General features: G+C 45.9%; 2 protein-coding genes and 1 long non-coding RNA gene across 4 annotated transcripts; 2 read left to right on the top strand and 1 right to left on the bottom strand.

Annotated features, from left to right (window-relative positions):
* Window positions 1-102,452: 102,452 nt before the first annotated feature.
* SARDH (sarcosine dehydrogenase) lies at window positions 102,453-281,698 on the top strand. 2 transcript variants are annotated; one of them, XM_068134325.2, is made up of 21 exons: window positions 102,453-102,530; window positions 135,254-135,600; window positions 144,655-144,833; window positions 152,332-152,511; window positions 155,984-156,107; window positions 159,830-159,930; window positions 160,069-160,173; window positions 166,643-166,772; window positions 175,657-175,743; window positions 177,422-177,512; window positions 180,078-180,219; window positions 190,873-190,956; window positions 198,196-198,309; window positions 203,018-203,156; window positions 203,432-203,545; window positions 204,189-204,336; window positions 205,913-206,006; window positions 211,569-211,731; window positions 247,659-247,827; window positions 253,384-253,519; window positions 278,287-281,698. In XM_068134325.2, the coding sequence occupies exons 2-21, from the start codon at window positions 135,264-135,266 to the stop codon at window positions 278,413-278,415; spliced, it is 2,766 nt and encodes a 921-aa protein (XP_067990426.2). In that variant the 5' UTR covers window positions 102,453-102,530; window positions 135,254-135,263; the 3' UTR covers window positions 278,416-281,698. The 2 variants fall into 2 exon arrangements, with proteins under 2 accessions (XP_067990426.2, XP_067990427.2); XM_068134326.2 differs by lacking the exon at window positions 102,453-102,530 and adding an exon at window positions 119,976-120,004.
* On the bottom strand, window positions 149,990-152,758 carry LOC144888667 (uncharacterized). The gene is made up of 3 exons (XR_013621203.1): window positions 152,272-152,758; window positions 151,723-152,154; window positions 149,990-151,446 (listed from the first exon to the last, which is right to left on the bottom strand). It is a non-coding gene; the product is annotated as an uncharacterized LOC144888667 (long non-coding RNA).
* LOC144888666 (uncharacterized) lies at window positions 237,391-239,078 on the top strand. Its single transcript, XM_078767366.1, has 2 exons — window positions 237,391-237,952; window positions 238,037-239,078. The coding sequence occupies exons 1-2, from the start codon at window positions 237,518-237,520 to the stop codon at window positions 238,988-238,990; spliced, it is 1,389 nt and encodes a 462-aa protein (XP_078623492.1). The 5' UTR covers window positions 237,391-237,517; the 3' UTR covers window positions 238,991-239,078.
* Window positions 281,699-288,358: the final 6,660 nt, after the last annotated feature.

Below are 288,358 nucleotides of genomic sequence, written 5' to 3'. Positions count from 1 at the left end.
TTGCTGTACTGTTGGTCATCTCTTGTGAGTTTCAGTGCAACCTTTGCTGTCCTCAAGCTTGAGTAATCGAGTTCTAATAAATATATCCGTTGCTCCTTTTTCTCTGAGTCTTTTGAGTCCCAAGTTCTAAGTCTCAATCCGACAACTATATATATATATATATATATATATATATACTGAAACGCAAAAGAAACTTACCACCTTTGAAACCTTTAAATATCAACAATAATACTGCGTGTAGTAAATGTGTGAACTTATTTGTGGACAATAGTGTCCTCACTGTCAGACAAAACGGTCACGGATGGTCACTTGAACCTTCAATGGTCACTTCATAGCACAGCTGTTGAACAGCCGTTTTGACTGTCAGTGATTAGCCAAGGGGTACGGGATGATTTTAATGAGCTGCACGTGGTGTCTTGATATTGGCTTTAAAAAGGCCAGTGAAAAATGGGCATTTCAATCAACATGCCACGATTGTCAAGGGATCAACGGCAGCGTGCCCTGGGCATGCTGCAAGGCGGACTGAGCGGACTGTGGCCACATCATCCAGTCATCAAAGGCGTGGCCGGTAAGCCCTCACCAGCCAACCAGGGCTGAAGGAACATCACCGACGGGCATGGCTTTTTGGCTCGCGGAGTGATCGCTGGTCCAGTTATATAAGCGCGAGCGCAAAGCCCTTTCACGGACTTGGAGGGGAGATCGCTTGTTGGAAAGAACTTCCTGGGATACGGCAGCGCAGATTGGCTTTCATCCGCAGCTCAATGGAATACTGTTCCCCCCCTCTGGGCTGGTGTTTCTGCCTCACACCGAGCTCGGCTTCATGCTGTTGAATCCAAAGCTTTCAGAATCATTGGAATCTCCTGCGATGAAGTTAACTCCGAGGGCCTTTCACTCACTCACCGCAGGCAGGTTGATGGTCTTTCTGTCTTCTCCCAACTCCTTTCCGGCCTTGCTCACCCAGCTCTCTCTGTGCTCTGTCCCCCCAATATTTCTTCAGGTCGCACAAGATCTGCCTGCAACCCTCTTATGGTTAAACTGCCAAAATCTAGGCTCTCTGCTCACCTTCACTCTTTCATTCCCCTTTTCTCCCGCCTTTGGAACAAACTCCCCCACTCCCTTAAATCCCACTCCTCCCTCCAGGTCTTTAAAACAGCTGTTCACCACCATCTCTTATCTTCCCCCATCCAAAACCTTGATCTTTTCTTCCCCTGCTAATTCACCCCAGATACACTTCTTCTTTTTTTGAAATTCCAAATTCTTTCCTGGAAGTCCTTGCAGTGTTCATATGTTTTATACCTCTCCCACCTCCCCCCAAGCCCTTCCCCTCCCACATTTCTCCCGATGTCCCTACTCTCAAATGTTGTGTTTGTGTCCTTCCCCATCTCTCCCCATCTTGTCTACCACTCCCCTTATTTTTTGTGTTTTATGTGTCGGTTTGACTTTTTGTGTGATTAATGTTAGCTCTTTCACGAGCCGCGATCTTGTATACAAAAAATATATATATATTGCCGGGCACCCAAGGGGCTCAGCAGTGACGCACGCTGAAAGGGTGTACTCAGTTTTCACTCTGGTTGTTTTCTTGCTTTCTTGTTTGTTTTCATGTTTTCTTGTTTGTTTGTTTGTTTGTCCGGGCGATATCTCAGCCATTCTTTGAGCTAGGAAGCTGAAATTTCGGCACAACAGTGAGCAAGTCCTTTGTCAAAAACAGTATTTTTTGTTTTTCGATTAATCAATTAATTGAGGAGTTATTTAATTATTAGCGATTAATGAAGTACTTATTTAATTAATCAAATTTCCTTTCTCTTCTGACCATTAACTCAGGCACCTTTTGAGTTAGGAAGCTGATATTTGGACATGCCAATGACCCGGTGATTTGGCTGCAAAGGCTATTTTTGATTTATTAATTCATCAATTAATCAATTAATTAATTAATTATTTGATTAATTACAAAAAAAAATAAAAATTCAGTTACAGATTCTGATGAAATGGTGGTGGTTTTTGTGTTCTGTGACCGACTGGATTATTAATTTAATTTTTTAATGATTATTATTTATTTATTTTCCTTATTAATCATTTATTTATTTTTTCTCATTTGGCCAATATCTCAGGCACCGTTTGAGCTGGGAAGCTAATATTTGGACATGACAGTGACCAAGTGATGTGGCCATCAAGGATATTTTTGATTTATTGATTAATCATTTAATCGATTAATTATTTATTCATTAATCAATCAATTATTTAATTTTTTATTAATGACTTATTTAATTAAATTTCCAAAAGATACATCTTCGGATGAAGCACTAGTGGTTTAGTTATGCTATTAGCCAATTGATTAAGAAAATATTTTGTGATAATCTTTTATTGATTTTAATTATACAATTAATCAATCAATTATTGTACACCTCTCGCTCCCAATGCAGTCTTGATGAGCTGCACTGCGGTATTGCCGGGCGCCGGAGACGCCCCGGAAATGCTGCGCTGTAGGATATTAATTATTTGGCATGGGGGCGGTGTACTTTGAATGTATCTGTACTTGTTTGTTTTTTGATTAATCAATTAATTGAGGAGTTATTTAATTATCAGCAATTAATTAAGTACTTATTTAATTAATTAAATTTACTTTCTCTTCTGGCCATTATCTCTGGCACCTTTTGAGTTAGGAAGCTGATATTTGGACATGCCAATGACCAGGTGATTTGGCTGCACAGGCTATTTTTGATTTATGAATTAATCAACTAATCGATTAATTATTTACTTATTCGATTAATGACTAAAATTCTTTTTTTGTTTTAAGTTATAGATTCTGATGAAATGGTGGTGGTTTATGTGTTCTATGACCGAATTGATTAATAATTTATTTATTTTTGATTATTATTTATTTATTTTCATTATTAATCATTTATTTATTTTCTCTCATTTGGCCAATATCTCAGGCACCTTTTGAACTAGGAAGCTAATATTTGGACATGACAGTGACCAAGTGATGTGACTATCAAAGATATTTTTGATTTATTGATTAATCATTTAATCGATTAATTATTTATTGATTAATCAATTAATTATTTAATTTTTTATTAATGACTTATTTAATTAAATTTCTAAAAGATACATCTTCGAATGAAGCACTGGTGCTTTAGTTATACTATTAGCCAATTGATTAAGAAAATATTTTGTGATAATCTTTTCTTGATTTTAATTATACAATTAATCAATCAATTTATTGTACACCTCTCCCTCCCAATGCAGTCTCTATGAGCTGCACTGCGGTACTGCCAGGTGCCCCGGCAATGCCGCGCTGTAGCATATTTAATTATTTGGCATGGGGGCGGTGTACTTTGAATGTATGTGTACTTGTTCTGGAGTTAATCAAAATATAGATCAATTACTGCACCGTAGTCGCAAGAAGGAAGCCGGACATTAACAACACACACACACACACACACACACACACACACACACACACACACACACACACACACACACACACACACACACACACACACACACACACTATTCAGACCCCTTCACTTTTTTCACATTTTGTTATGTTGCAGCCTTGTGCTGAAATCGTTTAAATTCTTTTTTTTCCCTCATCAATCTATACTCAATACCCCATGATGACAAAGAGAAAACAGGATTTTAGAAAGTTTTGCAAATTTATTAAAAATAAAAAAACTGAAATATCTCATTTACATAAGTATTCAGACCCTTTGCTATGACAATTGAAATTTAGCTCATGTGCCTCCCATTTCTCTTGATAATCTTTGAGATGTTTCCACACCTTGATTGGAGTCCACCTGTGGTAAATTCAATTGATTACACATGATTTGGAAAGGCACACACCTTTCTATATAAGGTCTCACAGCTGACAATGCATATCAGAGCAAAAACCAAGCCATGAGGTCGAAGGAACTGCCTGCAGAGCTCACAGACAGGATTGTGTCGAGGCACAGATCTGGGGAAGCCTACAAAAAAAATTCTGCTGCATTGAAGGTTTCCAAGAGCACAGTGGCCTCCATAATTCTTAAATGGAAGAAGTTTGGTACAACCAGGACCCTTCCGAGAGCTGGCCGCCCGGCCAAACTGAGCAATCGGAGGAGAAGGGCCTTGGCAAGAGAGGTGACCAAGAACCCGATTGTCACTCTGGCTGAGCTCCAGAGATCCTCTGTGGAGATGGGAGAAACTTCCAGAAGGACAACCATCACTGCAACACTCCACCGATCTGGGCTTTATGGCAGAGTGGCCAGACGGAGGCCTCTCCTCAGTGAAAGACACATGAAGGCCGACTAGCAGTTAGCAAAAAAGCAGCTAAAGGACTCTCAGACTGTGAGAAACAAGATTCTGTGGGCTTTCATGTGTCTTTCCCTGAGGAGAGGCTTCCGTCTGGCCACTCTGCCATAAAGCCCAGATCGGTGGAGTGTTGCAGTGATGGTTGTCCTTCTGGAAGTTTCTCCCATCTCCACACAGGATCTCTGGAGCTCAGCCAGAGTGACCATCGGGTTCTTGGTAACCTCTATTAACAAGGCCCTTCTCCCCCGATTGCTCAGTTTGGCCGGGCGGCCAGCTCTAGGAAGAGTCCTGGTTGTTCCTAGCTTCTTCCATTTAAGAATTATGGAGGCCACTGTGCTCTTGGAAACCTTCAATGCAGCAGAATTTTTTTTTGTAGGCTTCCCCAAATCTGTGCCTCGACACAATCTTGTCTCTGAGCTCTGCAAGCAGTTCCTTCGACCTCATGGCTTGGTTTTGGCTCTGATATGCATAGTCAGCTGTGGGACCTGATATAGACAGGTGTGTGCCTTTCCAAATCATGTCCAATCAATTGAATTTACCACAGGTGGACTCCTATCAAGGTGTAGAAACATCTCAAAGTTGATCAAGAGAAATGGGAGGCACCTGAGCTAAATTTCAAGTGTCATAGCAAAGGGTCTGAATACTTGTGTAAACGTGATATTTCAGTTTTTTTCTTTTTAATAAATTTGCATAACTTTCTAAAATCCTGTTTTCTCTTTCACATTATGGGGTATTGAGTGTAGATTGATGAGGAAAAAAAATAATTTAAACGATTTCAGCATGAGGCTGCAAAATAACAAAATGTGAAAAAAGTGAAGGGGTCTGAATACTTTCTGAATGCACTGTGTGTACACACACACACACACACACACACACACACACACACACACACACACACACACACACACACACACACACACACACGATCCTTTCAGCCCAAAACCTCCAAACAGCGGATCCATAACTCAACATCAATGGACCCACAACCCAAAAGTTGTAAATATAACTGATTTGTCAGTTTATACAAAATCTTTGATAAACTGTCAATTAAAAATAAAAACAAACCTACCAATTTATTGTAAACATTTGATAGGCGTTTTCATCTCCACTACGAACGTAACACTGCCGTCTTCTTCTTCACTAACGTCACTTTCGTCTGATTCACTCGCACAATGTTCGAAACTATTTGGATCTACAATACCTGAGAAACTTCAGTCGCCAATGATGAAGGAATCGGTATCGCAATCCACGCTCGACATGCACATGTTTCTCGATGTAAATCCGCCATTTGCATCGAGGTGAGTTCACAATGTGACGTCACTGGCAAAATGGGAAATCGACACTCGAGGGCTTTTTTCGGCACTTTCTGATTGGCAAAAAAATTTACCCTTCAAATTAGACCAGGATGAATGATTCTCAATGGTTTTTCAGGAAATGAAATTGTGTTTGGGTTCCCCTTTAAACAAGCGGTGAGACTTGCTTTTAATCGTATCACCCCACAGATGCTCCAGAAAGTGTCCCACAGAACATGGCACAAAATTATTCCCTAACGACAATGATGGAGCACAAACTGGACACTTGAGGCTTATCGTATGCTGTAAAATATGTAATAAAGTAAAAGGGTAGTGCAAATGGCAAGTGATATAACTTGTAAAACCCTTCAGTGTTGTCAGATGATATGATAAAAGGCAATGTTACAATTTTTACAATGAGTGACAAGACATTGTGGCCACGTTGTACCAGCAATTTTGATGCAAAAGGCCTTACCTCATGCAAGCAACCATCTTGGTAACTTGGCTTGTGTGCACGAAATTGAAGATTTAGCTTTAAAATTACTTGGATATATAGCACGTGACATTATCTCAACCTGATTCAATCACGACTGTGATAGGCTGAATTATGTTGCAATGGCAACCATCTTGGTAACTTGGCTTGTGTACGTGATATTTCAAAAACCGTTCAAGATTTAGCTTTCATATCACACAGATATATTCCTCATGCCACTCAAAAGGTATCTGCTCCTTGTTTGTTTTACTTTAGTGGGATGGGGTTGGGGAAAGCATATTTCGAAAATTTGGATATTTTAGAATTTTATCTTTTCAATCTTCAATTATTAATTATTAACGATTAAAAAAAATTCCTTCCAATTTTCAATTATTTTTTATTTTTTCTATTTTCAATCATTTAACTTTTCCATTTTTTTAAAATTAATTTTGTTAAGTTATGAGCCAAATTTAAAATGCTACCAATTGGATAATATTACGAGTTGGCTATACAGGGAACCATCAGCGATCTTCGATCACAGCCTTCTAATTTTTAACTTTGTAAGTGAATTGCACTATGCATGCGTCACCCCTCGTTCTTTCCAGCAGCAATGATTGTTTAGACTATCCAAGTAAATATTTGACTTGTGAACATAAGGTCCATATTTGTGGACATCACGCGCCCTCTGCCGCATGTTTATATGATGACAGAGAAAACCGAGCAGGCATGGGTAAAGATGAAGTAATGGATTGGAGGATGCCAGAGATGGAGCAAGGACAAAGCTCACCTTTGTGGCCAGGTGGTGATTTTTGATTTGCTGTTTGTGCTTCAAAGGATGGGCTCTTTGACCCGTTGGAGTGAGTTGAGTGGCAGTGACAATGACAGAGCCATGAGGAACTGTACCATGGAGCCTACTGGTGTGGAGAAATGACAACAAACAGCTATGGGGCAGCGAGTCCGAGGCAAGGAAACAAGTCGTCTAGCTTCATCTGGGCAAGACCTCCACGGAGCTGGAGCTGTACCCGGGCAAGAAAGACTCCAGCCAGATTTAGGGTCACAAGTGGCATATTCCACCGTGGCTCGACTTGGGAGGACAAAACGATAAGGCATTCTGTATGCCATGCCCCTGGACCGGGCCCAACACTGTTTATTAGATCAACTGAAGGAAGAATCACTCCCCTTCGGCCCTTCCCCTGCATCAGTCGCTACAGTCAGCCAGCTAGGTCCAAGTTGAACAAAGATTTACTATCTAAACGGAGTTCCCAATGTTAAATTATACGTGTGTTCGTCTGTGTCTGTTTTCATGTTATTGATTCCCGGCACAGAGATCTAGAGAAATGGCAAATAATTTGATGATTGGATTGATTATTTATCAAAATAAGGTATTTATGACTTGATTGTCATTAAATATTTCCGAGAAGCACAAAGGATCCAGAGAGGAATCTTTATCCACTGGGTACCAATGCACATTGTAAGAAGGGGAATGTGGGAAGGGTGAAGAGGAGGTTGATTCTTAGCTACATAAGGCAAAATTTTCTTTCGAATTGTTTTACTCCGAACCTTTAATTTTTGTGGTATTGAGGTAAAACTTTTGTATGTGTAATATTTTTTGAATATACACAAAGAATTAAGTTAAGCACCCCTACACAAAGAATTAAGTTAAGCACCCCCTAATCCTGTCCTGAACCTGAACCCCCTCGAGCACGTTTGGGACATGTTGGGACGACAAATTGCGAAGATGGTCCCTCCAATAGCCAATCTGGATGAATTGGAACGTGCATTACATCGGGAATGGAACAACCTGCCACAGCAACGCATACGACGGCTTACAGGGTCTATGAGACGTAGGGTTGAGTCAGTGATCCGATCACGTGGGTCCTACACACGTTATTGACGCAAAGATCGCTAGAGGTCTTCTCAGAACAATGACTGTACGTTAGAAAACATAAACGTCATCCACACTGTCCGTGATGGACCTATAGCTCCATACTTAAATTGAGGTGAAAATATGCCTAAAATTCCCAAAAAATTTCACCTTAAATTATTCAGAATAAAATATTGAAAACGGCATGATTGTTATGTTTTTATGTGACCATAATATCACTTCTCCAGAAAATATAGCAATATCATGGGTATATTACACTGTTTTGACGACAACAAACTTGTAATGTGCGAGGTTGTAAAAAAACGGGGGGGGGGGTGCTTAACTTAATTCTTTGTGTATACATCAAGTTTTAGGGATTGCACAGTGACTCATGGTTGCTAGCCACTCGTTGACCAATAAGCGTTGATTTCCTGCAATCGGGAAACCTCTTGCGATGTTCTGTTGTCACAACTTGAAGCAGATACTGGGTTTGCTGTTCATCGCTTGTCATGAGACGATTGTACTCTTCAATGAGAGCAACTGCATACACCGGAGTACAGCTGCACTGTATTCAATTAACTTAAAAACAACTTCAAAATGTGCAGTGCTTTGCAAGGTCACAGGTCAACTGTGATGGTCAAAATCACAAGTATAGCAGTGGAGAATAAATAATCAACTCCAAACATTTATATTATTATATTAAAACTACTAGTGAGGTACCCGTGCTACATACGGGTTGGAGGCCAGAAGCAAACAGACAATGCAGAAACGGCGAATGCTAAAGCATGAAACCAATAAATTCCACATTTGTTTCCTGTAGCACCTTCAGTCGCACGTCAGACATGGACAGCAAGTTCGTGAAGGACGTCCATGAAAAACGTACCCGTACGCAAACAAACGGGTTCGATCACGTATAGAAACATCGATTGTGGGATTGTGGCGAATCTGCATATGGCGATCCGTGAATTTCACGTTTAGAAAGTAGAAACCATCACGGCATTTCGTCATTCACTTGAACTCGATATCTCTTTTTTCATTCCAAACAGCATAACTCCAATCACAAATTAAATAGTATTAATATAAGAAATAAACTTTTAACAACATTGTTAATGTTTCCTTCATTGTGAAAACTACCAAGTCAACAGTTAAAAGGATTTTGAGCTGATAGGTGTTACGGCCTCGGCAAGATCGATGGAGACAGCGATCTGTTAGCTTATACACCACCCAAATAGCTATGTGTAATTCTCTCATGCAGAGATTAAACCCACATCGTTTGAACTTTGGCCAGGGTCATTATTTACTTTTAATTATGTTTATATACGAATGAAAAAGAAGATAATTGGTTTTGGGTCGTCCTTTCCAAATATCTCATGGGATTGTGAGTTGGAGAGACGACCGTGATGGCGGGGAGGAGGTTGGCATGCTCTCAAGCAGGGATTCAACCCATGTCCTTATAAAAGGTCTTTGTCCGAGGTCATTATTTTTAACTGTGCGTTTTCATTCGCCAGGTTGCGATCGGTGCAGCCGTTTGTGCGGTACCCGGGAAAATAACGTTATGTGGGAGTCCAAACCCGAAAATGCTGGAGACCAAAGCTGGAATTGGAAAAACAATATAGCCCATTTTACTCCAGGGGGTCCCAGGATTACCCACCCAACATTTCGTTGCTGTCTGTTCAGCCATTTTTGCGGTACCTTCGAATGGACGGACGGACGGACAGATGGACGGACAGACGTACATTTGGCGAATTACAGTAAGAACTCCAAACTATTAACTATTATAATAACATTATAATTATATTAATAACTATTATAATAATAATTATTAATAATAATTTATAATAATAAATTATAATAATAATAAATAATTTATAATTATTATTAATAATAATTAATTAATTATAATTTATAATAATAATAATAAAATAATTATTTAATAATTATATTATAATAACTTATAATATTAACTATTATATAATATATTATTATTTATAATATTATGGGAGCCAAATATGTGAAATTACAAACTCCGTGGGCAACCCCTAAATTTAGTCCAAATTTAAGTGTTAGGAGCATGACTTTTCTAACTTTAATTTTGAAGAACCATCCTAGTGTAGAGGGAAGTAAACAAAGTTTGGGAGGGGGGAGGGGGGTAGGAGTAAAGGGAGGAGGGGATCGAGGGTGATTAGGGGTGGTCCTAATCAATTTTCACCAATGTATGAAACAATTTCGCAAATTAGTGAAATAATATTTAACACAAGCAGAAATATGATCTTAAACATGTCTTAATTGGAAATTGACATAATGGAGAATTGTTGGCGACGTATACGGTCGTATATAAATTACCCAAACGGTCATTGGATTTCCGAATGCATCAAAACCATGTACCATGCCCGATGCAGAGCGTTGATGATGCCGAGGCGGTTGCTAAGCTACAATCCTGGACAGATCACCCTTGAGTCAGGAAGTCAGGGCAGGAATTTGTAATTACCCTCGCAGGAGGAGAGAGTATTGCATTTGGGTCCATTTGTCTGTTCGTCCGCACAGAATAAATATGATTTTCTCGGCAACCGTTCGTCCGATTGACAGGAATTTTCCAACATAGGTGCAACTCCACGTGTATAATTTTTTAATGATAATTATGACGTCATAGGTCACGTGGTATGGGCGCCATTTTGGAAAAACCGAAAAATTTTGCACCTCTATATCTCCGAAAGCGCTGCATAGAAAAAATTGAGACATGGCTCATTGTAAAGAACTCTCCATGGGGAATAAAATATGTTGATGTGATGTCAGAGGTGCCTCCATTATGACGTTATAATTCGACAAGTACAAAACTTAATCCGATCAAAACTTAATTTCAAGATGAAATTTATTGAGCGTCATCTCGGGATACATTAGTGGCGAATTTTTTATGACGTCATAGGTCATGTGGTTCGGCCGCCATATTTGTTTTTTAACACAAAAGCCATAAAAAAAACACTGAAAACATCCTGGCGAGGGTCTGCAATCTGATTGCTCTTTCTTGTTCGTTAATGGTGCTCTGTTTCGCGAAGGACACCGTTGGATCTGTAACATCCACCAATTAATAACGGAAGACAGGACGCCCAGTCTAACGTCCGCCCGAATCACCTGCATGTGAAACACCTGGATGACAATTTATATAACGAGGTCGGGATTCGAACCCAGCCTAGGCAGCATGCAGGGAGTGTACAGACCTCTAGGCCATCCTTACATTGTAATGAATATTTTTGGTCTCCGGTTTAACCCCTACACAACACTTCCACCCTCGTCCTCTCGTCTCCTCCTGCAGATCCGTCCCTGATTGCACCGACCGGTCCTTTATTAAAGATTGCTGTGCACTGTGCACATTAATTTAACGAACGCACCCTCGGAGCGCACACACAGCACATCGATCGATCTGCGTGGATCTCCATGATTGCTCGGCTCCTCTCGCGTCTCATCTAGCTCAGCGTCTCCTCTCGTCTCACGAGTCGAACCTATTTTTAAACGAACATCCATTTTCATCAAATAGAAACCATTCGGTCCTGTGTCATTCGCACCAGGGATTTCATTGCGTTTCTGCTCACAATAATTTCATCTCCGCAAAGCTACAACTCCATGTTTGCATTCCAAAGACCTTTGTGTAATGCTCAAAGTCAATGTACCTCTTCAAAACACTTGGGGAGCAAAGGACCATTGAAGTGTCATCTAAAAACGCTTCCCTGGTCTTCCACAGTTAAATCTATATGACATCAACGCTATTTGAAGTTATATTATTTAACAGATGATAAAGTTTCATCCTCCTGAGTGCTTCTCTAGTGTGGTGTATAAGTTTATTGAGTCAATTATTTTTTTATTGTTTTACTCTGTGCTGTTTGGTTAAGACAATTCATTTTCACTTATGCATCACAGTTCTAACTAGAACGCCACTCAGTAGAGCGCATACTCCCGCCGTGGGTCAAGTTGGAATAGTACGATTTCACAAAAGTTTGAGGGAGTAGTTCAGTGATGACACAAGAAAAGACAACACAAGACAGACACTGCACAGATATATATTTAGAATATATAGAATATATAGAAGATAATGATAAAAAAGGCAATTTCACTTACATTTTCGGATTCAGCGTTCAATTCTACATAAATGAGTGTATTTTGAGGCGTGTGTGACTTCAAATAAAATTGTAAGCCAGGAAACGTTCGTTTCATTCCTTAGGGATACAACATGTAAAACTGGCCCAAACGTCAAAACAAAACTCGCTCATTATAAGTCGTACAAGCTAACGCGACCACTCATTCTTCTGGGAAGAATCCCGTGCACATGCTGGTTACACTTATAAGTCACTTTAGTCTTTACAAGTTCATCAAATACTGACACCGCGATTGACATTCGCTGAGGTAAATGTTGATATCTCTTCTGAGGTAAAAAAAACCAAACAAACAAAAAAAACAGTTTTAAAGCATTATACGTAACAAACGATACATTTTATGAAACGGGGAAACCTAATACACACTTTTGTGGTTTTAAAACGACAGAATATGTCTTCATTAGAAGAAAAAAATAATGAACATTGAAGACGACGCTGCTAAACAATACACCGCTCTAACGCATAACCACGACTTTACACTACATTTACAACAAATATGAAAACTATTTTCATATCACAATGTTAAATATAGAACATAAAGAAGATAATGTAAAAAAAAATGAGCCCTATCTTCCAATGGTAAAAAATTCCCCAAAAAACTTCCTGGATCCAGAATAATATCCTGAGCTTCACCAAAAACTAATCAATTCTTCCTTATCCCAAGGGCAATCATCCCAACAACTTTCATCCAAATCCGTTCAGAACTTTCCCAGATATCTTGTTCACAAACACACGAACACGATCGAATGCATTACTGATTACTCCCTTGCGGGAGTAACGAGAACATCAGTCGGTAGAGGACATACATACCTCCTCCAGGATGAACACTTTATGTTTGGTATCCCACTGATAGGCCGGATCTGGATTCGGACCTGAACCAAAATCTAATCGGCTTGTTCTTGTCACCAAACCAACTCGTCCACCAAGTTTAGTCATAACTCGTCCATAACTTTTTCAAATATCATGTTGTGTAACGCTTTGCGCCCTATCTCTCAATGGTGAAGAATGGCTTAAAAAATTAAATAATTATCGTATCCGAATCCATATTCAGATCTTCACCAAAATCGAATCAATTCTTCCTTCTCACACACACAACCTCTCCACCAAGTTTCGTCCAAATCCGTCCATAACGTTTTGAGCTATCCTGCTATGTATCGTTTTTGGCCCAATCTCCCAATGGTGAAGAATCACTTGAAAACTAAATAATTCCTGTATCCGAATCCATATTCAGATCTTCACCAAAATTGAATCAAATCGTCCGTGTCACACACACAACCTGTCCACCAGGTATCGTCCAAATCCGTCCATAACGTTTTGAGATATCCTGCTATGTATAGTTTTTGGCCCCATCTCCCAATGGTGAAGAATCACTTTAAAGTTCTAGTAGCCGGATCCGAATCCGGATCTTCACCAAAATCTAATCATTTCGTCCTTATCGCATAATCTACCACTCTGCCAAATTTTGTCCGAATCCGTCCACGACTTTTTGAGATATCCTGTTCACAAACAGAGAGACAAACAGACAGGGGTGAAAACATAATAGTCCGGCAGTGAAACGACCATTTCTCACCTAACCCCTTCTTGCTGGATAAAGTTTTTTTTAAATGTTGATTATTACTCAAGCGTTTATATAATAAGATCCAGGTGGGTGTAGACCTCTTACCCTTGGAGAAATTGAAGAAAATGACAAAATCCAAGATGGCCGCCATAAAATTCGTAAAATCTTCTTTTCTCCATATTATGGTTACTAATTGACATAGAAACGTCATTAAAACATATTTTTATATGTTTTCAGACACGAGGAGTCCGATAGGAGTTCAATATCACGAAAAAGAAAAGAAAAAAACAAGATGGTGGCCACATATGCGACATGCGAAGGTCTGAGATTGTGATTGTTCACGATCTCTCATCTGGTTCAAATCACGGATGATTCTTTGGCAGGTGTGCAAGCTGTAAGCCCAGGTTTTGGGGGTTTCTGGTTTCAGGGTGATGCCAATTCTGCCACTTGGCCCATGTCCATATCTCATGAAAGTAGTTTCTATGGCCATGTCTGTCCAAACGCCATTGAATATACCAGCCTTGTGATGCATTGTGTGTTTGCCATCAACAAAATGCTCTTGGATATCAACTGGTAAGTTTTGTATTGAGTGCAAATAGTAGAGGGCATATCTGGCATAGTGAATATGTCACGCAGCAAAAAACAGAGGGATCATTTCCTTCACGCCTTCGAGATGCAGAGCCCAATCTGCTTCACGTTCCGCTCGAATGTATCTCAGCATTGTGAATATGGGCATGATGAGACAGTCCACCCATAACTTTCCAGTTCTGCTCTGTGAACTTATGTCCTCCAGTGTTTGGAGAAGGTCAGCCATGCTCTCCAGCTGGAACTTGGCAAACAGTGGACGGAGAAGTTCTTCAACAAGCATTCTGAGGGCTCTGATGTTTTGGGGATATTTCTTGCCGCCCAACATTTTCAATACGCCACTGAATGTAGTGCTTATTTCTACTATACCACTTTCAGCCATTAGTGTACCCACATAACCACAGTAGCTCATGAGCAGGTGCATGCCACCAAGTCTCAGATAGACGTTGCCCAGTTGTGCCTCATTCTCCCACTGGACATGAAGTGCTATTCGGTATAGTTGCTGGTCAGCTGTGAATATCACATATTCTTGTTCTACTTCTTCAGACACCTTCTGGGCTTTCTTCATTGCAAGCATCATCGTAGATGGGTCAGCGGGACCTTTTCTGTACTTTTTCATAATACTGACCTCACAATCGGAGTCCTCATGTCTGTAATCCTATAAAAAGATGTTTTGATGACGTTTCTATGTCAATTAGTAACCATAATATGGAGAAAAGAAGATTTTACGAATTTTATGGTGGCCATCTTGGATTTTGTCATTTTTCTCAATTTCTCCAAGGGTGTGAGGTTTACACCCACCTGGATTTCATTATATGTATCTTAATGATAAACAAGCATTCTGAGTATTGCGCTGCAATACATGTCCCCTACCGGCAGTCTGTCGTCCGGAAAACTGTTGGAGAAATTCCCAAAGTCCAAAGTGCCATAACTTTGTCAAAAATGATCGAAACGTCGTGAAGTTCGAACTTGATCTGTAACTTATCATGAGGAAACCATGTACCAAGTTTGAAATCATTAGCATTAAGAGTTTAGAAAAAATCCCGGAAAACTGTTCTTTGCGTGACGGACGGACAGACGGAGGGACGGAGTGCAAACCCATAGTCCCCTCCGGTGTACACCGGTAGGGGACTAATAATCAGCAAAGAAAAAAAACTTTATCAGGCGAAAAGGGGTTACACCCTCCCACTGCTGGACTATAACCCCCATCCTCCTTCAGTGGTGGAGGTACTGACAAAAATTGGACAAACTAGTGTAAGTGAGTGGACTGGATATATTTATGTCTTTAGACCAGAAGGTTGTGTGACCAAGGAGTAGACCCTGCAAAGCTGGTGAGGTGGGTGGGGGAGACAGAGAGACAGAGAGACAGAGAGACAGAGAGAGAGAGAGAGAGAGAGAGTTATTAAATTCAGAGATAAGATTACAGAACACAGAGGAGCCACCAACGGAAACCTTTCTACAATGACAGAACATGAGACTTTGTACGTGAGCTATGGGTGTGGTACCTGAGCTGTGGATGGGAGAGCTAGAACCCGAGGTGGGGGACACCATCAGCAGGCTGTAAGGATAGAATCGAGGGTGCTTGGACAAAAACAGGGTGGGGGTTCTGCTGGATTCTCAGCACACAGTGGTGATGGGTATTCCCTCAATCTAAGAGATGTATTGTATGCTGCATTCATTGTATACTGTATTGTTGTTGCTGTTGAGAAAGGGCTTCGCAAGACTGAGAATGACAAAGTCAAAGGTTGAAACTACAGTGTAAGGACAGAACCTGCATATCAACAAGAAAACTTATAACAGGTATAAAAATAGGGGCAATACCCCTGGGCACTCACCTGCTAGAATAAAGCATTATACTGCACTGGCTAAACGTATTGGCTCACGAGTTATCAAACAGAGACCACTATATTCGTCATGGGTGTGTGTGTGTGTGTGTGTGTCTGTCTGTCTGTCTGTCTGTCTGTCTATCCGCAGCATAACTACCCGATGATATCATCCGATCTTGATTAAACTTGGGTGGGAGGTTGATATCATGATCTAGTTGTATCCTGCCGAGAGTGGGCGTATTGCGCCCATTGTGGGCGGAGCCACGCCCGAAAAATATGTCTTTTTAGGGGGTAATCGAGTTCAAGCTATATCTTCTCCGACGAAGTTGGTAGAATCTGACAGGGGTTTCGGTATTTGGTTAGGCCAATGTCATGTGTCTAGCCCCACGGAGCTCGATTTTTCATTTTCGCCCCAAGATCAAGGCCACAAGGTCACAAAATTTAGAAAAGTCGATTTTTGATGGTTTTATTACATTGTTCGCTTCCTGATAGGGCAAAATGTCGTACATGATCTTATATTATCACATACATCATGAAATACAAGTTTTCCAACAAATTTCAGTATCTTCGACCTTTGACCTTTGAAGGTCACAAAGGTCAAATTTTCAAAGTTGTCGGAATCGAACCGAATTTTCGGTATTGTGTAGCTAACTAACCTCATAACGCACGCAGCGCATTGGGGCCCTTTGTAAATAGGCATGTACACCGCATGTCGGGGGCCGACACCTGCCACGTGGGCCCCCGACCCCCCAGTCCGGGCCTGTTTTGGTTATAGTCTGTCCTTTGTCATTGAATACCGCTCGCTCGTGAACCATCGTCATCTCCTGATTTGTTTTAAACAGTATCACAGTATTTTAAACCAATTTCAAATACCTATTTTGGGGATAACATTCACTCCACCCAATCCCTCCCCTCCCACCCCATAGATCCCTTTAAACCTAGATTTTTTTAAATGTCATGAACAAACATTGGTACATCATGGGTGATGAAGGTTGTGATAAAGTTTTATTGGAATTACGCGTGTAGTTTCTGAAAAGAGAGCAAATAGCTATTTTAGGGGGTCAAACCCCCTGTATACCCCTTCAAGAAAGGTGCAAAACAGATCCTTGCAACTACAGACAAATCAGCCTGCTCACAATAATCAGCAAGGTCATGGAATCGATTATCGCTTCTGATAACAAATCCTTCCTCTTCTCCAATGGCTTGATCTCTGATCATCAATATGGTTTCAGACCAGGTCATTCTACTCTGGCCATGCTGCTTCTGCTGTCTCAACAATGGATGGAGGTCCTCAATGCCAAACAGGAAATCAGAGCCGTCTCCCTCGACATATCACGTGCCTTCGATACGGTCTGGCACTCCACCCTGCTCACCAAACTCTCCTCCTATGGTATCCATGGAAATCTCCACACATGACTTGCAGACTTCCTCTCTGGTCGTAGTCAACGTGTGGCCCTGAATGGAATTCTCTCTTCTCCCCTTCTTGTTCAGGCTGGAGTTCCCCCAAGGCAGTGTTCAGGGCCCTGTGCTTTTTCAATGATCTCTACGACTCTCTGGAAAATCATCTCTATCTCTTTGCTGATGACTCCACTCTCTGCCGCTCCATTCCTCAATCCTCAGATCGGCAGTCTGCAGTCTCCTCACTCTCTGCAATCGTGGACAAAATCACAGACTGGTCAAACAAGTGGAACATGTCTTTCAATCCTGACAAATCTCATACTCTCACCATGTCTCTCAGAAAAGACCGACTGGACAACCCTCCAATCTACTTTGTCAGCAATCCTCTCCAATAAGTTCTGTCACTCAAGCTTTTGGGTCTCACTATCTGTCATGATCTTTCCTGGGAAAACCACATTTCCAAGCTGGCCTCCAAAGCCAGTCGCCGATTGGGCATCCTCCGTCGTGGAAAGTCCTTCCTTGGCACACCTGAGCTCCTCACCACATACAAGGCTTTCATCCGCAGCTCAATGGAATACTGCTCTCCCCTCTGGGCTGGTGCTCCTGCCTCACACCTAGCTCGGCTTCACGCTGTTGAAACCAAAGCATTCAGAATCAATGGAATCTCCCGCCATGAAGCTGATAAAGCGTGATGAAGATAAAGCAAATACCTATTTTTTTGTGGGTGTGGGGGAGAGGCCGTAGATCCCCATTGGGTCTGAACAAACTTGACTTACAACATATAGGATATCATTTTAACCAAGTTTGGTTACACTCCCATCAGTAGTTTCGAAGAAGAAGTTGCAAGTGTTTATGGACTCACCTGACGGGCTGACAGACTGGTGGATTGAAACTACTGACGGACTGACGGATTGAAACTAGTGATGGGCTGATGGATTGAAACTAGTGACGGCTGATGGATTGAAACTAGTGACGGGCTGATGGGTTGAAACTAGTGACAGGCTGATGGATTGAAACTAGTGACAGGCTGATGGATTGAAACTACTGACGGACTGGCAGATTGAAACTAGTGATGGGCTGATGGATTGAAACTAATGACGGGCTGATGGATTGAAAGTGACAGGCTGATGGATTGAAACTAGTGACAGGCTGATGGATTGAAACTAGTGACAGACTGACGGATTGAAACTGCTGATGGGCTGACGGACTGATGGATTGAAACTAGTGACGGGCTGATGGATTGAAACTAGTGACGGGCTGATGGATTGAAACTAGTGACGGGCTGATGGATTGAAACTAGTGACGGGCTGATGGATTGAAACTAGTGACGGGCTGATGGATTGAAACTAGTGACGGGCTGATGGATTGAAACTAGTGACGGGCTGATGGATTGAAACTAGTGACGGGCTGATGGATTGAAACTAGTGACGGGCTGATGGATTAAAACTAATGACGGGCTGATGGATTGAAACTAGTGACGGGCTGATGGATTGAAACTAGTGACGGGCTGATGGATTGAAACTAGTGACGGGCTGATGGATTGAAACTACTAACGGACTGACGGATTAAAACTGCTGACGGGCTGACGGACTGATGGATTGAAACTAGTGACAGACTGATGGATTGAAACTGATGGACTGACGGATTGAAACTGCTGACGGGCTGACGGACTGATGGATTGAAACTGTTGATGGGCAGACGGACAGACGGACGGATGGGCTGAAACTACTGATGGACTACAACAACAACAACAACAACATGCATTTTAAAGGCCATTTTTCCTGCTAGAGCGGGGGTTAGCCTCTGACTACTGATGACTGACGGATTGAAACTGCTGACCAACTGACGGATGGACGATGAGCCATCCCATAAGCTCCCCAGTACTACATTCCGGCTAAAAAAAATCTCTACAGAAGGAGGGTGGGGAAAATTTACATTCTTGAAGCTGGAGATATATTTCTTGCGTTAAGCATTTATGAGTCAAATCTACGTATAAATTATACAAGCATTGAAATGGCGTTGGTTCTGTTTGTCTTCCACATGTTATGAGCTTCCACATGTCTTTGCAACATGTTGATTGGAAAATCTGTCTGCCTTACAGACTGTGTCGTTTCATGCTTTATGGTTGACTTTTAAATGTCCCACACCCCAAATGCCATGGCAACCTAAAACGCAGTGGTACCCACATCCCATGCCACAGCAATATAAATTAATACACATTCAAAGGCCCATTCAAGACATAATCAACATATCTTTTTGAGACATTTATCTATTTTCAAATGTGCTGATTGGATGTTGTCAGTCAGTGCTGGTGGCATGAGGTGAACTTGCCCATGGTGATTGCGCGGGTTATAATGACGTCATCACTTGCGTCACACAATGCTGGTGATAATAATAATAATAATAATACATTTATTTTATATAGCGATTTTCAAGAAGCCCAAAGGCGCTTTGACAGAGTACAGAAAACAAGTGAAAAAAGACAAAAATCAATAGGTAAATAATCAAAGCAAAAGGAAGGAGAAAGAGAAGAGATATGCTGTGGGTTAAATGTTGAATGCAGTAATGAACAGGTGGGTCTTGAGTGATGTTTTGAATGTGGTGAGTGAGGAGGAGTCTCTGATGGTGTGAGGTAGTGAGTTCCAGAGGGTGGGAGCAGCGATGGAGAAGGCCCTGTCCCCCCAGGATCTGAATTTGGTCCGGATGGGGGGGGGGGGGTCAGGAGGTTGGTACCAGCAGAGCGGAGGTTGCGGGTGGGAGTGTGTCTGGAGAGGAGGTCAGTCAGGTAGGATGGGGCCAGGTTATGGAGGGCTTTGTAGGTCGTCTGACCTTAATTTGGCTGAATGGCCTTTTCATAATTCTCCCTGCATTTCCTGCAGGAAGAGTTGGCCTTTAAAGGCTTCAGAGAAATCAATTCCAGCGTCTGCAACAATAATATTGCCGAATAAAAATTTGCACCAAAAAGCCCCAAAGCATGCCTTGAGATCGAGATTATTCATTAAAAAAAAAAAAAAAAATGAAACATTACAATTCCTTTTCAGTGAAAAATGTAACATGAGATGAGTTTGAATTCTGCAAATATAGCAGGAGCTGAAAAATGAACTTGTCTTTTGGCAGATCTGGAGTTAATACATTAAAAGCGGCATTTGTAGAATCTCATAACGATGAGGCGAGCAGAATCCAGAATTATTGCTACATGTGCAATTTATAGCTGTCCTACTTTCCGTGATAACCTCGTGTGGATGTATGAGTTTAACTTTGGAAAAAAGAACACATATTGCCCATTTGTGGTTAGACGGCTTCCCGTGATGCTTTAGGTTATTACATACAGTAGCTTACTATTAAATTTGTAATACTACTGCAAGTAGTTGTATTTGTCAAGGTATATTTGCAATAGCTGGTGTTGTACGTGGTATAGGCAACGTTAGGTCGACGTTGGAAAATAGACGTCGCAATGGCAACCAATAGGCAACGTCAAGCCGACGTTGGAAAATATACGTCGTGATTGCAACCAAGAGGCAACGTTAGGTCGACGTTGGAAAATAGATGTCGCAATGGCAACCAATAGGCAACGTCAAGCCGACGTTGGAAAATATACGTCGTGATTGCAACCAAGAGGCAACGATAGGTCGACGTTGGAAAATAGATGTCACAATGGCAACCAATAGGCAACGTCAAGCCGACGTTGGAAAATATACGTCGTGATTGCAACCAAGAGGCAACGTTAGGCCGACGTTGGAAAATAGACGTCGCAATGGCAACGTCAAGCCGACGTTGGAAAATATACGTCGTGATTGCAACCAAGAGGCAACGTTAGGTCGACGTTGGAAAATAGATGTCGCAATGGCAACCAATAGGCAACGTCAAGCCGACGTTGGAAAATAGATGTCGCGATTGCAACCAATGGACAGCGTTAGACCGACGTTGGAAAATAGACGTCGCAATTGCAACCAATGCACAACATCAGGCCGACGTTGAAAAATAGATGTCGCGATTCCAACCAATAGGCAAAGTTAGAAAATAGACGTCGCAATTGCAACCAATAGGCAACGTTAGGCCGACGTTGGAAAATAGACGTCGCAATTGCAACCAATGCACAACATCAGGCCGACGTTGGAAAATAGATGTCGCAATTGCAACCAATAGGCAACGTGAGGCCGACGTTGGAAAATAGACGTCCTAATTGCAACCAATAGGCAAGGTTAGGCCGACGTTGGAAAATAGACGTCCTAATTGCAACCAATAGGCAAGGTTAGACCGACGTTGGAAAATAGACGTCGCAATTGCAACCAATGGACAGCGTTAGGCCGACGTTGGAAAATAATCATAATTGCAACCAATAGGCAATGTTGGCCGACGTTGGAAAATAGACGTCACAATTGCAACCAATAGGCAACGTCAGGCTGACATTGGAAAATAGATGTCGCAATTGCAACCAATAGGCAACGTTAGGCCGACGTTGGAAAATAGACGTGGCAATTGTAACCAATAGGCAACGTTATACCGACGTTGGAAAATAGACGTCACAATTCCAACCAATAGGCAACGTTGGAAAATAGACGTCGCAATTGCAACAAATAGGCAACGTTAGGCCGATGTTGGAAAATAGACGTGGCAATTGTAACCAATAGGCAACGTTATACCGACGTTGGAAAATAGACGTCACAATTCCAACCAATAGGCAACGTTGGAAAATAGACGTCGCAATTGCAACAAATAGGCAACGTTAGGCCGATGTTGGAAAATAGACATCATAATTGCAACCAATAGGCAACGTTGGCCGACGTTGGAAAATAGACGTCACAATTCCAACCAATAGGCAACGTTGGAAAACAGACGTCGCAATTGCAACCAATGGACAACGTTAGGCCGATGTTGGAAAATAGACGTCGCATTTGCAACCAATGGACAACGTTAGGCCAACGTTGGAAAATAGACGTTGCGATTGCAACCAATGGACAACTTTAGGCCGACTTTGGAAAATAGACGTCGCAACTGCAACCAATAGGCAACGTTATACCGACGTTGGAAAATAGACGTCGCGATTGCAACCAATAGGCAACGTTCGGCCGACGTTGGAAAATAGAAGTCGCATTTGCAACCAATGGACAACGTTCGGCCGACGTTGGAAAATAGACATCGTAATTGCAACCAATGGACAGCGTTAGGCTGACGTTGGAAAATAGACGTCGCAATTGCAACCAAATGGACAGCGTTAGGCCGACGTTGGAAAATTTACTTCGTGATTGCACCCAATAGGCAACGTTAGGCCGACGTTGAAAAATATACGTCGTGATTGCAACCAATAGGCAACGTTAGGCCGACGTTGGAAAATAGACGTCGCAATTGCAACCAATGGACAACGTCACGCCGACGTTGGAAAATAGACGTCGCTACTGCAACCAATAGGCAACGTTATACCAACGTTGGAAAATAGACGTCGCGATTCCAACCAATAGGCAACGTTGGAAAATAGACGTCGCAATAGAAACCAATAGGCAACGTTAGGCCGACGTTGGAAAATAGACGTCTCGATTGCAACCAATGGACAACTTTAGGCCGACTTTGGAAAATAGACGTCGCAACTGCAACCAATAGGCAACGTTAGGCCGAGTCCTCTGTTAGGCCGAGTTAGGCCTCTGTCTCTTTGTTGATGACTCCACGCTCTGTCGTAACATCCCTGGTCCTTCAGATAAGCAATCAGCAGCCTCTTTTCCTCTCTTCAGACCTTGATATAATCACAAGCTGGTCAACCATTTGGAATATGTCCTTCAATCCTGACAAATCTCACAAACTCACTCTGTCTCTCAGAAAGGACCGTCTGGAAACCCCTCCCATCTATTTTCTTAACAATCAATCCTCTTGAAGTTCTGTCCGCAAACGTTTGGGCCTCACGATCAGCCATGATCTTTCTTGGGCAAACCACACCTCCAAGTTGACCTCGGAAGCCAAGGAAACCAAGGCCTTAATATTATTGGAATTTCCTGTGATGAAGCTGTGTCTATGGGCTTATCACTTGGCCATCGCAAACAGGTCGGTGGTCTCCCTGTTCTCCACCACCTTCTTTCTGCTCTCGCACCCTCTGCTCTTTCTGTGCTTTGTCCCCACCAGGATTCTGCAGGATTCACACGACCCACCATCAAGCCACTTCTGGTGAAACTACCGAAATCCAGGATTCTCAGGATCACCTCCACTCATTTGTTCCTGTTTTTCTCACCTGTGCAATCGACTTCCACATCCTCTTCAATTTCATTCCTCCCTCCACGTCTTCAAGACAGCTGTTCACCACCATCTCAGATCACCCCCATCCAAAAGCCATATCTTTTCTACCACCGGTAACACTCCTCAAGTCGACCTTTTTCCAAGATTCAGGTTCTACTTTTTTGGAAGTTTGCTTGTGTCCTCGCACTCTTTCTTTGCCACATCCATTATTTCTCCAAGTCGCCTTCTTTCTTCTCCCTTAATCCTGCTTTTGTTGTGTTTTCCGCTCTCTCTCAACTGTTTCTTTTATTGTGTTACATCCTGATCCATTCTATTTTCAAGCTCCTCCACGAGTCTTGATTTTGTGTTAAAAAGTCTCAATGTGAGTCTTTTACCATTCGTATGAAACCACCATATGTTTTCAAAGGTTACCATTTTCACCTCCATACAAGTTATAATGTCCTTATTTTTCTTTTCCACCTCCTATCCAGTTTGAGACCACACTCAAACTAGATGCACAACTGATAAACAAACTCTAAATAAATTATCAAATTGGAGAGATCAATTGTGCTGAAATCCTGGAAGCGTGAATAAACACGTTCACCCCAACTACGACGCACATCACTCGATGATTGTCTCAGCATCACCACATAGCTCTTTGATGTGATGTATCCAGTCAAAACATGGAATTATTATAATGGAAGCTAAATAATTGCTTGTAGAATGAAAACTGAAACGAGGTTGAAAGTCTGCGAGTCTTGATCATGATGATCATCCATTCAGTCGATGTGACTGTGTTTGTGAAGGTCGTTCGTGAAATGTGACGTCACAAAGGTAGAGAAACAGGATTTTTATCTGTGCTGAGATGGTAAGTTAACACTGCACAGCTGTCAGACCCATAGAGAGCTCAATGGAGGGTGCACCCAAGGAGCCAATGGCCTGTTAAATGGGGTTTCACATCCACCTTTGCTTTCTTGAAATTGTGAGGATGCCATCTATGTGGCCAAGTAGATCTGAGTAATGACTTGTGGCTTTATTTGGAACCTGCTTCCACACTCTCTCTTCTCCAGCACCTGCAATTTGCCATCGATTGAAGCGAGTTGGTTCCTTCTGGAGTCGAAATTACAGCGTTTCGGATCTATTGTGACTCGGCCAAGGTTGCGTTCTCATTGGTAGTCTGCATCTTATCCAGTACGTACCAACTCCCAAGGATTTTGATCTGCAGTAAAGTGTTGGCCTTATAATGAAGATATTTTGTGTGAGCCAGGGGTCAGGTGTGGTGACCCAGTTTGCCTCACAAGAGATCATGTGATTAATGCTGTCACACGTCCTTAGATAGTGAGTTACCCTGGACCACATGCATGTGCAGTGTTCCACAAAACTGGCATTACATACTACTATAGCAGATATGTTAACGATGTTATTTCCATGCTTTCTTCCTCCCTCACATGACATATCTAGCCGCTATAAGTTGCACAACAACTCGAGGTCTTCTTCCCATCGTTTAATGAATGTTTTGGTTTGAAGGGAACACAAGACAAGAAAAAGGGGCAGCAACATGCTGTAAATACAATCGGAACAATAATCAGGTAAATAATGATTGATAACAATTAACATCGTTGGTAAGCAATACATTTTGATAGAGAGCTTCGTAAGCAAACCTCTATGGCAATTGCATGTATATGTAAATCCATTCAAAATTTCACTGTCATTCCACATTCCCTTGGGAACAAAATTTCATGTTGTCCTTTCAAATGTCCCTTCCATGATCCGCCATCTTGCTCACGTGATCTTGCTTTGCTGGCCGATCTCTCAAGCGTTAAACGAAGGCCACACGAAGAACGTGATGTATCTCCGTTTTATTTTTCTACTTCCGGCTTTCTTCAAATTGAGGCTTAATTTCCGTTACGCAATGACAGGAAACAATCCTGAATACACTTTAACTACCTTTAGAGTCGACACCACCACGTAGCTCACATCTCTCAAATAAACAATATAAAAAAGCGATCCTTATTAGAGCCAACCGCGCTAACGATACACCTTTCATCACCGACATTTGCATTTACTTAGTAAGAAACATGATAAGGTAATTACTTCTGAGGTAATTTCAATGTTTGTTCTTTTCCCCACTTCGTATTGGGCCATGCTGCCCAGACATACAAAGAACTGACCATTGTCGACGAAGCTCTCACTCTACGCAATGCGTATTTTCATATTACACTAACATGTGCATGAACAATAATAGCCATGTAATACTTTAACCAATAACATCAAGCATACCGAACTGTAATACAGCATCAACTGGGTTGTTACCATGGATCTCCCCGAGACATTACCATATGTACCAGCATTAATAGCTCCGAACTACTGTAGCCAATAATCCAACCCTCGTCATCGTGGCTAAAACATGCATCTCGGTGCTGCATCCATACATTACTATCGGTTGCTTTGCCAATTCCTACGCAACCTGATTAAGGTAATTACACAACCATTACGAGCCTGCACAGATCACCAACTCAATAACCGAAAATGGTGCCTTCTTTGCGGATGAGGAACACAAAGGAGCGGTTTTTAAAGAGTGAACATACGGTTCACGTCATTCGTTCCGGTATAATCTTACTATAATTCACCAAATGTCCGTCCGTCTGTCTGTCTGTCTGTTCGAAGGTACCGTAAAAACTGCTGAACCGATCTCAACGATATTTTGGGTGGATAATCCTGGGATCTCCAGGGGTAAAATAGGCTATTTAGTTTTCCCAATTTCAGCTTTAGTCTCCAGCATTCTCAGGTTTGGACTCCCGCATAACATTCGCGTTCGCATAACATTCAATGTTCTCATTGTGACGATGTTGTTTTCCCGGGTGCAGCGCGATCGGTGCAGCCGTCTGTGCGGCACCCGGGAAAACAACATGTCTCCATCGATCGCTAACAGATCGCTGTCTCCATCGATCTTGCCAACGCCGTAACAGCTATCGGCTCAAAATCCTTTTAACTGTTGATTTGGTACAGTTACACGTATCGGGAATTTGGTACATGTATCGGGAGTACATACGACATAGCGATTGTGAACACGATTATCGATCACGATTCACGATCACGATCATCACGATCATAGTGTATCGATCACGATTTGAAACACCATGGAATTGAAGGAGCTGTGCTCCAACGCGAGTCGAAAGGATTGACGCGACCAAAGACGGAAATTCGTCCGAGTTGCTTTATTGCACGTATCAAACTCGGGTACTCTGAAAAGCCCGTTTTTCGGGCAGCAATATATATACACATTTATGCCGGAGCGTTTGCCCGGGAAAAGCGAGACCGGGCATGCCCGGGTGTCAAGGGCGAGTCCTGGAAAGGCGAGTCTGGACCTGCCCGGGCATCCGGGGCGAGCCTTGGAAAGGCGAGGCTGGGCGTGCCCGGGCGTTCTGGGCGAGCCCTGGAAAGGCGAGAGCGGGCATGCCCGGACGTTCTGGGCGAGCCCTGGAAAGACAAGACTGGGCATGCCCGGGAAAGACGAGACCGGGCGTGCCCGGGAGGTTCGGGCGAGCCCGGGAACAGCGAGTCCGGGCATGCCCGGGAGAGGCACGTCTGGGCCCGTCTGGATGAGCCTGGCATGGCGATTGCGCCCTGGCCGCGTCCTGGTAGGTGCAAGGCGATTGTGTACACCCAGCGGTAACCGCTACACACGCCCCTCCAGAATCAACCTGCACCGGCAGGGTCAATTTAAGGGGGGTCCGGATGACCCGGCCGAAGCGACCCCTGGAGGGTCGTGGGGGGGGGGGTCCGATGTGGTGGTGGGTGGTCGAGCGGGGGGAACTGTGGACGGGGGGCAGCCTCGCCGCGGAGGAAGGGCCAACTGTGGTGGTCGGTCGACGTCCACGTGCGCCGGTTTGAGGCGGTCCACAGAAATCCTGTCCGACCGGCCGCCGAAGTCGACGACGAATGACTTGTCGCCCCGTCGCAGGACCCGGAAGGGCCCGTCATACGGCGGCCGGAGTGGCCCCCGGTGTGCGTCATGACGCACAAAGACGTACTCCGCTGTGCGAAGCGCCGGGGGGACGTAGGACTGGGGGCCACCGTGGTGGGCCGTTGACACGGGGGCAAATCATCGGGCGGCCTCCTGGAGGTCCGTGCGCTGGTGAGCGGCGGACCAGGGACTGGTAGCGTCGGGCACGAACTCGCCCGGGACACGGAACGGCTGGCCGTAGACGAGCTCGGCGGCGGACGCCCGGAGGTCCCCCTTGGGGGCCGTGCGGAGGCCCAAAAGGACCCACGGCAGCCGGTCGGCCCAACCGTCGTCCTGAAGGCCGGCCATGAATGCGGCCTTCATGGAGCGGTGAAACCGCTCGCGCAACCTGTTGGCTTGGGGGTGGTAGGCCGTGGTGCGGTGCAGAGTGACTCCCAACGAGCGGGCGACCGCGCCCCAAAGTTCGGACGTGAACTGTGGGCCGCGGTCGGACGAGATGTCCGCCGGTGCGCCGAAGCGCGCGACCCAGGTGGCGATGAACGCCTGCGCCATGTCGGCAGTGGTGGTGGAGGTGAGGGGCACGGCCTCCGGACACCTGGTGGTCCTGTCCACCATGGTGAGCAGGTGGGTGAACCCCCGCGATGGGGGCAGGGGACCCACCAGGTCCACATGGACGTGGTCGAAACGCTGTTCAGGCACGGTGAAAGGTGCCAGCGGGGCCTGGGTGTGGCGGCGGACCTTGGCCCGCTGGCAGGCCGTGCAGGCGTTGGCCCAGTTGCGGACGTCCCGTCGAAGGCCGTGCCAGACGAAACGCGCCGACACCAGCTTCTGAGAGGCTTTCCGGCCCGGGTGAGAAAGGCCGTGGATGGAGGCGAAGATGCGGCGCTGCCAGGTAACGGGCACGATGGGGCGAGGCTGGCCCTGGGAGACGTCGCAGAGCAGGACAGTGTCCGCGAAGGGGATGTCGGCCAGGCAGAGGCCCGTGTCCGCCGCCCGGAGGGGTTGCACCGTGGTGTCGGTGGTCTGGTCGGCCGCCATGAGCGCGAAGTCCACGCCGAGGTGGACCGCGTTCGCGCTGGCCCAAGAAAGACAGTCGGCCACGGCGTTGTCTTTGCCGGCGACGTGCCGGATGTCCGTGGTAAATTCCGACACGGCGGAGAGGTGGCGCTGCTGGCGAGCCGACCACGGCTCCGTGACTTTGGCCATTGCGTAAACCAATGGCTTGTGGTCGACGAAAGCAGTGAACGGGCGGCCCTCCAGGAGGTGGCGGAAATGGCGAACGGCCAGGAACAGACCGAGGAGCTCGCGGTCGAACGTGCTGTATTTTAACTCGTTCGGCCGGAGTTGCCGGCTGAAAAAAGCGAGTGGCTGCCAAACCCCGTCCACCCATTTTTCATGGACGGCGCCCACCGCGTAGTTGGAGGCGTCCGTAGTGAGGGCGATGGGCGCGTTGAGTGGTGAGCCAGCAGCGTTGCGTCAGCGAGGGCCCGCTTTGCGCTCGTGAATGCCGCGTCCATGGCCGTGGACCAGACGATGTCATGCTTGGCCGGCTTGCCCCGGAGGGCCTCGTAAAGGAGCCGCATGAGCTGAGCAGCGCGGGGCACGAATCGGTGATAAAAATTCACCATGCCGAGGAACTCTTGTAGGGCCTTGATGGAGCGGGGACGCAGGAACGTGGTGATGGCCTCGACCTTGGTCGGCAGCGGCACGGCCCCGGTCGTGGCGATGCGGTGGCCCAAAAAGTCAACGGTCGTCGTGCCGAAGTGGCATTTGGCCGGGTTGACAATTAAGCCATGCTCGCTGAGGCGATCGAACAGTGTTTGGAGGTGGAGGAGGTGCTCGGCGCGGGACGTGCTGGCGACGAGGATGTCGTCCAGATAGACGAAAAGAAATGGCAGGTTGCGCAGCACGCCGTCCATCAAGCGTGGAACGCCTGGGCCGCGTTCTTGAGGCCAAACGGCATCCTCAAAAATTCGAACAGGCCGAACGGCGTGATGACGGCCGTCTTCGGGACGTCGGCCGGCCGGACAGGTACCTGGTGGTATCCCCGTATCAGGTCAATTTTTGAAAATATGACCCATCCCGCCAAACGGGCGGAAAAGTCCTGGATGTGCGGGATCGGGTACCTGTCGGGGGTGGTAGCGTCGTTGAGGAGGCGGTAGTCGCCACACGGGCGCCATCCGCCCCCCGGCTTTGGCACGATGTGCAGTGGTGAGGCCCACGCGCTATCGGAGCGCCGCACGATGCCGAGGCGCTCCAACGCGTCGAACTCGGCCTTTGCCACGGCGAGCTTGGCCGGGTCGAGGCGGCGGGCCCTGGCGTAGACCGGCGGGCCCGTAGTGGGTATGTGGTGCTCGATCCCATGTCGCACTGCGACGGCCGAAAACGTCGGCCGCGTGAGGGCCGGGAATTCCACGAGCAGGCGAGCGAACTCGTTCGCCGTCGGGAGGGCGCATGCCAGTTCGGTCGGTGCGGAGCTGCTCATCGTACACGCCAGGGAGCTGAAGGTCTCGGCGTTGACAAGGCAACGTCGTTTGACGTCGACCAGCAGCACGTGCACGCAGAGGAAGTCGGCGCCCAGCAAAGCCATGGGGACGCTGGCGGTCACAAAGGTCCACTGAAAGCGCTGGCTGCCGAAGCAGAGGGTGACGTTGCGCGGGCCGAAAGTGCGTATGGCCGATCCATTAGCAGCGACCAATGAGGGGCCGCAAACGGCGTTCCGCCTGTCCTGCTCGGAGGCGGGTATGACGCTCAGTTGGGCGCCGGTGTCACAAAGGAAACGCCGCCCGGACGCTTTGTCCTTAATAAATAGCAAGTTGCCCGAGTGGCCGGCGCTCATGGCTGGTAATGAACGCCGGCCCGGCCGTTTCCCGACTTGCCGAAAGTGCACGGGGGTCGGCATGTCCGAGCCTTGTGTCCGAACCTGGTGTGGTAATAACACCACGCCTGGTCAGGTGGAGGCCCCGGCCGTCGTGTTGGAAGCGGACGGCGCGGCGTGGCGGCCGCTAGTTGCACCGGCAAGTCGGCCTCCAATCGCGCAGGGCGCTCGGGCGTCGCCTCGGACGGCGGCGGGCTCCAGGTAGCCACTCCGACGTGCTGGCCTGCCGAGGAGATCTTGTCGGCTTCCCTGGCGAGGGCGCGGGGATCCGTGATCGACGTGCCCGCCAGGGCGAGGCGTACCTGGTTAGGCAGCTGGCGGAGGAACAGCTCTCGGAACAGAAAATCCGGAGAGTGCTCGCCGAGCAACGAGAGCATGTAGTCCATTCGCTCGGACGGGCGCGTGTCGCCGAGCTCGGGCAGGTCGAGCAGGCGTCGTGCGCGTTCCGCCGGTGAGAGGGCGAAAGCGTCGAGGAGGAGCGCCATAATCACGTCATACTTGTCAGCAGCTGGCGGGCGTTCGAGGAGGCTCAGGGCGCGGGCCGCGGTGGCGGAGCTGAGCGCTGCCACGACATGGTGGAAGCGGTTGTCGTCGGCGGTGATGCCTCGCAGGGCGAACTGGGAGTCCGCCTGGGCGAACCAAACAGCCGCGTGAGCCTCCCAGAAGGTAGGCAGTTTAAGAGCCACGTTCTGGGCGAGCCCTGGAAAGGCGAGAGCGGGCATGCCCGGGCGTTCTGGGCGAGCCCTGGAAAGACGAGACTGGGCATGCCCGGGAAAGACGAGACCGGGCGTGCCCGGGAGGTTCGGGCGAGCCCGGGAACAGCGAGTCCGGGCATGCCCGGGAGAGGCGCGTCTGGCTCTGGGCCCTTCTGGACGAGCCCGGCATGGCGATTGCGCCCTGGCCGCGTCCTGGTAGGTGCAAGGCGATTGTGTACACCCAGCGGTAACCGCCACAGAATAATATTTACCGATATGAACAGTGATGTGGCTTTTAATTTTATTGAAATTCTAAAGATAGTTTAGATTTTGATGATTTGCGTGTGATATGATTCAACGGATGTTGATATTGTTACGGACACGACTTAGATGTTATGATGGGCCGAGCAGAATGGCCGCCGTGTTCGCACAAGTTACCCGATTATACTCGAACGTTGGCCGAGTCGCGCTACGCTAGATCAATGAAGGAAAGGACACAACGGCTAGGATTAAAATGACACGACACCAGGGGTACGGTTCTCAAGACCTCCGGAGGAGGTTATAATATTGCGGAAGGTTAGATTACAGGGATGAGAGAGACAGCATAGGAAGATAGGCACTTAGACACACTTATCTTATTCCCGACAGACCACAGATAAACGGGACAAAACTGACTCACACGGGGATTGATGGCAAGGAGGGGCAGGTATTCGATGGCTCAAGGTGCACCTTGGCTCAGGGGCAAAATCGACCCGGTCCGGTCCAAAGATGCGGGGAGGTCGCTCAGCGCTCGGAGGTCGCGACTTGTCTTTCCAAGCTGGGGGCGCATCTGACCTCACGTCCGGTAAGTGGCTGCGCATATCCGGCGGGGAGTGACACGCCCTCGGCTCGTTAGCTCCGCCCCAGATGGAATCGGCCCGCCGCTTCTCACTGGCTGCGGGGGGTTACCGGGCTCCGCCCCAGATGGAATCGGCCCGCCGCTTCTCACTGGCTGCGGGGGGTTACCGGGCTCCGCCCCTGACGAGGAGCTGACAGCCAGCCCCTTCGTGGTAACCCCGTGGAGCGCATGGGCAATGGCGGCTAACCAAGCCGGAGTGAGGACGCACACTCCCCGCGCCGCGCCGCGCCGCCCCCCTCTGTTGTTGTAGTTGTTGTTGTAGTTGTTGTTGTTGTTGTTGTTGTTGTTGTTTCATGGGGAAGATGGGAGGAGGTATGGGGAGGTCTTTAACTCACTACTGGTGCCATACAATCACATTCTGGTGCAACGAAGAGTCAGAATTAATGGAAACGAGTCCTTAACTGACATAGACTAAGAATAACTAGCAAGATGTCCGAAAGTTGTCTACGTGGGATGCGGTGGACCTGGGCACGACATTTAATGGGGGAAGAAGGGGAAGGTCGGTTCTACAGAGTGTTGTTTACAGACAATGGGACTAGGGAATGGGGGATTGGGGATAGTTGGGGAGTATTGGGGAAATAGGGGAATATTTACAAGCGGATATGGAGGCCAAATCCCATATCCGCAACATTGCACCCTTCTCTACCCTCGGGGCGTCACGACCCGATAAATTTTTACCTATTTTAGTGTGGCACTCAGATGTAGTTCCCTCTACTATTAACTCTACCCTGAGTGCGACAGTTTTACAGATATTCACAAATGAGTAAATATGTCCCCCTGCGACGTTGCACCCTTCTCCTCACAGAAACACACCCACAGGATAACCGAATCGCGGAAAGAATTCTCAAACTAAACATACAGCCGGTAGGGAGCATTATTTACAAGACTACGCTGATATTTACACTATGATCCAGGACCTGTTTTTGGAGGAACACATGCAGATGTTATGCATAGAGAGAGCACGCATGCCAGCATCGATACACCAACCCACGAGTGCTCTGTGGCCTTACGGCCTTTAATAATGTGCAGAGCACCCCTTCCACCGAGTGCGGGACGTATCCAGCCGCTGGCACCAAACAACCCGCATTCATGGCTTGGTTGTACGAAGCCGGGCTTTGGACAGGAATTGGCGCACCGAGAGGCATTAGTGAGTAGACTGGGTGATGAGGTTAGTGTTTTGGACCCAAAATTAGAGAAAAACAAAATTTGATGATTGGCAAGGGATTGGCAGTAATGATTGGCAGATGATGGGTAGTGAGTGGCAAATTTTTGATTTATTGAAATTTGATGTGCAAAATTGGTAGTGAGCGATGGGCCCGGTGGGTAAGGGTGGCATCCCTGCCACCCTTCCCATGGTGGGGCAAAGGAGCAATAGTTTATGGGGTGTATGGCAGTGAAAATGGAATACTGTTCTCCCCTATGGGCCGGTGCTCCTGCCTCACACCTAGCTCGGCTTCACGCTGTTGAAACCAAAGCTTTCAGAATTATTGGAATCTCCCGCGATGAAGCTATCTCTGAGGGCCTTTCACTCACTCACCGCAGGCAGGTAGGTGGTCTTTCTGTCTTCTACCGACTCCTCTCCGGCCTTGCACCCCCAGCTCTCTCTGTGCTCTGTCCCCCAAATATTCCTACAGGTCGCACAAGATCTGCCAGCAACCCTCTGATGGTTAAACTGCCGAAATCTCGGCTCTCTGCTCACCTTCACTCTTTCATTCCTCTTTTCTCCCGCCTCTGGAACAAACTCCCTCACTCCCTTCAATCCCACTCCTCCCTCCAGGTCTTTAAAACAGCTGTTCACCACCATCTCTTATCTTCCCCCATCCAAAACCTTGATCTTTTCTACCCCCGCTAATTCACCCCAGATCCACCTTGTTTGAAATTCCAACTTCTTTCCTGGAAGTCCTGGCAGTGTCCATATGTTTTATACCTCTCCCACCGCCCCCTTCCCATGCCCCCCCCCCCCCAAAGCCCTCGCCCTCTCTCAGATCTCTCGATGTCTCCATGTCTCTCGGTCCCTGCTCTCAAATGTTGTGTTTGTGTCCTTCCCCCTCTCTCCCCATCTTGTCTACCGCTCCCGATGTTATATGTTTTATGTGTCGGTTTGTCTTTCTGTGTGATTAATGTTCGCTCTTTCACGAGCCTCGATCTTGTATACAAAAAAAAAAAAAAAAAAAAAAAAAAAAAAAAAAAAACTAGCCCGGGTGGGTTAGGTTATATTGATAGGGATCTAGCGAAGATGACATTAGGTAACGTTAAGTTTAGTTAGTGACTGACACCTGTAGTGGGGACGCAGGTAGATTAGTGTGGATGATAATGACGAGGGAGCGCAATAGTTTAAAGGGACGACTGGGAAGCGCAAGTTTCAGAAGGGAGTAGTTAGCTGAGATGATGCCGTGTGTGTGAGGATTGAACAGGTGTGATTGCACAGGTGTGCAACTGGACAGGTGTGTGGAGCAGTGTATGAGTAGTGAGTGTGTGGATCAGCGCGAATGCGCTTGGGGAGAGAAGGGTGCAGGTGGCACCAGGTGTGAGAGCACAGGTGTGCAAGTACAGGTGTGTGGAGAGAGTTGGAATAAGTGGTACGGAGTGGTGTGCATGGTGCGAAGGTGTGGATGGGGGAAGAGTGGACCCCTTTCACGGATACCCGGGGCGGGTAGTGTAAGTGTTAGGGAGAGGGGATAGGTAAATTGTGGTTGGATATTGGCATCTGTGGTGCGGGTGACAGAATGGTATTGTGGATGGGTGCATTAGTGTTGTGGAAATGGCTGGGCGTGTAGCCTGTTAGTGTGTGTAGTTGGTTGGGCACTCCACCACTGTGAGGATGTCGGCCAGGTGAGGCCGCAGGTGGGCTCTGGGAGCCGTTAGTGTCAGTGGGGCCCGAGGATCCGGAGGACGGACCCGGGTAGCCCAGTGCCAGAGAGGGCACCGAGTGGGGAGAGCGCCAGAGGGCCTTCCCCAGGTAGTTAGGTTAGGGTAAGGAGCAGGTAAGCTCGGAGGCAACTGCAGTGGTGGAGGTGTGCAGGTGGGTAGACCCGCTGGGAGAGGTTCACGCCACAGCCCAGAAATTGTGCGAGGGCACCGGGAGATGAATCGGGGGAGTGAGACCCCAAATTGAAAAGCACCACAAGTTGGTCAATGGGAATTGGTTTTTAGAACCCATAGTGTAAGTTGGCCAATGGATTGGCAGGGAAAGACCCCGGGTAATGTAAAGTTGTTAAAGTCATTTAGGAAATAGTTAGGATTGATGAACCTGTCGCACCATACGCAGCCACTTACCTGTGGTGATGATGATGACTCCACACCTGTGTTTTCTTTGTTTTGTGTTGCAGGAAGTAAGGATTGCTGTTAGATTTGTGAGACGCATCACGACGTGGATGATACATTGGGGTGATTCCATCTCTCCCTCCTTAGGAGGGACTGATGATGAATTGGTAATGGCAAATTTTGATGTTCAGTTGGAGATGGCAAATTTTGATGAGAGTTGAAAATGGCAAATTTGATTGGTTAGGAGGGAGAGAAGACGAATTTGGTTTATGGGAGGAACGGGGAAGACAGTAGGGACGTTTGTTGATTTGTAAAGTAGATGTTTATGGGTAGTGTTGTGTTGTGTGGATGCAGTAAGGGGTAAGGGAGGGGCCATGTAGGTTACCTGGTGGGGGGGGGGGGCGTACAGTAGGAACGTACCTGTCTCACCTGGTTCCCATGTGCCCCCAGTGTGCATCATCTTGTATTGCGTGCACTTTTGCGCCCTTACCACCTTACTCACTTGTCTTCTTCTTTTGTCTCCCACCTCCGAGGATCTGGCTTTGGGGCAGAGAGAGAGAGGAGAGAGAGGTGCTGGCTCCGCAGTTGTGGGCCTGCACTTTCGCTGCTTGCTGCCTGGATCGATACACCATATGGACCGCAATTTTGGTGGCCACCCACAATGGACCGCTGTTCTTTTGCGGCCAAGCACCACCCATTGATGGACCTCTGGGTCAACGTGGCACCTATGCCAAACAGGTGAACCACTAATAGTTGGCCCCCTTGACGGCCACAATAAAGAAATGGACGCGGTTGGCGCCTTTCTTTAGTTCTAGGGAAGCAAGAAGGCCAAGTGCACCACACGAAGAGCAAGAGACACCTGCAGGGTTAGGGGTTGTTGTTTTTATTTTAATGAACAATGGTGACTGCACCGATTGGTGCTTGGGGTGGTGCTTTTGGTGCTTGGAAGGGGTGCTCTGCACATTATTAAAGGCCGTAAGGCCACAGAGCACTCGTGGGTTGGTGTATCGATGCTGGCATGCGTGCTCTCTCTATGCATAACATCTGCATGTGTTCCTCCAAAAACAGGTCCTGGATCGTAGTGTAAATATCAGCGTAGTCTTGTAAATAATGCTCCCTACCGGCTGTATGTTTAGTTTGAGAATTCTTTCCGCGATTCGGTTATCCTGTGGGTGTGTTTCTGTGAGGAGAAGGGTGCAACGTCGCAGGGGGACATATTTACTCATTTGTGAATATCTGTAAAACTGTCGCACTCAGGGTAGAGTTAATAGTAGAGGGAACTACATCTGAGTGCCACACTAAAATAGGTAAAAATTTATCGGGTCGGGACGCCCCGAGGGTAGAGAAGGGTGCAATGTTGCGGATATGGGATTTGGCCTCCATATCCGCTTGTAAATATTCCCCTATTTCCCCAATACTCCCCAACTATCCCCAATCCCCCATTCCCTAGTCCCATTGTCTGTAAACAACACTCTGTAGAACCGACCTTCCCCTTCTTCCCCCATTAAATGTCGTGCCCAGGTCCACCGCATCCCACGTAGACAACTTTCGGACATCTTGCTAGTTATTCTTAGTCTATGTCAGTTAAGGACTCGTTTCCATTAATTCTGACTCTTCGTTGCACCAGAATGTGATTGTATGGCACCAGTAGTGAGTTCAGGACCTCCCCATACCTCCTCCCATCTTCCCCATGAAACAACAACAACAACAACAACAACAACTACAACCAAAGCGGGGGCGGCACGGCCGCGGTGCGGGGAGTGGGCGTCCTCACTCCGGCTCGGTTAGCCGCCATGGCCCATGTGCTCCAGGTTACGGGGTTACCACGAAGGGGCTGGCTGTCAGCTCCTCGTCAGGGGCGGAGCCCGGTAACCCCCCGCAGCCAGTGAGAAGCGGCGGGCCGATTCCATCTGGGGCGGAGCTAACGAGCCGAGGGCGTGTCACTCCCCGCCGGATATGCGCAGCCACTTACCGGACGTGAGGTCAGATGCGCCCCCAGCTTGGAAAGACAAGTCGCGACCTCCGAGCGCTGAGCGACCTCCCCGCATCTTTGGACCGGACCGGGTCGATTTTGCCCCTGAGCCAAGGTGCACCTTGAGCCATCGAATACCTGCCCCTCCTTGCCATCAATCCCCGTGTGAGTCAGTTTTGTCCCGTTTATCTGTGGTCTGTCGGGAATAAGATAAGTGTGTCTAAGTGCCTATCTTCCTATGCTGTCTCTCTCATCCCTGTAATCTAACCTTCCGCAATATTATAACCTCCTCCGGAGGTCTTGAGAACCGTACCCCTGGTGTCGTGTCATTTTAATCCTAGCCGTTGTGTCCTTTCCTTCATTGATCTAGCGTAGCGCGACTCGGCCAACGTTCGAGTATAATCGGGTAACTTGTGCGAACACGGCGGCCATTCCGCTCGGCCCATCATAACATCTAAGTCGTGTCCGTAACAATATGAATCGTTTAAAATTAAAAAAACTTTCAATTTCTGATATTTTACCTTTTCATTTGGGCCTCCCAATTGAAGCCCCGCCCATAGGGCGGGTACCGTTGCTAGTCAATCAAATCGGAACGGTAATAAGCCTAATAACACACCTGTAGCCCATGGATCTCTGAGATAATTTCATAACTGAATCAATAGATACAAGTGACGCACTTACCGCTCACACGAGTCCTCGGTTCATTCGAGTCCAAACTCTGAATAACAACCGAACCCAAAGACACCAGTCTTGCTGGGTGAAGAAGCGAATCCACACTCCCCGTTAATCCGTTCTCTTCACGGCAGTCAGGGCGGGCGGAAGCGTGCTTTCGATTTCCGGTGGCCAACAACTAAACTTAATTTTACATTTTATCACCCTCCTGGCACAAATCACCATAAATCACACAACGATCTATCGCTAGATATTAAACTACAGTGGCAAGGAAAATTTAATAAATTAATATACCAGCCAATGAGCACAATTCCGTATGGCCACACCTTACGCCTACATATAGTATAGATAACTCAGAGGCACTGGTGGTAATGGAGGCAGGCACAATTATATTCTCGGTATTTTCCGAACAATACAGCGCTACAGAGCCCTTGGTTGTAGGCCTCAACAACGCACCAATAGCGCCAACGTGGAGCTTCGCGGAATGGCGTCTCTTCCGCCCGTGCCTAAGAAACCGTCACCTCCAGGGAAATGACATCTACAGGACGATCAAACCCACCACGCCACTTGGGGGTAGTATTAAACAAAATACTGAGCTTACACGACTAATATGTTCTTCTTCTTCTTTCATATGCAGCACACAGCTGCGAGTCATTGGCTGGCGGTACCGCTCCTGTACTCAACGACGGTCCTGGACAGATCAACTCTTCCGAAGTTTCGATGGAGCAATTCGGACCTCAGGTCTCGAAACTTGAGAGGTACACCATTAAAACCACTTGTATGACCATGCATTGTGGCCCTTCGGGGTCAGGATGCATGTGTTTTGAATGACCATGTGCTTCAGCCTTTGGGTTGAGGTGCATGTGTATGCTAATGGGACAGCCTTGATAGACGGTGTGCCTTGGCCGTGGGGTCAAGGTACACGTCCAAGGCTGTTTAAATGTTTGAGTTTTTACCTTTTTTATTATAAAAAAAGGAAGGCCAAAGCGCTGGCCTCAAAAAGCGTACACCATACTGGATTCCATCATCACGTCAATGCTCCTTCAAGGTGATGCGCCAAATACAAAATATCAAACATATTTGGGCTCTAAATTACTAAATATGAACGGTTAGGACTCGCACCCTCCCCAACATCCCAATCTCAACATCAACTTAACCATAACTCCCAATAAGTACCTCCTTTATCAACCACTCGTTCCCGAAGGGATGAGAAGGATGTGAATGTGTCAGGATGCAAATCCATTTGTGTGAGTACATTGTTCATTCACTGATCTACGGTATTCTGTTTACCCTGGTAAGGCTTTGTTCAGTGCCCAGTCTTGCCTATATTTTAATTAACTTGCTTTACATCAATGGAAACGAGAGTTGGATACACTCATTGGACTCGCTGTGTCTGTAGGTTAGGACAGGAATTTGGAATTTGGCCACGGAAAGGGCATACTGTCATGTATGAAGCTGCAAATATTCACCGTTGTATCCCTACACCATGACCGCGGGTTTATTTGGGTTTTTCCGGAAGTTACGGCCCAGCTCGGATGGCGCTGCGATGAATTGGGGCCTGTATCGGGAGAGTCAATAAACGTGTGCTACAATCGATCGTAGTCTGTCGAGATACCTTACACATAATAATAATAATAATAATAATACATTTATTTTATATAGCGCTTTTCAAGAAGCCCAAAGACGCTTTGACAGAGTACAAAAAACAAGTGCAAAAAGACAAAAATCAATAGGTAAATAATCAAAGCAAAAGGAAGGAGCAGGAGAAGAGATAGTCAGGGGTTAAATGCTGTGGGTTAAATGTTGAATGCAGTGTTGAACAGGTGGGTCTTGAGTGATGTTTTGAATGTGGTGAGTGAGGAGGAGTCTCTGATGGTGTGAGGTAGTGAGTTCCAGAGGGTGGGAGCAGCGATGGAGAAGGCCCTGCCCCCCAGGATCTGAATTTGGTCCGCATGGGGGGGGGGGGTCAGGAGGTTTGTACCAGCAGAGCGGAGGTTGCGGGTGGGAGTGTGTCTGGAGAGGAGGTCAGTCAGGTAGGATGGGGCCAGGTTATGGAGGGCTTTGTAGGTCAAGAGGCTTTTGTACTGGATTCTCTGGGGGATGGGGAGCAAGTGAAGCTTGTAAAGGACGGGGGTGATGTGGTCACGGGTCCGGGAATGGGTGAGTAGACGGGCAGCGGAGTTCTGAATGTATTGGGGTTTATTGATTATTATTGAGGGTGAACCATAGAGGAGGCTGTTACAGTAGTCCAGACGGGAGGTGATGAAGGCGTGGATGAGGGTTTCTGCAGCCATGGAGGAGAGGGATGGACGGAGACGGGCGATGTTTTTCAAGTGAAAGAAGGCTGTCTTTGTGATCTGTTTAGTGTATTTGTCAAAGGAGAGGGTTTGGTCAAAGATGATGCCAAGATTCCGGATGTGAGGAGAGGTGGGTACTGGGAAACCGTCGATGTTGAGGGCAAAGTTATGGGTGGATTTGGTGAGCGTTTTTGGGCCAATGATGATTATTTCAGATTTATCATAGTTAAGTTTGAGGAAGTTGATTTGAAGCCAGGATTTTATTTCAGTGATGCAGTTTGTCAGGATAGAGTGGGTGGCGGTGGAGATGAAAAGCTGGATGTCATCGGCGAAGCAGTGGAATTGGAGACCATGACGGCGGATTAAGTGACCAAGGGGGGACAGGTACAGGATGAAGAGGAGGAGGCCAAGAACTGAACCTTGGGGGACACCTTGGGGGAGGGGAGCAGTGGGGGATTTGCAGTTATTTATGGAGATGAACTGGCGTCTGTCGGAGAGGTATGATTTGATCCAAGAGAGGGCAGTGCCGGTAATGTTAAAGGTGGTTTCAAGTCGGGTGAGGAGGATGGTGTGATTGATGGTGTCAAAGGTGGCGCTGAGGTCGAGGAGGATGAGAATGTTGAGGTTGCTGGCGTCAGAGGAGAGGAGAAGGTCGTTGGTGATTTTGAGGAGAGCAGTTTTAGTACTGTGGTTGGAGCGGAATCCGGATTGGAATGTTTCATACAGGTTATTGGCAGAGAGGTGATGTTTGAGTTGAGTGGCTACAGCGCGTTCCAAAACTTTTGACAGAAAGGGTAGGTTGGAGATGGGTCTGAAGTTGTTTAGGGTGTCAGGGTTGAGTCCAGGTTTTTTCAGAATGGGGGTAACAGCAGCAATTTTGAGGGATGGTGGGACGATGCCTGTAGACAGGGAGGAGTTTATTGTTGCAGTGATAAGTGGAGAGAGAGCAGGAAGGGAGGCCTTGACAAAGCTGGAGGGAATGGGGTCAAGAGTGCAGGTGGCAGTTTTCATTCCTATGAGGAGTTCAGAGAGGTCAGTAGGGGAGACTGGGGAGAACTGAGACAGGGGTTGGCAGGATAAGGGGGGGCAGGTGGTTTGAGGGGGAGCAGGTGCGGTGGTGGTTAAGCTGCTGTAGATGCTGTCAATTTTGCTTTGGAAGAATGAAAGGAAGGAGATGCAGTTGTCTACTGTGAATGACTGGGTGGTGGTGTCCAGGGGGCTGAGGAGTTTGTTTATTGTAGAGAAGAGTGCTTTTGGGTTTCCAGAGCCAGAGTGGATAATTTGAGAGTAGTAGGCAGAGCGGGCGCGGGAGAGGGCATCTTTGTAGTGTTGTAGGTGGTCCTTGTAGGCTTGGGAGTGAATTATGGCCTATTATTGCAAATGCACTGCCACATACAATGCAATTATGGCCACTGCCACCTGCACTGCCACATACAATGGCCTATTATTGCAAAATAGACCATGGGATCTTTAAGGTGCACCGACGAATGGGAATATCTAGGACTCCAGCTTAACATCCTGTCTGGAAGGTTGAACCCATTGATGTTCCAACGTAGGGCTTTGTGTAGTCGGATTTTAAACAATTTATGATCTGGTCAAAAACAGCTCACAGGAAGTTATGCTCACTTCAAGCTATCCGCTCATCCCAAAACTTGGCTCGGTTAAATGGATCAAGACTGAGAAAACAACCATCTTCACTCATAAGTATAGCCTACCATTCATCCAAATTAATCGGCCAATTGATTGTGAGGCTGAGTTATGTTCGTCATTTTGTGACGTTTTCCCCTCATTCTCTCCTGTTCATGTTTGTAGTTGTGGATCCAGTCTTGTGACGAGCGATCATTATCGTCATTATGTATGCTTATCAGAGGTGTGGTACCTCATTTTGAGGTACTGGAGCTCTGCAAAAATGTCGGCTGTGACATCACCAGATCTTCCGTCACATCAAGTTTCAACATGACACTATACCATTTGAGTCCCCAAAATGAGTGATAAATGAAATACACACATTTTACCATGGAAAACAAATGGTCCCTCGGATGAAGATGAAACTGGGCATCCTGTGTGACAGTATTATTTTAGCCCCCATTGGACTTAGTCCAAAACGGGGCCTTATGGATTGGGTCTCATCCGTCCGTGTATGCATGTGTGTGTCCGCAACAATATCTCGGAGATGTAGGGACTGGTTTTGTTCATACTTGGCACAAAGACAAAACATGACGGTATACATATGCATGTCATTTTGTTGTGTGATGCGATCAAAGATGGCTGACTGGTGGCCATTTTAGTTGTAAATAAATAGCACTGCAAAGCGGGCGTAACCCCTCAGCCCATGCATGGTGGAAACCAATTTCAAGATGGCTGCCGTGGCGGCCATATTGAAAATCGCAGCGCGCCCATTTTCGAAAGGATCCTTCCTCTACTCAACCCCAACACACACTGCAAAAATGGATTTAATCGGACAAGCCTTTCTGCTCGAAATTGACGGAAACCAATTTCAAGTTGGCTACCATGGCGGCCATATTGAAAATCGCAGCGCGCCCATTTTCGAAAGGATCCTTCCTCTACTCAACCCCAACACACACTGCAAAAATGGATTTAATCGGACAAGCTGTTCTGCTCGAAATTGACAGAAACCAAAATTTAACGGACGCCCGGATGGCTGCCATGGCGGCCATATTGAAAATCGCAGCGCGCCCATTTTCGAAAGTAACCTTCCTCTACTCAACCACAACACATATTGCAAAAATGGATTTAATCAGACTAGCTGTTCTCCTTGTAATTGACGGAAACCAAAAGTTGACGGACGCCCGGACGACGTTCGTGACGACAATACCCCTGAGGGGTGAAAACCAGATGTTGAACACGTCATCAACTATTTCTTAGACATGCATTTACCAATGTTGTTCGAACTTTGTACACAGATAAGGAATGATAGCTTACATATGCACATCATTTCTTTTTGAGATCAGATTCAAGATGGCCGACTGGCGGCCATTTTGTTACTTAAACATGTCCCGATCCATTTCTTGAACATGTGTAGTCCGATTTTGTTCAAACTTGGCACAAGCACAGTACATGATGGCATACACGTGTGCCGCACTTTATTTTGTGATATTATAAAAAATGGCCTACGAATAGACTGTCGGCCATTTTTGTTGTAAAAAAAAAACCCCCGTTTATTCAACACATCCTCAACCATTTCTCAGACATGCATTTACCGATCTTGTTCAAACTTGGCAAACAGAAAATGAATGATGGATTACATATGCACATCATTTTATTTCGATATCAGATCCAATATGCCGACTGGCAGCCATTTTGTTACTTGAAAGTATCCCCAACCACTTTTCGACATGCTGGACCGATTTTGTTCAAACTTGGCACAAAGACAACACATGAATGATAGTGTACATATGCAGAAGATTTTGTTTTGTAATCTGATAAAAAATGGCCGACTGACGGCCTTTAAATCTGTACAGCAAAATTACTAAAACCACGGGGGCCATGACATTTTTTTGTCTTTTTCCTCTTGTTTTATTGTGTTTCACATTAGATGGTGTCTTTCTTGGAGTGGACGAAAGAACATAAAGCTTCATTATTAACCATGATGTTAACATATATAACATCATGCTTGTCTTCCAACACAAGTCCATGTTGTTGATGTATTACAGGTCTTCCTTTACTCATACAACTTTGCAGTCATTATTCACAAGAACAGCCACATCACAGATCCACCCACACTTAAACTAGTTGGAAGCATCCAAAGTTTTCCATACCTTCTCGTCTTCCAGGGTGTAAATACTTTTTGTAAACGCAAGATAATTCACTATATCTGAATATAAAATGGTGAGAAAGTTCGTCTCGCTTGTGGACCTCGCTGCACTTGGCAATTCATACGGGTCTGTGTTGCCTATAACCTGCATTGTTATAATATATCATTCCCGAGAAAAAGTGTACAACGTATTGACATACCCAAGCTTTGGAACAAGATTTGACCTTGATTATTTGGCCATAAAAGCACACAGAGCACAACAACTAAAGTTGCAACCGATCTGAACGTGTCTGTTATTTTTAAGCACTGAAGCCACTTCAATGTTTGGCTACGTTCGTCTGGCCAAAAATGAAGAAGAACCTTCATAACCCACCTTGTTTAATTCTAAAGGGCTCTAAAGGGTCATTCTAAAGGGTAATTAACTCCAAAGGGTTCCAAATGGTAATTCTAAAGGGTAACTCTAAATGGTAATTCTAAAGGGTATTTAACTCCAAAGGGTTCTAAATGGTATTTCTAAAGGATAATTCTAAAAGGTAATTCTAAATGGTAATTCTAAAGGGCTATTCACTCTAAAGGGTTCTAAATGACAATTAGAAGGGTAATTATAAGGGTAATTATAAAGGGTAATACTTAAAGGATAATTCCAAAGGGTAATTATAAAGGGTAATTATAAATGGTAATTCCAAAGGGTAATTAACTCTAAATAATTTTAAATGGTAATTATAAAGGATAATTAACTCTAAAGGGTTATAAATGGTAATTCTAAAGGGTATTTAACTCTAAAGGGTTCCAAATGGTAATTGTAAAAGATAATTCTAAATGATAATTCTAAAGGGTAATTCTAAAGGGTAATTCACTCTAAAGGGTTCTAAATGGTAATTCTAAAGGGTAATTATAAAGGGTATTTAACTCTAAAGGGTTCCAAATGGTAATTGTAAAGAGTAATGAAGTCTAAAGGGTTCCAAAAGGTAATTCTAAAAGATAATTCTAAATGATAATTCTAAAGGGTAATTCACTCTGAAGGGTTCCAAATGGTAATTCTAAAGGGTAATTATAAATGGTAATTCTAAAGGGTAATTCACTCTAAAGGGTTGTAAATGGTAATTCTAAAGGGTAATTAACTATAAAGGGTTCTAAATGGTAATTCTAAAGGGTATTTAACTCTAAAGGGTTCTAAATGGTATTTCTAAAGGGTAATTCTAAAAGGTAATTCTAAATTGTCATGCTAAAGGGTTCTAAATGGTAATTCTAAAGGGTTTTTCGAAACGTTAATTCGAAATGGTAATTCTAAAGGGTATTTAACTCTAAAGGGTTCTTAATGGTATTTCTAAAGGATAATTCTAAAAGGTAATTCTAAATGGTAATTCTAAAGGGTTATTAACTTTAAATGCTAAAGGGTTCTAAATGGTAATTATAAAGGGTAATTCTGAAGGGTAATTCTAAAGGATAATTCCAAAGGGTAATTATAAAGGGTAATTCTAAATAGTAATTCCAAAGGGTAATTAACTCTAAATAATTTTAAATGGTAATTTGAAAGGGTATTTAACTCTAAAGGGTTATAAATGGTAATTCTAAAGGGTATTTAAATCTAAAGGGTTCCAAATGGTAATTGCAAAGAGTAATGGACTCCAAAAGGTTCTAAATGGTAATTCTAAAGTGTAATTTAAAAAGGTAATTCTAAAGCGTAATTAACTGTAAATGATTCTAAATGGTAATTCTAAATGGTAATTCTAAAGGGTAATTCTAAAGGGTAATTCTAAATGGTAATTCTAAAGGGTAATTCTAAATGGTAATTCTAAATGGTAATTCTAAAGGGTAATTCTAAATGGTAATTCTAAAGGGTAATTCTAAAGGGTAATTCTAAATGGTAATTCTAAAGGGTAATTCTAAATGGTAATTCTAAAGGGTAATTCTAAAGGGTAATTCTAAAGGGTAATTCTAAATGGTAATTCTAAATGGTAATTCTAAAGGGTAATTCTAAAGGGTAATTCTAAATGGTAATTCTAAAGGGTAATTCTAAATGGTAATTCTAAATGGTAATTCTAAATGGTAATTTTAAATGGTAATTCTAAATGGTAATTCTAAATGGTAATTCTAAAGGGTAATTCTAAATGGTAATTCTAAATGGTAATTCTAAATGGTAATTCTGAAGGGTAATTACCTCTAAAGGGTTCTAAATGGTAATTATAAAGGGTAATTCTAAACGTTGATTCTAAAGGGTAATTCTAAATGGTAATTCTAAATGGTAATTCTAAATGGTAATTCTAAATGGTAATTCTAAATGGTAATTCTGAAGGGTAATTACCTCTAAAGGGTTCTAAATGGTAATTATAAAGGGTAATTCTAAACGTTGATTCTAAAGGGTTCTAAATGGTAATTCTAAAGGGTAATTCTAAATGGTAATTCTAAATGGTAATTCTAAATGGTAATTCTGAAGGGTAATTACCTCTAAAGGGTTCTAAATGGTAATTATAAAGGGTAATTCTAAACGTTGATTCTAAAGGGTTCTAAAGGGAAATTATAAAGGGTAATTATAAAGGGTAATTCTTAGAGGTAATTCTACAGGGTTCTAAAGGGTAATTATATAGGGTAATTCTAAATGGTAATTCTAAAGGGTAATTCTAAATGGTAATTCTAAATGGTAATTCTGAAGGGTAATTACCTCTAAAGGGTTCTAAATGGTAATTATAAAGGGTAATTCTAAACGTTGATTCTAAAGGGTTCTAAAGGGAAATTATAAAGGGTAATTATAAAGGGTAATTCTTAGAGGTAATTCTACAGGGTTCTAAAGGGTAATTCTAAATGGTAATTCTAAATGGTAATTCTAAATGGTAATTCTGAAGGGTAATTACCTCTAAAGGGTTCTAAATGGTAATTATAAAGGGTAATTCTAAACGTTGATTCTAAAGGGTTCTAAAGGGAAATTATAAAGGGTAATTATAAAGGGTAATTCTTAGAGGTAATTCTACAGGGTTCTAAAGGGTAATTCTAAATGGTAATTCTAAATGGTAATTCTAAAGGGTAATTCTAAATGGTAATTCTAAATGGTAATTCTAAATGGTAATTCTAAATGGTAATTCTAAATGGTAATTCTGAAGGGTAATTACCTCTAAAGGGTTCTAAATGGTAATTATAAAGGGTAATTCTAAACGTTGATTCTAAAGGGTTCTAAAGGGAAATTATAAAGGGTAATTATAAAGGGTAATTCTTAGAGGTAATTCTACAGGGTTCTAAAGGGTAATTATATAGGGTAATTCTAAATGGTAATTCTAAATGGTAATTCTAAATGGTAATTCTAAATGGTAATTCTGAAGGGTAATTACCTCTAAAGGGTTCTAAATGGTAATTATAAAGGGTAATTCTAAACGTTGATTCTAAAGGGTTCTAAAGGGAAATTATAAAGGGTAATTATAAAGGGTAATTCTTAGAGGTAATTCTACAGGGTTCTAAAGGGTAATTATATAGGGTAATTCTAAACGTTGATTTTAAAGGGTTCTAAAGGGAAATTCTAAAGGTTAATTCTAAAGGGTAATTCTAAAGTGTAATTCTAAAGCGTTCTAAAGGATAATTATAAAGTGTAATTATAAAGGGTAATTATAAAGGGTAATTATAAAGGGTAATTATAAAGGGTAATTATAAAGGATAATTATAAAGGATAATTATAAAGGATAATTATAAAGGGTAATTATAAAGGACAATTCTACAGGGATCTAAAGCGTAATTATAAAGGGTAATTCGAAACGTTGATTCCAAGGGATTCTAATGGATAATTCTAAAGGGAAATTCTAAAGGGTTTTGTTTGTTTCTAGGCTTTGCCTGTTTTTATATTAGAAATGGCAAATTGAACCACTTCCTTCGGAGACGGGTGAGATTTTTAAACTGTTGCGAAGCTAAGTTATATTTTTTACTGTTTTTCTCAAATTATCTGGTTCTCAAGGAGGAGCTTGTACGTACAATCACCATTCATAACGAAGACAGTATGGTAGACATATTGGTGTAATTTTACACGAATACAACGACATTGTGAGACAATGAGCAACCACATAGCTTTTGGTAATTGTAGAATTCGTTTCAGGGTTCCCTGAATCAGGATTCAGAGGCTCAGATGGGAGCTAAAAAAGCAGGTTTCCTGTCGCTTACTTCGGGAGCACAGGGCAGGCCGAGCCATTTCACACCATCGTACACAGCAGAATGCAGAAGGACCTGTGGAGTAAAAAAAACAAGACTGATAGTGTAACAACAGTGTAGCCGGGCTTGGATCTGCTGAGTGGAGGATCTGCTGAGTGTAGGTCCCCCTGTCATGTGACCAGATCCTCAGCTCTGATTTGTGGAAGTTTGTGAGGGACATGGACGGACAGACAAACGCTGTTCCAGACAGCATTGCCCGACGGGCTGGGCTACATTGTAAAAGTTATTCATCACCCAGCAATCACACATTGTTTTCATAATTGTCAGCCTCATCATCCACGCAAACAATGACTGGTGCACAAGCTTGCTAATTCAGCAAAAGTAAGAATGATTTATTTGCCAAACTTTATATCGACTAGAATCATGTCCAATCCCATTACAGATTCAAATCCGAGTAAAACTGCTGTCCAGGTGCCGCATACAGGAGCACGCCGTTCTTGTGACGGGAACCCCAAGGCCGACTGACGTCAGAGTGCATTCCGTTTGTGGACGTTCAATACCAATCATGGCATCTCTCGATAAAAAGGTAGGGCATTGTTTGCCAGTTACCTGGATATATAGCACCTGTAATACATTAATCGTGTGTGTATAAATCCATGGCCTGATGAGTCACTTGTCCTCTAAAGCAGTTACCTTGTATTTATTTTGTCAAAATGGAGTGATTTTATTTTTTTGTATACAAGACCGAGGCTCGTGTAAGAGCTAACATTAATCACAAAAAACCTAAACGGACACATAAACATATAATAAAGGGAGCGGGAGACAAGATCGGGAGAGAGAGGGACGCACACAAGTACAACTGTAGAGAGCAGGGACATTAGGAGAACTGTGTGAGGGAGAGGGCTGGGAGTTGGGGGGGGGGGCAGTGGAAGGGGCAGGGGGTGGGTGGGAGAGGTCAGAGCCGTAGATAGAGAGAGTTCGGTCAACCCGGTTTCAACTGGTCTGCCCTATGATTGGTTAAGCGCTGTCATGTGATTCACAGGCGCCATGTTGGTACCCAACATCCGTAACTAGCAGAACGCGCATCGCATTGCATGCATTAGCTTAGTGGAAGTTGGGATGGATGAGGGGAAGGAGGGATGGATGAGTGGAAGTTGGGATGGATGAGTGGAAGTTGGGATGGATGAGGGGAAGGAGGGATGGATGAGTGGAAGTTGGGATGGATGAGTGGAAGTTGGGATGGATGAGTGGAAGTGGGGATGGTTGAGTGGAAGGAGGGATGGATGAGTGGAAGGAAGAATGGAGAATGAGTGGAAGGAAGGATGGATGACGAGTGGAAGTTGGGATGGATGAGTGGAAGGAAGGATGGATGATGAGTGGAAGTTGGGATGGTTGAGTGGAAGTAAGGATGGATGAGTGGAAGTAAGGATGGATGAGTGGAAGTAAGGATGGATGAGTGGAAGTTGGGATGGATGAGTGGAAGAAAGGAAGGATGGATGACTGGAAGGAGGGATGGAGGAGTGGAAGGAGGGATGGATGAGTAGAAGGAAGGATGGATGATTGCCGTTTGAAGGAAGGATGGATGATGAGTGGAAGGAGGGATGGAGGAGTGGAAGGAGGGATGGAGGAGTGGAAGGAAGGATGGATGAATGGAAGGAGGGATGGATGAGTGGAACGATGGATGAGTGGAAGGAAGGAGGGGTGGATGATGAGTGGAAAGAAGGATGGATGAGTGGAAGGAAGGATGGATGAGTGATGGATCTTCCACTCATCCATCCTTACTTTCACACATCCATCCAAAGTTCCACTCATCCATCCCAACTTCCACTCATCCATCCTTCCTTCCACTCATCCATCCTTCCTTCCACTCATCATCCATCCCTCCTTCCTTCCACTCATCCATCCCTCCTTCCACTCATCCATCCCTCCTTCCACTCATCCATCCTTCCTTCCACTCATCCATCCTTCCTTCCACTCATCCATCCTTCCTTCCACTCATCCATCCTTCCTTCCACTCATCCATCCCTCCTTCCACTCATCCATCCTTCCTTCCACTCATCCATCCCTCCTTCCACTCATCCATCCCTCCTTCCACTCATTTATCCCTCCTTCCACTCATCCATCCCAACTTCCACTCATCCATCCTTCCACTCATCCATACTTCCTTCCACTCATCCATCCCTCCTTCCACTCATCCATCCTTCCTTCCACTCATCCATCCCTCCTTCCACTCATCCATCCCTCCTTCCACTCATCCATCCTTCCTTCCACTCATCCATCCTTCCTTCCACTCATCCATCCTTCCTTCCACTCATCCATCCTTCCTTCCACTCATCCATCCATCCTTCCACTCATCCATCCTTCCTTCCACTCATCCATCCCTCCTTCCACTCATCCATCCCTCCTTCCTCTCATCCATCCCAACTTCCACTCATCCATCCCTCCTTCCACTCATCCATCCCAACTTCCACTCATTCGCAATTGACTAAACAATGTATGAAACTTAGGAACATAAAAAGAAACCCGTCCCTAATAGCAGTAAGTTGGAAGGAGGGATGGGCGAACTATCTCCGGGACCCTGAACAGTTGCATGCACGCTTGAACGCACGCGCGTGTGCACTTGACCTTGGGTAACAACATGGCGCCTCTTGTTTAGTTGGCCAAACTCTCTCTATCTACAGCTCTGGGAGAGGTATAAAACAAATGGACACTGCTCGGACTTCCAGGAAAGAAATTGGTATTTCAAAAAGGTGGATCTGGGGTGAAATGAACAGAGGTAGAAAAGATCAAGGTTTTGGATTGGGGAAGATAAGAGATGGTGGTGAACAGCTGTTTTAAAGACCTGGAAGGAAGAGTGGGATTGAAGAGAGTGATGGAGTTTGTCGTTTCATCGACATCCTTAGTTTTATCGATTCATTCATTGATTGAGTCACTTACATTTTGACCATCGGGCAGAATGTTTGCATTAAGCATTAAACTATTCCCCAACAGTCATTTAAATCATAAATCATCAAGTTTTCTCGGGTAAACTTTCACGAAGTGTTCCATATTGAATTATTCTGTCCAATTTGTATCGATGGGATTGATCATGGCTAGATTAAAGGTGACATGCTGGACTCGACCTTCGTTTCTCAGGTTTATAGCCAAAGTTCCTTCAGGATGGGTCGGCGAACTATCTCCGGGACCCTGAACACATTACATAATATTACAAACATCACATTACAAACATTCATGTACAAATTACTCAATGGAGTATCCTGTGCCAGGTAACAATGCGAGGACTTCGGCCCATGGGAGATCGGGACAGCACTCGTCACTTGTTATCTCCGCTGATCGCAGCGCACAGAAGGAGACGGGGTTTTGTAATCACTTCTGTCTGTCTATGTGTGTGTGTGACATTTTTTTAACCATTTGAGTTTTTTCATCAAATTTTCACCGAAACATTATTATGATAACACGGAGAACACAAATTAATAATTTTGTCAAAAGGTGAAAAGGTCAGCATCACATAATTTCATCCAATTGACCTGAAATTAAAATTTACCATTTGTGTTATGAATTTGTGTCATTTTGTGTTATGAATGGATGAACAGGAAATTTGCCATCTCAATGCGACCAGAGAGATCACTGCTTGGATGTCATCTCCGAGACACAATAAGGCAGTAGATTCATTGAGTACCAACCCCTCTGTAGGTAAGAGCGACCAGCTTTGAGCACAGGGTGAAGCTGGTTTTTCAGTCAGGGCTTTGGAGTTGCAGAAATGTCCCGATTCGGATGCAGCACTCACAGTTCCCTCTTTACTGGTTGAGCTGAATTTTAAAATGTATTCTGCTGCAGGACATTCAGCAAACACAACCATTCCTTCTCACAATTCACATTGTGCCTCCCTCACTCAGTTCGCATCTTTCTCTCTCCTGAAACTTTGAGGCAAGCTGTCCGTATATATGATCCCAGTATAAGGTCAGGATGGGCTGCCGGCTGGCACTGACGGGTCCAAGCTGTTTTCACTCCAGTGTTCAGGGCTCCTCGATGCAGTTCTTATCTCGTTTTATTGTGGATTCCCAAAGGCTCTGATCAATGCATTCTCATATGTTGTTGTTCTTGTCGAGGCAAATTCAACATTGGCAAGGTTTATCATGACATTTATCCAAGCCAGCTTGGGCATAATAACTGTCATATCAAAGTACATCCAAATTCCTTTACAGAAAACTAGTGCAAAGCACTCCCCCCCCCCCCCCTCCCCCCCCCCCACTGTACAAGTTATTGGGTCGAAGGCTTTCCTGGACAAATATATGATGTTTTTACTGGTTTATAATACTTTTACCACCTGAACTGCTAAATGGGATACGATTCAATAACAATATATGTCAATACTGTATATGTATATCTAATTATTATATGTACGAGCATTGGCACTCCCGCCCCTCCGTGTGGGAGAATCCATATCAACTCACCTTTAGTGGGCTTTAGTTGAGATTTCCACAAAGTTATATCTTTTCTGTGGCACACCACCTGAAAATTACTTTTGAGGCATACTGTAATCATGTTTGACCATGCTTGTCAACACTGTAGAGGTTTTGTGCTATTAAATGAAAAAAAATGTTAAATTGACACATCGTGATCATTCTTTGGGGGTTAGATCATCGTGATCATTAAAAAAAAAAAACGTATATATATACATATTGTTGCGGATATGAGATTGGCATCCATCCATATCCGCTTGTAAATATTCCCCTATTTCCTCCATACTTCCCAACTATCCCCAATCCCCCATTCCCTAGTCCCATTTTCTGTAAACAACACTCTGTAGACCCGACCTCCCCCTATTTCCCCCATTAAATGTCGCATCCAGGTCCACCGCATCTCACGTAGACAACTATAGGACATCTTGCTAGTTATTCTTAGTCTATGTCAGTTAAGGACTCGTTTCCATTAATTGTGACTCTTCGTTGCACCAGAATGTGATTGTATGGCACCGTTAGGAAGTTTAGGACCTCCCAATACCTCCCCGCAGCTCTTCCTCACGGTTCAGCAACAACAACAGCAACAGCAACAACAACAACAACAGCGGCGGCGGCGCGGGGAGTGTGCGTCCTCACTCCGGCTTGGTTGGTGGGGGGTGTTGGGAGGGCACCATGCCTTTCCAACGAACCGCCATCGAGCATGTGCTCGACGGGGTTACCAAGTAGGGGCTCGCTGTCAGCTCCTCGTCAAGGGCGGAGCCCGGTAACCCCTGCACCCAATAGAAGCGGCGGACCGATCCCATCTGGGGCGGAGCCAACGAGCCGAGGGCGTGTCACTCCCCGCTGAGCATGCGCAGGAAGAGGGAGGTGACGTCAGATGCGCCCTCAGCTGGGAGAGAGAAGGACGCCACCTCCGAGCGCTGTGACACCTCCCCGCATCTCTGGACTGGACCATGCTGTATCCTGTCCCTGAGCCAAGGTGCACCTTGTGCTATCGACTGCCTGTCCTTCCCTGCCATCAATCCCTGTGTAAGTCAGTCTTGTTCCGTTTGTCTGTGGTCTGTCTGGGATAGATAAGATTGTGTCTAAGTGCCTATCTCTTCTGTGTCTTTACCTCATTGCCTTGTAATCTACCCCTTTTCTCCCCCACTAATTATATCCTCCTCCGGAGGTCTTGAGAACTGTACCCCTTGCGTCGTTTCATTTATCCCAGTCGTTGTGTCCTTTCCTTCATTGATTTAGCGTAGCGCGATTTGGCCAACGTTCGAGTGGAATCGGGTGAGTTGGGGGTAATCGGGTAAACTGTGCGAACACGGCGGCCATTCCGCTCGGCCCATCATAACATCTTAAGCCGTGTCCGTAACAATTGGTGTCGAGGAGTGAGATCGGACCCGAAGCGCGCTTAACGCGCTCAAAATTACAAGTAACCGAAATTTGTTTTGTTTTAAAATAAAAACCCGAATTTTGAAAGTCGCGCTATGGCGGATCAAGACGGCTGGGTTCCGGTAGAGGAGAGTGAGGCAGGGTCGATCCAGGACCAAATTGAGGGACAAGAGGAGAGCGAAGCAGTGAGGGCGGCAGGTTCGCAAAATGGCGTCCTCGCGCACGAGGTTGCGGGCGCGCAAAATGGCGCCTCGCACATGGCTACGGCGGCCGCACCCGCTGCACAAGTGGGAGGGATGGCCCAAATGCAGGCCCTCATGGAGCAATTTATGGTACAAATGCAGGCGTCCCTCAACCTGCAGAAGGACGATATGAGGGCTAATCGTGAGCAAATGAGGGCTGATAGTGAGCGATTGGAGGGCCAAATGGGGGTAATGAGGGACGAAGCGAGGGGTACCGGTGAGGGATTAGACAAGAAATTAGAGGGGTTAGACAATGGGATACAAGGGGTGAAACATGGGTTAATGGGGGTAGAAAACAGAATGGCCGCTCAAGAGAATCAAATGGAAGGGATGAAAAAGGGGTTAGAGGGGTTAGAAAACAGTATGGAAGGCAAATTGAGGGACATAAGGGACCAGGCGGAAAGGGAAGTTTAAAAAATGGGGCAGCAGATAGAGGGGGTCAGAATGGGGGTAGAAACTAAATTGGATGCTCACGGAGGAAATGGAGCAGATGAGGGTGGCATCTGGGCAGGAGATGCAGGTGATGGGAGAAGAGATCAGAAGAGGTGTGAGTGAGGAGGTCAGAGGAGTGCGCGAGGAGGTGAGGCACTGTAAGGAGCGCATGGAGAAGGAGGTGAGAAAGGGGACTGTAAAATTGCAAGGTGGTATAGAGGAGTTGACGCTGGAAGTGGAACAGCTGACGGAGGGACAAAAAGAACTAACGGAGCAGGTTCAAAGGAACACTGCGGTCGGTATTAGGAGGGTTAAAAGCGACACAAAACGACATAAAAAATGACTTGATAGCGACACAGAGGCAATGTCAGATGGTACGTGAGGGACTGACAACGAGGTTGGACGAGGTGATAGAGGTAATGGAGACGAAGGACCGGCAGGTGAGGACGCACATAGAAACGGTCAAGGTGGCCTTAGAGGACGAGCTTGAGGAGACGCACCGGGAAATAAAAGAGGTGAAGCAGAAATTAGAAGAAGTGGAAGAAGGGGTGAGCGAAATTAAGAAGCGACGGAGAGGGGATAAGAAAGAGATAAAAGAGGAGGTAAAAGAATTCGTCCAAAGTCTGTGTTCGGATCGTGATGATGTGCTCATTAACCGGATGAGGGATTCGCAGGTGATGGAGGAGAAGCGAAGAGAAAGAGGACCCGGTGTAAGTGGTGACCAATATGGTCGTGCGTATGATGCGCCAGGTGATTTAATAAGCTTGGGGGTCGAGATGGACCCGGGTGTTCGTGAGAGGCCGTTGGTGAAGTGTGCGACAGGTCTGGTGTGCGAAAAAGGAGGTGTGCGAGAAAGTCCGACTCTGGGGTGTGTGAGGAAAAAGTGCGTGCCAAGGAGTGAGGGTGCTGTCGAGAGTGAGTCGGTCGTAGCGCGTGTGCGAGGGAGCACATGGAAGCGCGTAGTGAGGAGTGTTATGGAGGGTGTAAAGGGAGAATGCACGCCTGTGGTGAGTGTTACAGAGGAAGTAACGGGAGAGGGTGTGCGAGAAAGATGTGTGACGGACAGGTGCATGGGGAAAGAGTGCGCTGTCGAGAGTAAGGGTGAGTGCGCTGTCAAGAGTGGAGGTGAGAGTAGTAAGAGTGACACGGAGCATGAGTTGGTTGTGACAGGTGAGAAAGGAAGCACACCTGGAATGGTAGAGCGTGTGTGGGAATGCACGCTGGAATTGGTAGTGAGGCACGTGGTTGGGTGTGCGCGTGAGAGCACACCTGTGATCGTCACAGAGGAGGTGACCGAGGAGGGGGCGCGAAGAGGTGTGTTGGTGAGGTGTGCGACCAATGAATGTGTGCCAAAGTGTTCGGTGGTCAGGTGTGTGACCAAGGCTGTGAGTGGAATGAGTACCTGGGTGTGTTAGAGAAGGTACGACGAGGAGCATGGGAACGGCTGGATGTATGAGCAAGAAAGGGGTAGCGTATGCGTGTAAGCAAGCAGGTGAGGCATCGACGGTAACCGGGTTAGCGGTTAGAGCGACTTTTAGCCGAATCGGGCCCTCGGTGCGTGCCGGGCTTCGCGTGCCGCGAGAACCAGCGGGGATCCGAGCCACGGCGGGTTCGAAAGGACCGCCCTACGCGATCCACGCTGGGCCTCGCTTTGAACGGCCGCGTCCGTGCTCCACGAGGCGGAGCGGGCAGCCCGATAGGAAGGGTCGTCATGGCGACCACTTTTTGTTGAGACGTGCCGGCAGGTCGAGATCGGGACATTGGATGGCTCCACGCCGAGGTGGTGCGTGGGATCTCGGCCCGGGTAAGCCCCCGTCCCTGCCCCGAACGCGGGACGTATCCAGCCGCTGGCCCAAAACAACCCGCATTCATTGCTCGGCTGTACGAAGCCGAGCTTTAGAAGGGAATTGGCGCACCGAGAGGTTCTAATAAGTAGACGGATGATGAGAATAGTGATAGTGGTTTTGATCCAAAATTTAGAAAAGTGAATAGAATTGGCAGTAAATAGAAAATTTTTGATTTGTTGAAATTTGATGTGCAAAATTGGTAGTGGGAGATGCCCGATGTGGTGGGATGGCAACTCTGTCATCCCTCACAAGTGGGGGCAAAGGAGCACTAGTTATGGGGTGTATGGCAGTGAAAACTAGCCCGGGTGGGTTAGGATATTGTGTGTAGGGATCTAGCGAAGATGACATTAGGTAACGTTAAGATTAGTTAGTGACAAGGATACCAGTAGTGGGGATGCAGGTAGATTAGAGTGGATGATAATGACGAGGGAGCGCAATAGTTTAAAGGGACGACTGGGAAGCGCAAGTTTTAGAGGGGAGTAGTTAGATGAGATGATGCTGTGTGAGAACTGGACAGGTGTGTGGAGCAGTGTATGAGTAGTGAGTGTGGTGGATCAGCGCGAATGCGCTTGGGGGAGAGAAGGGTGCAGGCGGCACCAAGTATGAGAGCACAGGTGTGCAAGTACAGGTGTGTGGAATATATGGAGCAGAGAATGAGTGGTGTGGAGAGAGTTGGAGTAAGTGGGACGGAGTGGTGTGCATGGTGCGAAGGTGTGGATGGGGGAAGAGTGGACCCCTTTCACGAGTACCCGGGGCGGGTAGTGTAAGTGTTAGGTAGAGGGTATAGGTAAATTGTGGTTGGATATTGGCATTTGTGGTGCGGTTGCAGAATGGTATTGTGGATGGGTGCATTAGTGTTGTGGAAATTGGCTGGTCGTGTGGCCTGTTAGTATGAGTGTGAATGGTTGGGCACTCCGCCACTGTTAGATGTCGGCCAGGTGAGGCCGCAGGTGGGCTCTGGGAGCCGTTAGTGTCAGTGGGTGCCTGAGGATCCCGGGTGTGGATCGGGCAGGCCGTGCCAGAGAGGGCACTGAGAGGGTGAGAGTGCGAGAGGTCCTTCCCCAGTTAGTTAGGTTAGGGTCAGGAGCAGGTGAGCTCGGTAGGCAACAACAGTGGTGGAGGTGTGCAGTTGGGCGGACCAGCTGGGAGCGTCACACGACCCAGCCACCGAAATTGTGCGGGGGCACCGAGTGATGAATCGGGGGAGTGAGACCCCAACTTGAGAAGCACCACAGTTTGGGCAATGGGAATTGGTTTTTAGAACCCATAGTGTAAGTTGGCCAATGGATTGGCAGGGAAAGACCCCGGGTAATGTAAAGTTGTTAAAGTCATTTAGGAAATAGTTAGGATTGATGAACCTGTCGCACCATACGCAGCCACTTACCTGAGGTGATGATGATGACTGCACACCTGTGTTCCTTTGTTTTGTGTTGCAGGAAATGAGAATTGCTGTTTGGATTTGTGAGACGCATCACGACGTGGATAAGACATTGGGGTGATTCCATCTCTCCCTCCTTAGGAGGGACTGATGATGAATTGGTGATGGCAAATTTTGATGTTGAGTTGGAGATGGCAAATTTTGATGAGAGTTGGAAATGGCAAATTTGATTGGTTAGGAGGGAGAGAAGACGAATTTGGTTTATGGGAGGAACGGGGAAGACAGTAGGGACTTTTGTTGATGTGTAAAGTAGATGTTTATGGGTAGTGTTGTGTTTTGTGGATACAGTAAGGGGTAAGGGAGGGGCAATGTAGGTAACCTGGTGGGGGGGGGGGGGGCGTACGGTAGGAACGTACCTGTCTCACCTGGTTCCCATGTGCCCCCAGTGTGCATTACCTTACATTGCGTGCACTTTTGCGCCCTTACCACCTTACTCACTTGTCTTCTTTTGTCTCCCACCTCTGAGGATCTGGCTTTGGGGCAGAGAGAGAGGAGAGAGAGGTGCTGGCTCCGCAGTTGTGGGCCTGTACTTTCGCTGCTTGCTGCCTGGATCGATACACCATATGGACCGCAATTTTTGTGGCCGCCCACCATGGACTGCAGTTCTTTTGCGGGCAAGCACCACCCGTTGATGGACCTCTGGGTCAACGTGGCACCTATGCCATACAGGTGAACCACTTTTAGTTGGCCCCCCTGACGGCCACAATTAAGAAATGGACGCGGTTGGCGCCTTTCTTTATTTTTAAAGAAGCCAGAAGGCCAAGTGCACTCCATGAAGGCAAGACCAGCGGCAGAACATCGGCCGGCTGCGACACCACCGGTGACTATGAACACTTTATTGGTGCACCGGATGGTGCTGACTGTGTGTATGGGGTTGGTGCTTTTGGTGCTTGGATGGGGTGCTTTGCACAGTATTAAAGGCCGTAGGGCCACAGGGCACTCGTGGGTTGGTGTATCGATGCTGGCATGCGTGCTCTCTCTCTATGCATAACATCTGCATGTGTTCCTCAAAGAACAGGTCCTGGATCGTCGTGTAAATATCAGTCAGTCTTGTGTAAATAATGCTCCCTACCGGCTGTATGTTTAGATTGAGGATTCTTTCCGCGATTCGGTTATCCTGTGGGTGTGTTTCTGTTAGCAGAAGGGTGCAACGTCGCAGGGGGACATATTTACTCATTTGTGAACATCTGTAAAACTGTCGCACTCAGGGTTGAGTTAATAGTAGAGGGAACTACATCTGAGTGCCACACTAACGTAGGTAAAAATTTATCGGGTCGGGACGCCCCGAGGTAGAGAAGGGTGCAATGTTGCGGATATGAGATTGGCATCCATCCATATCCGCTTGTAAATATTCCCCTATTTCCTCCATACTTCCCAACTATCCCCAATCCCCCATTCCCTAGTCCCATTTTCTGTAAACAACACTCTGTAGACCCGACCTCCCCCTATTTCCCCCATTAAATGTCGCATCCAGGTCCACCGCATCTCACGTAGACAACTATAGGACATCTTGCTAGTTATTCTTAGTCTATGTCAGTTAAGGACTCGTTTCCATTAATTGTGACTCTTCGTTGCACCAGAATGTGATTGTATGGCACCGTTAGGAAGTTTAGGACCTCCCAATACCTCCCCGCAGCTCTTCCTCACGGTTCAGCAACAACAACAGCAACAACAACAACAACAGCGGCGGCGGCGCGGGGAGTGTGCGTCCTCACTCCGGCTTGGTTGGTGGGGGGTGTTGGGAGGGCACCATGCCTTTCCAACGAGCCGCCATCGAGCATGTGCTCGACGGGGTTACCAAGTAGGGGCTCGCTGTCAGCTCCTCGTCAAGGGCGGAGCCCGGTAACCCCTGCACCCAATAGAAGCGGCGGACCGATCCCATCTGGGGCGGAGCCAACGAGCCGAGGGCGTGTCACTCCCCGCTGAGCATGCGCAGGAAGAGGGAGGTGACGTCAGATGCGCCCTCAGCTGGGAGAGAGAAGGAGGCCACCTCCGAGTGCTGTGACACCTCCCCGCATCTCTGGACTGGACCGTGCTGTATCCTGTCCCTGAGCCAAGGTGCACCTTGTGCTATCGACTGCCTGTCCTTCCCTGCCATCAATCCCTGTGTAAGTCAGTCTTGTTCCGTTTGTCTGTGGTCTGTCTGGGATAGATAAGATTGTGTCTAAGTGCCTATCTCTTCTGTGTCTTTACCTCATTGCCTTGTAATCTACCCCTTTTCTCCCCCACTAATTATATCCTCCTCCGGAGGTCTTGAGAACTGTACCCCTTGCGTCGTTTCATTTATCCCAGTCGTTGTCCTTTCCTTCATTGATTTAGCGTAGCACGATTTGGCCAACGTTCGAGTGGAATCGGGTGAGTTGGGGGTAATCGGGTAAACTGTGCGAACACGGCGGCCATTCCGCTCGGCCCATCATAACATCTTAAGCCGTGTCCGTAACAATATATAGAGACACACACACACACACACACACACACACACACACACACACACACACACACACACACACACACACACACACACACACACACACACACACACACACACACACACACACACACACACACACACACACACACACACACACACACACACGTTCAAAACACCTGGTCAAGTGTGCCGCACTGACCAGGTCCTCAGTCGAGGTCCTCAGCATCATCCCGTTTCGGCCCTTCAACCTCGATACGGTCAGCTGAGGTGGGCCAGTAGTGGCACATACACATCCACATGCAGCAACTGCACCTGGATGCGTAAACATACCCTCACCCCTAGCCAGTGCGAACAACAACAACACCTCTTTTATGGCCGAGGCCTTTTTTATAATAAAAAAAGTTAAAAAAAACACGCTCAAAAGTCACTCAATAAACCCATCACCATCACCACCACACAAGAACCCAGGAAAATCAAAAGCCAGGAAAATCAAAAGCCAAGAAATCAAAAGCCAAGAAACAAGAAATCAAACAATAAATAGGAAATCAAAGAGAGAAAGCAAACCAAAGATCAAGAAACGAAAGAAAACAAGGTTCAAAGACCAAGATGAAAATCAAATCAAACTCAATAAACCATGAATCATAAAAACCAAAGTCCATCATCCCTATCCCAAACCCCCAAAAACCCCTCTCCCACCCCAGGCAGCAGACACCTAACTCTAACTAACCAAAGGGGAGGGAGAAAGGAAAGAAGACCCTATCCCCCCCCCAACCCCCCAAAAACAACCAAAGAAGGGACACCTTAAAACAATAAGGATGAAGGGGCCTTTTTTCCTTTGCATACCGAAATCAACATGCAGCCGCAGACACGTTGAGGGCTCGACCCACCGCTGGAAATAATAATGAAAGAAAATAAAAATCAAACCAAGGCAAAATCAAGATCAAACAAAAGGAAACCCAACTGCCCCCACCCTCCCCAGGCCGCGCCCGGGAGGGCCCACCCGGAAGATGCACCACAAGGAAGGCCCCGGCTCCCTGAGCTGCCCACGAGGCGTGAGTGTCCCAATGAGAATCACCGCCCGACAGGGCCCGCAAGCACACCTGCCGCAGCACCCCCAACCTTTCCAAGCCCGGGCGGCAAGCTCGGTCAGGGACTACGGCTGCACATGACTGTCGCCCGCACATTTGGAAGTAACCTCCCGCGGGACCCCCCCCCCCCCCCTTCACCACGGAAAAGCCCGGCCGTATTCTCCGCTCCAGGGAGGGCTTTACGACACACCTGACGCATCGTTGCGGCCAACAGCCCGCCCCGTCGCCCGCAGGCTGTCGCCAAGCCTGTACCTTTGGAGGCAGGATTGGGCCATGCCCCATATCTGCCCAGGATCCAACCATACCCTGGTATGGAAACCTCTGGTTCTCGCTCGCCACAAGACGGTCTTGATTATACAGACCGTTTTCCAGGCCTGCCTCCACTTGCGGCCAGGCACTGGTTGTGGTAGGAGCCCGCTAAATGCAAAGACGTCCTGTCTGACCATCACCAGCCAAGGCACATAGCATTGGAGGAGGCCAGCCGCAAGCGACCAGACCCCCTCGGCGACAGGGTAGTCCCAAAGGACATGCCTGACGGTTTCGTCCCCTGTGTATCGGGGTCGGGGACACTGGACCGACACGTTCAGGTCCCTCTGGAACTGAAACACCCGGACCGGAAGACACTCATGGGCGGCTTGTCACGCGACGTCCTTCTGGTCGTTGGCGAGACGGCGAGCCGAAACGTTCTCCCAAACCTTTCTCACCGTACGTTCTGCGAGAGGCCTTCCGCGAAGGATACGCACCTCCCGCAGCACCTCCCTTGGGCGCAAGTGATCCAGGACCTGCGACAACTGCCAACCGATGGGCCGACAGGTCAACAGGCCCAGCTCCCGGGCGAACCCCTCAAACATCTGGAAATGCCCCGGACACGACCCAGAAAAAGGCCGAGACAGCGGGAGGGACAGCCCTTCCAACCGCGCGACGGACGGCCCCAGAAAAAAAGAACAAAAAAATCCCGCGCCAGCAGGCGACCCGGGTCCTTGGACACAAATAACTCCATGAGAGTACATGCAAACGCAGACATACATACAAACACCGGGCAGGGGACACCCTTCCCACCCAAGGATGGGCTCATCTTTACAACCCTCCTACTCCTGTGCTCTGCTCGGGTACCCCAGAAGAAAGTGAAGATTAATCTCTCCAGAGCCCATCCCACCGCAGGAGGAGGTGGGGAGATTCTCGCCAAATACAACAACTTACCAATCAAAACATTCTTGATCACTAAATTTCGCCCCTCCATGGTTAGGCGACGAGACCGCCAAGAAGCGACCTCCAATTCCAATCCCCCAATGACCGTTCGCCAGTTCTCAGTGGCCACGCCGCCTGGGTCAAAGCAGACCCCGAGGATCTTTAATCGATCTCTCCGCTCCGTGTACGGGCAAGGGGGGCCGGAGCCCGTCCTGTGCCGACCAAAGTGCATGACCTCACTCTTCTGAGGATGGATTTTAGAAGAGGAGGCCAACCCAAAACGCTCGCAGAGACCCACCAGTCTGCACATGGCGACTGCATCGGTGACAAACACCGACACGTCGTCCATGTACAGACTCACCTTTAGGCGCTCCCCATGGGTTCCGGGAATCCACAACCCAGGGAAGGATGGGTCCGCTCGCAGTGCACAAGCAAACGGTTCAATACAAAGGACAAAAAGGACTGGTGACATTGGGCAGCCCTGCCTGACCCCAGAAGCGACCGGGAAGGCTCCCGAGAGGTGTCCGTTGACCAAAATGCGGGCTTCAACGTCCCAAAAATCAGGTCCACCCAATGCATCAAATTTGGCCCAAAGCCAAAACGGTCCAAAACGGCCATCATGTATTCATGTGACACTCTGTCGAAAGCCTTCTCCTGGTCCAAACTGACTATGCTCAGTGGGAGGCCTCTCTCCTCCGCTAGCTGGATCGCTTCTCGAACCAGGCCCAGGCTGTCGAACACTCTGCGTCCCGGAACAGCACAAGTCTGGTCCGGGTGCACGAGGTCCACCATGACACCGTGCACCCTCTTAGACAGCACCTTTGTTAGTATCTTGTAGTCGACATTCAACAAAGTGATCGGGCGCCAGTTGGACAGATCCTCCCGATCACCCTTCTTGTGCATGAGGTTTACGACGCCCCGGCGCATCGAATCTGGAAGCCTCGCAGAGGTGGCTAGCTCCCTCACTACCTGCAGATAATCCTCGCCAAGGACGTGCCAGAGGCGGCGATAAAACTCCACAGGCAGGCCGTCGTCACCCGGGGTTTTATTCGTGGCCAAATCCCTAACAGCGGAGGTGAACTCCTCCAGGCTCACCAGCTCCTCCAATCGCTCCCGCTGTTCGGGGCTCAAATGATTCCTCAGATGGCCGAGAACGTCGGCCATCTGGATTTGGTCAACCGGTCGTTTTTCAAAAAGCCTGGAGTAATAGTCCTCCACTGCTTCAGTGATTTGGTCCGGATCCGAAACACAGCCTCCCCCCACATTAACCTGGGCCAAGTCGCCCCTCTGCCTGGCACATCGTTGGAAGAAAAATCTGGTACACCTTTCGTTCCCCTCCAATGGCTGCACCTTGCTCCGGAAGATGACGGCCCTCGCCCTGGCTTCGAGGAGGCCAAAAAGCTTCCCCTTCACCCGGCGGATTTTCCCCGACACGTCCCTCCCTTCGCAAAGTTTCTTATGCAGGCGCTGGAGGTATGCCTGCATGCGCTTCAAACGCTCTAGTTTCCCCGCAGCCCTCATTCGCCCGGCCGTACGGAAAAACCCTATGGTCCTACGTTTCACCTCCTCCCACCAGGCTGCCGAGGTAGGGAAGAGGCACCTAACCGTTTCCCACTCCCTATACTTCCGAACGTAGGCACGCACTAAACTGTCATCCTGCAAAAGGCGACAGTTAAGCTTCCAGAGTCCAGAGTCCAGAGCGCCGGGGACGCACCCCATTTAATTCAATACCCAGAGACAAACGACAGTGATCTGAAAATGCCACCGCGTGAAGTACCAGGTCCGGGTCGCCAAAATTTGGTGTCAAAAGGATGTAATCAATCCTAGCCCGACTGGTACCAGCCGCATCGGTCCGGGTGACCTCATTCCTTTCCGCACCCGTGTCCCTCAAGCTAAAATCCTGAACAAGCCCTTTAAGGGCCCGCGCCGATGGCCCCAGGGGCAACCTGTCCAATCTTATATTAAAATCTCCCCCGCCGATCACGGGGCCAGAGGTGGAGAGGAGGGACCCCAACTCGCGCAGGAGCTCCACTCTTTCTTCCCCCGTCGTTGGAGCGTACACATTGACCAGGGTCAGTGGGGTCGAGGACACCACCACCCTGAGCACGGCCAATCGCCCCGGGATAATTTCTTCTAAACTAAGGACCTCGACATTCGGGCTCTTAATAAGGAACCCTAATCCTGCCGCCCTGTTAGTGTAGCTGCCGGACCAATACGACTCTTCGTACCGCCAATTTGCACGGAGGTATCCATACTCACCGTGCGGAATATGGCATTCCTGCAACAGGCAGACATCCCATTCAAAATTGCGCAGTTCTTCAAAAATAGCGATCCTCCGGACCGTTGTACAGACTCCCCGTACATTTAAACTCGTTAGTTTAAAGCTCATAGGTGTTAGTGTATTAATCACCAACACCAGTGCAAACCACGAAAGGGGAGTCGAGTCATAGGACTTATGAAGCTCCTCCCTCCTTGCCAAGACACGACGAGCTACCATTCTTCCTCCCCCTGCGGTTCTTCCCGCAGCCGGGAGCCACGAGGGTGCCCGGGAGCCAGTCCCCGTCGATGCAGACATTCTCCCCGGGTAGCAGGGAGAGGTCCTCCTCCTCGGGGGTCAGATAAATTACCCCCCCTCGCCCGCCACCCGGGGAAGAAAGCCACCAGTCCTCCGCGAGCAAACCCTCCTTGAGGCCCATGGCCACAGCTGCCCCCGGAGGAGGGGTGAGGTCAACGGGTGGGGAACGACTCACGGGGGAACGGGAACGTGAGCGTTCAGGGGAAGATGGCATTTGGGCCCTCCCCTGGAGACCTGCTGCGGCCAACCCCGACTGCACCCCACCCCTACCACGAGCAGGCGATCCCCCAGGCCTGATGGGTCGCTTGATGCACGGGGGGCTCTGCGCCCCACAGGGGTTTTTTTCTTTGACGTTCTTGTGTTCTTTCCCTGTGGGGCTTTGCCCAGAGGAGCTTTCCCTTTGTCCTGGCCCCTCCTCCGACGCTTTTTCTCCATCCATTGTCCGGGATCGCTTTGTTCATAGCCGGAGGAGGAGCCCTCACTTCCAGCCTCCGGCAGCGGGGTTTCTGGCACCGAGGATGTTTCTTCTGACCCCGCCACCGGAGCCACCATTCCTCGTGCTTCCTCCCCTCCCACCGCAGTGGGCCCGACACCCGGCGAAGCCACATCCAGGTCCTGATCTACCCCTCCCTCCTCCATTTCTCCTTTCCCTCCAACTCCCTCCCTTTACTTTCTACGGGGCGGGGGGCTGACACACACACCAACACATTAGTCTCCCCCTCCCCGCCCCCGGATGCAATACCCTCCCCTGCCCCTTGGACAACCCCCTCCCCAGCCCCTTGGACAACCCCCTCCCCAGCCCCTTGGACAACCCCCTCCCCAGCCCCTTGGACAACCCCCTCCCCAGCCCCATGGGCAACCCCCTCCCCCACCCCTTGGGCAACCCCTTCCCCTATCCCTTGGGCAACCCCCTCCCCAGCCCCTTGGGCAACCCCCTCCCCCACCCCTTGGGCAACCCCCTCCCCCACCCCTTGGGCAACCCCCTCCCCCACCCCTTGGGCAACCCCCTCCCCCACCCCTTGGGCAACCCCCTCCCCCACCCCTTGGGCAACCCCCTCCCCCACCCCTTGAGCAACCCCCTCCCTAGTCCCTGGAGGCACACCGTCCCCTTTTCCTGTCCCTGGGGGCACACTGTCCCCTGTCCCTTGGGCAACACCCCCACTCCCGCCCACAGCAGCACGCATCTTGCTCGCGTAACTCTGCGGGCAGGAGCGGAAAGTGTGCCCCGGCGCACCACAGAGGTTGCACCGCACCGCTTGGGTGCAGCGCTCCCTCAAATGTCCCAACTCGCCACACTGGGTGCAGATACTCGCTGTACACCCAGTAATCAAGTGGCCAAGTTGACCGCATCGGCGGCATAATTTCGGCTGTCCCGCGTAAAAGACTTGGCCTCGGTCCATCCCAACCATAATTCCATTAGGGATATGGGTGGCCGTGCCGTCCTGCCTCGTCCGCAGCTTTACCCGGAACTGCCGAGAACCGGTCCAAATACCGAGGCCGTTCCGGACGAGCCATACTGGGCCTCGGATGTCCGCGTATCGACTGAGCCAAACCTTGACATCATAGTCACTCACGCCTTCGTTGTACAGGTGGACGGTCACGACTCTCTCCTGTGTTTCTGAGAGAGCCTCGACCGCCCAGTCTGCCAGTTTCCCAGCAGACCGAGCGGTAGCCCACCGGCGCCAGAACTCGGCAAGTCCCTGCCCTGTTTGAAAGGACACGTCGAAGCCACGGGCGAGGGAGATCAGGCAGAAAAAGTCAACAGCCTTGAACCCCAGCACACCCAACAATACATCTTTACCGAATTTATCTCCAGCCGGCACACTGCAAGCCACATCAACCAACCGAAACCGGACACAATTATGGCGCCTGCTCGCCATGCCGGGGTTCTAGGAGGGGCGGAGGACAACACTCGGGGTGGGGGGGGGGAGGGAGGGAGGGACGGGAGACGAAGGGGGGCACAAGACTCCCCCCTGTCTGGTGGGCAACGCCCCCCAAACAGGAGGAAGATGGGGGAAAGCAGGGAGGGAAAAGACGAACGAAAATGCAGGACAAACAAGCAATAATCAAAGCAATAAGTAAATAATAAGAAATGCAAACACAGCAAAACACAGGAAACGAAAACACCGGCAGAAGAGAACAGAACTGGTTCACTCTCGCCGCCGCTTCCGGATCCACAGCACCAAACAAACATGGTGGAACACTCAAACACCCACCTTTATACCCTTCACCACTCACCAACAAAACACACCAGATCATTCATACACACACATACACACACATACACACCCATACACACACGTACACACACACCCAAACAACACCAACCAACCAACCACCTACCCTTACATCATACACCACTCAACATACAAAAACACACTCATGCAAAAATTAATTCATGCAAAAACACACACCCTCACCCACTCACTCATATACACAAAATAAGAAATAATAATGGTATCAAAAACAAAACAAAACACACAACCAACCTACACCGTTCGACGTGCCTCCATAAACTTCCTCCATATCCAAAATGAGCCTTTCAAGGCAACCTGGGCCACCTTGTCACACATCCTCATTCTTTCTGTCCCACACCCTCCCAGCCTAGCAAGAAATGCAGAAAAGGAATTGCCAATATACCCTCTACACCCCACCTCAAATGGCTGACACGAAACTCGCCAACCCTTCTCCCGGCACTCTGCCTCCAGCTCACTGTACTTTCCTCTCTTTCTCTCGTGCATCTCCTCCATGTGCTCTTCCCAAGGTACCGACATTTCCCCGAAGATGACCTGTCTTGTTGCACCTGACCAAATGACAATTTCAGTCCGCAACCTTGTCACACAGATCTCCTCCGGGAATACCAATTGTGGCATTAGGTCTGCCACCACATGCCAATCACAAGCATCTGACAGCCCTCTTGCTTTCCACCTCCTCCTCTTTCCACCTCTTACCACTTGGCTCTCTTTGACAAACCACACCTCTCCCCCATCAGTCTCCTTCTCCACTCTTCTTTCTCTCGACCTCAACACCTCTTGTTGCACGATCTGCACCACCACCGCCAGCACCTGATCATGTCGCCACCTGTATTGTCCTGCTGCCAATGCTACTGAACATGCACTCAGTGCATGCTGCACCGTTCCCACACCTCCACACAAATAGCATCTCTCCTCCTGCAACAACCCCCACAATCTCAAGTTTACTGGTGACGGAAGCACATCATACGTTGCCCGTAACAGGAAATTCAACAATATTGGCTCCATCCTCCAAATCTCTTGCCACTTCAATATCCTCACCCGCACACCTTCCCACTTAGTCCAAGCACCTTGCTGTGCCTGACCGACTGCTTTCACATATCTCCCCTCCTCTTCCTTTCTCCTCACCCCCCTCTCAACCATCTTCCTCCTCTCTTTCACACATGCCTTTCCCCATCGCTCATGCTCCATCCACCCCAATCCATGCTTCCCATGCTGTACCATCCCTATGACCTCCTCCTGTTGCAACCGCTCCTCCATCTCATCCACCTCTGCTCTTGCATGCCACTTCCGACTTCCCTTCTTCTCTGGGAGAGCATTCTTTACCACTGCATCACTTGAATCCCGCAACATCATGAACTCCCGCACCCTCACCACCATAAACTCCTCGGTTAATGATGTCAAAGGAAACTGGAGTTTTCCACCCTGACCATAAAAGGCAATGTTCGTCAAACAGCGTGGCACTCCCAACCACCTCCTCACAAACCCACTCACCACAACCTCCATCCTCTCTACATGCCCAAATGCAATATCATACATCATCATTGGCCACAATACTCGTGGCATCAACCCAAACTTCAAACACCATACCTTCAACTTACCTGGCAAACCACATCCATCAATCCTCTTCAAACCTCTCAAAAGCTTGTTTCTGACCTCCACTCTTCCCACGTCATTCAACTCCACTGTATACCATCTTCCCAAACTCTTCACTGGGGCCTCCACCAATGATGGAACCACCTCCCCTCCCAGCTCAAACCTGTGCATGTTATCCACCACTCATCGTCTCACTACCACACTCCTCGACTTTCTTGCTTTAAATCCCATTCTTGCAAACCGCATCAACCTTTCCAGTCGTCCCAGCACCTCTACTGCTGCATCAGCAGACTGTTGGACAACTTTCAGGTCATGCATGAAAGCAAACATTGCTGGCAACCTCTGACCAGGGGCTAGCTCCACTTCTTTCCCATGTCCACTCACCGCACATCCATAACCAGCACAAATAAAATAGGGGAGATGGTACATCCCATCGGGATCCCCACTTCCAACTTCTGCCACTCTGTTACATAGGACTGTGTTGCAAACCGCAGCCAAAACTGATCATAATATGCCATCAAAAAATCCCTAAATCTCTGTGGCATCCAAAAGAAATCCATGGCATACCTGATCAAGGCATGCGGCACTGACCAAGTGACCCATATGCATTCTCCAAATCCAGCCATACCACGGCCACATCCTTCCTTTGCCTCTTTGCCTCCTGTAACATTTGCCAGACCATTGCCGAGTAGTCAATGCATCCTGGTGATCCTGGTATTCCTGCCTTCTGCACAGAACCATCCACAAAACCATTCCCTCTGATGAAGCCTGAGAGCCGTGCCGCAAAGACCCTCATCAATATCTTCCCATCTACATCGAGCAATGATATTGGTCTAAACTGCTCCAGTGTCACAGCCTCCTCCTGCTTTGGAATATAAACTCCTTCCGCCCTAGTCCATTGACTGGGCACCACTCCTTGCCTCCATACCACCTTCAGAGCCTTCCACAGATACTGCCTGATGCCTTCACAACTCCTAAACACCTTGTATGGCACTCCACTTAGTCCTGGAGCCGATGCCGCCCGTGCCTTCCTCAAAACTGCCTCAATCTCAGACATCTTTGGCTCTGACAAATCAAATGGAACACCTGGCTCTGTCGGTCTCATCAATCCTTCAATGTCCTCCACCACTTCGTTCCTCCTTGTGTCTGCATACATGACACGCAGGTGACCTTCCAACTCTTCCTTTGGTACCTTCAGTACACCACCTCGAGATGGCTCCAACAGATCCTTCATAAACTGAAAAGGCTTCTCAAAGAACCTCTTTCTCTTCCTCTGCCTCTCCTTTCTTCGCCTCTTCATCCTTTGCACTCTCTTCAACTTCACCAACCTCATCTTCACCTGCTTCGTCAACACCTCAAGCCCATTCCTCTCCACTTCCACTGCCCTCTTCCATCTTCCATTCAAACTCCTCAACTCCATTCTCAACTCATGGATCTCCCTCTGCCTCCTGCTCAAACATGCCTCCTTCTCACCCCTCTCTGCACACTCTTTCACTCCAAACGTGACACCTGCATACTCAAACACAATCTCATTCATCTTTCTCAATCTATCTTCCACCCTTCCTTTCAACCGCTGAAGCGTCCCACACATCACTCCATCCATTCTCTCCCATACTTCCCTTTCTCCCATACCTGGCCATTTCACTCTCCTCCTCACATCCTTTCCCTGCTGAAGTACAACCCCAGGACATACAACACTGTGGCTTGCTACCTGGCTGTTTCTCCCGGCCGTCTTACATGTCCTCTTTTCAAAGGCACTGCGTTGCTGTACCTCCTCCTCACCCACCTTACGCACACAACCCATCCGGCTCTGATGGATATGCAATCCTCTCACCGACTCAAACTCACGTCCACACACACACTTCTCTCGAACCTGCCCTGCCTCCACAGGCACACCATCACCCCGTAGACATACATCTCCCACACGATCACTCCCACACCCTTTCCTGGCCTGATGGATCCTCAACCCTCTGATGGATCCGAACTCACGTCCACACTGACACCTTACCAGACTTGCATCCACAATCCGTTCTCGTTTGTCAACATCAGTATGGGGGTCTTTATCCGTTTTATCTGTCCGTTTGGGCCCATCTTCCGCCCCACCCATCGGAGAGCCCTTGGGGTGTTCTCTATTTTTCACCAACACTGTAAATTATGGGTGCCACACAATCCAAACCATGCAGCTTGGCAAAATGGCTTACAAGGCCACCTGCCCCCGATGCTGTCTCTCCAACGTCACCAGCCTATTTCTGGTCGCCACCCAGTCTTTCATATATATATATACTGTATATAGATATATATATATAGATAGATATATATATATATATATATATATATATATATATATATATATATATATATATATATATATATATGTATGTATGTATGTATGTGTATGTATATGTATATGTATATATATGTATATGTATATATATGTATATATATATATATATATATATATATATATATATATATCAGTCACTATGCGACCTTCATATCATAAATGGAGAACCGCCAGCAAGGTGTCCCATACAGCTGCTGCTGCACCTTGCTGGGAGCTATATTTTTCTCCCGGGAGCTATATTCCCGGGAGCTGGGAGCTATTTTTTGCTATATATATATATATATATATATATATATATATTGTTACGGACCGCGGATTAGATGTTATTTTGACCGAGCGGTGGTGTAACCGCAGCCGAACAGTTATTCCCCGACTAAAACCCGATTCAACCCAAACGTTGGCCGTATCGCGCCACAGCTACTCAATCGGGAAAACTCTAAAGCGACCGAATGCAAAGAGGAAGAAGACGTACAGAAGAGTAACGGGATTTATTATTTACACACACAAGCAAAAAGGAGCAGTCACGATACAGGGACATGAGACGCAGGTGACACAGTGAATTCCTTATACAAGCTTAATTACCTACCCAGGACAGAACAAACAAAGACACTGACTCACGTGGGGAATTGCAGAGTGGATTGCTGGAAGGAGGTGTGTGGCTGGAGGGGGAGGACGGCACGGAGCTGGCTGGAGCTTGATCCCGCATGGGACGTCGGGCTGGACCTCGTCGGCCGCTGATGCCACCGAGCCTGTCGTGTGCGCGGAGTCACGGGTCGGAGCTGCTTGTCTCAGTAAAAGCGCATCTGCTCTGGCGACCCAGCTCTTTCTTTGGACTCAGTAAAAGCGCAACTCTCTGACGACCCAGCTCTTTCTTTGGACTCAGTAAAAGCGCAACTTTCTGACGACCCAGCTCTTTCTTTGGACTCAGTAAAAGCGCAACTCTCTGACGACCCAGCTCTTGTCTCCTCCCTCCTTGTCTCAACTCTTTCGGGAACGCCCCGCCGGCGGGTTATATAGGCCCCGCCCCTCAACCTTTGCGAACCTCCCCCAAACGCTCTTCCTCCGCCCTCTCAAGCCAAACCCCTTGTTCATGGTTGGTCGAGTGGGGCTGGTTCACTCCTCCCCTCTCTGACGAGGTGGAGACCCGCTTTTCTTCCCCAACCCTGCCTCGTGGCCAATGGTGGTTGAAGAAAAACCACCCAAAATGCAGTTGGCCATCGAAATGAAATGAAAGGGGACCTATTCTTATTTCACTTGGTACAATGGAGTATTTAAGTTAATGGGAGACACAGCCTTACCCTAAGACACATAATAAGATATAAACTATCGAACAGGGGCATTCTATGATTGGCTGACGTGTATGCTTATGGACTAATTACCGAGATGCCCTTTTTACTTTTATACAACTCTGGAGGCAAGAGGGGCCATATCCAACCAATGGTACACAGCAGTTTACCACAATCCAATACACACAATCAAAAAAATCCCATCCTCATATCCGCAACACTGCACCCTCCTCCTCTTAGGCACGTCCCGGGCCTATAACTTTAATTTCGTGTGACACGTAGGTGTAGTTCCCTCTACTTTTAACCTGACCCTGAGTGCGACAGTTTTAAAACATAAATAAATGTGTCCCGCTGCTCCATTGCACCCTGCCTAACAGACTCACGCCCACAGTTAACCGAATTGCGGAATGGTTTTCAAACTACACACTGACGGTGGGGAGAATTATTTACAATTGACGCTACTTTTATTTACAAAACTAACCCAGGACCTGTGATTGTTCTTTCTGGGGGGGAGACAGTCTGCTCTGCATCGACGCACCATGAAAGCACCCATAACGCACCAATACACCCCCAAGCACCAATCGGTGCAGTCACCATTGTTCAATGAATAAAAGTAAACCAACAACCCCTAACCCTGCAGGTGGTCTCTTGCTCTTCGGCTCCCTCTGCTGGCTATTATTATTTCTTCCAGTTGTTGTCACCTTCTTTGCTGACGGCCTATTTGTATTAAAACTTGCACCCAACGTGTCCTTTTTATTTATTTATGGCCCACCAGGCTGACTACGTGTGGTTCACCTGTGGGGCATCGGTGCCCTATGGCCAAGGTCCGCCAGAAAGATTTCGGGCCCTCATGGCCGGTTCCAGCAGAGGGGCTATGCCCCAACCCATGGGGTCCATAAGTGGTGCTCGGCCACAGACATGTGGTCCATCATGTGGTGCATCGATGCAGACAGCTGGTTCTGGGAGTTCCGGGCGCACAATGGCCGACTCACGCACGCTCCCCTCGGCGCCCAATGGCGCACAGGTCATGTGGGAGAAAAAAGGGGAAAGACAAATGAGCGAGGGGTAAGGTCACAAGGGTACACATCAATAAGGCAATGCAAGGCGAAATGCGTACGGAGGTCGAAGTGAGAAAGCTCGTTCCTACCGTACGTCACCCCCCTGTCACCTACACTACCCTTGCCCTTACCCCATATGTACAAAATCTACACATTACAAATTCGTCACTACTGTCATGTCTTTCCCATATTTCCCCTATACCAAATTCGTCTCCACAATCCCTTTACTTCAAAATTTGCCATCACCCAATTCATTATCAATCCTCATAAGGAGGAAGAGATGGAACCTCAAGCACAATGTCACACCCACGTCATGATGCGTCTCACAATCCAAAACATTTGCACATAAAAAATAATCAAACATGGCATGGTGTGGAGGTACCTGTCACCTCAGGTGAGTGGATGTAGATGGTGCGAGGAGACTCCAATCCTAACTATCCTCTTAATGACTTTAACACACGTTACACTACCCAGGGTCTTTCCCTGCCAATCCATTGGCCAACTTACACTATGGGTTCTAAAAACCAATTCCCATTGACCAAACTGTGGTGCTTCTCAATTTGGGGTCTCACTCCCCCGATTCATCTCCCGGTGCCCTTGCACAATTTCTGGGCTGTGACGTGTAGCTCTCCCAGCAGGTCTACCCACCTGCACACCTCCACCACTGTAGTTGCCACCCGAGCTTACTTAGCTCCTCGCCCTAACCTATCTAACTGGGGAAGGCCCCTCCTGGCTCTGTCACCCCACTCGGTGCCCTCTGGCACTGGGCTACCCGGGTCCGTCCTCCGGATCCTCGGGCCCCATCCACAACAACTACTACCGGCTCCCAGAGCCCACCTGCGGTCTCACCTGGCCGACATCCTCACAGTGGTGGAGTGCCCAAACCAACTACACACACTAACAGGCTACACGCCCAGCCATTTCCACAACACTAATGCACCCATCCAATCACCATTCTTCCACCCGCACCACAGATGCCAATATCCAACCACAATTTACCTATACCCTCTACCTAACACTTACACTACCCGCCCCGGGTATTCGTGATGGGGGTCCACTCTTCCCCCATTCACACCTCCGCACCATCCACTCCACTCCACAGTTTCCACCATACTCACTCCACGACCATCCATTCCAATACTCCTTTTATTCCACACTCCATGTCTTCCACACAACCATTTATTCCATACACCTGTTCCTCATTCACCTGTAGTTGCACACCTGTGCAATCTCACCTGTTCAATTCTCAAACACACAGCATCATCTCAACTACCTTTTGCCCTGCTAACTTAGTGCTCCCCGGCTTCCCTTTAAACTAAGCACATACCACGTCATTATCATCCACACTAATCTACCTGCGTCCCCACTACAGGTATCCTTGTCACTACCTAACCTTAACGTCACCTAAGGTCATCTCTCTAGATCCCTACACACGATATATCCTAACCCTCCCGGGCTAGTTTTCACTGCCATCAACCCCATAAATCTAGTGCTCCTTTGCCCCCCCTGGTGTGATGGATGGTGGATTGGCCATCCCATCACATGGGGCATCTCTGACTATCAATTTTGCACACCAAATTCCAACCAATCAAAAATTTTGCCAATTACTGCCAATACTATTCACTTTTCTAGATTTCGGATCAAAACCACTATCACTATTATCATCATCAGTCTTCTCACTAGTGCCTCTCGGTGCGCCAATTCACTTCCACAGCCCGGCTTCATAAAGCCGAGCAATGAATGCGGGTTGTTTGGTGCCGGCGGCTGGATACGTCCGACACTCTGTGCAGGGAAGGACGCTTACCCGGGCCGAGATCCCACGCACCCCCTCGGCACGGAGCCATCCAATTGCCCGATCTCGACCTGCCGGAGCACCTCAACAAAAAGGGGTCGCCATGACGACCCTTCCTATCGGGCTGCCCGTTCCGCCTAGCGGAGCACGGACGCGGCCATTCCAAACGCGGCCCAGCGTGGATCACGTACGGCGGTCCTTTTGAACCCGCCGTGGTTCGGATCCCCGCTGGTCCTCGCGGCACGCGAAGCTGCCCGACGTGCACCGAGGGCCCGATTCGGCTAACTGTCGTTCTAACCGGTACCCCGGTTACCGTCGATGCCTCACCTGCATGCTTACACGCATACGCTACCCCTTTCACCCTCACTGAGCTCGGTGTTCCAACGCCGCCCGTACAACCCGCATACTTCGTCATTGCATTCGTTCTTTCGCTCACAGACTTGGTCACACACCTGACCACCGAACACCTTGGCACACACTCGTCGCTCGCACACCTCACCAACACACCTCTTCACGCCCCCTTCTCGGTCACCTCCTCTGTGACAATCACAGGTGTGCTCTCAATCGCACACCAAACCACGTGCCTCACTACCAACTCAAGTGTGCATTCCCACACACGCTCTACCATTCCAGGTGTGCATCCTTCCATTCCAGGTGTACATCTTCGCTCACCTGTCACAACCAACTCACGCTCCGTGTCACTCTCACTACTCTCACCTCCACTCTTGACAGCGCACTCACCCTTACTCTCGACAGCGCACTCTTTCCTCATGCACCCGTCCGTTACACACCTTTCTCGCGCACACTCTTGCGCACACTCTCCCGTTACACCCTCTGTAACACTCACCACAGGCATGCATTCTCCCTCACTCTTGACAGCGCACTCTTTCCCCATGCACCCGTCCGTTACACACCTTTCCCGTGCATCCTCTTGCGCACACTCTTTCGTTACTTCCTCCGTAACACTCACCACAGGCGTGCATGCTTCCGTTACATCCTCTGTAACACTTCTCACTACGCGCTTCCATGTGCTCCCTCGCACACGCGCAACGACCGACTCACTCTCGACAGCACACACTCCTCGGCACGCACTTTTTCCTCACACACCCCATGGTCGGACATTCTCGCACACCTCTTTTTTCGCACACCGTACCTGTCGCACACTTCACCAACGGCCTCTCACGAACACCCGGGTCCACATCAACCCCCAAGCCGACTGAAGCTCCCCTCACATCATGTACATTTCCACGTATATCGCCACTCACCTTGGCACCTCGTCTCCGCACCTCCTTCGCCACCTGCAAACTCTTTATTTGGTTAGTGAGCACACCATTATGAGTTGAGCACCGACCTTGCACATATTCCATCACCTCCTCCTTTATCTCCCTCTTAGTTTCTGTCCGTCCCTTCTTAATTTCACTCACCTCTTCTTCCACTTCCTCTAATTTTTGCTTCATTTCTTTTATTTCCCGGTGCGTCACCTCAAGTTCGTCCTCTAAGGCTATCTTGACCGTCTCTATGTGCGTCCTCACCTGCCGGTCCTTCGTCTCCATTATCTCTGTCACCTCTTCCAACCTCGTTGTCAGTCCCTCACATACCATCTGACATTGCCTCTGTGTCGCTATTAAGTCATTTTTAATTTCTTTTTGTGTCGCCTTCAACCCTCCTAGTACCGCAGTGTTCCTTTGAACCTGCTCCACTAACTCCGTTTGTCCCTCTGTCAGCTGTTCCACCTCCTCCGTCAGATCTTCTATTCCCCCTTGTAACCTAGCCGTTCCATTTCTCACCTCTTTCTCTATACGCTTTTCGCCTCGCTTTACCTCCTCGCGTACCCCAGAGACCTCCTCACTTACACCTCGTCGTATCTCCTCTTTCATCTCCTCCCTCTCTTTTGTAGATGCCGTCCTCATCTGTCCCAATTCATCCCTCTGAGCATCCAATTTACTTTCTAACCCGATTTTCACCTCCTCTATCTGGTTCCCCATCTGTTCGATTTCCCGGGCGGATTGCTCCCCTATTTCCCGCAATTTGTCTTCCATCCTATTTTCTAACCCCATTAACCCATTTTTCACCCCCTCTATCTGATTCTCCTGGGCAGCCATTCTATTTTCCACCCCCGTTAACCCATTCTTTACCTCTTTTATCCCATTGTCTAACCCCTCAAATTTGTCGTCTAACTTCCCAAATTTCTAGTCTAATCCCTTAAAATTATTGTCTAACCCCTCACCGGTACCCCTCGCTTCGTCCCTCATTACCCCCAATTGCTCACTCTGAGCCCTCATTTGCTCACTCTGAGCATCCATCCGGTTCCCCATTTCTCTCCCCTGTAGTTTGAGGGACGCCTGCATTTGCGCCATAAATTGCTCCATGAGGGCCTGCATTTGGGCCATCCCTCCCACTTGTGCAGCGGGTGCGGCCGCCGTAGCCATGTGCGAGGTGCCATTTTGCGTGCCTGAAGCCTCGTGCGCGAGGACGCCATTTTGCGCGCCTGATACCCCCTCAACCACATCCTCCATATACATTTCCCCGAGGTCCTGGGTCGATTCCACCCCGTCTATCTCTCCCACCGGCATCCCGTCGCCTTGACCAGCCATGGCGCGATTTCAAAATTCGGGTTTTGCTTTAAAACACAAATTTTCAGCAGCTCGTAATTTTGAGCACGTTAAGCGCGCTTCGGGCCTCGTATCTCACTCCCCGACACCAATTTGTTACTCCAATAGTACAATTGGTGTTCCACAATTTGGGCTAAATAAATTTAGTCCCAGGTTCGAATCCCAACTCCTGACTACCAATTTGTTACGGACCGCGGATTAGATGTTATTTTGACCGAGCGGTGGTGTAACCGCGGCCGAACAGTTATTCCCCGACTAAAACCCGATTCAACCCAAACGTTGGCCGTATCGCGCCACAGCTACTCAATCGGGAAAACTCTAAAGTGACCGAATGCAAAGAGGAAGAAGACGTACAGAAGAGTAACGGGATTTATTATTTACACACACAAGCAAAAAGGAGCAGTCACGATTATTCACAGGGACATGAGACGCAGGTGACACAGTGAATTCCTTATACAAGCTTAATTACCTACCCAGGACAGAACAAACAAAGACACTGACTCACGTGGGGAATTGCAGAGTGGATTGCTGGAAGGAGGTGTGTGGCTGGAGGGGGAGGACGGCACGGAGCTGGCTGGAGCTTGATCCCGCACGGGACGTCGGGCTGGACCTCGACGGCCGCTGATGCCACCGAGCCTGTCGTGTACGCGGAGTCACGGGTCGGAGCTGCTTGTCTCAGTAAAAGCGCATCTGCTCTGGCGACCCAGCTCTTTCTTTGGACTCAGTAAAAGCGCAACTCTCTAACGACCCAGCTCTTTCTTTGGACTCTGTAAAAGCGCAACTCTCTGACGACCCAGCTCTTTCTTTGGACTCAGTAAAAGCGCAACTCTCTGACGACCCAGCTCTTTCTTTGGACTCAGTAAAAGCGCAACTCTCTGACGACCCAGCTCTTTCTTTGGACTCAGTAAAAGCGCAACTCTCTGACGACCCAGCTCTTTCTTTGGACTCAGTAAAAGCGCAACTCTCTGACGACCCAGCTCTTGTCTCCTCCCTCCTTGTCTCAACTCTTTCGGGAACGCCCCGCCGGCGGGTTATATAGGCCCCGCCCCTCAACCTTTTCGAACCTCCCCCAAACGCTCTTCCTCCGCCCTCTCAAGCCAAACCCCTTGTTCATGGTTGGTCGAGTGGGGCTGGCTCACTCCTCCCCTCTCTGACGAGGTGGGGACCCGCTTTTCTTCCCCAACCCTGCCTCGTGGCCAATGGTGGTTGAAGAAAAACCGCCCAAAATGCAGTTGGCCATCGAAATGAAATGAAAGGGGACCTATTCTTATTTCACTTGGTACAATGGAGTATTTAAGTTAATGGGAGACACAGCCTTACCCTAAGACACATAATAAGATATAAGCTATCGAACAGGGGCATTCTATGATTGGCTGACGTGTATGCTTATGGACTAATTACCGAGACGCCCTTTTTACCTTTATACAACTCTGGAGGCAAGAGGGGCCATATCCAACCAATGGTTATTAATATTGGTTATTCTGCGCCTCCTGCCTCCGGAGCTGTGTAAAGGTCAAAGGGCGTCCCATAATTAGTCCATAGAGCACCCACACCACAGCTAATCATAGAATACCCCTGTTCGATAGCTTATATCTTATTATGTGTTTTAAGGTAAGGCTGTGTCTCCCATTAATTGAAATACTCCATTGCACCAGTGAAAGAGATAGATTCCCTTCATTCCCATTCCCAAAGCCTCCATTCCCCCTTTCGTCGATTGGAAACTACCTCCGCTCCAACAATTGCCACCATTGGCGAGGAGGCAGGGTTGGGGAAGAAAGGCGGGTCCCCACCTCGTCATAGAGGGGAGGAGTGAGTCAGCCCCACTCAACCAACCACGAACAAGGGGTTGGACTTGGAAAGGGTGTGGAAAGAAGCATCGAGGAGGTTCGCGAAGGTTGAGGGGTGGGGCCTATATAACCCACGGCAGGGCGTTCCCAAGGCAGACAAGAGAGATGAGCTTTGACGGAGAAACTGCGAGAGAAGTCCAGGGTTGAACTGCAGCTCGAGCCACCGAAACTGCACTCACTACAGCTCGAGCCACCGAAACTGCACTTGCTGCAGCTCGAGCCACTGAAACTGCATTTGCTGCAGCTGGAGCCACCGAAACTGCAGCCACAGCAGCGTGAGGCCTGGACGGCAGTTTGGAGCAGGGCCGCGAAGGAGCGGCGGCTGCCCACGAGTCGATTAGCTGCAGAACTAGTTGGACCTCCCTATCCCGCCAGCCATCCACCAGCCACCCACCTGCCATCCCTATCATCATTCCCCGTGTAAGTGTGCTCATAGTCTGTCTTTTGTCTTGTCCCTGGGTAGTAACAATAAGTCTGCATAAGCTAGTATTTTCACTGTGTCACCTGCGTCTCATGTGCTTGTAAATAAACGTGACTGCTGTCTTTTTGCTTATGTGTGTAAATAGTAAATAAATTTAGTAGTATTTCCAAACCTTTCTTTGCCTTCGTTTTCCTCTTTGCATTCGGTCGCTTTAGAGTTTTCCCGATTGAATAGCGGTGGCGCGATCCGGCCAAAGTTTGGGGCAAATCGGGTATTAGTCGGGGAATAACTGTTCGGTCGCGGTAATACACCACCGCTCGGTCAAAATAACATCTTTAACCGCGTCCGTAACAATATATATATATATATATATATATATATATATATATATATATATATATATATATATATATATAGTTACAGATCGCGGTTTAAGATGTTATTTACCGAGCGGTGGTATTGCCGCGACCGTTACAGGATCCCTGACTCACCCGATTCACCCAGAACTTTGGCCGTATCGCACCACAGCTGCCCAATCTGGGAAAAGACTGAAACGACGAAATGCAAGAGGAAAAGGAATAAAACGAATAGACGGACAGAAGAGTAATTTGATTTATTATTTACACAAGCAAAAAGGAGCAATCAAGGTTTATTTACAACACATAAGACGCAGGTGACACAGTGCAAATTTTAGCTTACCTACAGACTTAATTATACACAAAGAATTAAGTTAAGCACCCCCCCCCCGTTTTTTTACAACCTCGCACATTACAAGTTTGTTGTCGTCAAAACAGTGTAATATACCCATGATATTGCTATATTTTCTGGAGAAGTGATATTATGGTCACATAAAAACATAACAATCATGCCGTTTTCAATATTTTATTCTGAATAATTTAAGGTGAAATATTTTGGGAATTTTAGGCATATTTTCACCTCAATTTAAGTATGGAGCTATAGGTCCATCACGGACAGTGTGGATGACGTTTATGTTTTCTAACGTACAGTCATTGTTCTGAGAAGACCTCTAGCGATCTTTGCGTCAATAACGTGTGTAGGACCCACGTGATCGGATCACTGACTCAACCCTACGTCTCATAGACCCTGTAAGCCGTCGTATGCGTTGCTGTGGCAGGTTGTTCCATTCCCGATGTAATGCACGTTCCAATTCATCCAGATTGGCTATTGGAGGGACCATCTTCGCAATTTGTCGTCCCAACATGTCCCAAACGTGCTCGAGGGGGTTCAGGTTCAGGACAGGATTAGGGGGTGCTTAACTTAATTCTTTGTGTAGGGGTGCTTAACTTAATTCTTTGTGTATAAATACCCAGGGACAGAACAAACAAAACAAACTCACGTATACAAGAAGGGTGGAAAGGCAGGAGGTGGATGGCTGGAGGGAGAGGAAAGGTCCAAGGGGGTCCTGCAGCTCAACCGGCGCGTTTAGCAGCCGCCGTTCCTTTTCGGCCCTGCTCCAAACCGCCGTTCAGGCCCCCTTTGGCTGTTGGGTGTTCTTGCTGCTGCGGCCTCCGTCCGCTGCGTTCCCAGGACTTGTCTGACTCGTTGGTCCAAACCCTCAACTCTTTCTTGGTCCCTCACTCTTTACCACCGACTCCTCACCGCAACCAACGCAACCACTTGACCACCACCTCTACTGACTGACTCTTCACCACTCTCCACTTGACGACCGACTCTCAACCAACTCAGACCAACTCACTACTCACTTCCGTTCGCGCCTTTTATAGCGCCTCCAGCGATTACGCCGCCGGCGTTTTGGACACGCCCATCGGGGTGCTCACCTCGGCCCTGGTTGGTCGCGCGACCCTCAGGCTCCCCCCTCGATGACGACGGGCGGGTACGCCCCTCCTCCCCTCTGACGAGGTGGAGACACGCCTTTCTTCTCCGACTCAAGCACATGGTCAATGGTGGTTTTGGAGGGGAGGTTATTGAGAATCGAGGGCTCAGCAATGACGAGAGGGGATGTAATTGGCAATCGAGGGTTGGCAATCACGAGAGGGGATGTAAAAGGGAATGGAGATTTTGGGGATGGGAAGGAAAGGGAGATTTTGGGGATGGGAAGGAAAGGGGATCTATTCTCTTTCACTGGTGCAATGGAGTACTTCAATTAATGGGAGACACAGCCTTACCCTAAAACACAGAATAAGAGATAACTATCAACAGGGGTATTCTATTATTTGGCTGATGTTTATGCTTGTGGACTAATTATGGGATGCCCTTTCACCTTTACACAGCTCCGGAGGTAGGGGGGCGCAGAATAACCAATAATAATAATAGTACAGCACACAATCAAAAAATATACAGTCCTCATCTCCGCAACACTGCACCCTCCTCCTCTTAGGTACGTCCCGGGCCTACAACTTTTACTTTTAGTGTGACACGTAGGTGTAGTTCCCTCTACTTTTAACCTGACCCTGAGTGTGACATAAATAAATGTGTCCCGCTGCTCCATTGCACCCTGCCTAACAGACTTACGCCCACAGTTAACCGAATTGCGGAATGGTCTTCAAACTATACACTGATGGTGGGAAGCATTATTTACAATGACGCTATTTTTATTTACAAAACTAACCCAGGACCTGTAGTTGTTCTTTCTGGGGGGGAGACAGTCTGCTCTGCATCGACGCACCATTAAAGCACCCAAAAACGCACCAATACAAGCACCCTCAAGCACCAATCTGTGCAGTCACCATTGTTCATCAATAAAAATAAACCAACAACCCCTAACCCTGCAGGTGATCTCTTGCTCTTCGGCTCCCTCTGCTGGTTATTATTATTTTCCTGGTGTTGTCATCTTCCCTTGCTGGCGGCCTATTTGCAATAAAAGAATGCACCTAACGTGTCCGTTTTTATTTTATTTATGGCCCACAGGGGCCGACTTCGTGTGGTTCACCTGTGGGGCATCGGTGCCCTGTGGCCAAGGTCCGCCAGCAAGATTTCGGGCCCTCATGGCCGGTTCCAGCAGAGGGGCCATGCCCCAACCCATGGGGTCCATAGGTGGTGCTCGGCCACAGACATGTGGTCCATAATGTGGTGCATCGATGCAGACAGCTGGTTCTGGGAATTTCGGGCGCACAATGGCCGACCCACGCACGCTCCCCTCGGCACCCAGTGGTGCACAGGTCATGTGGGAGACAAAAGGGGAAAGACAATTGAGCGAGGGGTAAGGTCACAAGGGTACACATCAATAAGGCAATGCAAGGCGAAATGCGTACGGAGGGCGAAGTGAGAAAGCTCTTCCCTACCGTACGTCACCCCCCTGTCACCTACCCTACCCTTGCCCTTACCCCATATGTACAAAAATCTACACATTTACAAATTCGTCACTACTGTCACGTCTTCCCCATATTTCCCCTATACCAAATTCGTCTCCACAATCCCTCTACTTCAAAATTTGCCATCACCAAATTCATCATCAATCCTCATAAGGAGGCAGAGATGGAACAGCAAAGCACAATGTCACACCCACGTCATTATGCATCTCACATTCCAAAACATTTGCATCAAAAATAATTAAACATGGCATGGTGCGGAGTACCTGTCACCTCAGGTGAGTGGATGCAGATGGTGCGAGGAGACTTCATCCTAACTACTTTCTAAATGACATTAACACACTTTACACTACCCGGGGTCTCTCCCTGCCAATCCATTGGCCAATTTACACTATGGGTTCTAATAACCAATTCCCATTGACCAAACTGTGGTGCTTCTCAATTTGGGGTCTCACTCCCCCGATTCATCTCCCGGTGCCTCGCACAATTTCTGGGCTGCGACGTGTAGCTCTCCCAGCAGGTCTACCCACCTGCACACCTCCACCACTGTAGTTGCCACCCGAGCTTACCTAGCTCCTCACCCTAACCTAACTAACTTGGGCAGGCCCTCTCCTGGCTCTGTCACCCCCTGGTGCCCTCTGGCACTGGGCTACCCGGGTCCGTCCTCCGGATCCTCGGGCCCCATCCACAACTACCGGCTCCCAGAGCCCACCTGCGGCCTCACCTGGCCGACATCCTCACAGTGGTGGAGTGCCCAAACCAACTCCACACACTAACAGGCTACACGCCCAGCCATTTCCACAACACTAATGCACCCATCCAAATACCATTCTTTCACCTCGCACCACAGATGCCAATATCCAACCACAATTTACCTGTACCCTCTACCTAACACTTACACTACCCGCCCCGGGTATCCGTGATGGGGGTCCACTCTTCCCCCATTCACACCTTCGCACCATCCACTCCACTCCACAATTTCCACCATACTCACTCCACGACCATCCATTCCAATACTCCATTTATTCCACACTACCATTCTCCATACCTGCTGTTGCACACCTGTGCCCTCACACCTGGTGCCACCTGCACCCTCCTTTCTTCCTGGACCATTTGGTCATCACAATACACAATCACTATCACTCACTCATACACTGCTCCATCCACCTGTTCAGTTGCACACCTGTGCAATCACACCTGTTCAATCACACCTGTTCAATCCTCACACACACGGCATCATCTCAGCTAACTACTCCCCTCTGAAACTTGCGCTTCCCAGTCGTCCCTTTAAACTATTGCGCTCCCACGTCATTATCAACCACACTAAACTACCTGCGTCCCCACTACAGGTATCAGTCACTATCTAAACCTTAACGTTACCTAATGTCATCTTCGCTAGATCCCTATCAATATAACCAAGCCCTCCCTGGCTCAGTTGTCATAGCCACCCCATAAACTATTGCGCATTTGCCCCACCGTCTGTGAGGGATGGTGGATTTGCCATCCCTCCACATCGGGGAGGTCCTATCAATTTCGCTCGTCCAAATCCCAACCAATTCAAAAATTTTCAATTTACTGCCAATGCTACTCACTTTTCTAAATTTCGTATCAAATCACTATCACTATCACCATTACCCGTCTACTTATTAGGTCCTCTCGGTGCGCCAATTCACATCTACAGCCCGGCTTCGTACAGCCGAGCAATGAACGCGGGTTCTTTTGTGCCAGCGGCTGGATACGTCCCGCATTCGGGGCAGGGACGGGGGCTTACCCGGGCCGAGATCCCACGCACCACCTCGGCGCGTAGCCATTCAATTGCCCGATCTCGACCTGCCGGCACGTCTCAATAGAAAGTGGTCGCCATGACGACCCTTCCTATCGGCCTGCCCGCTCCGCCCAGTGGAGCCCGGACGCGGCCGTTCCAAGCGAGGCACAGCGTGGATCGCGTACGGCGGTTCTTTCGAAACCGCCGTGGTTCGGATCCCCGCTGGTCCTCGCGGCACGCGAAGCTGCCCGACACGCACCGAGGGCCCGATCCGGCTATAAGTCGTTCTAACCTTTAACCCGGTTACCGTCGATGCTTCACCTGCATGCTTACAAGCATACGCTACCCCTTTCTTGCTCATACATGCAGCCGTTTCCATGCTCCTCGTCGTACCTTTTCTTACACACCTCGGTACACTCATTCCGCCCACCGACTTGGTCACACACCTGACCACCGAACACCTTGGCACACATTCGTCGCTCGCACACCTCACCAACACACCTCTTCGCGCCCCCTCCTCGGTCACCTCCTCTGTGACAATCACAGGTGTGCTCTCACTCGCACACCCAACCACATGCCTCACTACCAATTCCAGCGTGCATTCCCACTCACGCTCTACCATTCCAGGTGTGCATCCTTCCATTCCAGGTGTACATCCTCGCTCACCTGTCACAACCAACTCGCGCTCCTTGTCACTCTCACTACTCTCACCACCACTCTTGACAACGCACTCACCCTTACTCCCGACAGCGCACTCTTTCCTCATGCACCTGTCCGTTACACACCTTTCTCGCGCACACTCTTGCGTACCTTCTCCCGTTACACCCTCTGTAACACTCACCACAGGCGTGCATTCTCCCTTACTCTTGACAGCATGCGCTTCCCCCATGCACCCGTCCGTTACACACCTTTCTCGCGCATCCTCTTGCGCACACTTTTTCGTTACTTCCTCCGTAACACTCACCACACCGCGCTTCCCTGTGCTCCCTCGCACACGCGCTTCGACCAACTCGCTCCTGACGGTACACTCACTCCTCGGCGTGCACTTTTTCCTCACACACCCCATGGTCGGACATTCTCGCACACCTCTTTTTTCGCACACCAGACCTGTCGCACACTTCACCAACGGCCTCTCACGAACACCCGGATCCAAACCAATCCCCAAGCCGACTGAAGCTTTCCTCACATCATATACATTGCCACTCACCTCCGTACCTCGCCGTCGCACCTCCTTTGCCACCTGCAAACTCTTTATTTGGTTAGTGAGCATCACATCATGAGTTGAGCACCGACCTTGCACATATTCCATTACCTCCTCCTGGATTTCTCTCTTAGTTTCTGTCCGTCTCTTCTTAATTTCACTCACCTCTTCTTCCACTTCCTCTAATTTTTGTTTAACCTCTTTTATTTCTCGGTGCGTCTCTTCAAGTTCGTCCTCTAAGGCTACTGTGACCGTCTCTATGTGCATCCTCACCTGCCGGTCCTTTGTCTCCATTATCTCTGTCACCTCGTCCACCCTCATTGTCAGTTCCTCCCGTACCATCTGACATTGCCTCTGCGTCGCTATTAATTCGTTTTTAATTTCTTTTTGTGTCGCCTTTAACCCTCCTAGTACCGCAGTGTTCTTTTGAACCAGCTCCACTAGTTCTTTTTGTCCCTCCGTCAGCTGTTCCACCTCCTCCGTCAGATCTTCTATTCCCCCTTGTAACTTTGCCGTATTATTTCTCACTTCTTTCTCCCTACGCTTCTCACCTCGCTTTACCTCCTCGCGTAGCCCCGAAACCTCCTCACCCACACCTCGTCGTATCTCCTCTTTCATCTCCCCCATCTCTTTTGTAGATGCCACCCTCATCTGTCCCAATTCATCCCTCTGAGCATCCAGTTTACTTTCTAACCCGATTTGCACCTCCTCTATCTGGTTTCCCATTCGTTTGATTTCCCTGGCAGATTGTTCCCCTATTTCCCGCAATTTGTCCTCCATCCTATTTTCTAGCCCCATTAACCCATTTTTCATCCCCTCTGTCTGATTCTCCTGGGCAGCCATTCTATTTTCCATCCCCGTTAACCCATGTCTCACCTCTTTTATCCCATTGTCTAACCCCTCAAATTTCTTGTCTAATCCCTCACCGGTACCCCTCGCTTCGTCCCTCATTACCCCCAATTGCTCACTCTGAGCCCTCGCTTCGTCCCTCATTACCCCCATTTGGCCCCCCATCTCTCCCATTTAGCCCCCCATTTCTCCCATACTGCTTTTCAAACCTCTAATTTGGTCTCCCAATTGCTCGCTATTCTTTTCCATAAGGGCCTTCATTTGCATCATAAAAAGGTTCAAATCCACCAGCGGCGCTGCTGCGGTCGCGGGCGCGGCAAAATTTGGTGCCGCTACACCCACGTGCGCGAGGACGCCATTTTGTGCGCCTGATACCCCCTCAACCGCCTCCTCATTGCTCCCCTCCATTTGATCCTGGGTTACTCCTAACCCCTCCTCTAGCTCTCCCACCGGCATCCCGTCGCCTTGACCAGCCATGGCGCGATTTCAAAATTCGGGTTTTTCTTTAAAAAAAAAACAAATTTCGGCAGCTCGTAATTTTGACCAAAACTTTTTTTTCTCTATTCGTTTTAAAAATTTGGTTCGGGCCTCGAATCCCACTCCCAAACACCAATTGTTACTGATAACACAATTGGTGTTCCAAAATTTGGGCCTAACAATTTTAGTCCCAGGTCCGAATCCAACTCCTGACAACCAATTGTTACAGATCGCGGTTTAAGATGTTATTTACCGAGCGGTGGTATTGCCGCGACCGTTACAGGATCCCTGACTCACCCGATTCACCCAGAACTTTGGCCGTATCGCACCACAGCTGCCCAATCTGGGAAAAGACTGAAACGACGAAATGCAAGAGGAAAAGGAATAAAACGAATAGACGGACAGAAGAGTAATTTGATTTATTATTTACACAAGCAAAAAGGAGCAATCAAGGTTTATTTACAACACATAAGACGCAGGTGACACAGTGCAAATTTTAGCTTACCTACAGACTTAATTAAATACCCAGGGACAGAACAAACAAAACAAACTCACATATACAAGAAGGGTGGAAAGGCAGGAGGTGGATGGCTGGAGGGAGAGGAAAGGTCCAAGGGGGTCCTGCAGCTCAACCGGCGCGTTTAGCAGCCGCCGTTCCTTTTCGGCCCTGCTCCAAACCGCCGTTCAGGCCCCCTTTGGCTGTTGGGTGTTCTTGCTGCTGCGGCCTCCATCCGCTGCGTTCCCAGGACTTGTCTGACTCGTTGGTCCAAACCCTCAACTCTTTCTTGGTCCCTCACTCTTTACCACCGACTCCTCACCGCAACCAACGCAACCACTTGACCACCACCTCTACTGACTGACTCTTCACCACTCTCCACTTGACGACCGACTCTCAACCAACTCAGACCAACTCACTACTCACTTCCGTTCGCGCCTTTTATAGCGCCTCCAGCGATTACGCCGCCGGCGTTTTGGACACGCCCATCGGGGTGCTCACCTCGGCCCTGGTTGGTCGCGCGACCCTCGGGCTCCCCCCTCGATGACGACGGGCGGGTACGCCCCTCCTCCCCTCTGACGAGGTGGAGACACGCCTTTCTTCTCCGACTCAAGCACATGGTCAATGGTGGTTTTGGAGGGGAGGTTATTGAGAATCGAGGGCTCAGCAATGACGAGAGGGGATGTAATTGGCAATCGAGGGTTGGCAATCACGAGAGGGGATGTAAAAGGGAATGGAGATTTTGGGGATGGGAAGGAAAGGGAGATTTTGGGGATGGGAAGGAAAGGGGATCTATTCTCTTTCACTGGTGCAATGGAGTACTTCAATTAATGGGAGACACAGCCTTACCCTAAAACACAGAATAAGAGATAACTATCAACAGGGGTATTCTATTATTTGGCTGATGTGTATGCTTGTGGACTAATTATGGGATGCCCTTTCACCTTTACACAGCTCCGGAGGTAGGGGGGCGCAGAATAACCAATAATAATAATAGTACAGCACACAATCAAAAAATATACAGTCCTCATCTCCGCAACAATATATATATATATATATATATATATATATATTGTTACGGATCCGGGGGACGGCACTCCCCTTACCGAGGGGGGTTTAATCCCCTCGTCTTTTAAGCTGGCCGTCCGACCGGTCCTGGTACTTGTAACGCTCTTTTACGGGGTGGGATTGATCAGGGTTATTGGTCCAGGGTTTATCCCGAATACCTTTATCATTCCCTCCGCAGAACAGGGAGACAAGTACCGCTCGAACCACGGACAAGATGGTATTTGCCGAGCGGTTTAACGGTCCGCAGTTCGAGCCATTATCAGCAGACTAAACCCGATTGCAAGCGGTTCGGCCGAAATCGCGCCACAGGTATTCAATAGGGAGAAAAGACGAAAGCGATCGGATGGAGAATGAAACCAAAAGAATAAGGAGGAACAGGTATTTATTAACTAACTATACAAACCAAAGGGGAAGAGAAGAAACGAAAGCAATCTACAGGGCGAAGAAGAAGAAGATACACAGGGCAATTCTTAAACACTACTTATACCCAGGGACAAGACAAACAGAACAAACTCACGTACACTAATGGGGTTTTCAGGCAGGAATGGCGGGAAGGATGAGAAGGGCAGACAGTCCACAGTGCTGGTGGCAGGGAGGTGCGGGAATCGCGGCACGCCGTTGGTGGCCCATGTGAGCGTCCACGCTCCGGTGCAGTGGCGAAAACCCGGTCGTCAGTGCTGGTTGGTAACGCGTCTCTCTCCAGTGTTCCTTTCTCATGAACCTCCTCCCGCGTCTCTCCTTCTCACCATCTCTCCTGGGGGCCTCGCGCCAATGGTGTTATAACCACGCCCTTGGAACCCTCTCGAACCCTCTAGATGTTTCTTGCCCTGCCCTATCAATCCATGCCCACCGAGCCCTGGTTGGTCGTTAAGGGCTCTCTGGCTCCACCTTTGATGACGAGGCGGCTCCTCCCTCTTCTTCTCCGATCCTGGCCTCATGGGCAATGGAGTTTGGGGTGAAGAAAACAGCCCAACTGTTACTGGCAGCGAACGCTGAGTTACCGCTACTGCACTTGAAGAGCGGGAGACGCCGAAAGGTTCCCGCCGAAAACAGCCCAACTGTTACTGGCACCTTGCAGAGAGGAGATGATTGGGGATAAATCGAAAGGGGAACTATCTTATTTGATTGATGCAACGTAGAGTCAACTATTGAAACACAGCCTTACCTGAAACACATACTAATGAAATAACTAAAGAGAGGTCCTAAAGTGTCCTTCGTGTTGCTCGTGGACTAACTAAGGTGCAATCTTTAATTAACAGCCAATTAAGGGGAAATGTACACAGGGGTTATTTATAAGGTAATTTACTACTAAATTTACATGTGAAGGTTCTAAAAACCATAACTATATATATATATATATATATATATATATATATATATATATATATATATATATATATATATATGTGTATATATATATATATATATATATATATATATATATATACTAGGGCATGCCCGTACTATATCTATATCTAAAATTATATCCCCCCCTCTATTTACATGAAATGGTTTGGTCCATGAAATGTTTTGGTCCATTCGCAACGCCAAAGCGAACGGCGAACGCTTTACATGAAATGGTTTGGTCCATGAAATGTTTTGGTCCATTCGCAACGCCAAAGCGAACGGCGAACGGCTTGCGAGTACAGTGACAATCCCCCCGGGGTTTTTATTAGTTTTAAAACGGAGCTTGGCAACCGCTGGCGTTCTTTAGCCGGCAGCTTCGCCCGCCCGAACGCCGTTACAGTACCTTCGACCGCGGGTTGCTCGGACTTCACTTGGCGGTCAGGCACTTCCGCCATCTGCTCGTGCGAGTACAGTGACAATCCCCCCCCCCCCCCCTCTATTTACATGAAATGGTTTTTATTAGTTTTAAAACATAGTTTGACGCCAACATAGCGCCAACATAGTTTGCAAACGTGAAATAAATGAATACGCTCTCAAATGTGCCATCCGAGGCAGAGTGTGTCCGCCACGTTCGGCACACGTGATAGCTCGCTGCTCTCTGATTGGTTGAATCGTTTTTTGGACATAGCTCGGTAACTACTTCTGCGATTAATTTAAAACCTTGAAAAGGCACATCCTCGGGTCCCCAGCAATATACCTGGCAAGTTTAAAGTATATCGGACCCGTGGTTGTCGAGAAACAGCGGTCACAGACAAACAAACAAACGTACAAACGTACAAACGTACAAACGTACAAACGTACAAACAAACACACAGAGATTACTGGAATTATAGATAGATATATATATATATATATATATATATATATACAGACTTGGCATTTAATATGGAATATTTTTTTGTGGGGGTGAACTTACTTTTCAAGATGACTTAGAACCAAAAGTTCATTGGAATTATGTTGAAATTATTCTAGATTTTGTTAATGTGACCTTTAAAAGAAACAAAAACCACATTTGACATTTCGAAACAAATACATTGACACTTGAAAGTGATGTAAACTGATATCGCACTCAATTCATGGACAGTACTGTGTTAAACTTCTGTACGTTTTCCAGAAGTAGCTCTTTATTTTGCACATTAGCCAATTTTTTTTTTACCAAAACTAAAGTTAAATTACGACTGGGATTACGGACAGTAAATATACAGTTCAGTACTTCGTGTAACCCCCACGAGCATTCAGGAGAGCACGTACACGTTGAGGCATGCTGTTCACGAGATTTGCCAAGGTTTGGACAGGAATCGCTTGCCATGCAGTGACAATAGCCTGCTGCAATTCACGCACAGAGGTCGGCTGCTGGTCCAAGTGGTCGATTTGACGCGTTAATTCTGCCCACAAGTTCTCTATCGGATTCATATCCGGGGACATGGCAGGCCACTCCATATGCTCTTCACCACGGTCAGCAAGAAAGTGTTGGATCATGCGAGCACGATGAGGCCGTGCATTGTCATCTTGGAAGACAAAGTTTCCTCGAAAGGCTGCACGAGCAAATGGAAGCAATGTTTCTTCCAGAATGGCCCTGTACTTGAACTGGTTCAGGTTTCCATTCAGAACAACCAGGTCAGTTTTGCCCCCTGCATGAAAAGCAGCCCAAACGGTCACCCCACCACCTCCAGCTTGGACCCTTGGCACTATACAATCTTTGTTGTAGGCTTCATGCACTTGTCTGCGCACTCGGACGCGGCCATCTTGACGATAGACCAGAAATCTAGACTCGTCACTGAAGATCACATGATTCCAGTGTCCTGGCTGCTATTGACGGTGCTCTCTGGCCCACTGCAATCGGCGCTGGCGGTGTTGTCTGGTCAGGCGTGGCTTTCTCAGTGGACGCCTGGCACGATAGCGTGCTTGAACCAGTCGTTGGTTGACTAGCCTTCTGGATTCAGGCACATTTGTCAGTTGCTGCCACTCAGCCCTAAGCCGATTAGCTGACTTGGTATGGCCATTGCGTACTAACCGGTGCAGCTGGCGATCATCCCTCCTTGTGGTTCTGCGGGGACGTCCTGGCCTCGGTATTGGAGTAGGGACACCCCTCTGAGCATTTCGTTTCAGGATCTTTGACACCTGACCTTGAGTGATGCCATACTGCCGAGCAATAGCACGCTGTTTCATGCCGTAATTTCGTAAAGCCACCACTCCATGACAAACAGCATTGTCGAGTTGACGGACCATCTCCAGAGGAAGCGGCAATAACTTTTGGAGACGTGCAGCAGTTGTTTTCCACTAATACAGAACGCAACAACCCTTGTATACCTGACTGTGAAGCCAATCATCAAATGCACCTGTCCGTACATTTTGCCATGCCACCTGTGATATAATCCTGTTGTTGACTTCTTGCTGCAACAGACAATCAGTGACATGATTCTTTTAACAAATAAATCACCAAAGTGTAAAAGAAACTCACCAGATTGATATACTGAGTGAAGAAAGTAAACCCAAGTCAAGAAAAAAAATATATTCCATATTAAATGCCAAGTCTGTATATATATATATAAATAATTAGCTACACAAGCCTTTTTCCCACATGTTGTATACAATACAAGCTCTAGTTCATGCCAAAACCTGTAGCTGTTGAAGCGTTATCAACGGAGGTCCGTGATTCGAGCCTCGCATTGAGTCAGAATTTTTAAACACTTAGCCCCTCGCAGGAATTTGATTCCTGTTTATTTAAAAAACAAGTACAAAAAGTTTTAATTAAAACAAAAGCCTCGTCGATGTTACACAATGCCTAGATGCAGCTGTGCCTATAACGTCGATGTTATAGGCACAGGACATTCCTATTGATTCGATTACTTGATGTTATTTTTGTGCAAAGTGAAAATATATCTCGGCAATTTCCCGTGTGTGGCGACGAATTTTTAATATATCTCGGCATTTTCCCGTCTGTTATTTCAGGCGGTGTATGACTGACCATGCCGCGATTAAAAATATATATATATCGGCAATTTCCCGTGTGTGGCGACACGTGAACGAAGCTATGCTCCTCTCTCCACATTATTGTGACAACGTATAAATTAAATATTTAATCGTGACGATTGTCATCAAATGGACGAATTTTTAATATATCTCGGCATTTTCCTGTCTGTTATTTCGGGCGGTGTATGACTGACCATGCCGCGATTTAAACAAAATATATATATCTCGGCATTTTCCCGTCTCTTATTTTGGGCGGTGTATGACTGACCATGCCGCGATTTAAAAAATATATATCTCAATGGACTTGAAGTTACAGGCCTTTGAGAATTCATTTCGTTCTATAAAGGGCAACTTTCATCGGATTTACTTCCCGTTTTTTTTCAACCGAGTCTAAAACTATGTTAGCGACTGTGAAAAATGAAATGATATATCGAATTTGATTTAAAATAAAACTGTGTGAGAGAGGAAGACACCACGGGCCTACAAAACAGGCCTCAAAGCTATGCGAGTTAATAAAATGGTGGATATTTGTTTATATGAAGGCTCTCCCAGAATGGGTGGAGCTATGGTTCCCAGAATGGGTGGAGCTTTGAGGTTTTGTCTTCTCTGCAAGAACAAGAAGAACAAGAAGAACAACAACAACAACAGCAGAGGGCACTCGATGAGCAGCGTCTGCGACGCGGCAAAAAAAATAAATATATATATATATATGTGTATATACAGTCACGTGAAAAAGTAAGTACACCCCATGTAAAGTTTTGACTTTTTCAACATATTTCAACATAGAGCTATTTGATCTTCATTTCAACAATATTGATAGATAAAGGTGATATAACATAACAAATATCATGAAACATTTATGTTTCCTCTTTTATTAGTGGAGTAATAAATCATATTTGTTCTTCCTTACCTTTTGGTTTCCTCTATTCGATCGCTTTCGTCTTTTCTCCATTGAATACCGGTGGCACAATTTCAGAACCGCTCAGGATCGGGTTAGTCTTTCGTTAATGGCTCGGGCTTCGGATTGCTAAACCGCTCGGCAATTTCCATCATGTCCGCGGTCCGAGCAGGAGTTATCTCCCTGCTTCACGGCCAGGGGTAGCACTCAGGTATTTGGGACTTTATTTACCAATCACCCTGGCTACTCCCGACCGGAATGAGCATTATAACTTATAGGGTTGGGGGAACGGCCAGCTTAAAAGACAAGGGAATTAACCGCCCCCCCCCCCCCCTTGGTAAGGGGAGCGCCGACCCCTGAATCTGCAACAAAGCCTGGTGTTGGCTTAGCGGTTAGGGTGCCGGCTTGGGATCGAATCCCGGTCGATCGCTGAAGTAACACCAGGGGGGTTGACTCAGCCTGTCATCCTTCCGAGGTCGGCAAATTGAGTACCAGCTTGCTGGGATGAATGATCAGGGTGTGTACCCCAGTTTAGAATAGGTACACCGTATCCCTGCGCATTGTAAGAGGCGACTAAAGGTTGGTGTCAGGAAGGGCATCCGGCCATAAAAACATTGCCTCAAACAGGGAACCATGATTGTCATGGGGCCCGCAAGGCTAACCCCCGCTCTAGTGGGGAAAATGGCCTTAAAACGGTCATTCATTCATTCATTTACATTTTGTAGTCCATTGTATAATTTAAATAAACATAAATGCAAATTTCGCATGTGGAAAAAGTAAGTACACCCCATGAAATGTTTTTTTTAAATCTTTTTAACATTTGTGGACATATCAATATTTGATCTTCATTTAAACAGTATCTACAGATAAAGATGATCTAATTGAACAAAAAACATTGACAGATTGACTTTGCAATAATTTATTCAACAAAACATTGTCGCACAGCATGCACAATTGCATGCACAGCTTGTTTTAAATCCCCCCACAACATCTCGATGGGATTTAGATCCAGGCTTTGTCTTGGCCATTCCATAACCCTCCATTTCTTTCTTTTCAGCCATTCCTTGGTGGATTTACTGGTATGTTTAGGGTCATTGTCATGTTGCAAGGTCCACCTTCGATTGAGCTTCAACTTTCCGACAGATGGCCTCGCATTATCCTGAAGCACCCTCTGGTACAATGAAGAATTCATAGTGGATTCCATGATGGTGAGCTGCCCAGGCCCTGTTGCAGCAAAGCTGCCCCAAACCATAATATTTCCACCACCATGCTTTTTTTTTTTTTTTTTTTTTTGTATACAAGATCGAGGCTCGTGAAAGAGCGAACATTAATCACACAGAAAGACAAACCGACACATAAAACATATAACATCGGGAGCGGTAGAAAAGATGGGGAGAGAGGGGAAAGGACACAAACACAACATTTGAGAGCAGGGACCGACAGACATGGAGACATGGAGAGATCTGTGGGAGGGAGAGGGCTTTGGGGTAGGGGGCATGGGAAGGGGGGGGGGCGGGGGGGGTGGGAGACATATAAAACATATGGACACTGCCAGGACTTCCATGAAAGAAGTTGGAATTTCAAACAAGGTGGATCTGGGGTGAATTAGCGGGGGTAGAAAAGATCAAGGTTTTGGATGGGGGAAGATAAGAGATGGTGGTGAACAGCTGTTTTAAAGACCTGGAGGGAGGAGTGGGATTGAAGGGAGTGTGGGAGTTTGTTCCAGAGGCGGGAGAAAAGAGGAATGAAAGAGTGAAGGTGAGCAGAGAGCCAAGATTTCGGCAGTTTAACCATCAGAGGGTTGCTGGCAGATCTTGTGCGACCTGTCGGAATATTTCGGGGACAGAGCACAGAGAGAGCTGGGGGAGCAAGGCCGGAGAGGAGTCGGTAGAAGACAGAAAGACCACCTACCTGCCTGCGGTGAGTGAGTGAAAGGCCCTCAGAGATAGCTTCATCGCGGAAGATTCCAATAATTCTGAAAGCTTTGGTTTCTACAGCGTGAAGCCGAGCTAGGTGTGAGGCAGGAGCACCGGCCCATAGGGGAGAACAGTATTCCATTGAGCTGTGGATGAAAGCCTTGTATGTGGTGAGGAGCTCAGGTGTGCCGAGGAGGGACTTCGCACGATGGAGGATTCCCAGTCGGCGACTGGCTTTGGAGGCCAGCTTGGAAATGTGGTTTTCCCAAGAAAGATCATGGCAGATAGTGAGACCCAAAAGCTTGAGCGACAGAACTTCTTGGAGAGGATTGTTGAGAAAGTAGATGGGAGGGTTGTCCAGCCGATCTTTTCGGAGAGACATAGTAAGAGCGTGAGATTTGTCCAGATTGAAAGACATGTTCCACTTGTTTGACCAGTCTGTGATTTTGTCCAAGTATTCAGAGAGTGAGGAGGCTGCAGACTGCCGATCTGAGGGAAGAGGAATGGAGCGGCAGAGAGTGGAGTCATCAGCAAAGAGATAGAGAGGATTTTCCAGAGAGTCGGAGAGATCATTGATAAAGACCAAAAAAAGCACAGGGCCCAGAACACTGCCTTGGGGAACTCCAGCCTGAACAGGAAGGGGAGATGAGAGAAATCCATTCAGGGCCACACGTTGAATACGACCAGAGAAGAAGTCCGCAAGCCATGCATGGAGATTTCCATGGATACCATAGGAGGAGAGTTTGGTGAGCAGAGCTGGGTGCCAGACCGTATCGAAGGCACGTGATATGTCAAGGGAGACAGCTCTGATTTCCTGTTTGGCATTGAGGACCTCCATCCATTGTTGAGAAAGCAGAAGCAGCATGTCCAGAGTAGAGTGACCTGGTCTGAAACCAAATTGATGATCAGAGATCAAGCCATTGGAGAAGAGGAAAGATTTCATATCCGAAGCAATGATGGATTCCATGACTTTGCTGATAATTGGGAGCAGGCTGATTGGTCTGTAGTTGCAAGGATCTGTTTTTGCACCTTTTTGTGTAAAGCGGTAATGTTTGCTGATTTCCAGGATGCTGGCAGATGACCTTGAGCAAAAGAGAGGGTGAAAAGAACAGAGAGAGGGTGAGATAGAGCGGCAGAGCAGGATTTTAGGACCCGTGGGCTGATGCCATCTGGTCCAGTTGCAGAATCAGAGTCGAGGTTCGACAAAAACTCCTCCATCTTGTCAGGAGAGAAGGACACAGAGTCCAGGAGCAGTTGGGTTCGACTGGGAAAGGTGTGAACAGAGAGAGATGGGTTTGGGACTAAAGATTTTGAGGCAAACACAGAGTTGAGGCATTCGGCTTTGTCACGTGCGATGTCAACTGTCTGGCCATTTGAGGTAAGGGAGGGGATGGAGGGGGAACAAACACCAGAAACAGATTTGACCAGACGCCACCAGGATTTGGAGGAAGGAGACAGGTTTGAGAGTTCATTCTTGAGTGTGGAGAGATAGTGCTTCCTGGCACTCCTGAGGGTAGACACGCACTTGTTCCGAGCTTGGTGGAAGGAACTGAGATTGCCTTCAGTTGGATTAGCCTTCCAAGAGGCAAAGGCAAGTTGTTTCAGGGCAACTGCCTCACCACAAGTTTCAGTGTACCATGGATGGGAGGAAGGGTAAGACAACTGAAGATGAGATGGGATAAATCTGTGCATGAGAGAGAGCAGTTTGCTTTGGAAGAATTCCCAGGAAGAATTGATGTCAGAGGCAGTGGAGATGGGAGACCAATCCAGACGATTGATGGCTGCTTGAAGACCGTCCCAGTCGGCCTGAGTGAAATGCCAGACTTGTCGACGCTGAGGAGGCTCTCTGAGAATGGCCAGAGAGATGTCCACTTTGACAAGCACATGATCAGAAGAACCGATTGGAGCAGAAGAAGAGCAGCAGACATTAGCAGGGAAGTTTGTCATAACCAAGTCTAGAAGAGAAGATACTCCATTGGCTGAGATCCGGGTCGGGAAATTGACAGATTGTGTCAATCCCAGTGAGTCACAGAAGTCCTTTGCTGAGGTGCCATGACTGGTGAGAGAGGAACCCACACCCAACCAGCTGGCATGATGACAGTTGAAGTCACCACATATGAGGAAGAGAGAGTTGGGATGAGTGGATAGAAGTTGGTCCATGTTGTCAGACAGTGAAATGTAAATGGAGTCATCACTGTTTGGAGGACGGTACAGAACACATATGAACAAAAGGTGGGAGCGGAGAGGATGCCATAGCCAGAGGTACGCCTGGGGGTGAGGAGGAGAGAGGGCAGTGCAAGGAGAGTGAGGAAGAGAGTTTTTGAAAAAGATAGCCACCCCACCACCAGGACGAGGCTCAGGTCTATCATACCGGAGGAGGGAGTAACCAGGAAGAGATATTAAGGAATCAGAGACATCTTGAAGGAGGAAAGTCTCTGTTAAGCAGATCAAGTGTGGATTGTCAGAAGCAACCTGTATGGAGAGATCAGTCAGGTTTGCGCGAAGGCCCCGGATGTTTGAAGTCCATACCGTTAATGAAGAGAGAGGGGGAGCATCGGGTACAGGACAGAGGAGGGGAGGAGTAGGGTAAGATGAAGGATGAGAGGGGGAGGTAGGAAGAGCATTTGATAGTGTGTCAGAGATTACAGAAGAGTTCCAAGAAAGGGAAGGATGAGGAGGATGAAAGGTTTGAGGGGGGGCAGAGGAAAGTAGAAGGTTGGTGGGGGGGTGGAGGTATGAGATAGAAGGGAGACGAAGTGGGGAGGAGGCAGCTTTGAGGAGGAGGGGGGAGGAGGGAGAATTGGAGAGGAATGGTATGGGGGGAGATTTGAATGGGAGGGGTTGGGGGGGAGTTTTGAAGGGGAGGAGTGAGGGGGGAGTTTAGGAGGGGAGGGGCAAGGGGGGAGTTTAGGAGTGGAGGGGCAAGGGGGGAGTTTAGGGGTAGAGGGGCAAGGGGGGATTTGGAGGGGAGGGGCAAGGGGGGAGTTTAGGAGGGGAAGGGCAAGGAGGGAGTTCAGGAGTGGAGGGGCAAGGGGGGAGTTTAGGAGTGGAGGGGCAAGGGGGGAGTTTAGGAGTGTCGGTGCAAGGGGGGGGGGGGATTTGGAGGGGAGGGGCAAGAGGTGAGTTTCGAAAGTGGATTATTCATGAAAGATGAACATTGATAACAAATTGGGTTTGTTGTGATTTTCAAGTTAGCAATCCGATTCAGAACGATGGAGGAGGGGTGGAATGAATATGAATTTAGACCATGTAGTGAGGGAGACGTATAAGAGATTGAATTTCTTTTTTTTGACGTGGAATGAGATGGAGAGGAATTTGAAAAAAGCCTTTTAAATAGGAAGAAAAACAGCGTGTTGTAATATACCACTGAATAAAACACTGAAGGGGAATGGTTAAACATATTTAAATAATATTAAAACAGAACCGTAGACAATCTTATATGCACAAAGTACCAACGGGGGGAGAGCTGAGAGGGACCACCACGAGTCACGTGAACAGGGCAAAAGGTGGATGGCAAGGAGATAATGGGGGCGGGGCGAACAGCACACCTGGACAGAAAGTACAGGATGAGACAAAGCACACGTGGAGAAAGGAAAATAAATGTTTTTGGTTATTTTTTTTTGGGGGGGGGGGGGGTATTTAAAAGAAACGTATTTAAAACGTTAGACAAAGAGTATTATGTTCGGGGTAGAAGGGAAAAAACTAAGAGCCAAGCAAAACACGATGTAGGGGCCTTAAGTAAACAAACACCGATGGGGGTACAAGGCCACACATGCGGAGCAGAACACGATTAATTAATTACGAGTTACAGGAAATTCAAACCAAAACTAACTATAAACAAACAATAATGCATGGACTATAAAATAACGAGTTGAAATTTGACAAACACACGAATGAAAAAATAACCGCTTTGGATTCCCGGAGAGAACCAGGCACAAGGTCGGAAGCTTCAACAACTAGGCCGCGTGGCACGAAATACTCGACTATTTTTTACAGGTATGAAAGATTAACACCGATAATCTCCCGAGGGACACGCAAAAGGTACACACACGTAAGATAAATACAGTTTCGACAAAAATACAAATGTGACAATTACTTAACTTCGAGCATGCGTGAGGATCGTGGAACAGCTTCGAAAAACCGTGACCGCCCTGACAAGATCTCGCGAGATTGGTATCAGGTTCTTGTGGTCAAATGCTGTCTTTGGTTTTCGCCAAACATGTCTTCTGGTACAGTGGCCAAATAGCTCTACCTTTGACTCATCTGTCCAGAGCACATTGTTCCAGAAGTGCTGGTCTTGGCCTAGGTGTTTATTGGCAAACTTTAGTCTTGCCCTGATGTTCTTTCTGGACAGCAAAGGTTTCCTCCTGGCACACCTCCCATGTAGATCAAACTTGTGCAGCCTCTTTCTAATGGTAGACTCGTGCACTTTGACATCAACAGTGGCAAGAGCAACCTGTAGGTCCTGTGATGACATTCTGGGGTTCTTCGAGACTTCTTTCACCATCTTGTGGTCTGCTCTCGGGCTGAACTTGCTGGGGCGGCCTGGCCTGAACAAGTTGGCAGTTGTTTGGAATCTTCTCCACCTGTAGATGATCTTCCGGACAGTCGAATGATTGATTTCACATTGTTTGGAGATCTTTTTAAATCCCTTCCCAGACTCGTAGGCATCTATAACCGTCTTTCTGAAGGCCTCATAGAGCGCTTTTAATCTAGGCATGGTGATGCCGCACACTTCAACAACAAAGAGCAAACCAAATGTCTGAGGTTTAAATAAGACAGGTTCCTCCAAGATCCTCTCTAACGATGTTCTTATCATTTGCACCTGAGCTGGTGCACCTGATTCTAATTTTAGGTATTTGAAGTAGTGATAAATGTAGGGGTGTACTTACTTTTTCCACATGCGAAATTTGCATTTATGTTTATTTAAATTATACAATGGACTACAAAATGTAAATGTTTCATGATATTTGTTATATTATATCACCTTTATCTATCAATATTGCTGAAATGAATTTCAAATAGCTGTATGTTGAAATATGTTGAAAAAGTCAAAACTTTACATGGGGTGTACTTACTTTTTCACGTGACTGTATATATATATAAATAATTAGCTGCACAAGCCTTTTTCCCACGTGTTGTATACAAGCTCTAGTTCATGCCAAAACCTGTCGCTGTTGACGCGTTATCAACAGAGGTCCGTGGTTTGAGCCCCGCATTGTCAGAATTTTTTCACACTTCGCCCCTCGCAGGAATTTGATTCCTGTTTATAAAAAAAAAAAAATAAAAAAAAAAAAAAATATATATATATATATATATATATATTGTATATATATAAATAAATATATTATAAATAAAATATAATATATATTAAATATAATAATATATATTATAAATATAAACAAATATAAATAAATATATATATAAATTTATGTGTATATATATATAAATAATTAGCTGCACAAGCCTTTTTCCCACGTGTTGTATACAAGCTCTGGTTCATGCCAACCAATGGCCTCAATGGACATCTGCCAAAACCTGATAGGATAAGTCGGTGAGGATTTCAACCCCTCCTCTTACGTTCCCCGCCCCCCTTTCCCACCCAAACCATAAAAGAGATTCACCACATTTGAGGAGCTTAATGCATGCTTGGCTGTCCTGAGGAACGTTTTTGGGTTATACACGACGGGGAGAAAATTTGTCTTTGTCCACTTTTGTGTAAGTTTATTTTTAAACTTGGGTTTGTCTTTCAACATTACATGTGTTTCATAACTTACTTGTTTTGAGCTTATCTTGTAATGTGCCTGAATGCTATTAAATTGGGACATTATACACTACTCACCATAAGTTAGGGATATTGGCAGGTTCTTCGGTGTGGTTGATTTTGTGTATTAATTATGTTGAAAAAAGTTGTTGGTCCAAATTCTATGGTTATTAATGAGTGTGAAAAAACACAGAATTCTTAATTTCAATACCCTAACCCTACCCCTATAAAAAACATAAACTCACTCCTATAATATCCCTAACTTATTGTGAGTAGTGTAATTTAAAAGTCCAGGGAAAGTCTTAAAGTTCCCTTATTAAATAATCTCCGTGCCAATTTGGCACGTTGTGCACGGTCATCTTTTGAACTGGCTTGTCCGTGGAGCAATTCACGATGCCGTCCACTCGGCCTGCTCCAATAGAATCGGGCGTGGCTGTCACGACCACACCCTTTTCCAGGAATGCTCCAATAGAAACGCGCGTAGCTGTAAAGGCCACACCTCTTCCCTCAATCGAAATATTCGAATGAAAGAATGCGCGCCATGGATCCACGAGTGCATGCGAGTTAAAATTCATGGTAATTCGTGACTTGTAAAACCATCTCACGTTTGTCACAAAGCTTTGATAAAATGCCTTCTGTCTGACTTTGGATATTTTTGTTATAACCCACATAATTGAGGTTACTCACTTGTGCGTTTAATTTTGCTCTCTCAATCAATGTATCACTATCAGTTAATATATTTTACTCGCTATCGAGCGTCATTTTAGTCCCAACTTATTTCGCCTTTGAAACGAGATTCCAACTGCTGTCGTTCTCTAAATTAAGGGCTCTTCCGTCTAAACTAACCTCTTGAACCCCATTCATATTCTGAGCTGGAAGGGATCCAATGTACCAAACTGACAATCTTACAATAAGATCGAAATAAACTGTATTTCTTTTGGCAGTCAGCATGTATATCTCTTACCGTCATCTTGTTATTGTTTCTTCTGAACCCAAAATCAAATGGATTTTGCCCTCAATCAACTTCTTGTCATGTTTGACTCCGTGTGGATGATCTCGTGCTGTCCTATTTCTAGTGAATAATTTATTTTTCACTCCACATTCATATTCAATCAAGACTCATAAATACACCGTTGTTTTGTACAGGGTGTTTCATGAACAATGCAACCCAAAGTTGTTTTTGTAATTTTCTCTTGTAATTTTCCATTGAAACACCATGAAACTTGTACATAAGAAGCGTTGTAATTTGTAGAATGAAGTAACACACCAAAACGAAACTCGTGATTTCAGAACGTAGTTCACAAAACATGTGGAATGTGGAATTTATTGGTTCATCCTTTCCCATTTGCCGTTTTTTTTTGCCCAAGCCATTCACGAACCTACTGTCCATGTGTGACGTTCGACTGAAGGTGGCACAGGAATGTGCAATTTATTGGCTCATCGTTTCCCATTCGCCGCTTTTTTGCCCAAGTCATTCACGAACCGGCTGTCCATGTCTGACGTTCGACTGAAGGTGGCACAGGAATGTGGAATTTATTGTTTCCATAGTTTAGCATTCACCATTTCTGCATATTTGTTTGCTTTTGGCTTCCCACCCATGTATAGCATGAGTACTTCGCTCGTATGTTATATACAGGATACACATGACTGGCTGAAACAAATACAGTGGCCTGCAACATTGTTCACCCCCTAACAATAATCCCGCATTTAGATGGATTACGAAATATGTAGAAACAATTTTTCCAAATAAACATTTTTTATTCCTAACTGAAGAGATCAAACTAAACACATAGTTGAAGGAGGTTACATGTCAGGAATACCTGGAAAAACATGCACCAATCAAAATTCTCTGGTCGCAAAAGTATTCAACCCATTAGCAAGGCATAAAGCGAGGCACAAAGCGAGAAAGCTTTCAGCGAGACGTAGAGTACTTGGTGGAGCCACCATTTGCAAAAATGACTGACATGAGTCTTTTTGTTAGATCTCTACCAGCTTCTCACAGTGAGATGGTGAAATCTTTGCCCATTCATCAAGTGAAAATTGCTCTGGATCTGCTAAGTTTGATGGGGATAGTCAATGGACTGTAATATTCAAGTTTCCCCATAAATGTTCAAATGGGTTCAAGTCAGGATTTTGACAGGGCCACTCAAGAAAATATTTTTCTTATTATTCAGCCATTCCAATTTGGCTTTAGCTTTGTGCTTTGGATCATTACCCTGCTGAAATATGAATCTCCTACTTAGTTTCAGATTCATGGCTGACTCAAGCAGGTTTTCATCAACGATTCTCCTGTACTTTGCACTACTCCTTTGCACTACACATTCTCCTTTGCGCATTGTTCCTTTTATCCTGACAAGCTTGCCAGTCCCTGCTGATGAAAAGCAACCCCATAACATGATGCTACCACCACCATGCTTAATAGTAGGGACTAGCCGAAACCCGTGGAACATCCACGGAAGGGAGGATGTGGTGTATGGATAGAGTGTACCATTATGGATGGCATAGGGAATTTGCTTGTCCGAGTAAGAGTTAGGAAGAAAGATGAGAATGAAGAGTGCGTATATGAACAACGATCGCCGACACCGGCACAAATGCATGCTCTGGATTGTCCACTCAGTGGACGGCTTGCTTTCGCCTTCGCCTGTCCAATCAGCGGACGGCTTGCTTCGCCTTCGCCCAGCAGATGCCAATACGATGGCGTCGTATGATGGCATCGTATCGGCAGTTAATTGGATGCTTTTGGGCCCCAACGTCAGCTAATTCAGATTTTTCGAGTATGTCTGTACGTGACAAACAAAGAGCGCGGTTCGTAGATCGTAAATCCATTAGTGCCGTGGGCATCAGGTCACTGGGTGCGGCGTAAAAGGGATAACAAAGTCGAGTCCTTACGCTATTATTATATAGATGGTGTTGATTTGGTGATGTGCAGTATTCGGCTTGCAGCAGACGTAAAGCTTTGAATTTTTAACAAAAAGTTTTGTTACAAAACCTTTCTCCACTTGCCTGCAGTATCATTTGATGCTTTTTCGCAAACTACATATGAGCTTTTAGATGTGTATTTTTCAGTAAAGGCTTCTTCTTGTCACATGTCCAAAGGGCCAGCTTTGTGAAGGGAATGGGATATAGTTGATTGATGAACACTGACCCCCATCTCTTTTTATGGACATGGAGATTTGCAGATCTTTCAAAGTCATTGTTGGATTTACAGTTACATCCCGAACCAGTTTCCTGCTTACCTGGCTGCTGAGTTTGGATGGACGACCTGATCTGGGTAGAGTCTGCATGGTATAATACGTCTTCCACTTCTTAATGATCGGTTTCACTGTACTGAAAGGGATAACGAGTGACTTTGAAACCTTCTTATAACCTACGGAATGGTGCTTCTCCACAACTTTGTCTGACTTATTTGGGAATCTCCTTGGTCTTCAAGTTTGCCTTGTTGGTTGACCACTGATTTAGTTAAATCGAGTTAATGTTAAACCACTGATTACGTACACACGAAACCTATTACACTTATTTATAACCTTTCAAACAAATAATTTCCTGAAAATCTTGAGCACTTACACAGACACATACACAATTTGTCACTCACCTTTGGGGTCTGCCTAGCAGGCACGGAAAACATCAGCCATTATAAAGCTTGCAGTGTTGGTGTGAGAAATTTCTGCGGATATCACGAAGACTCAATAGTTCAGTGGGCTGTCCCCGCAAATGTGATGAAGTCCTTGGGTTTGAGTTCCGGATTGATTCAGAATTTTTTCACACTAGCCCCATGCAGGAATTTATTCCTGTTCGTTACAAAAACGTGGAGGGATGAGTGGGATTTTAGAGAGTGTGGGAGTTTGTTCCAGAGTTGGGGAAAAAGATGAATTAAAGAGTGAAGGTAAACAGTGAGTCTTGATTTTGGCAGTATTACCAGAAGGGGGTTGCTGGCAGATCTTGTGTGTCCTGCAGGAATATTTGGGGGACAGAGCACAGACAGAACAGGGGGAGCAAGTCCGGAGAGGAGTCGGTCATTGGTTTTATTCTTACAAAGGTCTACTCATAAGAAAGACTTAAAAAAACAATAGAGTATCCACACAGCGTTAACATGATATCCCACGCAACGTTAAAGTATATAGAGTCGGGCCTTGCCATTCGTGGTGGTTACCTTCTTGAAAGTCCTTGTTAACTGTAAATCCACAAACTTAGTGGGTAATAGGGAAAATAGGATAAAGGACTTCAGCTTTAAAATTTGTCCAAACTGTAGTTTTAGAACTTCCTTAATTTCCTCGCTTGGTGAGGAGCAAAACGTGATGCCATATCAAAGGCGCTGCCGGTACAAACAGTGCTTTTGGTCACGCCATTTCTCCCGAGCACACCAGCTGTGTTCGTCAAAAGCACAACTCCAGTGTTTTTTCATGTGGGTGTTTACGTTTGTGCATGGATTATATTGTAAACATTAATTTGGTATAAAATAAAACTTTAAGGTGTATTTGTTTGGAAGATAAATTGTTATGTATTTTAAAGAAAGACTTAAAACGTGGTCTTGGGTTCACGTGGACTGGGGGCCTTGAGTGTGCAAATTTGGGCCTTGGCCACACGCGAACTGAGGCCTTGAGCACACGCCGACTCAGGGCCTTGGGAGTGTGCGGACTGGGTGCCTTGAGCATGAGCAGACTGGCAGCCTTGGGCATTTGTGAACTGGGGGCATTGGGCGTGTGTGGACTGGGTGCCTTGGGCATGTGTGAACTGGGGGCCTTGGGCGTGTGCTGTCTGCGGGCCTTGGACACAAGTGGACTGGGGACCGTGAGTGCACATGGACTGGTGCCTTGGGCACACGCAGTCTGGGGCGTTGGGTTATGTGGTCTGGCGGTCTTGGGTGTGTGAACTGGGGGCCTTGGCCACATGCAGATTGGGGCCTTGGGCGCACGCCAACTGGTGGCCTTGGGCATGTGCAGACTGAGGGCCTTGAGACGTACGTGGACTGGGGGCCTTGAGAATGCATGGACTGGGGGCCTTGGGGTGTAGACAGGGAGACTTAGGCATGTACAGACTGGGGGCCTTGGGTGTGTGCGGACTGGAGGCTGTGGGTGTGTGGGCTTTTTGGAATCTCCCGTGATGACGCTATCTCCGAGGGCCTTTCACTTACTCACCTCAGGCAGGTTGGTGGTCTTTCCGTCTTCTACCGACTCCTCTCCGGCCTTGCTCCCCCAGCTCTCTCTGGGCTGTCCCCCAAATATTCCTGCAGGTCACACAAGATCTGCCTGCAACCCTCTTATGGTTAAACTGCCAAAATCAAGACTCTCTGCTCACCTTCACTCCTTCATTCCTCTTTTCTCCCACCTCTGGAACAAACTCCCTCACTCTCTTCAATCCCACTCCTCCCTCCAGGTCTTTAAAACGGCTGTTCACCACCATCTCTTATCTTCCCCCATCCAAAACCTTGATCTTTTCTACCCCCGCTAATTTCACCGCAAATCCACTTTTTTGAGGTGACTTTTGTCTTCTTTCCTGGAAGTCCTTGGTGTCCTTGCGTTTTATACCTATCCTGCCTCCCCCCAGGCCCTCTGCCTCCCACACATCTCCCGATGTACCTGCTCTCAAATGTTGTGTTTGTGTGCTTCCTCCCCTTCTCTCCCCATCTTGTCGACCACTCCCCTTTTTATATACTTTGTTTGCTTGTTTGTTTGATTTGTTTGTTTGATAAATGTTAGCTCTTTCACGAGCCTCGACTCTGTATACAAAAAAAAGAAAAAAAAAGACAGAAAGGCCATCAACCTGCCTGCGGTGAGAGAGGGAAAGACCCATTGACTCAGCCTCAGCATGGGAGATACCAATGATCATAAAAAGGCTTGGTTTCTACAGAGCTAGGTGTAAGGCAGGAGCATCATCGCAGAGGGTTGAGCAGTACTCCATCAAGCAGAGGATGAAGGCTTTTCATATGGTCAAGAGCTGAGGTGTGCCAAGGAAGGACTTTGTACAACGGAGGATGCCCAGTCGGTGACTGGCTTTGGGAGCCAACTTGGAAATGAGGCTTTCTGAGGAAAGGTCATGGCAGATAGTGAGGCCCTAAAGCTTCAGTGACTGAAATACTGCATTACTAAACTGCAAGTTTTTGGAAGTTCATGGAAGCTGATTCGTGTTCTACACTGTTCAAAATATGAAATTTTAATTTCTTGATCAGAGGCTGACAGACACAGACAGAGCGGACCAATTGCTTTCTCCCGCTTTGCATTGCACACCCGAACCCCTTCCTGAATGTTCCATGGGTCTCAATTGGCGGCCGGGGGTCATGTGACGTGACAGCCCCTCATTGGCCACCCTCGGTCACTCCCCCTGCCTTCCCTTCAGCTCCCATTGGTTGCTCGCTCCTCCTCCTCCCAGGAATGTCTCGTTCCTCCTTCGGGGAAGGTTCTATTCCTCCTTTAGGCCTGCAGGGCCTAGTCTAGTCCCATGACGAGGCAATTTAGGCTTCAACGAGGCCTACAATCATCCTGTCTGACTCAACGCATTATTTGTTTTCTTTCTAAACACTGGAAAGGGCCTATGTGTTACATTTAATAAGAAATAACTAACTATAGGAGGCTACATGTTGTGGTGTAACTAACTATAGAGGGGTTGCCTTTATTCGCAAAACCGCAACAATATATATATATACACATAAAGTATACATACAATCGGATGTATATATACTGATGGGGTGAAGGAGGGGTTGATGAATTGAGGTTTGGTCAATTGAGGGATGGGGGAAAGAGATCGTTGGAACGGACTGATGGTGGATTGAAAGAAAGATAGCAGCAAATGGGTAGACACCACACCTTGTACACACAGACTAACCTCACAATGCATCCCCCCACCCAACCCCTAGACAATGGGCAAAGGTCAACCTTCACACAAACTATAGAAAAATCTGTATGGGGAATCCTACGTGTACATGAATGCGCGCACCCGGCATACATTTTCCAAAACTGTAACAATATGTTTAACACATTGAGAAAATTTAACTAATAGTGTTTATGTCCTTTCTATCTTCCCATGACACTGTTTATACCCATCCTTTGTTGCTTTTCTCCTTCATGAACTTCAACTCTGCAGACAATAACAAGTAATATCTTTATTTTGAGATCACTTCCGGGTTCGGTTGCGAGAGGACGCTGGCGTTGCATATTCGCCGCTTCTCCGACTGGATGGATGTACAGGGTCTGTGTTACGTGGTCCTCCCGGTAACTACCTGGTCTTGGTGACCCCCGGACCGTGGGAGGGACCCCGCCAGAAAGATATATGGTTTATACGCTTTCGTAACGCAATCAATATGAATTCCGGTCAAGAAGAAACCCCACACCAAGGATCCGGAATAATCAATAATATATTCACTGAGCAATCAACATCCATCAACAATGCACAATCAATATTACAACCATGTGAACTCATCTACACAAACTCTAAGATGGCCATCTTAATCTTATACATTCCTCACGTGAGCCCCACTCCTGACTCCCTCCGTGGTCAATGTCTCTCCTCTCCGCACACGGGCGGTTGAACGAGCCCCGGGCGGACGTGCTCTAAACGTGCCGTCTCGGACTGGGGCCGCGGCTGCAGCGCAACTCCTTGCCAAGCCACGGGGCAAACCCAGCGCGGCGTCCAACGTGCGCGAGGCCCCAAGTGCGACTCTTACGCGTCCTTGTAGATGGGCAAAAACCCAGCGCGGCTTCCGACGCGAGCGAGGCCCAACGTGCGGACCCGTACGCGTCTTTGTAGACGGGGCAAAACCCAGCGCGGCTTCCGACGCGAGCGAGGCCCCACGTGCGGACCCGTACGCGTCTTTGTAGACGGGGCAAACTGTCCCGGACGCTTGGTTTCGTGCACGAACTCACAGTGACTGGACGTGTCCAAAGGTATTTACCGCCCAGGTAACTCCTCTCGCCAGACGTTTCGCAACGGCGCGTTTTCCGCGCAGCGTAAGGTCGATTCCACCTTCTCGTCGTCGCGGGGCGAGGAAGAAGAAGCCTTCCTTTCCCTCGTGTCTTTTCTCCTCCCTTTCCCGTCACTTCCGCTTCCGGCCACTTCCGTTTCCTGCCACTCTTTCAGAAGGGCTTCTGACCCTCCAACCACAACAACTACACAACAACTTAATATACTACACACGGAAGCAAACACCTGCATGGTAATTCACATACATTCACATAAATATGTAACACTCCCCCCCTTCAAGAAAGAAAGTTTGAACCCAGCGAAAACTTTCTTTGCCGGCCAATTTGGAGAAATAAACCAGATAACTCAACCCCCCCACATTATCAATTCCCCCCGGGCACAGTTATCACTTAAAAATAAAGCCAGTTAAGCCACTCGATAGCACTTTTCCGGGAGGCCAAGCCGAGTATTCACTACATGGATGCCTTTAGGAACGCGGAGTTCACGGTTAGTCCGTGCAGGAAAGTTCTCTACATGGGCGCCTTGAGGAACGTGGAGTTCACGGTTAGTCCGTGCAGGAAAGTTCTCTACATGGGCGCCTTGAGGAACGTGGAGTTCACGGTTAGTCCGTGCAGGAAAGTTCACTACATGGACGCCTTTAGGAACGGCGTTCACGGTTAATTCGTGTAGGAATCTTGGCTCGGCGGCTCCGCCGCCTTCAGTGCTTCAACTTCTCAGAACGTCCCTAATAATTAGGGTGGGACCACTGGTCCCTGTAGTCCCCTGAATACCGGTCTTCTTCTCGGCCACTACTTTGCCAATTCTTCCTTCGGGAGCGGCCGTAACTCAGGGAGCCTCCATAATAATATTGACTGCGGCCACCACCAAAACTACCGCCCAGTTGTCCTCTCCTGTAGACCTCTCGACGCCTACGAAATGCCTTCCCTACTGTTATGGTCCGACCCTCCAAATCCTTGCCATTCCAATTCTTCTCTGCCTCTCTGGCGTCTTTTGTGCTGGCAAACGTGACAAAGCCGAACCCTCTTGACTGTTGCGTTTCCCAGTCTCTTACCAACCGCACTTCCACCAGCGGCCCATATCTGTTGAAGACAGAGGTCAGAACTTCTTCCTCTGTTTTGAAGTTCAGTCCCCCTACAAATAACTTGGCACTTTTGTCACCATCCCGAGCTGGTGTGGTGTTATTTTCCCTGCTGGGCTCTTTCTCAACCCTCAGGTTACCATAAACTTGACCCCCGGCCAAATCATTCCCGAGAACCACAGATACACCCTCTACAGGAAACGTGGCTTGTAAACCGACGGTGACCGGTCCTGACACCAACTCGGACTCCAACTGGATGACCTGAAGGGGAGCACTAACACCGCCCCCGATCCCCTGTAAACGAACACTATCCCCCGTTGCCGTCTCCTCGGACCATGGCAAAATGCCTTCAAGCATTAAAGATTGATGGGCCCCTGTGTCTCTCAATATCCTAACCGGTCTCCGGTTAGTCGAGGCTCCATCCAGTGACACAAACCCCTCGGAAACAAATGGTTGGTAACCCTCTTGATGGCGATTTCTTACGCTAGCCATCGCATTCGGAGTTGTAATAGTCGGACTCCGCTCTGGGTTGTCCCTTTTCCTGAGGTAACAACTGGACATCAAGTGTCCAGGTTTTTTGCAAAACGCGCAAGTAGGCCCGGAGGAAAAACTCGGGGTCTGCCTCGGGCCCCCCGAACTATAAGTTTGTCTTGGGCCCGCATCCCTCTGATTTCGAACCGGTGGGGTATCATAGTTGTCCCCATAATCATCTCGAGGCCGCCGCCATGTATGGTCGTTCTCCGCACCTGCTGTTCCCCACCTCCCCTGCGGAGATCTAGGCGAGGAGTTAGGTTCGTGGACCCCTATTCGGTGGGTTAAGGCATAATCATCTGCCATGGTGGCTGCGTCCCACAACTTTGGTACCTTCTTTTCCTGCAGGTACACTTTGATGTCCTCGTGGACACACTGCTGGAATTCCTCCACCAGGATCAAGTCCCGCAATGTCTCGAAGTCTTTCCCGACTCCTTTTGACTCACACCACCGATCAAACATGTTTTCTTTCACTCTGGCAAACTCCACATGGGTCTCACTCTCCCTCTTCCTGGCATTCCTGAATTTTTGCCTGTAAGCTTCCGGAACCAACTCATAGGCCTTGAGGATGTGCTTCTTCAGTACCTCATAATCTGCACATTGGTCCATTGGTAGCGCCGAATAAATTTCCTGAGCTTTCCCCACCAGCACACTTTGTACGAGTATGGTCCAGGCCTCCTCCGGCCAGTTTAATTGTCGAGCCACTTTCTCAAAGTGTGGGAAGAATTTCGCGACTTCCTTTTCACTGAACGGTGGAACCAGCCTCACATGTCTGCCCACATCCCAGGTTTTTTGGTGAGGTGTCGACCCCGTCAGCAAGGGTGGTGCCTCTCCCCGTTCTCTCATTAACTCCAGCTCCTTGACTTTGATTTCTTGCTGAAGCTGCATGTCACGTTCCTTTAATTCCCTTTCCGCTTTTCTCTCCTCTGCTTCGAGGTCCCTTGCAGCTCTCCTTTCCTCTGCTTGTTCCTTTTCTCTTCTTTCCTGGAGTTCTCTTTCCACTCTCCTTTCCTCTGCTTGTTTCTCTTCTCTCCTCTCCTCTGCTTTCCTTTCTTCTTCTGCTCTTTCCTTTTCTGCTTTCCTTTCTTCTTCTGCTAACCTTTCCTGGAGTTCTCGTTCCACTCTCCTTTCCTCTGCTTGTTTCTCTTCTCTCCTCTCCTCTGCTTTCCTTTCTTCTTCTGCTCTTTCCTTTTCTGCTTTCCTTTCTTCTTCTGCTCTTTCCTTTTCTGCTTTCCTTTCTTCTTCTGCTCTTTCCTTTTCTGCTTTCCTTTCTTCTTCTTTTAACCTTTCCTGGAGTTCTCGTTCCACTCTCCTTTCCTCTGCTTGCTTCTCTTCTCTTCTCTCTTCTGCTTTCCTTTCTTCTTCTTTGATCCGTTCCTGGCTCCGTAATTGCAACTCCAGTTTCCGGAGCTCCACGTCTTCTGGTTCTTCGGGTAGCCACTCCCAGGCTAACTCGTCCCATGTTCCTAATCCCACCATAGATTGTATCACCGTGGCCTGCAACTCTGCCTTCCTCAAATTAGTTCGGACCTCCAAGTTAAAATGTTTGGCCAATTTCAAGAGATCCGACTTTAGCAACGCTCGGAACTGTGCCTCACTCGGGGTTACCCCAAAGTTCTGTGCCACAAACGCCATGGTGCCTATCGTTAACACCTGTTAACCTTCACCCCAAGACTTTCCCCAATTTCTCAAAAAAAAATATTACCAATTAATAATTAATTAATAAATTTTAATTACCAAAAATATTATTATTTTATTATTTTATACACTTTTAGATCCCGGACGTAGACCCAATTGCGAAACCGCAAATCGTAATTTGGACGAGCCCCCAATTCTGTTACGTGGTCCTCCCGGTAACTACCTGGTCTTGGTGACCCCCGGACCGTGGGAGGGACCCCGCCAGAAAGATATATGGTTTATACGCTTTCGTAACGCAATCAATATGAATTCCGGTCAAGAAGAAACCCCACACCAAGGATCCGGAATAATCAATAATATATTCACTGAGCAATCAACATCCATCAACAATGCACAATCAATATTACAACCATGTGAACTCATCTACACAAACTCTAAGATGGCCATCTTAATCTTATACATTCCTCACGTGAGCCCCACTCCTGACTCCCTCCGTGGTCAATGTCTCTCCTCTCCGCACACGGGCGGTTGAACGAGCCCCGGGCGGACGTGCTCTAAACGTGCCGTCTCGGACTGGGGCCGCGGCTGCAGCGCAACTCCTTGCCAAGCCACGGGGCAAACCCAGCGCGGCGTCCAACGTGCGCGAGGCCCCAAGTGCGACTCTTACGCGTCCTTGTAGATGGGCAAAAACCCAGCGCGGCTTCCGACGCGAGCGAGGCCCAACGTGCGGACCCGTACGCGTCTTTGTAGACGGGGCAAAACCCAGCGCGGCTTCCGACGCGAGCGAGGCCCCACGTGCGGACCCGTACGCGTCTTTGTAGACGGGGCAAACTGTCCCGGACGCTTGGTTTCGTGCACGAACTCACAGTGACTGGACGTGTCCAAAGGTATTTACCGCCCAGGTAACTCCTCTCGCCAGACGTTTCGCAACGGCGCGTTTTCCGCGCAGCGTAAGGTCGATTCCACCTTCTCGTCGTCGCGGGGCGAGGAAGAAGAAGCCTTCCTTTCCCTCGTGTCTTTTCTCCTCCCTTTCCCGTCACTTCCGCTTCCGGCCACTTCCGTTTCCTGCCACTCTTTCAGAAGGGCTTCTGACCCTCCAACCACAACAACTACACAACAACTTAATATACTACACACGGAAGCAAACACCTGCATGGTAATTCACATACATTCACATAAATATGTAACAGTCTGCTTCTACTTTTCTGACCTGACATCTCACACCTGTCCTGCCTTTTCACACCCGCACGTGCCGCGTGTTCTCCGGCTGGATAACGGAATCTGCTTTTGATGGTACGGAATACGGAATCGAAAGGCCCGCTCCCGTTGTTTGTGGCCGTGGCCTTGTTTGCCGGTGGCCTTGTGGTCTTGGTGGCCTTGTGGCCTTGTTTGCCGCTGTGGTCTTGATTAGCGGCTGCAGTCGTTTGCCGCTGCGTTTGCCGCTGCGTTTGCCGCTGCGTTTGCCGCTTTGCCTCCTCGACCTTGGCCTCGTACTCGTCCCTTCGCTCCTGCCTGGCATGGCTCTGAAGTACTCCGCCGCAAGGCTTCTTCTGCTCAATACCCGCTCCACCCCATCATGCATCTCTGCCATCAAATCAAATGGACTCCTCCGACGACCCAGGTACATTCACCGTGGCTCCGGTCACAAGTTTGTTTATTTGCAATCAGGTCACTCCATCCCCGTCCTCTGGTCGGCTCAGCGCACTCTCACTCTTCGTCCCAGCGCACCTGGTCACAGCAACCCACACGATCGCACCTCTTGCCTACGAACCCTGGCTAAATCACCTGAATTCATCCCTGCTGTTCAAAACAACATCAAGCTCACCCTGTTCAACACCCGGTCCCTCAACAATAAATGCCTCATCCTGAACGAATACATCCTGGATAACAAACTGGACTTTCTCTGTCTCACCGAAACCTGGCAACAACCTCTGGACTACTACACACTCAACCTCACCACACCCAATGGATATTCCTACGTCAATAAACCACGCTCGGAGGGCCGAGGTGGTGGAATTGCCGTTATCCACCGTCAAGACATCAAGACCAACCTCATCTCCATCTCATCTGCTCCATCATTTGAACACCTGGCTTTAAAACTCTCTGGTCACACGCAGTCAGTCATGGCTGTCGTCTACCGCCCTCCCAAACCACACCCATCATTCCTGTCTGACTTCTCCTACTTTCTGACCCAGCTATGTTCCCTCTCCCCCTCAATCCTCCTCCTTGGTGATTTCAATATCCACATGGACTCCACTGACTCCACAATAACCACTGACTTCACTGATTTACTCACCTGCTTTAACCTCACTCAACATGTCGACTTTCCTACCCATATCCGTGGTCACATTTTGGACCTTGTCTGCTCCACTGGATTAAATTTGCACCATCTCTATGGCTCCGACCTCACCCTCTCTGACCACTTAGCCATCACTCTGACCATCAACATCCCCGCCCCAACACCAAGGCATTATCGCACAATCAACTTCCGTAAGCTAAACGCTCTTTCACCTACCTCATTCTCATCCACCCTCTCTGAAAAAATGTCCACTTCTCCCTTCATTGACCTCCACACCCCTTCCGACCTCACTGACTACTACAACCACACTCTCTCCTCCTGCCTTGACCAGCTTGCGCCTGTAAAAACCAAAACAGTTTCTTTCACCCATTCTGCTCCCTGGTTTACCCCTGAACTCCACCTGATGAAAACTCGTGCTCGCCAACTTGAAAGACTCCGCAATAAAACGGGTCTCACAGTTCACTCCCAAGCCTACAAGGACCACATACAACACGACAAAGATGCCCTCTCCCGCGCCCGCTCTGCCTACTACTCTCAAATTATCCACTCTGGCTCCGGAAACCCAAAAGCACTCTTCTCGACAATAAACAAACTCCTCCGCCCCCTGAACACCACCACCCAGTCATTCACAGTAGACAACTGCATCTCCTTCCTCTCTTTCTTCCAACGCAAAATTGACAACATCTACAACAGCTTGACCACCGCCGCACCCGCTCCCCCTCCAACCACCTGCCCCCCCTTGTCCTGCCATCCCCTGTCTCGGTTCTCCCCAATCTCTCCTACTGACCTCTCTGAACTCCTCATAGGAATGAAAACTGCCACCTGCACTCTTGACCCCATCCCCTCCAGCTTTGTCAAAGCCTCCCTCCCTGCTCTCTCTCCACTTATCATTGCAACAATAAACTCCTCCCTGTCTACAGGCATCGTCCCACCTTCCCTCAAAATTGCTGCTGTTACCCCCATTCTAAAAAAACCTGGTCTAAACCCTGACACCCTAAACAACTTCAGACCCATCTCCAACCTACCCTTTCTGTCAAAAGTTTTGGAACGCGCTGTAGCCACTCAACTCAAACATCATCTCTCTGCCAATAACTTGTATGAAACATTCCAATCCGGATTCCGCTCCAACCACAGTACTGAAACTGCTCTCCTCAAAATCACCAACGACCTTCTCCTCTCCTCTGACGCTGGCAACCTCAACATTCTCGTCCTCCTCGACCTCAGCGCTGCCTTTGACACCATCGATCACACTATCCTCCTCACCCGACTTGAATCCACCTTTAACGTCACCGGCACTGCCCTCTCTTGGATTAAATCATACCTCTCTGACAGATGCCAGTTCATCTCCATCAATAACTGCAAATCCCCCACTGCTCCCCTCCCCCAAGGTGTCCCCCAAGGTTCAGTTCTTGGCCCCCTCCTCTTCATCCTTTACCTGTCCCCGCTCGGTCACTTAATCCGCCGTCATGGTCTCCAATTCCACTGCTTCGCCGATGACATCCAGCTTTTCATCTCCACCAAGTCCGTCTCCACCGACACCCACTCTATCCTGACAAACTGCATCACTGAAATAAAATCCTGGCTTCAAATCAACTTCCTCAAGCTTAACTGTGATAAATCTGAAATAATCATCATTGGCCCAAAAACGCTCACAAAATCCACCCATAACTTTGCCCTCAACATCGACGGTATCCCAGTATCCACCTCCCCTCACATCCGGAATCTTGGCGTCATCTTTGACCAAACCCTTTCCTTCGACAAATACACTAAACAGATCACAAAGTCAGCCTTCTTTCACCTGAAAAACATTGCCCGTCTCCGCTCATCCCTCTCCTCCACGGCTGCAGAAACCCTCATCCACGCCTTCATCACCTCCCGTCTGGACTACTGCAATAGCCTCCTCTATGGTTCACCCTCAAAAATCACCAATAAACTCCAATACATTCAGAACTCCGCTGCCCGTCTACTCACTCATTCCCGGACCCGTGACCACATCACCCCCGTCCTTTACAAGCTTCACTGGCTCCCCATCCCCCAGAGAATCCAGTACAAAATCCTCCTCTTGACATACAAAGCCCTCCATAACCTGGCCCCATCCTACCTGGCTGACCTCCTCTCCAGACACACTCCCACCCGCAACCTCCGCTCTGCTGGTACCAACCTCCTGACCCCCTCCATCCGGACCAAATTCAGATCCTGGGGGGACAGGGCCTTCTCCATCGCTGCTCCCACCCTCTGGAACTCACTACCTCACACCATCAGAGACTCCTCCTCACTCACCACATTCAAAACATCACTAAAGACCCACCTGTTCAACGCTGCATTCAACATTCAACCCACAGCATTTAACCCCTGACTATCTCTTCTCCTCCTCCCTCCTTTTGCTTTAAATATTTCCCTATTGATTCTTGTCTTGTCTTTTTGATTCTTGTCTTATATATATGCCGTATATCGCTGCTGTTTGTTTTCTTGATTCTTGTCTTTTTGCAATTGTTGTTTTCATGTATTGTTATGCATTATGTTTTCCACTCTGTCAAAGCGCCTTTGGGCTTCTGGAAAAGCGCTATACAAAATAAATGAATTATTATTATTATTATTATCACCATATGTTTGGTAGATTGTTGTGTGAAGGTGGTCAATGTAGTTTTAATATTGTAGCCAACAAGTTATTGTTACCTCCGCCACCTAAGGTCGGTGGAGGTTTTGTTTTCACCCCTGTCTGTCTGTCCATGAACAGTACTGTATGTCTCAAAAATTTGTGGACGTATTCTGACGAAACTTGGTAGACAACGTTGGTTGGGTGACGAGGAGGAATGGAGTTGATTTTGGCGAAGATCCGAATACGGATCTGGATAGAATATTTCAAGTGATCAAGTGATTCTTCACCATTGAGAGATGGGGTAAAAACGATATATAACATGGAAGGATATTTCAAAAGGTTGTGGACGGATTCTGATGAAACTTGGTGGACAAGTTGGGTAGGTGATAAGAACAACTTTGCTTATTAGGTTTTGTGATTAGGTTTTGATTAGGTTTTAGGTTTTGGTGATTGGGTTTTGGTTTAGGTCTGGATCCAGATCCGGCCTATCAGTGGGATACAAAACATAAGCCGTTCAGTCTAGCAGAGGTATTCTCTCTACCGAGTGCTGTTCTAGTTTGTATAATGTTCAAACTATCAATTTAAATGTCTCGTCCCCTCTCACCACTCACATTCCCCCTTCCCACCCCCAACATTATCTGAAGGTCTAACAATAACTTTAAACTTATACTTATCAGACACAGGATTAGGACATTCCAAGACAAGAACAAATAACTACAATATATGGGATCTGAACTTTGAAACCGAGCATCATGAGCTTTGTGCTCAGATGGGAACACTACGCATGTCGACCTGATTAACAGGGTCATTGCACGATTTGCAAGGTACACAAAATTGGATACGTCAACAACCCATGACTGTTTCACAAACATCTAATTCTGTACTCCTAGCAAGTCTTACAATTGCAAACTATAGACAAGGAGTTTTACATAAAGTGATATATTCTACAGTATGCAATGAAATGTTTCTGAACCTTAAATAACTCAAGTAGTTTCCTTCACCTGAGTGATGCCTTCAGTCGAACAGATTGCTTATTCCTTCCTTTTACCACCATGAAAGAAAACATTGCTTCACACCTGTCATGCATGGTTTTTTTTATTGCACCATACAAGGATGGGGAGATATAAAAAGTGACAAAAACAATCAGCAAGGCCTCTTGAAACCAGCATCAAGTATCCTGAAGTGGAATGTCTCATACCGAATGGGAACCGTTGCTTTTCTGCCATTCTATGAAAGTGATCCAGCCTGGATCTTTTGGCAAGCTCCCTGTTTGTGTCGCATTTGCTGCGAGCTCTGGGACAGGGGATTGGGGAGGGGACGGGGACGGATCACTTTCATAGAATGGCAGAAAGGCACTGGTTCCTCTTCGGTATGGCATTCTCAATGGTGCTGTTTTTACTTTCTGAATGCTAACCTTATAGTTAGAATGCAGAGTGCATTGATGACACCAGTAATTTCACAATTTCAGGAGACGGAGACTATGACGCAACGGTGTGCTCTCCTGTACACACAAAATGATTGATTGATGAGAGATATTGCTCAACAATGTTAGCGATAACACCATGTTTATCTGTAGAGAGGTAGTTGTAGAAGCATTTACTTTTCAGAAAAGACACTTTATATTGTGCAAGACTTTCAATATGACGCATGAATGCTGATGAGGCTTTTGCGCATGTGCTGCGTGTGTTTTTGTGGCTGTGTGTTTACGGTTTACAGTAACTCAGTTCTGTTCGCCGGTCACCTTTAACCTGCCATCGCAAGCTGTATAATTCAAATCGTTATTTTAAACATGATTTTCAGCATTTAGACCAAAGAATGTCAATTTCAAAATGGTTAACCATAATGATTGTGTTCCTGGATACAAATCTGACTCACTGAAATATGGGGAAATTTTAAGAGTACCCTTTCCAAGTGATGGGCAAAGCTAGCAAAAGTATCCCCCTCCTCTCCTTCCCCCTTCTCTCCCCCACTTCCCCACTCTCTCCCCTACTCCTCTCCCACCCCTCACATCCCTCTCCCTCCTCTCTCTTGCTTATATTTGATATCTGATGTACCATACTCATTATAGAGCATCTGTGCCACCAAAGCAGCTTCCAGAACGAGGGTTATACTGGGTGGTTTGCCATTGCCTTCCCAGCAGTAGTTCGGGCAGGAATTTGTATTTTATTCAGGATGCCGTAAATAGCTCGCCCACTAACCACTATTTGTGATCTTTAACGTCCACCAACTGATGTCAGGAGATGGGACGACAGTTTAACATTCATCGGAGGGACGGCGCACATTGATGATTTACCAGTCTGTGAAACACCAGGATGATAGTTTATAGCTGGGTCGAGGTTCTAACCCATGCTAGACAGCTTAGAGGAGAGTGTATGTACCTCAGATGTCATTCTATCTGCTGAGGTCGTCCATTAATACACTGTTAATAAACAAATTGCATTTCCATGTTGTACAGGTATGTATTACTATACGTTAAAAATGTATAATAAAAGTAGAATCCAAATACAAAAGGATAGTGATACAAATACTCTGCTCTGTGTGGAATGAACGTCTGTGCTTAGTTTCTTCATCACGTGCAATGTCTATTATTCAGGGCAAAAAGTGTGTAGGCGTTGCAAAAAGTGTTTACAGAAAGGCCAGCCATACAATCTAATGAATGTTTTTGTGTTTCAGTTTACATGAATATGGGTGCCATAGCTCAGCTAACGTCAGAAAAGACAGGCAATTGTAACTTTGAGAAAAGAAGGCCTTGAAACAGTTGCAAAGCTGGAGCTGTTTACCTGGGCTATAATTTCCGGTGCTCTAAGATGTCTGTTGCGCAGACTGGTGACTCGGATTACTTGTCCTGCGATTCTGTTGTGATTCTTGGTCGACCAGAACGTTTTCTATCCTCATTTTTACCAGTTTCGTTTTGTCGTTTAATGGCACAAGCAACTGCATTTACTGACACTTTTATAATTTTTTTGCAATTTGTCTCAAGGATTGGCCTTCTTTTCTCAAAGTTACAATTGCCTGTCTTTTTTCTTGCATTAGCTGAGCTTTGGCACCTACGTTCATGCAATCTCAAACACAAAAACACTCATTATGGCTGGCCTTTTGTAAACATTTTTTGCCGCGTGGCAATAATTTACATTGCACGTGATGAAGAAAGTAAGCACAAACATTCATTCCACACGGAGCAGAGTATTTGTAAACAGGTTTTGCTCCTGAGATGAATCGTTAATAACATTAACTTCATGTTTCAGTTTTTTATTTAGTATTGCACTTTTCGACCTATTTCCAAAAAATGCTTTAAACCGAAGTTTTGCACGAGAAAGATGCATTGAAGCACAATATATTATATGTAGATAAGCAGATATATCTTTGGTAAGAGTTTTGTTTTCATATTATGTTCATTTTCCACATTAAACAGTAGAATATCAAAAAAATGTTGGGTGTACCTAGATTTTGACTGGTAGTGTATGTTGTATATGTGTTGGCCTATGCAATACCTGGTGTATGTATATGTAATACCTGGTGTTGGCCTAATGGCAAGGGTAGCGGGCTTGGGATCCTAAGGTCCTGAGTTCGAATCCCGTTGTAAATAACGCCAGGTGGGGTTGACTCAACCTGTCATCCTTCCGAAGTCACAAAATGAGTGCCAGATAACTGGTTTGAGGAGTGGCGACCCCCCCATCTATACCACACACCTACCAGTGTGTACCAGCCGTAGAAAGGCAATGCCATCATTGCCCGAGGAGACTCAACATCATCATCATGTATATATCTTATTATAATAGAGCAAACGTATATGGTTATGTCGTTATGTTTATATGCTTCTTCGTCTTCTTCTTCTTCAATTAAAATTAACACCCTCTTAATTAATCCTCTTAATTTCGTTTAGACTGATGAGACCCCTCAGACCTTTGACGACCCTTTAAATCCCCCAAGACCCTTAAGATCACCAAGACCCCCTGAAGACCCAAAATACCCTTGAAGGCCCTGAGGCTCCTGAAGACCCAAAATATCCACAAGGACCCCAAAACACGCCGAAGACCCCAAAGACCCCGAAGACCCAAACCACCCTGAAGACCCAAAATACCCAAAAGACCCTGAAGACCCAAAACACCCCAAAGACCCAAATTAACTGGTCAAAATGCCTATCCCTCCCAAACGATGTGTGGTGAGGCACACGGAGTACGCTGAGTCATGCTAGTATATTTAACTGATCTTCACAAAACTTCACCAGATGGTAGAGTTGGTCAGAAGGAAGAAACCTATTGATTTTGAGGTCAAAGGTCATCTTGAGGTCAAATTTCAAAAATTGTCATTTTTCATCCAATTGACTTGAAAATATAACAGTATTTGCATATTAAGTTAATGAATTGGGAAACCAAGGTCAAAAGGCCAAAGGTCAACTCAAGGTCAAACTATTAAAATAATCAATTTTCATCTGAAATATTGTCAATTTTCATCTGATTGACTTGAAAGTTAAACAACAATTACATAGTGCCTCATTGAATTGGGAAACAAACTATTTAAAGGTGAAAAGGTCAACTCAATGTCAAACTTCTAAAATCATCAATTTTCATCTGAACAATCATCAATTTTTATTCGATTAACCTGAAAATTAAAGAGCAACTGGAATTGGAAAACATCACCGAATTGTAAAACCAATTATTTTGGGGTCAAAAGGTCAACTTAAGATCAGACTTTTAATATGAATTTTCATCTGAAAAATCATCAATTTTTATCCGATTGACCCGAGCTTTGATTAAGATTGTCAATTTTAATCTTAATTAAATGGCCAATTTGATGTATCCATGGCAACTTTTTATTTTGGAAAGGGGTAGATTTTGCAAGTATTGTGCTCTGCATGACGTCTTTTTGTTTATTTATTTGCAAGTGATTGACCAATTGAAATACATTTTGTATGTTAAGCTGCACAACATTCTCACGCTGCTCCTTTGTAGGCCAGCATCCCCCTGTAGACCACAACACATTTGCATTCACTTTGGGACTGGATGACATACTTTAGCACACGTTTCCAGTTGAATGCTCTCAAAGGCTGCCAGTGTGGCATTCCGCAATTCCTCTACCGTGGCTGACTTCATAATGTAGACCTCGAGTGGTAAAGGTGCAATTTTATTGGCTTCATAGTGCGGTATGATATGTCATGAAAACAGCTCCGGAAGGATTTTTGTGCTAAAATGGATTTTTTTGCTTTATCTGATTGATTTGGGGTCAAATTATAGAAAAATGATGTGGTACAAATTTTCTGACCCCTGTACCCATTCTGGGGGGTCACTTTCCAAATTTGGGGCACACAAACAGACCCCACCCTTATCTCCGCTAATAATGAACCGATTTTCACAATGGCAGTGTCATTTTAGGGGTTTAGATGATACTGAGTCCATTTAGCACACTGTCAAGGTTATTATAAGTGATTTTCTGCCCCGCTCCCCTTAATGAGGGGGGTGGGGGGGGGGGGAGGTTCCATATTTCATGGATTTCAGTCCACGATCATGTCTTAGTGGCCATCACAATTACAATTGAAACCTATGACTTACAGAACAGATTATTCATGGTCATCCACTTTGTCATGTAGGCCTACATCATTCTTGATCGCATTTCCACAGTCGGCGCCATAGCATTTACAGAGAGGAGTGCAAGGAAGTCCATTCTTGCAGCAACTGCACCGCCCTTTGCATCCCGATTTACATCCACATTTAGTCGGCTCTATCACAGCTCGAGGGGCGGGTAGGATGAGACACCTCATGGGAACATAATGTCCTGAACCTTCCTTTTCACTCCAGCCATTTTGTTCAATAGGAAGCAGAGTCTGACAGTTGGTAGAGTACGACTTGTCACGCATGGCAATGTAATTTGCACCGAAACAGCTCCCACCTCAGCGCCGGAAGGGTTTTGGGACCTGTCGAGCAGTACACACTGCAGACAAACTGCTCCAAACCTTTAACCTGTGGTGACAGTTCACCATTGACTAGCTCCATCGGGATAGGACCTTCACCAAGCTCTCGGAAGCAGTTGATGGCATCGTCATTTTCGTCAAGCTTCATATAGACAACAACCCAGGTCTTCTTGGTGATACCCACAAACTTCCCACCCCAATCAGCACCAGATAAATTGTGGAGCGTCCAATGAGTCCTTGACATTTCCGATGTCCAATCACTTGCACTCGTTCCACCACATCAATTTCTCGGTACTTCGCGCCCTTGCCAGTTAAAAACTTGAGACGAGCTTGAGGTCCAAGGTGACCACAAGAGACCAGGTCGAGGAGAAGCATAAGAACATCGGTGTCGGGTGACCAAACATGTATGTCCCTCCAAGGGCTATCAGCTAAAGAAGCCAGGACTTGATTAGGAATCAGTGTGTCCGCCTCTTCGTGTGCATGTTCTTCTTCGAAATCATGGCCCTTGATCTTAATGCCATACACAACGACCAGCTTGAAGGTACTGTTCCTGGAGTAGTGTTTCAGCAAACCCTCGGCCAACATAGATGTCAAGCTACTCTTGGTCCTTGAGGCAGACAGAAGCTCCTTCAATGACATGGTGAGCTTCATTTCTGGATGAATCTCGTATTCTGTGGACATCACTGCTCTCTTCTGGCGTGTCTTGTTCTTTAGAGACTGGTCAATATAACGGTCAAACACAACTCTAGCCTCATCATAGCCAACCATCATCCCTTCGATTCGTTTGATGAATGTCTCCAACAGGTCCGAAATCTTCTGCATTGTTGGCGTTTTCTGCATACACTGAAGCACAGCCATGACGTCCACAATGAGAACTCGGGTGACTCGGGATGGACGATCCGCCATTGCTGCATCAGGCAGAGGGGCAGATTGAAGTTCCGTCGTTGCTCCTTCGACTGCATGCATCAGACTGGCCTTGTCCGTCGGAATATTGAGAGATCCATCAACAGCGATAGGGAGCGTGGCACCACTGACATTTCGTAATCGCCGATCGTCCCCTCTAGTTTTGGTACCAGCTCAGGTCGGCTTCCTTGGTCAGCTGAAGGAGGGGAGGGGAGGGGTCAAGGGGTCACAAATATAATTCCAATGACTATGACTCTGTGCTAATTGAAATCGGTATCATCTAAAACCCATAAAATGACGCAAATTATATGAAAATTGGTTTATTATTAGCGGAGATAGGCACAGGATCAATTTGGGGGTTCTCGGAATGGAAAGGAACCACCCAGAGGGGGTCAAGGGGTCATAAAATAACTTCCAATGACTTTGGATGTGTGCTAAATGGACTCAGTATCATCTAAAACCCCTAAAATGACACTGAGATTGTGAAAATCGGTGCATTATTAGCGGAGATAAGGGTGGGGTCTGTTTGTGTGCCCCAAATTTGGAAAGTGACCCCCCAGAGGGGGTACAGGGGTCGAAAAATCATGCTCCACACACCCTCTCTCAATGCAGAGGTCGTACACTTGCTGGACTGTCCAATACTTTGTATGAATGCCTCAGCTACATGTTTCTTCGTCCCAGGTGTATTCGCAGTACATGGTCACCTGGAGCATCCGCCGCACTGCTCATGTCTTCAAACTTGTCAGCAATTCGATAGATTGATGGAGGCGGGGGGGGGGGGGGGGTCATAACAGTGGGCCATGCAAATTTCATGGCCCACTGTTATTGGACACGAGCTGCAGTTTCATAATTGCACAATTACTTAACGACATTGTCTCTTTGAAATGTCACGCTGAACCTGCGTCGCAGATCAGCCATTTTGAAAGTGTACGACATCCACTTCAATAACGAAAATACGACGCAAATCTGCATACCATCCTGTGGGGAATTTTCTATTATAATATTGCATGCAGACAAGTTAATTTATTTGAATTATCGATTACAATTGACTTTTTGTGGAATGCACCATAGTGCTTATATGGCCACGTTAACCTTGTGACCATTACTATAAGCTGATTTATTTGACTAGAAGCCATAACAGCTGTTCTTGCAAGCTCAAATCTCAATTCGACTGCACTGTTGTAATGTTCATTTCAATTAATGCCCTGTAGTAACTCGAGTTCATTTTTGTTCATCTTGGTTTGTTTTTTTTTAAATACCCAAGCCTGGTGTTGGCTTCGTGGTTAGGGTGCCGGCTTGGGATCCTAGGATCCTGGGTTTGAATCCCAGTCGATCGCTGAATTAATGCCAAGGGGGTTGACTCAGCCTGTCATCCCCTCTAAGGTCGACAAATTGAGTACCAGTTCACTGGTAATTCCCTGTGTGTCGCAAGAGGTGACCAACAGGGTTGGGGGCAGGAAGGGCATCCGGCCGTAAAACATTGCCTCAAAAAAGGGGACCACAGTGCCTGAAAAAGGCCAACCCCCGCCCCTGCGGGGAAAATTGGCCCTCTGAAGGTGGTTGTTTTTTTGTTGTTGGTTTTTATACCCACTCCCCCTCCCAGCCCCCCTTGACTCGGTGGCATAATGGTTAGAGCATCCATTTTGATTCTGGAGAGTCAGCTCTTTGCGGAGTCATACCAAAGACTTAAAAAATAGTCTGTGCTGCTTCCTTGATTGAAGCTCAGCATTTTATGAAGATATAGCACAGATAAACAACCATAATCACCATAATTTAATCACCTGAGTTCATCCCCACCGTACAAACAAACATGAAGCTCACTCTGTTCAATACCCGGTCCCTCAACAACAAAAGCCTCATCCTGAACGACTACATTCTGGATAATAAACTGGACTTTCTCTGTCTCACTGAAACCTGGCAACAACCTCTGGACTACTTCTCACTCAACCTCACTACACCCAATGGATATTCATACATCAATAAACCACGCTCGGAGGGCCGAGGTGGTGGAATTTCCGTAATACACCGACAGGACATCAAGACCAGCCTCATCTCCATCTCATCTGCTCCATCATTTGAACACCTGGCTTTTAAACTCTCTGGTCACACGCAGTCAGTCATGGCTGTCGTCTACCGCCCTCCCAAGCCACACCCATCATTCCTGTCTGACTTCTACTTTCTGACCCAGCTCTGTTCCCTCTCCCCCTCAATCCTCCTCCTCGGTGATTTCAATATCCACATGGACTCCACTGACTCCACAATAACCACTGACTTCACTGATTTACTCACCTGCTTTAACCTCACTCAACATGTCAACTTTCCTACCCATAACCGTGGGCACATTCTGAACCTTGTCTGCTCTACTGGATTAATTTTGCACCATCTCTCTGGCTCCGACCTCACCCTCTCTGACCACTTAGCCATCACTATGACCATCAACATCCCCACCCCAGCACCAAGGCATTATCGCACTATCAACTTCCGTAAGCTAAACGCTCTTTCACCTACCCCATTCTCATCCACCCTCTCTGAAAAAATGTCCACTTCTCCCTTCGTTGACCTCCACACCCCTTCTGACCGCACTGACTACTACAACCACACTCTCTCCTCCTGCCTTGACCAGCTTGCGCCTATAAAAACCAAAACAGTTTCTTTCACCCATTCTGCTCTCTGGTTTACCCCTGAACTCCGCCTGATGAAAACTCGTGCTCGCCAACTTGAAAGACTCCGCAATAAAACAGGTCTCACAATTCACTCCCAAGCCTACAAGGACCACCTACAACACTACAAAGATGCCCTCTCCCGTGCCCGCTCCGCCTACTACTCTCAAATTATCCACTCTGGCTCTGGAAACCCAAAAGCACTCTTCTCTACAATAAACAAACTCCTCAGCCCCCTGAACACCACCACCCAGTCATTCACAGAAGAAAATTGCATCTCCTTCCTTTCATTCTTCCAAAGCAAAATTGACAACATCTACAACAGCTTAACCACCACCGCACCCGCTCCCCCTCAAACCACCTGCCCCCCCTTATCCTGCCAACCCCTGTCTCAGTTCTCCCCAGTCTCCCCTACTGACCTCTCTGAACTCCTCATAGGAATGAAAACTGCCACCTGCACTCTTGACCCCATCCCCTCCAGCTTTGTCAAGGCCTCCCTTCCTGCTCTCTCTCCACTTATCACTGCAACAATAAACTCCTCCCTGTCTACAGGCATCGTCCCACCATCCCTCAAAATTGCTGCTGTTACCCCCATTCTGAAAAAACCTGGACTAAACCCTGACACCCTAAACAACTTCAGACCCATCTCCAACCTACCCTTTCTGTCAAAAGTTTTGGAACGCACTGTAGCCACTCAACTCAAACATCACCTCTCTGCCAATAACCTGTATGAAACATTCCAATCCGGATTCCGCTCCAACCACAGTACTGAAACTGCTCTCCTCAAAATCACCAACGACCTTCTCCTCTCCTCTGACGCCGGCAACCTCAACATTCTCATCCTCCTCGACCTCAGCGCCGCCTTTGACACCATCAATCACACCATCCTCCTCACCCGACTTGAAACCACCTTTAACATTACCGGCACTGCCCTCTCTTGGATCAAATCATACCTCTCTGACAGACGCCAGTTCATCTCTATCAATAACTGCAAATCCCCCACTGCTCCCCTCCCCCAAGGTGTCCCCCAAGGTTCAGTTCTTGGCCCCCTCCTCTTCATCCTGTACCTGTCCCCCCTTGGTCACTTAATCCGCCGTCATGGTCTCCAATTCCACTGCTTCGCCGATGACATCCAGCTTTTCATCTCCACCAACTCCATCTCCACCGCCACCCACTCTATCCTGACAAACTGCATCACTGAAATAAAATCCTGGCTTCAAATCAACTTCCTCAAACTTAACTATGATAAATCTGAAATAATCATCATTGGCCCAAAAACGCTCACCAAATCCACCCGTAACTTTGCCCTCAACATCGACGGTTTCCCAGTATCCACCTCCCCTCACATCCGGAATCTTGGCATCATCTTTGACCAAACCCTCTCCTTCGACAAATACACGAAACAGATCACAAAGACAGCCTTCTTTCACCTGAAAAACATCGCCCGTCTCCGTCCATCCCTCTCCTCCACGGCTGCAGAAACCCTCATCCACGCCTTCATCACCTCCCGTCTGGACTACTGCAACAGCCTCCTCTATGGTTCACCCTCAATAATCACCAATAAACTCCAATACATTCAGAACTCCGCTGCGCGTCTACTCACCCATTCCCGGACCCGTGACCACATCACCCCCATCCTTTATAAGCTTCACTGGCTCCCCATCCCCCAGAGAATCCAGTACAAAATCCTCCTCTTGACCTACAAAGCCCGCCATAACCTGGCCCCATCCTACCTGACTGACCTCCTCTCCAGACACACTCCCACCCGCAACCTCCGCTCTGCTGGTACCAACCTCCTGACCCCCCCCCCCCCCCATCCCGACCAAATTCAGATCCTGGGGGGACAGGGCCTTCTCCATCGCTGCTCCCACCCTCTGGAACTCACTACCTCACACCATCAGAGACTCCTCCTCACTCACCACATTCAAAACATCACTCAAGGCCCACCTGTTCAACACTGCATTCAACATTTAACCCACAGCATTTAACCCCTGACTATCTCTTCTCCTTCTCCTTCCTTTTGCTTTGATTATTTACCTATTGATTTTTGTCTTTTTGCACTTGTTTTTTGTACTCTGTCAAAGCGCCTTTGGGCTTCTTGAAAAGCGCTATATAAAATAAATGTATTATTATTATTATTATTATTATTATTATAAGTTTGGATCCATTTCACAGGCTTAATGAGCCTAATGGCCTCCTGCATCATTAAGGTTCCTTGTGAGGGAACTCGTATGAAGAATGATTCTGGGTAAGAGCTTCGGTCAACAAAGGTCGAGCTCTACACCTAGGCAGGTGAATGTACCAGGATACCAAGGGTAAGCAAGAGGTTGGACATCAGGCCCAGTGGATCAGAGGGATGAAAAATGATGTGAATTTGGAGAATTAAGCAAAGGGCTTGAAAAAGGTTGTTGATTTTCTCCATCAGGGTTTTCAAAGCTGGCGTGGAAGTAGGATAAGTGTTCACAAGCTGGTACATGATTTGTAATCCATTTAGTAAGTGGGCCTAATCCTAAAATTTGAGTTACTGCTTCCATTTGGGGGGAATGTTCCATATGCTATTTTTACAGCATAGACCGAAGGGCAATGCCGTCGGGAATAGCGTTTGTCTGTCCGTCCGGTGTATGTATGTAGGCATGTCCCTTCCGCTGGCATTTTGCGGATTTATTCCCTTTAAAATTAGTGTTCTCTGTCGGTTGAAAACAGTTGGTCCGATTGACACAAAATTCTCACCATAAGAGCGCCTCCTGCACACTTTTTAAATCATAATCATGACGTCATATGTCACGTGGTATGGGCACCATCTTGGAAAAACTGAAAAAATTTGCACCTCTATATCTCCGAAACTGCTCCATGGAAAAAAAATAAAAAGTGGGTCATTGTAAAATACTCCTCATGGGGAATAACATATGTTAATAATGATGCCATGGTGCCTCCATTATGACGTCATAAAGGGACAAGTAGAATGCTTGATCCGATCAATATGAAATTTATTTGAGCGTGATCTAGGGATACGTTGGTCGAGAAAAACAATGGATGACGTCATCGGTCACGTGGTTCGGCAGCTATATTTTTACGGTGTAGCACGTAGGGCAATGCCATCTGGAACAACGTTCGTCTGTCCGTCCGGTGTATGTATGTATGTCCCTCACAAACGTCCACCAATCAGAGCTGATGATCTAGTCACATGACAGGGGGACAGCAGATCCTCCACTCAGCAGATGCAAGCCTGGCTATGCCGTTGTCAGAAAATCGGTCTTGTTGTTTCGCTCACCTGGAACGAAGTTCAGGGGAGCTTATGCGATGGCGTGTCGTCAGTCCGTCCGTTAGTCCGTCTGTCTGTAAATACTTGAAACTTCTTCCCCGAAACCGCTGATGGGATTGTGACCAAACTTGGCACAAACTATATATGTTGTGTTGTGACTAAAGTTTGTTCACGGCATTAAAAAAAAATCGGGGTCTAAGGGGTCTCCCGGGGGTCAAATTGGATCCAGGTTTGACCCCCCACAATAGGAATTTGCTGTTTCCTCTGAAACTACACACACGATTTCGATGAAACTTCACCACAACCTTCATCACCCGTGATGTACCAAAGTTTGTTCACAGCATTAATAAATCAGGGTCAAAGGTGGTTTATGGGGGAGGGGTGTTTGCCTCCCAAAATAGGTATTTGCTTTTTTCTTAGAACCTACACACATAATTTTGATGAAACTACACCACAACCTTCATCATCCGTGATGTATCGATGTTTGTTCAGGGCATTGGAAAAATTGGGGTCTGAGGAGGTACACGGGGAGGGAGGGGGAGGGGGTGGGGGGTGGGAGGGGTTGCCCCCAAAATAGGTATTTATTTGTTTATTTTTTTAAAATCTTATGATTATGTTGCTATGATTCTATATGCTGCCCTGTCTTCTAGCAATCATTGAAGTTGGTTTAAAATACCCTTAGTCAGTGCAGTATACTGTTTATTCTACCAGGTGGGCACCAGGGGTATTGCCCCTATGTTTTCATAATGCCATGATGTGCCCTTCAATAAATCGTTGTTTAAAAAAATTAATAAAGCTGCACATTTCAAATGTCCATTATGTGAAAATATAAACTTGGGATGTAATATTTCTTGAAAAATAGCATATATATTATTCCCCCTTGAAGTGGTACTTGGACTAATTGTCAAAGTAACAATTTAGGTTTTGCATTTATTTGCATTTGGTCATAATCTTGCATTCATGGAGTAGAACAACAGACCATAGTCAGGGCTGTGGACATAGTCTTTGGACAGGGTTTTTTAATTTTTGCATATTTGCGAAAGTAGGTTTCCATTTAATCTTCTTTGTTCGTATGAAGCACCAGGATGCGGGGTGGCATCATTAGCTGGGGGTGTATCTTTGCTGCTGATGCAATGCCCTCTGCTTGTTAGGGCAGGAATTTGGAATTTATTCATGGTGCTGGCGATAGCTCGCCTACTCTTCACGAAGGACACCATGGAATCTTTAACATATACCAACGGGAGTATGTTTAACGTCCATGTGAGGGACAGCACAGACATTGATGAATCACCCTCCCTGTGAAACACCAAGATGACTTGGATCAGGATTTAATCCCAGGCTAGACAGCTTATAGGCAAGTGTGCATATCTCTAGGCCTTCCTGTAAGCCCACATCATTTCCTCCGCCACCAAAGGTGGATGGAGGTTATATTTTCACCCCTGTCTGTTTGTCTGTCTGTTTGTTACTTGCAAAATCGAAGATTTTTCAAGTACTGTATATTGGTCGGTTGTGTTTGTGGTTCTGTCTGTCTGTTTGTCTGTTTGTCTGTTTGTTTGTCACCGGCCTACAGGTCACAATTTTCAACCGATCTTCACTAAACTTCACCAAATGGTAGAGTTGGTCAAAAGCAAGAAGCTTATTGTTTTGGGGTCAATAGGTCAAAAGGTCAACATAGGCCAAAGGTCACCAACTTTGCTAAATTTCTAAAATCCTCAATTTTCATCCGATTGACTTGAAATTTGAAGAGGACTTGCATAACTGGTCACTGAATTCAACCACCGAGTATTTTTGAGGTCAACATAGGCCAAAAGGTCAACATAGGCCAAATTTCTAAAATCCTCAATTTTCATCTAATTGACTTGAAATTTGAAGAGAACTTGCATATCTCATCACTGAATTCATCCGCCAAGTATTTTTGAGGTCAACTTAGGCCAAAATATCCAAAATCCACAATTTTCATCCGATTGACTTGGAATTTGAAGAGGACTTGCATATCTGGTCACTGAATTCAACCACCAAGTATTATTGAGGTCAACATAGGCCAAAAGGTCAACATAAGCCAATTTTCTAAAATCCTCAATTTTCATCCAATTGACTTGAAATTTCAAGAGGACTTGCATATCTGGTCAATTAATTCAACCACCAAGTATCTTTGAGGTCAACATAGGCCAAAAGGTCAACATAGGCCAAATTTCTAAAATCCTCAATTTTCATCCAATTGACTTGAAATTTGAAGAGGACTTGCATATCTGGTCACTAAATAGGGAAACTAACTATTTTTGAGGTCAAAAGGTCAAAGGTCAACTCAAGGTCAACCTTCCAAAATCATAATTTTTCATCTGAAACATCGTCACTTTTCTTCCTATTGATCCGAGCTTTGATCAAGATTGTCAATTTTAATCTTGATGAAATGGACAATTTGCTGTATCAATGGAATTTTTTTTTCTTGGGGAGGGGTTGGGGGGCGTATTTTGCAAGTAACGTGCTCCGCATGACGTCTTCTTGTTTGTTTGTCCGTTTGTGAACAAAATATCTCAAAAAGTTGTGGACGGATTTGGACGAAATTTGGCAGAGATGTAGTGTATGTGACAAGGACGAAATGATTTGATTTTGGTGAAGAAGGAGATTCGGATCTGGCTATTCGAAAAATTTTAAGTGATTCTTCACCATTGGAAGATAGGGCCAAAAATGATACATAGCAGGATATCTGAAAAAGTTATTGATTGAATTGGACGAAACTTGGTGGACAGGTTGGGTGTCTGACAAGGACGATTCGATGCGATTTTGGTGAAGATCTGAATATGGATTCGGACATGAGAATTATTTAATTTTTAAAGTGATTCTTCACCATTGGGAGATAGGGACGAAAACGATACATAGCAGGATATCTCACAAAGTTACGGATGGATTTGGACGAAACTTGTTGGACAGGTTGTGTGTGTGACAAGGAAGAATGGATTCAACTTTGGTGAAGATCCGGATCCGGATCCAGCCAGTATAATTTTAAAGTGATTCTTCACCAATGAGTGATATGGCGAACCAGGCGGAGGTATTCTCTCTAGTTTATGTCATGGTATTGCCTCATGTACACCATAACGTTAGCTAGTTACCATAACTATGTTATCTCTCATACTAACTTAGGCTAATTATGAAAAAAACCTAACTCTGTAAATAAGTATGATTGTCCACGCCTGACATTTGAACCTCTGTGATTTACATTTCGTGAGTTATCTCAAGATGCGGTGTCAAAACAAGATGGGCGTGTTTAGACGCAAGCCACATGATTCCGTGAGCGTGTTTTCGCAAGGAGAATAAGGATCAATGTAGGTGGCTCTTATGAATATGTAGTCTTGTTTTTACTAACGAAATGAAGTTGGGAAGTTATGAAGGACGTTATTTATTTTAACCATTTAATTTATTAATAGCTTCCGTTTCCTCAAAGTTTGTATTGGACATTTACTGTATCCTCAAGGTACTGATCTGGTAGATTGTACCTGTTGCTGCATTTGAGGCTGGAGAGTAACTGTGAAATTGATCTATCTGGGTTCTTCCAGACATCTTTATTCTTTGTTCCTTTCACACTTCTTTCTACCTTTTCCACGTTTATTTTTCCTCTTTTCCTATTATCTCACTGTCTAAGAAGGAATGAATTCTTGCAGAAAATTTTCTGTAAGCCCCACTTGGCTGCGCTTGGATGGGTTTGAGGGTAGTCGAGGTGCGGCTGAAACCCGAATCCTATCCAGGTTCCTCCTGATGACTCCATCTTTGCTCTCTACTTATCTGGGTTCCTTTTGATGACTCCAATACAATATTTGGTCTTCCGTTTGATAATTTACATTTAATTTATTTCTTACATTTATTTTATGATGTCTTCTTCTTTTCCAGGGTGGAATCGATGGCTCTAGTGCGTTACCTTTGGCATTGCACCTCTTCCTTTCACCCCCACTGTCCGCGTCAATTGCACTCATCCCTAAACAATGGCGTCATCCGCACAATTTGGCAACGAGCCTCGTTTGGTGCATCATCCACATATGGAAATGTCACCGAGCAATCTCCAAAAGGACAAGACCACGTTTCGACCTTAAACTTCCCTTTGACGGCTGACGTTGTTGTTGTCGGAGGAGGGAGCATTGGGTGCCACACACTCTACTTCCTCACCAAGATGGGTGTGAGCTCAGCTGTGCTTCTTGAGAAAAATCTCCTCACCTCTGGGACTACCTGGCACACTGCGGGTCAGAACACATAAGCTTGTTCCGCACACTTCACAGTATAATATTCTTATTGATAATTGGAGATAACAAAAGAATCGTTGTTGTTGCAGAGATGGAGACATGAAATCCATATTGGTGTTTTATTTATTTATTTATTTTCATATTTATTTTCCAATAGAATACTATCATTATGAAGTGTCATAAGCAATATCATGAATGTTCATTGAAATTACATTCATTATACCTCTTCAAAAGATGAGGTAACATCTAAACATTTGCATCACAAAGGTTATTTCCATATTGCATATTGTCACGTGATTGCCCATCGGTTAAGACTGGGAATCGCGGATGGCCATAACGAGCTTTAACTCCGAGGCGACGATCAATGGCGGATTTGGCTATGCAAGCACGGGAGGAAGAAGGGGAAGAAGAAGATGCGGGAATTTACCTGACGCGATCCGAGCAGTCTTCAACCCTGCAAATTAATCTCACACTAACACGGGATTTGGAATGAAAGGTAACATAATAAAAGGATTTATTCAATAAATATTGGGACAGGGAAATGCGACGATAAAAACTAAATCCTAAATCGGGATCCCGCACACCCCACTTCACATACAAGCACAGGGGAATGAATTAGGCAAATAAACTGTTGTGTGCGCGTTTGTGTTGGCTTATCTTTTTGTGTCAGGAATCGTCCGGTCTCAGCACGTCATCCGAACACAGCTCCGGTTGGTGCGAACTGCTCAGTCGTTGGCGCGAACCAGGCCCCGACGCGCCCTTGCTCGCTCGGCCCCGATGAAGGCCTCCCGCGTGAGGCGAACAGTGCGCAGCCCGCTCCCCAACCGTGACCTTCCTCACGAACGTGGCACGGAAACCGCGGCGCTTCGTTCTTGGGGCTCTGCCATTTTACGAACACCCCACACGCAGTCTCTCCTCGGTTTGCAACCACAGGTCACGTCCCGCACACCGTCGCTTGCCAACGTCTGACACGAAGCGGGGAGAGTCGATGGCAGAGGAATACGCGAGGGCCAAGCGAGAGAGAGTATCCAACAACGACACAGGAAGGAGAGGGACGTCGATGCTGACAGAGGCAAAATGCAACCGCTCGCTATGGATCCAGCATGAGAGGGGTCAAAATGTCAGCTCACGGTTCCTGGTGTTGCTTTTCCTCTGACGTCATCGATCCTCTCTTCCAATCCGTCCTTCACAAGGTGGGCGTGGCCTCAGCCTGCCTGAGCAATGAGTGTTGCTTTGTGGTGATGTAACTGGTGGTATCCCATCGGCAGTGCTCTGAACTGGCTTCCGGTGGGTTTTATGGTTATTGTGGCGGAGGGGGGATTAATTAATGTGTGTGCTAATTGGATTCCTAATCTGGATGGATTCCTAATCTACATGTATATGTGTGTTGCCATAAGAGACACAGGGATGACCACAGAGGGAACGACACACAGGGGAATTAACATATTCCCTACAACTACTTAACATGCCCCGCCCCCTCGTGGCGGGGACACATACCCAACTTATCCGACATCCGGTCTAGACAGGTCCTCTACTTATTTACATCGAGGTGGTTCTAGCTACCCACGACAGACGAAGCATGATAAAATACACAGATCTACCTAGATCTAGATATGCTTACCCAACCAACATAACAATATGCTAAAATCAGACAATTCTGACCTTTGCCCCTTTTTCTGTATGATCACATATTCTCCTACCCACACCTCCCACGAGTTCTGTGGTCCATGATTCAAATCCACAAACCTTTCATAACAACATCTGATCAGATAAGCAGATGTTGATGTTGAAAGCCTGGGCTCTTATCTGGCCCGCCATTGATGATTATTCCTACCAACGTCAAAGGACTACCTCCCTCTTGCAAAGCAGAAAATTTTAGCCGGTATCCTTATCGAACACCAGTGGGATGTTCTCATTTTGCATTTCGCCCAAATCCATCCTCTGTCATTATGAACGCTTCCAAATATAATATGAATGTCTCTAGTTATAGAAAGGCCACCTGGCAAATACAGTATTGGCGTATTTTGAAGAATATAGTATCACCTTTTATCTCTTAACAGCTGATCAAGAAACATCCCATGGAATATAAGTCTACACTTAAATCCTCACTGTCCAAGTAATTATTGGCGGTTTCATCAGTCAAGGTGTATAGTGGGGATATCCCGAGAGACTAACTTGTAGAAAGAATCCTAAGCAGAAGTAGGCCACTTGCTATTTATCTACGACCCCAAGCTACCTAGCTTTTTAAGCAGCAGCCAAGGAAACGTGTGTACAATACCTACCGATAGTTTTCACAAGCACTAACATCATGAGCTTTCCAAGGTTGTAAGTTAAGGTCATATTTTTAGTGCCAATGGTATACACCTTGCAAAGCAATGTTGAAGCTATTCAAAAGACTCCTCATCCTCAGAGTTTGTTAAAGTTACAAATCCTTTTTTTATGGATGCTCAGTTTAAATGTAAAAGTTAATTTTTTTTTACCAAACTTATCAAATTGACACAATTTGTATGCACTTGTAAACCAATCAGCAAAATGGGTTTGTGATTACAAGTGTGAAACTGCATTGCAGTATACAAACAAGAAAGAGCAATCAGAGATGGCAGACCCTCGCCAGGACGTGTTTTCAGTGGTTTTTAAGGCTTTTGTGTTAAAACAAATATGGCGGCCGAACCACGTGACCAATGACGTCATCGGTTTTTTTTCTCCACCAATTTATTCCTAGATAATGCTCAATAAATGTCATTTTGATCGGATGAGGTTTTGTACTTGTCAAATTATTACGTCATAATGGAGACACCTATGACGTCATCATCAACATGTTATTCCACATGGAGAGTTATTTACAATTAGCCATGTCTCAATTTGTTTCTATGCAGCTCTTTCGATGATATAGAGGTGCAAATGTTTTCGGTTTTTCCAAGATGGCGCCCACACCACTTGACCTATGACGTCATATTTATAATTTTTAAATTCTACAGGTGGAGTTGCACCTATGGTGAAAATTTCCTGTCAATCGGACCAACGGTTGCAGAGAAAATCATATTTATTCTGTGCGGACAAACAAATCGGACAAACAGACAAACGGACTCAAATGCAATAACATCTCATCTGGCGAGGGTAATAATGTTCTTTTAGTTGTTCGTGCATTTGTATTTGCCAGGAACGCAGTCGTTCTTCGTGTAAGTTCTGTGTTAACTTTCAAACTTGAATATGGTTTGGAAAGATGTATCGCCTATCTAATGAGCATGCTTGAATATGGATAACCAGACTTGGTGGTGTAATGGTCAGAGGGCCCACTCCGACTCTGGGAGGTCGGCGGATCACGCCCCGGCTGGGTCCGACCAAAGACTTTAAAAATAGTACGTGCTGTTTCCTTGCTTGATCCTCAGCATTTTAATGGATTGAGGACAGACAATCCCCATTTATTGGCATCCATTGGGAGGTGGAAATTCCTCCTGAGGAAACGTTACGAGTGGCAGCTCCATTACGAGTCTTAGGCCTTGTACATATATTTTTAAAAGGACAATGATCAATGCATCTAGAAACCTTGATTCTACCAAAATAAACGTGCAGATGGAGAACGAGGGGTTAGTAATCAAGATCAGGTTCGCTTTCTCTTGTCCCAAACCAACTCATCCACCAAGTTTCATCCGAATCTGTCCATACATTTTTGCAATATCATGTTATATATCGTTTTTAGCCCTACCTCTCAATGGTGAAGAATCACTTTTAAAATTTCTCTGATCCAGATCCAGATCTTCACCAAAATATAATGAATTCGTCCTTGTCAGACCCAACCTGTCCAACAAATATTGTGCGAATCCGTCCACACCCTTTTGAGATATCCTGCTCATAGACAAACAAACAGACAGACAGACAGATAGTGGTGAAAACGTAACCTCCTTTTAATCTTACTATAATTCACCAAATGTCCGTCCGTCCTTCTGTCTGTCTGTCTGTTCGAAGGTACCGTAAAAACTGCTGAACCGATTGCAAAGATATTTTGGGTGGATAATTTGGGGACAGGGCCTTCTCCATCGCTGCTCCCACCCTCTGGAACTCACTACCTCACACCATCAGAGACTCCTCCTCACTCACCACATTCAAAACATCACTAAAGACCCACCTGTTCAACACTGCATTCAACATTCAACCCACAGCATTTAACCCCTGACTATCTCTTCTCCTTCTCCCTCCTTTTGCTTTAAATATTTCCCTATTGATTCTTGTCTTTTTGCAATTGTTGTTTTCATGTATTGTTATGCATTATGTTTTCCACTCTGTCAAAGCGCCTTTGGGCTTCTTGAAAAGCGCTATACAAAATAAATGAATTATTATTATTATTATTATTATTATTATAATCCTGGGATCTCCAGGAGTAAAATAGGCTATTTAGTTTTCCCAATTTCAGCTTTAGTCTCCAGCATTCTCAGGGTTGGACTCCCGCATAACATTCACGTTCGCATGACGTTCATTGTTCTCATTCTGACGATGTTGTTTTCCCGGGTGCCGCACAAACGGCTGCACTGATCGCTGCACGGACTCGATCGGGCTCGGTGACCTCGGACAAAGACCTTTTATAAGTACACGGGTTGAATCCCTGCTTGGGAGAATTCTAACCCATTTCAACTGAAGGAAACACGTATCGGGAGTACATACGACATAGCGATTGTGAACACGATTATCGATCACGATTCACGATCACGATCATCACGATCATAGTGTATCGATCACTGTGGGACATTTGGTGAATTCTAGTAAGATACTGTTTAGATTTTGATGATTTGCGTGTGATATGATTTAACGGATGTTTATATGAATCGTTTAAAATAAAAAAGCCTTTAATATCTGATATTTTACCTTTTCATTTGGGCCTCCCAATTGAAACCCCGCCCGCAGGGCGACGGGTACCATTGTGGGCGTTGAATCCCTGCTTGAGAGAATTCCATCCCCCTCGCCGCCATCACGTCATGGCCATCCATCCAACTTACAATTCCACCAGATATGCAGAAAGGACGACCCAAAACGAATATAAACATCATTAAACATCATTCGTATATAAACATCATTAAAAGTAAATAATGACCTCGGGAAAAGTTCAAAGACATTTAATCTCTACATGAGAGAATTCCACATAGCTATTTGGGTGGTGTTTAAGCTAACAGATCGCTGTCTCCATCGATCTTGCCAAGGCCGTAACACCTATCGGCTCAAAATCCTTTTAACTGTTCATTTGGTAGTTTTTACAATGAAGGAAACATCAACAATGTTGTTAAAAGTTTATTTTGTGATTAATTGGAATTATGTTGTTTGGAATTAAAAAATAGATATCGAGTTCAAGTGAATGACGACATGCCGTGATGGTTTCTACTTTCTGAACGTGAATTTCGCGGATCGCCATATGCAGATTCGCCATGGTCCCACGATCGATGTTTCTATACGTGAAACAAACGGGCGAACGGGTACATTTTTCATGGAAGTCCTTCACTAACTTGCTGTCCATGTCTGACGTGCGACTGAAGGTGCTACAGGAATGTGGAATTCATCGGTTTCATGCTTTAGCATTCCTGTATCTGCATTGCCTGTTTGCTTCTGGCCTCCCACCTGTACGTAGCATCCACACACACGGCACGTGCACGGCACACACACGTAACATCCATACACGTGATTGTGTGGATGTGTGGAATGTGGGACATTTGGTGAATTATAGTAAGATACTGTTTAGATTTTGATGATTTGCGTGTGATATGATTTAACAGATGTTTATATGAATCGTTTAAAATAAAAAAAAGCCTTTAATTTCTGATATTTTACCCTTTCATTTTGGCCTCACAATTGAAGCCCCGCCCGTAGGGCGGTGGGTACCATTGCTAGTGGTTGAAATGCGAGAAGATAATTATCCTTTATGATTGAACAACACAAAAGCAATCTGCCCTTTTATGAGTGAACAAGCCGGAGGTAACGTGCCCTTTTATGATTGAACAAGCCGGAGGTAACCCGCCCTTTTATGATTGAACAAGCCGGAGGTAACCCGCCCTTTTATGATTGAACAAGCCGGAGGTAACCCACCCTTTTATGATTGAACAAGCCAGAGGTAACCAGCCCTTTTATGATTGAACAAGCCGGAGGTAACCCACCCTTTTATGAATGAACAGGCCGGAGGTAACCCGCCCTTTTATGATTGAACAAGCCAGAGATAACCCGCCCTTTTATGATTGACCTCTGCCTCACCTCACCTCTGATTGACTCTCTGCTCACCTGCACTCCTTCATTCCTCTTTTCTCCTGCCTCTGGAACAAACTCCCTCACTCTCTTCAATCCCACTCCACTCTCCAGGTCTCTAAAACAGCTGTTCACCACCATCTCTTATCTTCCCCCATCCAAAACCTTGATCTTTTCTACCCCCGCTAATTTCACCCCAATACCACTTTTTTGAAATACCAACTTTTGTCCTGGAAGTCCTTGTTGTCCTTGTGTTTTATACTTCTCCCACCCCCCCCCCCCTTCCCACGCCTCCTCCCCCCAAGCCCTCTCCCTCCCACACATCTCCCTGCTCTCAAATGTTGTGTTTGTGTGCTTCCCCTTCTCTCCCCATCTTGTCTTCCGCTCCCTCTTTTTATATATTTTGTTTGTCTGGTTGATTTGTTTGTGAAGTAAATGTTAGCTCTTTCACGAGCCTCGATTCAGTATATTAAAAAAAATAAATTAAAAAAAACGCCGGAGGCAACCCACCCTTTTATGATTGAACAAGCCGGAGGTTTGTAATTTCATGAACTTTTATTTTATGATTTTATGACTTTTATGATTGAACAAGTCTGCCCTTTTATGAATGAATAAGACTCGTGAAGTACCCGTGCAACACGTGTGGGAGCCCAGGAGCAAACAGACAATGCAGAAACGGCAAATGCTAAAGCATGAAACCAATAAATTCCAAATTGCTGTAGCACCTTCAGTCGCACGTCAGACATGGACAGCAAGTTCGTGAAGGACTTCCATGAAAAACGTACCCGTTGTTGGTTCCATACCCAGTCAATGGCGAATCTGCATATGGCGATCTGCGAATTTCACGTTTAGAAAGTAGAAACCATCACGGCATTTCGTCATTCACTTGAACTCGATATCTCTTTTTTCATTCCAAACAGCATAACTCCAATCACAAATTAAATAGCATTAATATAAAAAAACAAACTTTTAACAACATTCGTGACATGAACAAATATTTAAATCCTGATGTGAAGTTCCGTACGGTTGGGTGAATACAATTACGAATTCAAAATCGTAATTGTGTTCACTCAATTCCAATCATCAATTGATACTTCAACACAATACTGTTTTAAATGATGGTTGTATTGGGATACTATCAAACCCGCTCATTGCCGTAATCTGTCCACTTCCGCGTTCGCGGCAGGTTCATAATTCTCATCAAAATCTAAACAGTATCTATCTATAATTCCAGTAATCTCTGTACGTTTGTACGTTTGTACGTTTGTTTGTCTGTGACCGCTGTTTCTCGACAACCACGGGTCCGATATACTTTTAACTTGCCAGGTATATTGCTGGGGACCCGAGGATGTGCCTTTTCAAGGTTTCATATTAATCGGACAATTACTTACCGAGCTATGTCCAAAAAACGATTCAACCAATCAGAGAGCAGCGAACGATCGCGTGTGCCGAACGTGGAGGACACACTCTGCCTCGGATGGCACATTTGAGAGCGTATTCATTTATTTCACGTTTGCAAACTATGTTGGCGTTAAACTATGTTTTAAAACTAATAAAACCGAATTTGCGATTCATTCGCTTTCCTGCGCGTTTGTGCACGCGATGGCGATTTCTTTACCAAACTCCGGAAGCCGTTCGCTTTGGACCAAACCATTGCATGTAAATAGAGGGGGGGGATTGTCGCCGTACTCGCAAGCCGTTCGCTTTGGACCAAACCATTTCATGTAAATAGAGGGGGGGGGATATAATTTTAGATATAGATATAGTACGGGCAATGCCCTAGTTTGTAGAATTTCAATAAAAGCCACGTCACTTCATATTGGTGAATATTATTCCATGGTGTTTGGAAAAACTGGAAAATTGGAAAAATTGAAAAATTGGAAAAACAATATAGCCTATTTTACTCCAGGGGGTCCTAGGATTACCCACCCAAAATATCGTTGTGATCGGTTCAGCCGTTTTTGCGGTACCTGGGAAAGGACAGACGGACATTTGGTGAATTATAGTAAGATGGAGGTAAACCGCCCTTTTATGAATGAATAAGCTGGAGGTAACGCGTCCTTTTATGATTGAACAAGCCGGAGGTTTGTGATTTTATGAACTTTTATTTTATGATTTTATGACTTTTATGATTGAACAAGCCTACACTTTTATGAATGAATAAGATGGAGGTAAACGGCCCTTTTATGAATGAATAAGCTGGAGGTAACCCGCCCTTTTATGATTGAACAATTCGGAGGAAATTTGCCCTTTTATAAATGAACAAGGCGGAGGTAACCCACCCATTTATGATTGAACAAGCCGGAGGTAACCCACCATTTTATGAATGAACAAGGCGGAGGTAACCCAGCATTTTATGATTGAACAAGCCGGAGGTAACTTCTCCGTTTATGATTGAACAATCTGGAGGTAACCCGCCCTTTTATGATTGAACAAGCTGGAGGTAACTTGCCCTTTTATAAATGAACAAGGCGGAGGTGACCCATTCTTTTTTGAATGAACAAGGCGGAGGTAACCCACCCTTTTATGAATGAACAAGCCGGAAATAACCCACCTTTTTATGATTGAACAAGCCGGAAGTAACCCACCTTTTTATGATTGAACAATCTGGAGGTAACCCGCCTTTTTATGATTGAACAATTCGGAAGTAACCCACCTTTCTATGATTGAACAAGCCGGAAGTAACCCACCTTTTTATGATTGAACAAGCTGGAAGTAACCCGCCTTTCCATGATTGAACAATCTGGAGGTAACCTGCCTTTTTATGATTCAACAATTCGGAGGTAACCCACCTTGTTTTGACAATTTGTGACTTTTGCACTGTTTGTTTAGGGATGCTTTGGCAGCTGCGACCAAACGATGTTGACGTGGAGCTCCTGGCGGTGACAAGAAAACTGATGAGCTGTGACCTCGAATCTGAGACGGGTTTGCATACGGGCTGGATCCAAAATGGCGGCATTTTCATTGCCTCCACAAAACAACGTTTGGACGAATACAAGCGCTTGCAGACGGTATACATGGCTGGATCAAAATTGTAAAATTCACATTGCCATCATCATTATTGTTGTCGTTATTGTTGCAATCCATTTTTCTCCTCCTTCAGCATTCTTGTTTGATCATCTTCTTTCAAGGTATTTACTGATTTTTTTATTTTCATAGTTTGCTTAGCCATTATTATTATTACTATTATTTTGTTATCTGACTACAAAACTTTTCTCCAATGCCTGCAGTATCATTAAGAGGCTTTCCCACAAACTTCATACCAGATCTTCGATGTGTCTTTTTCAGTGATGGCTTCTATCTTGCCACCTGTCCATAGAGGAGGACAGCTTTATGAAGGGAATGGGATATTGTTGATTGATGAACACTGACCCCCATCTTGGACATAAAGCCTGGCAGTCTTTGGTGGATTTACAGTTACATCCTGAACCAGTTGCCTGCTTGCTCGTGACCCATCCTGAACCAGTTGGCGACCTGACCTGGGTAGAGTCTGGGTGGTATGATACTTCCTCCGCTTCTAAATAATGGATTTCACCGTACTCAAAGGAATAACAAGTGACTTTGAAATCTTCTAAGAACCTTCTCCTGAATAGTGATTCTCCACCACTTTATGTCTGACTTATGTGGAAATCTCATTGGTCTTCATGTTTGCCTTGTTGGTTGACCAAATGAGTTGCACCTTAAAATTCCTTAGATAAGTGGGGGAGCTTAATTTTTAAGGAATACCACCGATTACATACAGGTGAAACCTATCACACCTATTTTGTAACCTTTCAAACAAATAATTTGCTTCCAAAGTGGTTTAGGGTGAATTAGGCAAATGGTTTTAGTACTTATGCAACTGAGTATCATTTGATTTTCTCTATTAATCGAGCTTTCTTCACATTTTATCTGCATTTTTAGCTTTATCACTTTTGTGTAGTTTGTGAAGACTCTATATATTATGTTTAATTTGAAAGCATCATTAAATAAGCTCAGGTGGCATCAAAATGTGAAAAATTTGGAGGGTGGTGAAAACTTTTGCAGACCACTGGATTTCAAAAAATTGTGGACTGGTTTTAGCAAAACAAGGTGGATAAGTTGGATAGGGGACAAGACCAAGGCAATTCGATTTTGGAGGTCCGAATCCAGATCCAGCCTATGGTACGTAGGTAAAGATCCAGGATCGAGGAGTACATCCATGCACTTTACCGAGTGGCTGTTTAGTTGTTATTGTTATCTATCTGTTTGTCTATATATATAAAACACAGTTTGGGTGTGTGTAATGTTACCGATAGACTCCTAAATGGAGAGGCTCACGTACTTGATATTTGGCCCCCTCCCTCCCCCTCCTCTCCCCTCCCCCCTCTCCCTCCCCCTCCCCTCCCCTCCCCCCTCTTCTCCCCTCCCCCCCCTCTCCTCCCCTCCCCCGCCCCGTTCCCCTCCTCTCCCCTTCCCCCTCCCCCTCCCCTCCCCCGCCCGGCAATGCCGAGTACTTCTGCTAGTTCTATATAGTATTGCACATTGCAGGGAATACAAATGAGCAAACCAATGTGTATTGCAGGACAGAGAACAACAAATCCCACATGTAATTGTGTTTCCGATGGCACTCAATTTCAAGGATAGATTGCCAAGGTGAAACTGGTTTATAATGGCAAAGAGAACTATTGTCTGTAGTGGGAGATAAAGAGAAGTGATCAGAATGTGAATACAAACAGTCCTCCTTTACTTTTTATGGCATAGCTCATAGGGCATTGTTGGTTGGATCAGCGTTTATATGTATGTATGTATGTATGTATGTATGCATGTATGCATGCATGTATTCATGTGTATGTGTATGTGATCGCACATACATACATACATACATACATACATACATACATACGTATGTACGTATGAATGTGTGTATGTGTGTGTATGTATGTATGTATGTATGCATGTATGCATGTGTATGTGTATGTGTTCACACATACATACATGCATACATACACACGTACATACATGCATACATACACACGTACAATCGTACATACATACATACATACATATGTGTGTGTGCATGTGTGTATATATGTATGTATGCATGTATGTATGTATGTATGTATGTATGTGTGTATGTGCAGTCACGTGAAAAAGTAAGTACACCCCATGTAAAGTTTTGACGTTTTCAACATATTTCAACATACAGCTATTTGATCTTCATTTCAGCAATATTGATAGATAAAGGTGATATAATATAACACATATCATGAAACATTTACATTTTGTAGTCCATTGTATAATTTAAATAAACATAAATGCAAATTTTGCATGTGGAAAAAGTAAGTACACCTCCACATTTATCACTACTTCAAATACCTAAAACTAGAATCAGGTGCACCAGCTCAAGTGCAAATGATTAGAACATCGTTAGAGAGGATCTTGGAGGAACATGTCTTATTTAAAGCTCAGACATTTAGTTTGGTTTGCTCTTTCTTGTTGAAGTGTGCGGCGTCACCATGCCTAGATCAAAAGAGCTCTCTGAGGCCTCCAGAAAGAAGGTTATAGATGCCTACGAGTCTGGGAAGGGATTTAAAAAGATCTCCAAACAATTTGAAATCAATCATTCGACTGTCCGGAACATCATCTACAAGTGGAGAATATTCCAAACAACTGCCAACTTGTTCAGGCCAGGCCGCCCCAGGGAAGTTCAGCCCGAGAGCAGACCGCAAGATGCTGAAAGAAGTCTCTAAGAACCCCAGAATGTCATCACGGGACCTACAGGTAGCTCTTGCCACTGTTGATGTCAAAGTGCACGAGTCTACCATTAGAAAGAGGCTGCACAAATTTGATCTACATGGGAGGTGTGCCAGGAGGAAACCATTGCTGTCCAGAAAGAACATCAGAGCAAGACTCGAGTTTGCCAATGAACACAGAGGCAAAGACCAGCACATCTGGAACAATGTGCTCTGGACAGATGAGTCAAAGGTAGAGCTATTTGGCCACAGTACCAGGAGACATGTTTGGCGAAAACCAAAGACAGCATTTGACCACAAAAACCTGATACCAACTGTAAAGCATGGTGGTGGAAATATTATGGTTTGGGGCAGCTTTGCTGCATCAGGGCCTGGGCAGCTCACCATCATAGAATCCACAATGAATTCTTCATTGTACCAGAGGGTGCTTGAGGATAATGTGAGGCCATCTGTCGGAAAGTTGAAGCTCAACCGAAGGTGGACCTTGCAACATGACAATGACCCTAAACATACCAGTAAATCCACCAAGGAATGGCTGAAAAGAAAGAAATGGAGGGTTCCGGAATGGCCAAGTCAAAGCCCGGATCTAAATCCCATCGAGATGTTGTGGGGGGATTTGAAACGAGCTGTGCATGCAAGAAACCCCTCAAACATCGCACAGCTGAAAGAATTCTGCATGGAGGAGTGGGCAAAAATTTCTCCCAGTCGATGTCAGAGACTGGTAGACAGTTATAAGAAACGCCTACTTGAGGTTGTTTCTGCCAAAGGGATCAATACCACCTGTTAAAGCCAAGGGTGTACTTACTTTTTCCACATGCAAAATTTGCATTTCTGTTTATTTAAATTATACAATGGACTACAAAATGTAAATGTTTCATGATATGTGTTATATTATATCACCTTTATCTATCAACATTGTTGAAATGAAGATCAAATAGCTGTATGTTGAAATATGTTGAAAAAGTCAAAACTTTACATGGGGTGTACTTACTTTTTCACGTGACTGTATGTATTTTCGTGTGTCTACCTTGTAGGGAATACCTCAGGGTGACAGATGACCAAAACGACCCTTAACTCCGAGGTGTATACCCAACTATGGCGGTACCTTTTTCACGCGTGGGGGGGGGGGGGGGGGGGTTGGAGGGTAGCAAGGGCTTACCTGCACGGCCGCGCTCGAATGGGGTTATCCGATCCCCACAGACAGAAAATAAATGCAATGCAATAAAAAGGTATAACTAAATTCCTAAATGAGGGACCCTCCACTCACACTCGATTACACAACGCAGGGAGAAATAAAGAATGTAAAAATAAATGTGTAGTGTGGTGCGTTGGCTGGTACTCACTCAGCTCTGGTCTCCCTCACACGACCCTCAAACCCTGATGGTTGTCGACTGGGTCCCAGGTCCTGCGCGGAAAAATGCCTGAGGGCGCGAAGTCACGCCTCCACCAGCCGGTCCACGCGAGGTAGCCAAATTCCATCCTCCTCCGATGGCCCAGGGAGATAGAGAACAATTGCGCGACCACTTTCACCAAAGCAGCACGAGAGAGAGAGAGATGCGTCCACTTCCACCAGCCAGGAACAGAGAGAGACAGGGAAGTGCGACCGCTCGTGATCAAGCCCAGAGCCCGGACCAAGAGAGAATGCGACTGCTTGCGATGAAACCCAGGACCAAGAGAGTGAAAATGCGTCTGCTTGCGACGAAGCCCATGACCAAGAGAGAGAGAGAGAGAGAGAGAGAGAGAGAGAGAGAGAGAGAGAATGCGAATGCGACCGCCTGTGACCAGCCCGGGACAAAAAGAGAACAAGATGGCGGTCGCTCGCGTTTTTTTCTCCTGGTGCTCGAATGTTCTCTCTGATGTCACACTCTCACCAATCGTGCAGCACCATCGCATTGCCCCAACCAATCGTCCTTCTGGGCGTTGCCTCAAGGCCACACTTGGCACCCATCGAGATGATTCGGCTGAGTGCGGTCGTCGTGTCCGGATCCGGTCGGCGATCATGTTATTGTAATGTGTCGATGGCATGGCTTTTTGATGAATATAAAGACGGAGGGAAGACCACAGGAGGGCAAGCACACACACTGGGGAATTTATCCTTATGGAGCCTATCAAAATAACACTACTTCGCCCCTCGTACGAAGACACACAAATAATTACACGACATCCGGGCCTGACTTAAATATAGGAAGGTTTCTTCTTCTTTGCGACAGTCGGAGCACACTATCCTATACAATCCTACCTTGGCTAAGGTATTTCATTACCTACCCCCATACATATAAGTATGTATGTATGTCCCTTGCACCGGTATTTTGCGGGTTTATTCCCTCAAAATAGTTTTCTCTGCAACTGTTAGTCCGATTGACATGAATTTTCACCATAGGAGCACCTCCTGTCGAATTTTTTTTCATGATGTTTTTTTTCTTTTTTTTCCAAAATTCTTTAATTTTTTTTAAAATTATGATGTCATAGTTCACGTGGTACGGGCGCCATCTTGAAAAAAGCGAAAATTTTTGCACCTTTATATCTCCGAAACCGCTCCAGGACGAAATTTAAATGTGGCTCATTGTAAAGTACTTCCCCATGGGGAATAACATATGTTAATAATAATGTCATGGGTGCCTTCATTTTGACATAAAAAATCGACAGGTAGAATTTCTCCGGCTATGCCGTTGTTAAACTATCGGTCTTGTTTGGTTAATAATAACTTTTAATGATTCATAAATGTTAGGAATATCGACCAATCCTCACTTAAGCATCAATATATAACATTTAAATGAATCAAAATAATAATAAAAAAAAACATTTATAATCAGCACATTGCTTTCACAGTGCTAAATTCTTCCCCACTTGTTGTTGTTTTTGTTGTTGTTGTTGTTGTTGTTGTTTTAACAATGTGCAATACAGAACGTCTTTTGCCAAAGCAGTTTCTTGGCTCGGGTTACAATCCTGAACAAGTCACCATACCGACGCAAAGCACAATACTCCGCTGATTTCGGCAGGAATTTGTACTCGTAATTTGTTTAGCGTGCCGGCGATAGCTCACCTACTCTTGGCGAAGAGCACCGTGGGATCTTTAACATCCACAAACGTATGCAGGTGGACGGGAACACCTGGTTTAACGTCCATCCGAGGAACAGCACACACATTGATGAATCACCGGGTTGACAGTTTACTTTATAACTGGGCTGAGATTCATACCCTGGATATACAGCTCAGAAATGGGAGTCCATTCCTCTTAAGTCTTGGTCTAGGCTATTCTGCTGACCTTATTCCTCCTTTCACAATGAAGAAACTTGCATTTTAGCCAAAGTTGATAACAACAAACATTTCTCTGAGCTGATTGTTTGATATGTCTATTTAGATGTTATATGCAGGCAAATCAATCTTGAGCATACCTTTCTTTGCTAGAAAAGTTTTCCAAAGATTTTCAATAATAATTTGAGAGTTGTAATTTAAACAAGTCAGGAGACGACGATAGTTCCCGAACGAGCGGTATTCAATGACAAAGGTCAAAACCGACATTGAAAAAAATATATATATATAGGAATGTATCATCTGTTATGAGACTAGTTAGCTACACAATACCGAAAATTCGGTTCGATTCCGACAACGTTGAAAATTTGACCTTTGTGACCTTGAAATGTCAAAACGAAGGTTACTGACCTTGAAATGAGATAGAAAATAATGTATAATCAGTTATGAGGTTAGTTAGCTACACAATACCAAAAATTCGGTTCGATTCCGACAATGTTGAAAATTTGACCTTTGTGACCTTGAAATATCAAAACGAAGGTTACTGACCTTGAAATGAGATAGAAAATAATGTATAATCAGTTATGAGGTTAGTTAGCTACACAATACCGAAAATTCGGTTTGATTCCGACAACTTTGAAAATTTGACCTTTGTGACCTTGAAATGTCAAAACGAAGGTTACTGGCCTTGAAATGAGATAGAAAATAATGTATAATCAGTTATGAGGTTAGTTAGCTACACAATACCAAAAATTCGGTTCGATTCCGACAATGTTGAAAATTTGACCTTTGTGACCTTGAAATGTCAAAACGAAGGTTACTGACCTTGAAATGAGATATAAAATAATGTATAATCAGTTATGAGGTTAGTTAGCTACACAATACCGAAAATTCGGTTTGATTCCGACAACTTTGAAAATTTGACCTTTGTGACCTTCAAAGGTCGAAAATTCTGAAATTTGTTGGAAAACTTGTATTTCATGATGTATGTGATAATATAAAAACATGTACGACATTTCACCCTATCAGGAAGCGAACAATGTAATAAAACCATCAAAAATCGACTTTTCTAAATTTCGTGACCTTGTGACCTTGACCTTGGGGCGAAAATGAAAAATCGAGCTCTGTGGGGCTAGACACATGACATTGGCCTAACCAAATACCGAAACCCCTGCCAGATTCCACCAACTCCCTCGGAGAAGATGTAGCTTGAACTCGATTACCCCCTAAAAAGACATCTTTTTCGGGCGTGGCTCCGCCCACAATGGGCGCAATTCGCCCCCTCTAGGCAGGACACAAGTAGATCATGATATCAACCTCCCACCCAAGTTTCATCGAGATCGGATGATATCATCGGGTAGTTATGCTGCGGACAGACAGACAGACACACACCCATGATGAATATAGTGGTCACTCTGTTTGATAACTCGTGAACCAAAAATGACATTATGACAACACATAATCCGTTTTTATTGCTCCTTACTTTTATTTTTCCCTTTTGTCAACATTTATTTCCCTCTTCCCTCATCCTCACACTTGGAAGTTGGGATCTGTGTACGGCATCGAATCACACGTCCTTGGGCCAGCAGAGACGAAGAAGCTGTACCCACTCATGAACACCGATGACGTGTATGGGGCGCTCCATGTTCCGTTGGACGGTACAATGGATCCGGCGGGAACTTGCAGCGCTTTGACGAGGGCCGCAACAGCACACGGCGCAAAGGTAAGGCAGTAATGTAACATAATAAAGTACCGCGCACACACACACACATGCGCACACACACAAACACACACACGCGCGTGCACACACACGTGGCTTGGTGCTATGGTGGGTGGAGTCAAGCAACAGCACACGGCGCAAAGGTAAGGCAGTAATGTAACATAATAAAGTACCGCGCACACACACACACATGCGCACACACACAAACACACACACGCGTGTGCACACACACACACACACACACACACACACACACACACACACACACACACACACACACGTGGCTTGGTGCTATGGTGGGTGGAGTCAAGCAACAGATGTAGTTGTAGTCTGGCAGCTGTCTGACCAATGGGTGCACATTTAAAAAAATCACGCCCAACAAGAACCTCAACAACAATAACAGCAATTCAAAGCTCTTGTAGAACTGCGACATGTCACAGGTTAAAACTCCATCAGTATATTGAAGATAAAATGGAACATCCAGCTTCCGTTGCAGTTTGTGAGAAACTGAACCACACTGCTGAAAGGAAAGTCATCTGCGACTGTGGCACGATAAGTCAGCCGACATAGACTTAAGAAGCCTTTTGGCAATCTCTATAAAGTCTGACCTCAAGCAGATGCTAGATGTTTCCTCCTGTGATTGAGAGACACTAATATGCATGAAATGAATGTTTCTGTAACTTCCAAGTTGTTCATTAAAAATTACATCATAAAAATAAGCCTTGCGGGTCCTGAAGCCCCACCTGGATGTTGGATCAGGAGCCACAGTCACTTAAACTTCCTGCAGACCCACTTAGACCCTGTTATTTTTCTCTGCTGTGAACAAACTTTGGCACATCACGGGTGATGAAAGTTATTATTTGTTTCATCGAAATCGTGTGTGTAGTTTCAGAAAAGAGAGCAAATAACTATTTTGGGGGGCAAACACCCCTCCCCCATAAACCACCTTTGACCCTTTGACCCTTAAACCCTTCCTGCATAGACCCCCTTAATGAGTGCAGATTTTGATGCAGTCAATATACCTTCGTTAGGCAACATATATGAAGGTTATGCTCGCTGACTCACGGACATTGCTCGATCGCATAAGCTTAACAGACTAATGTCCAGGTGAGCTAAAAATAAATAGCACTGAGTGGGCTGATGGTCATCTCTGGAGGTTGTAGTTCAAACCACTGTTGATTTTGGGGGACTCCGCTGAGAGCCTCCCCTGTTTCTCTGGGAAGCCCGCTGATACAAAATCGAAAAATCGAAGCCTGAGCGATTGTGAGGATCATCACGTGGAAGGGCTGTATCAGGTTTCAGAGCAATCTACTGTACTATATAAGAGAGATGTCTGTCTGTCTGTCTGTGTGTCGCCATTTTTCTCAGAGAAGGCTGAACGGATCTTCGTCCAACTTTTAGAGGTTCATCAGTGAGTGCCTGGGAGAGTTTTAGGCAATTTTTTTTTTGGGGGGGGGGGGGGGGGGGAAACAAAACAAAAGTTCGTTCTTTTAGATTTTTTAAAAAATCGTTCTATACTGCCTAAGCCTTTCTGATTAATGACAGTTATATACAAGTACAGATTCACAAAAATAAATATAAAACAATCACCAGACATTTGAACACAAATAAATCGAACAATTCCAGAAGTGTACGAAGTTGGTAGTAGGGCTTCTTCTTCTTCCTGAAAGTCATCATACTGTGGAAGTCTAAAATGGACTTCCAACTGTTAGTCTTTGTTATGAAATCAAGTCGAGACCTCATTTCCCAGATATGAGGCTTCATTTAATTATATCTCCACATACCCTATACGCACAGAACAAAGAATAATATCAGAACTACAGCAAATATTATACTAGCATTTCATTGTCCATAAGCAAGCAAATATTTCAAACCACGTCATACCTTTCTCGAGCGTCCGCTCACAAAAGACAGATACGAAACCAAAACTCCTCCTTTCCCCGACAACCCGTTATATCTCCTTCTCAAGCCTATTCCATTCGAATCCTCTTCTTCATATTTGATCACAGTCTTCAATATATCTACAGTATGTAGCCAATAAAAGTGAAGCTTATACTTTAGTGATAAATATTTGATTAAATCTGCATAATGGATGATAGAAATTGCTTGTTTGCTGTGCTTAGAAATAAGGCTAACATTGATCATCTATGCAAGGAAAGAGATACAATGTTTGAAAGGGTATTGAAATGTACAAAAGGCGAATGGAGCTGTTTTCATCAGCGAAGAACAGATAGAGTCTCCGCGAGGCGCCATACTGGGAAAAACAACAACAACTTATCCTCAATGGTCGGAGGTGTAATGATAACCAGATGCCTTATTGAGTCCATGGCGCCAGTCTGTCTGCAAAACCCCTGACCTTTCCATTCCTCAGTCTGACTCCTGAGACAGCAGGAGATTTATTTTGTTCGAAAAACTTACTATAAAAAAGGAACTGCATTCAACCACTTGCTGGAAGATTGGCTGGACACGTTGTATTGAATCTGCAATTGTATACGTCAGCATAGTATTGTTAAACTTTGTTGTAATCCTTCTGGTATTCAAAGTGAATCTTCTCCAGGAAATGAAATCTTCAAAATTGTTCTTGGTGTGTGGACATTCAAATCGATACACCTTCGTTAATACCTAACTCAGAAACGTGATGAACGGCACATTCACCAGCATATATTCAATGAAAAGGTAAAATGATGATTTGACATTTGTGATGGATTCTGACTTGGATGTAATTGCTTTTCCATTACATTTGCCCTCATTTCAAATATGTTAATGTTTCTTTTTCACTTGAGCAATGCCGGGTACTACAGCTATAAATGCTTTTATACTTTACTCGGGGTACAAATACAAATAGAACTTTGTCTGGGGGGTAACATACAACTTTGTCTGTGGCTGCGGCCTCATTCGGTGGTTTGGGGGACCGGAAGAGGGGCGAAATTCTCTATGTAAATGTGTACCGTGTAGCGCCACCTGGTGATGGTGGCAGAGGGTATTACACTTTCCGTTTTTACCTGTGCAACACTGAGGTTATGAAGCACTCTTTGCATGGGAAAATTTTTCCTCCTTCCCTTCACCCTCCCCCCTAACGGAGGGGCCTTTCAAAGCCACCGCTCCACCCCCCACCCCCCAAAGATGTATATGTAGTATATCTTTCCCCTCCCTCTCCCCTCACCTCCCCTCCCCTCCCCCTTCCACTCCCCCTACTCCCTTCCTCACCCCTCCCTCTCCTGCTTCCTCCTACCCCCCCTCCCACCCCCACCCCTGACAACGCTGGGTACTCCTGCTAGTCAATTGATAAATACGGGACAAGTAGGGATCCGACGTTTCAGCAGGTAGTTTGGGGCTGGAAGCCCCCATAATCCAAAATCCAAAAATCGAAGCTTGAGCGATTGAGCGAATCATATAGTAGTAGGGCTGTATCTATAGGCTGCAGGACAAGTGTAAGCACCTTTAAGTCATCCCTGTTTTGGCTGCTTCCTTGCAGGTGTTTGAGAACTGTCCCGTGACGGCGATCCACACCAAAAGTGATGGACTTGGTCTGCGCCGTGTTTCCGCTGTTGAGACGCCATGTGGTACCATCACTACACCCTGTGTGGTCAACTGTGCAGGTTCTCTTAGTTCATTACAGTCAGATTTACAACTAAGGGGCAGCCATTTTGTAAACACTTAGACTAGAATTGTTCATGACTTCGGCAAAGTTTTACTTTGCTGGTTGCTATTCTTAAATGTTATCGTACCGTAGTTGTGTACACACATTTTACAAGTGATAATTTATTAGTTGGCAAGATTTTTCAAGTATATTGGTTGGTCGTGTGCGTTAGTCTGTCTGTTTGTCTGTATTTTTGTCTGTCAATCACCTACACGTCGCACTTTAAAACCGATCTTGACGAAACTTCACCAAATGGTTGAGTTGGTCATAAGGAAGAAGCCTATTGAGTTTGAGGTCAAAACGTAAAAAGGTCAGCATAGGCCAAAGATCATTAACTTTGTCAAATCTCTAAAATTGTCAATTTTCATCTGACTTGAAATCTGAAGAAGATTTGCATATCAGATCACTGAATTCAACCACCAATTTTTTTTTATTTTTTTTTTTGTATACTGAATCGAGGCTCGTGAAAGAGCTAACATTTACTTCACAAACAAATCAACCAGACAAACAAAATATATAAAAAGAGGGAGCGGAAAACAAGATGGGGAGAGAAGGGGAAGCACACAAACACAACATTTGAGAGCAGGGAGATGTGTGGAAGGGAGAGGGCTTGGGGGGCGGAGGCGTGGGAAGGGGGGGGGGGAGGGACAAGTATAAAACACAAGGACACCAAGGACTTCCAGGACAGAAGTTGGTATTTCAAAAAAGTGGAATTGGGGTGAAATTAGCAGGGGTAGAAAAGATCAAGGTTTTGGATGGGGGAAGATAAGAGATGGTGGTGAACAGCTGTTTTAAAGACCTGGAGGGTGGAGTGGGATTGAAGAGAGTGAGGGAGTTTGTTCCAGAGGCGGGAGAAAAGAGGAATGAAGGAGTGAAGGTGAGCAGAGAGTCTTGATTTTGGCAGTTTGACCATAAGAGGGTTGCAGGCAGATCTTGTGTGACCTGTAGGAATATTTGCGGGACAGAGCCCAGAGAGAGCTGGGGGGGGCAAGGCCAGAGAGGAGTGGGTAGAAGAAATTATTTTTGAGGTCAACTTAGGCCAAAGGTCAACAACTTATTTTAGGGATTGCGCAAGTATCGTGCTATGCACGACATATTTCTTGTTATGACTTTGTCCAAAAAAATTTTTTGTGTGTTTATAAGCCTTGCATCTCAAAGCATACCTGGTGTTGGCCTAATGGTTAGGGCGATGGGCTTGGGACCCAAAGGTCCTGAGTTCGAATCCCGTTCAGCTGTTGAATTAATACCATGTGGGGTTGACTTAGCCTGTCATCCTTCTGAGGTCAGCGAAATGAGCACCAGGGTACTGGGTCTTCTCTCAAGGAGGTTGGTGGGAGGATTTGCACTCCGGCCACAGTAAAAACACCTCATGCCGTACGTAGCACACACAGTGGTGTTTGTCGGGATGGTGCTGGGGAGTCGTCCGAGGATGCAGCGACGTGCTGATCCAGCATACGCTCCCATTTATATATATATATATATATTGAAAGGGAGAGGATGGGTATTTTGGGAAGGAATACAACACAACAACAACATGCATTTTAAAGGCCATTTTCCCTGCTAGAGCGGGGGTTAGCCTATTTTTTGGGAAGGAATGGAAGCAGTAATTTACTTTTGTGGATCGGGGAAGGGTGGGGACTCATGAAGTAGATGGGACCTGAAGTTGGAGATGGAGCCAGGTTGGCAGATCGAGATTGGAAAGATATTTCCAGAGTGAGGGCAGTGTTTTGTGTGGGGTAGGATGGTGGGTGGGTGGGGGGGGCGGGGGGGTGAGGGGTGAGGTGGGAGGGGTGAGAGGGCGAGAGAAGATGTAGAAGCGGATGTTAGCCATGTTGGAGCAAGAAGACAGGAAGATAGGTGGGCGAAGGACGCATGGCTTGCGGACCTCCTCTCTGTTCGTAGTCAACGTGTGGCCCTGAATGGGTTTCTCTCATCTCCCCTTCCTGTTCAGGCTGGAGTTCCCCAAGGCAGTGTTCTGGGCCCTGTGCTTTTTATGGTCTTCATCAATGATCTCTCCGACTCTCTGGAAAATCCTCTCCATCTCTTGGTTGATGACTCCACTCTCTGCCGCTCCATTCCTCATCCCTCAGATCGGCAGTCTGCAGCCTCCTCACGCTATGCAGACCCGGACAAAATCACAGACTGGTCAAACAAGTGGAACATGTCTTTCAATCCTGACCAATCCCACACTCTTACTATGTCTCTCTGAAAAGACCGACTGGACAACCCTCCCATCTACTTTCTCAACAATCCTCTCCAAGAAGTTCTGTCACTCAAGCTTTTGGGTCTCACTATCTGCCATGATCTTTCCTGGGAAAACCACATTTCCAAGCTGGCCTCCAAAGCCAGTCGCCGACTGGGCATCCTCCGTGGTGCGAAGTCTTTCCTTGGCACACCTGAGCTCCTCACCACATACAAGGCTTTCATCCGCAGCTCAATGGCATACTGTTCTCCCCTCTGGGCCGGTGCTCCTGCCTCACACCTAGCTCTGCTTCACGCTGTTGAAACAAAAGCTTTCAGAATCATTGGAATCTCCCGCGATGAAGCTAACTCCAAGGGCCTTTCAATCACTCACCGCAGGCAGGTAGGTGGTCTTTCTGTCTTATAACGACTCCTATCCGTCCAAGCTCCCCCAGCTCTATCTCTGCTTTGTCCCCCAAATATTCCTACAGGTTGCACAAGATCTGCCAGCAACCCTCTTCTGGTGAAATTGCCAAAATCAAAACTCTCTGCTCACCTTCACTCTTTCATTCCTCTTTTCTCCCGCCTCTGGAACAAACTCCCTCACTCTCAATCCCACTCCTCCCTCCAGGTCTTTGAAATAGCTGTTCACCACCATCTCATATCTTCCCCCATCCAAAACCTTGATCTCTTCTACCCACATTAATTCACCCCAGATCCACCTTTTTTTGAAATACCGACCTCTTTCCTGGAAGTTCTAGCAGTGTCCATGTGTTTTATACCCCCCCCCCCCCCACCTTCCCATGCCTCCTCTCCCAAGCCCTCTCCCTCCCACAGATCTCCCGATGTCCCTGTTCTCTGCTTTTGTACTTGTGTGCTTCCCTCTCTCTCCCCATCTTGTCTCCCGCTCCCTTTATTGTATGTTTTGTGGGTCCTTTTGTTTTTTTTGTGATTGATGTTAGCTCTTACACGAGCCTCGATCTTGTACACAAAAAGAAAAAAAAATAATAATTAGAACTGTACCTAATCACTTCAGTTACCTGCAATCCTGAGTGCAGTACTTAAGCCACAATAGCGTAACCTATAATTATTCTAATGTAAACTTAAACTGCCAGGAAGTATATGAGAATACAACTGCAGTTTTAACTATACCCTTTCTAACTATATAACTTTGAACGGGTGATCATCACACGATTAGCGATTCTATACACGTCTGACTCTTAAGCACCTTTCGTAAATTAATTGAAGGGACAGATAATTTAAACATATAAATATAGTAGATAACGAACTGATCTCAATTATCCCTTTCCTTTGGCCATTTTCATGATCATGACCATCTGTGTTGTTAAGAGTGAATTAATGGTAAGATTTTTTTGATCCTTTACACCCTTTACCACAATACTTGAAGAGACATGTTGTCCTTGCAAACCCATAATAAAGCCAAATGCTGTACTGATGTATGAAGGTACAATTGCTTTAACCCACCACTGTTCCCCACAGGAGCATGGGGGCGTAGATTAGGTGCGATGGCTGGGGTGAATGTTCCTCTGATGGCCATACGCCATGCCTACGTCATCACAGATAGGATCGAAGGCATTCAGGTGTAAAATCCTCATCCGAAGCAAACTTACAGGATTGAATCTCTTCTTTCAAGTATCTCGTGTTTTAAGCCTTGATGATTGAGGAAATATTCTCTAACATGCTGAACGATGTGATTGTTCGGACTATCCCCTGCATAGAACATGCCCAACGTTCGTGACCATGATGCATCGGTCTATCTGAGGCTTCAGGGAGATGCTCTCTCTGTGGGCGGTTACGAGAGCAACCCAATCTTCATTGATGAGGTGTGAAAATTCTGACATTATGGTCATGACACTGTATTCCGTGAAAGTGCTGATTATCTTATTAAAGCTTAATTCACTTCCTCTAATTTGTTATGATATTTCTCTGCACTTCAAAATTATCTGTTGATAGATATTTTGATAGATAGTTAAGATAGATATTTTGGAGAACATGTAGCTTTTGAACCTTTATTGTGGTGTTGTACAACACACATGTTTGGGGAATCTGCAAAAAAATATGCACCTCTAATTGCAGTCTTCACGTGGTGTCTTTAATTATCTTTGCAGGTGCGGACTTGGGGCCATAGGACATGTGGACTAGGAACTTGGGCTTGGCTGGAATGGGGGACTTGGGCATGCGTGGACTGGGAGCTTGGGTACATACGGACTGGGGACCGTGGGCGCGCTTGGACTGGGGCCTTGGGCACCTGAAGTCCGGGACCTTGGGTTCACGTGGTCTGGGGGCCTTGAGTGTGCAAATTTGGGCCTTGGCCACACGCGAACTGAGGCCTTGAGCACACGCCGACTCAGGGCCTTGGGAGTGTGCGGACTGGGTGCCTTGAGCATGAGCAGACTGGCAGCCTTGGGCATTTGTGAACTGGGGGCGTTGGGCGTGTGTGGACTGGGTGCCTTGGGCATGTGTGAACTGGGGGCCTTGGGCGTGTGCTGTCTGCGGGCCTTGGACACAAGTGGACTGGGGACCGTGAGCGCACATGGACTGGTGCCTTGGGCACACGCAGTCTGGGGCGTTGGGTTATGTGGTCTGGCGGTCTTGGGTGTGTGAACTGGGGGCCTTGGCCACATGCAGATTGGGGCCTCGGGCGCACGCCAACTGGTGGCCTTGGGCATGTGCAGACTGAGGGCCTTGAGACGTACGTGGACTGGGGGCCTTGAGAATGCATGGACTGGGTGCATGCAGACTGGGGGCCTTGGGGTGTAGACAGGGAGACTTAGGCATGAGCGGACTGGGGGCCTTGGGTGTGTGCGGACTGGGGGCCTTGGGTGTGTGCGGACTGGAGGCTGTGGGTGCACATGAACTGAGATAAATATAGTTAACATGAAATGGCAATGTTCAATCTGCAAATGACTATAGAGCCGTACAACCAGACTGAGTTGCAAAGGGGTTTGAGCATCTGCTCTGGGTCTTTTATTGCTTTTTTTAGGTGGTCATTGGTTTTATTCTTACACAGGTCTACTCATAAGAAAGACTTAAAAAAACAATAGAGTACCCACACAGCGCTAACATGATATCCCACGCAGCATTAAAGTATATAGAGTCGGGCCTTCCCATTCGTGGTGGTTACCTTCTTGTAAATCCTTGTTAACTGTAAATCCACATACTTAGTGGGTAATAGGGAAAATAGGATAAAGGACTTCAGCTTTAAAATTTGTCCAAACTGTAGTTTTAGAACTTCCTTAATTTCCTCGCTTGGTGAGGAGCAAAACGTGATGCCATATCAAAGGCGCTGCCGGTACAAACAGTGCTTTTGGTCACGCCGCTTCTCCCGAGCACACCGGCTGTGTTTGTCAAAAGCACAACTCCAGTGTTTTTCATGTGGGTGTTTACGTTTGTGCATGGATTATATTGTAAGCATTAATTGTGTATAAAATAAAACTTTAAGGTGTATTTGTTTGAAAGGTAAATTGTTATGTATTTTAAAGAAAGACTTAAAACGTGGTCTTGGGTTCACGTGGTCTGGGGGCCTTGAGTGTGCAAATTTGGGCCTTGGCCACATGCGAACTGAGGCCTTGAGCACACGCTGACTCAGGGCCTTGGGCGTGTGTGGACTGGGTGCCTTGGGCATGTGTGAACTGGGGGCCTTGGGCGTGTGCTGTCTGCGGGCCTTGGACACAAGTGGACTGGGGACCGTGAGCGCACATGGACTGGTGCCTTGGGCACACGCAGTCTGGGGCGTTGGGTTATGTGGTCTGGCGGTCTTGGGTGTGTGAACTGGGGGCCTTGGCCAGATACAGATTGGGGCCTTGGACGCATGCCAACTGGTGGCCTTGGGCATGTGCAGACTGAGGGCCTTGAGACGTACGTGGACTGGGGGCCTTGAGAATGCATGGACTGGGTGCATGCAGACTGGGGGCCTTGGGGTGTAGACAGGGAGACTTAGGCATGAGCGGACTGGGGGCCTTGGGTGTGTGCGGACTGGAGGCTGTGGGTGTGTGGGCTTTTTGGAATCTCCCGCGATGACGCTATCTCCGAGGGCCTTTCACTTACTCACCGCAGGCAGGTTGGTGGTCTTTCCGTCTTCTACCGACTCCTCTCCGGCCTTGCTCCCCCAGCTCTCTCTGGGCTCTGTCCCCCAAATATTCCTGCAGGTCGCACAAGATCTGCCTGCAACCCTCTTATGGTTAAACTGCCAAAATCAAGACTCTCTGCTCACCTTCACTCCTTCATTCCTCTTTTCTCCCGCCTCTGGAACAAACTCCCTCACTCTCTTTAATCCCACTCCTCCCTCCAGGCCTTTAAAACGGCTGTTCACCACCATCTCTTATCTTCCCCAATCCAAAACCTTGATCTTTTCTACCCCCGCTAATTTCACCCCAAATCCACTTTTTTGAGGTGACATTTGTCTTCTTTCCTGGAAGTCCTTGGTGTCCTTGCGTTTTATACCTATCCTGCCTCCCCCCAGGCCCTCTGCCTCCCACACATCTCCCGATGTCCCTGCTCTCAAATGTTGTGTTTGTGTGCTTCCTCCCCTTCTCTCCCCATCTTGTCGACCGCTCCCCTTTTTATATACTTTGTTTGCTTGTTTGTTTGATTTGTTTGTTTGATAAATGTTAGCTCTTTCACGAGCCTCCACTCTGTATACACACAAAAAAAAAAAAAAAAAAAAAAGATTTTCATTTAATTAATTTATTTTATTTATTTAAGGGTTTTTTTATTTAAAGTACGCCTATCCTTGTGGATGCACGTCTGTTCAGTTATTTACATCTAGACCCTTTAGGAGGAGGTCACAATATTTTGGCCTGACAGGAGCTCAGGGGAGCTGCATATATTTTGGTCTGTGTGGGAAAACATTGACAAAATGTAATAGTATGATTGTCCAGGTAGTCTTTTTGAAAATCTTGGCTAGGTATATAAGATCCCAATTGGGTTTGCAGGTCTTGCTTTGTTTTAGACTGGATATTCATTTTAATTGCAGTCATAAGCACACAATAATGCCACTTCCTGTTTGTGGCCAAGGTGGACCACTCGTTGATATGGTGTGAATGCTTTCACAAACAGGAGGTGAAAATGTTTCTTGAACCTGAGAGCTCGATGAAGTCCACCAGGAATAACATGAGATGAGAGATGAAATCTGTAACTTATGGTGGCAAGCCAGCTGGCAGGATCATATTTGGTGACAATTCCTCAGCACAATTCTCTGTTTATTGAGCATGAAAGGTTAGCCATAGGTGTTGGGAGGGGGGAGGGGCGGGGGGGGGAAGACTTTAATCTCTCTTTTTCTCTCATATACCATAATCTTCACAGAGCATCAGTGCCTCCGAAGCAGCTTCCTGAGCAAGGGTTATATTAGGTGGTTTCCTTAATTTCCGTCCCAGCAGTAGTTAGGGCAGCAATCTGGAATTTGTTCAGGGTGTTGGTGATAGTTCGCTTACTCCTTGCGAAGAATGCCGTGGGATCTTTAACGTCCACCAACTAATGCCGGCAGATGGGATGCCCAGTTTAACACCCATCAAAGGGGCGGCACACGCATTGATGAATCACCCTGCCTGTGAAACACCGGGATGACAGTTTACAACTTGGTCAGGATTCAAACCCAGGCTAGTCAGCTTAGAGGTGAGTGTGCGTACCTTTAGGCCATCGTGCCAGCCCCAGACTTCAATACTTCGTTTTCATGGAACTGCACACAATTGATTTGTTTTTCAAGCACAGGAGCAGTTAAAGACCCTAAAGATCTCCATTCCACACTAGATGTGGGTCGCAATTATTAATATTGCAAGCAACGTTTAAAATTGCTTTCAATCGAGTAAGCCGAGATAAAAATTGCTGCGACACGGTAGTGCTGGATGTTGTTTCCATTTCAAATCTGGATGTTAAAGAGATGATGTTATCCAAGCTAAATGTATTCATTTCACAGCCTTTGTGTATTGAGCACAATGTTCTGCAGAATAGAATGAATCAAGATTTGAAAACTGTGAAAAGGCAAAGGTGAATGTGCAATTGTTTGACCAGTGGAAGCACGATCACTAGATGCCGCCATGCAGCTGAAGGTTTGATTTATCCGATTTGTTGATGTTGGCAGATTGAAAAGCTTCACAGGCACATCATAATGTCAGGACGTGTTGGGATGAATGGACTGAACTCCTTCAAGCAGGTTCCGATACTCATCTTTTGCAAAGATATTCGGACAACCATGCTGTCTGTTGGTTAACGCGTGGAAGCAAAATGGATGTACAATTTTTTTTTTTAAAGAAGTTTTTTCGTTGATCTAAGGCTGCACATAAATTTGCATGACCTTGCACATGAATTACTTGCAGGGATAAAGACATCAGTCAATAACTGTGTATTTTGAATGAATTACAAGGCTGGGCTTGAAAAATCGCCTGCCTGATGTCCCGTGGCACTCAAATTTTTCTGTTGGGCAACCGTAATTTCCTTGCTAACATCCCAACGGGTAACCATTTGTTTTTTCAACACGTACATACCATTGATGCCAAGGGTACGCAAATTTTTCTGTTGGGCAACCGTAATTTCCTTGCTCACATCCCAACGGGTAACCACTTGTTTTTTCAACACATACATACCATTGACGCCAAGGGTACGCAAATTTTTCTGTTGGGCAACCGTAATTTCCTTGCTCACATCCCAACGGGTAACCACTTGTTTTTTCAACACGTACATACCATTGACGCCAAGGGTACGCAAGTTTGTGTGTTGGATTTTACACAGGAAAACTGGGAAGAATTATGACCTGGGAACTTACCAGAAGCGGGAGCAGAAGATAAAGAAATGTGGAGTCAGAAGGAGGAGCCCCCTGCCAAGCAAGGGGATGTAGCTGAAAACACAATATATTTTTTATTCTTTGAAGGGAATTTACAAAACCTGCACATGGTGAAAGTCCATTTCTTTCTTGGGAGTGATACCTTTCGAAAGAGTTCTGTTAAAACTCATGTTCAATCTAAAGTTCACGTTATGTGTATTCTTGCCAAGCAAACTAAGTAAAATCTGCAAAGCACAGCTATGAGATGATTTAACTTTCAGGGCATGCAAAATTTCGATAATTGCGGTTTTTAAAGTTTGAATTGAATTAGGCAATCAAGAAGTGGCGGAGGTCAACCAAATTTCTGGTGTGGCCTGCACAAAGGACGATCAATCTTTTCCTTCAAGGACGTTGGTTGCGATTCATATCTGAAGATGGCTGTTCACGTGAAACCTGAAAACTTTCTGATAAATTTATTTGGAAAAACTGATTCCCAAACAGCAAACACTCTCTAAGATAAGAGACAGCATAACATGTTGTCAAGGAGTGTCCAGGAAGAGCATAGCACTTGCTTCCCATCGTTTATCCAGAAATTTGGAATTTTTTCAAGGTCCTGGAGATAACTCGCCCCCTCTTATGAATGACACCTTCACATCTTCATCGTCCACTGCATAATACTGGCAGAAGGGATGCCCAGTATCCAACATAGGGACGGTGCACATATCGGTGTGTCGCCCTGACTGCGTAACACCGGGATAACAGTTTATAACTAAGTCGGGATTTGAACCCAGGCTAGACAGCTTAGGGGTAGACATATCTCTAGGCTATACTGTCAGCCTGTTTATTATACACAAAACGTTAAAGTGCATTGGAATATCTGAGTGTCTTGGTTGTATAACTATTTCAACGCCCCTCATAAATCACATCCAGGATGGACAAAGACATCACAAGACACCATTTTATTAGACCAACAAGGACATTACTGAATAAAAAACAAATGAACACTGTCTAAGAGATTTGTACCTGAGATCTGAGTCTCGTTCAATGCGTATATCAAATAGTAATAACAAGCAGGCGAACATAAATTTTAATTTAAATATTTAAAAATTTTTAATTTTTAATTTTAATGAATTTAATTCATCATTGGGCCAGAGAGGTCAATCTCATTGGATGTATCCCCATTATCAATGCCCATGACCATATGATGTCCAGGGCTATCGGTCCTTTGTTATGATTAGTCAAAATATGAAAAAATTGTTTAATGCACCTTAATTTGATCAGCGATGTAGACTTCCCTTAACGAAAAGTAATTGTCGTCATTCCTTCATGGGACTCCTACATTTTATTTTTTAAAGCTGGGCCAGTCTGAGTGGTCTGTAATGGTATCTGATGGTTACCTTGGTGTCCGAATGATGGCAGCAGCTGAATGACGCGACTTCTCCGCAGTGGCATGTATTCGCCGGTAGAGGGATTTGCTTACATTCTTGCTCAGAGAGTCTCTATATCTTGCACCTCCATCCCCATGTTGTCTACAGCTCTCCGATGACTTTTCATTCGGCCTTTATGACCTCGACTGGGATGTGTTCTCTCAACTCATCCAAGGAGCCATTAATCGTGTACCCTCACTTGCACACACAGGGATCAAATCAACAGTCTGTGGACCAGGTAAAGCACTATACATACAATAACAGATGTTTCTTAATCAAATTTATAGATTTGATTAAGAAACATCAAATTTAAGATCAAATACACGCATTCTCAACGACAGTGGTGGTTTAAGTTTAAGATACTTGGGTAATGTGGTGGCTTGTTGAGCACATTTAATTGACTGGCATCTCAGAGGTTGTTGGTTGAAATCCAACTGAAAGCAGCATTTTAGGGATTTGGATTCTATGCTTCAAGGAGGATCGAGTTGGTTTCAGAACTGCCACGACATTGATTGTCGAGTAAAAAAACATAAATCGTTATCCACCTTAAGGGTGGGGACAATTTGGCTGCTTCACCTGGTGTGGTCTACATGTGAGGCTATTCCACTCAATGTGGTTGACTCTTCCCCCTTGTTAGAGGTCATGGGTATGACCGTTGCCATATGCTTACAAATGTAAAAAGTATGACATTTACTAGGGTCATGTGTCCTCTTATGCATGGTGATGATTTTGATTTATCAGGATTGTTACATTTACTTTGCATCATCTACTATATAAGAGCCATTGGTCTGTCTGTCTGTCTGTCTGTCTGTGTGTGTCGCCATTTTTCTCAGAGATGGCAGAACGGATCTTCGTCAAACGTTCAGAGATTCATCAGTGAGTGCCTGGGAGTATTTTAGGCAAAAACAAAAAGTTCTTTTTTTTAATTTTAAAAAAATCTCTATTGCCTAAGCCTTTTTCATTAATGACAGTTATAATTATATACAAGTACACATTCACATAAATAAATACAAAACAATTCACAAACATTTGAACACAAATAATAAAACAATTCCGGAAGTGTACGGAGTTGGTAGGAGGGCTTCTTCTTCGTCCTGGATGTCATCATACTTAACTTAGAAACGTGATGAACGGTACATTTACCAGCATATATTCAACGAAAAGGTAAAATAATGATTTGACATTTGTGGTGGATTCTGATTTGGATGTAATTGCTTTTCCATTATATTTGCCCTCATTTAAAATATGTTAATGTTTCTTTTTCGCTTGAGCAATGCCGGGTACTCCGCGTCTAAACACTTATATACTTTACTCGGGGTACAAATACAACTTTGGCTGGGGGGTAACATAGGCCATGTGGCCGCAGCCTCATTCGGAGGTGAGGGTGACCTGGAAAGGAGCGTAGATTCTCAATGTAAATATGTACTGTGTAGCGCCACCTGGTGATGGTGGCAGAGGGTATTATAATTTCCTTTTTTTACCTGTGCAACACTGAGGTTAAAGCACTCTTTGAAAGGGTAAATTTTTCCTCCTTTCCTTCCCACCCTCCCTCAAGACGGAGGGGCCTGTCAAAGCCCCCCCAAATATGTATATGTAGTATATCTTTCCTGTCCCCTTCCCCTCCCCCTTCCACTCCCCCCACTTCTTTACTCACCCCTCCCTCTCCTGCCTCCTCACTCCAACCCACTCCGCCCCCCCCCCCCCACATTCCCTCCGACAACGCTGGGTACTCCTGCTAGTTTTTACCTAAATTGAACATTTGGAAATATTACAAACTGGGCGGATCATAGTCAGATATGACTGATCTGCAGAAATGTGCTGGTTCGTCCAAGGACTCCCTCTTGTTACCTCCACCACTAAAGATCGACGGAGATTGGGTTTTCACCTCTGTTTGTCTGTCTGTCGGTGAACAGGATATCTCACAAAGTTATGGACGGATTCAGAGGAAACTTGGTGGAGAGGTTGGATGTGACGAGGATGAATTGATGAGATTTTGGTTTAGGTCCAAATCCAGATCCGACCTATCAGTGGGATACAAACCATAAACTGTTCAGCCTCGTGGAGGTTTGCGCTCTACCTAGTGCTGTTCTAGTTAGTTTCACCTCAAAGGGGATGCAAGACTAATGCAATGCCCCTGTCTGTCTGTCTGTCTGTGTCATTGGTTGTTATCGTGGAATGGAGTCCTCCCATGTCTCGATTGATCCACCTTCTTGTGTGTGTGTGTATGTGTGTGTGTGTGTGTGTGTGTGTGTGTGTGTGTGTGTGTGTGTGTGTGTGTGTGTGTGTGTGTGTGTGTGTGTGTGTGTGGGCACGTATGTGTATATGTACGTACAGTCACGTGAAAAAGTAAGGACACCCCATGTAAAGTTTTGACTTTTTCAACATATTTCAACATACAGCTATTTGATCTTCATTTCAACAATATTGATAGATAAAGGTGATATTATATAACAAATATCATGAAACATTTACATTTTGTAGTCCATTGTATAATTTAAATAAACATAAATGCAAATTTCGCATGTGGAAAAAGTAAGTACACCCCTACATTTATCACTACTTCAAATACCTAAAATTAGAATCAGGTGCACCAGTTCAGGTGCAAATGATTAGAACATCGTTAGAGGATCTTGGAGGAACCTGTCTTATTTAAACCTCAGACATTTAGTTTGGTTTGCTCTTTGTTGTTGAAGTGTGCGGCGTCACCATGCCTAGATCAAAAGAGCTCTCTGAGGCCTTCAGAAAGAAGGTTATAGATGCCTACAAGTCTGGGAAGGGATTTAAAAAGATCTCTAAACAATTTGAAATCAATCATTCGACTGTCCGGAAGATCATCTACAAGTGGAGAAGATTCCAAACAACTTCCAACTTATTCAGGCCAGGCCGCCCCAGCAAGTTCAGCCCGAGAGCAGACCGCAAGATGCTGAAAAGTCTCTAAGAACCCCAGAATGCCATCACGGGACCTATAGGTAGCTCTTGCCACTGTTGATGTCAAAGTGCAGGAGTCTACCATTAGAAAGAGGCTGCACACGTTTGATCTACGTGGGAGGTGTCCCAGGAGGAACCCATTGCTGTCCAGAAAAAACATCAGGGCAAGACTAAAGTTTGCCAATGAACACCTAGGCAAAGACCAGCACTTCTGGAACAATGTGCTCTGGACAGATGCGTCAAAGGTAGAGCTATTTGGCCACAGTACCAGAAGACATGTTTGGCGAAAACCAAAGACAGCATTTGACCACAAGAACCTGATACCAACTGTAAAGCATGGTGGTGGAAATATTATGGTTTGGGGCAGCTTTGCTGCATCAGGGCCTGGGCAGCTCACCATCATAGAATCCACTATGAATTCTTCATTGTACCAGAGGGTGCTTGAGGATAATGTGAGGCCATCTGTTGGAAAGTTGAAGCTCAACCGAAGGTGAACCTTGCAACATGACAATGACCCTAAACATACCAGTAAATCCACCAAGGAATGGCTGAAAAGAAAGAAATGGAGGGTTCTGGAATGGCCAAGTCAAAGCCCGGATCTAAATCCTCATCGAGATGTTGTGGGGGGATTTGAAACGAGCTGTGCATGCAAGAAACCCCTCAAACATCGCACAGCTGAAAGAATTCTGCATGGAGGAGTGGGCAAAAATTTCTCCCAGTCGATGTCAGAGACTGGTAGACAGTTATAAGAAACGCCTACTTGAGGTTGTTTCTGCCAAATGGGGCAATACCACCTATTCTAGCCAAGGGTGTACTTACTTTTTCCACATGCAAAATTTGCATTTATGTTTATTTAAATTATACAATGGACTACAAAATGTAAATGTTTCATGATATTTGTTATATTATATCACCTTTATCTATCAATATTGTTGAAATGAAGATCAAATAGCTGTATGTTGAAATATGTTGAAAAAGTCAAAACTTTACATGGGGTGTACTTACTTTTTCACGTGACTGTATGTGTGTGGTAATGGTTGAGGCAGGTATTGATAATTATCAACTCGTAGGAAGCCAATGATCAATCACAGGGTAGAGTTGAGCTGTACATCCACTTTTTGTGTATGTACTCTTACCCCAAGCAGATACTCGGTACTCTGCAGGGTCATGCATTAGTGCAAGTGTGGAAGAGCGCAGAGTTGTGAAGGCTACTCCACAGTCATGTGAAGGCTACTCCGCAGTAGATTGACCCTAGCTGCTATTTCCTGGCTGCACTCTCTGCGTGCTGGCGGAAGGTGATGGTAACTGTCCTGTATTACCTCTCAATCGGTCGAGCTACTTGAAAAGGGGAAGGATATTCTATTAAGTTTGTATTATAATTGTCTGTCTGCTTCTTTTTTACTTGCAAAATCGAAGATTTTTCAAGTATATGGGTCGGTTGCGTTTGTGGTTCTGTCGTCTGTTTGTCTGTCTGTTTGTTTGTCTATTTGTTTGTCACCAGCCTACAGGTCACAATTTTCAACTGATCTTCACGAAACCTCACCAAATGGTAGAGTTAGTCAAAAGCAAGAAGCCTATTGTTTTTGGGGTCAAAAGGTCAAAAGGTCAACATAGGCCAAAGGTCACCAACTTTGCTAAATTTCTAAAATCCTCTTTTCATCCGATTGATTTGAAATTTGAAGAGCACTTGCATATCTGGTCACTGAATTCAACCACCAAGTATTTTTGAGGTCAACATAGGCCAAATTTCTAAAATCCTCAATTTTCATCGAATTGACTTGAAATTTGAAGAGGACTTGCATATCTGGTCACTGAATTCAACGACCAAGTATTTTTGAGGTCAACATGGGCCTAAAGGTCAACATAGGCCAAGTTTCAAAAATCCTCAATTTTCATCCATTTGACTTGAAAATTGAACAGCATTTGCACATCGAGTAACTAAATAGGGAAACTAACTATTTTTGAGGTCAAAAGTTCAAAGGTCAACTCAAGGTCAACCTTCCAAAATCATCATTTTTCATCTGAAAAATCGTCACTTTTCTTCCTATTGACCAGAGCTTTGATCAAGATTGTCAATTTTAATCTTGATGAAATGGTCAATTTGCTGTATCAATGGAATTTTTTTATTGTGGGGGGGGGGGGGGGTGGATTTTGCAAGTTCCGCATGACGTCTTCTTGTTGTTTAGTTGGAAAGGGGAACAGATGGTATTCCGTTTGTTGAGATGGAGTCACCATTGATGGTTGTAGGTGTGCATGGTTTTTATGTCCTGTGCAGCGGTATGCTGTACCTCTTCAAATATTCTGCCTCTTAAAAAAGTAAGGATTGCAGGGTCATAGGTATAGGCGAGCTTTGACAACCCAATCAGTTGGCCCACATGACCGCTTTGACACAGTTCGTCGAGATTCGGGACCGGGTAGCTGGAACGAGTCTGACGGCTACAACATACAGAGATGTTTTGCCAATATCCTTCAAGAAGTGAAATGTACCCTATCTTCCTAGTCTGACCTAAATGTGACGTCACTTCATGTGGGTGACCAAGGAATTAGTATAGGTTTCAAGGAGGTAAATAAAATAGAAGTGGTTTTCATATGTCTACCTACGTTTGTGTACACAGAATGAATCTGCATATCCAGGAACAACGTGTGAAGCCACTGATATGTTATTTAACCCTTGGATGCAGTGATTGGGCCTCGGTGGCCCACAAGATTTTTTTTGTTGCAAAAACTATGCTGTAGAATTTTTTTTTGGAATGAGCCTCATTTTCACTGACCTTCATGTTGTTACACAAAATTCAGTGACATAAATAAATAAAAATTTCATTCAGGCTCGTGGGAAAATCTTCATTCTTCACTTATAACCCGAAAATCCGACACAAATGTAGTCCTGGGGCCTTTGAGGTGCCGCATAAATGTTGTTGTACTACTATGTTATATCATTATTTTCTTGATATGAGCCTCATTATATGCTCCTATAACTTGGTTACAAATAATTCAGTGACAAAAATATGAAAATTAAAAAACTTTACACGAATACATCAGTGGGGCCTCCGAGGCCCAATGGCTGCATAGGTGTAGGATTTTTGACAGTTGTGGACATATACATTCTAAATAAAAGGATTAGTGAATCATATTTTTTGAGCAAATACTCCTCCATGAGCTTCAACTTTTTAGAGGAAAAAAGTTGAAAACCCAAGAACAAAAATGTTTTTTTTTGCAAAAAAAATAAAGATTCATTACTTGTACGGGATTCTTCCAACTAATAGGATCAATGATTCACATTGTCTGAGCAAATACACATCCATGAGCATCGACTTGGATTGAAAAAGGATATAAAAGAAAAAAAATCTATTGAAAAAACAAACAAAAAAACATTACACGAATACATCCGTTGGGCCTCCGAGGCCCAATGGCTGCGTTTATGTAGGATTTTTGACGTCTGCATCTAAGAGTTAAACAAAATTGACCCAATTTGTTATTGATACGTATGGTGGTGTTATCACCCCAAAAACATAGCGTTTCCTGCTCTGGATGCAAAAGTAGTTTTGCAAAATGAAAGTAGTTTATCACAATACCCAGGTGTTCATATGATTTCACCCATTCCTGCTATAGGGATTAGGTCACGTGAGTACACCCAGTTAATGAGATGTGGGAGAGCATGAGGTGACTATGGACAAAATGTTTGAAAGCCTGAAGAGAACAGCATGAGATAATGGACAGGGCATCAGTTCCACTCTCGAGTCCCATAGTTCTTCAGTTTGGAAACAAACAAAATTTTTATTATTTTGTGTATTTCATCTGAGCAATAGACATGCATGATTTCTGGTTTGATGATGCACGTAGCAGTAGATCGAAGCTTGCACCTGCCATTATTCGACCATGATACTGTGGCCTAGCTCTGTCGGGATGGACTGATTTTACCATGTGTGAGGTGACGTCTGCATGCTGAGAAAACAGTCCAAAAATGGAACGCAGCACCCGTCGCTTCAGTCGATTGCCCTTCGCAAAGCTGCCTGTGATGCTAAATTGAGGTGTAGGTGGGAGGGTGACTCCATTGGGAGATGCTTTACTTCCTGATCTTTGCATCCCTTTCCAATCTTCGTCACATGCAATCTAAAAGTTGAGCCATTTAATTAATTACTTTGATGCAATAGTGCTGATTCTCACCGCACGAGCTGCTCTAGTGAGTGGGATCGAAGAAATGAGTCTGCCATTGACAATAAGGACCCTCAATAATGAGGCTTCTACGGCCATCGCAGTCGAATGGCCCACTTTGAGTTTTGCCCACTTTGAGTTTTGCCCACTTTGAGTTTTGCCCACTTTGAGTTTTGCCCACTTTGAGGTTTTTTACCCTCGCCAGAGGAGAGGGTATTGCATTTGAGTCCGTTTGTCTGTTTGTTTGTCTGTTTGTCTGCACAGAATAAATATGATTGTCTCTGCAACCGTTGGTCCAATCGACAGGAAATTTTCACCATATGTGCAACTCCCCCTGTGGAATGTTTTAATGATAATTATGACGTCATAGGTCACATGGTTCGGCCGCCATCTGGGAAAAACCGAAAAACTTTGCATCTCTATATCTCCGAAAGCGCTGAATAGAAAAAATTGAGACATGGCTCATTGCAAAGAACTCTCCATGGGGAATAAAATATTGATGATGTCATCGGTGCCTCCATTATGACATCATAATTCGACAAGTACAAAACTTCATCCAATCAAGATTAAATTTATTGAGTGCCATGTCGGCTTAAACTGGTGGAGAAAAAAAAATGATGACGTCATAGGTCACGTGGTTCGGCCGCCATCTTGGAAAAACCGAGAAACGTTGCACCCTCTATATCTCCGAAAGCGCTGTATAGAAAAAATTGAGACATGGCTCATTGTAAAGAACTCTCCATGGGGAATAAAATATGTTAATGATGATGTCATAGGTGCCTCCATTATGACATCATAATTTTTGTTCAGGCTGAACATATCGTCGAACCTGTCATATATCACAATTGCCATTCTCTACCTTCACGTTTTTCATTCAGTGTGAAACAGAAACAAACCGATTGTTAAAATGACCATGAAAGATCGAAAGCATCGGCGTTACGTCTCTTCCAACGACACAGTACTTATAGGCCCGGCAGGAAGGGTCATGTTATTTACCCAACCCTTGTGGGGTATATAGATTACAGTAGATCTTCACTTAGTTCTGTATGTAAAGCGTACATCAGGGATGTCGGGATTCCTCCAAATTTCTTTGTTTAATGTTATGAACAGCATTAGCGACTGTTTAAAAAGCTAATCATTTGTGTTTGTGGTTTATTTTACAAACCCGGCTACGCCGCTGTTAGATTCCGATCTTGTTATCCTCGAATGAAGAGAGGGTATTGCATTTGAGTCTGTTTGTCTGTTTGTTTGTTTGTCTGTTTGTCCGCACAGAATAAATGATTTTCTCTGCAACCGTTGGTCCGATTGACAGGAAATTTCCACCATAGGTGCAAGTTATTTATTATAATTATGACGTCATAGGTCACGTGGTTCAGCCATCATCTTGGGAAAAACCGAAAAATTTTGGTACCTCCATATCTCCGAAAGCGCTGAATAGAAAAAATTGAGATATGGCTCATTGTAAAGAACTCTCCATGGGGAATAAAATACGCCAATGATGATGTCATAGGTGCCTCCATTATGACGTCATAATTTGACAAGTACAAAACGTCATCCGATCAAGATGAAATTTCTTGAGCATAGTCTAGGAATAAATTAGTGGAGAAAAAAAGAATGATGACGTCATCAGTCACGTAGTTCGGCCGCCATATTTGTTTTAACACAAAAGCCACTGAAACTTAAAAACCACTTAAAATACATCCTGGCGAGGGTTTGCGATCTATGATTGCTCTTTTTCTTGTTTTGTTTGTTTTTGACACTTTTACGCACACTCACTGGCCCACTTTGAGTTTTGCGCACTTTTCTTCAGGAGAAGGGCACAAAAGCTAATGAGGTACAAATTCACACGGGACAGGATTGTAGATGAAAAAAAGGAGTCGGGCAGCAGCACATTGATTTGGATAATTTACACATCTTGTTATATGATTTATGAACTCTGTAAACATGCTGAACCAAAACCATTAACCCTTGACCGAGTTATTCAAATGAGCTGTACTGCACCTAATGTGAATTTGCTCCTTCCTTCAACTTCCTTCCCTCAGAGTCCTTCACCCCAGACCACAAGCCATTGCTTGGAGAGGCTCCCGAGCTTCGAGGATTCTTCCTGGGTTGTGGCTTCAACAGCGCAGGTTGGATAAATCCACAGTAAATTGAGAGATATCAAGTTTTTTTAATTGTTATATAATTTTTGTCGAGTATATCTTAGTCGAGGCTCGTGTAAGAGCTAACACATAGAACGTATAATAAATGGAGCGGGAGACAAGAGCAGGAAACAGGAGTTGAAAAAGCTGTTGAAGTTGTTAACCAACCGGCTCCAAGATGCTCTTCTTGTCCTCTCTATGATTCATTTTTTTTTAACTTGAGGCCTTCATGACATCCTGTAGATATTTTTGTATTTTATAAACGGGTCATGAAATGTGTGTGACACGTGCGCGTACACACTTTCACGCAACCTGCAGGACCCGCAGGCCTACCTTCACCGAAATATCTTACAAAGAGCTCCCTCTATTGTAAAAAATGTATTTGTTCTTCTTCAGCACCAGGGATAGTGAAGTGACATTTTAGCCAAATGTCCAAGCTTGTATAAATGTACAAGATGGGAAATGCAATCTCCAAGAAGTCGGAATTGCAGCGTGTTGGATGGTTGTCTCGCTGTTTTTTTGTTTTTTTGTTGTTGTTGTTTTTTATACAAGATCGAGGCTCGTGAAAGAGCTAACATTAATCACACAAAAAGACAAACCGACACACAAAACACAAAAAACAAGGGGAGCGGCAGACAAGATGGGGAGAGAGGGGGAAGGACACAAAAGAGAGGGGGAAGAGGGGGAAGGACACAAACACAACATTTGAGAGCAGGGACATCGGGAGGACTTGGGGGGAGGTGGGAGAGGATTAAAACATATGAACACTGCAAGGACTCTGGGGTGAATTACCGGGGGTAGAAAAGATCAAGGTTTTCGATGGGGGAAGATAAGAGATGGTGGTGAACAGCTGTTTTAAAGACCTGGAGGGAGGAGTGGGATTGAAGGGAGTGGGGGAGTTTGTTCCAGAGGCGGGAGAAAAGGGGAATGAAAGAGTGAAGGTGAGCAGAGAGCCTAGACTTTGGCAGTTTAACCATAAGAGGGTTGCAGGCAGATCTTGTGCGACCTGAAGGAATATTGGGGGGACAGAGCACAGAGAGAGCTGGGGGAGCAAGGCCGGAGAGGAGTCGGTAGAAGACAGAAAGACCACCAACCTGCCTGCGGTGAGTGAGTGAAAGGCCCTCGGCGTTGACTACATCGCAGGAGATTCCAATGATTCTGAAAGCTTTGGCCTCAACAGCGTGAAGCCGAGCAAGGTGTGAGGCAGGAGCACCAGCCCAGAGGGGGGAACAGTACTCCATTGAGCTGCGGATGAAAGCCTTGTATGTGGTGAGGAGCTCAGGTGTGCCAAGGAAGGACTTCGCACGACGGAGGATGCCCAGTCGGCGACTGGCTTTGGAGGCCAGCTTGGAAATGTGGTTTTCCCAAGAAAGATCATGGCAGATAGTGAGACCCAAAAGCTTGAGCGACAGAACTTCTTGGAGAGGATTGTTGAGAAAGTAGATGGGAGGGTTGTCCAGTCGGTCCTTTCGGAGAGACATTGTAAGAGTGTGAGATTTGTCAGGATTGAAAATTGTCAGGATTGTTCACCCAAGACGTGGCTTTTCCGGGACCGGGAGTAGTGAGATGAATGTTAATACAGGCAGGGAGTGAAGGATTGGACAGAGTGTTTCTGAAGGGTTTGATTGCGATTGTTGGAAATACCTGAATGTCTTGTGTTCCCCAGGAATGATGATGGGTGGAGGCTGTGGACAAGAGCTGTCTCACTGGGTTGTCAGAGGACGGCCAGAAAAAGACATGTTTCCCTATGACATCCGGTGGGTGCAAGTTGCCTGCTGGCATGTTGGTCTTTCAATCAGGGCAAACTTCCCAGATTTTTCGAAGGTTTCAAGAAATATATGTTCCGTCTTGTCAGCCATTGCAGTCGAAAAATGAACTTTACTTTGACATTTGGATACCGGACCTGGAATTTGAACTGCTCATCTTTTTAACATTGATCACCAAAGTCTAGTGTTGGCGTAACGGTTAAGGTGGCTGTCTTGAGATCTTGGGGTCTTGAGTTTGAGCCCCTGTCGTGCCGTTGTGGGTTCACTCAGCCTGCCATCCTTCCCATGTTGGCAAAATGAGTACCGGCTGATTGGTAAAATGGGCACTGCATCAGCAATACAGCCGCACTTCCAGAAGCGATGCAACCAACAGCCACCGGCTGCATACGAAACAACAACAACAACAACAACAACTGATCACAAACCAAAATACCTGTATATGATTTTAACTCATCTAATCTAATCCTTCATGGAAAATGAAAATTTAAAAAGTAATAACGACTAGATCTGATCATTACCAGAATTTTAGTTTACATCTTTGTATGATGAGCATTGCATCATGAGGTCGCAAATACAACTTTGGTGAGGTATGAATAGTGAGGTAGAGCATTCATCTTAAAGTAACGTACACATTGTGAGGTGGTGCACACTTCGTGAGGTTACATCACGCATCCTGAGGTAGAGCACGTGTCGTGAGGTAGCGCACATTTTGTGATGTTAGAGCACGCATCATCACGTTAGATCACATGTCATGTTGTTAGAGCTCGTTTTGTGAGGTGAGAGCATGTGCCATGAAGTATAGCATGCGTCGTGATGTTAGAGCATGTGTTATGAGGTAGAGGTAGAATATACGTCATGAGGTAGAGGCACATGTTGTGATGATAGAGCATGCATCGTCAGGTTAGATCACATGTCATGATGTTAGAGCTCGTTTTGTGAGGTTAGAGCATGTGCCATGAAGTATAGCACGCATCGTGATGTTAGAGCATGTGTTATGAGGTAGAGGTAGAATATACGTCATGAGGTAGAGCACATGTTGTGATGGTAGAGCATGCATCGTCAGGTTAGATCACACGTCATGATGTTAGAGCTCGTTTTGTGAGGTTATAGCATGTGCCATGAGGTTTAGCATGCGTCATGATGTTAGAGCATGTGTTGTGAGGTAGAGGTAGAATATACGTCATGAGGTAGAGCACATGTTGTGATGTTAGAGCATGCATCGTCAGGTTAGATCACACGTCATGATGTTAGAGCTTCTTTTGTGAGGTTATAGCATGTGCCATGTGGTATAGCATGTGGCGTGATGTTAGAGCATGTGTTGTGAGGTAGAGGTAGAATATACGTCATGAGGTAGAGCACATGTTGTGATGGTAGAGCATGCATCGTCAGGTTAGGTCACACGTCATGATGTTAGAGCTCGTTTTGTGAGGTTAGAGCATGTGCCATGAGGTATAGCATGCGTCGTGATGTTAGAGCATGAGTTGTGAGGTAGAGGTAGAATATACGTCATGAGGTAGAGCACATATTGTGATGTTAGAGCACAAGTCGTGAGCTTAGATCACACGTCATGAGGTAGAGCAACATGTCGTGATGTTAGATCACGTTTGGTGAGGTTAGAGCACGTGTCATGAGGGAGAGCACACATCGTGATGTTAGAGCATGCGTCGTGATGTTAGAGCATGCGTCGTGATGTTAGAGCATGCGTCGTGATGTTAGAGCATGCGTCGTGATGTTAGAGCATGCGTCGTGATGTTAGAGTATGCGTCGTGATGTTAGAGCACGCTTCGTGAAGTTAGAGCACGCATCGTGAGGTTTAGGTCGAATATACGTCATGAGATAGCGCACATGTTGTGAGGTAGTGCACACGTCATGATGTTAGAGCATGCGTCGTGATGTTAGAGCACGCATCGTGAGGCTAGAGCACGAGGTGTTATTTTGCACCATCCCAAAAAAAAAATTCCACTTTAGTTATGTTCATTGGGTGAGTCTGGTAGGATACAACTTTCATTAACTGAGGATGTACAATTAAAGTTTGATACTGATCATATTTAGTACCATAAGTCGTTATTTAAAATTGAGTGTAGTTTCTTTTAAAGTGTCTTGTGAAGCACCCCGTGTACATGTGCAAGTGGCATTGTCCGCATTGATGTCACTTGTGTCACAGCAAGGGATCGTTCACCTTTTATTTGAAATCTCAAACTGTTCTGACATGTTAATTCGCTGTGCACGAAATCGTTTCAAAGGTTACCTGCAAACTGTAACAAAAACCTCGTTTGTTGTTGGTAAAACTTTGGTCACAGTTCAAGGTCACGTGCTTCATCTTTGTAGTGCAACTTCTCCGTCGTAACGATGACTCGTGCAGGACAATTCACGTTTATGTCACATTTTAATGAAGTTTTTAATTAAATTCAAAGTCACATTTATTCATTAAAACTATTTCACATTTTAAAAGTCACATTTATTTACTTTTAATGCCTCTCCCTTGACTTCCTTCCCATCCCTCACATGACCATTATGAGCTGATGGCGTAACATATATGACTAACTGATTCCGCAGGCGTTTCCCACACTCCATGACTGACAACAACCTGTGGATTAAAGAACGCAGCCACGAGTCTTATGCCAAAAACTACTCTGTGGTTTTCCCTCATGACGAGCCTCTTGCCTGCCGAAACATACGCAAAGATCCGTTCCATCAAGTGAGTGCCTTTCGACCCCTTTCACCCCTTTCACCCCTTTCAACCACTTTCACCCCTTTCACCCCTTTCAACCACTTTCACCCCTTTCACCCCTTTCACCCCTTTCACCCCTTTCATCACTTTCACCCCTTTCACCACTTTCACCCCTTTCACCACTTTCACCCCTTTCACCACTTTCACCCCTTTCACCCCTTTCACCACTTTCACCCCTTTCACCACTTTCAACCACTTTCACCCCTTTCACCCCTTTCACCCCTTTCACCCCTTTCATCACTTTCACCCCTTTCACCACTTTCACCCCTTTCACCACTTTCACCCCTTTCATCACTTTCACCCCTTTCACCACTTTCACCCCTTTCACCCCTTTCACCACTTTCACCACTTTCACCCCTTTCACCACTTTCACCCCTTTCACCACTTTCAACCACTTTCACCCCTTTCACCCCTTTCACCCCTTTCACCCCTTTCATCACTTTCACCCCTTTCACCACTTTCACCCCTTTCACCACTTTCACCCCTTTCACCACTTTCACCCCTTTCACCACTTTCACCCCTTTCACCCCTTTCAACCACTTTCACCCCTTTCACCCCTTTCACCCCTTTCACCCCTTTCACCCCTTTCACCCCTTTCAACCACTTTCACCCCTTTCACCCCTTTCAACCCCTTTCACCCCTTTCACCCCTTTCACCCCTTTCATCCCACTGGAGCTGCCATCCTAAACCTCTCGATTGGGTTAAGGTACTTTCCTCCCCTATGGACGCGCCCCGTGTATACGGGACACCGTTGCTTCATTGTGGCAACAAATCTTTTATACTAAGAGATAATACAAGCTGCGCCTCGTGGAAAAGACCACTTGCCCTACAGTACTCCTTTCCACCCTCTCTGTTGTGAAATCCAACAAAAAACTAGTTAACCAACATCCTCCGACGATACAGTTCTAGAACCTAGAGCATGCGAGCACACGATATGTGTTACAATGTAGACATTTAAAAGATATGTTACGATGTCGTCAAATCGTGTTTTATTTCGAAGTTTAATGTTGCTTCGAAAATGAGTTTCAAACAGGACCAGAAATATGGAAAATGTGCTGTCATGTACCCTTGCCCTTGTGCATAATATTAATAGGATTCCATAGGTACACCGCTATGTGGCTTTCCTATCACGCTGCTGGTTAGAGTTCAGAGTGACCTGCGATGTACTTTTGGAAGAATAAAAATTTGAGAGAGCTTTCCTTCCTAGCACATAGTGTTTAAAGAGAGGGTGCATCGTATTTAAAGCACAGGGTGAGGAATGCACTCATTTTGTGTGCCAACACGACAAAACGAGTGTACGCGTGATCATAGCAAGGCGCAAGGTTCGCTTAAGTGCACGGGTCAACGGGTCGAAGGGCAACGCCAAAATTGTGAAATCTAAGATTGGCAAGTATATTGGTGGTGGTTGTTGTTGTTGTTGTATAGCCCCGAACAGTTCTCTCAAACAAGCCCGCAGCACGGAGACAGCTGATCAATCTCGCAGGAGCGACCCAGAGATCCCTTACATCCAGGATGGCCGGTCTCTGCCTTCACCAAGTCAGGGCCATGACAGAGTAGAAAGATGGAGGGAGATGGGGAGAGAGGGGGAGAGATGGGGAGAGAGGGGGAGAGAGGGGGAACGAGAGGGAAAAGAGAGAGGGAGAAGAGACAAGAGGGAAAGGGCTGGTCCATGGGGACCGATTGGCACTCTGACCGTGACTGCGCTGCCCTAACGAATCTGGGCAGCAGAGAAAAATGGGGAAGATTTGGCCCCTGACATGCGTTGGAGGGTGCATCCACCACGAAGAGGCGTCCCCGATAGTTGTAGTATATTGGTTGGTCTGGTCTGTTTGTCTGTCAATCACATACAGGTTACAATTCTTGTCTGTCAATCACATACAGGTTGCAATTCTTGTCTGTCAATCACATACAGGTTGCAATTCTTGTCTGTCGATCACATACAGGTTACAATTCTTGTCTGTCATTCACATACAGGTTGCAATTCTTGTCTGTCAATCACATACAGGTTGCAATTCTTGTCTGTCAATCACATACAGGTTGCAATTCTTGTCTGTCATTCACATACAGGTTGCAATTCTTGTCTGTCAATCACATACAGGTTGCAATTCTACACTGATCTCCACGAAATATAAACAAAATCGTCAAAATTGTGATTATTGTTTTGTTTTTTTTAGGTCAAAAGGTTAAAGTCAAGGCCACATAAAATCATACATTTTCATCTGATTGATTTGAAATTTGAACAGAATCTTACAAACATGGGATTACATATTGGGTCACTGGATTGGTTCACCAATCAAAAGTTAGAAGCATATTTTGAGGTCAAAGGGCAAGGTCACATAAAATCATCAAATTTCATCCGAATGAATTGAAATTTGAACAAGGTTTGCATATTGGCTCACCAAAGCCTCTTGTTTGTGAGATTAAAAGGTCAAAGGTGAAGATCACATACAATTCTGTCTCTTAATTCTGTCGCTTTTAATTCTCTCTTTTTATTTATCTCTATTTTTATTTATCTCTCTTTTTATTTATCTCTATTTGTATCTGTCTCTCTTTTTCTCTTCGTATCTGTCTCTGGCTCTCTTTGTATCTGCCTCTTTGTGTCTCTTTTTGTCCCCCGTCGCACCGGGGAGCGAAAGGGGGACTATGGTTTTCCCCTCCGTCCGTGTGTGCGTCCGTCCGTGCGTCCGTGCGTGCGTCCGTCCGTGCGTCCGTCCGTGCGTGCGTGCGTGCGTGCATGCGTAAGCGAAGGACCGAATTCTAATTTGGTGTGTGGGTGCAACCCACATAAAAATCCAAGATGGCCGCCGCCATGTATGGCTGAACTTTGTGAGCGGAATATCTTGAAAAATAAACGAACTACTAACGTCTAATCTGGTGTGTGTGTGTATCTACGCATAAGGAAGAACGCTATTGAAAATTGGGTCGCCACATCAAAATCCAAGATGGCCGCCACCATATATATGTCTGAACCTTGTGAACGAAATATCTTCAAAAATAAACGAACTACTAACTTCTAATCTAGTGTGTGGGTGTATCTACGCAAAAGGAAGAACGCTATTGAAAATTGGGTCGCCACGTCAAAATCCAAGATGGCCGCCACCATGTATGTCTGAACCTTGTGAGCGGAATATCTGGAAAAATATGCGAAGTACCAACTTCTAATCTGGTGTGTGGGTGTATCTAGGCATAAGGAAGAACGCTATTGAAAATTGGGTCGCCACGTCAAAATCCAAGATGGCCAAAACCATATATATATGTCTGAACCTTGTGAGCGAAATATCTTGAAAAATATACGAACTACTAACTTCTAATCTGGTGTGTGGGTTTATCGACGCATAAGGGAGAACGCTATTGAAAATTGGGTCGCCACGTCAAAATCCAAGATGGCCGCCTTGCTTCTTCCACTTTGTCAACTCACATCACTTCATCGACGGGGGGCCTAGGCGTAACGCTTGTTGTCTCCTTGTATCTGTCTCTTTGTCTATCTTTGTCGTTTTCTGTCTTTGTCTGTTTCCCTGCGTCTTTCAGTGAATTTCACTGTGTGAAAGAAGACGATGCAATATGGTCAATGAAGGCATCCTGTGATGCTGGATCCGCACATACCCCTTGAAAGGGGATTACTCTCGCAGGCAGGGGTGTCATGGATTTCTGTCTAAATGGAAGTATGGATTTAATTAAGAAGGGATTGTCCAGTGGGAAGTTCTGAGAATAGATGCTGGCCGTTATCAAATGTTTTACCATCACTGCATTACTCTCATCCTGTTTTGCACTTCATTTGTTGTTTCTTTTTCATTGTTATTTCTATTTTCTTGCCTTTTCCCAGGTATTGCAGGTGGATGAAGGTTAAAACAAATACTCTGCAGACCGGTAACGGATCCATCAATGGGACTCGGGTTATAGGCCACCCCCTAAATTTTTGCACCCGCACTCTCTCTATTTATAATGGCCTCCACATTTTTGTAAAATTGTGACATTAGCCCCCCAACACTTTCTCTAGACAGCTTCAAATTCCAGAAAGCCATGGCTGACCTGTTTGAAACGTGAATATTTAAGCTACAGCAAATGCAAATCAACGTTATTTTGGTGAAATAACTAGAGGTGACCAAAACATTCCCTAACAGCAGCTTCCATTCTCAATTTTATACTTCCTCTTTAATACATAGCTTCAGATTCCAAATCCCTATTCTAAATTCCATTCTTTAACACAACCCCCCCCCCCCCCCCCAAGTCTGGTATTTTAGGCCCCATCCTATTCCTAATGTTCACAAATGATCTCACTGGCCTTATGGAAAATCATATTTTTTTTTTATTTTTTTTGTATACAACATCGACGCTCGTGTAACAGCTAACATTAATCACAAAAAGACAAACTGACACATAAAACATAAGATAAAGGGAGCGGGAGACAAGACGGCGAGAGAGAGGAAAGCACACAAGTACAACATTAGAGAGCAGGGACATCGGGAGATCTTTGGGAGGGAGAGGGCTTGGGGAGAGGGGTTAACGGGAAGGGGGGTGGGGGGTGGGAGAGGTATAAAACACAAGGACACTGCTAGGACTTCCAGGAAAGAAAGAAGTCGGGATTTTAAAAAAGTGGATCTGGGGTGAATTAACAGGGGTAGAAAAGATCAAGGTTTTGGATGGGGGAGGATAAGAGATGGTGGTGAACAGCTGTTTTAAAGACCTGGAGGGTGGAGTGGGATTGAAGAGAGTGAGGGAGTTTGTTCCAGAGGCGGGAGAAAAGAGGAATGAAAGAGTGAAGGTGAGCAGAGAGCCTTGATTTTGGCAATTTAACCATAAGAGGGTTGCTGGCAGATCTTGTGCGACCTGTAGGAATATTTGGGGGACAGAGCACAGACAGAGCTGGGGGAGCAAGGCCGGAGTGGAGTCGGTAAAAGGCAGAAAGACCACCAACCTGCCTGCGGTGAGTGAGTGAAAGGCCCTCGGAGTTAGCTTCATCGCGGGAGATTCCGATGATTCTGAAATTTATATCTTTTCTGATGACTCTATTCTCTGCTGTGACATCCCTCATCCTTCAGACAGACAGGCTGCAGCATCTTCCCCTTCTTCAGACCTTGACAAAATCACTAGCTGGTCAAACACTCGGAATATGTCTCTCAATCCTGACAAATCCATCTCTCTCCCTCTCACAATCCTCTGAAAGAACCATACGGCAACCGCTCCACCCCACCATTATACTTGCTTCGCAACTCTCTTGAAGAAGTTCATTCACTCAAACTCCTGTGTCTCACTCTCAACCATGACCTTTCTTGGACAAGCCACATTTCAAAGTTGGCCTACAAAGGCAAATGCCGACTTGGCATCAAATTTTTAAAACCTTTTGTTCTCCCTTTGCTCTTCTGCTTATTGGATGAATGCATACTTGTACATCCTGGTGCATCTGGTGATAAGTTAGAGACAAATTGGGGTACATCTCCCACCCCTTCCCCTGCTTCCTCCCCTGCGTTCAAATCAGAGGGAGGTGAGAGAAGGGGAAATATGGGGTTCAGGGGAGTGAGAGGAGTTTTTTGATGTTTACATTTCTTTTTCCAAGTGAGTTTGTTTCATTCTAACTTTTGATGAAGAAAGCCTGTGTTGGATAAAGTAAAAAGTTTTGCTAAAATTTTCTCCAATTCCCCATGGGATTTGATGAGATTATCATTAGATTTCCTGAAACATGCACAGTAACGGATTTGCAAATGCCATTTGGCCCATAATGCCTGTGCCAATGAATGTGGAGTCTCCAGATTTAATTACACACACAATTTCCTTATGTAACGACTTGTCTTTCTGCAACGAAGAATTGCAGGCACTTTGATCAACAAGAAAAGATTCCTCTTACTCCCACTATAAAACTACCAGGAAGTGCTTCCCACATGCCATCTAGTGGCAGGAAATTGGTGTACACAGAGTCGACGAATATGATGCGACGACAAATGAAAAGCGTTTTCATTATTCAAGACTCGTCAGCTTAAATCTGGTCCTAAGTTACTTGAGAATTTGCTTTTTGATTAAACATTATAGGGAATTATATGAAACGGAGTTCTCCTTGGGACATATTCTCGGGTGTACTTCACTTTAGTTAATGTCATCTTGTGTTTTTCGTTTCATTTATTTATTACTAAGTCATAGCGTTGGGACCTGATGGCAGGTGAGGTTTTGCTTATGAGATTCTGAGCTCAACAGGTGAGGTTTATGGGACCTGATGGAAGTTCTGTCCTGGTATTTGAATCCCAGGATGTTTTGAATTGTTTTTTTCTGGATGACATAAGATGTTAAGTTTTTTCCACCTGTACGTTGTTTGAGCACCTTAGTCCTTGAAATGAAACAGGTGTAGAAACGGTTGTAGAAGAAAACTACGGGTGTAGAAAAGTAGAGAACCATACGGCAAATCCACTCTATTGGTGTAGAAAAGATCATTGTTTTGGATGGGGCATGACCTGAGGTTGTGGTGAACAGCTGTCTTGAATACCTGGGCAAAAGAATGAGATTGAGGAAAGTGTGGAAGGTGGTTCCACACGCGGATAAAAAGAGGAATAAATGGGTGGAGGTGAGCAGCGGTTCTAGAGATTGATTGATTAAGATTAGGAACAAGATGGGGCCTATAACACTGCCTTGGGGTACTCCAGCCTTGACAGGGAGAGGAGAGAAGGGGTTCCATTGAGAGCCATACGTTGGCCACAAGATTAGAGGAAGTCAGTAATCCAAGAGTGGAGTTGGCCTTGGATTCCTTAGGCCGAATAGTTTGGAGAGCAAGACAGATGCCAGATTGTATCAAAAGCTCGAGATACACTACATGACCAAAAGTAAGTGGACACCCGAACATCACACATCTCATTCCAAAATCATGGGCATTAATATGGAGTTGGTCTCGCATTTGCTGCTATAACAGCCTCCACTCTTCTGGGAAGACTTTCCACGTGATGTTGGAACATTGCGGCATGGATTTGCTTCCATTCAGCCACAAGAGCATTAGTGAGGTAGGGCACTGATGTTGGGCGATGAGGCCTGTCTCGCAGTCGACGTTCCAATTCATCCCAAAGGTGTTCGATGGGGTTGAGTTCAGGGCTCTGTGCAGGCCAGGCAAGTTCCTCCACACCGATCTCGACAATCCATTTCTGTATGGACTACGCTTTGTGCACGGGGGCATTGCCATGCTGAAACAGGAAAGGGCCTTCCCCAAACTGTTGCCACAAAGTTGGAAGCATACAATCGTCTAGAATGTCAATGTATGCTGTAGCGTTAAGATTTCCCTTCATGGGAACTAAGGATCCTAGCCCGAACCATGACAAACATCCCCAGACCATTATTCCTCCTCCACCAAACTTTACAGTTGGCACTCTGCATTTGGGCAGGTAGTGTTCTCCTGGCATCCGCCAAACCCAGATTCGTCCTTCGGACTGCCAGATGGTGAAGCGTGATTCATCACTCCAGCGAACGCGTTTCCACTGCTCCAGAGTCCAATGGCGGCGAGCTTTACACCACTCCACCTGACTCTTGCCATTGCGCATGGTGAACGTAGGCTTGTGTGCGGCTGCTCGGCCATGGAAACCCATTTCATGAAGCTTCCGCCGAACAGTTTTGCTGACGTTGCTTCCAGAGGCAGTTTGGAACTCGGTAGTGAGTGTTGGAACCGAGGACAGACGATTTTTAAACACAATGCGCTCTGCACTCTGTGGTCCCATTCTGTGAGCTTGTGTGGCCTACAACTTGGCGGCTGAGCTGTTGTTGCTCCCATACCTTTCCACTTCACAATAACAGCACGTACAGTTGACCAGAGCAGCTCTAGCAGGGCAGAAATTTGACCAACTGACTTGTTGGAAAGGTGGCATCCTATGACGGTGTCATGTTGAAAGTCAATGAGCTCTACAATGCAGCCTATTATACTGCCAATGTTTGTCTATGAAGATTGCATGGCTGCGTGCTTCATTATATATACATGTCAGCAATGCATGTGGCTGAAACAGCCAAATCCACGAATTAGAAGGGGTGTCCGCATACCTTTGGTCATGTAGTGTATGTCCAGAGAGACAGCCCTGATCTCATTTGTGATATTGAAGGCCTCCCTCCCTTGTTGGGAGAGTAGAAGCAGCATATCCAAGGTAGAGTGACCAGGTCTGAATCTGAATTGGTGATCTGAGATGAGGCTGTTGGATAAAATGAAGGATTTATGTCAACTGTAATGATGGATTTCATGACCTTGCTGATGATTGGATGTAAGCTTATTGGTCAGTAGTTACACTACCAGTCAAAAGTTTTAGAACACATCAATTTTTCCAGTTTTTATTAAAATTTACGCAGTTTAATGTCTCAATGTACTCTGAAATTAAGCATAGAACAAATAAACAATTGGAGATAAAAAAGAAATCATAGAATCATTTTGTTTAACAAAATTTAATTTAAATTTTTGACTCAGCAAAGTAGCCACCTTTTGCAGATATAACCGCCAAACACACTCGTGGCATTCTTTCTGCAATGGAAATCAAATATTGTTTGGGAAGTTCTTCCCAACACTGTTGCAGAAGTTCCCAAAAATGTGTTGCACTTGTAGGTTGCTTTGCTTTCACCCTTCTGCCCAGTTCATCCCAAACCAGCTCGATGGGGTTTAAATCTGGAGACTGTGCTGGCCATTCCATGATTTGAAGCCTACCGTCTTGTTATTTTCCTCGAAGGTAGTTTTGACATAGCCTGGAGGTGTGTTTAGGGTCATTATCTTGCTGTCGGATGAACCCCTGACCAACTAGGTGTATACCAGAGGGTATTGCATGGTGCTGCAAAATGCTGCGGTAGCCCTTTTGGTTCAGGGTTCCAGTCACTCTGTGCAAGTCGCCGACTCTGGATCCAGCAAAAGAGCCCCAGACCATCACGCTTCCTCCTCCATGTTTGACAGTTGGTGTCACACACTGAGGAACCATCCTTTCGCCTACTTGACGGCGTACAAAAACCCTGCGTGATGAACCAAAGATTTCAAATTTTGATTCATCGGTCCATAAGACCTTCTTCCAGTCTCCAGTAGTCCACTGGCAGTGCTTCATGGCTCAGGTAAGCCTCTTTTTCTTATTTTGCCATCTTAGCAATGGCTTTCGTACTGCCACTCGACCTGTCAAACCTGCAGCACGAAGTCTTCTCTTCACAGGTGAAACTGAGACTTGCTTACTTCGACCAGTGTTAAGCTGTGCTTGAAGCTGTTGTTCTGTGAGCCGCCTATCACGCAAGCTGTTGAGTCTCAGAAACGTGTCTTCTGATTCTGTTGTGGCTTTGGGTCTGCCAGACCTCTTCCTATCAGAGTTTCCTCCAGTTTCCAAGTGCCTTTTGATGGTGCAGGAAACTGTGCAATTTACATTATTTTCCTGTTTTTGCTAACCTAAACTTGTTTTTAACCTCGAGCAGTTTACTGCTTACCTTTGTACCATTTCAAGTTATTCACTGGACTTGAATTGCTTAAATTTCAATAAAAAATGGAAAAATTGAGGTGTTCTAAAACTTTTGACCGGTAGTGTAAGGGGAGCAGTTTTTGCACCTTTTAATGTAATGCTGTTATGTTGACTGATTTTCAAGAGGAAGGAAGATGACCTAGGTCCTAGGGTAAATGACGGGGAGGAAGTGCAAGAGCAGCAGAGCAGGTTTTTAGGACATGTGAGCTGATGCCATCCAATCCAATTGTTTCAGAGTCAGTTGAAGGTTGCCAGAAACCTCTCCAACTTCTCAGGTGCAAAAGGCACAGAATTCAGGAGCAGTTCAGAAGGCTGGGGAGTGGGGATACAGAAGCAGAAAGAGAGAGAGAGAGAGAGAGAGGGGGTTAGGGACACAAGATTTTGAAGCAAACACAGCATTGAGGCATTTGGCCTTCTCACGAGCAGAGTCGGCTGCGGTGCCATTTGAAGTGAGGGAAGGGATGGAAGGAGAGCATACACCAGAGACCAACTTGACAAGGCACTGCCACGTTTTAGAGGAGGGAGAGAAGTTTGAAAGCTCATCGCAGAGATTAAGCAGATGTTTTCTGGTTCTCCTGAAAGTAGACACACTTTTTGTGGATTGTTCTGAAGTTGCTTTTGGTTGGATTTGCCTTCCAGAAGGAGAATGCAAGTTGTTTTAAAGCAACTGCCTCACCACAAGAGTGGGAGGATGGGTAAGATAACTGAAGATGAGATGGGATGAATCTGAGCATAAGAGAGAGCAGGTTTGTATGGAAGAAATCCCAGATGGAATTAATTTATATCAGGGGTCATAGATATCAGAGACCAGTCCCTGCAAATTTTCTTGAGTGACCTGCCAGACTCGCCGGCACTGAAGCTGTTCTCTGAGAATGGCCAGAGAGATGTTGACCTTCACAAGCACATGATCAGATGAACACTTCTGTGTACTGTGTCATATACATCATCTCCATCACTATTCAATCTCTGCCACTTAACTTTGGTACATCAGTAGTCGTCAAGCTCTGTTCCTAAAGGTTAAAGAGCTTAACTCACACTTTGATTTCATACTTTTAGCATGCTTAGTGAAAAGGAAGTTATTTGATGAAGCGAATGAAGAACAGAACAGCTCAGTATCCTGGCATGGTGAGTTTCTTTATGACCTCACCTGTCATAAAGCTTTTCATTACTGCACTCATGTCCGCAGGTGTTGCTGTCACATGGATGTGTCTACCAGGAAAGGCACGGATGGGAAAGACCTGGATGGTTCAACGATGAAGGCACTGCGACTGTAAGCTTGCTCCGAAAATGGCGACGCACAATAATGCATCGATCCATTTCCCATGTCTTTGTATTTGGATGTCTCTTTATTCTGTAACTCCATTGCTGTTTTCAGACAATTAGCCTATAAACTTCTGTTTCCAAATCCAGTGCTAAAAACAATATTAAATTTGTCGAGTGATCATTTTTAACGAATCCAAATTTTAAGCTGGATGCCCATGCTTTTGCTGGAATTACTACCTCCACCACCGATGGTGGATTTTCCCTGCCGGCAGACGGGATGCCTAGCTGGATCGGGATTCAAACCCAGTCTTAGAGGCGAGTGCGCGTACCTCTAGGCCATCTTGCCAGCCCATATCCTTTGATGAATCTCATTGATCAAAAGGTTTGGTGGCTATTTTAAATATGTTATTGAACAGGATCTACCCATGATACTGCTTTATGCAGTGGACGGTTCTGTGGCTTTCACAGACTGGATCTAAAGCCGGAAGTTCCATTATAACTGTAATATGTTATACCCTAGCTACAATTAAAAGTGCTTGTGGACTGTGCAATAGGTGCTAAATATGGTGGTGTAGTGGTATCGTTTTGCCTTTTGTTTCATAATATGTGAATACACTTCAGCTTTGGTTCATTGGGGGATTTTCCGGTACAGGGTTTCCCACTCAGGATTTAGAGAGGCTTGACTCGGAATCCAAACATCCTGGATGTCTTTTCTCCCACGTTAAATTGGTGACCCCGACATGCTCCAAATTGACAGATAAGAAGTTGCAAGTGCCCTTTTTGGATGCTCAACAAGCTTCATCGATGGCAGCGGTTTCGATAAAGCTACTGCTTGCATTTTGGCCTAATGACTCGCAGCTGTGGTTTATACATGTCAAAGCTGATTCGACACCGAAAATTACTTCCGGATTGAGCGGTTCAAATTAATTGCTGGCTCTTTGTCACCAGAGTATGTGACGAGGGTCAGAGATATTTTACTACAATCTCTAATGATCGCCCCATACTGACTTTGGAAGACTGTGGTCATAAAGCGCATGACTCCCTCTGAGCACGGCCGCTTTCAACAACTTATTACAACCAATGATTTAGGAGAGCGAAGACCCACACAGCTACTGTGTTATATACAGCAGCTTCTCGGTGACCGGCACACCACCTTTGAGCAGCCGCTCGTGAGTAGTTCTCACAACATTTACCACTACACTTCCGCATGATACTTGCAGCTAATACAGAGCTGGCACTACCCACCCCTGTAGATCTGGTTGATCATGTCCTTGACGACTCTCTACCGACCATGACTAATGTGACACCTCTACCACAGCACATCATGCAGCTACAATCTGAAATGGTGGACCTTAAGAAGTTCGTCCTACAGCTCCACGCTGAGCAACACCAATCATATCTAGACCACAATACGTTCCTATCTAACTCTCTGTTTCGTGCAGCATTACTGGGGGCAACTTTATTCTTGATCAATAATTCCAAAAAGAATATAAGCATTCAGAAAAGGTGTGTCCCCAATCCTCAAAATTACTCATAAAAGCGTAAAAATCGAATAATTTCGGTAAATAATGTCACATTAAATTTTGCTGACCAGTCGATGCACGTGATGAAATACCCAATCAGCGTTACCGTATTTGACGCTCAGTGAAATTGATGACGTAGTTTCCCAGAATAATCCAATCACGGTCGCCGTGCCATTGCACTGCGAACCAAAGATGGCGGCGCCCACGGAATGTAGTTCTACGGCGGATCGTACATTTTCTTCAAATTTTGCGTTATGCACGTAGATTCTACAACAAAAAGTAACTTCATCCTGTTCAATAATAATGAATCGTGGAAACGATTTGTCGATTTCGCTCGCAAATGGGTGAATTACGACAGCAAATAGAGTGATATAGTTACCGAGATTGCAACAAAGCTTGGTATTGATTTTCACGATACTGCCACATGCATTGCGGCTCAGCCCTCGCCGTCGAGTAACATTGGCTACCAGTACATTTGCTGCAAGCGCTTCTGTGACAGTAAAATCAGAAGAAAAGAGAAGTCATTTGCAAAGAAATCTACTTCTCAAGGACAAAGTATGTGTAAACTCATGCACCATGCATCGAGAATGACTTTAAAATTAACTTATGTAACGTTAGATTGGACATGTGAATGATGATGATGATTTGGTGGAAGACTAAGTTAGTGACTTTGTATCATGTTCAACTTGCTGTAGTAGTACAATTTTACTGTAATTTTGGAATCATGGTTATTCAGGGAATTATAAATGTCAATGATTTGATATTAAAATTAAAGCCATTATTGGAGGGGGCGGACATAGACTACAAGAACTTTTGCAAATCTGTTAACTGCGGATCAGCGAAGCAGGTGCATACAACAGCCTTCCATGTGTGTTTCCTTCAAATTCACCTCATATCTCTTTGTAGCCTCTATAGTGAGGCTATAAATATACTTTTATGATATTGTAAGTATAAATTTCACGGGAAAAAAGTGAAATTGTGCAGTGAAAAAAAGTGCAGTGAAATTGGAATGGAATGCACAGAACTTTGTAAATGCAACTTATACCAGATCTGTACTGCAATCATGAAGAGGCTGACACCAGGTTATTGTTACATGCAAAGTTTGCCCAGAGGAATCTTTCAGGAATATCCATATCAGAGCCACCAGCAGTGGTTATTAAGAGTATGGACACTGATGTTCTTATCATAAGCTTAGGCTGTGCACACCAGTTCTCTGCTCCACTCCTCTTCCACACAGGCTGTGGTGACAAAGTTCGCACGCTTCATATCAAGTTGCTCCATGATCAACTGGGATCTAGTGTTGCATCTGCACTTGTGGGATTCCATCCTTTTACTGGGTGCGACTCAGTAAGTGGATTCTATGGAAAGGGGAAACTGAAACCTTACAAGTTGATGATCAAGAACGAAAGCCATGCACGTGCTTTTCAAGAGCTTGGAGAATCCTTTGTTCCGTCCGATAACCTGATATCACGCTTGGATGAATTTGTGTGCTATTTGTATGGACAATGTAAAGCAGTAGATGTAAACACTGCCCGATATGACATGTTTCGGCTTGGTACACACACAGAAGATTTACTACCTCCAAACAAAGATTCACTAATCAAGCATATTTTGCGAGCCAATTACCAGGCAGGTATTTTTCGCCCATGTTTGCAACAGATGCCAGCAATCCCATCTCCAAGAGAATGTGGGTGGACGTTACATGAAAGCGATGGTGTGTCAACACTACAGATTGATTGGTGCAGTCTTCCAGCAGCTCCTGATGATATATTAGAACTCATGAGCTGTACCTGCAAAAAAAGGAAAGCGTAGGCATGACCCAAATTTGGAAGTGCAAACACCCGCAAAACCAGTGTGCTGCAGTGAAATTGGAATGGAATGCACAGAACTTTGTAAATGCAAATGTTGTGAAAACATGGCTAATACTTCCCTTTCAGCTGATGAAGACACAGACTCTGAAGATGAAGGCTAATATGGATGATTAAGATTTCGTTTGTGGCTTTCAGTTGATACTCGTGTCTAGGTATTGAAAGTAGTCAGTCTAGTGCAGGGGTGGCTAACCAGTCCAGCATAAAGAGCCAAAAAAAACCTCACACCATTGCAAAGAGCCGCACAACACCTGCATGCTCACATTACAACAGCAACTTATAGGCCTAATGACATAATTAATGATTATATGTATTATGGTTATGTCATAATTATCATAATACATAGCTTAACAGTTTTCATAGGTCGTTTATTACCTCATTGGGACACGTGGCAGTCTTTGTTTTCCACAATCATTTTCAGGTCTGGCTTGTACTCAGTTGTGGCCACTCGGAGCAACTCTTTCACATGTGTGTCCGTAAGAACAGAGTGATGTCTTGACTTCACTTGTTTCAGTGTGGAAAAAACTGATTCACAGACATAAGTTGATCCAAACATTGACATTAGCTTGAGTGCAGCCTGTTTGACACTGGGGTATCTGTCTGTGGGCACAATTTTCCAAAACTCTGTGCCTGTGGTTCCTTCTCTCAAGATACATTTAAGTATGTCATCCTCAGAAAGTTCAATCATCTCCAACTGGGATGCTGCTTCATCTGCCACTAAGGGGGCTTTTAAACAATCCGATTCAGCAGTGAAAGGGTTGATGACGAATGTGATCTGTGGCCGTTGTTTCTTCAGGTTGCAGAATCTGTCTTCAAAACTCTGCTGCAGATTTTCAACCAGTGTTGCATAACGTGCAATGCTTCTTTTTGTGACCTCAGCTGCTTCTCCATTTGCCTTCAACAAGGAGGGAGAATATGTGTGCTCTCCCTTTTGAAGATGGGTCTGGAAGAGCTTGAGTTTGCTCACAAATGTGAAAACACTTTGCACCAGGTCAGGCAGCATTTTTAACTTCCCTTGCAGATCTAGATTCAGTTTGTTCAGATGATGCAGCATGTCGACCAGAAACCCCAAATCTGACATCCACTGGGGGTCATGTAGCTCAGGATAGTCCTTATGTTTCTCTGCCAGAAATAGCTTCACTGGGTCCAAACGTTTTTTAAAACGGGAAAGCATGTTACCTCTTGAAAGCCATCTCACAGTGCAGTGGAGAAGCAGATCATTGGGAAGGTCTTCGTCCAGTTCAGCTGTGAGGTTTTTGAACTGTCTTTGCTTGAGAGCATGAGTGCGAATAAAATTCACAATTTCTAGCACAGGTTTCATGACATGGTCCAAGTTCAGCTTCTTAGACATCAGGTTCTCTTGATGGATGATGCAATGAAATGTCCAAAAATCAGGGAAACGGTCGCCAGCTTAGCCCGACGAGGCGATTTGCAGATCCCAACATAGCTCGTGCACCGTCTGTGGCTACTGCTGTTAGTTTTGGTAATTGCAAATTTGCCTTCTCAACAACAGTCGTGAGTGTCTCTTTCAGGTCGATGCCGCAGGTCCTATCTTTTAAAGGCACAATGTCAAGCAGCTCTTCCTTAATTGTGCAGTCTTCTGACACAGACCGTACAAATATTGCCAACTGTGGCTTATCTTGAATGTCGCAAGACTCATCCAAAGCAATGCTGAAATACCTACATTTTTCAAGATCCGTATGATGAATACAAATAAGATCCGTAAGACAAATGATGAATTGCGAAAGATGATGGGAATATTGCCTGTGATTGATGCTGTGAAGAGGAACAGGTTGAGATGGTTTGGTCATGTATTGAGGAAGGATGAAAGTGACTGGTTGAGAAGAGTGATGGAAGTTAATGTAGAAGGAAGTAGAGGACGGGGAAGACCGAGAAAGACTTGGCTAAAGATGGTGGAAGAAGAAATGCAGGCAAGGGGGTTAACAAGGAGAGATGCAGAAAATAGGGCAAAATGGAGAAGATTGTCATGGGGACCGCAAGGCTAACCCCCGCTCTAGCAGGGAACATGGCCTTAAAATGCATGTTGTTGTTGTTGTTGTTTCAAGATCCGTATGCAACTGTGTTTCAATAGAGTTGTTAATATCTGATATTCTCTGTTCAACTGTGTGCCGTGACAGCTGCAGGTCTGACACAGAACGCTTCAAACTGTCATTTTGAGGAGTGAGGATGGCAACAACATCTCTGAGACACGTTTTCACGAATTCCACTTCACTGTATGGGTTTTTAGCTCGAGCAATGTTCCATGCCAACTGATATGATGCTAATGTGACCGTCTCTGGGTGCTTCGTTAATTTTAAAAAAACGGTGTCTGCTTCTCTGACTGACGTTTCAATGCATTTACCTTGTGCTTGCGAAGTTCACTGCCTTGGGGAAAATCCCGGGCCACGTCATCATGGAGTGAGGTGAAATGGCGCTCCAGGTTTGAAGCTTTAAAATGCGACAGTGCAGTCTAGCAAATCAAGCACAAGGGTTTCCCATTTCGCTCCTTAAAAAAATACAATTCCTCCCATTCAGGCAAAAATGCCCTGTGCTTCTCTTCATAATTGCGCTTAGCTTTACGTTTTCCTGACTCTGCCATGGCGATTCGGTCACTGCCGCTGGGCTAGTGCTAGCCTAGCTAACAAACTTCCGGGTCTGCGCACGCAAGTGTGTTTCTACGCGCGAAAGTGTTTCATGTTTCGGCTCATGCATAACTAGTGGGAGATTTCTGTCAAACACATTACCACAAAATTATCTTTTATTTTAAAAATATTGGCAAATTTATTGGCAGTATAGTCAAATATTCAAATGCATTTTGATTTTATAATAGAAATACATTTTAAAATGTAAAAACATGCACCGATAGAGCAGTCCCTCGCGAGCCACACAAGAGCTGGCTAAGAGCCGCATGCGGCTCGCGAGCCGCGGGTTCGCCACCCCTGGTCTAGTGTCAACCTTTTTGGGGGGGGGGGGGGCAGATAAAAGTGGTCAGAAGTTACTTAAAGCCTCATGATTATATCATACAATGATTTGCAAAGTTGGAGTAATTTTGTAAGCAATAATACTTCTGACTTTTATTATTTAAAGTTTAATAACATTACGTGGGCAGATCAGATTGGACTCATAGATACAGCGCAGTGTGTAGTATTATGGAAGACATTTTTCAGCATATTTATTGCAAATATTACCATGTTATTTTGATGTAGGTATCAACTATAAGTTTTTTTTTTCATTAATACTCTTAGTATTACTATTATTATAAATGCACGTTATTAATTTATGAAGCCCAACAGATAATAACATGTTCACTGAACAATCTGATTGAAAAGCCAGAAAGCCATCATGCACTTCATGTACCATTTGTTAATATGCATTTTCATCAACTGCTCGTTATAAATTTCTGAGCACCCCTTGTGCGTGGGGACCTGGATATTCTTAATCAGTGACACATTTCCTACAAACTCATTAAAGTTTTAAGTTGCCCCCATCGTTGTTGCATGAAAATTGTAAATTAAGCACTTATATACTGCATGCCCTATGGCCTAATCATACAGATCTTTGCATACCCCTTCTCGGGACAGAGGGAAACCCTGTACCGGAAAATCCTGCAACAAACCAAAGCTATAGCGTAGTCACATATTGTGAAACAAAAGGCAAAACGATGCCACTACAGTGGATGCGTCGCAAGCACCGCCTATTGGTCAGGACCCTCCAAGTAACGGCTGGTTTGGCACTTGCACTCGCGTCACCACTCCAATGAAGAGGTGCTATTTGATTAAATATGTTGTGCTGTTATTTTAAGAATGAGATGAAAAGGGTTGCGATATCTCTTTTAATTTCTCACAACCACCGCAGCTTTTTGATTATGATTATTATGGAATTTATGGGAAGCAGAAGCACGAAGACTTCCTCTACAGAAAGCTACTTGAAGACGACTACACATTTGATTTTTCACCTCATCATAATACAGTAAGATATGCCCTCGCTCATCTTTGGTTCGTTGTTGAGTTTGTTTGTCTTTTTCTTTTCAAACTCCTTTCTTTAATTAGCTTCTCGGCCTCAAAATTAGCCATAAACCTTTTGAGAAAAGAAAACTTTCAAACCAGCCTCTAGTGCTATGTGCAGATTTGCCATTATCCAGCAAGTGAGGTCCATCCTCTGTTTCCCCAAACGTCTTTTTGTTGTTGAGTCATTTGGCTTTCATACAAGGGAATAATGGCCTCTTTCTGGAGTGCTAGCAACATTGCATCCATCACCCTTTCACTCCAGATGTTGCGAAGGCCAATGCCTTGAACGTCATTGACATTACCCATTCAAAGCCTGAAGCACAGCGACTGCTGCTTTCTCACTGCAGAGAGGTTGGTGTAATTTAGGTCTTCTATGTTGGCCTTGAACCCCCTGCCCTTTGAGCTCTTTACACCTTCTCAGCACTACGATGGCAAAGGCATTCATCCAGTCACACCTTCAGTGTTTGATTTCCATAGTTCAGGATTTCTTCTCACCGTTCTCTCCATTGATCCTCATTTGGCATGGTTATTTGATGGTTAACTTGGACTTTCTATTCTAGAAAATCAAAAACCATGTGCAACTTGTTCAGGGTTCACCTATTTCTCAACTTATTCCCCATACTATACATGATACGTACATATCCCATCGATTTGATCATGCCTTGATATCACCTGAAGATAAATATTTGGGATAGACATGCAGCAATTTTGGAATACATGTTTTGACATCTTCATCATTTCTAAACTTAATGCCAACTAGAAACGGATCAAAGAAAGGGATTATATGAAGGGATCAAAGATCTAAAGGTTACAAGGGGCCAAATCTGGACTGTATGGGGGATCCTTACTAAAATTCATGGACCAGTGTGTGTTTATCGTGCTACTCCTCCTACAGTTCTGAGCCGATTACATCCAGACTTGCTACATAGGATCAGCATGACCCCAGTTAGTGTATAGGGGGTTTTTCATCTCTGCCAGTGGTTATGGATGAGTGGGTGGTTGATTGAGTGGGGATGGAGGGGGGGGGCGGGATGGTGGTGGTGAGGAAGGGGGATGCAAATTCTCTATGTAAATGTGTATTGTGTAGCGCCACTTCCAGGTGGGAGAGGGTATTACAAGTCCCACCCTTTACAGTACAGTATTACCTGTCCCCGTGTTATCCAGTGCAGTGAGGTGGTTTGAATTGTAAACAGTAGGCATGTTTTTGCTTCATGCATATAACCCAGTTTTTTTTTTGGGGGGGGGGGGGTGGGGGTGGAGCGATTGAGGCAGGTGTCAGTTACCTACACACCACCCAAATAAAAGTATGTGTCAGAAGAACATGTTGCATGCCTCAAACATGATCGCCTGTAGGACGGGTACTCTGCTAGTGATTTATATATAACTTTCCAACCCACCTTCACTGGTTTGGGAGTGCTCACATTTGCCATGTGAATGTGAGTTTAATTGTCCAATAAAGTCACGCCCTGAGATAACATTCCCAGCCACCATCTGCATATTGCTCGTGTCACTTCATTTCAGAGCAAGTCCCTCGTGTGACATACATTCATGGCTTTCCCAAGTGCAAGACGTTCCACATGAACTAAATTAAGGTCTTGAATATAATCTTTGGTGGTGGGACCAATAATATTTTCACTCCTTTTTGGTTTGCTTTAATCTGTTGTAAATGATGGATCTAGCTCTCATCACCTCCCTCCCCACTGGTAGTTGGCCCAGAATCTCTGTTGAAATGGCCACAACGTAGTTGCCTTTTCATAAAATGTGATGTCCTGTTGTGTCTTCCTTGCACTAATGTTGTTTAAGTTTACATGAGAATGAATAACTTGTTTTTCCACACAATCACAACACACGAGGAGGTGACCTATTCAACACCCCAATCACATCATTCAAGGGGTTGAAGCTATTCCAGTGCTTCACTGGATTCAATTCTTCTGTAATATGTGACTTTCAAAATGATGTAATCTGCCCCAGAATGCTCGGTGCACATACGCATAAACTCCAGGAAGCTGCGGTGTTTGGGGCCATACAAATTATTTTAATGTGTATGAGATAGGATTGTTGGCTGAAATGGCTCAAACCTTCTAAAAGAAGCTGCAAATACTTGGAAAAGTATTAGAGAGAATGGGCTCTGCCTCTGCACAATGAAAGACATGGATAATTTTCTCAGCACGCCAAACAGGAAGCGGCTCGTAGGATCAACCTGAGTTGATGTTGTACTGCCAACTTAAAGCCCTATATAGGGAAGAGTGAATTGAACAGACTGAAGCAATGTGGTTCAAGATGTGAGAGCAGACAATGAAAAAAGGGATCAAGGGAAGGAATGAGACTGGATTTTAAGAGTTTCACAAGTTGGAAGAATATGTACCTGTGTCCTTGAGGGACCAAGGAGAAATGAAGGTACGAAATAGCAGAAGATGCAAGACCAGAGGGGAGGCTGTATAAAACAGAGGCTACGAACCTGTCTGCAATGAGAATGATGAGTGCTTTCAATTCCACAGCACCTCAAGAAATAGGTGTGAAGCCGGGACATGAGCCCATAGTGTTGAGCAGACGTACTCCATTGGTCTATGGACAAAACCTATGGGAAGTTCAGATGTGTCAAGGAAGAGGGTGGCATGACGGAGGATGCTCACTCTGCAGCTGGCTTTGGAGACCAGCTTTGACACATGATCTGCCCAGGGGAGATCGAGGCTGATGGTGATGAATGGTGATACATTCAAGAGGCTGAACCTCTTCCAGTGCTTGACTGGAAGTGAATAGGTGGGTTTTTATTGTTCTGGAGAAACAGGGTGATAATGGATGATTTGCCTGAATTGAATGAGCTGTTTCAGGTGTCGTACCTGCATCTGGTCTTTCTCCAGTCATTGTAGAGGGAAGCAGCAGCTGCTAGCCTGCGGTACGGTATAATGTCGTACGGCATCATGTGGAGTCATCTGCAAAGGATAAAATAAAATAATATAAAAGAGCCATAAAATTCTCTACTTGTCTGAAAACATCAGTGTCGTAGAGACATTGGGGAAAGGGGGAAAGTGGTGGAAATAGGGAGGGATTTATTGTATACACAAACTTTGGAGGCAAACACTAAGTTAAGACATCCAGCCGTCTTGATAGTAAACTTAGCTTTGAAGCTTGCTGCATTATTTTGGTCGACCAAGTACTCGAGGCTGGATATGAGAGCTGCAGGCAGGTGAAATGGATAAACATGTAAAGGAGAGAGACCAAGCTTTGTGATAGCATTCCAAGGTAGAGCAATCATCATTCCATGTGTGAGAGGGCAGACTTCAGTCCCTGCCAGTCCTTCTGAATGAATAACCAGACTCTGCATCACTGTGATACCTTTTTATCAAGAGTCAGATATATTTGGACCATCACAAGAATGTGCTGTCAGGAGTCGAGTGGGAACAGAGGTGGAACAGGAGATGTTACATGGAAAATTGTTAATTTCCATGTCCAGTAGGGCATATCTACCATGAGTGTAGATCCATGATTGGAATTTCTCACATCGTGCCAGACTCTCAGGTTCACAGAGGTCTTCGCTGTGGTGAATTGGCTGGATGTTTCAGTGCGAACACCCAGTCAACTGGCACGGTGGGAGTTTTAGTCACCAAAGGTGAGCAAGAGAGCGTTGGGATTAATGGCTCTTAGTTGGTTCATATTTGCAGAAAGAGGTGCATACACATAATACGAGTACAATAAACAGGGCCCAGAGAAGGAAAAGCTGTTTAGACAATGCAGTAAACTTGAATATCTCAACTGAATATTGACATGTTTTTATTTGCCTGTTTGAGCTAAATCGGCATATTAACATGATAATAACGCTCATATGAGTATTCTAGACCACTAAATCGGCTTCCTGTACCATACAAACCCCATATTAGACACAAAACGTTAATTGATGGGGCAAAGAGACCCTTCAGAAATTCGATTTGAGGTAATTTGGTGGCCATTTTGTATTTTGGCGGCCATCTTGGATTGGAGTTCAAATCCTGGCTGGTCCCCAAGCTAATCTCAAAGGGCATATGTTCAGGATTATGGAACCACTGAGAAAACTTTGACAGGAAAAAGAGCAGTTTTTCTTTGGCTGGGCCTTGTGTATTATATCACCACCGCCAGCACCACTACCACCACCCTTGTTATGGTTCCTGGAGGGAGGCATTACGTGTTGCGTCTTGGTGTCTGCGGTGTCCCACTTTTTGAAGATGTTTTTCCATTATTTAATTTTTAATCATTATTTAATTTTTCAATTAGCATTTTTTTTTTCAATTTTCAATTTTCAATTCTTTTTTCAATTTTCAATTATTAAAATATTTTTAATTCTCAATTTTTTTTAACATTATTATGAGGCAGAATTTCAAGTGCTGCCAATTCGCTAATATTACGAGTTGGCTATAGCGGGGGTCATCAGCGATGACCGATCACAGCCCTCTAGTTTAGATTGAGGTTCAGGTTATGGAAATGGCACAGGCATGAAAGTGGCTTCCTCCCGTGTATGGGTACATGTTGGCAGGCACACTAATGCAGACATACATACGCAAGGATACGCATGCAGATGCAGATGTAAGGTATCTGGAAGAAATGGTGAGAGTAAGATTTGTAGTTCCTGAGAGCCCCACTCTGTCATGTCACAACCTAAGATAAGTGTGTCAGGAACTGATGAAGATTCTCCGCAGATCGGAGCTGAGTGCCTGTCATGTCGAAATGCTGCCGCCGTGTTCAACATGTCGTACTTCGGAAAGTTTTATCTGGTCGGACCCGACGCCAGAAAAGCTGCTAATTGGATCTTCACAGCAAATATGGATAAACCAGTGGGTAAGTGAAGATGACACTTAAACCCATCAAATTTGGTTTCTAAAGCCACAATATACTGTACCATATTAATTTGGCATGGGGGGAAAGGGTAGGTGGGGGAGAGAGGAGTAACTTTTGCACCCAAAATAAGTTACTTTAATATTTAATACAAGTTTTGTGAACTGTTATCATTCAAAATGTTGTTTTCGTTTTTCGTTTTCCAGTTCCCATCACTCTGCTAATCTTTTGCAGATCATTCTCCCAACATGGTTTCCAAACATGGCGTGCCTTTCCAGGTTCCACCGTGTACACATGCATGCTGAATGACAGGGGTGGCACAGAAGCTGATCTTACGGTAAGCCCCATCGCCCGTGGTGATGAGGACAGCCCGCTGGCTCCTTCATTCATCGGTGAGTGTTGATCCAGCTTTCGTCGCATCACTGTTGGCCTATCTACGTACTGAAAGTCCGTCCTTGCTGGGTGGTTAAGTCGTTCTCGGTGGGAGATGCTCATGCGTGTGCAAAAATCATGCGTTCATGTCACTGAGTACAAGGATATTTCATTGGGACTAATATCGATGGGGATATTGGGGAAAATAACTCATAGTGATTGCTGGGAGTTTAGACCATCAGAAACTCAATTAATTTCCATTATGATGTGTCTTGAGAGGTTGGCGCAGATGTCCTGCACTTGAAAGTCATAACCATGACCCATCTAGTTTTTATTAACCCTCAATGACCAAGTGACTTCTTACCATCCATTGATTACAGGAATAATATTGTGAAGAAGTAATTTTGATCTAGAATCAGGTTCTAAGAATGCAACAAAATTTTTTTGTGTACATTGCCATCAGAATGTTTTCTCAAGGTATTTGTTTTTTCAGCTGATGTTTTTATGAATGGAGTTTGCATTTTATCAATGAGATGATTCAAAATCGGTCGAAATATTTTAAGAGTAGAAATGCATAAACTTCAAATAAACTTTTGGTACATTTTGAATACTTTAGATGTCATGGACTAGGCCAGGAAGTTTAACAGTCTATGGTGCTCACAGGTGATGGGTTCTACCTAGCTGTGGGTGGTGCAGCAGCACAACATAACTGGTCCCACATAAGCAACATTCTCCAGGACGGTGACTACAATTGTCAGATGTTGGATTACTCCACTCGTCTTGGACTGCTCAGCATTCAAGGCCCAAATAGGTCAGTGATTTCATTGGTCTCTCTCTGGTGTGTTATTCAGCAGTGGTGGTGTCTTAGTGTAGTCCACAACAGAAAAATGTGATTTTCTTCCGGTTAACAAAATGTCAATGTGAGGAAAGCCAAATAATTGGACAATTACAGAAAAGAATGAATAAATACTGCGGCCTGAAGTAATAATGCTTCACTTCCAGAAAAATCGCACGTCTGGTAAACGATCCGTGTGCAAATACTGTCGTTAATTGCTGTGACTTTGTCATAGCCTAAACGGGTGAGAGAACCACGGAGGAGCAAAACATCCGATGCTAACGAATACACTCGAGTGAACGCGATAACCAAGTATAAATATAGGCAAAGAAGGATTTTATGGAATAATTGACGAGTCAAGGACTGTTGTGCATGTGAACAGAACCTCTTATAATTAGAGGGCTGCGATTGGAGATCGCTGATGGTTATTGCCAATTCATCATATTATCCTAGTATTGATAATATGATGAAATGATGTTTTTAAATGTTTAAGCACTTGAAATTCTGCCTCATAATGAAAAAAAAATGTTTTATTCTTTTCCAAAAAGCGGGACATCATGGACAACATGGACACCAAGACTAAACTTTTAATGCTTCCCCCCCCTCACCCATCTGGGAACCATAATATTACATTGAAAATTTGGGAAAAATGATGTAATCGCAAAAAAAAAAAAAAAAAAAGTGAAATAAATAAATAATGAAACTGGGAAATTAAATAATGGAAAAATATTCTTTAAAAAGGGGACACCACAGACACCAAGACTAAACAAGTAATGCCTCCCTCTGGAAATGCTAATCCTAAGTCCGAAGTCACTTGGCTGTCAGAGCTACACACTAGCATTGGCCATGCACTTCCTCGCCAGCGAGTTCAACTAGTGCGGGCTTGCTCCTCTGCCTTGGTTTCAGGCTTTGGGGCTGCAAAGAGCATAGCAATTGGGCCAGGAGAGTCATGTTTTGCAGTATATTAAATCGGTTTCTGGGCTAAGTGTCTCTCCGGACCTTAGCTTAGTATGCAGTGATGAGAGGTTATACGGAGGGTTCAAGGTCCTGCGATGGGATTTAAATATGCCTTAATGATTCATGGCACTGAGTGTATTCGCAGGAGTGGAGGCCCATTTCTGGCCTCATTTATGGCAGTCATAATAACACCAATCTGATTCGGTTGATTTGTGATCCCTCTGAATTATTCTCGGTATTTTGCACCATTCCTATTGCTGTAATTGCTTGGCTGCCTTGCATGAAATGCCATGAGACGTGTGATGGATTAGAATGCAGCGTATTGACGTTCCAAATCGCATTCTAATATTTGGCAATTTGTCTCCGCAAATGGCTCGGCCTGCAGCAGAAACGATTCAAATTGTTGTGGACAGGATGTGAAAGGTGTTGTGATTTCGATTTTGTGGGAAAACGTCATTATTTCATTAATATGATGAAAAAATTCAATAAAGAAGATGTTGCTTGTGGCGTCCTCCATACGAGGGTTAAATTATTCCCCAGTGAGAATTAAAATTGTGCTCACCACCATGCCTCCTCTTTCTATTTTTTTTTCCAGCCGTAAAATCCTCCAGGAAGTGCTGGATGTGGATTTGAGCAATGACGCCTTCCCATTTTCAACTCACAAGCTTGCGAAGGCTGCAGGATTAATGGTAATTGGTCTGCACAACAGCTTCGCAGATAGTCTTATTATTGCTGATGAAAAATTATATATTTGAATTTTCGTTAAACACATTCATTGGTCTCTAGGGGGAATTTACATTTGATCTGAATCTGCACCGTTTGGATTGTAAGGGAACAACATCTTGCAGAGCTACTCTTATGAAAGGCTGTGGCCATGGTGGATGCCTCCATGATATATGGATCAATCGCCTGGCTTGGATGATCACCAGAATAGTGCAATTGCTGGTGTGCTCGTTATCAGGATGTCTCTTTCGGGTTGATTTCTCAATTGGTTCAGAAATGTGAATTGTGAATGAATTGTGAATTTTCCATTTTGGTGTTGCCAGCAGCGGGAGCTGCATCTCAGAGCATACCGTCCTTCAGTTGGTGACCCATGCAAAGCCCACTGACCTGTTGTCAACATTAGTGATCCCATGGGGCAATTTCGAAAGGAATTTCAACAAAATTCCGAATTTTTGTTCTAGTATATGGGGCACTGCACTGCAACAGCAGCATCAATGCAACTCAGGAATGATGCAACCAACAGAATAGATTCGTAAATTAATTATTGTCATATATACATTTAATATATACATATAATATATATACAAATCTTTGAGAAATTGATTGACACTGAAAGTATGAAAGCGAGTGTATCTTTCCAAAAGTAGCATCTCCCAAGATGAGGCTGAAACACGAGGCCTGTCTGTTACTCTAATCACAGGTTCTTCCCTTCAGGTTCTTCTGAAACACTTCCTGCTTAAACTTGCAAACTACAGGATGTCTGCACACATCAACTTGTTTGTTCTTTTCTCTATTTGTGTGTGGATTCACCTTCTTGAGATGGTTCAATCCAACCCTTCTGAGGCTTTCAGCAGGTGGTGCACAACCATCTCATGTCACCACCGGTCGTATCTCTACCTGTAATCTTTTCTACCCCATTAACCCAAGATAACCCAACCCTCTTACTTGCTATTATTTCCTCCCATTCTCTCTCTCCTCTTTTCCTGTGTGTTCATCCTCTAGTTGTGCCCAACTGTTACCCCCATTGTGAGCTCAATGACTTTTTTTACCCTCTATGATCACCTTTCCATACACCTAGATCAGGTATTGAGACTTGGCTTGACAGTGACATTGAGACAAAATCAATCCAAGCCAATGCCAAACTCCCAATTTGTTGTCTGCCAAACATTGCAAGGTGTTAACCCACTCAAATTGTGAGCTCACATCTGCAAATGTACGCTTATGAGTATGATAAAAAAAACATTCCACAAGATCGAGGCTCATGGAAGAGCAATTTGTAATACATAGTGCTGATTTGAAAGGCTTGATAAACGTAGCGAATCACCAATTGCGATTGTAATAGTTATCAGAAAGGACCGAAAGCAAAGCTTGTAGTTCCTCAAGTTGCCATATCAAAATGGACAACATGATAATCTGTTTGTAAAATACAGATGGAGAAGAGGGGCAGGTTGTTCTCACTTGTAGGACTTGTGCAAATGGTAAATACATACACAAACTGAGTAACAAACACATTTATTTGGCATGAATAGTTTTATTCCTGGTGTCCTCCCTCAGAAAAAAAAAATCCAATGCATTTCTCATGAAATATGATGAGAATTTGATGAGGATCTCATTTAAGGATCCAGGAGACATTGCGGTATGATTGTCAGGGTTTCAAGTCATTGTCTCATGATGGTATGAATCCAGCTTCAAATTCTAGATTAGATTGCATTTTTTAAATTTTGTCTACTAATGTCTGTGTTTGTCTACATCTTACTATAATTCACCAAATGTCCATCCGTCTGTTTGAAGGTACCGCAAAAACGGCTCAACCAATCGCAACAATATTTTGGGTGGGTATTCCTGGGACCCCTGGGAGTAAAATAGGCTATATTGTTTTTCCAATTTTTCCAAGTTTTCCAATTTTCCAGTTTTTCCAAACACGATGGAATAATATTTACCGATATGAACAGTGATGTGGCTTTTGTTGAAATTCTACAAATACTGTTTATTCTACGTACCAGGAGAGAGTAGATCGACTCCTGATGAACTCTTCCTATATAAACATGCGGCTCCAAAGTAACATGGCAGCGTGTGCAAAGCGACTGAGAAACAGGTGTAGCGGCCACTTCAGTGTTACAGATTCGGCGTGCACCCTTCACACATAAGCATGCGACTGAGAAAGACGTGTAGCGGCCGCTTCCGTTTTGCAGAATTCAATCTTTTTTCAAAATGGGTGCCATGTACTATTTAGATTTTAATGATTTGCGTGTGATATGATTCAACGGATGTTTATATGAATCGTTTAAAATAAAAAAGCCTTCAATTTCTGATATTTTGCCTTTTCATTTGGGCCTCCCAATTGAAGCCCCGCCCATAGGGCGGGTACCGTTGCTAGTGTTATAAATGTGAAAGTTTCTCCAAGAGCATTGAAAATTGTAGGAACCAGAACGGCACTCCAATGTCGCACCTTCGACTGATATGCCTCCATCTACATTATTATATCACTAGTGGGGTCACCAGTGGAAATCTCACAGGAGTGGACGTGTGTGACATTTGGACATCTTCATTTAGATGCTGCACATTCAGTTTTACAAAATGGTTACTGGCAACTCATCACATCCAGAAATGTTGTAATCTACACAATTTATTTACTTCTGATAACATGTGAATGCATGTGCGTGCACATGGGAAATACAGTTTGAAATGTGTAATTACATCTCATGTAAAATGTGACTTTAAGAGCGCAAATCCTCTACTTCCCCGCCCCATCCCTCCCACATCATGCACACTGCACCGGGGAGTGGATCACCCACAGGGGAGTGGGTCACACACATGGGAGTGGGTCACACACGGGGGAATGGGTCACACACGGGGGAATAGGTCACACACGGGGGAGTGGGTCACACACATGGGAGTGGGTCACACACAGGGGAGTGGGTCACACACAAGTGAGTGGGTCACACACAGGGGAGTGGGTCACCCACAGGGGAGTGGGTTATCCACAGGGGAGTGGGACACACACAGGGGAGTGGGTCACACATGGGGGAGTGGGTCACACATGGGGGAGTGGGTCACACAGCCACACATGGGGGAGTGGGCCACACACAGGGGAGTGGGTCACACACATGGGAGTGGGTCACACACGGGGGAGTGGGTCGCACACGGGGGAGTGGGTCGCACACGGGGGAGTGGGTCGCACACGGGGGAGTGGGTCGCACACGGGGGAGTGGGTCACACACGGGGGAGTGGGTCGCACACGGGGAAGTGGGTCACACACGGGGGAATGGATCACACACGGGGGAGTGGGTCACACACATGGGAGTGGGTCACACATGGAGTGGGTCACACACAAGGGAGTGGGTCACACACGGGGGAGTGGGTCACACACAGGGGAGTGGGTCACACACAGGGGAGTGGGTCACACATGGGGGAGTGGGTCATACATGGGGGAGAGGATCATGACGTTCATTGGTGGTGTCGTTCTGTTCCCTCATTCTTTTATTCATTTTTAAAATGGCAGTTACAAATGACCCTCATGCAACTCATTGAAACAGCGCTGACATAAAGAAACAGGAATGACCACCCGCATGCCCCACTTTACGCAACTTTAAGCTAAAGACAGCTCGGATACACGCGACGCATATGGAGCATATTCTGACGTCGAGAGCAACTCACACCAAGAACCTGACAAAACAACATCCGCAACACGTTACAGCACGGGATCATGATGAATGGCAGTGGCCACTTCCGCATTGATTATAATTGTAATTACCGGTCCAGATTCAATCTGTTCCAACATGAACACCTCAACCTCATCTGCAGGTTCGGCACCGGCCTTTGGAGAATGAAGCTCCGCTCCCCTCCCCATGTGCAGCGTACCTAATAATTGCAACTTTTTATTTTGACTACATCTAAAGAATGAAACATTCCGACTATATAAAGAATACAGCTCAAATGGAAAAGTCCCTGGGAAAAAAGTTAGGGGTGGTTTATAGTCCAGCGAAAAACAAAACTACTCTTTTCGTTACAGCATACAAAATGACATCTTTTTAATTCAATATTTCAAATAAACATATTTAAAGTGTATGTGCACTTCAATTATTTAAGAGCAGGTTGGACAAGCATTGGTCCTTCTCTCATCTAATATTACCCTGATTTTCCAACAAACATGCACGCCTCACCATAAATTATGTTCAATTTATGTCAAGTAGTGGGTCATATACAAACCCCATCGATGGAATGGATGGAAGTTTAAACAGGATTACCTTTAGTTCCATATAATTATGATGAATGATGAAGATAACTTATAAAATAAGAACGAAGAAATATCTCTCGACAATTTCCCGTCTGTGTTATTTGGGTGGGGGATGCGTTAACTTTCATTGAATTTTCTTCCCGTTTTTTGCAACCGAGTCTAAAACCAAGTTAGCGACTGTGAAAAATGAATTAAGATGGTGAATTAGAGTCGAGATAAAGCCGTGAGGGATTCTCAATGGACTTTGTTGCAGGCCTTTGAAAATGAATTTTGTTCTATAAACGGTAACTTTCATTTAATTTTCTTCCCGTTTTTTTGCAACCGAGTCTTAAACCATGTTAGCGGCTGTGAAAAATGAAATGAGATATCGAATTAGAGTTGAAATAAAACTGTGAGAACCGCGGGCCTAACAAAATAGGCCTCAAAGCTAGGCGAGGAAACAAAATGGTGGATATTTGTTTTTGAAGCCCCACCCATGGACAGACAGACTCTATGTTACAGACAGAATCACCTACAGAGAATATTATATTGATTATATATACTTGTACCAAGTTTGATTTAAATCCCTTCAGCTGTTCTCAAGTACCACATTTTTACCTGACATGACCTCTGACCGTTGACGTCTAAATCTAATCAGTTCATCTTTTCATCATAATATACATATACCAGTTTGGTAAAAATCCCATCACTGGTTCACAAGTTGGTGCAGTAACAGAATTTTTACCTAACAGGACCTCTGACCTTTGACCTTAAAATAAGAGGATAAACTGTAGCTTTTGATTGAATATGAATGAATGAATGATCATTTTAAGGCCATTTTCCCTGCTAGAGCAGGGGTTAGCCTTGTGGGCCCAATGGCAATCATGGTTTCCTGTTTGAGGCAATGTTTTTATGGCCGGATGCCCTTCCTGACGCCAACCCTTAGTCGCCTCTTACGATGCGCAGGGATACGGTGTACCTATTCTAAACCGGGGTACACACTGCGATCATTCAACCCAGCAAGCTGGTACTCAATTTGCCGACCTCGGAAGGATGACAGGCTGAGTCAACCCCCCTGGTGTTAATTTAGTGATCGACTGGGATTCAAACCCAGGATCCTTGGATCCCAAGCCGGCACCCTAACCGCTAAGCCAACATCAGCCAACACCAACACCAACTTTTGATTGGCAGGTGAAAATCAATCTATTAGTGCAGTGACCTATACATTTTCATCAGTGACATCACCAAAGTAACTTCTATTAACTAATATCAGCTGAGCTCGTTCTTATTGCCAATGACTGGCTCTCCCCAGGTGCGAGTCATGAGGTTGTCATTTGTGGGTGAGATGGGCTGGGAGCTGCATATACCAAGTGAGGCGTGCGTCCCCGTTTTCAACGCCATCACGAAGGCCGGAGCCAATCACGGCCTGCGCAACGCCGGCTATCGAGCCATTGATTCGCTGAGTATCGAAAAAGGTGGGTGTGGTTTGTGAACAACACAATCATTCATTCATTGATTTGTGGACAAGGTACATGGTCATAACAGCTTATACACTTTATCAGAATTTGCTCCAGAGATTCACTTCTAATGTATTTCGTTATTATCTGCAACCATCATGATGGTTTTCCGATGTGCTTACCACTCTGCTGCATATGATCTCGGAAGGGTGAGGGGAGGTTATTGCTGGTGGAAGTCGTGTTCATCACATTCATTGATAATCATACTCATATAATTTGGAGCCCATATGCTGTGACCTTGAATTATGTTATGCAAATCTCATTTATAATGATTTTCACTTGACATGACCTCTGACCGTTTGGGATCTTAAACATATTCCAACTAATGCTAGCAGAAGGGACGCCATGTTGAATGCCCCTCTGAGGAATGGCACACACATTGGTGACTCACCCTACCTGCAAAACACTTACATTTATAGCTGCTTATAGCTGATATGGATGATAGTTTATAGCTGGGTCGAGGTTAGAACCCGGGCTTGACAAGCTTAGTGGCAAGTGTGCCTACCTCTAGGCCATCCTGCCAGCCCATAACAAGCAATAGAACGAGCCAACCATAGAGCGGGGGGGAAGAGGAGAGGAGGAAACAGAGTAACCTACAAGTGTAGGAGGGTTGAGTTAGTTAGGGTTAATGTGGGTATAGAATGATCACGAGAAAGCCTGGATTTTGGGAGTTAAACTAGGAAGGGGATTCTGGAAGAGCATGTACATCCTGAAGGAGATGAGGAGGGACAAAGTGCAGAGAATGTCCGTCCAGATAGGATGTGGTTAAAAACAGTGGCCAAAAACAAAGGATGTGAGAGCAACAGACTTTATGCTTCAGCCTCATCGTGGAAGATGCCAATATTATTGACAGTTTTATATTGCACAGAATCCAGGAGATGGAGATGTGATATTTGTGCCTCAGCCCATTGGAGAGAGCAGTTCTTCATCCAGCTATGGATTGGTCTAGGAGAGGTTATGATGTTGGCTCAGGAGAGGCTGTTGGTGAGGTCTAGGCAAGGCAGGGATGGAAGGAGGGATGGATGAGTGTTAGGAAGGATGAGTCGAAGGAGGGATTGATGAGTGGAAGGAAGGATGGATGGATCTCTCAAAGGAATCATTTCGTTGCCTGCTGAATGTAATGCAAGATGACTTGGATCAACCTACGATTTGTAAATTCGCTTTCGTAAATTCGGTCCTGCATGTTCAAGGGGATGGGGGACGGGGGACGGGGGGGGGGGGGGGGAATGAGTGATTGTTTTTGTAAATCTGATCCACCATAATTTTGTCCAGTAGTAAAAGCTCAACAGATCATCTTAATGATTTATGGCACGTCATTCATGATTACTGAAAAATAAGTGAATCCTCAAGTTCTGATGACACAGCACTGACACTCGTATGGTATCAGTAATAACCACCTTTAGATAACCACCTTTAGAGGCCATTTTTCCCCGCAAAGCGGGGGTTGGCCTTTTTCGGGAACCGTGGTTGTTGTTGTTTTTTGGTCCCCTTTTTGAAGCAATGTTTTACGGCCGGATGCCCTTCCTGACGCCAACCCTTTTTGCCGCCTTTAACGACAAACAGGGAATTACCAGTGAACTGGTACTCAATTAGCCGACCTCGGAAGGATGACAGGCTGAGTCAACCCCCCTGGCGTTAATTCAGCGATCGACCAGGATTCGAACCCAGGATCCTAGGATCCTAAGCCGGCACCCTAGCCGCTAGCCCAACACCAGGGTTAAATGGTATCGTCTAGCCCAGGGGTCGGCAACCTTAGGCACGCGTGCCACCATTGGCACACGGCAGCGTAGTCATTGGCACACTGGCGAAAGCAGTGCCCTCTCCACTGCATGCCAAATCACCTATTGAACAGCCATTGGCTGTTGTGCGTGTGGCACTATAACAGTATTCCGGTGTGATTGTGCAGGGTGATGAGGTAGATGGATCAGAGCAGAGTCACCATTCCAATTCCAAATTATATTACTGGAATAATAATCAAAGATGCACAACATGAGATGCCGGCCTGGCGCATTCAAACACAATATTCGCGGCAACCGGATGTGCTGTAAGAACAGTGGTGTTGTTCACAGCAGATGGTCCGAGGCTGCATCTCCACTCATTATTATTATTTGGACTGGTTTCTGAGTTTTAATATTATTAATCATCATTATTCTGAATTGTATAATAATCACAGATATAAAACAGGAGATGCAGGCTTGGTGCCTTCCGATATGCCGTTCGCGGCAACCTGAGGTGCTGTAAGAGCGGCTGTGCTGTTAACATCTGGTGGTCAGCGGTTGCATCTCCACTCTTTGTTATCATTCAGGCTGCCTTCTGCGTTTTAATATTGATCTCGTCATTATTTTGAGTTTTTTATGGGGTGGTTGTAAGGAAATTGGGGGTAGTAGTTTTCTCGTAACACGCGGCCTGTCTTATTAGTCCCCTCCGGTGTACACCGTAGGGGACTATAGGTTTGCACTCCGTCCCTCCGTCTGTCAGTCTGTCGATCCGTCAGTCCGTCACGCAAAGAACAGCTTTCTGGACCTTTTTCTAAACTCTTAATGCTAATGATTTCAAACTTGGTACATGGTTTCGTCATGACAAGTTACAGATCAAGTTCCAACTTCACGACGTTTCGATCATTTTTGACAAAGTTATGGCAAGTTATGGCAAAGTTATGGAATTTCCCCAACAGTTTTCTGGACTATAATTTGGAGTGCGGTGAGTCATAATGCTGTCTTCTATGACAGTGCTACCAATGCCGGTAGGGGACATGTATTGCAGCGCAATACTCAGAATGCTTGTTTAGTTTGATTGACGGTACGGCCTCCCGCTCACATTTCCCACAGGAATTGCAGTGAAGCAGTTCAGGTTCGGTAGATGTTTAGTAAATGTTTCTTTAAAATGTTGTTGCTATGCATGTAGCCTATATGGATGGAATAAAATTCCATGTCTGTTGGAAATATTTTTTTGATGTGGTGTCAAAATTAAACTTAATGTTAAACTTAATGTTGATATGGCACACTAATTAACAAGAACATTACAAACTGGCACTTCATGTCAAAAAGGTTGCCGACCCCTGGTCTAGCCCAACCAACGTCTAGCCCAACACCAACACTAGCCCAACACCAACACTAGCCCAACACTCGTATGGTATCAGTGAACTGTCACAATCTAAGGAAGCATGCAGAAATATCACAGAACTATATTTGGCCTATGTCTGATTCACGATGTTTATTTATAAGGGGAGGGTATTTTTTGAACTATAGAACCAACAAATACTGCCTCGTCTCTAATTAAATGTAAATGCTCCCCAATTTTGTTTTTTGTTTTTTAAACCAAAGGTTTTTTTGTAAAGCAACGGCCTGCAAGTGTTTGTCCATCCCATCTGATAGCATTCGTATGTGGACATTAAAGATCCCACAGCGTCTTTCAAGAAGTGTAGGGGAATTATCTCTGGCACCCTTGAACAAACATAAAATTAATGTCCCAATCAACTCCATTTGAAAGGTAGCCCTGGCCAGCCAGTTCGTGAAAGACTTGGATCAAATACTATTCCTGGCCGACCCCACAAGAAAGTTTAAATAAATGTCCCGTTAAATGAGGACTTTAGTTTGAGTAATTAGTGTTACAGTCAAGTTGTTGATTACAAACAGTAATTCAAGCATCTGACAGATCATGCATTACTATCTTGAGATTCTCCCAAATAGTGGTGTGGATGGATATGTGAAAGACAGGTTTATTTCTGGCAGAAAGCATGAAAATGGGTATATAGGGCTTTTCAGTTTATGCTGATTTCAAAAATGGTTGGAAAGAAATGATCCAACAACAACAAAAAATAATTAAATATTCACATTAATAATCTGGATAATAATTCTTATTTTATTTTCATGACATATTTTGCAAGAACTTGTGCAGTAGGAAAGTTGCATGGAACATGTTTGCTGCTTTGTTATTAGAACTGACCACTGAAATGAAGTTACACAATGTATTCATAACAAGAAATGCATAACAATAAGTTTATTAAATATTCTGGTTGGGATTACTTTTTATATTTACATAATACATGTTCAACAAATAAACTAGATGGTATTCATAGAATACTTACCCTGCGCAATTAACATGGTGCGAACCAACTCTTCTGTTTTTGAACCTTTGTTTTTTCTTTGATTGAATATGGCTGCCAGATCACGTGAGCGATGACATCATAAATTAATATTCACTAATATAATTGTTGCTTAGATCATGCTCAAAAAATTTGAAACTGATCAGACTAAGCGTTGTCCCTGTCGAATCATGATGTCATTCGTGCCGTAATTATGACGTCATCGTTAACAACACCTATTCCCCATATGGAGTTCTTTACAATGAGCCCCGTTTCAATTTTTTCCATGGAGCGGTTTTGGAGATATAGAGGTACAACGTTTTTCGGTTTTTCCAAGATGGCGCCTGTACCACATGACCTATGACATCATGATTATCATTAAAATATGAAAGCTCAAGTCAATAGGATGAAAAGTGACGATTTTTCAGATGAAAATTGTTGACTTTGGAAGTTTGACCTTCAGTTGGCCTTTGACCTTTTGACCTTAAAATAGTTGGTTTCCCAATTCATTGGGGAACTATGCAAATGCTGTTAAATGTTCAAGTCAATCGGATGAAAATTGATGATTTTTGTAATTTGACCTCCAGATGACCTTCGACCTTTGACCTTAAAATCAATAGGCTTCTCAATTGTGACGACCTCTATAACTTGGTGAAGTTTCATGACGATCGGTTTGGAATTGTGAAGGAGGTGCATGACGTGCAGATTGGGTTTAAATGACATAGAAATTTATCGAAAATATAAATCTCATCTCATCGAAAACATGGTACTCATCGAAATTTATAAAAACATGTATTCAAATAATATAACAAAATGGGCTCAAATGTGTATATTCTGCGGTAAATTTCAGGACTTGTTTCCGGCCCTTTGTGAAACGACAGAATCGCAGAAGGGACTTGTGGTGTTGGTTTCATCTCAACCGAACACCCATCCTGCAAACTGAGAAACAAACCTCATCTCTGATGTGTTCGTAACCATGGATGCACTGCTTCATCAACGCGATTGTGTCTGAATATTTATGCGCTCAACAGAATGAACTTGCACTCGAAGAGGGTGATTTGACCGGGATCCGTAATCGTAATGGATTCAGTCTGTCGGTGGATGGCATCATCCGTGAGGCACACAGGCCTCTGATATATGAGTGCTGGTCAAAAACGTATTTTGTGGCTACATTACCGGGTCTACATTCCTGAAAAAAAACCGGGTCTACAGTCCTACATTCCATTCCGCACACTCGTGCAGATGATACGACTGAAGCTGAAGGACAACTTGTCAAACTGTACTAAAATAAGTCGTCCATTTTGGTTGAAAGGATTCCTCTTACTCTATCAAGTTACTCTATCAAGTTATTACTCTTACAATATCAATTATCTGACTTATCTATCTCTTATCTGACTCTCTTATCGTCTGACTCCCCCCCCCCCTCCCCTTCCCACGCCTCCTGCCCCCAAGCCCTCTCCCTCCCACACTTCTCCCTGCTCTCAAATGTTGTGGTTGTGTGCTTCCCCTTCTCTCCCCATCTTGGCTTCCGCTCCCTCTTTTGTATATTTTGTTTGTCTGGTTGATTTGTTTGTGAAATAAATGTTAGCTCTTTCACGAGCCTCGATTCAGTATACAAAAAAAAAAGAAAAAAAAAGAAAAAAAAAAGACAACACTCGGTTTTCCTGACGAGCTGAAATATTCCTCGCTCTGCCGGATCATTGCCAGGCAGCTTAAAATCATTTAGCATCTGCTTGGTGTCAGGGCCGGATTTAAACATGTGGAGGCCCCTGGGCAGCCTTCAATAGTGGAGGCCCACCCTACCTTAGAATACTAAAAAGGTGACAAGACATAGTTACAGTCATCCATAAAGTATATTTTTCAAGTACAAAGAATCTGAATAAAAATGTACATCTATAAACATCATGATCAATCTTTATAAGAATCTAGTTCCTATGTTTCAAGCATAAAGAATTTGAATGAGCAAGCAGGCACATCTTTAAACATCATGATCAATCTATAAGAATCTACGAAGTTCCTATGTTTCAAGTATAAAGAATCTGAATAGTGAATAAGCAAGCAGGTCAATCAAGATCAATCATAAGAATCTAGTAAAGTACCTAATACCTATATTTACAGACCAGGCACTTTACGAGACTTGACACTTGGAAAGTCTTGGATCAATTTGTCGAAGTCAATCTCTCTGAGAATGTCACATTCAATACTCATTAAGGCCAGGTGACTGATCCTATCATGACACATTGTAGTACGGAGTCTGTTGTTGATGAACTTCATTTTACTGAATGAACGTTCTCCAGAACAGTTTGTGACCATGAGCACCAAGTACATCCGTAGCATTATCTCGACATTTGGAAATGTATCCGCAAATTTCTTGTCCATCAACAGTTTGTAAAGGAAATGTTCTCTCCCTATCTTATCATCTTCATATTCCAGTATGAGGAAGGCTGCAAACTGCACAAGTTCAACACCAAGTGTTTGATCTAGATCATCCTTGTACTCGGCAACCAATTTTGCTGCAGCTGCTTCGATTTCATCGCAGTCCAGTGATTCCAGTTTACGCAAGAAACCGAAAAGAGAACAGGTGTTCTCATAGGCTTCCAATCGTTGCTCCAATGAACTCAGAAACTGATCAATTACTGGAAGAAAATTCTGAACTCGAAATTTTCAGACAGTGAGAGTGCAGCTTATTCTGATCGTCCATATGTGGAGGCCCCCTGGTTGTGGAGGCCCCTGGGCAACTGCCCAGCTTGCCCATTCCTAAATCCGGCCCAGCTTGGTGTAACATGACAAGTCCTGCTCTTTTGGGTCTCTCCCAGGATTTGAATGTATTGATTCATTTTGTTCACAAGAAGGGCGAATGGAAATGCAGGATGCCTTTGTATATTAACTTTAGATTTTAAATTTTTTTATGTGTGCATGGTACATTGAAGAGTACATTGAAAGTCCAGACCTGATATAATAGTGTGTGACTTCAACTTGCTCTCCTCACCATGTGCTGTACACATTCATTATTGTATGATATTTACGGTTTATGGATCTGGAATGGCAGCTCATCACAATCATCAGGCTGGTCTGCTACTTTAAAAATGGCGTAATCCTCCTCAGAATGCTCGGCGTGCATGTGCAGAAACCCTGAGCAAAGGGGATTTCCGGGGGCAGCCAAACGGATGTTGTGTGTGTGAGATAAGGATTGGTACCTAAAATGGCTCACAAAGCTCCTAAAATAAGCCAAAAATACTTTGAAACATATGGGCGGAAAAGGGGTGTGCCTCTGCACAACGGCAGAGTTGTTGAACTTTCTGAACACGCCTACAAACTGATACACTACATGGCCAAAAGTATGTGGACACCCGAACATCACACCCGTATGTGCTCATTGAAAATCTCATTCCAAAATATTGGGCATTAATATGGAGTTGGTCCCCCTTTGCTGCTTTAACAGCTTCCACTCTTCTGGGAAGGCTTTCCACTCGATGTTGGAACTTTGCTACGGGAATTGGCAAAGTTCGGGCACTGATGCCACAAGAGCATTAGTGATGCCGGGCACTGATGTTGGGTGACTAGGCCTGGCTCTCAGTCGGCGTTCCAATTCATCCCAAAGGTGTTCGATGGGGTTGAGGTCAGGCCTATGTGCAGGCCAGTCAAGTTCTTCCACACCAACCTCAACAAACCATTTCTGTCTGGACTTCCCTATGTGCATGGGGGCATTGTCATGCTGAAGCAGGAAAGGTCCTTCCCCAAACTGTTGCCACAAAGTTGTAAGCACACAATTGTCTAGAATGTCATTGAAAGCTGTAGCGTTAAGATATCCCTTCACTGGAACTAAGGGGAAGAAGGACCCCGGGACCTCGGGAAAGAAGGACCCCGGGGAAGAAGTGAGACAATTGGGAGGAATGGAGGAAGAAAGTGAAGAAGGTGCGGCAGTGGGAGTTGCAGGCGAACAAAATGGCGGCGCCTCGCACATGGCGATGAGGGCCGCGCCCGCTGCGCAAATGGGGGTGGTCGAAATGCAAGCCTTCATGGCCCAATTCATGGCGGAAATACAGAAAAAGAACGACAGTATTGACAAGATGGGAGAACAATTGGAACGAATGGAAAACAGAATGGGGGAGCGATTGGGAAATGAAATTGGGGGATTAGACAGCAAATTTGGGGGATTAGACAGCAAATTTGGGGGATTAGACAGCAAATTTGGCGGATTAGACAGCAAATTGGGAGGATTAGAAAACAAATTGGGAGGATAAGAAGACAAATTATGGGGCCAATTGGAGGACGTGAATGACCAAATGAAGAAAATAAACAAGGGGTTAGCGAGGAAGGAAGCCAAGTATGAAATAAGAGCATCGGGGAAGGACAGAGACCGCGGGTCAAGCGGGAGAGGCACATTGGTATGCGACGGGGTAGCGCGGCTTGAGGAACGTGGGAAAAGCGAGGCTAAGCAAAGCGCAAATACGTGGACCGGGGTAGAAATTGTGACCCGGGGTATGGGGAAGCCGGCAACCGCCGAAGTAGAAGAGAAAATTTTATGTGCACCATCGGTCGTCGAGCTTAATAAAGAAAATGAATTAATCATAGTGGAAATTGGGATTCAAGAGACGGCGGACTTAGAAGAGCAATCGCGGAAGGAAGAGATGGAAAATGTACAAAGTCCGTGTTCGCATCATGATGCCGTACTTGCTAATCCGAATAAAGATTTGCAGGTGCGTGTGGAGAAAAGGATCCCGAAGGTAAGCCGGGCTGTATGTGGCGCGAAAGGATTTTTCGCGCGCTTGGGATCCAGACGTCACCCGGGCGCTTGTGGAAGGTCCGTGGAGAGGTGTATGAAAGAGAATGACGCGCGTGTGAAAAAAATATGTGCGCCAAAGCGCGAGTGTGTTACAGAGTGTGAAAGTGGGAGTGAGAGTGACACAGAGAGTGAAATGGATGGAGAGAGTGTGCGAGGATGCACACCGGAGATGGATGGAGAGCGTGTGCGGGAGTGCACACCAGAGCACGTGATTGGGTGTGCACTGGGAGATTGCACACCCGTGGGTAGGTGTGCGCTGAGAGGGTGGATGCAGGAGTGCACACCCATGAGTGTAATGGAGTACGTAACGGAGGAGAGTGCGCCAGGGTGTGCGCGAGAGAGGTGTGTAACGGAGTGTGTGAGTGTGCCTGGGTGGTGTGCACGAGAGAGTGCAGTAACGAATTGTGTGGGATGTATGGGAGGCGTTTGAGCGCCACGTTTTGCTAGTGAGAAAATGAACGCGTGGTGTGAGCATGCGAGTCGAGCATCGACGCTGACCGGGGCAGCGTTTAGGCCGACGTATAGCCGACGCGAGCTCTGGGGGCGTGGTGTTCTTTGTGTGCTGCGGGGGCCAGCGGGGCTCGTTGCGGCGGCGCTCTCGCAAGGAGCGCCGTGCACGATTCGGGCCGGGTCCCGCCCTGTATGGTCGGTGCCGCGGCGAGCGGCCCGATTCCGGGGGAGAAAGGCTAGGTTAGACCTTTGCCCCCTGGCGGGCGCGGTGTTCCGACCGGGGGAGGTTGGGTCATCGGGCCGGAGACCGAAAGGACCTCATGCCGGGATGGCGTCTGGAACCTCGGCCCGAGTATGCCTCTTCCCCAGAATCGAAAATGCCGGACAGACCCAACCTACAGGAGACAGACCACCCGTATACATGGCTCGGTTTTTCGAAGCCGAGCTGTGAAAATGTATTCCCGCACGAGAGACTCATAGTTTAATGGACAATGAGTAGTGGTAGTGATAGGAATGGTAGTTGTACCATTCATTTTGGGGCAAAGGATCTATAGTTTTATGGGGTTTGGCGGCGAGAGCTAACCAGGGTGGGCTAGGATAAATGATAGAAATCTCGATTGATGACCATAGGTGACTTGAGAGTTAAGTAGTGACATTGTACAAGTAGTGGGGACGTAGAGATATTAGATGGATTATAATGATGAGGGAGTGCTTAGTATAAGGGATGACAGGGGAAGCACCAGTATTAGGGGAAATAGTTAGATTAAATGATGCTGTGTGTATGAGCTTGAAGTTTAGGATGAAATGAGGAATTGGAATGAGAGTCTTGCTGGTGAGCATGTTGAAATGAGGAATTGGAGCGCATTTGAGCGCATGAGGCAATGCTCGTGAGAGATGTGTGTGTGTGTGTGTGAAAGTGTATGAGTGGAGTATTGAGGATGTGTGTCATTGTGTTAAGTGCATTGGCTTGCATGGTGGGCAAGTGGAGAATGGTTGTGTGGAATAAATGGTGTGGAGTGAGTGGAGTGAGGAATGAGTAGTGTGGAGTGCATGGTGCGAAGGAGTGAATGGGGGAAGGATGGACCCCTTCACGAATACCCGGGGAGGGTAGTTTAAAAGTTAGGTAGAGGGAGTAGGTAAATTTTGGTGGATATTGACATCTGTGGTGCAGATAGTAGCAGAGTACTGCTTGGATGGGTGCATAAGTGTATGGAATGGCTGGGCGTGTGTGCCTGTTAGTGCGTATGGTTGGTTGAGCACTCCGCCACTGGTAGTCTGTCGGCCAGGTGAGGCCGCAGGTAGGCTCTGGGAGCCAGGTAGTGTTGAGTAGAGTTCAGCGGGGCCCGAGGATCCTAAAGAGAGGACCGGGGTAGCCCAATGCCAGAGAGGGCATCGAGGAGGTAAGCGCCAGGGAGGGCCTTCCCCAGGTAGGTTAGGGTGAGGAGCTAGGCAAGCTCGGGTGGCGACGTTCAGTGGCAGAGGTGCGCAGGTAAGTAGGACCTGCTAGGAGAGCCACACGACCCAGCCCCAAAATTGTGCGAGGGCACATTATAGAAAAATCGGGGGAGTGAGACCCCAAATTGGTAAGGCACCACAGGATGGTCAATGGGAATTGGTTTCTAGAACCGTATAGTGTAATGATGGCCAATGGATTGGCAGGGCAAGACCCCGGGTAGAGTAAAGAGAGTTAATGTCAATTAGAAGGATAGATAGGAGAAAATCTCTTCGCACCATCCACATCCACTCACCGAGGTGATAGAACTCCACACCAGATTTTTTGCAGACGTTTGGAAGGTAAAGATGCATCTTGACGTGGGGGAGACATTGTGTTGATTCCATCCCTTCCTTCTTGGGAGGGATTGGTGACGAATTTGGAATTAGAGGGGATGGGAAAGACAAAACGTAGAGACAAATTGGTAAATTTGTAAATTGTGTAAATACGGGGTAGGGGCAAGGGTAGTGTAGGCTGACATGGGGGGTGACGTACGAGTAGGGACGAGCTTTTCTCAGCTCGCTCTCCCACGCCCCTCATATTGCATTGCCTTGTTTTGATGTGTACCCTTGCGCCCTTTCCCCTTGCTAACCTCTGCTTTGTCGTCCTTCCCCACTCATGGACCATGGTCTTTTGTGCGAGGGGAGTGTGCAGGTGCCTTGAATTGTGCGGTGGCACTTTTGCTGCCTGCACTCTTGCTGCCTGCATGCCTGCCTGCACCGGTACACCCTATGGACCACACGTTATGTGGCCTGGCACCAATGGACTACACGTTCTGTGGCCTGGCACTTATGGACCACACGTTCTGTGGCCTGGCACCTCTGCTGGGACAGACCTTTGCTGCCAGCAGTATCTGACTTGCGGACCACTGTTTTTAAGTGGCATCTATGCCCAGCAGTCGGACCACCTACGTTGGCTCTGCTGGCCATAAATAAAAAAGCGGACGCGGTGTGTGCCCTTTTTCTTAATTAACATCAAGTAAGAAGATGAAGCCAGAAGCCAAGATACATCGGCACAGCAGAGAAGCACAAGAAGACATCCTTTATTATTTTTGAAATGTGATGACTGTGCATATTGGTACTGGTGCTTTTTGGTGCATTTTTTTTATTTGGGTGCATTTTATTGGTGCATATGGGTATGGTGTATCGGTGCAGTGCATTGCAGTGGCATTTCCTCTTTTCAAAATCTCTTCTCTTTTCCCACAAAAGACAGGTCCTGGGCTGTAGTGTAAATAATAGCGTCTTGTAAATAATGCTCCCCACCGGCTCTATTTGTAGTTTGAGAATAATTCCGTAATTCGGTTAATTGTGGGCGTGAGTCAGTTAGGTAGGACGCAACGCAGCAGGGGGGACATATCTAGTGTTAAAACTGTCGCACTCAGTGTAGTAGGTTAAAAGTAGAGGATAACCACACCTAAGTGTCACACTAATTGTTAAAATTGTGTATGTGTATAGGTAAGGCCATGTTTCCAATAGTTGAATCTGCGTGTCATCATCACCAGTGATGAGTGATTTACAATGATCCCACTCCTGACACCAATTGTTGTGGATCTCTGACGTCGGCTCTCCCCTTATCAAGGGGGGTTTAATCCCCTTGTCCTTTTATGGCCGACCCGAGTCCTGGAAGTTATACGCTCCTTCCGGTCGGTATTAGGTAGGGTTATTGGTCAACTTAGTCCTAATACCTAATTACTAACACCGACCGTGAAGCAGGGAAATAACTCCCGCCCGAACCACGGCGTTAGTGGACACGCCGAGCGAATCGAGCCGCGATTCGGGCCGTTAGCAAGGACTAAACCCGATTATGGCGGTTCCGATCGTGCCATGTTTACCCAATGAGAGAAAAGATGGATGCGATTGGATAGGAGGAACCCCAGAAAATAGGAAGAACAAAGATTGGTTTATTAATTATGTACAAAGAAAGAAAGAAAGAAAGAGGAAACGAAAGAAATGTACAGGATAGGAAGAGGAAGAAGAAGCACACAGGGCAGCCTTAAACAGTCTTATTCTTATCCCTGGACACGGGCCCGTTCACTCTCAGACTCACTCTCAGGGTCACTCACACCGGGTTTGTAGATGGTCGGGTTGAGGGTCCAAGGGTCCACAGCTCGTCCAGTCCCCGACTCGTACCGTGCAGATGGTGGAAGACGGCCGGCAGCTCTCCGCATGGCGTAGTCGCGAGGCGGACAGTTATATATCGAGGAAAGGTAAGCTGGGCGATTATATTGCATATGTAATACTTGTACCGGCGCCTTTATACGCGCGCCCGATATCGCTGGGTACAATACGCCGTTTCCCCGATGTTACACAACGCCAACTATACACCAACGTCCTTCTGCACAAGCCCTTCTCAACGCTGCAGTCCTCTGCAATGCGTGTTGCGCGCTAGTCCTTTGTAAGGCTTGTCACCGCGCGTCTCTCCTCCTCGTAACTCAACTCGTTCAAGACGCGCAACAACTCAACTGAGGACCCCCGGCTCATAACTCGAGTTCGTAACTCAGCGCCTCTCCCATCATAACTGAGGTGGGGGCCTCGCGCAAAGGGTTATATTGCCACGCCCAGCGAACCCTCTGGAATGTCCAGCCACACCCTTTCAGGCGATGTTGCCTCAGCCCTGGTTGGCTGTTGAGGGCTTACCGGCTCCGCCTTGATGGCTGCTTGTCATGGCCACACCCCCACCCTTGCGCTCTGCCCCCTTTTCGGGCCTTACCTCGTGGCTTTTGGGCTGGTTTGAGCAGAAGCCCAGCGGCAGCGAACGCTGCTGGCAAAGGAAGTGTAACAAACTGCGAGGGCGATGGAGTACAGACTGGATAGCGCTTAATGGCGTCGATTGAAGGGAGGCTGCAAAAATGGACGAACAGGGCCTACTCTTATTTGTTCTATGCAGATGCAACTATTGGGAATGGCCTTATCCTAAACACATACTATGAAATAACTAACGTCCTAAGGTGACCTACATGTTGCATGTGGCCTAACTATGGGGTGCAACCTTTAACCTTTAATGATGTTACCTGTGTGGGTTCTCAAAACCGCAACACTGCACCCCTCCTTTCGCCAGGCTCGGCCCGAGCCGAACCACATACCAGTGAGGACGGCCGGCTTCCGATACCTGGGTCAGGACTACTCTTTAACAATTAGTGTGACACTTAGGTGTGGTTACCCTCTACTTTTAACCTACTACCCTGAGTGCGACAGTTTTAAACACTAGATATGTCCCACCTGCTGCGTTGTGTACTATCTAACTGACTCACGCCCACAATTAACCGAATTACGGAATTATTCGCAAACTACACATAAAGCCGGTGGGGAGCATGTTATTTACAAGACACGAACTAGTTATTTACAAAACTACAACCCAGGACCTGTCTTTTGTGGGAAAAAGAAGAGGTTTTTGAAAAGAGGAAACACCGATTGCACTGCACTGCACCAATACACCATACACCCATATGCACAATAAATGCACCATAGTAAAAAAAAATGCACAAAAAGCACCATCACCAATGCACAATAACATTTCAGAAATAATAAATGATGCCTTGTGCTTGACTTGACTGCTGGGCCGATGGATCTTCTGGCTTCATGTTCTTTCTTTGTGCCATCGTTAGACTTGATGTCTTCTTGTCCGGGCACACCAAAGATTAATTAATAATAAAAAAGTGCACAAACAGTGTCCGCTTTTTATTTGGCCAGCAGGGCCAGCGTAGGTGGTCCGACTGCATGGCATGTGCACCACTTAAGAACAGTGGTCCGCAAGCAAGATGCTGCTGGCAGCAATGGTCTGCTCCAGCAAAGGTGCCAGGCCACAGAACGTGTGGTCCATATGGTGTACCGGTGCAGGTGGCAGGCAGCAGGGTGCAGTGCAAGAGTGCAGCCGCACACCTCAGGGCACCTGCACACTCCCCTCAACCAAAAGACCATGGGTCCATGAGTGGGGAGGAAGACAAAGCAGAGGTTAGCGGGGGCAAGGGCACAAGGGTACACATCATAACAAGGCAATGCGACATGAGGGGCGCGGGAGAGCGAGCTGAGAAAGCTCGTCCCTACTCGTACGTCACCCCCCCATGTCAATCTACACTACCCTTGCCCTTCCCCGTATTTACACAATTTACAAATTCCATCGCTACCGTCCTGTCTTTTCTATCCCGCCCTCTATACCAAATTCGTCCCCAATCCCTCCCAAGAAGGAAGGGATGGAATAAACACAATGTCTCACCCACGTCATGATGCATCTTTCATTCCAAACATTTGCGAAAACCTGGTGTGGATTCCTGTCACCTCGGTGAGTGGATGTGGATGGTGCGAAGAGATTTCCTCCTAACTATCCTTCTAATTACATTAACTCTTTAAACTACCCGGGGTCATGCCCTACCACTTGGCATCTTTAAACTATGTGGTTCTAACAACCAATTCCCATTGACCATCCTGTGGTGCCTTACCAATTTGGGGTCTCACTCCCCCATTTTTTTTGCACTGTGCCCTCGCACAATTTCGGGGCTGGGTCGTGTGGCTCTACCAGCAGGTCTACCTACCTGCGCACCTCCGCCACTGAAGTCGCCACCCGAGCTTGCCTAGCTCCTTCACACTACCCTAACCTGGGGAAGGCCCTCCTGGCTCTCTCACCCCACTAATGCCCCCTCTGGCATTGGGCTAACCGGGTCCTCTCCTCGGATCCTCGGGCCCCGCTGAACTCTACCTGAACTATACCTCGCTCCCAGAGCCTACCTGTGGCCTCACCTGGCCGACAAACAACCAGTGGCGGAGTGCCTCAATAACTATATGCACCAATTAAGCCACACGCCCAGCCATTCCACAGTCTTATGCACCCCTCAAAGCAACAACTTGCTACTACTCGCACCACAGATGTTAATATCCAACAAATTTACATACTCCCTCTACCTCACTTTAAACTACCATCCCCGGGTACTCGTGAAGGGGTCCATCTTCCCCCATCCACTCCTTCGCACCATGCACTCCACACCACTCATTCCACACACCATTTACTCCACACTCTGTATTCCACACCACTCAGTCCCTTGCACCCCATGCAAGTCAATCACTCAATACACTTACACTTGTCCACAATGCTCTATTCATACACTTTCACACACACACACATCATTCACGAGCATTGCCTCATTTGCTCACCATCACCACCAAGACTCTCATTCACAATGCCTCATTTGCACCTAAAGCGCATCCTCATACTCACACACACAGCATCATCTACCTAACTCCTTCCCTCTAATACTCGTGCTTTCCCCGTCTTCCCTTTACACTAAGCACATCCCTCGTCATTATTATCCACCTAATCTGACTACGTCCCCACTACCGGTACAAAAGTCATTACTTAAATCTTGGTCTCCTATGGTCATCTTTCTAAATCCCGACCAATATCCGAGCCCGCCCTCGGCTAGTTGTCCCCCGTCGCACAGCGGAGCGAAAGGGGAACTATGGTTTTCCCCTCCGTCCGTGTGTCCGTCCGTCCGTGTGTGCGTGCGTGCGGGCATGCATGCGTGCGTAAGCGAAGGACCGCATTCGAATTTGGTGTGTGGGTGCAACCCACGTCAAAATCCAAGATGGCCACCACCATGTATGTCTGATGCCATGCATGTCTGAACCTTGTGAGCTGAATATCTTGAAAAATAAGCGAAGTACCAACTTCTAATCTGGTGTGTGGGTGTATCTCGGCATAAGGAAGAAGGCTATTGAAAATTGGGTCGCCAGGTAAAAATCCAGGATGGCCACCGCCATGTATGTCTGAAACTTGTGAGATGAATATCTTGAAAAATAAGCGAAGTACTAACTTCTAATTTGGTGTGTGGGTGTATTTTGGCATAAGGAAGAACGCTATTGAAAATTGGGTCGCCACGTCAAAATCCAAGATGGCCGCCGCCATGTATGTCTGAACCTTGTGAGATGAATATCTTGAAAAATAAGCGAAGTACCAACTTCTAATGTGGTGTGTGGGTGTATCTCAGCATAAGGAAGAAAGCTATTGAAAATTGGGTCGCCACGTCAAAATCCAAGATGGCCGCCACCATATATATGTCTGAACCTTGTGAGCGAAATATCTTGCAAAATAAGCGAAGTACCAACTTCTAATCTGTTGTGTGGGTGTATCTAGGCACAAGGAAGAACGCTATTGAAAATTGGGTCGCCACGTCAAAATCCAAGATGGCCGCCGCCATGTATGCCTGAACATTGTGAGCGGAATATCTTGAAAAATAAGCGAAGTACCAACTTCTAATCTGTTGTGTGGGTGTATCTACGCATAAGAGAGAATGCTATTGAAATTTGGGTCGCCATGTCAAAATCCAAGATGGCCGCCTTGCGTCTTCCACTTTGTCAACTCGCATCACTTCACCGACGGGGGACCTAGGCGTAACGCTTGTTTACACTGCCAAACCGCATAAACTATAGCTCATGTGCCCCAATGGTGAATGGTAAACTACCATTCGCCATCATCACTGCTACTACTACTCGTCCACTACTCTCGAGCCTCTCGGGGTGGAAATACATTCTCGCAGCTCGGCTTCGCGAAGCTGAGCAATGCGTGCGGATGGTCAGTCTCCTGTTGATTGGGTCCGTCCGGCATTTTCGATTCTGGGGAGGAGGCATACTCGGACCGAGGTTCCAGGCGCCATCCCGGCGCGGAGCCCTTCGGTCTCCGGCCCGATGACCCAACCTCCCCCAGCCGGAGCACTGCGCCCGCCAGGGGGCGAAGGTCCGACCTGGCCGACCTCCCCCGGAATCGTGCCGTTTGCCTCTTGCGCCATGCAATGGCACCGACCATACAGGGCGGGGCCCGGCACGAATCGTGCACGGCGCTCCTTGCGAGAGCGCCGCGGCAACGATCCCCGCCGGCTCCCGCAGCACACAGAGCGCACCACGCCCCGAGAACTTGCGTCGGCTATCCATTGGCCTAACCGCTGCCCCGGTCTGCGTCGATGCTTGGATCGCATTCTCACATCCACACGTGACCCTTTCTACACTCACAAAACGCGGCGCTCCAGCGCCTCTCATACACTCCACACATTTCGTCACTTTACTCGCTCGTGCATACCACCCAGGCACACTCATTCTACTTGCACACTCCATTAACACACATCCTCACGCACACCCTGGCGCACACTCTCTGGTTACATCCTCCGTAACACTCATGGGGGTGCACTTCTGCACACACCCACTCAGCGCACACCTACCCACGGGTGTGCAATCTCCTGTCGCACACCCAATGACGTGCTCTGGTGTGCATCCCCGCACACTCTCTCCAACACGCTCTGGTGTGCATTCTCGCACACTCTCTCCATCCATCTCACACTCTGTGCCGCACTCACTCTCACACATACACTCCATTGTGCATTCTCCCTCGCTCTCGGTTTTATACTCACGCTCCGACTCACGCTTCGCACATGCGCGCCATGCACTTTCACACCGCGCACCACGGACCTTCCACAAGCTCCCGGGTGACGTCGGGATCCCAAGCGCGTGAAAAATCCTTTCGCGCCAAACACTTTCGCGCCAAACCTTTTCGCGCCATACACAATCCGGCTTACCTTCGGGAACTCCTCTCCTCATGCAGCTGCAAACTTTCATTTGGGTTAGGCAGCACGACATCACAATGCGAATGCAGACTTTGTGTACATTCCATTTCTTCCTTCCGCGATTGATTTTCTATCTTTGCCGTCTCCTTAACCCCAATTTCAACTATTTCTTTTATTTAAATTTCTTTTTCCTCGACGACCGCCGGTGCTAATAAAATAAAATTTTCTAATTCAGCGGCCGTCGGCTTTTCTATCCCCCGTGTCGCGATTTCTACCCCGGTCCACCCGGCTGTGCTTGGCTCCACCTCGCCTTCCCCGCGCTCCTCAAGTCGCGCTACCTCGTCGCGTACCAATTTACCTTTTTTTTTTTTTTTTTTTTTGTATACAAGATCGAGGCTCGTGAAAGAGCAAACATTAATCACACAAAAAGACAAACCGACACTCAAAACACAAAAAACAAGGGGAGCGGCAGACAAGATGGGGAGAGAGGGGGGAGGACACAAAAGAGAGGGGGAAGAAGGGGCAAAGACACAAACACAACATTTGAGAGCAGGGACATCGGGAGGACTTGGGGGGAGGTGGGAGAGGATTAAAACATATGAACACTGCAAGGACTCTGGGGTGAATTACCGGGGGTAGAAAAGATCAAGGTTTTCGATGGGGGAAGATAAGAGATGGTGGTGAACAGCTGTTTTAAAGACCTGGAGGGAGGAGTGGGATTGAAGGGAGTGGGGGAGTTTGTTCCAGAGGCGGGAGAAAAGGGGAATGAAAGAGTGAAGGTGAGCAGAGAGCCTAGACTTTGGCAGTTTAACCATAAGAGGGTTGCAGGCAGATCTTGTGCGACCTGAAGGAATATTGGGGGGACAGAGCACAGAGAGAGCTGGGGGAGCAAGGCCGGAGAGGAGTCGGTAGAAGACAGAAAGACCACCAACCTGCCTGCGGTGAGTGAGTGAAAGGCCCTCGGCGTTGACTACATCGCAGGAGATTCCAATGATTCTGAAAGCTTTGGCCTCAACAGCGTGAAGCCGAGCAAGGTGTGAGGCAGGAGCACCAGCCCAGAGGGGGGAACAGTATTCCATTGAGCTGCGGATGAAAGCCTTGTATGTGGTGAGGAGCTCAGGTGTGCCAAGGAAGGACTTCGCACGACGGAGGATGCCCAGTCGGCGACTGGCTTTGGAGGCCAGCTTGGAAATGTGGTTTTCCCAAGAAAGATCATGGCAGATAGTGAGACCCAAAAGCTTGAGCGACAGAACTTCTTGGAGAGGATTGTTGAGAAAGTAGATGGGAGGGTTGTCCAGTCGGTCCTTTCGGAGAGACATTGTAAGAGTGTGAGATTTGTCAGGATTGAAAGACATGTTCCACTTGTTTGACCAGTCTGTGATTTTGTCCAGGTCTGCAGAGAGTGAGGAGACTGCAGACTGCCGATCTGAGGGATGAGGAATGGAGCGACAGAGAGTAGAGTCGTCAGCAAAGAGATAGAGAGGATTTTCAAGAGAGTCAGAGAGATCATTGATGAAGACCAGAAAAAGCACAGGGCCCAGAACACTACCTTGGGGAACTCCAGCCTGAACAGGAAGAGGAGATGAGAGAAACCCATTCAGGGCCACACGTTGACTACGACCAGAGAGGAAGTCCGCCAGCCATGCGTGGAGATTTCCATGGATACCAAAGGAGGAGAGTTTGGAGAGCAGAGCAGGGTGCCAGACCGTATCGAAGGCACGTGAAATGTCAAGGGAGACAGCTCTAATTTCCTGTTTGGCGTTGAGGACCTCCATCCATTCCCGCTCGACCTGCAGTCTATGTCCTTCCCATATTTTTTTATGTGGCCACCCATTCTGTTTTCAAACCCCGTTAACCCCTCATTCATTTCTCCCATGTGGCCACCCATGTCCTCCAATTGGCCCCCCAATTTGCTTTCTAACCCCCCAATTCGATTTCCCACATCATTTCTCAATCCCTCAATTTGGTTTCCCACATAATTTCTCAATCCCCCAATTTGGTTTCCCAATTGCTCCCCCATTCTGCTTTCCATTCGCTTACTATCGGCCCTAATTTCTCCCATCTCCTTACTCAATCCCCCAATTTGCTCCTGCGTTCTGTCCACCCCCAATTGTATGGCTGCCTGTATCTGCGCCATGAAGGCTTGCATGTCGCCCACCGCCATTGGTGCAGCGGGCGCGGCCCTCGTCGCCATGTGCGAGGCGCCGCCATTTTGCTCGCCTGCAACCTCTACTGCTGCACCCTCTTCAATGTCCTCTTCCATTTCTCCCAATTGTCCCAATTCTTCCCTGGGGTCCTGGGTTGACTCTAATTCCTTTACCTCCTCATCTTCTACCCCCACCGGCATCCGACCGCCTTGGCTATCCATGGCACGATTTAATTTAGATGTTACTACAATTTCGGCCGCTCGTAATTTTGAGTGCGTTAGGCGCACTTCGGGTCAAATCCCACTCCCCGACACCAATTGTTGCGGCCAATATGCAAAATTGGTGTCCAAAATTTGGTCTAAAAATTTAGTCCCAGGTTCCAAATCCCACTCCTGACTACCAATTGTTGCAGATCTCAGAACGTCGGCCTTCCCCTTACCAAGGGGGGATGAATCCCCTTGTCTTTTTACTCGCCGACGCGATCCGGGGCTATCACGTTCCTTCCGGTCGGTGTTAAATAGGGTTGTAAGCCGAATTAGTCTTATTACCTAAGTACTAACACCAGCCGTGAAGCAATGAAATAACCCCACCCGAACCACGGTTTCAGCGGACACGCCGAGCGATTAGCGAGCCACGATTCGGGCTGTTAACGGGAACTAACCTGATTGGAGCGGTTCCTGATCGTGCCACGCTTACCCAATTGAGAAATCACGAAGACGGTCGAATTAAGAGGAAAACAGGAAGAACAGGTAATTTATTACACTTTGTACAAATAAGAAGAGGAAAAGAAGCAATGTACAGGGAAGAAGAAGAAGCAGATACACAGGGCAGCCTTATACAGTCTTATACTTATCCCTGGACACGGGCCCGTTCACACTCAGTCACACTCTCAGACTCACTCACACGGGGTTTATAAATGGTCGGGTTGAGGGTCCACCGATGGCGTCCACAGTTCGCTCCGGTCCCCGACTCATACCACGAAGCAGCTGGTGATGGTAGACGGCAGGCAAGATCGCCCCGTGTCGGTGGCGCGGATCGGACAATTATACTGGGGGGGATCGGTACGCTGGCGATTATACTGGCGTACGTAAAAGTTGTACCGGCGCCTTATACGCGCTCCCGGTATAGCTCGGTACAATGCGCCACTCCCACAAGTCCTCTGCAAGGCGCCGCTCCGGCAATGCTTCCCCAATGATGTCACCAAAGCCAAGCCAAGTCCCAGTTATTTGCCACTGCCGAATGTACGCGAGTCCTCATATATCGAGTGCCAGGGGGGTTGACTCAGCCTGTCATCCTTCCGAGGTCGGCAAATTGAGTACCAGTTCACTGGTAATTCCCTGTTTGTCGCAAGAGTCGACTAACAGGGTTGGTGGCAGGAAGGGCATCCGGCCGTAAAACATTGCTTCAAAAAGGGGACCATGGTGCCCGAAAAAGGCCAACCCCTGCTTTGCAGGGAAAAATGGCCTCTAAAGGTGGTTCTTCTGAGGTGACCTATGTGTTGCATGTGGCCTAACTATGGGGTGCAACCTTTAACCTTTAATGATGTTACCTGTGTGGGTTCTCAAAACCGCAACAATACATATATATATATATATATATATATATATATATATATATATATATATATATATATATATAGATAGATAGATAGATATATATATATATATATATATATATATATATATACAGTCGTGGCCAAAAATTTTGGCACCCTTGCACTTTTTTCAAACAACTCACAATCTTCTCGAAAAATAAGTTGAAATTGACAAAAGTATTTGGTCTCCACAATTCTTTATTTCACTGTTAATATCACAGAACCTTTGTTTTTGATTCCGAACTTAATATATCCTTTGAAATCAGAAAAAAAATATAAAAAATGGCATTGACAAAATTATTGACACCCAAGACTTAATACTTGGTAGCACAGATTTTGGACAAAATACCTGCAGTCAAGTGCTTCCTTTAGCCATGAATGAGTTTCCTACACCTCTCTGCTGGCAGTTTGTCCCACTCTTCTTGTGCAAACTGCTCCAGCTCTCCCAGATTTGAATGGTGCCTTTTCCCAACTGCAGTTTACAGATTTTCCCGCAGGTGTTCAATGGGATTTAGATCTTGACTAATTGCTGGTCACTTCTGAACAGTCCAGCGATTTGTCTTGAACCATTCATGGGTGTTTTTTTGAAGGGTGTTTGGGGTCATTGTCCTGCTGCAAGACCCATGATCTTCGACAGAGACCCCGCTTTCTGACACTGGGTTGTAGATTGCGCTCCAAAATGCCTTGGTAATCTCCTGATTTCATGATGCCATGCACACATTCAAGGCACCCAGTGCCAGAGGCAGCACAGCAACCCCAAAACATCACTGAACCTCCTCCATGTTTAACTGTAGGGAAGGTGTTCTTTTCTATGAAGGCTTCATTTTGCTTTCTGTAAACATTGAGATGATATGCTTTACAGGAAAGCTCTAATTTGGTCTCATCTGTCCGCAGGACATTCTCCCAGAAGGATTTTGGCTTGTTCAGGTGTGTTTTGACAAACTCCAGTCGGGCTTTCTTATGTCTCTCTCTCAGCAGTGGGGTCCTCCTGGGCCTCCTACCATATAATCCCCTTTCATTGAGTTAGTTACGGATGGTGCGAGTTGAAACTGTCGTACCTTGTGTCTGATGGTCAGCTTGAATCTGTTTGGCAGTTGATCGCGGTGCTTTCTCCACCATTCAAACAATCCTTGGCTACAATCTTAAATCAAGTTCTCTCTTGCAGCCATGTCCAGGGAGGTTGGCTGCAGTGCCATGGGCCTTAAACTTCCTGATAACATTGCATACGGTGGACACAGGAACATTAAGGTCTCTGGAGATGGACTTGTAGCCTTCAGATTGTCCATGCTTGGCTACAATCTTGTGTCTAACCTCCTCAGACAATTCTCTGGTTTTCTTTCTTTCTCCATGCTCATTGCGGAACTCACAGTGACAATAAACAGCAGAATGACTCCTTTTCTCTATTCAAACAGGCTGAATGAGTGATTTTTATATTGCAGGCACCTGCAAATCACCACAGGTGAGTTCATTTCCAAGGTAAAGGAGAATCACCTGCTTGAAACATAATTATTTCTAACAACTTTGAAAAAGTGCCAATAATATTGTCCGGGTCATTTTAGGATTTCTTTGTTAAATAAGCTAAGATTTCGTAATTTTTTCAGCTTTTTTTGATTGGTTCCACTGCAAACCAAAGAAATACATGTGTGGACATCAAAATATTTTTTTATTTCAACAATTTTCTGGAAGAACTGGTGCATTATTTGACAGAAGTGCAAGGGTTGCAATATTTTTGGCCACGACTGTATATATATATATAGCAATATATATATATATATATTGCTATATATATATATATACAGAATCAAGCAATATATATATATATATATATATATATATATATATATATATATATATATATATATATATATATATATATGTATATATATATGTATATATATATATATATATATATATATATATATATATATATATATATATAATATATATGTACATATATAATATATATATATATACTGTATATATATATATATATATATATATATATATATTGTTATGAATGTGGTAGAGCAATATCTAGAGCTAGGTAGATCTGAATAGGTAGGTATTCGGCTGTCGTGACAGGGACTCTACATGTAATAAGTTCTTGATGTTTAGGCGTTTGTCGGGGTAAGATGTATGATTGTGGATCTACCTGGAGGTCCGAGTGTTAAATAGTGAGGGATTAAAGGTAACGCCCCTGTGAGTCTCACCTGGTAGTCAAACCTTTGTCCATTATGGCACTGCAAACCACATAAACATTAGTTAGGTCCTTAGCGCAACATTAAATAATTCCCTTTCCCTGACATTGACTTCGTAATAAATAGACAGGAAACCAGGCCAAAAACACCGCCACGGTTGGCCGCCGCCGTTCGCACCTCAAAGGCCTACCAACCTCGCTGGCACGTGTTACAAAACGACCGCGGGGGGGGGGGTCGCGGACGGGAGATGTCAGGAGTCGCATGCCGCAGAGGGCGTGACCTGGGCGAGTTGGGAGGCTGTGATTGGCTGAGGAGTGCGCCAATGTGACGTCATCGGCGACCAATATATGCGACGGTCGGACGCCATTTCGTGGCAGACGCAGGCAGATACGGCAGACGCAGGCAGATACGGCAGACGCAGGCAGACACCAGAGAGTTCGTAGGAGTTGGTTGGAGCACACAGTCGACGCAGAGACACAGTTGGTGGAAAAGCTCCCCGAAGGCAGTTGGTGGAAAAGCTCCCCGAAGGCAGTTGGTGGAGAGTTCGTTCACACACCGAGCACACCAAGCCCACAGAGCACGCGGCAGTTCGCAGCAGTTCGTTGCAAGTCGAGCCCTCCGTTGAACCATTGGTGCACGGGCCTTGTGGAGATCGTCCTCGTGTGAAGCTGCTGGCCACGCGTCGGACGCGTGGTGCTTGGAGCGGGGCCTCGTAGAGCTTGGAGCGAAGGACCTGGTGGTGTGCGATCGGGCCAAAAGGAGCGGTGTTGGACGGCCGCCACCAAGACGACGAAAGACAGATAAGCCGCATCCGCGTACATTTGAACGACGTGACGTGTTATTTTTGTATTCATAATCTCCCTCGTATCGTGTTTGCTGTCAGTCGTGTGGGGACGTCCCGATTTAGAGTTATTAGATTTACCGGCGCGGCTTTTTCACTGTATTACTATTCGATAATAAATCCTTATATTATTTTCTATATATATATCTGAACGCAGTTTTCCTGGGTGTTTGATTTTAATAGATAAGGTTGCGGAGCCTTCGCTGTGTCCCGCCATTCCGCGCGTTTGTGTTGAACTTGAGTCCGCCATTGAGTGTTCGCCTCGGGAGTTAAAGTCTCGCAAATCGGCCATCCGTAACTGTGGTGTTAATCACAGTTGCGTAACAAGTGGTGTCAGGAGTGTAGGATTTGAACCCGTCGGACAAATTTTTTTGTCCGCGGCGAGACATCGACACGGTCGGACAAATTTTTTTGTCCGCGGGGCGACATCGACACGGTCGGGCGTACATTGCGCCCGACGTTCGAACGCAAAATTTTTATAGTTGAGGCGGAGAAATTTGATAATCAATTGGGCAAACGGAGCGCGATATCGCGTCTTCGTCAAATTTAAATTGTTTCAGGAATTATTAAAATAAATACGCGCGCGGGGAACGACCTTCCGAAAAGCGGATGTCGGAGGTCGACGAAATGGAAGTACGCAGCGAGGCCTCCGTCAGCGTTGGGAGTGAGCCGGAAATAGGGGAATTAAATGTCGAGGTGAGCCTTGGAACCTCCCCCGTCCCGAGCACCAACTTATCCCCCTCCCCTACCGGGGAGCCGGGAGTAGTAGGAACGGCCCCGACAACCGACCAGATGTTGGGTCAATTGCTTCAAAAAATGGAGGGAATGAGTAATGGGATGGGAGAAATGAAAAATAAAATGGAGTCCCAGGGGAAGGAATGTAGGGAAGGAATGAAGGGAATGAGTGATCGCTTGAAGGAACAAATTGATGGGCTGGAAAATAAAATGGAGTCCCAGGGGAATGAATGGAGGGAAGGACTGAAGGACATGAGTGACCAAATTAAAGGATTAAAAAGGGAAATGGCAATTGTGGTAAGTGTACAGGTGAGCGGAGAATGTCCACAGTTCGATGGGGAATGTGTACAGGTAGATGGGGAATGCCTGCAGGTAAACGTGGAATGCCTGCAGGTAAACGTGGAGTGTCCACAGGTGAGCGGGGAAGGAAATTTGGAATGTGAGAGTTGTAATGGGGAATGTTTCCCACATTCTGGCCTGGTTGTTTATCGGGACCGTGTGGATGTCACAACACCCCAACCAGGGGATGAATTTGGAATTGTGCAGCACCAGGGCGGTGGTGCGGAGCAAGAGGGGGTAGAGTTTTTGGGGGTCCGTGCAATGGAGCCGGACCAGGTATTTATTGGGGATATTGATCAAAGCCTGGCGGGGCCAGGAATGATTTGTGATGAGGATGATTTGATCCAGCGGCTGGAGACCTGTGACAGTCCCATGGAGGTAGAGCTTGTTCAGGCCCAAAGGAGCCTGGGTGATGAGGTGAGTTGGTCCGAGGAGGTGGTTGGAATGACCGAGGGGACGCTCACTGTACACTGCTATTTGGAAACAGAGGCTCCAAAATTGGACAACCAGTTGGGGGAGTGTGTTGGCTCCGGGCTGAATTTGGATCTTGGAGGATCGGGAGATAGAGCTTCTGGAGATTTGGTCCCTGTAGGGAATTTGGATCAACTGCAGGGAGGGGCAGAACAACCGGTGGTAGAGGTTGTTCCCTGCAGCTGCGGTTTGGCAGTGGGAATGAAAATTTGGAAAAGAAAATTTAAAATAAAATTACAATGGGAAATTGATTTGGAGCAGCCATGGTGGGGATTGGTCCCCGGGCTGCGGGATTTGGACATGGGGGGGTCATGGGTCATGGCCTCGGGCAAAAGTTGCCCCTTTCAAAATTTGGGTATGCCAGCCAGCTGGGGGGCTGTGATGGCGAGATTTGGACGTGGGGTCCAGCCTTGGGTGTCGAGGTACGACCTGGGTCCCACGGGGGGTCTGGTGGAGTGTGGCGTCCCTTGTCCGTCGGGGCGCCGTCCGAGCTGGCGGCTCGGGCCGGCAGGGTCACCGGACCCTGGTGGGGGTTAAGACCTCCAGAGGGGTCCGAGGTGGTTTCTCAAGCGTGGGTTGGCATTTATTGAGGACCACTAGGGGGAGGTGTTGTGGGTCGCGCTTTGGTGGTGGCACCGCAGATGGCCAGCTTGGGACTGATGTGGTGACCACCCAGGCATGCGGCCTGGCACTCTCCTCCAGGGACTTTGGGACAACCAGCATGTGGTGACCTGGCATGGTGGTTGGTCTATGGACGCGGGTCAAACCGAATGGACAGGGATGGAGATAGCCTGCCGGACAACCATTGGGGCATCTGTGGAACGTGATGGTGTGAGTGACCTTCCACAGATGCTCCGTTATGATTTATGGACTCTCGGGTTGGGAAGAGAGCCATGGGGATGTGAATCGGGAGATGTGTAACGAGCCGAGCATATGGGCCATGCTCGGCTGGCATGTGTATGGCAAAGCATCCTTCTTTGGTGAGGTTAGTAAAAGGTGACAAATGTTTGGCATGGGTAATCTGTGGGTTAGATGCAAATTTAAGGGTGGATTTTGAAATGCCATGGTGGACACTGTACAGTGACGCCATTATTGATCCAGGTGTGTAGACCAAAGTGTTGGAGGCTGTGATGAAATTAATAGGGTAGCAAGACACAGCTTTCAACTGGTTGCGGGGGCAACTGTGCTGATATTTGGGACGCGGGATGATGGGGATGTAGTTGTGTAGCCTGAGGGTCAACGTGGTGCTGTGCGTGTCCGAGGTGTGTGGACCATGTCTTCTGGGTGGGTCTCCTGGTGGAGCATGGCTGTTGACTGGACCTTGGTGTGGTCAAGTGTGGGTGAGCACTGGGGGGCTGCAGTTCTGTAGTCGGACTGGGGGATGATGGGGAGGTGCAGGGGACGTGGCTGTAGGGATGCCACGCACTGCGACTGTGCCCCCCAGGGCCGAGGTTGTGTGTGCGGTAGTGTGTGTTGTGGCAGCAAGTGCTCACCACATTGGCCAGCTGGGGCTGCTGCAGCTGTGTTCCTCGCAGGGGGGCCGAAGGATGGATGGTGGGTCGCACCCTTATGGACACTCATGGGCCATGTTGGCGTTTTGACTGCTCACCTTGTCCCGGTGACCCTTGCACGGTAGAGGTGCAGAGCTGTCGTGGCCACAGGTAGTTGTGTAGTGATAATCACCGTTGGATGCGGATCCACATACCTGCCAGTGTGGTGGGGACAAAAGAGAAATTTGGAAGTATTTGGTAGGCCCAATGTGAAATTTTGGGAATTGTATGGGTGGATGGCACCTTTGGACCTGACCAACCTGCAACTACCTGCACTTGAGGTGAGTGTTTTAAGGAGTACTGTCCCAGGCTTCAGGATTTGCTTTGGGAAATTGGGGACATGTAATTTGGAGTTGGGAGGTGAGAGCGAGTGATGACATGGCCGGTGAGGGGATGGAATGGGAGCCACAGTGTCTTGTGGGTGGCGTATGTTTTTGTGTTGTGGTTAGGTGTTTTGATGTGGTCGTGAGAGTGGAACCTGGAGAGTGAGTGATGATTATTGGAGATAATGAGGGGCGATAATTGTGCTTTTTGGAAATGTGCTAATGGAAATGTGTAAGGATTCAATGATTCGAACTGTGAATGGGATTTCACATTGGCAGGCCATGGCAAGCCTTGTAACACCTTTTACACCATCTATGAATTGTACTGAATTGTGCTGAGTTGTGTGGAGAATTGAATGGCAGCGGGGGAGGAAGTGTGTTTTGGGGTCTTGTGGGTGGGGAAGGTGTGTGTGTCCGCAGGTACAGAGCAAGCTCTGAGGAGCGATGCCTGCGGGCCCCCCTCTGCGGCAATTACCCCTGGCAGCCGGTGGTAACTGGAAATTGGAGCTCGTCGGTGGAGGGTCTGGTTGGGCGCCGCGGGGTGAGGAAGTCCCCCGGTGACCCGTGTTGCTGCGCGAAAGCAGGAGGCAAAGGAGCCTGGTGTGTGTGGAGACCCTCACCAGCGAGGTAACGGCGGAAAGGGGCTGTTGGGCTGTCATGGGGCCAAGAGGTAAAGGGGGGGGGCAATGAACTTGTAAGTCGGTTGACTTGTTTTTGGGACTGCGGGCACCACAGCCTGATGCGCCCCCACCATCTTTTTGTGCGGTACCTCCCCGCTGCCTAGTTGAGGAATGCACACCCACGTGAATGACATCAATGCCATGGTCCTGCAGGGGGTGTATTGAAATAAGTGCTTTGTTGATTTTTGAAATGCCTTGATGACCTATGGAATGAGAATGAGTGGTTAAGGGGTCTGTGTTGCATGAATGTGGGCGAAATGCACCGAGCCGTGTCACTCACCTGTAACATCTGGACAGGGCCGTGGAAAATTTAGGGGGATGCATTGGGGATGGCCCCGCAGGTAAGGTTGTGTCTTGTGGCATCCACCGGGGGACGCGGTCTGTAGACCGGGGTATGTACAAAGGTTAGAGTTTTGAGTTTGGAAAGATGGTTAAGTTTTGTGGTTAAGTTAGTGTTGTGTGTTGTTGTTTCCTCCCTCCACAGGAACAACGAAGAAAATGTACATACTTGCATGATGGTTAAGGGGTTCAGCATGTTAAGGAAGTGTAGGTAGGTAGTCCGACTCACTTCCCACAGCCCTTCCTGATTTATTTAATAGGTTAATTAAGTGTGTGACAGTAAGTGTTAAGGCTGGAATGGTAGCGCCTGCGGTGAACCTTGCAGGAGCTACGGTTCCAGGGGGGGGGGGGGGGGCTGTGTTATGAATTTGGTAGAGCAATATCTAGAGCTAGGTAGATCTGAATAGGTAGGTATTCGGCTGTCGTGACAGGGACTCTACATGTAATAAGTTCTTGATGTTTAGGCGTTTGTCGGGGTAAGATGTATGATTGTGGATCTACCTGGAGGTCCGAGTGTTAAATAGTGAGGGATTAAAGGTAACGCCCCTGTGAGTCTCACCTGGTAGTCAAACCTTTGTCCATTATGGCACTGCAAACCACATAAACATTAGTTAGGTCCTTAGCGCAACATTAAATAATTCCCTTTCCCTGACATTGACTTCGTAATAAATAGACAGGAAACCAGGCCAAAAACACCGCCACGGTTGGCCGCCGCCGTTCGCACCTCAAAGGCCTACCAACCTCGCTGGCACGTGTTACAAAACGACCGCGGGGGGGGTCGCGGACGGGAGATGTCAGGAGTCGCATGCCGCAGAGGGCGTGACCTGGGCGAGTTGGGAGGCTGTGATTGGCTGAGGAGTGCGCCAATGTGACGTCATCGGCGACCAATATATGCGACGGTCGGACGCCATTTCATGGCAGACGCAGGCAGATACGGCAGACGCAGGCAGATACGGCAGACGCAGGCAGACACCAGAGAGTTCGTAGGAGTTGGTTGGAGCACACAGTCGACGCAGAGACACAGTTGGTGGAAAAGCTCCCGAAGGCAGTTGGTGGAAAAGCTCCCCGAAGGCAGTTGGTGGAGAGTTCGTTCACACACCGAGCACACCAAGCCCACAGAGCACGCGGCAGTTCGCAGCAGTTCGTTGCAAGTCGAGCCCTCCGTTGAACCATTGGTGCACGGGCCTTGTGGAGATCGTCCTCGTGTGAAGCTGCTGGCCACGCGTCGGACGCGTGGTGCTTGGAGCGGGGCCTCGTAGAGCTTGGAGCGAAGGACCTGGTGGTGTGCGATCGGGCCAAAAGGAGCGGTGTTGGACGGCCGCCACCAAGACGACGAAAGACAGATAAGCCGCATCCGCGTACATTTGAACGACGTGACGTGTTATTTTTGTATTCATAATCTCCCTCGTATCGTGTTTGCTGTCAGTCGTGTGGGGACGTCCCGATTTAGAGTTATTAGATTTACCGGCGCGGCTTTTTCACTGTATTACTATTCGATAATAAATCCTTATATTATTTTCTATATATATATCTGAACGCAGTTTTCCTGGGTGTTTGATTTTAATAGATAAGGTTGCGGAGCCTTCGCTGTGTCCCGCCATTCCGCGCGTTTGTGTTGAACTTGAATCCGCAATTGAGTTTTCGCCTCGGGAGTTAAAGTCTCGCAAATCGGCCATCCGTAACTGTGGTGTTAATCACAGTTGCGTAACAATATATACTGTATATATATATATATATATATATATATATATATATATATATATATATATATATATATATATATATATATATATATTGCTTGATTCCGGGACCGCATGGGAAATGATACCTGGTTTTTGCATCTATTGGTAAAAGGAGAAGCGTGTGTGTGTGTGTGTGTGTGTGCATGTGTGTTTGTGCATGTTTGTGTGTTACATCCACTTCCGTCACTAGTTTATATTAATAGGAAATAATAGGACCTTGACACCTGTACTGTGTGGATATTTGTCATTTCTACTCTATTTCTTTGTGTCTGATTTGCATTTAGGAACAGAACAATTATGGTTAACCATTGTTAAATTTCCACTAATTCATATAAATGCTTAAAATTACATTAAAAAGACGAATTGAAGTAGAGATTTCGCTAGCAGCAGGCAGGTTAAAATGCCCATCGAGCAGAACCGACTCACTGAAAACGCACACACAGCACATGCGCAAAAGGTCTCGTTAGCATTTATATGTCATTTCAAAAGTCCCGTATTGTCAGCAGTGATGACGCCATCACGGCAGTTTCAGCTAGATTTGCAACAGTCCTAAGGAACGTAAGATAGTTTAGACTCCATTCAAGATTTGACCAGGGTACTGGTCCCGAGGTTCTAGGTATGTACCTTGACAAAAGGTATGTACCATCCAAAGATGCTGTATCCCATAATGCATTGCACCTGTGCAAGACATTCATTTCAGTTGAGGATGGAGTCCATTTTCAATCCTTATTGAAGCCCAGAACCAGACAGTTTGTAAGCAAGCATGGATTCAGTTTTTTTTTTTTTTTTCTATACAGAGTCGAGGCTCGTGAAAGAGAAAACATTTATCAAACAAACAAATCAAAGCAACAAGCAAACAAAGTATATAAAAAGGGGAGCGGTCGACAAGATGGGGAGAGAAGGGGAGGAAGCACTCAAACACAACATTTGAGAGCAGGGACATCGGGAGATGTGTGGGAGGGAGGGCCTGGGTGGGGGGGGGGGGGGCAGGATAGGTATAAAACGCAAGGACACCAAGGACTTCCAGGAAAGAAGTCGGCACCTCAAAAAGTGGATTTGGAGTGAAATTAGCGGGGGTAGAAAAGATCAAGGTTTTGGATCGGGGAAGATAAGAGATGGTGGTGAACAGCCGTTTTAAAGACCTGGAGGGAGGAGTGGGATTGAAGAGAGTGAGGGAGTTTGTTCCAGAGGCAGGAGAAAAGAGGAATGAAGGAGGGAGGTGAGCAGAGAGTCTTGATTTTGGCAGTTTAACCATAAGAGGGTTGCAGGCAGATCTTGTGCGACCTGAAGGAATATTTGGGGGACAGAGCCCAGAGAGAGCTGGGGGAGCAAGGCCGGAGAGGAGTCGGTAGAAGACGGAAAGACCACCAACCTGCCTGCGGTGAGTAAGTGAAAGGCCCTCGGAGATAGCGTCATCGCGGGAGATTCCAATGATTCTGAATGCTTTGGTTTCAACAGCGTGAAGACGAGCTAGGTGTGAGACAGGAGCACCAGCCCAGAGGGGAGAGCAGTACTCCATTGAGCTGCGGATGAAAGCCTTGTATGTGGTGAGGAGCTCAGGTGTGCCAAGGAAAGACTTCGCACGACGGAGGATGCCCAGTCGGCGACTGGCTTTGGAGGCCAGCTTGGAAATGTGGTTTTCCCAGGAAAGATCATGGCAGATAGTGGGACCCAAAAGCTTGAGTGACAGAACTTCTTGGAGAGGATTATTCAGAAAGTAGATGGGAGGGTTGTCCAGTCGGTCTTTTCGGAGAGACATCGTAAGAGTGTGAGATTTGTCAGGATTGAAAGACATGTTCCACTTGTTTTCCCAGTCTGTGATTTTGTCCAGGTCTGCAGAGAGTGAGGAGGCTGCAGACTGCCGAACTGAGGAATGAGGAATGGAGCGGCAGAGAGTGGAGTCATCAGCAAAGAGATAGAGAGGATTTTCAAGAGAGTCAGAGAGATCATTGATGAAGACCAGAAAAAGCACAGGGCCCAGAACACTGCTTTGGGGAACTCCAGCCTGAACAGGAAGAGGAGATTAGAGAAACCCATTCAGGGACACACGTTGACTACGACTAGAGAGGACGTCCGCAAGCCATGCATGGAGATTTCCATGGATACCAAAGGAGGAGAGTTTGGTGAGCAGAGCGGGGTGCCAGACCGCATCGAAGGCACGTGATATGCCGAGGGAGACAGCTCTAATTTCCTGTTTGGCATTGAGGACCTCCATCCATTGTTGAGACAGCAGAAGCAGCATGTCCATAGTAGAGTGACCTCGTCTGAAACCAAATTGATGATCAGAGATCAAGCCATTGGAGAAGAGGAAAGATTTCATATCCGAAGCAATGATGGATTCCATGACTTTGCTGATAATTGGGAGAAGGCTGATTGGTCTGTAGTTGCTAGGATCTGTTTTTGCACCTTTTTTGTGCAAAGCGGTGATGTTGGCTGATTTCCAAGCAGATGGCAGTTGACCTTGAGCAAAAGAGAGGGTGAAGAGAACAGAGAGGGGGAGTGAAAGAGCAGAAGAAGAGGATTTTAGGACCCGTGGGCTGATGCCGTCAGGTCCAGTTGCAGAATCAGAGTCGAGAGTTGACAGAAACTTTTCCACCTTGTCAGGAGGAAAGGACACGGAGTCCAAGAGAAGCTGGGTATGACTGGGTATGGTGGGTACAGAGAGGGATGGGTTTGGGACACAAGATTTAGAGGCAAACACAGAGTTGAGGCATTCAGCTTTTTCACGTGCAGAGTCAGCTGTGCAGCCATTTAAGGTAAGGGAGGGGATGGAGGGGGAACAAACACCAGAAACAGATTTGACCAGATGCCACCAGGATTTGGAAGAGGGAGACAGATAAGAGAGTTCTGTCTTGAGAATGGAGAGATATTGTTTCCTGGCTCTCCTGAGGGTGGACACACACTTGTTTCGGGCTTTGTGAAAGGAAATGAGATTTCCTTCCGTTGGATTTGCTTTCCAGGAGACGAAGGCAAGTTGTTTCTGGGCAACCGCTTCACCACAAGATTCCGTGTACCATGGACGGGAGGAAGGGTATGACAACTGAAGACGAGATGGGATAAATCTGTGCATGAGAGAGAGCAATTTACTTTGGAAGAATTCCCAGGATGAGTTGATGTCAGAGGTGGTAGACATGGGAGACCAGTCCAGATGATTGATGGCTGCTTGAAGACCGTGCCAGTTGGCCTGAGTGAAATGCCAGACTCGTCGACTCTGAGCAGGCTCCCTGAGAATGGTCAGAGAGATGTCCACTTTAACAAGCACATGATCAGATGAGCCGATTGGAGCAGAAGAAGAGCAGCAGACATTTTCAGGGAAGTTAGTCATAACTAAATCCAGAAGAGAAGATGCTCCATTGACTGAGATCCGGGTCGGGAAATTGACAGATTGTGTCAGTCCCAGTGAGTCGCAGAAGTCCTTTGCTGAGGAGCCATGGCTGGTGCGAGAGGTACCCACACCCAGCCAACTGGCATGGTGACAATTGAAATCACCACATATGAGGAAGAGAGAGTTGGGATGAGTCGATAGAAGTTGGTCCATATTATCAGACAGCGAGATGTAGATGGAGTCATCACTGTTTAGTGGACGGTACAACACACATATGAACAAGAGGTGGGAGCGAAGGGGAAGCCGTAGCCAGAGGTATTCCTGGGGGTGAGGTGGAGAGAGTGCAGTGCAGGGCGAGTGAGGAAGAGAGTTTTTGATAAAGATAGCAACCCCACCTCCAGGACGAGGCTCGGGTCTATCATACCGGAGGAGGGAGTAACCCGGGAGAGATACTAAGGAATCAGAGACATCATGAAGGAGGAAAGTTTCTGTTAAGCAGATCACGTCTGGTTTGTCAGAAGCAACCTGTATGGAGAGATCAGTTAAGTTTGAATGAAGGCCCCGGATGTTTGAGGTCCATACCGTTAATGAAGAGGAAGGGGGAGCATTGGATACAGAACAGGGGGGAGGAGGGGTAGGGTAAGATGTGGAAGAGGTGGAAGAGGTAGGGAGAGCTTTTGAAGGTGTGTCAGAGATTTCAGAATAGCTCGGAGAAAGGGAAGGATGGGGTGGACAAAAGGTTTGATGGTGATTGGGTGAGGCACAATGAGGTGTTATTTGAGGAGGGGGAAGAGCGAGGCAGAAGGTTGGGGGAGATGGAGGTGAGAGTTGGAAGGGGGAAGAAGCGGGGAGGACGCTTTGAGGAGGGGGAGTGAGAGGGGGGAAATTGAGAAGAAATGAGGGTGGGGAGATTTGAAGGGGAGGGGCGAGGGGGGAGTTTAGGAGGGAAGGGACAAGGGGAGGGATTTGAAAGGGATGGGATATGGGGGAGATTTGGAGGGGAGGGGGGAGTCTAGGAGGGGAGGGGCGAGGGGGAGTCTTGGAGGGGAGGGGTGTGGGGGGAGTTTAGGAGGGAAGGGGCAAGGGGGGAGATTTGAAAGGGATGGGTGATGGGGAGGATTAGGAGGGGAGGGGCAAGGGGGAAGATTTGAAAGGGATGGGTGATGGGGAAGTTGTTTTAATGGCATGGTTTTAATGGTTTAAATGGCAATAATGGCATTAAGAGACATTGTTGTTTTAATGGCAGGGTACCGACACTGGCATGGGGACCTTCGTTCAGATGACTCTCCGCTGGAGGCGGGCCTTGCCTTCACGTGCAAGTTGAAGAGCTCTACTCCATTTCTTGGCCGTGCAGCCCTCGAAACGCAGAAAAAGGTTGGGCTCCACAAGCGCCTCGCGTGCTTCACAATGGACGAGTAAGTGCCATATACAGTGAAGAAGCATTTGCGTTTATGATGCATTTGTGTTGGGAGTAATGGGAAGTCCTTTATGCACAATGGGTGTTGTCACCGTTTGGAAAATGTAAGGTACTGCATGTACAGTGCGATAACGTACAGTAAGGTGTCGTGCATACATGGTAAGATGTGATGAACCACATGGTGTGAAGCAGTAGGTGTGTGTGTGTGTGTGTGTGTGTGTGTGTGTGTGTGTGTGTGTGTGTGTGTGTGTGTGTGTGTGTGTGTGTGTATCGTGACGGCCACACAGGCAGATAACTCCAAAAACCCAGTGTGTCTATAAAAATACCAAGGAAGCCATTTGATAACACTCCACTCTGGCCAGATATTTGCACCTATTGTCAGTTTACTGTACCTGTGAGATGTATGAAGAGGATGGGGAACTCTGCCGGTGACTACGTAGTGGCTAACAATTGGACGAGCAAATCAACGACATGTGTTGGACTCTTTTGGCTACCGTTACATTTATTCCTTGGAACCAATTATCCTGGGAGCACCATTCCAGATCAAACCCGAGCAGCATAAGTCAGGACACGATAACAAAACATCCATGCACTTCATTACAATTGGCAATTGAGTGGGAAATGACGGGAGTAATGGCGGTTGGGGAATTAAAATGGGAAAATGGTGGGAAAATTCAAAGAGGGGAAAAGCAAAACATATTTGACAGTCATTCAATCCCCTTTTCTCCTACCAGGTTACTGTATATCCACCCTTAGATGCCTTATTGCAATGACTCATCACCTGTACACTAAAATGGATCCATACACCTGAAGGAAAGACACAGACAGTTTAGGGAGAGGGGCCAGAAATTGAGAGTACGAAATAGATGGTGTCGGGTTTATCACATACCCCGACACACCTTTTGCACCTTTGGCCAAGGCTACAATTACCCAATGACTCAGCGTTCTGTGCTCCCTTCCTCCACACACCTCCTCCTGGTCAAACACACACACACATACACCTGCACACATGCATGCGCACACCCTATATACACATGCGCACAGACGCACACATCCATATGTGTGCACATGCACATACACACGCAGGCACGCATGGTCACCCACACACACACAATGTAACAGAGGTGGATACTTTGAGACCCGGTAGATCTCCTTTCCATCTCCTGAGACCCACCCACGTGTGGGGATAGCAGGCAAAAACAACTTGCATGCCTACACACACAGACGCACATATGTGCACACACTCATAGTCATGGACAAAAATATTGGCACCCTAGATCTGGACTCATTGCTGGCCACTTCAGAACAGTCCAGCGTTTTGTCTTGAACCATTCCTGGGTGATTTTGAAGTGTGCTTGGCATCATTGTTCTGCTGCAAGACCCATGACCTCTGACGGAGACCCAGCTTTCTGACACTAGGTGGAACATTGCGCTCCAAAATGTCTTGGTAATCTCCTGATTTCATGATGCCATGCACACATTGAAGGCACCCAGTGACACAGGCAGCACAGCAACCCCAAACACTAAACCTCCTCCATGTTTGACTGTAGGGAAGGTGTTATTTTCTTTGAAGGCTTCATTTTGTTTTCTGTAAACATAGAGATGTGCTTTACCAAAAAGCTCTAATTTGGTTTCATCTGTCCACAGGACATTCTCCCAGATGGATTTTGGCTTGTTCAGGTGTGTTTTGGAAAACTCCAGTCAGGCTTTCTTATGTCTCTCTCTCAGCAGTTGGGTCCTCCTGGGTCTCCTACCATAGAACCCCCTTTCATTGAGTTGGTGACGGAAGGTGTGAGTTGAAACTGTCGTACCTTGTGCCTGAAAGTCAGCTTGAATATGTTTGGCAGTTGATCGAGGTGCTTTCTCCACCAATCGAACAATCCTTCGCTGCAATCTAAGATCAAGTTTTCTCTTGCGGCCACATCCAGGGAGGTTGGCTACAGTGCCATGGGCCTTAAACTTCCTGATAACATTGCGTACGGTGGACATAGGAACATCAAGGTCTCTGGAGATGGACTTGTAGCCTTGAGATTGTGCATGCTTGGCTACAATCTTGTGTCTGACCTCCTCAGACAATTCTCTGGTTTTCTTTCTTTTCTCCATGCTCATTGAGACACACACAGTGACACAAAACAGCAGAATGACTCCTTTTCTCTATTCAAACTTGTTGAATGAGTTATTTTTATATTGCAGGCACCTGCAATTCACCACAGGTGAGTTCAATTCCAAAGTAAAGGAGAATCACCTGCTTGAAATTTAATTATTTCTAACAACTTCTAAAAGGTGCCAATAATATTGTCCAGGCCCTTTTAGGATTTCTGTTTGGAATAAGATAAGATTTAGTAATATATTCAGTTTTTTTGTTTTGTTTCACTGATAACTAAAGAAATACATACGTGGATATCTTTTTTTTTTTTATTTCAACAATATTCTGGAAGAAATGGTGCATTATTTTTAAAAAGTGCAAGGGTGCCAATATTTTTGGCCACGACTGTACATATATATATATATATATATATATACACACACACACACAGACACAACGAGGTGGATACTTTGAGACCTGTTAGATCTCCTATCCATCTCCTGACACACACCCATTTGTGGAGATCGCAGCCAACAGCAGTAACTTACACGCACACACATGCACATGCCCACACACATATGAAGGTCAATACTTTGAGACCTGGGAGAGTTCCGTTCCACCTTCTGAAACTCACATGTGGAGATAGAAACCGAAGAGAGAATCAATGCCTAACGTTACGTCATTAAATGTTGTAAGTTAGTCAAAATCTATTCGATTTTCACCAAGGTTGTTGTAGTTGAGTGTGTAACCACTCCTGCGACCACAAAAACCAAAAACAAAAATCGAATGGAAGTTCAAATAAATCCGTGAGGGTGCTCATAACAAAAAGTGCATAAGATGTGATGATTTATTAACATTTTCTGCATAGGAATTCCTTTACAAAGTTATAATTCCCCATTTATATCCAATAGGTCCATTTTTCCATTCTCCAACCTTTAGTTTTGTCTTAAAAAATCAACGTTTCGGCCAGCAACCCGGCATGCACTGGGCCTCCACTAGCCTTTATCAAGAGCAATTCCCTTGTTTACCTCCTCCCAGATATACCTGGAGGAAGGGGGTGAGCCTATTATCTGCTGTGAGGACGACAAGGACAAAGAGGGACATAACCGACACAGGCAACAAGGATAACACAAACACAATACATAAAATTGTCACGGGTCAATGGTCACGAGGTCTCGCAACACAGCTTTGTGATTGGTTGCCAGAATAGGCCCACCGCCTTCCTCCAGGTATATCTGGGAGGAGGTAAACAAGGGAATTGCTCTTGATAAAGGCTAGTGGAGGCCCAGTGGATGCCGGGTTGCTGGCCGAAACGTTGATTTTTTTCGACAAAACTAAAGGTTGGAGAACGGAAAAATGGACCTATTGGATGTAATTGCCAATGCCGTTCATCACTTGACACATATATATAAAAATACACATGGTACATTGGATTTTAATTCATGTTCTCCACATCATGAGCCAAATGCCCATATGGGAATGCTAACAAGTGTTTTTTACTTTAAGCAGGTTTCAAATCGATTTCCTTGTAGATTGCATGTTTATTTCAAATTCCTGGATCTTCCATCCTTTATATCTTAGCTGCCCAACCTCTCCAACCCCTCATAGTCTCCCTTGCCCCCCCCCCCCCCTCCATTCCCACCAATCTTTCCTTTTGATTTGAGTCTCTTCCTTTTTTTGTGGATACATTTTTTTGATGTTCAAAGGCATCATATCTCACACAATAGTACTCCTGTCAATATTAAGAACCTCTTTAGTTTTGGCTTTTGTTCAATGTAAGGCTCATTGGAGACATTGCTCATTTATCACATGCAGTACAATGAGAATAGGAGGTATGCATGTACCTTAGCATGAATAACAAGTACATTGGGAAATATCGATCTACCTTTATGTCGATAACAAGGACGTTTGCAGAAATGGAACATTATGTTTTTTATGCTGTTTGAACCTAGAATCGTGGGATGAATTTTCAGCTGAGCACATACTATTGAAATTCAAAAGACAGTTCAAACCAGAACGATACTGATCAGTGAGCGTACCCTCCGCCTGGTGAACGGTTTATGTGTTGTATCCCACTGATAGGCCGGATCTGGATCCGGATCTGAACCAAAATCTAATCGGCTTGTTCTTGGCACCTAGCCAACTCATCCACCGAGTTTTGGCATAATCCATCCACAGCTTTTTGAAATATCATGCTATATGTCGTTTTGGCCCCATCACTCAAGGGTGGAGAAATACTTATAGAATTAAAATATTCTCGTATCCGGTTCTTCACAAAAATTGAATCGATTCATTCTTGTTACACAACCAACCTATCCACCATGTTTTCTCCGAATACATCCATAACCTTTAAGATATTGTGTTGTATATCAGTTTTAACCCTATCACTCAATGGTGAAGAATCACTTAAAAATTCTCATATCCAGATTCGAATCTTCATCAAAATCTAATCAATTAATCCATGTCACACACCCAACCTCTCCACCAAATGTCTTCCAAATCTTTCAACAACTTTTTGAGATATCTTGTTCACAGACAGACAAACAGAGACAGACAAACAGAGACAAACAGACAGACGAAAAATCTCTCATAGAGCGACACTTGGCAAAACAGAACAAAATGACACTCAGAGCATCCTTTTGACCTCAAAAATATTTAGTGGTTGAATTTAGTGACCTCAGCAAAGATAATAACCCCACTCAGCAAAGTGGGGGTACTTAGCAGTTAAGTAGTCTTAAATTAAGAAGTTATATGAATACCGGCCCTGATATGCAAATCGTCTTCAAAGTTTAAGTTAATCGGATGAAAATTGACAATTTTAGAAATTTGGCCTATGTTGACCTCAAAAATACTATGCTCTAGCAGGGGAAATGGCCTTAAAATGCATGTTGTTGTTGTTGTTGACCTCAAAAATAGTTGGTGGTTGAATATAGTTCGCTGATATGAAAATCCTATTCAAATTTCAAGTCAATCGGATGAAAATTGAGGATTTTGGAAATTCGAAAAAAAGTGGTTGACCTTTGGCCTATGTTGACCTATTGACATCAAAAATATATCGGATTTTGTCACACCACGAACTCTACCATTTGGTGAAGTTTCGTGAAGATCGGTTTAAAATTGCGACCTGTAGGCAAGTATAAGTGAGCGGACAGACAAACAAACACACACACAAAACGGAGTGATCAACATACTTGCAAATTTTTTTTTTTTTTTTTCCAAGTAACAAATAGAACAGACAGACAGAAAACCAGACAGAGGTGAAAGTATAACCTCTGCCACCGAAGGTTACAATACAACAGGTAATGTTGTTAAATTCCACTCTGTCCACTTTGCTATTGAATAGTCACTGACTCAGCAGTGCAACAATTGAGCTCCTCCATTACCTATTGTGATGTATAATGTAATATCGATTATATGAATAACAGACTTCATCCTTGCCCAATCACAGTCTTTCATCGCTTTTTTCAGACATGTTCCTATATTTGGCCTCGAGATGATACGGAGAAACGGGAAGGCTGTTGGTTTCCTGAGACGAGCGGATTTCGCTTTCGCACTGGGGAAAAGCATCGGCTACGGTTATATCAGAGACCCTGATGGTGGCCCGGTGAGACCCTCATGACATACCGATAATCAAGTACATTTACCATAGCTTGAGCAGCATCAGACTGTGTGAAACTTGTAAACTCATTAACATTTCTGTTTATCACAGTTTTCTTTTTTTAAGAACAATATAATGCCCCATAATGCAGTAATCCATCAGAATAAACTTTGATCATTGGATAATTATTAAATACTAGCTGAGATACCTATTCTTCGTCCAGTTAAACTTTAATCAAAACGGAAAAGGAAAGTCGAAACGCGGTGAAGAGTACCAAATTATTTTTATTTTGTGTATCACAAGAACAACAATAACAAGTTTTCTGGTGAAACTGCCAAAATCAAGACTCTCTATTCATCTTCACTCTTTCATTCCTCTTTACTCCCACCTCTGGAACAAACTCCCTCACTCTCTTCATTCCCACTCCACCCTCCAGGTCTTTAAAACAGCTGTTCACCACCATCTCTTATCTTCCCCCATCCAAAACCTTGATCTCTTCTACCCCCGTTAATTCACCCCAGATCCACTTTTTTGAAATACCGACTTCTTTCTTTGTATTCATGGCGGTGTCCATGTGTTTTGTACCTCTCCCACCTCCCCCCCTTCCCATGTCTCCTCCCCCAAACCCCCAAGCCCTCTCCCTCCCACCGATCTCCCGTTGTCCCTGTTCTTTACTGTTGTACGTGTGTGCTTCCCTCGCTCCCCATCTTGTCTCCCACTCCCTTTGTTGTAGGTTTTTTTTTATGTCCGTTTGTTTTTTTGTGATAAATGTTAGTTCGTACACGAGCCTCGATCTTGTATACAAAAAAAATAATAATAATAAAAGAAAGCACCTGAAAATGCAAAGCCCGTCCGCATCCGTTTGAAATCAGACATCTTCTTCTTCTTCTGATGCTTAAAATAACGACAACAGTTGAATACAACAGGCATTTTAAGGCCATTTTCCCTGCTAGAGCGGGGGTTAGCCTTGCGGTCCCCATGACAATCTTCTCCATTTTGCCCTATTTTCTGCATCTCCCCTTGTTAACCCCCTGCCCGCATTTCTTCTTCGACCATCTTTAGCCAAGTCTTTCTCGGTCTTCCCCATCCTCTACTTCCTTCTACATTCATTTCCATCACTCTTCTCAACCAGTCACTTTCATCCTTCCTCAACATATGACCAAACCATCTCAAACTGTTTCTCTTCACAGCATCCATCACAGGCTCTATTCCCATCATCTTTTGCAATTCATCATTTGTCTTCCTCTCTCTCAACGATACTCCGCACATCCACCGAACCATTCGCATTTCCACCCTTTCAAGCCTTCGTTGCTGCTCTACATTCATTACCCATGTCTCGCTCCCATAAATCATAACACTTCTCACACATGCAGCATACACCTTTCCCTTCAGCTTCAACGACACTCCCCTCCTCATCAGCATGCCACTCAGTTCCCGAAACTTCTTCCATGCACATCTCACTCTAGCAACCGTTGCCGAGTCTGATCCACCTCCATTCAGCATGTCTCCAAGGTAACAAAATGTTTTCACACCTTCCAGCTTCACGCCGTCTCCAAGATCCAACTCAACATTTCCTCCATCTGCAGCTCCCTCTGTGCACACCTTACACTTGAATGTAGCTGCCGCACTGGTTAATTCCCCTCTCAAACCACTACATTTTTGATGAACCCACTCAGCGCACATTGTACATTGAATGGAGTTCACTCCGACACCCTTCCTGCACACAGCACAGGGCCACTTCCCAGTTCTTTCCACCTCACCACATGCTTTACCACTTGCCATCACCTTCGTCTTTCCGATATTCACCTTCAGACCTTTTGTCTCCATACATTCCTTCCACTTGTTCATCTTCTCCTTCAGTCCATCCATACTTTCTGCAATCAACACCAGATCATCTGCATACAACAACTCCCACGGTAAACCCTCCTTTACGTTCCGAGCCAGCACCTCCATCACAGCTACAAATAGTAGTGGACTTAGTACCGACCCCTGATGCACTCCCACCTTCACCTCAAACTCACCACTGTTTCCGTCCTTCGTCCTTACAGCTGTGCGCGCTCTTTTGTACATTGCCATCACGACTCTGATCAACCATTCCTCCACTCCTACCTTCCTCAATGCCCATGTCAATACTTCACGTGGAACCCTATCGAATGCTTTCTAGAGATCAACAAACCCAAGAAACAACTTCTTCCTCTTCTCCATGTACTTCTCCTGCAACTGCCTCACAATAAAAAGCGCATCTGTCGTTCCTCTTCCTGGCATAAATCCAAACTGCATTTCGTCAATCTTCACTTTCTTCCTTATCCTCCTCTCCCACACCCTTTCCAATACCTTCATTCCATGCTCCAATAACTTTATCGCTCTGTACGAGCCACAGTCCAGAGGGTCACCTTTCCCCTTGTATAGAGGGACGAGGGTACTCAGTTCCCTATCCACTGGAATGCGGCCTTCTTTCACCAACAGATTGCAGATCTCTGTCATTCTCTTCACACCCCAATTTCCCGCTGCCTTCAACATACAGTCACGTGAAAAATTAAGTACACCCCATGTAAAGTTTTGACTTTTTCAACATATTTCAACATACAGCTATTTGATCTTCATTTCAACAATATTGATAGATAAAGGTGATATAATATAACAAATATCATGAAACATTTACATTTTGTAGTCCCTGGTGTTGGGCTAGCGGCTAGGGTGCCGGCTTAGGATCCTAGGATCCTGAATTTGAATCTCGGTCGATCGCCGAATTAATGCCAGGGGGGTTGACTCAGCCTGTCATCCTTCCGAGGTCGGCTAATTGAGTACCAGTTCACTGGTAATTCCCTGTTTGTCGTTGAAGGCGGCAAAAAGGGTTGGCGTCAGGAAGGGCATCCGGCCGTAAAACATTGCTTCAAAAAGGGGACCAAAAAACAACAACTACCACGGTCCCCGAAAAGGCCAACCCCCGCTTTGCGGGGAAAAATGGCCTCTAAACGGTGGTTGGTTTTTATTTACATTTTGTAGTCCATTGCATAATTTAAATAAACATAAATGCAAATTTCGCATGTGGAAAAAGTAAGTACACCCTTGGCTGTAAACGGTGGTATTGCCCCCTTTGGCAGAAACAACCTCAAGTAGGTGTTTCTTATAACTGTCTACCAGTCTCTGACATCGACTGGGAGAAATTTTTGCCCACTCCTCCATGCAGAATTCTTTCAGCTGTGCGATGTTTGAGGGGTTTCTTGCATGCACAGCTCGTTTCAAATCCCACCACAACATCTCAATGGGATTTAGATCCGGGCTTTGACTTGGCCATTCCAGAACCCTCCATTTCTTTCTTTTCAGCCATTCCTTGGTGGATTGACTGGTATGTTTAGGGTCATTGTCATGTTGCAAGGTCCACCTTCGGTTGAGCTTCAACTTTCTGACAGATGGCCTCACATTATCCTCAAGCACCCTCTGGTACAATGAAGAATTCATAGTAGATTATATGATGGTGAGCTGCCCAGGCCCTGATGCAGCAAAGCTGCCCCAAACCATAATATTTGCACCACCATGCTTTACAGTTGGTATCAGGTTCTTGTGGTCAAATGCTGTCTTTGGTTTTCACCAAACATGTCTTCTGGTCCTGTGGCCCAATAGCTCTACCTTTGACTCATCTGTCCAGAGCACATTGTTCCAGAAGTGCTGGTCTTTGCCTAGGTGTTCATTGGCAAACTTTAATCTTGCCCTGATGTTCTTTCTGGACAGCAAAGGCTTCCTCTTGGCACATCTCCCATGTAGATCAAATTTGTGCAGCCTCTTTCTAATGGTAGACTTGTGCACATTGATATCAACAGTGGCAAGAGCTACCTGTAGGTCCCGTGATGAAATTCTGAAGTTCTTAGAGACTTCTTTCAGCATCTTGCGGTCTGCTCTCGGGCTGAACTTGCTGGGGCGGCCTGGCCTGAACAAGTTGGCAGTTGTTTGGAATCTTCTCCACTTGTAGATGATCTTCCGGACAGTCGAATGATTGATTTGATATTGTTTGGAGATCTTTTTAAATCCCTTCCCAGACTCGTAGGCATCTATAACCTTCTTTCTGAAGGCCCCAGAGAGCTCTTTTGACCTAGGCATGGTGACGCCGCACACTTCAACAACAAAGAGCAAACCAAACTAAATGTCTGAAGTTTAAATAAGACAGGTTCCTCCAAGATCCTCTCTAACAATGTTCTAATCATTTGCACCTGAACTGGTGCACCTGATTCTAATTTTAGGTATTTGAAGTAGTGATAAATGTAGGGGTGTACTTACTTTTTCCACATGCGAAATTTGCATTTATGTTTATTTAAATTATACAATGGACTACAAAATGTAAATGTTTCATGATATTTGTTATATTATATCACCTTTATCTATCAATATTGTTGAAATGAAGATCAAATAGCTGTATGTTGAAATATGTTTAAAAAGTCAAAACTTTACATGGGGTGTACTTACTTTTTCACATGACTGTATGTATATATATATATATATATATACTGTATATATATATATATATATATATATATATATATATATATATATATATATATATATATATATATATATATATATACATATATATATACATATATATATATATATATATATATATATATATATATATATATATATATATATATATACATACATATATATATATATATATATATATATATATATATATATATATATACATATATATATATATATATATATATATATATATATATATATATATATATATATATTGTTGCGAATATGGAATTTGGCCTCCATATCCGCTTGTAAATATTCCCCTATTTCCCCAATACTCCCCAACTATCCCCAATCCCCCATTCCCTAGTCCCATTGTCTGTAAACAACAATCAGTAGAGCCGACCTTCCCCTTATTCCCCCATTAAATGTCGTGCCCAGGTCCACCGCACCACACGTAGACAACTTTCGGACATCTTGCTAGTTATTCTTAGTCTATGTCAGTTAAGGCCTCGTTTCCATTAATTATGACTCTTCGTTGCACCAGAATGTGATTATATGGCATCAGTAGTGAGTTTAGGACCTTTCCCATACCTCCTTCCATCTTCTTCCCCAACAATTACAACAACAACAGAGGAGATGGCGGCGGCGCGGGGGAGGATGCGTCCTCACACCGGCTCGATTAGCGCCATTGACCACGCGCTCCACGGGGTTACCACGGAGGGGCTGGCTGTCAGCTCCTCCTCAAGGGCGGAGCCTGGTAACCCCCCGCACCCAATCAGAAGGGCGGACCGATTCCATCTGGGGCGGCGCTAGCGAGCCGAGGGCGTGTCACTCCCCGCCGGATATACGCGGCCCCGCGCCGGATGTGACGTGAGATGCGCCCCCAGCTGAAGAGAAAGAAGGACCTGCGAGCGCTGAGAGAGATGCGCCCCCAGCTGGAGAAAGAGGTACCTGCGAGCGCTGAGTCAGATGCGCCCCGCCTGAGAAAGAACGTTGCCTGCGATCGCTGAGAGAGAAAGACCCGCCTGAGAAAGAACGTTACCTCCGAGCGCTGTGACCTCCCCGCATCTTTGGACCGGACCGAACCGTGTTGATTCTGCCCCGAGCCCAGGCGCACCTGGAGCCACCGATACCTGCCTTTCCCTGCCATCAACCCCCGTGTGAGTCAGCCGTTGTCCCGTTTACCTGTCGTCTGTCCGGGGTCAAGATAAGCCTGTGTCTAAGTGCCCATCTTTTCTGTGCTTTACCTCTAGCCCCTGTAATCTAACCTTTTCCGTACGAATATAATTGAGAATCGAAACATTGGTGTCTGTCATTATAATCCAGCCGTGTGTCTTCTTTTTCCTTATTGATCCAGCGTAGCGCGGCTCCGTCAACGTTCGAGTACAATCGGGTAATTTGTGCGGACACGACGGCCATTCCGCTCGGCCCACCTTAACATCAAAGTCGTGTCTGTAACAATTGGTGTCGAGGAGTGAGATTCGGACCCGGGACTAAATTAGTTAGGCCCAAATTTTGGAGGGGAAAATCGATTCGGAGCGCGTACTGCGCTCGACAAAATCGATCCGGAGCGCGGTCCCGCGGTTACTGCGCTCGACGAAATTATAACAGCAAAATTTGGATTTGTGTTACGAAACTCGAATTTTGAAAGTCGCGCTATGGCGGATCAAGACGGCTGGGGTCCGGTAGGGGAGAGTGAAGCAGGGTCGGTCCAGGACCAAATTGAGACACGTGAGGAGAGCGAAACAGCGGGGGTAGCAGACGCGCGAAATGGCGCCTCGCACATAGCTACGGCGGCCGCACCCGCTGCACAAGTGGGAGGGATGGCCCAGATGCAGGTCCTCATGGAGCAATTTATGGCGCAAATGCAGGCGTCCCTCAAACTGCAGAGTGAGCAAATGGGGGTAATGAGGGACGAAGCGAGGGCTCAGAGTGAGCAATTGGGGGTAATGAGGGACGAAGCGAGGGGGTACCGGTGAGAAGTTAGACAAAAATTTTGAGGGGTTAGACAATGGGATAAAAGAGGTGAGAAATGGGTTAATGGGGTAGAAAATAGAATGGCTGCCCAGGAGAATCAGATAGAGGGAGTGAAAACTGGGTTAGAGGGGTTAGAAAACAGAATGGAAGGCAAATTGAGGGACATGAGGGACCAAGCGGAAAGGGAAGTTAAACAAATGGAGCAGCAGATAGAGGGGGTCAGAATGGGGGTAGAAACCAAACTGGATGCTCACAGGGAGGAAATGGAGCAGATGAGGGTGGCATCTGGGCAGGAGATGCAAGTGATGGGAGAGGAGATCAGAAGAGGAGTGAGTGAGGAGGTCGGAGGAGTGCGCGAGGAGGTGAGGCACTGTAAGGAGCGCATGGAGAAGGAGGTGAGAAAGGGGACTGTAAAATTGCAAGGGGGTATAGAGGAGTTGACGCTGGGAGTAGAACAACTGACAGTGGGACAAAAGGAGTTGGGGGAACAGGTAAAGAAGAACACAGCGGTAATAGAGGGGTTAAAATCGACGCAGAAGGAGATGAAAAAGGACGTAGGGGTAATTAAAAAAGAGTGTCAGACGGTACATGAGGACGACGAAAAAAATGAACAAAGTGGTAGAGGTGATGGAGGTTAAAGAGCGGGAGGTGCGGGAGCACATAGAAAAAAATAAAGTGGAGTTAGAGGAAGAACTTAAAGGGGCGCACGAGGAGATGAAGGAGGTGAAGCACAAATTAGAAGAAGTGGAAGAAGGGATGAGCGAAATTAAGAAGCGACGGAGAGGGGATAAGAAAGAGATAAAAGAGGAGATAAAAGAATTGGTCCAAAGTCTGTGTTTGGATCGTGATGATGTGCTCATTAACCGGATGAGGGATTCGCAGGTGATGGAGGAGAAGCGAAGAGGAAGAGGACCTGGTGTAAGTGGTGACCAATATGGTCGTGCGTATGATGCGCCAGGGGATTTGAGAAGCTTGGGGGTCGAGATGGACCCGGGTGTTCGTGAGAGGCCATTGGTGAAGTGTGCGACAGGTCTGGTGTGCGAAAGAGGAGGTGTGCGAGAAAGTCCGACTCTGGGGTGTGTGAGGAAAAAGTGCGTGCCAAGGAGTGAGGGTGCTGGCGAGAGTGAGTCGGTCGTAGCGCGTGTGCGAGGGAGCACATGGAAGCGTGGTGTGGTGAGTGTTACAGAGGGTGTGACGGGAGAGTGTGCGCGAGAAAGGTGTGTGACGGACAGGTGCACGAGGAAAGAGTGCGCTGTCAAGAGTAAGGGTGAGTGCGTTGTCAAGAGTGGTGGTGAGAGTATTGAGAGTGACAAGGAGAGTGAGTTGGTTGTGACAGGTGAGCGAGGATGTACACCTGGGATGGAAGGATGCACACCTGGAATGGTAGAGCGTGAGTGGGAATGCACGCTGGAGTTGGTGGTGAGGCACATGGTTGGGTGTGCGAATGAGGGCACACGTGTGATTGTCACAGAGGAGGTGACCGAGGAGGGGGCGCGAAGAAGTGTGTTGGTGAGGTGTGCTACCAACGAATGTGTGCCAAAGTGTTCGGTGGTCAGGTGTGTGACCAAGGCTGTGAGTGGAATGGGTGTACCTGGGTGTGTAAGGAAAGGTACGAGGAGCATGGGCACGGCTGGATGTGTGAGCAAGGAACGGGCTGCGGGGTGTAAGCATGCAGGTGAAGCATCGACGTTACACGGGTTAGAGGTTAGAGCGACTTTTAGCCGAAGCGGGCCCTCGGTGCGTGCCGGGCCTCGCTTTGAACGGCCGCGTCCAGGCTCCACTAGGTGGAGCGGGCAGCTGGATAGGAAGGGTCGTTATGGCGACCACGTTTTGTTGAGACGTGCCGGCAGGTCGAGATCGGGACATTGGATGGCTCCACGCCGAGGTGATGCGTGGGATCTCGGCCCGGGTAAGCCCCCGTCCCTGCACCGAGTGCCGGACGCATCCAGCCGCTGGCACAAAACAACCAGCATCCATTGCTTGGCTTTACGAAGCCGGGCTTTGGACAGGGATTGGCGCACCGAGAGGTATTAGTGAGTCGACTGGGTGATGAGGTTAGTGTTTTGGACCCAAAATTAGAGAAAAACAAAATTTGATGATTGGCAAGGGATTGGCAGTAGTGATTGGCAGATGATGGGTAGTGATTGGCAAATTTTTAATTTGTTGGAATTTGGTGTGCGAAATTGGTAGTGAGAGACCCCCGATGTGGTGGGATGGCAAATCCACCATCCCTCACAGGTGGGGGCAAAGGAGCAATAGTTTATGGAGTGTATGGCAGTGAAAACTAGCCCGGGTGGGTTAGGTTATATTGATAGGGCCCTAGAAGATGACATTAGGTAACGTTAAGTTTAGTTAGTGACTGATACCTGTAGTGGGGACGCAGGTAGATTAGTGTGGATGATAATGACGTGGGAGCGCAATAGTTTAAAGGGACGACTGGGAAGCGCAAGTTTCAGAAGGGAGTAGTTAGCTGAGATGATGCCGTGTTTGTGAGAATTGAACAGGTGTGATTGCACAGGTGTGCAACTGGACAGGTGTGTGGAGCAGTGTATGAGTAGTGAGTGTGTGGATCAGCGCGAATGCGCTTGGGGAGAGAAGGGTGCAGGTGGCACCAGGTGTGAGAGCACAGGTGTGCAGGTACAGGTGTGTGAAGAGAGTTGGAGTGAGTGGTACGGAGTGGTGTGCATGGTGCGAAGGTGTGGATGGGGGAAGAGTGGACCCCTTTCACGAGTACCCGGGGCGGGTAGTGTAAGTGTTAGGTAGAGGGTACAGGTAAATTGTGGTTGGATATTGGCATTTGTGGTGCGGGTGAAAGAATGGTACATGGATGGGTGCATTAGTGTTGTGGAAATGGCTGGGCGTGTAGCCTGTTAGTGTGTGTAGTTGGTTGGGCACTCCACCACTGTGAGGATGTCGGCCAGGTGAGGCCGCAGGTGGGCTCTGGGAGCCGGTAGAGTTGTGGATGGGGCCCGAGGATCCGGAGGATGGACCCGGGTAGCCCAGTGCCAGAGAGGGCACCGAGTGGGGAGAGCGCCAGAGGGCCTTCCCCAGGTAGTTAGGTTAGGGTAAGGAGCAGGTAAGCTCGGAGGCAACTGCAGTGGTGGAGGTGTGCAGGTGGGTAGACCCACTGGGAGAGGTACACGCCGCAGCCCAGAAATTGTGCGAGGGCACCGGGAGATGAATCGGGGGAGTGAGACCCCAAATTGAAGAGCACCACAGTTTGGCCAATGGGAATTGGTTTTTAGAACCCATAGTGTAAGAGGGCCAATGGTTTGGCCGGAGAAAGACCCCGGGTAGTGTAAAGTTGTTAAAGTCATTTAGGAAATAGTTAGGATTAATGAACCTGTCGCACCATACGCAGCCACTTGCCTGTGGTGATGATGATGACTCCACACCTGTGTTTTCTTTGTTTTGTGTTGCAGGAAGTAAGAATTGTTGTGAGGATTTGTGAGACGCATCACGACGTGGATGAGACATTGGGGTGATTCCACCTCTCCCTCCCTAGGAGGGACTGATGATGAATTGGTGATGGCAAATTTTGATGTTCAGTTGAAAATGGCAAATTTGATTGGTTAGGAGGGAGAGAAGACGAATTTGGTATATGGGAGGAACGGGGAAGACAGTAGGGATGTTTGTTGATTTGTAAAGTAGATGTTTATGAGTAGTGTTGAGTTTTGTGGATACAGTAAGGGGTAAGGGAGGGGCCATGTAGGTTACCTGGTGGGGGGGGCGTACGATAGGAACGTACCTGTCTCACCTGGTTCCCATGTGCCCCCAGTGTGCATCATCTTATATTGCGTGCACTTTTGCGCCCTTACCACCTTACTCACTTGTCTGCTTCTTTTGTCTCCCACCTCTGAGGATCTGGCTTTGGGGTAGAGAGAGAGGAGAGAGAGGTGCTGGCTGCGCAGTTGTGGGCCTGCACTTTCGCTGTTTGCTGCCGGGATCGATACACCATATGGACCGCAATGTTTGTGGCCACCCACAATAGACCGCAGTTCGTTTGCGGCCAAGCACCACCCGGGGATGGACCTATGGGTCAACGTGGCACCTATGCCATACAGGTGAACCACTTTTAGTTAACACCAAGTGCACCACAAGAAGAGCAAGAGACACCTGCAGGGTTAGGGGTTGTCGAATTTATTTTTATTCCAATGAACAATGGTGACTGCACCGATTGGTGGTGGGGTGGTGCTTTTGATGCTCGGGAAGGGTGCTCTGCACGTTATTAAAGGCCGTCGGCCACAGAGCACTCGTGGGTTGGTGTATCGATGCTGGCAAGCGCGCTCTCTCTATGCATAACATCTGCATGTGTTCCTCCAAAAACAGGTCCTGGATCGTAGTGTAAATAGCAGCGTAGTCGTGTAAATAATGCTCCCTACCGGCTGTATGTTTAGTTTGCGAATTCTTTCCGGATTCGGTTATCCTGTGGGTGTGTTTCTGTGAGGAGAAGGGTGCAACGTCGCAGGGGGACATATTTACTCATTTGTGAATATCTGTAAAACTGTCGCACTCAGGGTAGAGTTAATAGTAGAGGGAACTACATTGCGTGCCACACTAAAGTAGGTAAAAATTAATCGGGTCGGGACGCCCCGAGGGTAGAGAAGGGTGCAATGTTGCGAATATGGAATTTGGCCTCCATATCCGCTTGTAAATATTCCCCTATTTCCCCAATACTCCCCAACTATCCCCAATCCCCCATTCCCTAGTCCCATTGTCTGTAAACAACAATCAGTAGAGCCGACCTTCCCCTTATTCCCCCATTAAATGTCGTGCCCAGGTCCACCGCACCACACGTAGACAACTTTCGGACATCTTGCTAGTTATTCTTAGTCTATGTCAGTTAAGGCCTCGTTTCCATTAATTATGACTCTTCGTTGCACCAGAATGTGATTATATGGCATCAGTAGTGAGTTTAGGACCTTTCCCATACCTCCTTCCATCTTCTTCCCCAACCATTACAACAACAACAGAGGAGATGGCGGCGGCGCGGGGGGAGGATGCGTCCTCACAACCGGCTCGATTAGCGCCATTGACCACGCGCTCCACAGGGTTACCACGGAGGGGCTGGCTGTCAGCTCCTCCTCAAGGGCGGAGCCTGGTAACCCCCCGCACCCAATCAGAAGGGCGGACCGATTCCATCTGGGGCGGCGCTAGCGAGCCGAGGGCGTGTCACTCCCCGCCGGATATACGCGGCCCCGCGCCGGATGTGACGTGAGATGCGCCCCCAGCTGAAGAGAAAGAAGGACCTGCGAGCGCTGAGAGAGATGCGCCCCCAGCTGGAGAAAGAGGTACCTGCGAGCGCTGAGTCAGATGCGCCCCGCCTGAGAAAGAACGTTGCCTGCGATCGCTGAGAGAGAAAGACCCGCCTGAGAAAGAACGTTACCTCCGAGCGCTGTGACCTCCCCGCATCTTTGGACCGGACCGAACCGTGTTGATTCTGCCCCGAGCCCAGGCGCACCTGGAGCCACCGATACCTGCCTTTCCCTGCCATCAACCCCCGTGTGAGTCAGCCGTTGTCCCGTTTACCTGTCGTCTGTCCGGGGTCAAGATAAGCCTGTGTCTAAGTGCCCATCTTTTCTGTGCTTTACCTCTAGCCCCTGTAATCTAACCTTTTCCGTACGAATATAATTGAGAATCGAAACATTGGTGTCTGTCATTATAATCCAGCCGTGTGTCTTCTTTTTCCTTATTGATCCAGCGTAGCGCGGCTCCGTCAACGTTCGAGTACAATCGGGTAATTTGTGCGGACACGACGGCCATTCCGCTCGGCCCACCTTAACATCAAAGTCGTGTCTGTAACAATATATACATATATATATATTATATATATATACATATATATATATATACATATATATACATATATATATATATACATATATATATATATATATACATATATAATATATATATATATATATATACTATATATATATATATATATATATATATATATACTGTATATATATATATATATATATATATATATTATATATATATATATATATATATATATATATATCAATATATATATATATCAGATATATATATATATATATATATATATATATATATATATATAGTATATATATATATATATATATATCAATACTTCACAGGTCGACTCCATATGATGAGTGGATACCAGAGATAACGTCACCGCGTGGCAGGCGGGGCGTATCGCTCCCAGCAAGGTGCAGCAGCAGCTGTATGGGACACCTTGCTGGTGGTTCTCCACTGATGATATGAAGGTCGCATAGTGACTGATATATATATATCATCCCCCATCCAAAACCTTGATCTTTTCTACCCCCACTAATTCACCCCAGATCCACCTTGTTTGAAATTCCAACTTCTTTCCTGGAAGTCCTGGCAGTGTCCATATGTTTATACCTCTCCCCACCCCCCCCCCCCCCCCCCTTCACATGCCCCCCCCCCCCCAAAGCCCTCTCCCTCCCACAGATCTCTCGATGTCTCCATGTCTCTCGGTCCCTGCTCTCAAATGTTGTGTTTGTGTCCTTCCCCCTCTCTCCCCATCTTGTCTACCGCTCCCGATGTTATTTGTTTTATGTGTCTGTTTGTCTTTCTGTGTGATTAATGTTCGCTCTTTCACGAGCCTCGATCTTGTATACAAAAAAAAAAAAAAAAAAAAAAAAAAAAGGTCAAAGCTCGTTCCCGTAGTTATTCCATATACAATCACGTAGCAAATCATAGATCTCCCTGTTCAGTAGTTATCTCCTTATTATGTGTATTAGTTTAAGGCTTTGTCTTCCATTAATTGACACTCCATTGCACCGAATTCAAATAAGGTAGATTCCCTTCACATACCCCTTTTGTCATCAATTGCCAACTGCATTGGGCGGGTTCTGCGTGCGGTTTTCTGCATTCGCCGCTGCTGCTTTGTGGTTTTCGCCGCAAAACCTCCATTGAACACCGCGGTCAGATCGGAGAAGAAGGGGGAGGAGCCACCGAATCCAGGGCGTTGGCCGCCGATCGTCATCACAAGGTGGAGCCAGCGAGCCCCGACCCGCCAATCAGGACCGGTGAGAGACCAGCGCGGGCGTGGCGCGGGTTGATCTGGAGGCGCGCTATAAAAGCGCGCGCGGAAGCCTTTGAGGAGGGGAGAGAGAGATGCGGCAGATGAGTCCCAGAGCAAAGGAAGTGACAGAGCCCCACGAGCAGTACCACGCAGCTTTGACTCTACCACGCAGCTTCGACTCGCTGCTACGCGGGAACCAGTTTGCAGTGGCATCGGTGGCATCGGTGGCCGTCGAGGTCCAGGCCGACGTCCCGTGCGGGATCAAGCCCCAGCCAGCGTTCAGCTGAACCTTCCTCTCTCCTTCCAGTCCTTCGTTCCTGCCTCCATTTCATCCTTCTGTGTACGTGAGTTTGTTCTGTGTGTCTTGTCCTTGGGGTTAAGTAAGACTGTAGTCGGTAAGCTAACTTGCACTGTGTCTCTTCTTCTTCTGTATTTTATTTTATTATCTTTCCTCCTCCTTGGTTACTTTTCATGGTGTACATAATAGGTAGAAATAAATCGTATTCGTATTTCCTACTGCTGTCTTCCTCTTCTTCACATCTTTCGTCTTTGTATTTTCCCCATTGAAAACCTGTGGCACGATTTGGCCAACGTTCAAGGAATCGGGTTAGTTTCTGTTAATAGTTCGTGCCGCGGTTGCTAAAACCGCTCGGCAATTAACATCTGTCCACGGTACGAACGGGGCTGTGCACCTGCCTTTCCGGAGGTAGCGAGGGCGAGTACGAGATATATATATATATATATATATATATATATATAACGAAACAATAGCCAGTAACAACCAATCAACATAAAGCAACACACCAATGATATCAACGTATCTTCCATGTTCGGAAATCATCAAAACTATGAATAGTGGATTGCTGCATTATTCGCTTTTTTTATTACCCGTTATTCACCCGGTCGAGGTCAAAACATTTAGGAGTTCACTGTGTGCATGTGAAAATGCTGTGCATGGGGGAGTGGTGCTGTAGGGTTTCCTCTGCTGGGTCATGCATTTCACAGCAAAGACTCAACCATGAGCACCAATGAGCTTTCAAAAAACCTCTGGGATAAAATTGTGGAAATGCACAGATCAGGGGACGAAAGAAAAAAGAACCACCTTTAGAGGCCATTTTCCCCCGCAGAGCAGGGGTTGGCCTTTTTTTGGCCTTTTTGAAGCAATGTTTTATGGCCGGATGCTGGGATCTTGGTCCCCTGTTTGAAGCAATGTTTTATGGTCGGATGCCCTTCCTGCCGCCAACCCTGTTAGTCACCTCTTGCGACACAGGGAATTGACAGTGAACTGGTACTCAATTTGCCGACCTCGGAAGGATGACAGGCTGAGTCAACCCCCCTGGTGTTAATTCAGCGTTCAACCGGGATTCGAACCCAGGATCCTAGGATCCCAAGCTGGCACCCTAACCGCTAAGCCAACACCAGGCTTCATAACCAGAATCTGTTAGGGATCAGCAAAATAGGGTAACTTGCTTTATGAAACCCATGACATTCTTTATCATTGCAATTAATCTGTTTTCTCACGGAATAGTAGGAGTGCTGTCATGCCAAGGGCATCTGTCATATTGGGCTAGAGACTGGCATGAATGCATCCCATGATGGGTATAAATGGGGTAAATAAAGGGGATGGGTATAAAATATTTCAAAGGCCTTGAATATCCCTTGAAGTACAGTCAAGACAATCAATAAGTGGAAGGTGTATGGTACTACCAAGACCCTGCCTAGATCAGGCCGTCCCTCCAAACTGGATGACCAAGCAAGGAGGAAACTGATCAGAGAGACCACCAAGAGGCCAATGGCAACTTTGAAAGAGCTACAGGCCTTTATGACAAAGACTGGTCATTGTGTGCATGTGACAATATCCCAAGCACTCCACAAGTCTGGCCTGTACAAGAAGGAAGCCATTACTCAAAAAAGCCCACCTTGAGTTCCGTTTGAGGTATGCAAAAAACCACTCTGGAGATTCTGAAGCCATGTGGCAAAAAGTTATGTAGTCTGTCGAAACCAAAATGTAACTTTTTGGCCTAAATGCAAAAGGTTATTGTCGCGCAAATCCCTCCGGTTAACACCAGCGACTGCGGATGGACCAAACGGATCTACTGGAGGTGACGACCAAACACGGATTTTGCTTTGACTCGCGGGAAGATGAAGGGAAGAGGAAGAAGCGGGAAAAACGCTTACCTGGAGCGTGCCGACTGCAGCTCCGGTCCTGTCGGGAATTAACGTACTCGAACACCGAGTTAGAATGTACAAAAATAGAGATTTATTCACGGAACCCGATAACAAGATACGCGACGGTAATCAAATAAACTAAATCCTATATTGGGATCCCACACACCAGCCTCAACAACAGGACACAGGAATGAATGAAAGGAAAATAAAGCGTTGGCGTGTATTTGTGAAATGTGGTGCGTATAAACTGTCCGTTGTCTTGTCGCGTCCGCCGTCCAAACGCGGCTACATTCGGCCCCGCTCGTGTGCCACCAGGCCTCAAACGACCCGCTCGCCCCGGCCTCGTCTGTTCAGCGGCACGCCTCGCTCCAAGCTCCAAATCGATCGCACACGAGGTCCCGCCCGCTCACAGCACCAAAAGCACCGAGCACCACTCCAAGCACCATGAAGATGGTGAACCAACGACCACCAAGGACCTCCCAAGACCAAGAAGGGAAGCGCAGAGACAAGAGACCAGCGAGGAAAGAGAGAGACAGAGCCCATACGAGTCGGAGAGAGTCGTGCAGCGCAAGAGGGAAAATGTCGTCCGGCATGCCCTTTTATAACCTTCCTCGACTCTCCTCCAATGTTCTGTTTTGCTGGCGCTCTCTCATTGGCCGAGTGCTTCCCGCACCGGTATTGCTCGCCCTGATTGGCTGGAGGTTCGTGCCTTCCGCGCCAACCAATCACACGTTCCCTGTAGCGTGGTTACAGCTCGTGTCACTCGATGTTGCTAGGCCTGCCGGAGGTGTAGCTAGCGGCGGCCATCCGGCAGTGCCCCGATCTGGCTTCCTGTCTGTTTTCCAAAGTCGTTGTAAGGGAAGGGGATTTAATTACTGTGTGCACTAAAGGACCTATCTAAGTGTTTATAGGAATGCGTTGCCATAAGGGACAAAGGTTTGACGACAGATGGGACGACGAACAAAGGAATCATATCCATAATCCCTGGACTATTTAGCACGCCCTGCTCCCCCGTAGCGGGGACATCAATACAGCTTATCCCGACAAACCGCCTAAAAACACAGAACTCATTACAGGGTAGATTCCGCAACGCGAAAGTCGAATACCTGCCTATACAGATCTATCTGACTCTAGATATTCCTTTACCCCACCGACATAACACAGCCCTCCCCCCCCCCCCCCCCACCACTTCCCCGGAACCATAGCCCCTGCTAGGTTCACTGCAGGCGATACCATTCCAGTCTTAACACTTACTGTCCCACACTTACTTAACCTATGAAATAAATCAGGAGTGCTGTGGGAATTGAGCCGGACTTCCAAACTATTCTCCTTAACATGCTAATATGTACAATGATCTTATTCGTTGTTCCTGTGGAGGGAGGAAACAAACAACACACAAAATCTACCTTAACCACAAACTTATCCTTATTCAAAAATTCCGAACTCTAATAAACATTTATACATACCCCGGTCTGCAGACTGCGTCCCCCGTTGGATGCCACAAGACACAACCTTACCTGCGGGGCCATCCAAATGCACCCCTAAATTTCCGCGGGCCCTGTCCTGGTGTTACAGGTGAGTGATATGGCTCGGTGGATTTCGCCCTCATTCATTCAACACAACCCCTTATCCACTCATTCTCATTCCAAAACTCATCAAGGCATTTCAAAAGTCAACAAAGCACTTACTTCACCCCCCTGCAGGACCATGGCATTGATGTCATTCATGTGTGCACGTCTCAACTAGGCAGCGGGGAGGTACCGCACAACAAGATGGCGGGGGCGCTTCAGGCTGTGGTGCCCGCAGTCCCAAACACAAGTCAACCGACTCACAAGTTCATTGCCCCCCCCCCCCCTTTACCTCTTGGCCCCATGACAGCCCAACAGCCCTTTCCGCCGTTGCCCCGCCGGTGAGGGTCTCCAAACCCCAAGCTCCTCCGTGGCCTCCTGCTTCCGCGCAGCTCCACAGGTCACCGTGGGTCTCCTTTACCCCATGGCGCCCAACCAGACCCTCCACCGACGAGCTCCAATTTCCAGATACCATCGGCTGCCAGGGGTAATTGCCGCAGAGGGCGGTCGCAGGCATCGCTCCTCCGAGCTTGATCTGTACCTGCGGGCACACACACCTTCCCCACCCATAAGATCCCAAAACACATTTCCTCCCCCGCTGCCATTCAATTTTCCACACATTTCCATCGATGGTGTTACAAAAACTTGCCATGGCCTGCTATTGTGAAATCCCCAGTTCACAGTTAACCAATACATTTCCAAAACACAATAATCACTCAATAATCATCACTCATCCATTTTCTCCAACCTCACGACCACATAGAAACACATCACCTTTACACATAAACAAACGCCACCCACAAGACTCTGTGGCACACATTCCATCCCCCCTCACCGGCCATGTCATCACTCTCACCCGCCTCCAATTCCACATTACATGTCCCCCAAATTTACATAAGCAAGTCCTAAAGCCTGGGACAGTACACATGAAGGCCTTACCTCTACCTTGATGTACAGGTAACTACAGTTGGTCAGGTCCAAAGTGCCATTCACCCACAAAATCCCAAAATTTACCATTGAGCCAATCAAATACTTCTAAATTTCTCTTTTCTCCCCACTATACTGGCAGGTATGTGGGTCCGCATCCAACGGTGATTATCACTACACAACTACCTGTGGGCACAACAGCTCCACACCTCTACCGTGCAAGGGTCATTGGGACAAGGTGAGCAGCCGAAACGCCAACATGGCCCATGAGTGTCCATAAGGGTGCGACCCACCATCCATCCTTCGGCCCCACCTGCGAGGAACACAGCTGCACCAGCCCCATCTGGCCAATGTGGTGAGCACCTGCTGCCCACAACACTACCGCACGCACAACCTCGGCCCTAGGGGGAGACGATCGCAGTGCGTGGCATTCCCCTCACGTCAGCTACGCCGCCCTCATCCCCCAGTCCACAGAACTGCAGCCCCCGAGTGCCCACCCACACTTGACCACACCAAGGGTCCAGTTGACAGCCAAGCTCCACCAGGAGACTCACCCAGAAGACATGGTCCACACCCCTCGGACATGCACAGCCCCACGTTGACCCTCAGGCTACCCAACTACATCCCCATAACCCCGCGTCCCAAATATCGGCACAGTCGCCCCCGCAGCCAGGTGAAGGCTGTGGCTTGCTAATCTATCAATTTTATCACAGCCTCCAACACTTTGGTCTACACACCTGGATCAATAATGGTGTCACTGTGCAGTGACCACCATTTCTCTTCACAAAATTCACCCTTACATTTACATCTAACCCTCAGATTACATGTGCCAAACATTTTTCACATTTCACTAAACTCACCAAAGAAAGATGCTTTGCCATACACATGCCAGCCGAGCATGGCCCATATGCTCGGCACGTTACACATTCCCGATTCATCAATCCCATGGCTCTCTTCCCAAACCGAGAGTCCCAAAATCATAACGGAACATCTGTGGAAGGTCACTCTCACACCATCACGTTCCACAGATGCCCCAATGGTTGTCCGGTGGGCTATCTCATTCCTGTCCATTCGGTTCGACCCGTGTCCATAGCCCAGCACAGCATGGCACATCACCACATGCTGGCTGTCCAAGAGTCTCAGGAGGAGGGTGTCGGCCTGCACGCCCGGGTGGTCACTACATCAGGCCCTAGTTAGCCGTCAGCGGTGCCACCACCTAAGCGCGACCTACAACACCTCCCCCTAGTGGTCCTCAATATATGCCATCCCAGGCTTGAGAAACCACCTCGGACCCCTCCGGAGGTCTTAACCCCCACCAGGGTCCGGTGACCCTGTCGGCCCGAGCCACCCACTCAGGCAGTGCCCCGACGGACAAGGGACGCCACACTCCACCAGACCCCCCGTGGGGCCCAGGTCGTACCACGCACGACACCCATGGCTGGACCCCACGTCCAAATCTCGCCAGCTCAGCCCCCCAACTGGCTGGCATCACCAAATTTACAAAGGGGCAAATTTTGCCCGAGGCCATCACCAATGACCTCTCCTGGTCCACATTCCACAGCCCGGGGACCAACTCCCTCCATGGCTGCTCCAAATCCAATTCCCATATAAATTTCTTTTTCCTTTTAAAAATTTTCATCCCCATTGCCAAACTGCAGCTGCAGGCAACAACCCCCTCATGTTGTTCTGCCCCTCCCTGCAACTGTTCCAAATTCCCTGCGGGGACCAAATCGTCAGAGGCTCGATCTCCCGATCCTCCAATATCCAAATCCAGCCCGGAGCCAACACACTCCTCCAACTGGTCATGCAATTTCGGAGCCTCCTGTTCCCAATTGTTTTGCACAGTGAGGGTCGCCTTGGTCACTTCAACCTCCTCCTCTCGGACCGACTCACCTCATCACCCAAGCTCCTTTGGGCCTGGTCAAACTCTACCTCCATGGGACTGTCCCAGGTCTCCAGCCGCTGTGTCACATCATGCTCATCATTCACATTCCCTATCAGTTCTGGCCCCGACAGGTCTTGATAAATAAATACATGGTCCGGCTCCACCACACGGACCCCCAATAATGTTACCCCCTCTTGCTCTGCACCACCACCCTGGTGCTGCACCATTCCAAATTCATCCCCCCGTTGAGGTGTTGTGGCATCCACCCGGCCCCGATACACCTCCAGGCCAGCAGGTGGGAAACATTCCCTATTACAATTTTCACATTCCCCATTCACCTCTTGGCAGTCCACGCTCACCTGTTGGCATTCCACATTCACCTGTGGACACTCCTCTACCTGCAGGCATTCCCGATCTAAATTTCGACACTCGCCATTCCCTTCCAATTTTAATTTGATTGCCATTCCCGGCTCCTGCGCCTCGTGCACATCTGCATGGGCCGTACTCTCCTCCATTCCCAATTTGGCTTCCCCTGTTCCAATTCAATTTCTGCCACCCTTGGCTTCTCCCGGGCCCCATTGGCGCCATTCTTTCGTTCTTCCTTCAATTTTCTCGAACATTCCTTCAATTGTTCACGCCGGGCATTCAATTTGCTATTCATTCGTTCATAATAGGCATCCATGTTATTGTTCATTTCATCCATTTTATTTTCCAATCGCTCACTCATTCCCCTCATTTCCCTAAAGAGTCGATCCCACATCTGGTCGGGTATCGGGGCCGCTCCAACTGTTCCCGGCTCCCCGGTAGGGGAGGGGGATAGATTGGTGCTCGGGATGGGGGAGGTTCCAAAACTAACCTCCAATTCCCCTACCTCCGGCTCACCTCGAATGCTATCCCCATCTTCCATTCTCCCTTCCTCCATATTGCGTACCTCTTCCATCCGTAAAGAAGAGCTAGCTTCCCCGTGCGGCTTTTACCAGGACTAAAATTTAAATTTTTACTGACGCGCTGTTCGCGTCCCGCGCACCGATCGACGATGCAAATTTATCGCCTCCGACTAAAAAAAAATTTGTTTCCCAATTCTCCACACTCTTGACACCAATTTTCTTTTCGGGTTATATCCCACTCCTGACACCAGTTGTCGCGCGAATCCCTCCGGTTAACACCAGGGACCGCGGATGGACCAAAGGGATCTATAGGAGGCGACGACCAAACATGGATTTTGCTTTGACTCGTGGGAAGAGGAAGGGAAGAGGAAGAAGCGGGAAAAACGCTTACCTGGAGCGCGCCGACTGCAGCTCCGGTCCTGTCGGGAATTAACGTACTCGAACACCGAATTAGAATGTACAAAAATAGAGATTTATTCACGGAACCTGATAACAAGAAACGCGACGGTAATCAAATAAACTAAATCCTATATTGGGATCCCACACACCAGACTCAACAACAGGACACAGGAATGAATGAAAGGAAAATAAAGCGTTGGCCTGTATTTGTGAAATGTGGTGCGTCTTAACTGTCCGTCATCTTGTCGTATCTGCCGTCCTAACGTGGCTCCGTTCGGCCCCGCTCGTGCGCCACCAGGCCTCGAATGACCCGCTCGCCCCGGCCTCGTCTGTTCAGCGGCACACCTCGCTCCAAGCTCCAAATCGATCGCACACGAGGTCCCGCCCGCTCATAGCACCAAAAGCACCGAGCACCGTGCACCACTCCAAGCACCATGAAGATGGTGAACCAACGACCACCAAGGACCTCCCAAGACCAAGAATGGAAGCGCAGAGACAAGAGACCAGCGAAGAAAGAGAGAGACAGAGCCCAGACGAGTCAGTGAGAGTCGTGCAGCGCAAGAGGGAAAATGTCATCCGGCATGCCCTTTTATAACCTTCCTCGACTCTCCTCCAATGTTCTGTTTTGCTGGTGCTCTCTCATTGGCCGAGTGCTTCCCGCACCGGTATTCCTCGCCCTGATTGGCTGGAGCTTCGCGCCTTCCGCGCCAACCAATCACACTTTCCCTGAAGCGTGGTTACAGCTCGTGTCACTCAATGTTGTTCCACCTGCCGGAGGTGTAGCTGGTGGCGGCCATCCGGCAGTGCCCTGATCTGGCTTCCTGTCTGTTTTGTAAAGTCGTTGTAAGGGAAGGGGATTTAATTACTGTGTGCACTAAAGGACCTATCTAAGTGTTTATAGGAGTGCGTTGCCATAAGGGACGAAGGTTTGATGACAGAGGGAACGACGAACAAAGGAATCTTATCCATAATCCCTGGACTATTTAGCACGCCCTGCTCCCCCGTAGCGGGGACATCAATACAGCTTATCCCGACAAACCGCCTAAAAACACAGAACTTATTACAGGGTAGATTCTCTATCGAGACAATCGAATACCTACCTATACAGATCTATCTGACTCTAGATATTCCTTTACCCCACCGACATAACATTATGTTTGGTGCAAACCCAACACAGCACATCACCAAATAACACCTTCCCTACTGTGAAGCATGGTGGTGGCAGCATCATGCTATGGGGATGTTTCTCATCAGCAGGGACTGGGGCACTTCTCAGGATAGAAGGGAAAATAGATGGAGCAAAATACAGAAATATCCCAGAGGAATACCTGCTGGAAGAAGGCTGAAATTGGGATGGAAGTTCACCTTTCAGCATGACAATAACCCGAAGCACACAGCCAAAGATACACTGTAGTGGCTAAGGAACAAAAAGATAAATGTCCTTGAGTGGCCCAGTCAGAGCCCCGACCGAAATCCAATCGAAAATGTGACATGACCTGAAGATTGCTGTCCATCAACTCTCCCCACGATGCTACTTGACTGAGCTTGAACAGTTTTGAACAGAAGAATGGGCAAATATTGCCCAATCAAGGTGTGCACAAGTTTTTAGAGACCTCTCCTTACAGACTCACAGCTGTAATTGCTGTCAAAGGTGCTTCCACCAAGTATTAACTCAAGTATTAATTTGGAGTGTCAAAGAAAAGGGGTTGAATACTTATTGACCAACGACATTTCAGCTTTTCATTTTTAATTATTTGGTTAAAAAAATTCTAAAAATTAAACTCCACTTTGACATTATGGGGTATTATGTGTACATCTGTGACAAAAACAAATCTCAATTTAAACCATTTTAAATGCAGGCTGTAACAACAAAATGTCAACAAAATGTAACAACAAAATTCAGGCTGTAACCTGATGTCCCTGCTCTCAAATGTTCTATTTGTGTGCTTCCCTCTCTCTCCCCATCTTGTCTCCCGCTCCCTTTATTATGTCTTATGTGTCCGTTGTTTTTTTGTCATTAATGTTAGCTCTTACACGAACCTCGATCTTGTATACAAAAAAATAAAATAAGTGAAAATGTCAAGAGGGTGTGAATACTTCCTGAAGGCACTGTAGTTAGGGGTGGTGTGTAAGATGACGGCCTCCTATAAAGGCCCCAAAATTGGAAGTAAATTGTGTTTTCATGAAAGCCACTATATCCTCTGATATAATGCAGGCCTGCCTCTCGAGAATTATATCCATAACAGCGCAAATGCAGAAATAATTTCATCACTGAAAAGGAAATTGATTGCTATCTGAAATAATAGGGAAGTGCATAATCATTTGGACCTGCCTTTTTAGTCCATAATTGTGGCCATAATGCATCCTTTGATATGCTGGTGCTGCTTCCTGTTCAATAATGGCTGCATGACAGACATGCCTTTTTTATGCTTTCCAGGTGAAGAATTGCAGAGTAAAAAGCTTTTTTTATTTCATGCTTTAATTCCCACTTTATGACTGGTGCCCGATGAGGTGTTGGCTGTGCCTTTTCACTCTCGTTTTTCTTCTGAAACAACTGTGAGCGTTACATGAAGTGTTTTGTAATATGTGGTCCATGGCGGTGGCGATGTCCAGTTACTGCCACGGGAAAAATTGAAGGGGGTCAGGAATACAATTCAAAAATTTATGAAATGAAAATGGAGATTATCCACCCAAGACAAGCTCAGTGCTATTGTCAGTATTAATTATTATTATTACTATTATTATTTTATTGCCATCATCTCCCATGCCCCCCGCCCCCCTCTCCCAAGTTGAAGCTGGATAAATGAGCCATGGGCTGTTATATGCCAGTACGTCGGTTGTTTCTTTACACCTACAAACCACGACAAACATGGAACTATTTTGCAACTGAAACAAAAACAAAACGAATTTGCATCTTAGTCACGGCTGCAGTTTCCTAAACCCAGTGTATTTCCCTGTGAAGGACCGTAAAAGCAAATAAGGTGTGGATTATCAATTTGATATAGTAATGAAATTACTGAGATTTGCTTTCAATGAAAGACAATATTGGGAATGGGTTTTTACTTCTTTTCTTTTCTTTTTTTTTGCATTTGTTTAAGCGAAAGGATAAAGCGACAGATAACGAGTGGAAGGATGCAAAGTGGCTTTATGCAAAAATGGCCAAGATTGAAAGGCAATAAAACAGATGGCATGGGCAATATCCAAGCGGAGATGAAATGACCGACATATTTCGTTTTTTTTTTTTTGTTTGACCTCGAGGCGCATGAAATCCAGGAGGGAAATCCAGGAAGTAGATAGATGTAACCAAACCTGTGGCTGGAGATCATAGTGCTCTTGAAATTCCTGTGTCGCAAATCTGGTTCGATGGAGAACCTTCATTATGGACTCGAGAAAAAGTGCAGCTTTTGTGTGTTTCCTTTTTTCTCTCTCTCTTGCAGGTGAACATAGAATTCCTGAAGGATGGAGAATATTTGGTGGACAGGATGGGTGATGCTCACAATGCCACCTTGCACGTTAAGTCTCCGTTTGATCCAGGGAACAAGAGGATCAAAGGCTTTTATGATTAAATGACATTTAACATGAGACCGAAACTTAGCCCTTTGTCAGATCTCTTTTGCTCGATCGGCTATTGTAAATGAGAGAATCCAGTTGCGGGGAAGGCAGCGCCATCCAGAGATCCCCTCAATTGGACGGAAAATCGGGATTGTGGGACCAAACGTCGGCATTACTCGATGGATCGTAACTGACTGGGCATAACAGTGACCGACTTGAGGCAGAAAAGACTGAAGGGGGTGGGGGGCTAAAGTATCATATTAGCAATTGCCTTCTTTGATTATAACATCAGTTTAATCAGACCCTTCTCATGACTCCATCGTGCATAAGTGTTGACTCAGGTTTGTTCCGATTCTTCACAGAAAACCCTTGTTGATTCTTCACCTGATGTTACTAATGAAACCTTATTTGTATTTATCAGTCTAAACATTACAAAAACATTACATAGCCATTTGGCAGACATTTTGAGCGTGGTACAAGGTTAACGTGCACTGGTCTTCAAAGAATGATAGATCATCTGGCAATAGATGTTGCCACTACCACTCTGATTTGGGGCCGCATTTTTAATGCAGTTTCTTGCAGATGAAAATGTGAAATCAGATCAAATTTAGATTTTGCTTTCGACCACTTAAGGAGCATCAGGTTGTCATGTTTCAAAGTGATGACGATGTGAAAACAGATGTCCTGCAATATGGCCTTATATCCTAAAGATTTCTACGCTTCTGCCATAATCCTGTTACCGTACCGGTTGGGAAAATGTGTACATGTGTAGGTAGTCAGGGAATAGCTGAAAATAGCACAAATTGCACTCTACTTGAAATGTTCTCAAATAATAGAATGTAGATTTACCTTGAACATCCTTTGTATTTTCGCTGGAATTTATAACAAATGAAGGAAAAATTATTTCCACGAGAGAGATTCCAACTGTGAAGATTCATGATAAACCCTCTGCATGTCGTGGGTTAAATTACTCGCTTATGGTATATTGTTTGTCGCAAAATGAACCATATTTGCTCTTATGTGAAAGTTCATGGATCATAAATAGTTTAGTGGGAAGAAAGGGGTATCGTGCACCCCCCGGAAATCAACTTCTAATCGACGTCTCTAGATCATTAAAAATGCGTAGAAAACGATGAGCTATGTTAACAAATTGTAAAAATGTCCCACGTATCATTTTTATGCAAATTAGGCCGCCATTACCGGAAAATCTAATTTTCACTATATCTCAGCTATTACTGCAGATAACTGAATAAATAAGGTGTCTAGACCCATGTTTTGAGGGTAAAATATCAAAATAAAACTATTCTTGAAGTGACCACATGTGTCCGTGGCATACTAGTATGCAAATTAGTGCCGCCATTACCGAAAAATCAATTTTTTGGCATATATCGGCTAATATTGCACATAACTACACAAGTAAGGTGTCTAGACCCATGTTTTGAGTCCACAGTTTTGAGTAACATTCCTCCACCGTCCCCTTTCTTTTTCAAATCCTCAATCCCAAGTCCTCAAGCACCGCCCTCCCAGTGCCTCATCCTCCCTCTCCCAACTCTCTGCCCCCACCCGCACTCCATTCCCCCCACCACCCTCAACTGTTGTACCTTCCCCCCTTTCTTCCTATTCTTAACCCTCCACTAGTGTGGCAGGGTATCTCAAATTCCTAACTAACCATGTCCAAAGCCCCGCCGCACCAACGGAGGGTTAAAAATGTTACAAAAGGAACTTTGGCATAGGACGAGGCCATTCAGCCCATCATTTAATTTTTTTTATTTTTTTTTATTGTCCACATGAAACATGGGAATTTTTCTTCCACTGACAATTCAATTCAAAAAGGTTGCAACACATCCTTGTTGCATTAGCATTAAACATGTGAATTGACTTAGGCACAAATTATAGTCTAAAATGATAGGGGCATGATGGTGATTGCCTGAACGATGAAAACATGCCTGCGTTGTTTCTGTTCGTGAAGAATAATGCTAAAAGTAAATAACGATGGAACATTAAATTCACAATCTTTTCCCGCTTTTTCCACATTGTTAAAAGCATTCCTGTTGTCGTTCATTAAGAACAATGGTAAAAGTAAATAAAAACACGTTTAATTCTCAATCTTGCGATTATACTATAGTCTCATAAATTATTCTGTTAAAATAGTGCTTAAGTAAGGTAAATGATAATCAAGACCGATAATCCGGTCATGCCTGTAAAATATTATAAACCACAAACACACATGATTATCTTTTTAAACAGTCGCTAATGCTGTTCATGACATTAAACAAAGAAATTTGGAGGAATCCAGAGTTTAAGGTTTACTTACAGAACTGAGGGAAGATCTACTGTAATCTATATTATACCCCACAAGGGTTGGGTACGTACTGTTTTGTGGGAAGAGAGGGAACGCAGATGCTTTCGATATTTGATGGTCATTTTGGTGTTGGCTTTGCGGTTAGGGTGCCGGCTTGGGATCCTAGGATCCTGGGTTTGAATCCCGGTCGATCGCTGAATTAACGCCAGAGGGGTTGACTCAGCCTGTCATCCTTCCGAGGTCGGCAAATTGAGTACCAGCTTGCTGGGATGAATGATCCCGGTGTGTACCCCGGTTTCGAATAGGCACACCGTATCCCTGCGCATCGTAAGAGGCAACCAAGGGTTGGCGTTAGGAAGGGCATCCGGCCATAAAAACATTGCCTCAAACAGGGAACCATGATTGTCATGGGGCCCGCAAGGCTAACCCCCGCTATAGCGGGGAAAATGGCCTTAAAACGATCATTCATTCATTCATTCATTTTAACAATCGGTTTGTTTGTGTTTCACACTGAATCTTTATATTTATAATGACAAAGACAAAGATCTTTGTAATGAAATGTGTTTATGGTCCCTGGTTGGGTTTTACTGAATAAGCGTATTATTCTGCCCAAGTATGGAAGAACACAGAAAATCATTTTTTGTCGATTTTCAGCTTTTACATGAAATCACATCGACAGTATCTCCTCCAGCTCTCTATACATGTCATAGCTCTCAGGGAAGTGTAGTTCCCTATAGAAGTGCAGTTCAAATCAGCAGTGGCGACTAAGCACCGAAAATAAACTTTGATTTTCTCGAAATCACAAAATTGGACATATTATGTCTTCCATTGTTGGGCAGTATTATACAACATGTGGAATCATTCTTTGGTTTCAATAAAATGTAATAATTTGTGAAGTTGGTGACATGCTGAGGATTATTGCTGTTTCCGTTGGTTGCTTGGTTGCCCTTTCCTTGCATAACTATCAATAAATGATTAGCCATGTGATCTGTCAATGCAATTTTTCGAGTTTTGGTCAAAGAAGTGAGTAAAGACAACGAATGATTGAACTATATTACGATTTTTCTCTTGTGAATGTGAAAATTGTTGTCTGAGGTTTGATTTGTCCTCCAGTGACAATCAAGCGGCATTGGGAAATCAAAGATAAGCAATGTATGTACTCAGTGTATAGATCATCAGTTAACACACTAATAAAAGGTGAATCACATTCAAAAGATTTTTTTTTTTTTTTACAACGTCTAGGCCAGTGGTTCTTAACCTTTTCAAAGGCGCCGAACCCTAACGAAACCCACCGAACACTCGCGGAACCCCTCAAATTTGACCAAAAAATTCAGAAGAATTGCATCTTAATGCGTTTTCTGTTCTTCTTTTCGGGAGGCGATCTCGGAAATGCGTGGTTTTGTTTTGGCAAGGGCCACCCTCAAATCATTTTCACATGCAAGCCTACTCCTTTTCTTTGTTTTAATGTCCACCAGTTTCGAAAACACATGCTCGCAGAGATACGTTGTAACGAATGGCGTGAGGATCTCAAGGGCAATTTTAGCGATGTGAGGATACCCTTCCATTTGGCGGCACAAAAACGTTGAGAGCGTTGTTGTGCCGAAGAGTTGTCGTTGAGTCTGGCTCTGCTGAAGTTCGATGAGGTCATCGAGGTATTGGTCGTTCACATCTGCCATTGCAACGTCGAAAGTAAACGGCTGCCGCACCCATGCTGGGTATTGCTCTTTGTCGGGGAAGTAGCCGTCGAATTACTTTCACAGCTCATCCAAGTGCGTGGCAATCACTTGCTTCAGCTCCCCTGGTACAGCAGTGCCTCCAACTTCAGACTCATATTCGATCCCGCTCACGCACTCGTCCAGTAGCGAAAAGTTCGCAAACTTGTCGTTCTCTGTTCACCGCCTCCACAACGGTAACTTCTTTCTGAAAGCGCTGAGCTTTTCTTCCGATTTGATGGCATTCACTCCACCGCCCTGCATCTGGCAATTGAGATGATTGAGTGCGTCGAAGATGTCAGCCAAGTACGCCAAGGCGAGGATGAACTCTGACTCTTGGAAGTGCGTTGCATGGCAATGCTGGTGTTCTCACAAAAACAGGGCTAATTCTACATGCAAGGCAAAAACACGGCTCACTACCTTCCCTCGTGATAACCATCGAACGTTAGAGTGGTAGAGAAGGACTTCGAATTCAGAGCCGATTTCATTGCACAGCTCTTTAAAGATGCGATGATTCAGAGCAAGGCTTCGCACGTAATTCACAGGTTCAACGACGACTTGCAGAACATTGGCCAGTTCTGGAGGCAGAGTTTTAGATGCCAGCGCGTGTCTGTGCAGGACGCAGTGCGTGATGATGATGTGTGGTGCATGGGCCTTCACCAGCGCTCCAAAACCGGTGTTGCATCCCAGCATGACTGGAGCTCCGTCCGAGCAAACTGCAGACACCATGTTCCACGAGAGGCCGTTGCTTCTGAAGAAGTCGTCCACAAGCTTCTTCACGTCAGCTGCCTGCGTCATTGTTGTGAGAGGCTTGCAGAACAGAAAGTCTTCCTTGATCTCGTCTCCTTTGGCATAACGCACAAATAAGATGAGCTGGCTCAAATTCCAAACGTCGGTGGTCTCGTCGAGTTGAAGGCTGAATTTCGTCGGGCTCGCGACTAAATCTGCAACTACATGGGCGAGGATGTCGTCGCTCATGTCGTCGATTCTGCATCTGATGGTGTCATTTGAGAGTGGAACGAGAGACAACTTGTTTTCAGCAGCTTTCCCCAGCATGATGTTAGCCATCTTCAACGCGGCCGGTTTGATGAGTGTCTCGCCAACGGTGTGCGATTTGCCCTGCTTTGCGATCAGGTATGGAACTTCATACGACGCGGTGAGGATCGGTTTGTCAATTGGAACGAAGCCGAGAGTGGGCAAGGTATAACTTGCGTCGAATCAGACTCTCTTCAATTTGAATTCATCCAGCATTGCGTCTTTGTGCTGCCCCTCGCCATGCAGTTTTTTTAAGTGTTCCCCTAGTTTTGCTGGTGTTAGGCTGGAGTTGCTCAACTTGACATTGCAAAGCATGCATTGAGGACGCTGACTTCCGTCCCGTTCCGTCAAACACGTGAACCCGTACCGCACGTAATCCTCCAACCACTTCCTTTTTTTGCTTGACATACTGCAAAAAAAACAAAAAAAAACTAACAAACTGATCTTAATTGAGTTCGGGCAAATAATTATATGACAAAAATTAAAAGAGGAACATGCTTAAATATAATCAGTACCTCTCTGAAAACAGAAATTTTAACGAAGAAAACATAACTTATAGTTACGATGACAGGATTTATTATCTACTCAACTCTCTGTCACCTCAAATCCCATTATAATATCACATAGAAAACTGTGAATTGTTAGTTTTGAATTGCGACCAAAGGAGTTATATCACCACCTAATTTTCTGAGTAATTCAATCATATTTTATAATCACCATCCACTTTTGACTATAATATAACTCTGAACCCACCCTGCATATCCACAAACATTTCCAACTTACTTTTCAATTAATCAGTAACTCCAAAGTAAGGCGCGACCAATGACGCACGGCACACGGCAAGCTAATCGAGGCAATTCACTGGAATTTCCGAACACCTGCAAAGTACAAAATCCAGTAAGTAGGTAAGCAAGTAAGCACCATCAACAGAATAATTAGCAAGTTGCTCATTGATTCAACTTACTACAGTCAGTGTGAAACAACTTATCTTAAACACAGACCAGAGAAACCATGAATTGGATGGGAATACAATTACAAATAACATTTCCATTCGTTTGTAACATACATCGCAAAATAATAATAATATTTATAATAAGCGTAATTACACATAGATTCAAAATTGATACAAAACTAAAAACAAAAAACAAAAATTGCAATCGGAGGACCTCCGCCGAACCCTTGAGACTGGCTCACTGAACCCCTGGGGTCCGGTCGAACCCAGGTTAAGAACCACGGGTCTAGCCTCTCCTGCATGAGCAAGGTAACAGATAAAATGCAATGCACCAACTGTGGGGCAATAGGACAACATGCAGACCCAACAATGAGATATTTTTGGGGAAACAGTAGCGTCTCATGAAGAAGCTGAAACAAATGGCTGACCAGGACTGAAACAGAGAATGGAAGGGAAACTTCGAAGAATAAGGGAAATAACAATAATTTCGATTTTATTATCAAACACAAATCCAAAGACGAAGGATATCTTGTTCACAAAAAAATTACTAATAAAAATACATAGATATAAATCATCATTGTAAATAAAAACTGTGAACTTTGCTATTCAAAAGGTTTAACATACCTGAATTAATAGTTGATTTAAAAATCATGAATATTTATAAAAAAGAGAACCAAAACAAGTTAAGATGCATTCAAAGTACACTTCCCCCCATGCCAAATAAATAAATATCCTCAAATGCGGCATTGCCGTGGCGCATCTGACGTCTGGAAATACTGCCCTGCAGCACATTGAGAGATTGGGAGGAAGAGGTGTACAATAATTGATTAATTGCATAATAAATAAACAACAATAATAATAATCGTAAAATAATTTCTTAACCAATTGGCTAATAGCATACCAAAACCACCAGTGTTTCATCCGAAGCTGTACCTTTTTAGAAAATTAATTAAATAAGGCATTAATTGAATTTTTTTTGAATAATTGACTAATCAATAAATAATTAATCGATTAATTAATAAATCCAAAATATCCTTTATAGCCACAGCACTTGGTCACGATCGTGTCTAAATATTAGCTTCCTAGCTCAAAAGGTGCCTGAGATATTGCCCAGATGTGAAAGAAAATAAATAAGTGATTCATAACGAAATTAAATAAATAATAATCGTAAAATAATTAAATTATTAATCAACTGGCTAATATAATACCTAAACCACCACCGTTTCATTCCAATCTGTAACTTTAAAAAAATAATTAAGTCATAATTAATCAATAACTCATTAATCGAATAATTGTATAATTAATCGATTAATTGATTAATCCATAAATCAAAAATACCTTTTACAGGCAAATCACTCTTTCATTGTTGTGTCCAAATAGCTTCCTGGATCAAAAGGTGCCTGAGATATTGCCCAGATGAGAAAGGAAATAAATAAGTACTTAATAAATCGATAATAATGAATCAATTAATTGATTAATCAAAAAACAACAAAAATAGCGTTTTGCCAAAGCACTTGCTCACTATTGTGCCAAATTTTCAGCTTCCTTGCTCAAAGGATGGCAACATATGTACGTACGTATGACATACGTAGCCGATCGCCTAACCCCACTTTTCACTGAGCGAGTGCAGGGTAATTACCATTTAGAACCTCTTTAGAATTACCCTTTTGAATTACCCTTTAAAACCCATTAGAATTACCCTTTAGAACCCTCTAGAATTAAATACGGTGGGTTATAAAGGTTCTTCCTCTCCATCTCTGATGGATGGATGGACGGATGGAAGGAAGGACATAACCAAATATTGAAGTGGCTTCACCGCTTAAAAAATAAGGTGAGTGGGGTGAGGCCTCTTCACCTGGAAACCCAGAAAGAGTTTTGCTTAGGGATGGTAAATGAGGGTATAAAATATCATGGTTGTGGTTGGTGGGTGACCTGAGATGGTGGTAAACAGCTGTCTTGACTCTTGAAGCCCTGGGGGGAAGAGTGAGATTGGACAGACTCATGGAAGTTGGTTCCACAGGTGGGTAAAATGAGCAATGAATGAGTGGAGGGGAGCAGTGATTCTTGATTTTGGGAGTTGCACCACAAGCAGGCTACCTGCAGGTCACATGTGCTCTGCAGAAATATTGAGAGGGATGCGGGGCGTGGGGGGGGGGGGGGGGGGGGAGGACAGAGCATGGACACGGCAGAGGGTGTAAAACCAGAAAGGGTGGGTGAGGGGTAGGAGACAGAGACCATCAACCTGTCTGTGATGTGATAGGCCCAGAGATTCTGCTTCATCGTAAAAGATACCTACCCATTGTTGGGAGCCCAGGGTAGAGTGGCATCGGTCTAAACCCAAACTGATGGTCTGCAAAGGAAGAATTCCATGGCCTTGCTGATGATTGAAGTATGCTGATAGGTATTTGGTTAAGGGGGATTTTGTACCTTTTATTTATTTTTTGTACCTTTTTGGCAATGCTGTGATATTTGCTGACTTCCAAGGAGATGGAATATGACATAGGGCAAATGCTTGCGTGTACAGCAGAAAGAGGATGTGCAAGAGCAGGTTTTTAGGACACGTGAGCTGATGTCGTCTGGTTCAGATTCAGAGGCAGAGTCGAGGGTTGCCAGAAACTTCACCTTCTCAGGTGCAAAAGAGACAGAGTCTATGAGCATTTGGATGCGACTGCGTTGAGTGCTACGATGGAGCGAAGGGTTTGGGTTGAACACGATTTGGAGGAAAACAGAATTGAGGCGTTTGGCCTTCTCACAGAATTTGAGAGGAGGAAGACAGAAGAGGGAAGGAAACATGCCAACCTTAAAAAAACAATTGAGAGAGAGGGGATACCTGAGGATATAAAAGATGACGGGTGGGGATTGAGGATTATCTGAGGATGTAGTGCACTGCTAACTTAGATCCCTGGAGGGAAGAGGGAAAATGAAGAGTGACAAAGTAGATTCTAAATGTTAGAGAAAAGAGCAACAAGGGAGTTGAGGTGAGCAATGAATCTACCTTTGGGGAGATTCACAATGAGGAGTTTGGTATGTGTGCGACCTGTATGGATTAGTGGGGATGGAGTGATGAAAGGGCAGAGGCTTTGATGTCTAACCAGCGTTGACGGCCCAGGACAAGCGCACATCTTGGCTGTTTTTTTGTTGTTTTTTTTGTGTACAAGATCGCGGCTCGTGTAAGAGCTAACATTAATCACAAAAAGACAAACTGACACATAAAACATAAGATAAAGGGAGCAGGAGACAAGAAGCACACAAGTACAACATTTGAGAACAGGGACATCGGGAGATCTGTGGGAGGGAGAGGGCTTGGGGGGAGAGGGCATGGGAAGGGTGTGGAGTGGTCGGAGAGGTATAAAACACATGGACACTGCTAGGACCTCCAGGAAAGAAGTCGGAATTTCAAGAAAGTGGATTTGGGGTGAATTAACGGGGGTAGAAAAGATCAAGGTTTTGGATGGGGGAAGATAAGAGATGGTGGTGAACAGCCGTTTTAAAGACCTGGAGGGAGGAGTGGGATTGAAGAGAGTGAGGGAGTTTGTTCCAGAGGCGGGAGAAAAGAGGAATGAAGGAGTGAAGGTGAGCAGAGAGTCTTGATTTTGGTAGTTTGACCATAAGGGGGTTGCAGGCAGATGTTGTGCGACCTGTAGGAGTATTTGGGGGACAGAACACAGAGAGAGCTGGGGGAGCTAGGCCGGAGAGGAGTCGGTGGAAGACAGAAAGACCACCTAACTGTCTGCGGTGAGAGAGAGAAAGGCCCCCATAATCAGCTTCATCACGGGAGATTCCAATGTTTCTGAATGCTTTGGTTCAAACAGAGTGAACCTGAGCTAGGTGTGAGGCAGGAGCACCAGTCCAGAGGGGAGAGCAGTATTCCATTGAGCTGCGGATGAAAGTCTTGTATGTGCCAAGGAAGGACTCCGCACGACGGAGGATGCCCAGTCGGCGACTGGCTTTGGAGG

Source organism: Myxine glutinosa, chromosome 13 (genome assembly GCF_964187855.1).
Source record: "Myxine glutinosa chromosome 13, kmMyxGlut1.1, whole genome shotgun sequence".
NCBI classification, from domain to species: Eukaryota; Metazoa; Chordata; class Myxini; order Myxiniformes; family Myxinidae; genus Myxine; species Myxine glutinosa.
The sequence above is the reverse complement of the archived record's forward strand: the minus strand, read 5'-3'. Positions and strand labels throughout refer to the sequence as shown.

What these genes read in the sequence shown, in the direction of transcription:
- SARDH (XM_068134325.2), top strand. Translation starts at nt 135,264, where the DNA reads ATGGCTCTAGTGCGTTACCTTTGGCATTGCACCTCTTCCTTTCACCCC. An exon ending in AATACAAGCGCTTGCAGACG is followed by an intron (nt 144,834 to 152,331) that starts GTATACATGGCT and finishes CACACTTGGAAG; the next exon opens with TTGGGATCTGTGTACGGCAT. An exon ending in CTGTGTGGTCAACTGTGCAG is followed by an intron (nt 156,108 to 159,829) that starts GTTCTCTTAGTT and finishes TGTTCCCCACAG; the next exon opens with GAGCATGGGGGCGTAGATTA.
- LOC144888666 (XM_078767366.1), top strand. Translation starts at nt 237,518, where the DNA reads ATGTCGGAGGTCGACGAAATGGAAGTACGCAGCGAGGCCTCCGTCAGC. An exon ending in CAATTGTGGTAAGTGTACAG is followed by an intron (nt 237,953 to 238,036) that starts GTGAGCGGAGAA and finishes GAATGCCTGCAG; the next exon opens with GTAAACGTGGAGTGTCCACA.